This window comes from Homalodisca vitripennis, chromosome 1 (assembly GCF_021130785.1).
Source record: "Homalodisca vitripennis isolate AUS2020 chromosome 1, UT_GWSS_2.1, whole genome shotgun sequence".
Lineage (NCBI taxonomy): Eukaryota > Metazoa > Arthropoda > Insecta > Hemiptera > Cicadellidae > Homalodisca > Homalodisca vitripennis.
This window is the reverse complement of record NC_060207.1, coordinates 17518013-17806370: the sequence shown is the minus strand read 5'-3', so window position 1 is coordinate 17806370 and position 288358 is coordinate 17518013. Positions and strand designations below refer to the sequence as shown.

The 288358-nt window shown below is 35.4% G+C and overlaps 2 protein-coding genes across 2 annotated transcripts; both read right to left on the bottom strand.

Moving 5' to 3' along the window:
• Window positions 1-62426: 62426 nt before the first annotated feature.
• Window positions 62427-65636, bottom strand: LOC124357851 (probable glutamine--tRNA ligase). The gene is given in 22 exon segments (XM_046809931.1): window positions 62427-63000; window positions 63002-63274; window positions 63276-63546; window positions 63548-63819; window positions 63821-63859; window positions 63861-63887; window positions 63889-63906; window positions 63908-63943; window positions 63945-64046; window positions 64049-64093; window positions 64095-64169; window positions 64172-64252; window positions 64254-64358; window positions 64360-64467; window positions 64469-64507; window positions 64509-64853; window positions 64855-64893; window positions 64895-64996; window positions 64998-65048; window positions 65050-65148; window positions 65150-65236; window positions 65238-65636. Coding segments are annotated over 22 exon segments (2337 nt in total). The 5' UTR covers window positions 65319-65636; the 3' UTR covers window positions 62427-62958.
• Window positions 65637-71160: 5524 nt separating this feature from the next.
• On the bottom strand, window positions 71161-257905 carry LOC124357838. Its single transcript, XM_046809909.1, has 10 exons — window positions 257774-257905; window positions 179896-180001; window positions 140368-140501; window positions 112567-112679; window positions 93965-94074; window positions 82758-82836; window positions 79934-80073; window positions 77526-77669; window positions 74711-74933; window positions 71161-72780 (listed from the first exon to the last, which is right to left on the bottom strand). The coding sequence occupies exons 1-10, from the start codon at window positions 257828-257830 to the stop codon at window positions 72588-72590; spliced, it is 1299 nt and encodes a 432-aa protein (XP_046665865.1). The 5' UTR covers window positions 257831-257905; the 3' UTR covers window positions 71161-72587.
• Between the last annotated feature and the right edge of the window lie 30453 nt (window positions 257906-288358).

Sequence of the window (288358 nt, the reverse complement as noted above, 5' to 3'; positions counted from 1 at the left end):
TCTCAAATATTTTCACAATAAATTGCTTTAACAATAGAAATAAAGAATGCACATAACTCAGTTTCCAAGTAATGTCGTTGCTCATTATACTACCAAAGGCTAATGCTCTTAAACAAATTCTATGTTAAAAATAGATTAACCTAGTTTTATTTCATCCTGTAAACGGAACAAGGATAATTTATTGCAGTATCTTGTGTTGGGTTGCTGTAACTTTGCAGTTTCTTGCTTGTTTTCTTTTAACGAAAAATGTATGTACGTCCGGAAATATCCATTAACATTTCTCGATCTGTATTGTGTACACCCAATTTATATTTATACTTAGGCTAAACACAAACTGAAAAAGTATAAAATGCCAAATAAAGAGTGACCTGTATAAACTTGGTTAGTGAAATGCAAATAAAATACATTGGTTGCACCGATTACAATCAATAGTCCACACGTTACTGTTATTTAGAATATAATCACGTATAATTATATATTATTACTATTCCAAAATTATTGTAGTTGTAAATAAATTACTTTATGATATATTTTCACAATTCATTTGCATTTAGGCTATTCAAACTCGGATATCACAGACGTGTCTTAAATGACCATACTATTGGGCTGAAATTTAACATGTCACTGCCAGTTGGATTGTAATCACAGAATCATACTCGTATAAGAAGCAAAGCTCTCACTCACTAATATCACTAATTCTACAACTTCCCAATATCCTAGAAAGTTTCATTTTGGTCCATATGTGCCTTATGACCATACGCAAAACCTTACATAAATCGACATATAGAATATTGAGATTGAATTGAAATGCGTTTTAGTTCAATCTCTACTGTTGTTTCGGTAGAAAGCAGAAAAAAATCAGTTTCTTGGCCGCCATTTTGAAACGGAAAGAGATATGGTAAAACAATTAATGTAAAAGTTGCTCAATTTGAACCTACCTTTAGTTTAAGGTATAACACAGCATATCTTGGTATTTGAAATGTCTTAGACAATATACATTTGTAGGAAAGGTTTGAATAAAACAATCCTGCCATGTGGGGGGTATGGGTTGAAAGGTATTTTTATGTAGAGTAATACATTAAGCCAAACAGTACAGAATAGAATAGAATATATTTATTGTCTTTAAGCCTTGTGAGCAGTGGACATTGTCAATAATAAACATATGGCATTATAATGAGATAAGAAAAAAAAAAACAGAGATTGTCCTACTGAGCCACCAACAACATCAACATGATCCATTATAAAGTCAGAACATATTATTTAACATTCAGATACGAAACATACAAGAGCCACAATAAAATGTATAGTAAATAACAAGGATGTTTAAAAAATAACAATAAAAATAGCTGATATTGAGTTATTAGGGAGTAATAACAAAAACAAGTAAATAATTAACAATAATTATAAAACTCTATAAAATAAATAACAAGATACAGTTTAGATTAAAACACATTATTAATTAGGCCTATTTTAAACTTACAGTCTACGTTATTACAGTTCAGGTACTAATTGATTGAATAGAAAGGATTTATTACCACCCAGTTGAAAACAACACGTTTAAACTGTTTCAGGTCTACTGTATTTGCCTTGCGGTCAAGTTTATTAAACAAAGTAATGGACATATATTCAAAATTCTTTTGGGTTTTACTTAACCTACAGTAATTTGTATAATAACAGGAACACTAATTTTGTATTGTAGAATATATTAGTCTACACATCTTAATTTAATACAAGTTTTGTTCTCTATTTTGAAACGGATGAAGATCAAAACAAAAGCAAAATTTTAAATGTTTGGCTTAAATTATATATCAAAACCTATGTTTACATTTTAATTTTCAGAGATTGAAACCATGGCCCTTTATTTCATAAACACTCTGTAAATTTAATGAGTAAAAACATTTTACTTATTTTTACCCGATAGCCGATGGCTTATTTAATAGTTTTCAAAATTATTTGATAGTTGTAGCTCAAACCGTACTCCTTTTATAACAGGATTAACACATGCAAAATTTTGTTTTAAATAGAAATATCCCTTTCCCAATAAAACAGTTTTTTCGAGAAACCCGTGCTTATTGCTTGTTTGTATGTGTGCATTTCAAGCATTAGACATTACTAAAAGAATGTTTATTGATGTTGACCAATATTTGATATGATACCGACTTTAAATATTTTTAATCTGTTCAATATTTTAACTGTTATGAGGTTTTATAAAAATATTTTATTAAAACACCGCATAATAAAAATTAAATAAGCGCTTTTAACGAACAAGTTTACCGAATTCCCTGTATGTATAATAGTACACAAATAAGTATTATAATGTTGAATAATGATTATAATTTAGTTTCTGATGTGGAATCATCAGTTTTGGTACTTAAAACTTAACAAAAAATTGGAAAAGCCTATTAAAGGCGTAGTTATTAATTGTTTGATAAAATAGCTCAAATTTATTCTCTCTAAAATGTCTCATTCTATGATGTAAGCGATTAAATTTTAGTTTAATGTAAAATGCAATTCAAAACTGTGATACAATCAAGCTCACGGTTTGATTTTTATGAAACTTCGCATACAAATTTAACGTGTAGGTCTAACTATTTCTATGAAACATTGTCATTCTAAACAATTTAATTTGTATAATTTTCCTAACCAAATAAATACATAATTTTTGTTATAAATATTGTACTTTAATCATTTCGCCCATTAGGTAAATCGCCATAAGCAACGTCGGTATGGAAATACTGTATACTTTTCCTTAAAATGTTTATTATTCATTTATCACACAAAGGCATTAATACACCACGGTGTGTAGACACGGTAACTGAATAATCTGAGCAAATTAATGAATGTTGAAATAAAATAAATACAAACACCAAGGCCTACAGAGAAAGGGGTGAAATGAAACGAAGCAAGATACTTAGAAACTTGGGTAATTAAAGTGGGCAATTAAATGGAGAGAGAAGGGTGATTGAACTGCAGATTACTGCTCTGACTAATTAGTATCAATTAGAGAAATCTTCAAATTAAAGATTGAGTTCAATGTTGAGTTCTCTAGAAAAATAATACATTTAAGTAACCTATAACATTCATTGTTATGGTTCATCCACATTGTAGAATGAAGTCATATTGGTATTTTCACAGTTATGTTATATTTATTCCTATACTGAGTGTTTCAATTGGTAAGGCTGATTGCAAAGTAACATTGGTGCAACTTCAAAGGGAATAGGTAAAGTACTTGGTGTTTACAAGTGAATATTGCAGTTTTTAACACTTTGCAGATTTTTTATACATAACTGAAAATTATAATTAATACCTCAAAATAAAAGAGCAACTAAAAAAGTATTGTTTGTTGTCACTTGTGCGCATGCGGACGCAATGTTTCCTTCGCCATCTGTTAGAAAGCGCTGGTAGCAAAAGTGGAGACTCGTGAACAGAGAAGGCTTTTTGTGTTCTGTACTTTACAACGTCCGAATTTGTAGTAGTAACTGTGCAACGTGCGTTCCGTAAAAGTCGATTGTGATCCTCCAAGTGATAATGGCATCCGAAGATGGTATTATCAGTTTGAAGATACTGGCTATCTTTACAGAGGGAAGAGTACCGGACGATCAACGGTTAATGAAGAGAGTGTTGAGCGAGTGAGAGAGACTATCACGCATAGCCCATAGACATCAGTTCTGAAGGCTAGTCGTGAATTAGCAATTCCAGTGACGACTGTTTGGAAAGTTTAACGCTTACAACTACGTCCTTGTCGTTTGTAGTTTTTACAACGCCTGCAGTTTATGATTTACATGCCAATTTTGGAAACTAAATGTTGTTGCACGACAATGACGATTTTCTGGATCATGTAGGTTTCAGTAATAATCAATATTTTGCCTCAGTGGACATGTGAACACTCTCAATATGCGCATCTTCGGGCTCAGAAAACCCCTCACGATGTGGTACAATTGCAGCAAAACTCCGTAAATTGGATTTTTTGTGTACCATTTCTATGCGGAAAGCTTTTTCTTCGGAGAAGGAGCTGTAACTGATATTTCTTATCTTGATGCTATAGAACTATGTCTATATCTTCAATTGGAAAAAGACGAACCACGGAACTTCTCTTGGCAGCAAGATGGTGTACCGCATCACTGGCATAACTCAGTCCGCGATTTTTTGAACGTCACTTTACAAGACCGCTGGATTGGCTGCCAGGTACCTAATGACATAGGTTGTTTCGTATGGGCTCCACGTTCACCTGACCTGACGCTAAATGATTTTTATCTTTGGGGATTCAATTTTTATAATCTCATTTAAGCTTCAGCGTCAGCTATGTCGGCTTCGAAGTGCACTGGTTTTTTTTTTAAATTAAAGTACAAAGTACATGATTGGACCTCCCCCGGGATTTGAACCCGTGATCTCTCGGTTAGAAGGCCGAGACTATAACCATTAGTCTACGGAGGAGGACCTTTGGGGATTCATAAAGAATTTCGTGTATGTACGTCCACTACCAGCTGACCTGCCCGATTTAAAGAACAGGATTGAAGCAGCTATTGCAACAATCACTCCAGACACATTGATCAAAGTTTGGGAAGAACTGGGCTATCGACTTCATGTGTGCCGTGTGATAAATGCAGCTCATATTGAACACTTCTAAGATTATAGAATAACTAAATAGTTATTATGGTTAATGAGTTGCTCTTTAATTTAATGACTAATTATAATTTTAAGTTTATAAAATAAATACTATATGTTAAAACTCCGATATTAATTTATAAACATCCGGTATGATAAAATAAATTAATAAAGTGATGTTACAATACCCTTAATGGTCCTAGAATCCAGAAGATTCCAGAGGTTGAGAGCTCCAATAAATTTATTACATACGCCAAATTATCTAGTAGGCATATGTGAACTTACAGAAGTAGGGACATTCCAAACACCCTCTCAGATGAGCTTGGCTAAAAATTGAAAGCTTCTGGACATTGGTTGTTTCTAAAAACTAGATGATTCCCCTGACCTCTGGCTTCCATAAAGTTATGCTGCTGTTCCAGTTGCCTGGAGATTCCAGTTCCAGAACTCGTGGAAGCATAGGTTCGCTATGATTTCAAGGAATACAGGTTTCTGAGATTTCTAAACCTCGATGTTGGTGCCAAGTGATTGTTTTATTAATATTGTAACATATAGATAGATCCGCCTGAGATGTATGGTAACATCGAACAGTAGTGACCTTGGTGGTATAGATGATGATGGTTATTAAGGTGTTATGATATAACCATATGAGGATCGTTACATAACTTGTGATATACAGTATACACACAGAGTGTCTGTTCTGTATGCATTTTTTATCTTATTTTACAAACTAATCAGCGAACTTTAATTAAACTTTAGTTAATTATATATGTAGACAGGGGATATCAACAGAAAAGGTTTGGCAGAATTTGAATGGTCATACTACAATATCATAAAAAGTACAAGTTTGACAAAAAATTATTACAATAACGTTTTTGTAAACGATTTATTACCTAATCAAATTTATTTCGTTATTGGCTGAGAGTTAGCGAAGCTTATCACTCGAGAGGACGAATAGATTTAATTTCTGCCTGTCTGCATGATATCTCGAAAACGAATCTACACGTAGACTTAAAAGTTTGCATAAGACTTAATTTATATATGAGCAACACAGTGTTCAATAATTATGCATGCAACGTCATCAGATTTTAATGAGTGTTATCGAACATTTGTCTCATGAGTAATCATGATGGCAATTAGAAGATATACATAAATTTGTGAACAGAGTACAATTCTATGAGGCTTCAACATATGTAATTTTTATTCATAGTTCAGAAAAAATAATGAAGTTCGTAACAAAATTTGATTAGGGCACTCTTATGTTATAGCAATCTCCCTAGCTCACTGACACTTTTATGACTTAAACACTGCTATGAAATATAACATAATAAAAACATGTAAATGTATTATGTGGAAAGATATTTTGAGTAAGATTTTATATTTTGTAAACTTTTAATTTTAAATGACATTTCATTTCTAAATAGACTAGAATGAGTATTATGATGGTGCATGTCCAACCGTTGAATTTGCACCATTCCACAACCACTCATTGATTTCTTTTTGCATCATTGAAACCTACCACTCAGGAAGCTAACACAATTTATGTAAAAATGTCTTTTTTGTATGATTGCCTGTATGTGTGTGTGTGTTTTTTAAGAGAAGCCGATCCCCTTTTAACCCTTATTCTGCCCGTCCTCATGAGCCACTGGCCTGGTCGAGGATCTTATCAAACAGAATAAGGGGGAGAGACGATACAGTACAAGGTAGATGGTACTGACAAAAAGTGCAAGGGTCACAGACAGGATCCGAACCTGCGCTGCTAGCTCTAATTCAGATTAAAAGTCCAACGTTTGAGACCGCTCGGCCATCGGCACTCCCAAGGACATCTCGAAGATAAAATGAGCTATAGATTGGAAACTTTGTAAGCCACCTCAGAAAAGCCTGGTTGAGCCAAGTGGTGTGGCGTACTCCTACCTTGTGCGTGTAAAAGATGTTCTTTTACAGGCAGTAAAACTAATATAGTAAGGAGTGTTCTTGGGTACATGCATTGTGAACATATAAAGGAACAGCTTGATGTAATTTGTAATTGATAAATTAAGTTCATGTAATTTATAATAGATCCCATTCTTTACAGATAACTTGCTTTATTCTAAATAGCGAGTATTATATTTTATCGTTGAACCGAAATAAATCAGCAAAATAATGTAGGAGGAAGTAGGACATGTCACAACAAGAATGTTTATTGCCGGAGTCGCCGGCAAGTCTGGCACTGATTGTTTATTAAGTCTTGATGAATGCGCTGAGTAGCCCAGTAGCTCGTTGTTCGGTCGCCCTCTTAACCGCTTAATTGCTTTCGTTTTAATGACTTACGACAAACTTCTTCTATTTGAATTCCTTTTTCACCTCCTTTGATCTGGATCCTCATTATCAGCAACTTCTTCGTTAAACTTAATATATTTAATTCTTGTCACTCGCGTTGCGTTTCACAGAATTAATGAGATAAAGTGCTGCGTGAGAATGGAGGGTTTCAAGCTTATTACAGAACTTTTATAGGATTAATCTTAGTTTTAATTTGTAGTTCATGGTTCATAGTATTTTGCCATAGATTTCCTTGCCCTGTAATAGAAAAAATGGTAAGCAAACTGAGTATGAAAAGAAAAATAACACAGTGGGTGGTGAATATTAAAAGTCTGTGATGAGGTTTGATTTCGACACATTCTTGTGTTGTAGTATCCTCTCTAGCTCACTGGAACTTGAATTATTTCACCACAGCTATGTAACTTAACTGAATGAACGAAAATGTGAATGTATCATGGGCAAGATATCCAAGAAAGATTTAATCCGTAAATTTTAAATTTTGCACGAAACTTCATTTGTACATAGACAAGAATGTGCTCTGTAAGCAATGGAATTTTGTCCAACCTTGCAATTTTACTCAGCATAATTTTTTTCTTCAATTTCTTATCTTATAAAATACTTTTTAGTTTTCACTGCAAAATTAATAATATTTTCTAAATGGTCATAATGCACATTTTAAGGCAGAACGTCATTCAACAATTTGTATCTTTATCCAAGGTAGTTTAGAGCAATTAAAACCTTATTTATACGAGGTAGCAAGAAATTAGCAATGCATTCATGCAGGCACATTTCTAATATTAATTTTCTATATATTTCTATATTTTCTAATTCTCATATATATTGCCTTTTGTGCAAAAAGAACATTTTAAAAAAAAGAAAGCCTAACTTAATTAATTACCTCTACGATTACAAAATTTATTTGCAAATAATTTTAAGTGAATGAACTTTAACGTATAACAAGGAGAAAAGAAAATAGGGTCCCCAAACCCTAACCTGTTTTGGGGTACATTATAATAACATATATTACAGAAAATCCTTATCGGATCCATTATCAGAGCTTAGCTAAAAACAGCTGGAAGCATTGTCGCCAATTGTGATATTATCGGTTTTTATATCCTTTATAACTGGATATGAATTTTTAAACTCCATCATTTCTGTTAGGGTAAACCTTTGAAATCTGAGTTTCTCCTATTTTAGATCTTTAATTTAATGTACATATGTCGAGAGTTTGCATTTATGATTTTATTCCGACTCCTCGCCCCTCCCCTGAGAGGGTAATAAGTGGGTATACAAAAGTAGGTTTTTACGTCCCATGTCGTTGTTCAATGCTGTGTGTTTAGAAATTTAAAAGTACAACAGATAATAAACCGTCTCTGGACTTTTTACCGCACTTTAATTTAAATGGCCCACTGGATATAACAAGTGCAATGTTCAACAACTAGGAGTAGTTGTAGAGTTAATTAGATTAAAATCCGAAAGTATATATACAAATGTGTATAAATATAGTATAACAGAGTACTTCAAGACTTGTCTATTACTAGATTCAACGACTAGTAACAGTATATACATGTTCCTTGCATGAAAGCAAAATGTTCTTATTTTATTCCTTGGATTTAAAAAAGTACTTGCGGAATTAATTATCCTGTAGTAAGTGGTTTCAGCTGAAATACCCTCAGAATTGTTACGCTACTGTACTTGAAGATTTTATATAACCGTCGGCTCTGTATGAATGGAAGGAGAGGGCACGCTACAAGATATGGCATTTCATTAGCTAATGAGCAGCCGCAGACCTTTTAATTCATTCAGATTCAAGAAAAACTCAGAGCTTCATTTATCTTTCAGATTCATTATACAGTAAAAGACAGTTTTCCATCCTTGATTTTATCATTTAATATAATTCTTAAATTTTATTTAAAGCTTTAATTTATGTAAATACATATGTACGAAATATAATAAAGTATTAATTATATTATTAGAATATTAAATTATAACTATATCATTTATATATTAGTTGTATATATTAATTTTATTATAATGGATCCCCAAAACAGGTAAGGGCTTAGGGGCTCTATTTTCTTTTCTCCTTGTTATATTTTAGTTCACTTAAAATTATTTGCAAATAAATCTTGTAATCCTAGTAATTACCTAGTGGTAATTAATTAAGTTTGGCTTTGTTTCTTTTATAAAATTTTGTTTTTTCACAAAAGGCAGCCTGGGTGGTGCTTAACTTTAAGGAATAATATTAATGGTCATTTGTTGTATACATGTGTATTGAATATGAAAAAAATGAAAATAAACATATACAAATTCTGGGATATTGTATTCAACTTGACTACTAACAAAAAACGAATGTTCTAGCAATTTAGTGAAAGGTGTAAATAGCCGTGATGTTATCGCAATAGTGAATGGTGGTTCAATCAAGGCTCATCTGGGCTCTCCATCTTTGGCATTCTTTATCCTTCTTAGAGTACAATGTTCAGACAGTAGTAAGTAACTTATAGAACATATAAAATGGAACCTGCAAGGGTTAAATGAAATTATAATGGATAGCTTACATTACACTCATATTTGCATTCTTATATATTACTTATTATTACTATATTACTTATAGGCTTAGCAAATGGCGCAGTGTAGTGGGTACGGCGGTTATCGCAAGATAACCAGATCAAGCAACGCCGAGCGTGGCTGCTGCTTGGACAGGTGACCGCTGAGCGATCCTGTCCTTGCAAGCGGCCCGCCTGCCCGGCCATTGGTGGTGGTTCGGAAGTCACCTTTAAGCCGTTGGTCCACAGGTTAAGTGTTAGAGAGGGCTTCTTAGTCCTAACTTCGCCTGGTAAAATAAAACATTCTTCTTTACTTTTATAGGCTTCGCACGCAATTCCCTGTTAAAAAACAGTACACTACATTCACGTATTCTTTTTCTATCATATTCTAAACACTCCTGAGATAATTGATAGTCGTTCCTTCGTGAGCCTCTTGGGCGCATTATGAAGGTGTGTACCATATTTCCTGCCTCTATCTTTCGTGGTTTTTGCTAGGCGTTGATAAGTTATTCAGTAAAATTAATTTATATGGATGAATCTCGATAAATAGTTATGTCAGAATCGGTGTGTTAAAATTATTTTCTGTCTAAGATGTATGTATTATTGTGGAGTTTGCCTTGTACTCCGACCAAGAAAATGTATCAACGAAAACCAATTTCAATCATAAAGCGTCTACTTTCGGCTCTTTTCATATACCTTCGATCTACCCAAATTCGATTACTTTATGTGCAAACATTCACGGCTTTATAAAACGAGGTAGTTTTTATAACAGCGTTGAATAGTATTGTCATTGCATTAAATAGTTTATTGATCATTGGTGCAATCTAAGTTTACAATTAGGCAATAACTTCTTCTATGCAATCTGCATTACACTACTGATTACAATTTTTTTAAATTTTACAAGTAAATGTTTCTGTCTCTTTGATCAACTTCAGCTGAAAGTGTTAACAGCTGTTAAACATCAGTTCGCTTTGTATTACGTGTCGTAGTGCAGTCTGCCTGATCTAATGTAAAACACTCCAAAATCAACAACTACTTACAAATGAAAAATTAATTTAAAAAAAAAAAAAAAAACATTTTCCAGTGGACCAAATTATTGTGAATCTAAACCATCTCGAATTCCATTGAAAAACACACACAAAATTTCTTGAAAATCGGTCCAGTCGTTTAAGAGGAGTTCAGTCACATACACACGAATACAAGAAATACATGTATAAAGATCTTTAAGAGGAGTCTTAAAATTTAAAGTTAAAAAAATATTCACTAGGGTTTTTTGGTCTTTAACTATTCTGGACCTGGTAAAATAGTGTTTAATCTCATCCTGAGAGAATAAAATAACCATGATCACTGTTCAGTGCGTGCCTGGAGGCTCCGCGATACAGGAAAGAATGGTTGGATTAAGAATAAATGTTAATAATGTATATTGTCCAATGCTATTTTACATCTTAAATTCATCATAATTAGCTGAGCGTTAGCGAAGCCTAACACTCGAGAGGCTGAAAAAATGTCATTCCTGTCTATCCGCAAGATATCTCGATAACAAATTAACATGTGGACTTAAAATTTTGCACGAAGTTTCACTTCTGTAATTGCATTGTCAATTTCAATAATGGTGCATTTCACCCCATCAGATTTACCTTAGCGTTATTGAAAATTTTTTTACACTGATCTTAGCCTAACCATGATCACAAAGATATAATTGCAAAATTCGGTACAGAAATTTGTAAAAGAAACTGAGTGCGATCATGTGCCATTGTAACACAAGGAGCTATAAACGTTTACAGAACAGAACTGATAGGCCTACAGTATATTTATGACGAATAACATATTTCCTCTCATACTCTGTGGTCTTCGAGCGGTGATTGACCTCTTAAATAACATGTGCCATTGTAACACACGTAGCTATAAACGTATACAGAACAGAACTGATAGGCCTACAGTATATTTATGACGAATAACATATTTCCTCTCATACTCTGTGGTCTTCGAGCGGTGATTGACCTCTTAAATAACAATCTTTCTAATTATCCAAATTGCTATTAATGAACAATTGAACAAAAACAATATAATATAATAATGAATAAGCATTTGTAGCAAAGACGGACAAACGCACAGACAGACAGGCTGATGAATTGACGCTTGACTTTTTGATTCTAAACCCAATAACGAATATAATAGGTCCAAGAAACATTGAAGTTGAAGTCTCTAGGATCTTTCTACCAAGACAATCCGTCGTGTAGACGGATAGAAAACAGACAACGACACGTGTTTATAAAAGCGCTCTCGGATCGTTAATATTTTTTATTAACATGTGTAATCTAGTATTGTAATCTATTTATTAATTTCAAGTAGCAATCTATTAACTTGTATGTAACTTGTAGCATTGCTTCAGATTAATCACTTCATTATTGCTGTGCATGATGTTACCGGATATCTTTATATATTTATTAACGTTTTTAGTTGCCTATTTATTTTTGTATACTAGTGTAGATCAGAATCATATCATCACTGTGATTTTTCAACGACTGTACCTGCCTCTTTTACATCTATTGTATATATCTATTGTAAAATGGTGTAATCCGTTGGGAAATAAATAAATAAACATGAGAAATTAAATTAAGTGATAAATAAATTAGACAGATAAAGTTTAATTTATATGAAATATTGATAAAGCCAAAATAAAGCTTTAAGTCTGAACTACAAATGCGAGTTAACTTTCAAGGAATCAAAGAGACATAAGCTTCATTACAAAACTTAGGAAAACAATTAAATGTACGACGAGCGAATCAAAGCCTTTAGATATTTGCTAGAATTCATAATTCGTGTATATAAATTGCAAAATTTATTTTAGCTATTCGGATTTTTGAAAATCATTTCAAAAGTTTCAATTAATAACGGATTGTTTATGTGACAACGATTTTTCGACGCACTGGGAGTGGAGCCAGTGAGACTGCGGCAAACATCGCAGAGCTGGCGTAATACGAGACGGCAAGTTTTGACATTAATTAGGCACATAACGAACTTTTGTTTTAAGTTTGGATTTTGCCGTGACAACGAAACAATGCAGCTCTCTAAGTCAATAATTTAGGTTTATACGAAACTTAGGATCACATTGTTCTTCAAATAACCTTACTGCAATAATCTACAGGGTGAGGTATAAGCCTAGATACACCGCTGTAAAAAGTGACAAAGAATAATAATGGGATTGGGTATGACGTGTATTTAGGTGGGTGGGCAACGTTTAGTAGCTATGCGAAATCAGCGCCGTCTTGAATTCCGCCATTTTGGATGTAGGTAAATCATTTCAAATGGAAGGAGACCGTTGGGCATATAATTTTGAACTGCCTCATTCTCAGAACAAGATACCATGAAATCGGTTTAAAATATACTGTATATTTATTTGTATAGAAGTTATCCATAAAGGCAGCCGGTTAGAGTTTAAAATACCAAAACAGATGTCAATTTAGTGTGGCCTATGATCCATTCCCATTTTTTACTTCAACCTAAATCCAAGATGGCGGATTTTAAGGTGGCCGCCGCTGATTTATTTATTTATTCACGGCAATACGCCAATTACAAAACTAAACACAGTTTGCAGATGGCTGTCTGCAATAATAAAATAAAAGCCATCATGACTACAATTAAAGTATGGATAAATATATAATAAGTAATATTAACAAGATTGTATAGTAAAAAGCTAGATACTTAAAGAAAATAACAAACTGGATAGATGAGTGACGCTAAATACCAGAAACGAATACAATTGATTACAACATAAGATAGACAACGAAAACACTAATAAGTAACATTAACAAAATTGTACAGTAAAAAGCTAGATCTTTGAATGAAAATAACATAACTAGATATATGAGTAACACCAAGAACCAGAAACGAAAACAATTGATAACAACATAATGATAGTACTAATAGACTATGGAAAATTAACAGTGTAATATATACTAGTAACTACTATAAATTCGTAACAACTTGAACATGCTACGGAAAAGATAAATACATATATTTATATACATATAATTATTTAAATAACAATTTAAATAATTAATAACAGAAGATGCCGAATACACAATAGCCTAAGAGACGATTAGAATAAATACAATACAATAAATAATAAAGACAGATATGAGCTTAGTTAATGAAATACACCCGAAGTCAGTTAAATGCCGCTGTTGGTTATAGATTTCGGAAGTCAGTGCTCTAAGGATAGGAATAAAGTCCTCAGACTAGAGGTGCTGTAGTAGAAGAAATCATAGTTCGCGGAGACCAGATTTCCATAACTGATGGCTTAACTCATAAAGATTGAGCTTTACTTTTCAGATACCTCATAAAAGATACGATTATTATTCCTCGAACTGCTCGACTTTTATAGGGGTGTATCCCGACTTTTGCCTTACCCTGCCGTTCGTAGCTCAAAAATAAAGATATCTGAAAACAGAATTCTTATGTTTTATTTCTTAGAATGAGGCTGTTCAAAAATAATAAAAAAATAAATAAAATGTGTAAAAATACCCCAGAAAATAAATTATAGTAAAACCAGTTTGGTAACTTATGACACTTTAATACAATAAAACAACTCAATAATATACCGATAATCGAGGTAATACAATGCAGCATGATTAATAAATATAGTAATTTAAGTTAACAAAACCAAATCTGTATTGTTCACGTTTGCTTCATAGTTGGATTGTGCTCCATGCATAGTTACGAATTTGTAACAAAGCGTTTATAATTTATATCATTTTAAATTAAACATGCGTTGTAACTTTTGCACACCCTGTAGCCTGTATTGCCTATATTAATTCCCTCTTTCCATACCCCTTACCAAACTACATTTAAGATACACAGCTGTATCATAACATGAACTGCTCCAATGCTAAACTCTCACATTCGAGTAATTTACCCTCTTAAAATAAATGAAATACAACTTAATGTATACTATCTCCTACGTGAAAGCGCAGTTTTCATCTCGACCAGCTCGAAGTTATGATTACAAGTCCATTACATAAATTATGTTGGTTTGAATCTCTGAACAACTAAAAGTAATACTCTAACTTAATTTAAAAGTTGATTCTCTGGAAATGTTATTTCTCTTGAACGAATTCAAATTACTTTGTAAATAAAATGTCTAGTTTGTTCTCGTGCATCCAGGAAACCTTCAAAATAATCAAGTAAAAAACATTGTTTTTAATGTTTGTAAGGTCAGCCCCATTATACGAGTATATATTATGATGGTTTTTATTTTCTTAATTATTGTATCGATCGTTTTGTTAATTCACGTCAGTAATAATATGATAAATAACAACTGATAATGACGTACATAAATGAATGTAACTGAATAATAATACTGTACAACAATAAACCCCGATGAATATAACGGCAATTGACAAATTCAAGAATATAAAATGTTATAACAATGCTTTGTAACCTTCAGGTAAGACCATATGAGAGAGGAATATGAGGCGGTTATGCACTCCCAATTCACATGTGTTGCCCTTTAATCCCCGCATCACGCCGAACGACCATCCATCCATTGGACGGATTTTATGCCTTGGACGCCTACGGGGTACTACCTCACACTGCAAACGTTCATCCATCCACTGGACGGATTTTATGCCTTGGACGCCTACGGGGTACTACCTCACACTGCAAACGTTCATCCATCCACTGAACGGATTTTATGCGTTGGACACCCACGGGGTACTACCTCACACTGCAAACGTTCATCCATACACTGAACGGATTTTATGCGTTGGACACCCACGGGGTATTACCTCACACTGCAAACGTTCATCCGGCGGAAGAAACGACGAATTCTTTTAAATTTTGTCTTTCAACTGAGTTGCAATCACCGTCAGGGAAACAATGAAATAATGGAATTTAGTGTACCTTGGTGTAACAGTGATTTTGTGACAAGTGTTCTATGGATTGCTGCTGACGGTTCCAGCAGTGATGGCGAAAATACAGCCCTAGACTACTGTATTCAGTTAGCAAACGGAACATTTGGTGCATCTCATTAATAAAAGTGAAGTGTTTGATGAATTCCACCATTTGATCGCAGATTTAGAGGAGGACGAAGACATTTTCAGACGGTATTTTAGACTAAGTATACAACAACTTGAAGAGGTTTTGACATTTATAGAGAATGATATAAAGAGAGAAAACACGAATTGCAGGTAATCAACCACAAGCAGAGAACGGCTAGCTGTGTGATTGAGGTAGGTTTTTTCCCTATTAAGAACCCGTAAAATCACAAAGGTATGTTTTAAATAATATCGGAAAAAACACACAACAAAACCCAACATTTATATTTTGCTTTCTACAGCAAAAGACAATAAAATGTATTGTTAAATATTTCTTGTATTTTAATTTTTATATCTTTTAACTTTATACTAAACAATGAAATATAAACGGCGAGGAATTCCAAAACATCCATTCACTGGACGAATTTTCGTCCAGCGGTTAGACGACGGCGGGGTGCGGCGATATAACGGCGTTGTATAGTAGAGAATTTATAGCATGACCGGTGACTTCGAGATGCGCCGTAGGCAAAGACGGAACTAAAGTGGTGGGGGGTGGAGCGGCTCAGTGTGTTGCCGTATTTAGCCTTGTGAACTTCGGTCTCCAGTCTTCTATACGTGCCGCCCAAAAAACATTCGCTTGTGCCAATTCACGAGTTGTAATACAATTTGTGAATTAATTGCGTTGTGATCATTACGTTGTAAAGAGTTTGAGATGGATCATAATGTAAAAAGTAAAATTGGAGGTAGAAAGGTTATACACGGCCAAGCAAGAGAAGTGCTTCCCATTTTATGAAACGGGAAGCAGAAACCAACACACTTATAAATTTGAAGAAAGTTCAACAGCGTGTCGTAGAGGCAACTGGAATTTCTGAAAGTACGCTGAGACGAATTTTGAAGGATGAAAAAAATAAGTCCAATTGGCAATTCTTTTAGTACGCCCAACAAAGTAAGAAAACGCAAACATACTAAAAGTAATCTGGACAATTTTGATTTGGGTATAGTTCGAAGAACAATAAATAATTTTCATTGACAACGGGGTTTTATTATGTTAACTATTGCGTGTGTATCGTTGGCGTTATTGTTATTTAAAGTATACATCATTAAATTAACTTGATACAAGTTGGTAGATAAAAACTCAGTTTTTTTCTTATTCTACTGTGTATATTGACAAATTAGTTTAACCAGGTTTATATTATTTTTTAATTTAGCAGCTAGGCTATGTCAGTTGAAAATTTTTGTAGTGTATAATTGTATCTACTATCGTAAATCCTGAAGCTTACACGGTTAGTATATGATAAATTCAATTTTAATGGCTAACAAAGCGTAACAATTACAATTCTGAACTGTTGTCGTCGTTGGAGATCAAGAATAATATAAATTCCTACCCTTTCCCAATTTATGAGAACCCTTTCTTACCACCAGGTATCTCTACTGCGAGCTCATTAAGAAGGGTGAGCTATGAACACAATTTCGGCAGAACATAGTCATTGTTAAGATCACGTACATCCGGTCCCAATATTTCCAAGATTTCCTGTATTGAATTCCCCATTATAAAAGTCCGTCACCGTAACTTCAAAAGAGTCTAGAAATGTTCAAATATTCTCAAGGTTTCCTATACTAAATTGCTCATCATAAAAGACCACCGTGGTAAGAACATAAGGGTCTAGAAATGTTGGTAAACACTACAATATTCGGCTCCCGCCACCATTATGAGCCGGGAGCCGAAAACTCTCAGTAGGGTTAGTAGCACCGTATTCCCTCCCCTACTTTAGATTGTGCCCCCACGCGCTCAACTCCTCCACTCCTCACGCGCATCCCACCGGTCATGCTATAACTTCCCTAGAGTAACTGAACAGCAAAAACGACGCGACCACCAAGGACGAAGTACGCTGTTGGCGGCAAAACGTGCGCCATCTCTTGAGCAGCAGCAGCCTCTAGAGATCGCTTGCATCTCTTGGTGGATGTCGCTTTGTTGCAACGCCGGTGTAGTTCTATCAGATAAAAACCGTTTTGTATCTTAAAGCGCGACCGACACACAGCTAGGACACTCACATTACTTACTATGTGTTTCTATGTTGCGCTTGCCGGTCGGATCACTCTTGCCGTCCAGCTAAGTTACTCGCGCCAGTGCTAGATTGGTTAGTGTACACCCATAATGAGTAGCTTACTAGATTTTGGAGGTTTAGTAAAATGCCGGACATTTGTTTAGCTTTGAACTGTATGAGGCTAAGAGGACAAAATAGCGTCTGAGTCTAAATTAATTAAAATGTTTACAAATAAGATATTTATGTACATAATGACACTTTTGATGGCGCCTCTTCAAGTATTCAGCTTAACACTTGGTTTTAAACTTACACATAAACCCTTTTTTAAATTTAAAAGTAAATTATGTAAATGTAAAAGTTTGTGTCGTGTCCACGGATCTACACGGACGAAAGTCAATACTTTGTTTGAAGGTTATTTTTCACGATGGAAGGATTGTGAAGGAAACAGGATTTTTCCGGACATTTGCCATCGTTCAGTGAAACAAGAAATCAGTAACACTACGTTTCGAGATCTGCAATCTGATCTCTTCTTCAGGTAAAGAACTAACCTAATACATAATTACAAACTAGGTTAAAATAAACAAATCTTACCAAAGCGTTGTGGCACGCCTAGGTCAGGAACCGTCCGCAGATCTCGAAACGTAGTGTTACTGATTTCTTGTTTCACTGAACGATGGCATATGTCCGGAAAAATCCTGTTTCCTTCACGAAAGTCAATAAATTATGAGACCGGGATACATGAAGTGAAAGAAGAGATGCTTTTCAGACCAATAATTATAACACTGCAGTAAAAATACGTAGGAGAAGCTGCATGACAAATTAAAAATCTATACCTTCACTAGTTTACTATGTAACATGTTAAAGTGCTATATGATTGTATTCAGTTTATTTCCAAATTATGTATTCTGCGATTTTCTCATTGCCATCATGGTTCAATCAAACTCTATGATGTGATATACACCATCATTTAAATCGCTATTCCCCATATATAAATAAAGCTTTATGCGGATACACATACAGAAATTAAATTTAAATCCGTCAGGTGATACGCTTCGCTAACTCTCAGCCAATACAGAATTTTCCCATAAGAATTTGAAATGCCCTACTGGAACGTGTAGTCCAGGGAAGAATATTTGTAATTTGTTAGGTACCACTCATATCTATGTGCAAATGCAAAATGCATATTTAAATGCAAAAACTTTACACATACTGTTACAATTGTGATTTTAAATAGAATCGCTGTATAAAGTAATAACAAATTCCGAAGATTGCTACACATTAGACGCAAGTTAAAGTGGATTTCTTTACAATGTAGCATCACTGATGGCGCAGAGGTGTCGACTGGCGAAGAGTTGAGGATGGGATGGAGGAGATAACAGGGTTGGGATACCAACAGCTAAGATAACGTTATCAACCATTTCGTATCGCTTGTGGCAAAGCATATCTCGGAGCTTGTTGAGTTTTGATTCCTTCCCTCTCGCCTCTAGGCTGTCATTTTCAAATAGTGAGAATTTCTTAACAATAAATAATAACTATGTCCATCACTTAAACAGTGGTTTTTCAAACGCTGTTAACCAAAGCTCCGTTTAAAGTCCCCAGCGGATTTGAATATCCTGGCGTCCTCATTAGACTTGTGTTATGGTATAAGGTGTATGAACCGATGATAATGAAAAGGAAGATGCTTTTTTGAAATAGTCGTTTCATTTAATTAGAGTAATAAAGATGTAACTGACGACACAATGCAACTGATTATGGTAAATTAAAAGTAACTTGTATAATATTCTATGATGCCACATAAAAATGAATAGCGTTTATGGCCTAGGAACTCAGACCACTGTATATACGAGACGACTTGGATTTATTTGAAATCGATGAAGGGAGGTATGTTTCCTAAGAAATAAATCGACCGTTAGTCACGCTAAGTTTGGTGAGAATCGGTATGAGATGGTGGGTATGAGATAAAAGGGTTGAAAGTTCGGGAAGGCGTATTTTCCTAAATTATATAACGTTATAAAACTAGATAAAGTGACTAAACGCCGTCTTTTCCAGGTTAGTTGACGCTGATCATTTATTAACGTGTCTGAAGTTTGGATTCAAGTGTTTCAAACTACGAAAAGTGTAGTCTGAGAAAAATTATCGTTTTGTATTTTTAACCCTTTTAATGCTCTCCCATTTTGACCTCCACCATAACTAGGACAACTAACGATAGATTTGTTTCTTAGGGAAAAGTTATCTATCGATTAAAAAACCGGGTTGCATGCTTATGCAATGCTAGATGGCTCTCGAGTTCTGTACTAAGATACTCTTTATCTTGCAAAGAGGACAATGGTGACGCCAGAGCCGTGCTAGACTTCTTAAATTTATTTTACGACTATCTATTACATATTAATAACATTAATACGGCTATTAGGATTTGTTCACATAATGTCTAAAAGGGGGCAAAGCTGTTTCACACTTGATACGGTTTACAAATATATTACACTTTTAAAATGATTTTAAAAGGATTTAAGCTTGTAAAAACTAATGTATTCTTGTTTCGAAAAAAAAGTTATATGATAAATACACTATTAGCTAAATAATGTGTTGGTAATGGTTTTAGGTTTTGTGTTAAACATGTTTATACCTTTTTTTAATCTCTATTGTGTATATGGAAACCGAAGTATATCGTGTCGAAAAATCAAATTTAATAAATAATGCCATGGGCGAATATCTCACAATATAATGTGTAATGTGTAAAATATTGGACGGAAGCGAGACTGTAATACAGATTTTAATGTCAGTTATTAATTCACATTTATTCGTTTAATTAGATGTATTATAGCTAGACAGTTATTGTACAGTAGTTTACACGTTGTCTGTTGTGGATACCTTACAGTGAGAGTGGTCCAGATCACTCAGATAGCCCTTCCCCCTTTTTAAGCCTTATTCTGCCCGTCCTAATGGACCACTTATCTGTGCGAGGACCTTAACAAACAGGATAAGGGGGAGAGTCTATATTGTACAAGGTCAATGGTACTAGTAAAAAGTGCTAACGTAATATACAGGATTTGAACCTGTATATCTAACTCAGATCCACGTCTTAGAACGTGTAAACTTTCACATGCGTTTTTTTATCTTATCTTATTATCTGGTATATTGTTATTTTTGACCAATTAAAATATTAACTTGTCGACATGCCTAAGTATATTTTTAGTGTAAATATCATTATTTCATAGATGTTTTGTAGGAATATGTAAATTGTATTAATAATTAAACGTCAATATTTCTGTGCTTTAGTCTGAAATATATACACACTTGTATTACAAGTAGTTTTCTGAGAGTTGTCTCATAGGGATCACATTAAACTGGTAAGCGTATATTTCGAGTGTTTACCATTGGGCCTTACGGTGAACAGAGTTGAAGAAAAACATAGTGCTGTACTATATGCACTGTTACTATTTGTTTAGGCATATGCATAATGCGTAAAAGTTATTATCAATATCAATGGCTCCTTAAATCTCCGGTGATAACTATTTTTTCAAAACAGTTTTTAATATATTATTTGGGTTACAGTCAATGCAGCTCTTATTTATATTCATGTAGAATATAAATATTTATCATATGTTGTTTGTGAACAGCATTTCAAAAGACATATCATATTCTCGATTCTGTATCAAAACTGTCTCAAAACCTTTCAGATTATAATGGTTTTTATTAAAGAATCATGAACAGTCAGTAGATATTTCGAGTTCGGACAGGCATCCTATTCTATAATTTGTTCATTAGAAGTGGTAGTATACATTTTGTTCAGACAGATGGGACTTATGTCAAATACTTAAGCTTTTTACAAATTTATACTTATTGTTTGTATTGTTACCTCAATATAAGGGTCCATTTAACAATTTAACATGTTATATGTATGGGTAGAGTTAAAACGCCAGGGCGGTCAAAAACTGAGGCAGTAAATGGCACGATTCATAGTACACCAAATTCCATGAAGTGTTTTAGTCCGGTGTAAATTGGGAGAACAAAATGTTCAATGTCCACAAGGGTTCATGAACAAATCAGGATACGGCAAATACGCTGTAACAGAACATGTTGAAAAACCAAAAATGCTGTATTTTTTATAATTCTACGAAACAACTTACAACAGTTTGATACTAATATCTAAGGACAATAAGAGAAATCTTAAAAATAATAAAAAAAGAAGATAAGTTTAACAAATTCGTACATACCAAAGTTATATTTCGTCAACGAATCAGAAGACATCTTTGAAATGTAACAGTTAAACTACAAAAATATATCAGTAATTGTGTGTTATAATGAATTTTTACCACAAGTATAGTAAAATTACTTATCAGTGAGTGCGGATTGCAAATTGCGTAAGTTGAAAAGACTTGTATATCTTTATTCCATAAATTTATAAATCATGAAATAATAGGGATCTTTCATAAATTATGTAGCGTACATAGCGTAAGAAAACGCTTTCTTATAACGAATTTTACACAATTTTCATAAATAAGGATGGTTTCAAGATTGTTATGGAGTATGGATTTATGCATTAAATTTGAGGAATTTATATTTCCAATGTCACGGCAAATTTCAAAACAATGTTACCAATCTTAAACTTATGGTATTAAGTAAGGTTGCAATGTTTTCAGATTATTTTGATATTCATTCAATAGTTCAGTACTTTATTATTTTGCTCCCAATAAGTAATGAGGAACAAATGAAATTCCCGCCCTGAATATAAAAGTCCCTCTAATTGAATCCCCTGATTTTGCAGGGTTGGTCAGCAACAATAACGATCGGGAGTTGTTGATCAAATTATAGCCGCATCTAACGACTGCTCGTCAGCTCTGTCGTTTGTTAGCGCTTCTCGTACTTTGTATTAATGCATTACAAACTAATCAACAGTAAACACAAGCAGTAACGATCAAAACTTTAGCAACTAACTATATTGGTGTTTTTCAGTAACTAAGTTTTGATGTAAGTTATATTTAACTTCACATGAAATTATTGTTAAACGAAATTATTCTCTTCCCCTATTTTGATGTATTTAAAAATTTTCCGCAAAATATCTTAAGAACAAAAATAAACTGAGTGCTGTTTTCAACAATATATAAAACAGGCTCAATCAAATTCAGTTACAGTGAGTTCGTTTCTGTATTTAAGAAGCTCGTTATACTATTTATCCTGAAATTTTTGAAATGAATAAAGCTGGGTATGTAGGATATTCATATATTCAGAATCGGTATCGGATTTGTAGGACAAAGTTGTAACCAGAGTTGTCTATGCAAAATAATAAATTATTACGATTATATCCCAATATATTCTAACTAATACCACATCATATGATGTCTACTTGGACTTTGGCCACTATTCTGAAATTAATATATCTCAACATTGTTCTGTATGTATTCAAAATGGTATTTGTTGCGATAAATAAGACAGAGTTCTACATGTTGAAATAAGTTCGTCTTTATGAAACCAGCAGCAAGAACCTATAAATCTTCAGTAGTACAAGAGTAATGTGAAACATGTTTATTGTTTAACTAGATTTGCGTTTTTTCTCGTAATGCAATCTAGAGTTGCAATAAACAAAGTGTTGTTCTTGTGAAAACTAGAAACTGGAAGTTTTAATGCTTCAGCACACTTTACAAAGTAGGTTACATCGAGTAATCCAATACGCCGTTCTCTCTGTTAAACATTTACAGGTGGGGGGAGGGGAGGGAGGGATATAAATACGACATGTGCTTCTGAACTCTCTTTCAATCAAGTTAATTAGTTCGGTGCGGTTCCCTCGACTTGAAGGGCAATCGCTTAGAGCAAAGTTAGTGCCACTAAAGCGACCATGACTGACAAGTCGGTAGGAGACGTGCAGCCGATTACAACGATTGATGTGCGTAGAGGTGACGTTGTTGTAAACGTCTGCTTGCTTGAAGCGAGCAAATCTAGATTGATTCAGTTTCGTTTGAGTATTTTAAATATAAAGTCAAAAGTTAAAAAAGTGCTAGAATACAACTGTTTAACGATAGAAACAAGGTGCATAATTTGTTAACATAAATGTGTATATATTATGTTATAAATTTCACGATTATAATTAAATTGAAATTTAATACAATGTATCTAAAAAATTCAGATAAAAAAATTAAATAAAAAATTATCTTAATTATCTAAAATTAAGATATAGCAAATAATCTTTCAGGTCAGGGGTTAGTATCATAAGTAATATCTAAATATTTCAGTTCACTCCGCGTCGAAACATTGCTGACACAATTGAGCCCTTGAAATATTTAGGCCGTGCTTCAGTCAGTAGATGTTAAATAGAGACTGATAATAATACCATCTGCCTGTACAGACGAGTAGATGTATCGTGGTTGGCTAAAGCTTAATAAATAAGCGGCCAAAATGAGTAACAGTTATCAATATGGCTTGTCTATTTTTTTAATCTGTAGACTGCTAGCTTTTTAATAATTTGGTGTCATGATGTTCGTGTCTCTAATAATTCACTCACTCCTGTAGATTGTGTCACAACAACGTTGCATCAGGAGGCTCCAGACTTACACAGTGTACTTGTGTCAAACAGATCTGCACTCTCCTAGTCGGTTTGAATAGTCCTACTACTTTCATTTCATGTCTCTTTAGCTCTCTACCTATTACAAAAAAACCTTTGATCCTATCTATTAAGTGTTTAGATGCAAAGAAGACAGGCCAGTCTTGAACTTTCTTCACTTTTATCTGAATCAAATTTTAAAACAATCCAAAGCCTAAACGTTCATAATAAATATTTTAAATTTCTATCGATCTGTTTTCCTTTAAAGACAAACGGAGTATATTTGCTATTGTAATCCGACTATGTTCAAGGGATCCATGGTTTGAGATTTGAGTAAACATATACTAAATGTATTTATTTTATGTATCTTAATATAAAGAAAGACTTCACTGAGGTAATATTTTTATTTTTACTCTCCTAAGCGCCAATATACAAGTGTGATTATTTGACGAGGTATTTCTTTATTTCATTCCAACGGCAAAACCAATGTTTACAAATCAAATCTATAACATGCAAATACTTAAATATACTAGTAACAGAATACTAGCATGCAAGCAGTATAAATACAAGCAGTATGTAACAACTTGAAAAGTATACTAAGAATAATAACAGCGATAAATATGTATATATAGTAACAAAAACAAAAACAATTAATAAATACTATCTGTACGTATGCAAGAAATAAAAGACAAACCAATGTTTACAAATCAAACCTATAACAAGCAAATAATAATTATACCAGCAACCGAATACATGCAGATATAAATACGAGCAAAGTATGTAACAACTTGAAAAATATACTAAGAATAATAACAATCGATAAATATGCATATATAGTAACAAAAACAATAACAATCAATAAATACTATATGTAGGTATGGAAAAAATAATAACAAATGAAGAATAGATACGGTAGGACGTTTCATGTAGAGTCCTGCTGTGCGGCTGTCAATACTCCTCTCCTTATGGTCGAAACCCCGTCGTGGAAGAGATCCAACCCGCCGCAGTGACGGTTGCCAATCCTCATCATCCTTGCAAGTGGACCATGGAAGTCATAGTTTCTTGTAGGTATGACACGTTGAATAACATAAAAAACGTTTAAAAAAAACGTAGTCAGATGCCTTAGTTTATTAAAAATGCATTCCTTTTTGGAACCAGAAAATGTTATTAATAAAAGGTTACAACATTATGGAACTAACTATTCTCAATTTAAAAGGTAAAAGGGAGTAGCTGTTCGTATTTTTCCGTTTCCACGTCCCGTGAGATGTAGAGACTAAGAAAATATTAGAAGTGACCTTTGTTTTTGTTGTGCATTTGTACTAATCAAACACAACTTCTTTAAAGATAATTTTCATGCAGTTGTTTCTAATACATTTTTAATCCATTCATTTGATCCAATTAAATCTTGTCACTTGTCAAGTGCATAAAAAGCATATAAATAAAAATGCATTTTAAAAGTATATTCCTTGCAATAACATACTGTGTTTGGAATATTGTACTTAGGCTGTTACAGCTGTCATACCGTCTCCAGGCTGTCCTTGACGTTTGTAACTCTCGGCACTAAGAACATTCGGCACTTACAACATTCGGCACAAAAGACACTCAGCTCTCAGAACACAGTCACGAGTGGGCTGAGCCAGACTTACTCAGTCAGTGACGATAGTTTGTTGTTCTTCTATTCAAATTTTTATTTTACCTGACGATTGTTTTAAAACCAATTAGTACTATCCGTTTAAAATTAAATTATATGTCGCTAGTTAAAGTTAAAATATACGAGTGTTTCAGTTTCAGTGAATGACGAGGAATGTATATTTAGTACTGCGAACAAGTACTTATCAATCTATAATAATTCTTATTTGTATCAAAATACATAATAGGCCATTAAAATCACGAACTAATTACTATTAATATGAGAGCCAAATTACTAAATACTAAACAATATATTCGGAACATATTCCCATTACGCCAGGCAGTAGAGGTGAAGTAAATAACAGCATTGCAGGCTGTAAATGAAATGGGGGAGTTGTTAATCCAAAGTAGGATATTGTAGGGCACTGGTTGTTTTGTGAATTGCATTCCAACTCTGATATGCATTTTAAAAGCTTATACATTCTGGCTAGTTACTACAATTTTTGAAACAAAAACTACATTCACTGGTTTTTGCCCATTTTGTGTAGTAGTTCTCCCTCTTTAATCATAATCTACGGATGGAAAAAATTGAATCCATGAAATGGGATATAAAGAGCTATTTAGTATCCAATAAGTACTTGATGCATCATGTTTCAAAATTATTAACATTTAGATATACAAATAGTGTTGTACAAATCTTGTTTGTAAGCATAACGAGTTTGATTACTATAAGTATATGATTTATTTTAACGCATTACAGAATATTCCACCTATTGTTTGTACTTTTACTGTAACAGTTTAAATTCCGCCAATTTATAAAACTTATTCGCTAACTAACTAAATATTATTCTATTATTTCGCTAACTATTATTGTGTTAATGAGTACATTGAATTTTCAAGCGCCCAATATTTCAATGTAATAACTTAAATATGTAAATTTTCCCATAAAATAGCCATGAAATTATTTAAAGCTTACCGGTGATTTTGTTTGGAGTAAATCTGTTCCACCCGTTTAAAAAATAAATAGCAATGGGAACTTTAAACAGTTCGTAAAAATAAAAAAATAACTAAAATACCAAATGGTGTGTTTTTCAGTTTTACATTTCAGTCTACTTATTTTTACACATATTCCCCATTCATCATTTGAAACGTATAGTTTATGTTTACGTAAATAAATGTTACATGCTGGAAACCCAAACCTACAGTGTTAGTGGTACTGAAACAACAGTCCGGACAGGTCAATTACATTGTCAATATCTACAAAGTTAACTTGGTTCATTAGTACAAAGCATACGTGCACAAAGCCGTGACGGGACCTGACTACAAGTTGGTGCTTAGGTGCAAACTTTTCGTTACATTTAGTTGGCTTTATGGTTTTAATTATCATCTACCTTAGTGTTCTAGATTTCTTCAATATACAATTTATTTTTCTAAAATAATTAACACATTTTCTAGTTCGACGTTACTGTATTAAACTATACTACAAAACCTATAATTTCCCAATTGAAGCCGACTTTACGGAGCGAGAACGCCAAGACATGTCTCGACATGGTACCATTGACAACCAACTTCCCAGTTTATCGAAAGTTGTGGAGTTTGTACATCTATGTTTAGATTTTGACTTCGTTTCAGCTAAGCCCCTCCTATTTTGTGCGAAACAGTTCAATAAAACTTAATTTGAATTAATATTTTTAAGTGTGTAAGAGATATTTTGGTGGGTGAGGAATTATTTTGTGTTATGAGGGATTGTTTTGGCGAATTGTTTTGGGGGTTCTTTATTTTTATAATCTATTGACAAAGATAATTTCCTTTTCAATTTGTGTAATGTACAAGATGATAACAATTTTACAAAACTCAGCTTTTATAGCGCTTCGTTACTAGACAAACGTTTGAGACCCCAAATTTAGCCGTAATTTCTGAGGATAGTCCCTTCGATAAATGACTGCAAAAGTTGAATTCAAACAAATATGGGAATTAAAAATGTTTTAGTTAAAAAACAATATGTACAACTGTATAGTTTGTAATACACCAAATTAAATGTAGTAGAATACAATCGTTTTTTTGTAATTTAAATTTGGTTTAAAGTTATAAGTTGGTTCTGTAGGTAAAGAGCTTGTTGAAGCAAGATTTAATGTATTTTAATAAATGAAAATCATACTGTATTTCTGTGGATGTTTTAAAATCCAGTATTGTGGATTCCTCAGTACACATTGAAGTTTTGATAACGGCAGTGCTAACTATACGAATTTTGAGTTTAGTTCCATTTCAAACTCAATGCAGTGTATGAAACCTGACACTGCCACAGACTTGGCCCTGGGGTCAGAAGTCCACGTCCGTCTAACGAGATCAAAAAAATTCATTGACGAAGACGTTCTAAACGAACTCTGCATCATTTCGTCTCAGAGCCACCTAGACTACAAAAGTTCCTACTGGTTCAAAACATTAAAATGCCCCCTTACATTTTTGTCTTAGACTATACAAATTAAGATTTAGTCTTAAATTAATTCAAGATATCTAATCTACTATTTTGGATTTTCCTATCTGAATCGAATTGTAAAATCGATTGTTATTGATAGTTGTTTTGAAGTACTTCTCATACTACTAGCGAAAGAGAATTAGACAATCCAATTATATTCTGTACCGTAAATATTAATAGATAAAACTTATTACGTGAGGGACAGCGAGGTTTCTAGTTATGTGTTCGACACGGCTTTGTTCACATGTGCTTTGTTTTAATGAACCAAGTTAACTTTGCACTAGCAACGTAATTGTTACCTACTGTAGGGCAGAGAGCTAGAGTTCCCTTCATACAGGTGTTACGCTGGTCACCATTCAATCAAGCTAATGAGGTATTCGTCATTAGTCTTTCTGGTGATACCTCGTAGGTTGCTTTTATTAATCAATTATGGAAATGTATTCTTTAACGTAATTCCCTGACAACCTTGTATACATATACAAGGTTGTCATTATACATATACCTATTATAACATAATAGGTGTAATTGAATTAAACCAGACGTATGATAAACACTGTACTTTGGGATACAGTATATTTTGGGTACAAAATATTTAGGATTTTAGGTTGGAGTTAATACTAAACTATTAATGTCAAATTAGATATTAATATATAAACGTACTGGCTGATTTTACGTAATAACTTTGAATAAAAGAAACACCCACGAATTCATCAAATTAAACAAAGCACATAACGTGAGTTACTTTGGAATTATTACTATACAAGAGGGATCTCTGTGAAAGGCCAGACAGACAAGAAGACGCACCAAGGTCAGATTATTTTAAGTTATCAGAATGTTTTGGAAAAACCCTACCGCATCGGGTGATTGTTTTAAATTAAGTACTAATTTGAAAAATCGGAAAATATTTTCGTGCTTCACTACGATTTGCGGAACACATCTCTACGTTTAGCCATTTCTCATATTGAGATACATTAGTCCGTCGAAACCAGGTTTAGAGAGCAGAGGCTTTTGAAATATTTAGAGGAATTTTGATAGTACTTGTGTTAGTGTTGGAAGGATTAGTGATCTGTATTTTTCAATTTTATTCTCTCAAATCGAGTGGAATGAGATTTTGTACATTTTTGACGGATACGACCTTTTACTGTATTTTTACATGGTATAGACGTTTTTTTCAAGTAAGACGCTTTGGCCTGTGCGCAGTTGGCCTGACCGTTAAAAAATTTGGTTTGGAAACAAATGGTTTTGAATCAAAATGTTTTGACCTATAAGCGGCAGGCATTAGGAGTTTTATTTCTGATAATATTTTACTAAAATAAATCAATATTCTTTAAAACTCCAATCTTTTGAATATTAAAAGTATTAAGCATTTAACCAATAATAATAATAACAATCATACGTTTTCAAAATATTGTGCTTACGTTTCAGAGGAATTCAATATCAATAATCCGGACATTTGCCATCGTTCAGTGAAACAAGAAATCAGTAAACACTACGTTTCGAGATCTGCAATCTGATCTCTTCTTCAGGTACAGAACTAACCTAATACATATTATTACAAAGTTTGTAATTATGTTTGTTGTTATGTTGTTTCACTGAACGGTGGCAAATGTCCGGAAAAATCCTGTTTCCTTCACAATCCTTACGTCGTCAAAAATAACCTTCAAACAAAGAATCAATAATCCCATTATCCAAACTTTATATTTTATTATATATTAAAAACCTATAAGCGGTATTCGAATTTGTAGTTACAGCTTTAAAATTTTCCAAATTACTTTCATAATCTTCAAACTTATTCTTAGCTTATAAATGAGTTTAGTTAAGCTATCGAGGGAACAACGACGACCTTATACCGGCAAGTCAGAAGGATTAGATAAAGTGGAGTTCACAAAACACGGATTATCTGACAGTTTACAGTTTGGTTTGGATTTAGCGACACAAAATGGGCTCCTTTGTAGTGTCACTGCTGTTCTTGCAAAAATTGTTCCAAGTGTAACAGGAATAAAGGTGAACTTCATGTGTCATGGTCGTGGTCCGGGAGCGGAGAATCAAAAAGCTTGCATAAGCACACAAGCTTAGGTTTTCTTATAATCGATAGAGAACTTTTTCTAAGAAAGAATTTGGTTGGCAGCCACGCTAGTTTTGGTGGATGTCTAATGGGAGGGTTGTCGGAAGTTTTACTATTTGAAACAATATTTTTTGCTCAGATTATCTTTCTTTTAGCTTCTTACAATTAAAACCAATCATCAGACATGTAAATAAATGTTAAATCAGCTAACATCTAACATCGAAATTAAAGTAACTCTATCGTAAAAAGTTGTTTACATTATGGAAGTTACCAATAGAAACTTCGTAACGATAATTTAAAACTTAGACTTAGATCCAGAGTCATCAATGGTTTACGAATGGTTAGACGAAGGGCTGCCAATTAACTCAAACAGCAGATACAGCTATTACAAGTCTACACAACTGCCTCGCCGGTCTGCTATCGGGTATCGAGATGTACATTATTGTCCCCTTTCATTAATGCTTATTGTTAGTGGCATTGATATGTTGCCACCTACTACGGGAGACATTGTGTAGTTATACACTAGTTATAGTGTTAACACATATAACTGTAAAGTTTATGAGTAGACCTCCCGCGGATCTAGCCCCAACATGGGCTCTTATGGAGTTATTTTAACATGGGCTCTTATGGCGATATTTTAGCATTGTCTCTTATGGGAGATACATTTCGGTGTTTCCTAACCACAGACTTCCTGTTTCCGGCGACTTATCTCAACCTAGACTTCCTGTTTGTCACACACCTCTGACTTTCTGTACTGCTTAACCACCCGTCCACAGGTCCCGTGTCGAAGCCTATTGACACTCACCTTTTTGAGTACCTGAGAGTCTTAACACCCGCACCCGCGTATCTGATGGCTCCTACCGGAGTCCAACACTATCCTACTACTCCCCGTACTCGGAGCCTGGCGTAACGCCCATACCCGGATTTTGACCGCCTAACCTTTACCGGCCATGCACGACATATTCCGTCACCCATCTTTTCGAGTACAGGAATGCATGAAAAACCGCACCCACATTTCTAACGGCCCCTGCCCAAACATTTCAAATGCCTCCAATACTTAGGGCTCTTAACCACATTTATTGCCCACACTGTTATTTATAACACTCCACTCCAGGACCTAGCCGCCCATCTATAACCCCCCGTCTCTTACAGACCCACACCTGAACAGTCCCTCACAGGGTTCCAACTTATACCCAAATCGGTACTCTGACCGCATACCTCTTATCCTGAATGTCGACATACAAAATTTTAACCGTGTGCTTTCACCCTGCCGAGACCCTACACTTTTCGATTGCCTCCAGTACTCCTAGCCGAGCGTATCGCTCTTACCCGAAAATTTTGACCAATTTACAGTCCAATGTACCACATAGGCCTGCAATCGCCCGTCTCCTGGACATGCTAAGACCTGCACCTGTATTTCTAATGGTCCCTACAGAAACCTCACACTATCCTATTACCTCTCATGCATACCTCGGCTCTTAACTACGGATATTGCACATACTATGATTTCTAACTCCCTGACCTTTACGTGTGTATACGCCTACAGCCTCCCACCTCTCTCGTGTACCCAAGCGTCTTCGGCCCTCATCCGCACCCTGCCGAGGCCCCACACTTTCCACTCCTAGTCAGGCATAAAGCCTATACCCGGATTTTTTACCATTTTACCGACCAATGTACCACATAGGCCTGCAATAGCCCGTCTCCTGGACATGCTAAGACCTACTTTTCTAACGGATCCTGCAGAGGCTTCACACTTTCCTATTGTCTCCCATACCTAAGCTCTTAACCACGGATATTGCACATACTATATGATTTCTCACTCCCTGACCTTTACGTGTGTATACACCTACAGCCTCCCACCTCTCTCGTGTACCCAAGCGTCTTCGGCCCTCATCCGCACCCTACCGAGGCCCCACACTTTCCACTCCTAGTCAGGCATAAAGCCTATACCCGGATTTTGATCATCTACATTTTATCGACCAATGTACCACATAGGCCTCCAATAGCCCGTCTCCTGCACATGCTAAGACCTACTTTTCTAACGGATCCTGCAGAGGCTTCACACTTTCCTAATGTCTCCCATACCTCGGCTCTTAACTACGGATATTGCACATACTATGATTTCTAACTCCCCGACCTTTTACGCGTGTATGCGCCTATAGCCTCCCATCTCTCTCGTGTACCCTAGCGTCTTCAGGCCCTCACTCTCACACTGACGGGACAACAACACTTTCCAACTGCCTCCCGTACTCCTACCCAGGGGTATCACCCATACCCAATTTAGACCACCTACACATTACCGACTAGTATCCACAAAGTCCAACAGGCATCCATATAATATGTCGTACACCACGTCTCTTAGCCCTTACACATACTCCACGACTCCACACTCTAAAGTGTTTACTACGCGTAGCGTCACATTCGAAAATTGTCTTTCCACCATTAATACCCTGTACTGGTTCCCACACATATAGTTAACACCTTTACCGTATTAATCTCCATATACGAGTATTTACCGAGCATATCGCACAATCTTAGTTAGCCTTACCTTCGTAGGATTCAAACTTGCATTTCGTTCAATTTCTAACATACTGAGGTCCCCATTAAAAAAAAAACCAGGCCTAACACGGTACTCTCATTTTACTGACAAATATTCATAACATTACCTGAAAGTGTAATGCTAATATTTACCGAGTACTTTCCCAACAGGGATATTCTCATCCCGAGGTCCTAGTCTCAAGCTAACAGCTTATAACACGAGGCGTACCTTCTGAGCGACTACTATTTGCCGATCAATGCCTGTGCATATGTTTCAATACCTGGACACCTAATGTCTACGAAGTACTTCATATACTCTTATCCCACGCAACCCATCACGGGACCCTAATTTCTGTTACCTTTCACTTGGATGTCTATCACTTCATTCCGGGACCCAACTCTCAAGCAGACTTAACCGGTAATTAAAAGAACCGTATTTCATTATTAACAAAGCACCATACATTTATTTCAACTACTGCTTAGACATTTAGTTTCCATATTAATCAAGTATTTTGTTTTCACTTAACCCACGCCTCCCTTTACGGCACTCCAACTTTTTACCACATTAAATCCACCATCACTTTCTAACAGCCAGGCTCTCATTTTCATAATATCAAGCGAGCGTAGCTTAATACGGAGTACCATACATAACATTTAAGCTTTACCGTGTGTAATTATATATGTCGCTTATACATGGACATCTAAAGACCCATCATACCTCACTCTGGTTTCCTAGCTGTTCCCTTACTTTAATTTATTTATAAAGAGACGCATACAGAGGTATTAGTCCAATCATCTCGAGACCGCGTTATACTAATGTTTATATTATAATCTATACTAGCACTTTATGAAATCTTGACCACAGTGACTTACCCATTGCACCGGCTCATGACACTGCTCGTAACGGACAGTTTGCGGTTTGCGGTTACCTGTATCCTCGGACTCTGATAATTCATTTTCTACAATAATATTAAAACTAATAACTATTATAATATCTTCAGTACAGCACGGGATATCTACCATCCTGAATACAGTCGGAATAATACATAGGTACTGCATTCGGTGTGTAATAAGTTTTAATTTTTCTCCCGAGTGTGATGTAAAGAGCTTTAACTTATTTATAGTCTATTTTCAAAAACGTATACCGCTTCGTTTAATCATACCGGATGCGATGATTGAGGTTTGCGGTTACATGTAAAAACCCAGACGAGTAACGGTACAGCTGCAACCGCAATTTTAAGAGACCTCATTGGCCAAAATAAGCGCGTCTCTGATTGGTCTAAAATAGCCGCCAAGCACTCTGATTGGTCAGTGTTCTACACAGTCGGCAGAGATTTCCCTGTCTCGTCAGTCTGGAGGTGGGACGTCAAAGAGGTAAGACCTATGTCGCTCTGTTCCTTGATATTGCACAACATTGTGTAAAATTATCAAGACAAGAAAACCTCGCTAATTACTAATATAAAAATAAATAAGACATTGCTTACCTACCTAGTTACCCAGATATTATTTTTAATATATTACTGTTGCAATGGAATCTCAACCTATTGAAGTGGTCCCAGAGCTCTCATTGGTCGGTTCCCTATAATAGCGGCAACATTCTTCTCTCTCGTCAGTTTTTCAGTGGACGTCAAAGAGACAGGACGTGTGTTGAGTGCACTGCTCAGTGTTATCGAGTGGTTGAATTATTTTAAATGCTATATTGACGCTTTCTTAGAGTGAGTCAGTGGTGTTAGTGTGTTTTTTATATTTATTAAGTGCTTTTTTTTACTATCATAGTAATTTTATAAAAGTAAATTAGCTTATAGGAGTTTTATTACATTTTCAGTTTATTAAGTGCTTGTACTTTATTTAGCGATCACAGACATTAAACTCCTTTACACTGTGTGTGTTCTTAAAGTGTTTATACTATTGCTTCTTTAAATCTAATACAGTGTTATTGTGTTTTTCTGAAAGTGAACAAGTTGATTCGTTGTGTTACTGTGTTTGTATCGTAGTGACTAACCCAACATAGATTTCGTTTCATTTATTTGTGTGTCGTATTTATAATCAAGTTTTGTGTAATTTATTTCGGTTATTACATCATACCACAGTGCACTGTAAAAAAGTTTACTGAGCATGCGCAGCTCCTACACTTATTTAAGCGCGTAACGTTGTCATTCTTGTCATTCTTAGACGTGGCGTTGAACAGTCAACACCTATTCCAAAAGCTTGTATCAAAGCTGCTTGCTGTATTATTTTTAGAGCTAATTACATACAACATGGATCCCGTAAAAGTTTTGCATACCGGTGAAACCTACTGTAGAAGGTTTAGAACATATGGGGTCAGAAACAGTTTTCAAGTTTAACCCAGTACCCAAAGGAGTGTCCGAACTTGATTGGATTAAAAAGGGTTTTGGGAGTATTGTCGAAAAGGCGAAAGCCGGTACTACCGAATATGACTACCTAGGCTTCACTTTAGATTCTCTGAATTTTAAAACCAAAGATTCCGGATATATCGCTTATAGACCTGAAAATCAAGTTCACGGGGATGTAATTTGGGATATATTTGGGAAACTTATCCAAAGTAATACGGATTCGATTAAGTCCATGGACACATTTAGAGTTAAGTGCACCCGCACCAATATTCCAGTAGGTAGTGGTGGTAGTAGAAGGCCTGGCTTGTACAATAATTATCACGAAGAGTGCAAAGCACGAACAGGTATTGTATCAATAGAAAATGTGGACAATTTGTGTTTACCCCGAGCTATAGTGGTAGCAAAAGCCTATGCCAAAAAAGATCCTCAGTTCAAAGCAATAAGGCAGGACAAGGGTAAGCGACAAACTTTTAGAGCCCAAAAACTGATGACCAAAGCCGGTGTCCAAATTTCTGAACAGGGAGCTGGGATCCCCGAACTTTCAAAATTCCAAGACCACCTCAAAAAGTATAATATTTACAGTTTACAATTACGATAATAAGGGTCGAGATGTTTATTTTTCCGGTAGTAACTCCGATGCTTTGTACAAAATTAACTTGTTGTATCACGAAGGCCATTATAATGTAATAACTAGCCTAACTGCAGCTTTTGCGTGCCATTTTTTCTGCGAAGCATGCCATGTCCCTTACGGCCACAAAGCTGAACACAGGTGTTCAAATATCTGTCATGCGTGCCAGACAGTCTCTCCGCCTTGTAAAGAGGAGCATGGGGGAATTTTATGCCCTGACTGTAACATGACCATGAAAAAATCAGAACTGTTTTGCGGCTCATAAGAGTGAACGTTGTAAGTCCGTCAAAAAATGTTTACAGTGCCAAAGACTTGTGTTTTTGAACAACCGTAAGTCAAAACATGTGTGCGGTGAAGTTTTTTGCAAAATTTGTAACGAATTCATGCCCCCAAACCATCAATGTTACATGCGGGTCGACACAAACAAACCAAAAACCAAAGACTTTCTTTTCATTTTCTTTGATTTAGAGACCCGTCAAGATGAAATTTTAACGGAAGAATCAAAAATTCATAAAGTTAACCTTTGTGTTTCTCAACAATTTTGTTGGAAATGTATTAATGGTAAATCTTGTGAAATGTGCAAAGACCGAACAAAGATCTTTGATAGTGATCCTGTGAATCAATTTTATGAATTACGTAATGGAGGAGAGAAAAAAAATTCAAAAACGTATGTGTAATGGCTCATAACGGTCAGGGTTTTGATTTTCAATTTCTGTTAAAGTACGTTCTCGAACAAACAAAATTCACTCCAGAGCTAATTATGCGTGGCACTAAAGTCATTCTTATGGAACTGGATAACGTTAGATTTATCGATTCGCTAAATTATTTCCCCATGGCCCTCTCTGCACTACCCAAAGCCTTTGATCTCCCCCCGGAGAAGAAAGAAGGGTTACTTCCCTCATCTTTTCAACACTTTGGCAAACCAAAATTATGTGGGCCCCATACCACCCAAGGAGTACTACTGCCCTGAATCAATGTTTGAAAAGACTTACAAAGATTTTGAAAATTGGCACAACGACCAACTTAACCAAAATGTAGTTTTTGACTTTCAAAAAGAGTTGGTCGAGTACTGTATCTCCGATGTGGAGATACTGGCGCAAGCGTGTATTAAGTTTAGAAACATGTTTCTGAAAGAATGGGGGGCAGACCTGGTCTGCAGAAGCTTGACAAGGGTTATTTCGCTGCGTTGATTTTGTATTGTATTGTCATTATTTGGCGGTGTTTATTTTCGGCCGGGTGTGTCGGAGTTTCATTGAAGCCAGATGTATTAGCTCCGTACATCAGCGGGGACAGTTTACTGTGAGTAACTGAATGTATGAGTCAGTAACTAACCCAACTGAACACGTTGGCCACTGCAAGCTTCATCACAGGCAGCGTTATCATCATCAGCGCAGGCAGTGTGCGCCGCTGCCAACCACTGCTCGCAGCAGCAAATTATCCCGCCTGTGACTAATGCTGTACCAGACCGGCTCGGCTCTAACTGACCGCTGCGAGTGTTTGTTGGTGCGCCTTCAATTTTGTACTGCAATGAAAACACTCTCCTGCATTGCCGGCCTTGCGGATTCTTGTTTGAGGGCGTTTTAAACGGCCTTGTCCTGCAGTTTGTGTTTACTAAATATTACTGACTGTTGTTTTTCATGGCTCATGTGTTCGGCGCATCGCTTGGGACGAACTGCTCTTGATTGATAAGCTGCTTTTATTGTATAGTTAAGGGTTACTTTGTATTTAAGTGTAGTAAATCAGCTTTAATTTAAAGGTGCTTATTTCTTGTATACATTACTGATTTTCTGTGATTATTTGTGCTGTAAATATTATTGTATAATTAACTAGTGACCACGTATATTTTATTAATTACTTACAACATGCCACCAGTAACTAGAGGTAGTGGTATGCTTAATTGCACGGATGGTTTGTACCATTTAAATGATGAAGTAATTGAACTGGCTTCTAATTTCTGCTCTGAACTTAAAAAAGTAGGGAGCAATTTTGGTAATGACATTGTTGAAAAGCTTGTACCTCACATATCTGCCATTATGGCCAAACTAGACTCTACAGAAAAGCTCTGTAGGGATCTAAAAATTGAAAATGAAGGTCTTTGTTATCAATTACAAACTGTAGAGACTAAGTTTACAGATCTCAACTCTAGTTATAGGAATAAATGTAACGAGTGTGATGCTATAGAAGATGACTGTGATCTTGAAATAAAAAGTCTCCAAAATAAACTAAGTCTTTTGTAAGCAAGAAAATGTTATTTTACGAGACCAAGTGAATAGTGTAGAAAACTGGCTGTATTTGTGGTACTAAGTCAAAGGAGTGTTCTGGGTCTGATGTCACTCACAACACAAACACTGTAATTTCGGAACTGGAGGTCAAGATTTCTGACATGGAGGCAGAACGTGGCAGATTTCTGACCACCGTACAGGTGTTGGAAGCTAACATTAATTATTTAAATAGTGAAATTGTAAGACTGGAGGGGGAGGTGCTGTCGGGGGCGAGGTATGTTGGTTCTCCCGATCTTATGGCTGAACTGTCTGAGTCTATGGATGGGGGGGAGATGGATGCCTTACTGCCCGTCCCCTCTGTTTCTGGTCAAACCTCAACAGGTTCTGCTTGTTTAGAGCTTTCAAGTGGCGACAGCCTGAATTTTAAGAATGTTTTATTGATTGGAGATTCAATCATACGACATGCAGGTAAAAGTACTCAACAAAAAGGGGGTCATGTCGAGTGTTGTCCTGGGGCTAAAATTAATGATATCAAGCAGAACTTGTTGAAGCTAGTTAACAGGCAGTTCTCTGTTATTTATTACATGTAGGCACAAACAATCTTATACGAGGCTACAAGGGGGGGCCTGGCTACAATGGCGGCCATGGTAAACGTCAAGCACTTCACAGCATGGCGGATTTGCTGTACACTGTAAGGACTCAGTTTTCCAAATTCCAAAGTTTTTGTAAACAGTGTACTGACTAGAACTGACATTTCATACAAGGCCCTTTTTCACTTTAATGAACAAATTGAGCTGATGTGTGGTAACTTTGGAGTCACTTATGTGGAGGCTAACTGCTCTGTAGGGAGGCGTGACCTGGCCCGAGACGGACGACACCTCAATAGGAGAGGTATAACTCATCTAGCTACGCTTTTTGAGTCTGTTTTCATTGCGGCATTGCAGCAGTCTGAGGGTTTTTGAAAAGGTGTTGACCCCTTGCACAGATTTTTTATGAGTGGTCCCCCCGGGGACTCTGCAGTGGCAGATCTTGGACACCTGGATAGCCCACCTGATACTGTAAAGATTCTTCATCAAAATGTTCAGGGTATAAATAACAAGATTGATAATTTTCAACTTTTTATTGACGCCGAAAATGTAGATATAATTTGTTTATCTGAACACCACCTGAGAGATTTTGAGTTTGAGGTTTTGTCACTGCATGGTTACACTGGTGTTACAGCTTTCTGTAGGAAAAATTTATCAAAAGGGAGGTGTTTGCATTTTTAGTAAACCTTCAATAAAACACAATGTTTTAGATGTCTCCCGATTTTGTCAGGAGGGTAGGTGTGAGCTTGCGGCAGCGATTTTTCAGTTCAGACAATTTCCTCTTCTTGTTGTTACCGCTTATAAACCGAAACCTTTTTCAGCGTCAGTGCAAGAACATGAGATGTTTTATGAATGTTTATCCGATTGCCTCCAAAAAAATTATAAATCCAGAAGTTAGAACTGTTGTTGTGGGTGATTTCAATGTTAATCTCTCTGTTGCTGACATGAAAGTAGATAGTCTTCTATCCATGATGGCATCTCACGATTTAAGCAATAAAGTAAATTCATTTACGAGGGAATTTAAAAACTCCCGGTCCCTAATTGATCACGTATATACTGATCTTTCTGAAGACATTTTCAGTTGCTCTGTCGTGATAAATGCACTGTCCGATCACCATGCACAAATCTCACATGTCAGGTATTTATCTAGTCCTGATTGCCCTAAGTTTATGCTTAAGCGATCATTTGTAGAAGATAATGTTCGTATTTTTAGACATCTTCTGGGTGGGGAAACATGGCATGATGTTTACGCAGCTAGAACAATGGATGATAAGATGAGCTTGTTTATGTCCTCTATAGAGTTTTATTTCATTCAGGCTTTTCCTGAGAAAAGGGTTCGGATTCGTGGGCGTTCTCCAAATGCCAAAGTGTCTTTAACCCAGGAGCAAATTGAGCTACGTGATTTGGTTGCGCATTGGTATTATAAAACTAAAGACCTGAGTTCTTCTGATGAGAGAAGAAAACAATACCTTTCTTTGAAGAGGCAATATAGGGCTAGTGTGAGGGAAGCTAAGTCATCTAAAGTTAAAAATTTACTGCAGACTTCCTCAAATAAAGTTAAGACTGTGTGGGACATAGTGAACGAGCATAGAGGTAAGGCAAGAGTTTTGACAGATATCCCTCGAACCATCAAGGATAGTAAAGGAGTCATTATTAGGGATCCGAAGGACGTTTCTAACTTGTTCAATGATTTCTTCATTAGTGTGTCGAATGCAAGTTCATCTTCCATATCGTTGTCTCTTCTTCAACAACAATCATGTGCAGGGGTGTCTTCATTTTTTCTTTTCACCTGTTTCTGAAGTGGAAGTATCTGACATCATCAGATCTATAAAAGCAAAGGCTTCTTCTGGCTTCGACAATATATCATCGAAGCTTCTTAAATCATGTACGGAGTATTTTGTTAGGCCACTTGCTCATTTGATAAATTTTTCGTTTGAAAATGGCCTGTTTTCCTGACATTTTAAAGTTGTCTATAGTGAAGCCGTTACATAAAAGGGGACTGGTTGAGGAACTTGATAATTTCAGGCCTATTTCGATTGGATCGACATTTTCTAAGGTGTTTGAGAAGGCAGTTTTGATAAGGTTAACGGCTTTCCTGGAGAGTAATAAAGTTATGTTTGACAAACAGTTTGGCTTTGTCAAGGGAGGCTCAACTGTGAAGGCAATGTTTGCTCTCTTGGATAAAGTTGTTAAAGCTCTTGATGAAGGACAGTTTTCTACTGGTATCTTTTTTGATTTGAGAAAAGCATTTGACATGGTTTCGCATGAACTTCTTTTGCAAAAGCTTGACAGAGTGGGTGTGCGTGGCTTGGCAAATCAATGGCTGTCATCTTTCTTGAGTCAGCGTAGACAAGTTGTGGAAATTCCATACGTTGACGTAAATACTAGGAAAAGATGCTTTTCTGACGAGCAGATTGTCAAGACGGGTGTGCCACAGGGCTCCATACTTGGACCCTTCCTCTTTATTTTGTATGTGAATGACCTCAGCAGTTGTGTTTTCGAGGGGCTTGTTGTGTTTGTTTGCTGACGACACATCACTTGTAATTGATGAGTCTTGTCGTTTCAATATGGAGATAAATACGTTTGTTCAGTGTAATTCAATAGTCCAGTGGTTTCAGAGTAATGGTTTGGCCGTGAATACTGATAAAACTACATTGCTAGATTTTTCAATTTCATCAAGACGCAATGACTCTTTGAGTGTTTGGGTTGGCGATACAGAGGTTTGTTCTGAGCAAATGGTCAAGTTTTTAGGCCTAATTGTCGATAGGAATCTTAGCTTCTCCTTTCATGTAAATCATGTCGCACGTAAAGTCTGTGCTGGTATTTTTGTTCTTCGTAGACTTTCATCTTTCACGGGCACCGATGTGCTTCTAACTTCATATTTTGCATTAGTTTATCCCTACCTTTCATACGCTGTTGAAATTTGGGGTTTTGAAAATTGCAGAACAAACCATGTCTTTCTTTTGCAGAAGAAAGCGGTGAGAGCTATTGCTGGCATCCGTCAATCAGAATCCTGCAAATCACACTTTAAGAACTTCAATCTGCTTACTTTTCCAAGTATATATATTTACCACACATTGGTCTTTTTTAAGCAAAACCAGGGCATTTTCGAGTCACTAATTCCGCAGTCCGGACACTGTCTCAGAAATAGCAACAAATTAAATATTCCCCCCCATGCAACCTCTTTTTTTTCAAACATCACTGTTTTTATAATGCCGTAATTTTTTATAATTCTCTTCCTGTGGACCTAAAGAATGTGAATGATATAATGGTCTTTAAGAGATCACTGAAGGCTTTTTTAATAGAAAAATGTTTCTACACCCTCAGTGAATTTATTGGAAATAAATAGTCTGTATGATGTAAAATTAATTAGTTTTAATAATTGATTAATTATAATATATAAATATTAATAATTGATTAATAATAATTTTATAGATACAAAACTGTACATGTGGTTTTTTTTTAATATTTATGACGCAATCCAATGCATGTTACATGTCTGATGGAAATAAAGGATATTTGATTTGATTTGATTTGATTTGATTCATGGAAGCCGTCACCATTGCCAGTGCCTGTAATTTGGTTTTTAGACGGAATTTTCTCAAAGCCAACACTATTGGTCTAGTCCCAAAGAACGGATACCGTATGGTTGATAACCAATCGCCTATTGCTTTACAATGGCTGAGCTGGGAGGAAGAACAGCGTAGTGTCCGCATTCAGCATGCGGGGAGGGACAGAGAAGTTAAAATCGAGGGATTAAAAGTAGACGGTTTTGACGGAGAACGAATATATGAATTTCAGGGCTGTTATTTCCATGGGTGCCCGAAATGTTTTCCATTTTAATAGAGAAGAACCACTCAAAGAGGACCCTTCCGACTCCCTGCACTTAAGGTTCGAGAGAACCAAAGCTAAAATGGCTCGTCTCCGAGCATCTGACTATGAAGTAATTGAAATGTGGGAGTGTAAATTCAATCATTTAAAGAAAGAACAAAAATTGGATTATCTAAATTTTTCTCCCCATTCTAAACACACTCCCACTCAATCCCAGAGATGCCTTCTTCGGGGGCAGAACAGGCAATGCAAAATCTTTATCACAAGTGCGAGGACGGGGAAACAATTCAGTATGTAGACGTTTGCTCCTTGTACCCGTTTGTCAATAAGTTTTCTCCTTATGTTTTATCCCATCCAAAAATATATGTAGGGGACAAGGAGTGTAGAGAAAGAGGCATGGAGGCCGAAGGTCTCATGAAATGTAAAGTATTGCCTCCGCTAAATTTGTACCATCCCGTCCTCCCTACACGTATGAACAATAAATTAATGTTTGTTTTATGCCGTACATGTGGTCTAGAAATGCTAAACACAGACTGTAATCATAGCATCGAAGAAAGAGCATTGACAGGAACATGGACAATGCAGGAAATACGCAAGGCTGTAGAAAAAGGCTATACCATTTTAGAAATGTACGAGCTTTGGGATTATAAAATTATTACTTACGAAGACGGTGGTCTTTTTACGGATTTTGTAAATAAGTTTCTAAAAATTAAACAGGAGGCATCGGGCTACCCATCCTGGTGCCTCACAGAAGAGGATAAAGCCGTGTATATTCAAAATTATTATGAGCACGAAGGTGTCAGACTTGACCCTTCCAAAATTGAAAAGAACGGAGGTCTTCGCTCCCTTGCTAAATTGATGTTAAATTCTTTCTGGGGTAAATTTGGTCAAAGGGAAAATCAGACAAAAACATCAATCATAAGAGACCCTTTTGAATACTTTCAGTTGCTGTCCAACCCTGAAATGGATGTAAATACTACTCAAATTATTAACGATACTGTACTAATTGTGAACTGGCAGCATATTGAAGAAGCCGCAGAAGCCCTAAGGACAGTGAATGTTGTGGTTGCAGCATTTACAACGTCACATGCCCGATTAAAATTGTACGAAACACTTAGAAAAGTTAGGGAGGCAAGTTCTTTACTATGATACAGACAGTGTCCTTTACGTACACAGGGAGAGTATGCACAAGGTCCCCACAGGGGACTACTTGGGCGAAATGACCGACGAGTTGGCTGACTATGGTCCAGGGTCATACATAGTAGAATTTGTTTCCGGAGGCCCCAAGACTTACGCCTATCTTGTCTGGTCAACAAATAAAAACGCACTAGTTGAAGTTTGTAAAATAAAAGGCCTTACTCTAAATTTAAAAACTAGCGAAAAAATTAAATTTCGAAACATTGAAAGCATTAGTTCTGAGTAATTCATTTGACTCAGTGGACATAGAAGAGAACAGAATAAGACGAACCAAGGACAAAGACATTGTTACAGTCAAAGAAAACAAAGTCTTTTAAAATTACAGGGCCCAAAAGGAGACTCGAAGGACCCTACGATACTGTACCGTTTGGATTTAAGAAACAAAAATTAACACTCTAAACATGTTTAAAAAACTACATTTTCACCAATCACAACGTTTAAAATTTCATTACAAAATCCTGAGACATACATAGAGAGAGAGATTAAATGTAATTATAACCCACCACATCCGTTGGTTGTGATCGAACGTTCGTTAAACCGTTTCCTTCAGATGTGTACTAGTATTAAATTATGTTATGAGAGCTGACAACGAGTAAAAATTTTAAATTATTTTATTATACAGGTTAATACGTACCATACGTGACAAAAATTTCAGAAAATCTGTCAGTAAGAGGTCCTTTACCCGCAGGTTAGTGAGGCGGTAGAAGGCATCCAGCGAGACGGTGCAGTTGTTCATGTGCAGTTTCTGGAGTGTACTCTCCACAGGCTTGAACGTGTTCATAGACAATCGGATTTGCTGTAATGTTAAATGTGTATTTTTAACTTAAAATCAATGAAAACAACTTTATAAAAAGGAAATTTTACTCCGGTTGGTTTTAGGTTAAGTTGGAGCATAGGGTTTAAGGTGGATTAAGGAATACCTAGGATAGAAGGGAGTAGGAATGTTAGGGCTATCAGGATACTAGTCCAATGACATTTGAGGCTGTGTTGCCATATCGATGCTGATCACCAGCTGATCCCGTTATGGCCTGGATATGGTCACATACTGGCTCTGCTTGATGTATATGAATGTAAACTAGATGAGTGAAATCAAATGTACATTTATTTGTTCACGGTAACAGCTGATAATGTTTGTTTATTGCAACATATTTTGAGAGAGACCAATAATTTTCACTACAAGTAAAACTGGCAACAGTGTTAGGCACAGGGTTGTAGATGAGGGTTCTGATGAACCAGTCAAGACATGCTGTTGGTATGTAGATTAAATGGTGTCGTTATATATGTTCATCTGACGTCCTAGAAATACTCGTATGTTTCGGTGAGGTCTATATGTTTTAACAGCCGTGTTATGGCGAGTGGTCACATTTCCCCACCACGCTAGGTACACACGTGCTTGCCGCGTGACCAGGGCGTAGGACCATGGCGCGTTAGGAGATTTTTTACGTGGCTCCTTCCCCAGTAGGCCTATCCACGTGTGTAAAGAGCCCCAACCATCGCTCTTTACGGTGGTAGCCATTCCATGACAAATCTGCTACCTCCCAACATATTTTTTTTTTGTACCTCACCTCTCGGTGAGATAGATTTTATACTTTATTTATTTATTTTTTATTTTTTTTATTTTATCAATTTGCAAGTTCAACAGTTCACTATACTCGGAGAAGTCTTTCAATTTCACTCTACTAAAAAACGTAAAATGGGTCTTTGTACTTATTTTTATTCCTCCTCCGTGTACCTGTTCAAAGCAAACACAAAGTGATCCTCAACTCAATGCCTAACCTCTCTCTGTCTCTTTACTAATAATACAAGGAGATATACTAAATGCCTATTACTGAAGAAACTGCTCAGGTACTTTTACTATAGTTGCTGTCACAATTAAAGGCCCTATCAATGTTTCCACATTAACGAATGTCTTCTCAAGCGCATCATCAAACACGTAAGAGGTTATTTTAGATGCTGCCATGAAAGGTATAATCCCTTCTTTGGCTATACCTTGATGTTTAATTGTAATTCCAAAGTGATCAGTAGGTGAGGCTCCATCCTTTATATGATCGACAATGTACTCTGAAAATGCTAGGGGCCAATCTATTGAGTCAATGGGAGAGGTCAGTATAAACGTTAGTTCTTTCACGTGTGGTACGAAACCTCTCACTTCTGTTAACCGTATTTCTAGATTCAAGCTTAAGGAAGGTTGCCATGTTAACGCTCTGAGTGCTCATTTGCGAATGAACATGAGACGAGTCAACTACAAATTTATAAATAAAACTGTTGGTATCCACCTGTAAGCCTGTGTAGTGCATGTGAGTGTTTGAGGGGCATAATTATTTAAAGCTCATAGACATTCTGATTTTGCGTTGAAATTACAGAGTGAATAGTGTTTGATGAATATGTCAGCGTGTATGTATTGAAGTGGACCTGAGATCACACATAAGAGCATATTTAAGTGATGTAGAAAAACAGCTATAGTAAAATGTTTGTGATAGTTGAGTTTATCCATACACTGGAAGGTATTTATGTTATTAAAAACAATAAACAAATATAAAATGCTAACATTCGAGCAAATAACTATGTAATGACGTATCTAAACAGTTTGCTGCAGCAGAGGGCTTAAGAAGAGGAGAATCAGCGTTTATCGGCTCCGTCATCAGTTACACATTCAATGTGGTCACTATATTACACAATCACGGTCCCAGGACTTACAGAGTTTAGGCCTGCCTTAGAGACCTCGTTCATGCTGAGCCGTTCGGAGGCATAGACTTGTTCATCTCCATGCCCAAGTCCACGCATCCTACTGAGTTTCCCACATTCACTCCTTCAAATCAGTCTCACCCCTCCACACTGTCCAAGGGTCAACCCTCTCCCGGGCTTACGGGTTTTAAGCCGGCCGTAAAAGAGGTCGAGCTGCTCCAGGACTTACAGGTTTTACGCCGGCCTTAGAAGCAGAAGCTCCCTTGACGCGAGGGTGATCAAACATTCACACTTACGTGACATTTGAAGGTAAAGATGACGGGGCAGATATACACTCAAAACATTTGTATTTTGCACTTTCGGCCAACCACCCAAAGAAGGAAGGGTCTGGAGTGCAAAATTATATGTAATGGTTTGTAATAATACAGTACAATTATATAGTATTTAAAAAGTTCTTTTGTACGTAATGGTACGTATTAACCTGTATAATAAAATAATTTAAAATTTTTACTCGTTGTCAGCTCTCATAACATAATTTAATACTAGTACACATCTGAAGGAAAACGGTTTAACGAACGTTCGATCACAAACCAACGGATGTGGTGGGTTATAATTACATTTAATCTCTCTCTCTATGTATGTCTCAGGATTTGTAATGACATTTTAACGTTGTGATTGGTGAAAATGTAGTTTTTTAATACATGTTAGAGTGTTAATTTTTGTTTCTTAAATCCAAACGGTACAGTATCGTAGGGTCCTTCGAGTCTCCTTTTGGGCCCTGTAATTTTAAAAGACTTTGTTTCCTTTGGACTGTAACAATGTCTTTGTCCTTGGTTCGTCTTATTCTGTTCTCTTCTATGTCCACTGAGTCAAATGAATTACTCAGAACTAATGCTTTCAAATGTTTCGAAATTTAATTTTTTCGCTAGTTTTTAAATTTAGAGTAAGGCCTTTTATTTTACAAACTTCAACTAGTGCGTTTTTATTTGTTGACCCAGACAAGATAGGCGTAAGTCTTGGGGCCTCCGGAAAACAAATTCTACTACTATGTATGACCCTGGACGCATAGTCAGCCAAACTCGTCGGTCATTTCGCCCAAGTAGTCCCTCTGTGGGGACCTTGTGCATACTCTCCCTGTGTACGTAAAGGACACTAGTCTGTATCATAGTAAAGAACTTGCCTCCCTAAATTTTCTAAGTGTTCGTACAATTTTAATCGGGCATGTGACGTTGTAAAATGCTGCAACCACAACATTCACTGTCCTTAGGGCTTCTGCGGCTTCTTCAATATGCTGCCAGTTCACAATTAGTACAGTATCGTTAATAATTTTGAGTAGTATTTACATCTATTTCAGGGTTTGGACAGCAACTGAAAGTATTCAAAAGGGTCTCTTATGAATTGATGTTTTTGTCTGATTTTCCCTTTGACCAAATTTTACCCCAGAAAGAATTTAACATCAATTTAGCAAGGGAGCGAAGACCTCCGTTCTTTTCAATTTTTGGAAGGGTCAAGTCTGACACCTTCGTTGCTCATAATAATTTTTGAATATACACGGCTTTATCCTCTTCTGTGAGGCACCAGGATGGGTAGCCCGATGCCTCCTGTTTAATTTTTTAGAAACTTATTTACAAAATCCGTAAAAAGACCACCGTCTTCGTAAGTAATAATTTTATATAATCCCAAAGCTCGTACATTTCTAAAATGGTATAGCCTTTTTCTACAGCCTTGCGTATTTCCTGCATTGTCCATGTTCCTGTCAATGCTCTTTCTTCGATGCTATGATTACAGTCTGTGTTTAGCATTTCTAGACCACATGTACGGCATAAAAACAAACAATTAATTTATTGTTCATACGTGTAGGGAGGACGGGATGGTACAAATTTTAGCGGAGGCAATACTTTACATTTCATGAGACCTTCGGCCTCCATGCCTCTTTCTCTACACTCCTTGTCCCCTACATATATTTTTTGGATGGGATAAAACATAAGGAGAAAACTTATTGACAAACGGTGTACAAGGAGCAAACGTCTACATACTGAATTGTTTCCCCGTCCTCGCACTTGTGATAAGATTTTGCATTGCCTGTTCTGCCCCCGAAGAAGGCATCTCTGGGATTGAGTGGGAGTGTGTTTAGAATGGGGAGAAAATTTAGATAATCCAATTTTTGTTCTTTCCTTTAAATGATTGAATTTACACTCCCACATTTCAATTACTTCATAGTCAGATGCTCGGAGACGAGCCATTTTAGCTTTGGTTCTCTCGAACCTTAAGTGCAGGGAGTCGGAAGGGTCCTCTTTGAGTGGTTCTTCTTCTCTATTAAATGGAAAAACATTTCGGGCACCCATGGAAAATAACAGCCCTGAAATTCATATATTCGTTCTCCGTCAAAACCGTCTACTTTTAATCCCTCGATTTTAACTTCTCTGTCCCTCACCCCGCATGCTGAATGCGGACACTACGCTGTTCTTCCTCCCAGCTCAGCCATTGTAAAGCAATAGGCGATTGGTTATCAACCATAACGGTATCCGTTTTCTTTGGGACTAGACCAATAGTGTTGGCTTTGAGAAAATTCCGTCTAAAAACCAAATTACAGGCACTGGCAATGGTGACGGCTTCCATGAAATGGATCTACATTACATTCTTTCAGAAACATGTTTTCTAAACTTAATACACGCTTGCGCCAGTATCTCCACATCGGAGATACAGTACTCGACCAACTCTTTTTGAAAGTCAAAAACTACATTTTTGGTTAAGTTGGTCGTTGTGCCAATTTTCAAAATCTTTGTAAGGTCTTTTCAAACATTGATTCAGGGCAGTAGTACTCCTTGGGTGGGTATGGGGCCCACATAATTTTGGTTTGCCAAAGTGTTGAAAAGATGAGGGAAGTAACCCTTCTTCTTCTCCGGGGGGAGATCAAAGGCTTTGGGTAGTGCAGAGGAGGGCCATGGGAAATAATTTAGCGAATCGATAAATCTAACGTTATCCAGTTCCATAAGAATGACTTTAGTGCCACGCATAATTAGCTCTGGAGTGAATTTTGTTTGTTCGAGAACGTACTTTAACAGAAATTGAAAATCAAAACCCTGACCGTTATGAGCCATTACACATACGTTTTTGAATTTTTTTCTCTCCTCCATTACGTAATTCATAAATTGATTCACAGGATCACTATCAAAGATCTTTGTTCGGTCTTTGCACATTTTCACAAGATTTACCATTAATACATTTCCAACAAAAATTGTTGAGAAACACAAAGGTTAACTTTATGAATTTTTGATTCTTCCGTTAAAATTTCATCTTGACGGGTCTCTAAATCAAAGAAAAATGAAAAGAAAGTCTTTGGTTTTTTGGTTTGTTTGTGTCGACCCGACCCGCATGTAACATTGATGGTTTGGGGGCATGAATTCGTTACAAAATTTTTGCAAAAAACTTCACCGCACACATGTTTTGACTTACGGTTGTTCAAAAAACACAAGTCTTTGGCACTGTAAACATTTTTTGACGGACTTACAACGTTCACTCTTATGAGCCGCAAAAACAGTTCTGATTTTTTCATGGTCATGTTACAGTCAGGGCATAAAATTCCCCCCATGCTCCTCTTTACAAGGCGGAGAGACTGTCTGGCACGCATGACAGATATTTGAACACCTGTGTTCAGCTTTGTGGTCGTAAGGGACATGGCATGCTTTCGCAGAAAAAATGGCACGCAAAAAGCTGCAGTTAGGCTAGTTATTACAATTATAATGGCCTTCGTGATACAACAAGTTAATTTTGTACAAAGCATTCCGGAGTTTACTACCGGAAAAATAAACATCTCGACCCTTATTATCGTAATTGTAAACTGTAATATTATACTATTTTGAGGTGGTCTTGGAATTTTGAAAGTTCGGGGATCCCAGCTCCCTGTTCAGAAAATTTGGACACCGGCTTTGGTCATCAGTTTTTGGGCTCTAAAAGTTTGTCGCTTACCCTTGTCCTGCCTTATTGCTTTGAACTGAGGATCTTTTTTGGCATAGGCTTTTGCTACCACTATAGCTCGGGGTAAACACAAATTGTCCACATTTTCTATTGATACAATACCTGTTCGTGCTTTGCACTCTTCGTGATAATTATTGTACAAGCCAGGCCTTCTACTACCACCACCACTACCTACTGGAATATTGGGTGCGGGTGCACTTAACTCTAAATGTGTCCATGGACTTAATCGAATCCGTATTACTTTGGATAAGTTTCCCAAATATATCCCAAATTACATCCCCGTGAACTTGATTTTCAGGTCTATAAGCGATATATCCGGAATCTTTGGTTTTAAAATTCAGAGAATCTAAAGTGAAGCCTAGGTAGTCATATTCGGTAGTACCGGCTTTCGCCTTTTCGACAATACTCCCAAAACCCTTTTTAATCCAATCAAGTTCGGACACTCCTTTGGGTACTGGGTTAAACTTGAAAAACTGTTTTCTGACCCATATGTTCTAAACCTTCTACAGTAGGTTTCACCGGTATTGCAAAACTTTTACGGGATCCATGTTGTATGTAATTAGCTCTAAAATAATACAGCAAGCAGCTTTGATACAAGCTTTTGGAATAGGTGTTGACTGTTCAACGCCACGTCTAAGAATGACAAGAATGACAACGTTACGCGCTTAAATAAGTGTAGGAGCTGCGCATGCTCAGTAAACTTTTTTTACAGTGCACTGTTGGTATGATGTAATAACCGAAAATAAATTACACAAAACTTGATTATAAATACGACACACAAATAAAATGAACGAAATCTATGTTGGGTTAGTCACTACGATACAAACACAGTAACACAACAACGAATCAACTTGTTCACTTTCAGAAAAACACAATAACACTGTATTAGATTTAAAGAAGCAATAGTATAAACACTTTAAGAACAAACACAGTGTAAAGGAGTTTAATGTCTGTGATCGCTAAATAAAGTACAAGCAACTTAATAAACTGAAAATGTAATAAAACTCCTATAAGCTAATTTACTTTTATAAAATTACTATGATAGTAAAAAAAAGGCACTTAATAAATATAAAACACACTAACACCACTGACTCACTCTAAGAAAGCGTCAATATAGCATTTAAAATAATTCAACCACTCGATAACACTGAGCAGTGCACTCAACACACGTCCTGTCTCTTTGACGTCCACTGAAAAACTGACGAGAGAGAAGAATGTTGCCGCTATTATAGGGAACCGACCAATGAGAGCTCTGGGACCACTTCAATAGGTTGAGATTCCATTGCAACAGTAATATATTTAAAAATAATATCTGGGTAACTAGGTAGGTAAGCAATGTCTTATTTATTTTATATTAGTAATTAGCGAGGTTTTCTTGTCTTGATAATTTTACACAATGTTGTGCAATATCAAGGAACAGGAGCGACATAGGTCTTACCTCTTTGACGTCCACCTCCAGACTGACGAGACAGGGAAAATCTCTGCCGACTGTGTAGAACACTGACCAATCAGAGTGCTTGGCGGCTATTTTAGACCAATCAGAGACGCGCTTATTTTGGCCAATGAGGTCTCTTAAAATTGCGGTTGCAGCTGTTACCGTTACTCGTCTGGGTTTTTACATGTAACCAGCAAACCTCAATCATCATCGCATCCGGTATGATTAACTAAATTCAAAGTATACGAAGCGGTATAGTTTTTGAAAATAAGACTATAAATAAGTTAAAGCTCTTTACATCACACTCGGGAGAAAAAATTAAAACTTATTACACACCGAATGCAGCAGTACCTATGTATTATTCCGACTGTATTCAGGATGGTAGATATCCCGTGCTGTACTGAAGATATTATAATAGTTATTAGTTTTAATATTATTGTAGAAAATGAATTATCAGAGTCCGAGGATACAGGTAACCGCAAACCGCAAACTGTCCGTTACGAGCAGTGTCATGAGCCGGTGCAATGGGTAAGTCACTGTGGTCAAGATTTCATAAAGTGCTAGTATAGATTATAATATAAACATTAGTATAAACGCGGTCTCGAGATGATTGGACTAATACCTCTGTATGCGTCTCTTTATAAATAAATTAAAGTAAGGGAACAGCTAGGAAACCAGAGTGAGGTATGATGGGTCTTTAGATGTCCATGTATAAGCGACATATATAATTACACACGGTAAAGCTTAAATGTTATGTATGGTACTCCGTATTAAAGCTACGCTCGCTTGATATTATGAAAATGAGAGCCTGGCTGTTAGAAAGTGATGGTGGATTTAATGTGGTAAAAAGTTGGAGTGCCGTAAAGGGAGGCGTGGGTTAAGTGAAAACAAAATACTTGATTAATATGGAAAAACTAAATGTCTAAGCAGTAGTTGAAAATAAATGTCTGGTGCTTTGTTAATAATGAAATACGGTTCTTTTAATTACCGGTTAAAGTCTGCTTGAGAGTTGGGGTCCCGGAATGAAGTGATAGACATCCAAGTGAAAGGTAACAGAAATTAGGGTCCCGTGATGGGTTTGCGTGGGATAAGAGTATATGAAGTACTTCGTAGACATTAGGTGTCCAGGTAATTGAAACATATGCACAGGCATTGATCGGCAAATAGTAGTCGCTCAGAAGGTACGCCTCGTGTTATAAGCTGTTAGCTTGAGACTAGGACCTCGGGATGAGAATATCCTGTTGGGAAAGTACTCGGTAAATATTAGCATTACACTTTCAGGTAATGTATGAATATTTGTCAGTAAAATGAGGAAGTACCGTGTTAGGCCTGGTTTTTTTTTTAATGGGGACCTCAGTATGTTAGAAATTGAACGAAATGCAAGTTTGAATCCTACGAAGGTAAGGCTAACTAAGATTGTGCGATATGCTCGGTAAATACTCGTATATGGAGATTAATACGGTAAAAAGTGTTTAACTATATGTGTTGGGAACCAGTACAGGGTATTAATGGTGGAAAGACAATTTTCGAATGTGACGCTACGCGTAGGTAAACACTTTAGAGCGCGACGGATTGTGGAGTCGTGGAGTATGTGTTAAGGGCTAAGAGACGTGGTGTACGACATATTATATGGATGCCTGTTGGACTTTGTGGATACTAGTCGGTAATGGTTGTAGGTGGTCTAAATTGGGTATGGGTGATACCCCTGGGTAGGAGTACGGGAGGCAGTTGGAAAGTGTTGTTGTCCCGTCAGTGTGAGAGTGAGGGCCTGAAGACGCTAGGGTACACGAGAGAGATGGGAGGCTATAGGCGCATACACGCGTAAAGGTCGGGGAGTTAGAAATCATAGTATGTGCAATATCCGTAGTTAAGAGCCGAGGTATGGGAGACATTAGGAAAGTGTGAAGCCTCTGCAGGATCCGTTAGAAAAGTAGGTCTTAGCATGTGCAGGAGACGGGCTATTGGAGGCCTATGGTTACATTGGTACACTAGGGTACATTTGGTCGATAAAATGTAAGAATGATCAAAATCCGGGTAATAGGCCTTTATGCCTCCTGACTAGGAGTGTGAAAGTGGTGGGGCCCTCGGTTGTAGGGTGCGGATGAGGGCCGGAAGACCGCCTTGGGTACACGAGAGAGGTGGGGAGGCACTGTAGGTGTAAGTACACACGGTAAAGGTCAGGGAGTGAGAAATCATAGTATGTGCAATATCCCGTGGTTAAGAAGCTTTAGGTATGGATGTAGAGGACAATAAGGAAAGTGTTGAAGCCTCTGCAGGATCCGTTTAGGAAAAGTAGGATCCTTTAGAGCATGTCCCAGGAGAACGGGCTATTGCAGGGCCTATGTGGTACATTGGTGATACGCGGTAAAAATGGTAAAAATCCGGGTTATAGGTCTTTATTGCCTGACTAGGAAGTGGAAAGTGTGGGGTCTCCTGATCGGCGTGCTAGGGTGGCGGGAATGAGGCCGAAGACGCTTGGGTACACGAGAGAGGTGGAGAGGCCTGTAAGCTGCGTAGTACACACGTATAAGGTCGTGTGGGAGTTAGAAATCAATAGTATTGATGCAATATCCGTAGTATTAAGTAGCATCGTAGGTATGAGAAGGGGTATATAGGATAGTGTGAAGGTATTTCTGTAGGGGACCCATTAAGTAAATACAGGTGGCAAGGTCTTAGCAATGTCCAGGAGGACGGGGCGATTGCAGGCGCTCCTATGTGAGTACTATTTGGACTGTAAATTGAGTCAAAAATTCGGGTTAAGAGCGATACGCTCGGGCTAGGAGTACTGGAGGCAATCGAAAAGTGTAGGGTCCTCGGCAGGGTGAAAGCATCACGGTTAAAAATTTTGTAATGTCGACATTCAGGATAAGAGGTAGAGGCGGTCAGAAGTACCGATTTGGGTATAAGTTGGGAACCGCCTGTGAGGGACGTGTTCAGGTGTTGGTGTGTCTGTAAGAGACGGGGGGTTAGTTAGAGTGGGCGAGGCTAGGTCCCTGGAGTGGAGTGTTTAATAAATAAAACAAGAATGTGAGGCGGATAAAGTATAGATGTTGGTTAAGGATCCCTAAAGTAATTGGAGGCATTGAAAATGTCCAAAGTAGGGCAAGGGGCCGTTAGGAAATGTGGTGTGCGAGTTTTTTTCATTAGCATTCCTAGTAACTCGGAATAAAAAGATTGGGGTGAGACCGGAATATGTCGTGCATGGACCGGTAAAGTGTTTGAGGCCGGGTCCAATAAATCCGGGTCATGGGGCGTTACGCCAGGCTCCGAGTACGGGGTGGAATAGTAGTATAGGATAGTGTTGGACTCCGGTAGGGAACTGCCCATAAGAAGACAGATACGCCGGGTGCTGGGTGTTAAGACTCTCAGGTAGAACGCGCCTCAAAAAGTGTGAGTGTTCCATAATAGGCCTTCGGAACACGGGGGAACCTGTGGACGGGGTGCGGTTAAAGCAGTACAGAAAGCTTTCAGAGGTGTGTGACCAAAAAACTAGGTAAAGTCTAGGTTTGAGAGTCAAAGTCGCAACTGGAAACAGAGGAAAGTCTGTGGTTAGAGGAAACACCCGAAATGTATCTCCCATAAGAGACAATGCTAAAAATTATCGCCATAAGAAGCCCATGTTAAAATAACTCCATAACGCAGCCCATGTTGTTGGGGCTAGATTCCGCGGGAGGTCTACTTTTTGGGGGGGGGGGGGGTGGGGGGGGGGGGGGGTGGGGGGGGGGGGGGGTGGGGGGGGGGGGGGGTGGGGGGGGGGGGGGGTGGGGGGGGGGGGGGGTGGGGATAGCTCTTCAAACAGCAGTGAACCTCAGCAAATAGTGATAGTGGTACCTCAATGTGGAAATGTATGGTTCATAGGAGCATGCTTTAATTTCTTCAAAAATCTCTCAAGAATTCAAGCTTAAAAACTTTGAAAAATATACGATATCAGCTGGTATCTTTAATATACAAGTGAGGGGTCTAGAAGCAAAACAGGACATTTCCACTTTTGGGTCAAATTGAGTTAGAATTCAATTATTATCCTTTGTGTAAAGACACACTGAATGGTGCAGTAGTTGAGAAGCAGAAATGGACATTTATATTATATTTTTAATGTTTAAAAACCAGTTGAGGTGCAAACTTGGACATTTGTACTTCCATTGAGAAGCAGAACTGGACATTTCCCCGACCAATGAGATGAGAGTATTCAGCCAATGAAATCAGCTGTTTTGTTTGGTTTGTTGCTGTCTGCTATTTTGTGTTAAACTGAGAACAGTAGCTTTCCCAAGCTTTTAATATTATTAAATAATTTAATAATATGAATGAAGCGGAATGCAATCCAGTGCCTACAAATGCTAGGGAAATCAAGGAAAAGGCAGAGAAATCCCACACCGCATGGAAGAGAGAGAGAGGAAAAAGTTGCAAGGTAAGATTCAACACTAGTAAACAACCTTAGGTTAGACCTAGGCCATGAAGAAGTGTTTTAAGTATAATGGCATTATGGTTCCTTTGCTGATTAGTTTTCAAATATTTTAAATTATCATCTAGCACAGTGTCTATTATAACTTGAAAGTCTTATAAGCCTTTGCATTGTAATACTCTTTTTACAAAAACTTAACCTAACTAAGCTGTAACAACCTGTTTGTAAAGCATAACAAATTAAACCTTAACTATAACCTGAAGGGTGGGCCATTAATCTAACCTAATTATTTTTATCATAACTGAATAAAACCTAATTACCCTTTTGTTTTGTTTCCAGGTATTCTGCTAAAGGATTACCTACAACATCCGAGGAGTAACCACAAAGGGAAACCTTACCCAAAGTCCTGCCAGTGTTCCATAATGCCTTTAACCATGTTTGATCATTAAAACATTTCATCAAAACTTTTATGAAATCAAGAGGAAGGATATTTCAAGATTTTCCGTTTATTTTGAAGCATTCTGAAGCACTTGTACCTAAGCGCCATAAGTATGAACCTCTAAAGAAGGCTAGATCTGTAATTATGAAGTATTATGTCCTACAGTAACATTGTTAATCTACAAACAGAAGAGTACCTGTTTGCAGAAACAGCGTTTATTGGGAAAATACTTGGTATTCAGTAAGCATAGAGTTTCTGAGTATTGCAAAAAGGTATAAAAATACAGGTCCAGTCCTACCTGAAGGAAAAAAAGCAGGAGGCGCATAGAATATCCCACTTAAAAATCTGGTCATAAGAGCAAAGATTTAAACAATTTGGTTTGAAGTCCCTGAACATGTAATGAATCTCCACTACTGCCGATCACATCTTTTCTTCTGTAAGAGTGTACCTACCCCCCCCTGAAATGAACCGTCAGAACACTTTGGAGTTTGTACAACTCCACTGCTTTATACCTGAATTTAAAGTACGAGAATGCTTCTTTTCGTAATTTGTTCTCAATACGAAATACAATATAGGTTTTGGGACGCCGAGCTGTGGATGTTTTGTGTCCACTTTGCCTTTCCGTTTGGCGCGAGGGAATAAAACGAGCACTTCATGAGTCAGGTATAAGGAACCAAAATAATGACATTGAGCTCCGAGTACACAAATTCCGAGCTAAAAGCTTTTTTGATATAATTAATGTTTAAAATCCCTACAGAGCTGGCATTTTCAAATCAGCAAGTGTTCAAGAATCAATCAATTGAACGTAAAAAGGTAAAACTTGGTTATAAAATCCTTGTGCGAGGTGAAATATTTTAGCAGATCATAACACTGGACGTAGTTTTATCTATTTTCAAGAGTGAGGAAAAACTGTTTGTTGACATCAAACCAAGATGTTTTGCCAATGGGTGTGTAAGGTGAAACAGTCCAAATTAAAACGATGTTAAGGAGTTGCGAGCCTTAACAAACATTTTGGTTCTGATATGGAAGAATTTAGTTCCTCATTGTGGCAGTTTTTAATAAGAACACAGTAATATGATTCACCAACAACTCAACCATTGAAGAAACTGGTGATGATCCTGTTTTGCGAACCTTCAGAAGTTGTTAAAGATTTGTCGAAGTCTAGTGGCCTAAGGCTTAAATCCACTACTCTTTTGACATGTTACAAAGAGTTCTCGTGAAATGTTACTTTTTCCTAATTAACCTGTATTAAAATAAAAAAATCATAACCAGATAATTATTTGCCCTGGTATTTACTGCTTACATACACTTTTTTCACTGTAGATTAATTTGTTGAGGATGCAAAAAACTAGAACTTTTTCCATTTGTTTTCAGATGCAAAAGTGGTCATTTCCATTTCCAGAAGGCAGCAAAGCGGACATTTCCAAACGTTAAAAATCCTAAAATTCCTAAGGAATCAACATCAGAGGAGGCGATAGAATATCCCACCTTAAAATCTGGTCATAGAAGCAAAGATTAAACAATTAGTTGAGTCCCTAGAAATGTAATGAATCTCACTAACTACTGCCGATCATCTTCTTCTGTAAGAGTGGGTAACCTACCCTCTGAAAATGAAACATCAGAACACTTTGGAGTTTAACAACTTCCACTGCTTTACTGAATTTTAAAGTACGTAGAATGCTTCTTTTCGTAATTTGTTCAAGTAACGAAATTATCAATATTGGTTTTTGGGATGCCAGCTGTGGATGTTTGTTCCATCCTTGCCTCCGTTTGCCGGAAAAGAAAAAGGGGGGGGGGGAAAAACGAGGGAATAAAACCGAGCACTTCATGAGGGCAGATAAAGAATCAAAATAATGACTGAAGTCTCCGAGTACTACAAATTACGAGCTAAAAGCTTTTTTGATATAATAAGAGATGACAGTGTTAATGTGATAAGACTTTTAGCTTTGGACTGCCAAAAAAAACATGCCCCCTACTCCTAGCGATCCTCAGATCAAGCAAAACTTACTTATTCCAGAACAACTTTACAATTTTTAATTTCACCATTGAGTAGTTGGAAGGGACTTCCAAAAGTTAAGACTTAACACATAGACAACGTTCGTTTTTTCCATACACATTGGTCAGAACTGGAGTGTCCAAAAGGGTCTTGTGAAATAGACATTCTGCAGTCGCTACCATCAGACTAAGAAACACAAATTTTCAATCTTGTTTTGCAGACGAGGGTGTGCTTTTTTGTGGCGGGCCAATAATAAGAACTCCATGTTGGTTGTTGGATCGGACTCAAAAGATTGGTTAGCAATTGATTGCTCCTACTAATATCAATAACTGCTTGAACTTTATTTTTCCAGTAAACTGTGTCATAGTGATTTGCCTCCGGACCGGGTTTTTGGTCCAAATTGAGAAGACTGTGTCGTAAGAAAACCAGCGATAGCATAATGTCACCTGAAAATGAGTATTTTTGAAGCTCTTTAGGATAAGTGCTGCGTTGCACACTGGTAGTAAAGCTTTCTGACTGTGAGGTACTTGATTGGAAAACTGAAAAAAACAAATGTTTAAAATCCCTACAGAGCTGGCATTTTCAAATCAGCAAGTGTTCAAGAATCATCATTGAACGTAAAAAGGTTAAAACTTGGTTATAAAAATCCTTGTGCGAGGTGAAATATTTTACAGATCAAACACTGGACGTAGTTTATCTATTTTCAAAGTGGGTGAAAAACTGTTGTTGACATCAAACCAAATGTTTTGCCAATGGGTGGTTAAGGTGAAAACTGAAACAGTCCAAATTAAACGATGTTAAGGAGTTGCTTAACAAACATTTTGGTTCTGATTGGAAGAATTTTCCTCATTTGCAGTTTTATAAGAACACAGTATATGATCTCACAACAACTCAAACCATTTGAAGAAACTGGTGATGATCCTGTTTGCGAACCTTCAGAAGTTGTTAAAGATTTGCGAGTCTAGTGCCAAGGCTTAACCACTACTCTTTTGACATGTACAAGAGTTCTGTGAAATGTTACTTTTCCTAATTACCTGTATTAAAATAAAAATCATACAGAAATTATTTGCCTGGTTTTACTGCTTACACTTTTTCACTGTAGTTAATTTTGAGGTGCAAAAACTAGACTTTTCCATTTGTTCAGATGCAAAAAAAGTGGTCATTTCCATTTCCAGATGCAAAAGCGGCCATTTCCAAACTTAAAAAATCCTAAAAATCCTAAGGAAAAAAAGAGGAGGCGATAGAATATCCCCACTTAAAATCTGGTCATAGAGCAAAGATTAAATACAATTTGTTTGAGTCCCTGAAATGTAATGAATCTCACTACTGCCGATCATCTTCTTCTGTAAGAGTGTACCTACCCTCTGAAATGAACATCAAGAACACTTTGGAGTTTACAACTCCACTGCTTTACCTGAATTTAAAGTAACGAGAATGCTTCTTTCGTAATTTGTTCAATACGAAATACAATATTGGTTTTGGGACGCCAGCTGTGGATGTTTGTTTCCACTTGCCTCCGTTTGCGCGAGGGAATAAAACGAGCACTTCATGAGGCAGATAAGAACAAAATAATGACTGAGCTCCGAGTACACAAATTACGAGCTAAAAGCTTTTTTGATATATTAAGAGATGGACAGTGTTAATGTTAAGACTTTTAGCTTTGACTGCCAAAAAAAACATGCCCCTACCTAGGATCCCGGATCAAGCAACTTACTATTCCAGACAACTTTACATTTTTAATTTCACCATTGTTGAAGGGACTTCCAAAAGTAGACTTACACATGACAACGTTTTTTCATACACATGGTCAGAACTGGAGTGTCCAAAAGGGTCTTGCGAAATAGCTTCTGCAGTCTACCACAGACTAAGAAACACAAATTTCAATCTTGTTGCAGACGGGTGTGGGCGGCCAAAATAAGAACTCCATGTTGTTGTTGATGGCTCAAAAATGGTTAGCAATTGATGCTCCTACTAATATCAATACGCTTGAACTTATTTTTCCAGTAACTGGTCATAGTTATTTGCCTCCGGACCGGGTTTTTTGGTCAAATTGAGAAGACTGTTCGTAAGAAAACCAGCATAATTCACCTGAAGAGTATTTTGAAAGCTTTTGGTAGTGCTGCAACAGTAGTAAAGCTTTCTGACTGTGAGGTACTTGATTGGAAAACTGAAAAAAACAAATGTTTAAAATCCCTACAGAGCTGGCATTTTCAAATCAGCAAGTGTTCAAGAATCATCATTAAAAACGTAAAAAGGTAAAACTTGGTTATAAAATCCTTAGGTGCGATGTGAAATATTTTAACAGATCAAAACACTTGGACCGTAAGTTTAATCTATTTTCAAAGTGGTGAAAACAACTGTTGTTTGACATCAAAAACCAAATGTTTTCGCCTCAATGGGTGTTAAGGTGAAATCAAGTCCAAATTAAACGATGTTTAAGTGAGTTGCTTTAAACAAACATTGTTGGTTCTGATTGGAAGCGAATTTTCCTCATTCTGCTAGTTTTATAAGAACACAGTATAGTGATCACAACTCAACCATTGAAGAATAATCTGGTGACTGATCCTGGTTTTTGCGAAACCTTCAGAAGTTGTTGAAAGATTTGCGAGTCTTAGTGCCAAGGCTTAACCACTACTCTTTTGACACATGTAACCGGCAGAGTTCTGTGAAATGTTACTCTTTCCTTAATTATCCTGTATTTAAAGAAATTAAAAAATCATACAGAAATTATTTTGACCTGGTTTTACCTCTGCATTACACTTTTTCACTGTAGTTTAATTTTGTGAGGTGCAAAACTAGACTTTTTTGTACACAAAGTTTCATACAAGTTCCATCTTTTTCAAATATCTTAATGATTGGCCTGTTTCACTTTCAGTGTTTTAACCTTCACAGTAAGGCTGCTGAAATGTTTTAAGATATTAATTGTGTTACCATTGGTTTGACATGGCGTTAGCTGCAAAACTTAAATAATAGTCATCACTAGTTGAATATGCATAAGAATTCTGATCATAATGACAAAATTGTGCCAAAACATATTCCCAATTATATCACTCTTCTTTATTCAAATTTTAGTGGAATTAAATAATTTAATTACTACAAGGTTTATATAATAACAAAATAGCATTGTATGTATGTCCATACGTTGTTGCAATACGTGTATAGGTATATATGTATTATTTTACTATTTTGGGAAATAAACAATTTTTATTCATTCAATTCATATCTCCTTTTAGTGCTACAGCCATAGAGTTTTAGCAAAATCTTTACCATATCTTCTTTCGGGCCATATTGTGTTACTTTGTGTTTTGAATATGAGTAGTGAAAGAATAAAACAAAATTTGTACATTTGAGTTGTTTTTCATTAACAAATTTTATATTTTATTTCTTTGTATTTGTACATAAAATTTGAGTATAGTCTGGTATGTTTATTTTCCCATGTTATTCATATTTTTTAAAATTTCATATATTTTTTTTATTACTAAAAAATAAGAAGTATGGATATGGATAAAATTTAAAAATTGTCGATGCAGATATTACTGACCTCATTCTTATTTCATTTCAAAGAAGTATAAAGTCTTGTCAGCATAATTAAATAAACAAATGTCGATACTAGGTTTTTGGAATGAAATAACACCATTTGCAGGATCCAGTAATATTAATAATCTTGGCCAATATGTATAAAATATGGTGCCTTACCATGTAGACACAAGAACTTTTCAACATAAACACAGTGCTTTACTAAAAGCGTAAACGGCTTAAAACTGTTTTTAATAGATATATTTTAAACTGTACTAAGCCTGAAACATACAGTAGTAAAATACCTGCAAATTAATAAATAGGGTCCTCTACAGCATAAGAAATATGTTGCTGGAAATACTAATAGACAGGAAAATAACTGAAAACAAATTAATAGTCCAAATAATTTATTAAACATTATGAAAATATCAATCCATTTAAAAAACTGTACAGTTTCTTCCCAAAAAAAGTAAGTACTCTCTATAAAAGCAAAGTTTTATATTTTAGTTACAATAAAAACCAGCAATAAAACACTAATGTTCTACAATATCAAAACCAAACTAGATGTTAAATTATAAAACATCATTCAAGTTAGTATAAAAATCAAGTCTTTAAAATGAAGTGACACATAAAAACAAAATCATAAAAAACTGAATACATTTTAATTTTTGTTGTATAATGAAAATAATTTAAAACTAATAAAGCAAACCTGACCGCACTATTTATTCTTATATAAGGTTCCACGAATTTTATTTGAAACTAAACAAGCGTTAGTTAATAAACTATTGAAAACTGAGTGATTTCTATGTTTTACACTATTAGGTAAATGAGATATAACTAAATGTTTATGAAATAAACAAACACTTTTAGTGTAAACAAATTTTAATTAAAAATCTGGAAAATATAATCTACATAGATAGTACTAGCATTTTCCAGCATCTTCTTTGAGTGTAACGATTCTATTGGAATACCAATTTACTAGATGTGGAGTCTGGATCAACTGTAAAGAATCCTATTCTTTCAAACTGGAATTTATCCAATGGTTTCACAGACAGAAGTGACTGGTCAGCAAAAGCCTGCTCAACCTTCAAAGAGTTAGGATTTACATCAGACAGGAATCCATTAGGCACTGCAGTCGTATCTTCTGGATTCTTATGATTGAATAATCTTTCATAGAGACGTACTTCAATGGTAATGGGAACAGAAACCCATTGTATGAAAGCTTTTGGTTTATTGGTATTGGAAAACAGGTTTCAGCAGTCACCTTCAGTTCAGATACACAGCCACTAAGAGTTTTTAAACAACTTCGACTACAGTAATAACAAGCCCTGCATGTTTAAGGCCAACCGTTTGATTTGGAGCTAAGCGACGGAATCCCTTTTCTGGACTTTCTTTAAAATCAGATCCATCTATGTACACAACACTGTCTAATTTCACTTCATGAGAACCTTTGCTAGGATCGTTAGGGAAATCTGGAACAGAAACACTTGAACTCGTACCAGCCTTTAAGGATAGTAAGCTTTAACGGGTTGAGAACAACCATGACTCTGGGAGCCGTCTCATTGAGGATGTCTCGCACTGAAGCCTCAAGCATCATGGGATCTACAATTGACTGGGCTCCAGTCACACCCATCCGAGCACAGAAACTATTTATGGCTTCTGCAGGAAATCCTCTGCGCCTCAATGCTGTCAGAGTGAATAACCTTGGGTCATCCCAATCACGAACTATTTTCTCAGTGATTAGTTTGGCGATTTTCCTTTTGGACACAACCGTATAGTTAGTTCATGTTTAGTCGACCATATTCCCATTGAACAGGACAATTAAATGTCTAAAGCATTGCAAAGCCAGTTAGTAAGATGATCGTCGGTTTTTGGAATTCCTTGGTACACAGTGAGTGAGTGATATGTTTCAATTGAATCGCACAGACAATGAGTGTAATCATAAGTGGGATATATGCACCACTTATCCCCTGTCCGGTGATGAGGAAGAAACTTTATTCTGTAAGCAAACAGGGTCCTGTTTTTCCTTCCTCTAATGTGACTTTCATCCTCAAAGTTTGCCTTTCCTTCATCGATCTTTCCATTTTTCATATCTTCAAACAGCTGAAGGTTTTCATTAATTGGGCGGTTCTCTCCCAGGGAGAAGGAGGTGGATTGAAGCCTTTTATGTCTTCTGCTTTTTGATGACACACTTAGGCTAACCCCTTCTTGATTAGAAACAATTGCCCATTCATAAAGCTGATCAAAGTAATCAGATGAATGTGTAATTTTGAAAGGTTTGTAGCCCAGCCACTCAACCATATCTCTAATGCCAATGAAAAAACTTTTCTTCTTCCTTTTCCGGATTAGTATCATCATATCTGAGGAAGCATACACCATTGTTCACCGCTGCATAACCAAAATTTATATTTATTGCTTTTGCATGACCTATTGTGAAGAATTCCATTTGGTTCTGGAGGAAACCTAGTTCTTTACTTGGCCACCAGTGATTTTTAAATGCTCTTGCATAATGCTTCATTGTATTTGGAGTAACAACATACCCAATCTGTTTTGTAGTTTTTCCCCAGGACTGTGAAAATTAACTTTACTTAAAACATCAGTTATAGAAACCACACCTTCATTATCAATGCCATTTTGTTCGACATCCTTAACAGGTTTCTCTTTTTCTACTTTCTTCTCAGTCTTGACTTTAATAATATTCTTTCCACCTTTTTTGGCAGGAGTCAAATCTTCTTCAGTTTTAGGTCCAAGTAAATCCAGTATTTGCAGATCTACTTCATTTTTCACAGCTTTACCGTCAGCCCATTTCAGTTTGGAAATTAACTGCCTGCATTATTATTCCAGGGTTGAATCTGTAACCGTTTCTCCATTAATTCGTTCTTGTAGTTATTTATAACATTTTCTACTGTATCTTCGATTTCTTCAGGACTTACATTTATTCCTACTCCACTTGCTTCTTTTAAAGGCATCTACATTGAAATTACCAGCAGCATTTGATAATAAATACTCTAAAGGCAGCATCCAACCTCTGTTGCGAAGTCAATTTATTTTTGTCATTATCCATTCAACTAACAGATGGTAAATGTTGAGTAACTTGAGGTTTTACTTTTGAAGGCCAGGTGATATAGTAAAATTCCATCCTCGGAATTCACATCTTGAATCTTGCGTGCTTCATCAATACATATTTTTAGATTCGATGAAAACTGTAGGATTTTTTAAAGTTTCCTTGGCTTTTTGTTCCTTTAATCCAATAGATATAAACAATTCCAATAGGTCAGACATTTTGCTCCTATTAAGATGTTCCCTTTGTCATTAAAAATTTGCGGAGAAGATTAGTAGGAACATATGAAGAAATCTGAAACAAATAAAGCAATATTTGAAAGGAATACTCTTAAATAAAACAGTAAAAGTACAGGTAATGTTTTCAATACAACACATAACTGGTATTTTTCCTTTATCACAGACTATTCTAGAAGATTTGAGGCCATTTCTAAAAAGTTTTTGGCAGTAGATACCTCTCCTGAAACCTTAAACCATTATTGGAGATATACTGACTTCATGAACAAATGTTTTATAAATTGTCTTTGCAAGTATATTTTTATATAGTTAATTGGAATTGTTTCAAGCGAAAAGAACTGGATAGCACAGTTGAAATTCTTGACTTTGTAAATGGATGCAATTATCTACGTCTCTGGCAATATGTATAGCAATATGCTCCTCTGAGTGAATCATTTGAAAAGATACTTTATATTACATTACATTTTTTTATTACAATCTTTTATATTACAAAAGATTATTAGCACACATTACCATTTAGCTTCCAAATTACAACATTCACTATGACAGTCAATATTGACCAGTCTGTGCAGCATGCATAGCGCCGGGCAGTCGCTATTGACTTCCTTTACTACTGAAAAAATCTTAACAGTGAAAGTTCAGTTTTTGGCAAGGAAAGGATGATTTATTGCCAGTGTATGTAATTTCAATTCCGACAGTAGTCTCAAGTTCTGGACATTTTAAAATTTAGTATTAATGCTTAATATATGATCAAACACTCCAATAAATGACAATTTTTTTATTTTTGTGAGGCCTTTCGTGCTCAATGAACACATCGTCAGACCCACATAACGCATGTGTTCATTGAGCACGAAAGGCCTCACAAAAAATAAAAAATTGTCATTTATTGGAGTGTTTGATCATATATTAAGCGTTTAGTTTCCAATAAGAAGAAGCTGGTAAAATGTATTTAGTATTAATGTTTATGCTTCTAGTGGGTACATTTTTGAGTATGTTACTGTAATTTTAGTATATTTAGCTGTAAATAAATATAATACAAAGAGGAAAAAACCTCAATCTTCTTGATTAAGGTTACTTAGCGTGCAGTTTTGTCATGATTTTACTCATATTCGCTGTGTTTTAATTTTTTCAAGAGCTTTTATTTTAGGGGCAAGTACTGCAGCATTCTTGTTTAATTTTCCTCTATTTTGTTACCTTTACATCATTGTTATAATCGTGTTTAGGAGAAACAAGAATAAAAAATGAACTCATGAACAATTGATAAAGCACTGGAATGATTTAAAACTGCACATCTGGACTTCTATATGTTTATGGGAAAGTAAACTATAATATATATAGCTTTTTAGCACCACTAAAAGTTTACTGGTTTTTAAATTAGCAAATATGTTAAACACGCTAAAAGTTGTTTAAGAGTAAAAATAGTATATGAAACATCATGAAGCAGCTCTGTTTCTTGATGCCTTGAACATGAATCCATTGTTGGTTTTGACCAGTCACACACATAAGAAAGTAGCAAAAGTTAGTTCCATTTACACCATTCTTGCCCTCTTATGACCATTCAGGATCAAATCCTGAGCAAACTTGTGTTCAAAGGAATCAAAATACACAAGAAAATACAGATGTTGGCTCATACAAATTATAACTATTTGAGATGGTAGCAATAGCAATATATTTACCTTTTCTTTGCGTAACTTGTGCCACTTACATAAACCATTCAGGGCTAACCATACAAAGTAAAAAAAAAGGACAAAATTAAAATATACTGCATAACAAAATTGAAATTGCTTAATGAATATATTTCAATAAAATTTAAACTTACCATATACTCTGTAATTAGTTACTGGATGGAATTACATGACAAGATTTATACATACTGTTTGAATTGAACTTGAATCCTATGTAATTTTGCATTACATTAAAATTTGGATTCATTATAATTCAAATAGTATTTTAATTATCAAAATGGTACAACCTTTAAATATGGTTTGTACAGGAGTAGTAAAAGTTATTTTTCTAAACTACAATAATTTATCTCATTTAAAAAAATAAGGTATAAAACACAGCATTTTTTAAGATTGTCTAGTTTCTTATTAATTTTTTATTGTGTTGGTTTTTGTGAGATTTTACATTATGGTTAATCTTTTGTAACCAGTAAAAAATTTTAATTTTGAGTTTATTGTTAGATATTACTAAAATAAATAGCCACACATGTAATTTAAAACCATGTGCAATTTTGTAAAGTTTTAAATAATATATACATAGAGATAAAACAATAAACTAAGCAATTTAAATATAAGTTATATGGTATCTCTATGCTTTTTAAACCCAGAGGAATAATCCTCTGACGAGACAGATTCTTGCCGGACTTCAATGTGACATTTTAGACCAATCAGTATAGTCTTGATGTAGCGTCAAGCGACTCACTTGTTCCCTAAAATAAAGTGACTAGGAAGATAGTACTTCCAAACACATTATGCACTCAGAAACACCATATAAAACCATCTCAAGTCACTGGAAGTAACGTTTTATGAAAAGGGTATTGGAAAGCTTGTACACCAGTACAGCAAATGCCTCAATTTAAATGGGGATTATTTTAAAAGTAACCATATATGTATGCAAGTCCTGATAATAAATTTTATTCCATTATGCTCATTAGTTTAACTTTTTATAACACGTCGGAGGTTCTGCATTTTGAAGTTTGAAATCAAATGCATGTTTCTCTCTACTAAGCTGAGAAGTAGGACCCAATATTTGTTTTTATTTAACAAAACCTATATTTGTTTTCCTTTCTCATTGTGTTGTTTGGAATGTATTTTAGTGCTACGGTTTATTATATACCAAAGTTATACACAATCCGATAATAATGACCTTCACGTAGCATAGGAGTAATGCTGCAGTACTCCATTAAGGGGTTTAAGGGTTTAATTCCTAGGGATATCATACAAAATTTTTAAATTAAAAAAAAAACATTTAGTTTAATCAACTCAAATGACATAGACATAGGAAGAACCCCTTCAATAATAATAATCGATTAATGTTATATATTGTTGTAAACAAGTTTAAACAGAAACCACTACATTTAAAACTAATCAAAAATTTTGGAAGCCATCCACACCTGTAGCAAACACAACATCACCATCTGTGTCAAGAAATGAGTGATACTACCTTGGCAGGCATCAAATTCTTGTTTTCCAAATCCGTCTCCTCAGATTGAATGAATGAAAATATCTTTATTCATAAAATGTCCATGTTGCAAGAACAGTATCTTATATTACTATCATTAAATAAAAACAATTTAACAATTACAGTGTGTGCAAACTTATAAATCAATAAATTAATGACAAACTATGACACTGATAAAAAGAGCAAATACACATAACAAATCATATTTTATGTAAAAACTCATTTCTGCATCCTAAAATACATTTATGTAAAACAGCATTATGCTGGGTTACTAGACATACGTAATACTACTTGAAATCTGATATCAAAACCTTGTAAAACAAGCAGAGTGGCAGTTTTAATAAATATTCCATCAGTTCGTTTTTAAATTTTATCATTGTCCAATATGAAATGTTGTGGAAGATGAGAAAGAAATTTTGTACTCAGATAGTTTTCTTTAAATAAAATCAAATTAAGGTTCTCTGCCTCGAAATTGTAATGTAACTGCAGCCCTTTTGAACTCGACTGGATCTACAAACTGTTGTTACTCATTGGCAAAACCATTTCAAGTATGATTGAACCATAAGCCATTAGTATGCCTAGCTCTTAAAAAATTGTTTCCCTTTTGCTGTAAAAGTAACCAATAAATTCTTTTAGATGTAGCCCCATAAATGCTAATTTCATAAGTAAGATGTTGAAATGGATCAGTGTAAAAAAATACTGAATTTAGAATGTTCATACCACAAAAATGATGTGAATTTTTTTGAGTGTACTAGTATATCAGACTAAAACAATCAATCCTAAGGACATTATGCTAACAACGCGATTTAGATGTTCAATTCGAGGTTAAATTTTCATTTAGTATTAAAGTAAAAAACATTGAATCAAGTTGCTATATGACATTGTCTTCTATAAACTCGAATACTACGGAATATTTCATATTTTTATTGCCCTTGTACTAAATAAAATAAAAATTGGATTCATATTAATTCAGTACAAAACTTTGCTATTCAAAAATTGTTTCATGTTTCTTAAACCGATGAATGATGATATTCAATTGGCTTCTTGACATTTTCCTGAAAAACAATTGCTACCAATTTGTATGGACTGAAACAATCTCTGGAAAGCCCTTTTATGTAGCAAAAGGAATATTAAGGGGCATAGAAACCGATACTTGCAGCACCCCATATTTTAATGTTTGGGGTTTTTGGATTGAAACTGGTTTAGCTATTTGTACATTTTTTTTAAGTCGATGGTGTCTTCTATTATATATTTCTACATTTTTTTCTGTTTATTAATTTGAATTCAAACCAATTGATTTTTCATTTTGAAACCAGACACTTATTGTTATTACTAGTATATCGTGGGGACACACTGTCAAATGAACAAGATATATCTTAAACACACCAATTACTTTTCTTTGTTATTAACAGAAATAACAAACTTATTCAATGAACTCAGCAATCCAGAAACTTTCAGATATTTAAAGTAGTGTAAAAATCGATGGCACAATACTTGTTTCAAAAATTATTAAAATAATTGAAAGAATTGATTAAGGGTGATAACATGAAGGGTTATCACCCCCCCTTTATTTAAAATAAAGGCACCCCCTTTATTAAAAATATGAACAACTCTTTGCAAATTTTAATTTGTCAGGGAAATCTCCTGATAAAAGAGATAAATTAATTATATGTGTTATATGGCAATTAAGTAACTCTTAAGCGAATAAAAGGTATTTTCCCTGATCATCAGCATATAAATTTCATCCCTAAGTGAAGAATGCTTATTAATCATTGCCAAAATAATTTTCTTCAGTTTTAATGCTGATTTTTACTCAAATTTAAAACTTGGTATTCAGGAAAAAACATCCGCTCTGTCAATGGATGTATTCATACTCTGCCAAATATATCTATTATATGTTGTTCCTGATAAATAGAAATTGTTGTAAAACTAATTTTGAAACAAAAAAATAATAAGTTGCCATACGTTTAGATCGGACATAGCACTTATTCCGTTCTGGGTAACTGTGACGTAGGCATTAGATTTTGTTTATACTTAATTAAGGATGACAAAAGCACTGGATGATTTCTCTACAACTGTTATTTATTGTTCAGTGCTACAAGGCACCTAATCACTCTTTTCTATTAAATTAAGAACTCTTTCTAGGTTTTGAGCTGGCTGTTCCACCTGATTGTCAAGTTATACATCAGGTGGGATTTAAAAAGTGCAGAATATAAAATTTTTACCATATTAAAATTTTTTTTTAGTTCGTCTGATGATATGAATTCCCATGACCTAATAGGACTTGTGAAGGAAACAGGATTTTTCGGACATTTGCCATCGTTCAGTGAAACAAGAAATCAGTAACACTACGTTTTGAGATCTGCAAGAGTTATCACAATCCTGTCCATCGTCAAAAATAAACCTTCAAACTAATATGGACTTTTACACAGCTAGTCAACATGAGGTTACAATGTAAAGTTCTCATCTATCATATCTCCAAGGCACTTGGTGTTTTCTTTATCTCTTCAAATCAGGTAGTCTAACGTGTATGGGGGGGGGGGGGGGTGGGGGGGGGGGGGGGTGGGGGGGGGGGGGGGTGGGGGGGGGGGGGGGTGGGGGGGGGGGGGGGGGGGGGGGGGGGGGGGTTAGTTCACAAGTTAAATTTAAAATTGTATTATGGCATTTTAACAAATAACATATACAGACATGAAAAAATATGTACATTTCAGAAAAGTACTAAGTAAAAAACAAACACATGGCATATTCAGTATTTTTAAAAATTAGTTTTCTGGGCATTTTTCTGTTTGCACCATATGCTTAAAAAATTAATATTAAGGTATTATACTTATATTAAAAAGTTCAATTTGTGATAAAAACTGGTGTGTGTGTAGCACATACAATTTTGTGTACAGTTCATACACTTAAAATTGTCAAAATATTACTGATGTATATACAAAATTAGTTAGTGTTTTATAACTAAGGGATTATTATTTACATAGTTGGAACAAACATTGCTAGTTAAATTCTTTTACTTTTTCTTATAATGATTTAAAATGTATCTATAACATTCTGGAAGAAAAAATATAATCACAGTTCTGTTATTTTATTGTCATTGTTATAAAATATGATAAAATAACTTTATAATGGAAAACTCTACTATATAATGTTTATAAATCTGTCATATTCAGTATCTTCAAACTATGAGTAAACGTCATTGTATACCTAGATGCAGTAAACTTTCATCTCGTCTATTAATTTGACTTTTGTGGTACTAAATTTAGCTCAAATTTTCTTAAAAATTAGTATATCAGTTGATTTTGATTGATGATTCAAGTTACTATGTTTTGCTTGCAATATGGATGACAAATAAAGTAAAATAGTAATTAAATTGATTGAAAACCGGTTTCAATATTTTTATCAAGAAACTGTTGTCTCTGTAACATTTAAGATTACTAGTCCACATCAGGTTGAAGACTCTTATTTTAAGTAATGAGAACACATAATACTTAGTTTTTCATCTACTAAATGAATATTAGCACCTTTAATTTATTCCTCTTGCTACCATTCAGATCATTATAGAATCAAGAGAGATGTGAACCTGCGTCAAATCATCGCTTCGCGAGAGTTAATCTCCCTGCAGCCGTCTTTGGTGACTAATAGGACTATGTGGATGAGATTATCTGGGTTCTGGGAATATGTGCTTGACATATAGGAGAGAGGGACTACACGCTAAATCTATGATTTTCTAACCATACACAACTAAACTTAAAGTAAATATTACTATATGGAAGACAGTTAGGCTGACACAGGTAACATTTTTACACAATCAAGAAGTAAATCTCTAGTCATTATTAACACAGGATAATGTTCAACATATAATACATTGGAGTAAGAATGTGATGCTATAAATTTGTTAAAGAACGCTATTTTACAATGGGACAGCTCCCAAATCCTATTGTAAATTGCAGACTTCTTATAATCGACTGTTTAGGATTTGTTAGCTGTATAAAACTAGGTCAGTTCTCGGTCTATGGGTGTTTAGTTTCGCGGTTGTACACAGTATCACAAGGTTCATGAGCACACAGAGTCCTACATCTTCCCGGAGTAGTGAGATCCCAGGTTGGACGAAGGCCCTCGATGGCCGTTCTTCTGACCTGGACTGTACCTGCTGCCTGGGCGGGAATGGACGATCGCGTAGTGATCACTGTTGGTGGAAATTGATCTTGTTGAGTTCATCGTCGATCCTCCTGATACGTAACCTGGCTTTCCATTCAGGGAGTACCTGCAATACATTCATGTTGTTATTGATAAAAAATTTAAAATTTAACTATATATATATATATATATATATATATATATATATATATATATATATATTACACTTGTATAGAATTCATAATAAAGACAATGCGATGTCTTTTCAGAGGTCCAGGAGCTTTGAATCAATGTTTCATGGATATTAGTTATAAGATGAAAACATACATTTAAGAGTTGAATTCCAGTAATGACTCGTTTCACAATTAGAAAGATACAGTAAAAATGACTATCATGAAGGTGTTCTGGTTCAAACCGTGCTGCAAAATTGCTAGCACAATTCAAATCTTGCATTATTTTGTCCTCAACTCAATTCATTTTCAAGATATTGCTCTGAGTTATATGTTTTGCTAATGCTTAGCCAAATCTATGTATCTTCTCAGAAATTTAAATGAACTTTTTTATCTCAATTTTAATTCTTAGGTATATGTGGCTGACACCACAACTCTTATCAAGGTTTTCCAGTTGAAACCTAACACAATTGAAATCTTTAAACATTTTGGCCTCACCGTAGTGAGCCGTCTTTAGCCACAAATGTTGGACCAAACCTGGCAGAACCAGTAGTACTCTGCTACAGGTGGATGAAGGGCAAACAAAGAAGATAACATCCGGTTATCATGGCAATCTGTGATAAAGAAGCCATGTTATCCTGATTGGGCAGATTGACAATTGTGTTGGTTTAGCTTCAGCCAATCACTGTAAGACTCTGCTGCTTTACTCACCTGCAGAAGTATTACTGGTCGTGCCAGTTGTGGCTCAACATTTGTGTTGGCTGAAGTTCACACTCCACGGCGAGGCCGAAATATTTCAAGACTTGAATTGTGTTAGGTTTCAACTAAAAAACCTTGATAAGAGTTGTGACATCAGTCACGTATACCTCAGATTTAAAATTAAGATAAAAATGTTCATTACAAATTTCAGAAAAGATACATGCTGGTGATTAACAGCATAGTGTAACATTGAATATGTATCATATTAACGGTGTTAACTTTTACCAGTCAGCTGTGTTGGCCATCGTAGTTGACACTAGCAGCTGGTATACTATCTATCTCAATGGGACCAGGACTATTAACCAAATTAAGATACAAATTTTCCAGGACATATAAACAGACAAAGAACAATGTAAGAAGTCTAGCACCTTTTATTGTCTGCCATTGAAGGGGCATCAATAAATTTCACTCGAGGGGCTAGAAACATTTTATTTCTGTCTGTCTGCACGATATCTTGAGAACAAACTGACCTATATACTTAAAATTTGACATGTATCCTCATCTCTAAATGAAAAACATCGAGTTCAATGATAGTGCATGTCCCTAATGAGATTTGGCTAAGCATTAGCAAAGCCTATAACTCAGAGCAATACTTTGAGAATGAATTGAGTTATACACTCAAAAGTTTGTATATTTTGCCTTAGCTATCAATAAAAGTTCTGGCCAAATTGCTCTTTTGTCTGTATTTGCCAATGTATCATTTTCTGCTGGATATCTCAAGAATAAATTGAACTATGGAATTGAAATTTTGCACGCATCTTCATCGAAGCCTGTTTTACGTGAAAGATGATGTGGCGTACTCCTACCTTGTTTTAAGTTACGAGATTCACAATAACTTGATAATTTAGTTTTATCATTGATTACAGATAAAGTTTTATTTTTGTCCAAAGCAACATAAGCAACCAACCACTGTTTCCAAATAGCTAAAATTATAATTTTATACAAGAAAATAAAAATGTTGTTTTTAAAACTTAGTTATACAAAATGACTTGCACTGTAGTTCCATTTTGCAAGTAATGCTACAAATATGGTGGAATTTATAAAACACATATTACTAAATAGATATTCCAGTACATTCCCTTTTGAAAATTATGGCTATGCTGCTGGTTTTTGACAGGTGGCACTGACCTGGAGCCATACTGTGACCCATGCCAACTTCTGTACGGATCATAGTCCTCGATGATGCTGGGCTCCTTCTCTATGACCTCTGTCCGCGCACACGCGCAAGTCATGGCAGAGCACAGGAACACATTGATGATGAGCATGATGAGGAACATGAGGCCGAACGCGATGCATAGATATAGCAGCCATGATGGTCTGATCGTACCTTCGTCACACAGCTCTTGAACCACTGCAACACATGGTCTTCTGTTATGTTTAACCTCAAAAATAACAACTGCTAATCACACAATTCCAAAAAATAAATGAACTTAGATCAGGCTACGGAACTTCTGCTGTCATAACCCCTAACTTGTTTTGGACAAGTTTAAAAAAATTTTAAATAGAACTGTTCAAGTATAATTCTATTTATAACAATGCATAAATAACTTAAAGAATTAGTTATTGCTATATCTTTTACAAAGTATTTATTGTATTTATCACAACTTTGTAAAATTCCTATCCATATATTACAAAATAAAATTATGAATATTATAATAATCTATGAATTGGCTATTAATACAATAGCTCTTTGTAATAAAAACAAATTAAATAAATAAATTAAAGATGTTTATTGTTTATATTATTTAAAAAATGTCTTATGAACTTTAAAGGTTAAATACTTTTTTGTCAATAAAATTATAAATAGCACATTACTTTTGGGAAATTTTAAGTTTTACAAAAGAAATGCACTTATAACTATACAAAATATATCAACTTATAGTCCTCTTTTAAAAGATTTTAGTTATTAATTGTGTTTCTGTACATATACATACTTCAGGCAGCTAAATTTTACAAAACTATGATTTACTTTATGACTGAGTGATTTATTTAATCACTTCAATTGGTCCAAAATGTTAGTACAAAGTGGTTACTTATGATGTAATTTTAAACTTATAATTAATTTTATCTAATAAACAGTTTGTTTCAACTAATATACAGTGATAATAATAATATAGAATGTGATATAAATGAATTAATCTGTAACCAGTACAAATGTTATTTAGCACAGAATTCTTAGACCACAGTAGAGTGTCATCATTACCACAAGGGTGTTGTGCAAGTAGTGGTCAGTAGGCAGGAGCTACCTTACCTTCCTTGGCAAACAATGCAACACCAACCTGGCTCCAGCAGCCACAAAACAAGGACACTCTCTCTGGAATCCATTACACCTGCTCTTACTTTATATTCTTTCCTTGTAACCTGCTACTAACTGGTTTAGAGCACAATAAAGTCTGCTAGTCTGTGCTTTGTTTCAGGCTAAAAAATTCAAAAAAAGGAGTTGCCCGACTAAACTGTTACTTTTTTTCGATCTTGAGATTAGAGTTGTATCCTCAAGGATACTTTTCATGAGCTGACCTACTGTTCTAGTCTTATTCAGCACAATTGTTTGGGAGAATTATAAAAAGGATCACATACAAAATGTTCCTGAATACAGCTCCTTAATAATCCTCGTTAGTAAGAATAATGCATTGCACATAATTATTTTTTCAATGATTGGTAAAATTAGACTACTCACTTAATAGCAACATTAATTCTGAATCCGGTGTTGCACGAAATAAGATACTACGTGTGGTTGCAATCGATCAATGCGATAGAAGCGGCATATTGATCTCAGCCTAAGTTAATTTATAACTCAATTTGCTTATTCTTTATCCTTATTCGTTCATCAACACAACTTGGTGTTCTGACAAACCGTTAAAGTAGAGGCCAAACCGTATAGATTATACTACCAAAAGCAGATGTTAATATCCAAAATTAACAGTCGTATATAATTCTTAACTATTTTGCAGTAATGTGCATAATAATATTATTTTTCTCATATCTCAGACCACAAAGATTGTAGGTTTACAGTACTTAGTTAAAACATCATTGCACATAGAAGTAGCATATAAGAATATGTAAAAGAAGAATAAATAGATACAGAACTGTAAAGGTTGGGTTTTGACATAATACTTTATTAATGATGCCAATAGTAAGTTTATCAAATGAAAACCTGATAAAATAAAACAGATTAAAAATCAGTAGGTGGTATTTTTTCCAGTAACAAATAAATAACTTGTAGTTTAATAAGAAAAAATTCCATAGTATAAATTTCTTTTCAGAAACAATAACAACAGTTACGATAAAAATTTCACTTTCGGCGAACCTTGGGCTCCGCCTGTGATGATAACTCGTCCTTGCTATGTAAGGTTCGGCTGGGGGCTTGACAAGGCGTTGGCTCTAAACTGGTTTCCTCTCTGCATAACACCTCCCAACATCCCACCTCTCCACTCAGTGTGGGTTCATTGTCTCTTTACCTTGTTTATGACGTCAAATTGGGGTCTTCTGTTTTCTCTTTGTATCCGATCCAATGCATGTAATAAATCAATTTCCAATATCGAATACTTTATAAAAGAGACTAATCAACTGAACCATCATTTGTATTCATCGTGTTAGTAAAAATGTTATGTAATGGAATTTGTGTTAATCATATAGTGAACTAAATTGTACAATAATATATAAGTTAAAATATTGATCTGAGCCCTGTCGTAATAACAAGGATTTAAATCCCATAAAGTCATTAAATAACATTCTGTAATGGCGAATTTGCCAATTGTAAACATAATAACCAATGGATTCCTCTTAAGTTCTTAATCCTATTTTTCAAAACAAAATTTAAAAAAATTAATTACAATGACAAAGATTACTTTCAAATAATTGTATTATTGTAGCACACAGACGGTGGTCGTAGCCATGAAGGCTCCTTCGTTTCTCTATATCACTTGTGTGCCTATCTACTTACATGGCTCCTCTCCAGGCTGTAGCACATAGACTGTGGTGGAAGCCATGATGGCTCCTTCATCTGGTGTCTCGCTGTAGATGTCTTTGGGCTGGGCTCTAGCCAGCGGGGACAACTCATCATCACAGTTCACCTCCGGACAAACACCTGCAAATTAAATATTCAAATCTTAATTTTAAAATCTTCAGTTACAAACTGGTTTTCAGGATAACTAAAATCAGCCCAAAATAGCAAAAACTTTTTCAGCCTAACTCAAGCCTCACTCTATGGAAGTGAAGCTTCTGGTCGCGGCTGACATGTTGTGAGACCTCATCCCAATACCGCAGTCTCTCACTCAGGTACCTACTGGAGCTGTCTGAGTAGGAGGACTTTATGAGTCATGCAGTTTGTCAACAGGTCGCAGAAGTCACCCATGCGAAGCATGTTAACAGCATTATGATACTGTGACAAATGATCATTCCATCTCAGGGAGAACACATACCTCAGCATTGTTTTTTTGGAGTTTTTGAATTCTCTGAGCGTTGTGCATCGTGATACTGTTCCCATAGGCAGAGCAACAATAATAGAAAACTGATAAAACTAATGACTGCATGAGGTGGAATTTTACTGGCTCAGGCAACAAACCTCTACACTGATACAAACTCCTCCACCTGGCAATGGTGCGTTGGATATTATAAGACACGTGGTCTGCAAAAGAGTGGTCACTATCTAAAACGACTCCAAGAGTTTAGACGTTATCACAAAGTAATAGGCTCTCACCGCCAATAGTGACCTCTAAACCACTCTCAGTGAAGGTCTATATGTGGTTTTGTGGTGCTATATGTAACACAGAACACTTCCCTATGTTTACTTTGAGGCCATTTTCAGAGAACAAAGACTAGATCATTTCAAGGTCAGTGTTAATTTAGAAAGTGGCATTCTGAAAGAACTCAGAATCATAGGACAAGTGCAGTTGACAATCATCACGTATAAATGTGGAGTGCAGCTCTGGACACAAGTTGGAAAATCTGTTGTGTACAGGTTAAAAAGTAAAGGCCCCCAAGAAGTTCCCTTGAGGTATACCTCACTCTCTCTTAAGAACAGTTGATATCTCACCCTTAAACTTCATGACTTGCGTTCTTTCTGCTAAGTACAGTTGTACCCACGCAATTACTCCCGCTCCAAAGCCATAATGATTCATTTTTGCCAGCAGTAACTTGTGGTTTCTTGAATCAAAAGCCTGCAAGTAGTCTAGAAGTATGAGCGTGCTCCAACCACCTTTGTCTTTGGCATCGATCAAGTCACTAAACAGATTTAACAGGGCAGTGCAGGTACTGTGATTTGCTGTAAATCCAGACTGTGTTTTTGGTAATATATTCTTTAATTTAATATAGGCTATTCATTGATTTGGCAAGCTAAAATTTATGCAACGATTTTCAAAACAATTGGCAATATCGAGATGGGTCTTAACTCTTGGACTCCTTTAGGGGCAGTTGTTTTTGGGAGCAGATATAAAATACTCTTTCCAGCATTTTGGAAAACCACCTGGCCATTGGTGGTGGTTTAGAAGTCACCTTTAGCTGTTGGTCCCGAGGTTAAGTGTTAAAGAGGGCCCTAACTTTACCTGACATTCTTTACTTTACTTTTCAAGCTCAGAATCTGTATTCTGTCATTTCCTCTAGAGAAAAAAAAACAAGCAGTTCAGTTTTCCCTTGAGAAATATTGTAGTCAAATGGTTGGGAAACTGGCCTAAAGAGGTTTATTTAACCTGGAAGACAAACCACTCCAAAGAAGACTACCATTTCCATATCAACCAACTTGGTACTTGTCATCCTTGAAGACTCCTGCACTTGAAATCTTCAAGTACAATAACCCTTTAAGGATCAATGACTGGATATGATGTTTTTAAGATGGTTGCTGTTACGAACCGACATACTTATGGTCCATAAAGCATTTAACTGAAGTTAATTTTAAAGCTTCCGAATTTGTTACACAACAATTTTATAATGTACACAAACATGCAGCATGTGTGAAATTCCACCCATATATCTGTAAATTGAGAAACTCAAATATCTCTCATGGCAATATAGAGCTTGTTAATGGATCATTAAAAAATCTTCAGAATGTGATTAATATTCATACATAAAACTGTTAGGATGTGCAAACTTTCAGAGTCAAATATAAATACTATGCACAGTGTTTTTATTTATTTTTTTTTTTTAAATAAATGTAATAGAGATTTTAGCATTCAATTTCTGCAAAATTTTGAGAAAGTTTTTGAAATTGTGGTTATGATTCATACCAGCCATCAATAACACTGTTTGTCACAGTCTCTTCAAAATGTGAGAAAGAAAATAATAAAACTTGGTGCAAAATACATGTTAAAACCTGAACTAAAGGTACAACTATGAACAATATTGAAGATAAGGTACCTTTACACACTGCAATATCACACTGTAGATGAACTTCTGAGCTATCTGGAAACCTGAACATGGAGTAGATCGTGGCATCTGCGTAGCCGAGTTTCTCATTGTATTTAAATTGTGAGATTACTTGTTTATTGTTGGCACACCTGCAAAGCAAATAATTATACATTACTACAGTGTTCTATATGAGATACTGTGCTTGTTATAAAATCTAATTAAAACTATCCCAGGTGGTGCTTTACAACATTATTTTTCTCACAACATTGCCTCATGTGGTTGTTATATTACCACTAAATTGATAAGCTATTTACTAAGAATAAAAAATGTACTTTATTACGAGGTGATAGATGCTTTTCCAAAAGGTTGAAGTTCTTTCATTCCAAAGAAAATGAGAAGTTTGAAGGTAAAGTAGTAATATTTCTGAGGAAAGTGAACAATATTTAAAAAGTTGTTTATTATATATTACACCTCAAAAAGCAAGGGGGTCTGATTTCGAGTATAGACACAATTAAATTTGTAAATAAATTCTCAGGTTTTAAAAATATATTTCTAAATCACCCATTTTAATTGAAAACACATTCCCATTGCTTGGTAATCTAGAAAGATTTAATGATACAGTATTGTATCAAGTTCTGTTGTACTGTTTAAATATTATGAAATAAAGCAATATTAAATTTGAGAATGCAATTTGGAATATAACTAGAATAATAGAATAAGTTTAAAGCTATATTCCAAAACATATTGTTTTGAGCTTGCACTTTTTACCTCTTTACCTTGTCGTATTAGATCCTACAAAAACAGTAACAATTATGAAAAATTTAAGCAATTTCAAAAGAGAATAAATTGTGAAAAATATATAAATGCACTGTTACTTTATAAATTATGTTACGTAATTTTGCTATATTAAATAATTTGTAAACTAATTGAATTTGAAACAACATATAAATGATTGGGAAAAGATGGAAATTGAACCTTGGTTGTCTCCTGACTGAACATTAAGAAATTAGGATCTGTTTGAATCTCTCGTAAGATGAAGTAATAATAAGATGCCTAATAAAAGTCATAAAATAAATAAAAATGGTGTTTACTTAGATGGTCTTTGGCAATCTGTTCTCCAAAACAGATAAAGTCTTGAACGTAATACAAATTGGACATGAAAACAAATATTAAACCTTTTATTCTTCACAAAAATAACCAGGTCTAACATTGCCCAGGCCTCTGAATATTAATATCCAACAATATGCAAATGAAAGAGAATCACTATTCCAAGACTGGTAGAATATTCTTTTTTGAATATTGAGAGAACTGTGCTAGAATACTCTAACATTATTGTGATGATTATTAGCTGAACTTTGCTAGAATATTCTAACATTATTGTGATGATTATTGAGCTGAATTGCATAAATTGTTCTAAGTTATTGCGGTGATTATTAAGTTAAACTTGCTAGAATATTCCAAATACATTGTGGTTATTATTGAGCTGATCCCTGTTAGAATATTCTAGTGCTGATCTTAACTATGCTACAATATTCTAACATTGTGCTTAACTATGTTAGGATATTCTTAAATTATTGTGCCAAAATTGAGCTGAGCTCTGTTTGATTATTTTAACATTATGCTGATTATTAAGGTTTAAGATTATTAAGCTTGATTAATATTTAGAATAATTATACGTAAATTATGATATAAATAAATTTTTCATTATTTGTAACAATTAATGATGAAGACTGTGAAAACGTGTTTTTTTACTGTTGTAAACAGTTAACATGTAAGTTATATTTGGTAACAAGAGAGTCCATAAACAGCTAATGGTATACATCTCTAAAGGATGCGAGAGATAGATGAGAAATAATCTGATCCATCTCTCTCTCCCCCTGAAGACCACCTCACTGAATGCATCATTAGCTATATTGTGCCTGTTAATGACGGAGATATAAGCTATCTCGAGCCCCACCCTGTCTATTACACCACCGTGCCGCTCCAATCCCGTTTTAATTTATTTTGAAAAGTAATCTAAACATTTCCTCTTTTCAGGTTCACTAATTTTCCCAGATGGTGTTTATTTATTAAATCCAATCTAACAGTTGTCATGTGTACTCAATCCATTTTTTACTCCACATTGTTTCAAAGAATTCATTAAAATATAGTGTTAATCTTAGGACAAGGTACACATTTGAAGTGTTTTGCGTACAGAATATGATATGTATAATGGTTTACTTTTGTGCACTGATTTTAATGTTTGTATATTACAAAACTCTGGAAGGAAATCTTATGTTGGAAAAAGTGTTGCCTCACTTTCAGTTTAGGTGGTCGATAAAATTAATCTTTTCACAAAAAATAACAAAAAAAACCATTTAAGGACATTAGGCAATAAGAAACAAACAAAAACCATTCTCTCTGTTTTGTTTCTGTCTGTATTCTCCTTAATGGTTTAGAACCATTTTTAGACAAAATATTCAAACTCAATTTGTCTTTCATTCGGAAAGACTGAAGTGAACTATTATAAAGCTATGTTAGTTTAAAGGTTACGCATACAATACCATATGTATGTAACGTAGATCACTATTACGACTCATCGGAATAACGCAAGGAGTTTACATGACATAAACAATTGTAGCGTGTTTTAAGAAACGAGAACAGAGATTTGGAGAAAAATAGATTTTAGATAACCCTGTCAAAAAAGGCTGCGATGCTTCCCGTAGTGAAATATCTCAGGAGCTAAGGCGGTTCGATGAAGAAAGAACGGGAACCTATAAGTGTTTTTAAAGAATAAGTGTTACCCTATAACGTGACTTCCAACCAAATTGAACAAATACTGGACTGCTCTTACCCTCTGTCATCGACCAAGATAACGCTGCTGTTTCTTTTGTTGAAGGCAAAACATGATTTCACTCGGATTCCGTAAGTTCCTGCAACAAAAACAGTTTTAAATTAATATCATTACATTTATTGACACAACATTTACATGGTCTTTATCATACTTCACAAATAACAGCTGTTTGTGATACTTAAGCTATCCCTAGTGAGTGTTTTTTGTTATCTTATAACAGAGATCTGAAAAAATCAGCTGGCGCACAATTCAAGTTTTTTTCAGTGTCCTAACCTCAAACTTTGTTATTGTTTCAGTAGAAGCAGGACTTTGCCTTTAAGACAATGCACGAGTTTTCAAAGCAAGACGACGACTCGCCTTAATTAACCTCTCTTCAACACATAACAACATTTCGGGACTTAAAACTCGGTTTAATTTTCTTGTCATCTGAGGCAAGAACGCTAACCGGCTCAGCTACCAGTCGTGCATCTGAGAATCCGATTTTAACATGGGCTAAAGTTTAAAACTGAGTTTTTAATAGAAAATCGTGTCGAACTCATAAATATTTAAATCAGAAACTTAAAATTAATGCTTTAATGTTAACGAGTTGTTATTATTTTGGACGAGAAAGTGATAGCACTCTCTGGTTTTTACCATTCTTCAAGTTTGTTTATGCTCTAAAAATGAGGGATCGCTTGAGAGGAGTTTACAATTGAAATTTTGGTAAATGTAAAATCCCTCATTTTTAGGGGATACAAAAAAATGTTCAACATCATCAAATGAAACTTCTTTTCCAGGTTGCACCACTACCCAGAGGATATCTCTTTTTATAAACTTTAAAAAATTACAGGGGATCAAACATTTTTATTTACCCTATTTATTATAACCTCTCCTTCTGTCAAAACACTTCCTGGAATAAGCACTTGTCTAGTTCATCTACTCTTTAACAGTCAATTTGTAATGCTCTATAATGCTTTATTTAACACCCTAACAAACCTAACCTCCAAATTTGGCGCCTGAATTTAAATGACGTCTCAATAAATTAAAAAGTGGGGGGGGGTTGCTATTTTACCAGCAAACCGGTAGACTAAATTTTATGGTAGACTCCGGAATGGCCTCTTCAAAATAGTGTTAAAACTCATGTATTGCATATTTATTTTTTAATCGTGTTAGAATAATCACATTTACAACGTTAGAAAAACTGCAAACTATAGAAATTTGTTCTTAATTTTTGAAATTGCATCAAATATCATGCAATTTGAATTTGCATGTATTGTAGCATGTTTTATATTTTTCTAAATTGAAAAGGTTTCTTGAGATGTTTTATACATCAATGAACATAGGTTACCGTACGCTAAACTTTATTTTTTTTCTTTCGTATTGTATTTGCTCATATGTAGGCCTATATGTATTTCTTAGTAGTATAGTAAGTACCGGTAACTCAATAATTTATACGCTACTTTAATCAAGTTTTTTTACGGATCCACCTGCATGTTGCACTTGTTTATGAACTATATTGCTGTTGTAATTTTTCTTTTTATTCACGATGTTGATGTTATTTGCCACTTGTTTTGCTTGTTTTTGCTTTTGTTTGCTTTAGCATGTATGCATGTAAACTATTTATGTAAGTTGTTTTTATCAAGCCTCTTGTATTTTCATAATACCTATATCAAATGTAAAATGGTGTATACCGTATGTAAATAAATAAATAAATCTAATTTGTTTTCCCTAAAATTGTATCCCTAATCACTAAAATATACGTAAAAAGATCTAAGCAGCTTCGTGACTCAACACATTCCACCACAAAATCGATGACAGTTTGCACTGTCTAGGTGCCAACCCTTTTAGCCAATCACATTTTCGTGACAATGCCAAGACTTTCCAAAGTCAATCTAATTAGTGATTGCATTTTTACTTTAGTTTGAGTTTATTTTGATCTACAGATAGTGTAGTATGAATTAGTGTATGAAACGTGTTAATTAGTGAATTAGTCAACTGTGTGAATGTGTAGAGTATCCTGGTTGACTACAGGCTCGTCGACTAGAGCAATACAATGTGATAGATTGTTCAAATACAATAGTGATATCAATATCATTGTTTTATAACTCGAGTTAGATATTTATTAGTAGATTAATTTGTAATTCATTTTACAAAATTGTTTTAAATTAATGGAAATTATGCTTTACAACTCAAGAGCAATATATGTTCAGCAAATCTGTGAATATAAGATAGATAACTGCTTGAGATAGGAGGCAACAACATGTGTGTGACAAGTAGCTCTCTGATGCCTGAACAAGATCTATGACAAGTCGCTCTCTGAAGCCTGAACAACGACCTATGACAAGTCGCTCTCTGAGGTCTGAACAACACCCTGTGAAAAGTCGCTCTCTGAGGCCTGAACAACGAACTATGACAAGTCGCTCTCTGAGGCCTGAACAACGACCTATGACAAGTCGCTCTCTGAGGCCTGAACAACAACCTATGACAAGTCGCTCTTTGAGGCCTGAACAAGCCCAAGAGATGAAGCGATGATCGACGAGTCTTGAATGGCTACTGACTAATTTAAAGCATTTATATCACAAGTAATAAATTGTGTCCGTTTTAATAAACGTATAATATGCGTATTGCTCGGTTACCTAATTGTAATTTATATGAAACATGAAAAAAAAGATCACACGCCTAGTTAGTCATAATTAAGACGCGTTTGATTTAGTCTGAGAACGTTAATTACACGAAAGACAACTATCTAAACAACTAGTTTTTCTCAAGTAATACAACTCGATTGAGTGTTGGAGCAAAGCACTAGATTCAGGTTCAGTGCAATCAGTATCGAGATGTTCGTAGAAGCAATCTTACAGTAGTAAAGTTTATAGAATCTTTCTGATCAAAGTTGTAGGGCCCAAGGTTTTCTTCGCAACTACGGCGTGGATCTCCATAGAATTGTTTCAAAGCAGAGTATTACTAGAACTCTGTACGGTATCGCGTTATGTTTACCAATATCGTATTGTCGTCCATACCTTCCCCTTCTTTGTTACTAGTTTACGTTTTCCTCGTCTGTTGTACGAAGACAGTTGAAGCTGAGTGGAGAGTGTGCTGAGTGCTGTATCATTGCGCGTACTACTGTACTCTAATGGGTGCTGAGTCACCGCGAGAGATGGAGATTACTAAGGAATGCCCTCGCCTTGGTACACTAGGAATGAGGATTAGGATCATATCTGGCGGTGCCGTAAGAGAACATGTAGGAGTGCCGGCGCATGCGCGCGCAGTCATTGCTCTAATGTATCTGCGACCTCAGGCACTTAAGTTTCCGAGTTTGCGGCTTAGCCGACACGTTGCTATGCATTTAGCGGCAGCTGATCCTCGCTCATGCCGGAAACAGGTTTACATAGAAGAGTCGTTGTTCAATTCGACTAGGGCACATTATAATACTCTCTGCATTTAACAGTTTCTGGTATTGTATCACAATCGTCAACTTGTATAAATGTTATACATTTTATACATTTACTTGTATACATTTTAAATTAATAAAACATCCATTCAGATCCGGCGTTTTTTCTTGGTTTCTAAATTCCCCAGCGGCTCATCATGAATTCTTCAACAGATTAAAACGCTGAAGACACCAAAAGGCCTCTGAGACGAGTTTTGATTTGAGTTGTTTTGAATGTTTTAACTTTCAGCTTGTTAATTAGTCTGACACCAACTTGTTGCGGGAGGTGTTGAAATAACGTCAGTCTATGCTGTTGTGTTCTGAAGTTGTCCCTGCCTCTGGTTTCATATTGGTGAACATCCCTGCCACGAACCAAGGTACACTGCGTACATGCTCACCTCAGAAATATAAAGGCAAGGAAAAGTCTGCAATCCCAGCTCCCTAAATGGTTCCTTGCATGACTCTCTAAAGTTCAACTTGCCAATTACTCAGACAGCTTTTTTGAGATTGAAAACTTGCTCCATTTTGTTTTAGAATAACCTCCCCACAGTCTTATTCCATATGCTAAAAGTGCATGAATAATGCCGTAATAAGCCATATTTAAGAATTTTGAGGAACAGAACATAGGTAGTTTTCGGTAAGCAAATATGCCTGAGTCTAGATACTGGTTCCAGGTCAGTTCCCTATCAAGAAGCATTCCCAAAAACGTCGTACAATTAGTTTCCTCTAAAAGATCTTCATCCACAAAAACTGCAGGCCACTCTGCACGATCTGGTTGTCAGAGGGAGAAACGAACGATATTTGATTTCACCTGGTTGGTTTCCAAGTTCATTGTATGAATGAAATAAATTGAATCCATTCTGTGAATGATGTGATCTCCAAATCCTTATGGGATTTATTTTTGAAGCAGCAGAGATTTTAATACGAACATTATATACTCGTATTATTTCATATTACAGATTGATTGTACTTGCGTTGTGTTTGTGCGCATTGGTTCCCTCAAGAAAATGTCCTTTGTAAATTATTTCCTTTGATTAGTTGCACTTTAGTTACTGAGGTCGGGTGGATTATTTTAGTTAGTTATGAGGTCCGCCGCTAGGGCTGCGCTACCGATTGGGACCGTTCAAATATTTGCTACTCGAGCCTCTCACTCCATATATGGCGCCCATTTTTTGCAGGCCTCATTTTGAAGCATTGAATGATTTATATCTTGTGTAACTAATACAATCAAAGTTACAACCTACGAGAAAATGAAATTACTACTAGCATGATATAACGGACCGAAAAACGGAAGCTTCCTAGAACGAGAGAGCTTCCATTTATATGCTAAGACTTTTCAGAAGTGAGAACGTTCCTTAGTACGGGAGCACTCATGTACCCTGGTCGTGAGCTGCCACAGGTCAAAAGCTTCCATATGCTCAACAATTTTAGAGGGCTAAAGAATAAAAATTATACATAGGCTTGGAGCTCTAGAAGCCAGAAGCATATGACCATATAACCTGAGCCTTCGAAGCCTTAGGACTCCCAGAGGTTGGAATTTCTCTCAGTTGAAATCTCACAGATGCAACGTCTTTTCAGATTAATTGACTCTCCAGGACATTCCTTAGGCTGGGAGCTCTTGTAAGTCGGAGATTTGACTGCAATTTTCCACATACTGGGATGGTTGAAGATAAGAGGATTTAAGAAGATATGTGGGGCTTTAACTAGACGATTATAGAGGCTAGTAAATATAGGCTGGTGGATTTTAGAAGATAGATTGAAAAAGGTATGCTATACTATCAAAGACCAGCAGAGAATTAGATAGTTTAGTGTTCGGAGATTTCAAAATATAAAGTTTTGGATGAATTACGAAGGAATATTTACTTTCCTTCTACTCATTCTTTTAGCCAGTCAGACCATAGAACGTGTTTAGACTATAAGTTGGGCTTATAACAGGGTGCAGACTTTATCTATTTGAATACAAAACAGCTGATGTCATCTGAACTATTTACATTTTTCTAATATAGTTACGTTAAAACAAATTAAAAAAGAAGAACAGTTTTATACTCTATAATTGCGTTAGTAATTTCCTGAATTTGGCATTACGAAATATGAGTTTAAACGAAGATTACATCGAAAAATCAACTAAAGTTGGTTGAATCAAGACACATTTCCGAGATCCTAAATGTATTAAGTGCGCAGTTTTTAAGCTAATTCCACGAAGTATAAATACAATCTAAACTCCATTGGTGGATCTGCAAAATTGTCCATATTTAGACTACGGAAGGTTTGAAGCATAGGGCACTACAATCATAGTCCATACATACATCATTTACAGTTTTTAATATAATTTCAAAGCTACCGATTGTACAAAAACTAGGTTACTACAAACACAATACTATTTGCATTGTAGGATTGGATCAGCTTGACGTGACTTTCTCCGTGGCAATGACAATCGGAGAAGAAGCAATCTGCGGCAGAGACGGTGGAAACTGTGTTGGACTCATGGAAAAGAGAAAAGAAAGAGAAAGAAAAGCCGGGCTGTGCTATTATAGATTATCAGTTGGCATCACTGGTTGTGTTACCGGTGTCAGGTTTACGGTAGACGTGACAGTCCCAGTCCCACGGCCCACTCTGATGTCCTCTTTAGTCCTTCCTTAGCACTGCGCTGTACGCTGGAATTGTCTGGACGAGACAACCTTTAAAGGTGACCAGACATATTTCATAATAAATAAATTAGTGTCACAAAAACGTCAGCACGAAAAAGTTAAGTTTTGAGGGGCGGCAAATTACTGCGGTTGCCTTGAAGAGTGAAAATAGGAGGCCAATGATCGATCCTTGTAGTATCACAATCCACCTAGTATTACCTTCTTATATTTATCTTATCTATGCAAAATTTATATATGAGAAAGCTGGAGTAGTGGTCAGGACTTCGGAGAATTACATAAATGGAGATAAAAGTGAAAACACAACATAGATTCTTTATTCGATCCCGAATATATAACTTGTCAGCACGAAAAAGTTAAACTTTTAGGGGCGACAAATTACTGCGGTTACCTTGAAGAGTAAAAATAAGAGGCCAATGATCGATCCTTGTGGAACCCCCAACACAATCCACCTAGTATAACCTTCTTATCTTTATCTTATCTGTGCACAAATGTTATCTGAGAAGCTGAAGTAGTGGCGAGGACTTCGGAGAATTACATAAATGGAGATAAAAGTAAAAAATTTAAACGCAAATAGAAGTTAACACGAAGAAGGTCACCATATTATTGATTATCTGCCAAGCCTAGTCTGAGCAATATAGGTGGCGAGACAGAAAGCAGACAGACATAGCGGGCGGCGGCTTGGCGCGCTGTAACAAAACGTTCCAAGTATTTCTCCTCCAGAAAATGCCAGTGGTTTATGAGCACAAGATATTTTCAGCAAACGCAGACGCTATATAACTCTTTATGTTCGGTAAAGATGAAGACGGATTACAGCGTAGAAGCAGGGAGTAATTTGCATTTTATAAGCCTGATATTTCTTGTAAATCGATAAATACATTTCTTCTAAGAAAAATTGATCTTTTTTGATCCCGCTATCTTTTGTTGGAATGGGAAGCTTATCAAAAGGATTAATAATATTTTCTCAGACTATATTTCTTTTGGTTTGCCACATTTAAAACCAACCGTCACACACGTAAATAAAAATTTTAAATTAGCGCCACCTAACCATACACAGACTCTTCGTACAGTTATCTGAAAACTATAACTATTATGTATGCACCTACTTCACGTAGGTTTTAAGTGTATTGAGCTAGAAAAATTATAATCCGAGAGAGATGTGTAAATGTTATTTGTTTAACCCATTTGATACACTCACATTACGAACTCCACCAAAGTTAACACCGCACCTGATGATCAATGTCTTGCTGAGGAATCATTTCTATATCGGTTGTGAGCGAAAAGAAAACAATATCGTGAGCGAATACAGTGCAAATTCGAAAAGTTACTTATACAGTATTATTGGTTAGATTTATATTATACGAGTATACTTTTTTATATAATGTGTTATTTTAACACGTTTACCAGTAAATAAAGAAGCATCAACTTGTCAGTAAGCTCACTTTATCTGAATAAAGAAAATTATTATTGTTACGATCGGATATAACATATTCAACACGGTCAGTAACAGAAGACTAGAGTAGTCCGGACCAAAATAGTCCGATAGAGGTTGTTGTTGTTGCGTTTCAACACCTTCCCCCCCCCCCATCAACAATATTTTTCAACCCCAACCTTACACTTCAACCAGTAGATACAAATTTAAATATGGTTACATTTTCTGGAATATTAATAATAGCAATACAACAATTAAAATACGGTATTTACAACAATATAAAGAAAAATAAAAGTTGTTTGTATTATGTTCTCTTGCTCAATCATAATTATAGGTGTGTCCAGCATGGCTAAAGTCCATTATGTATAATTAGAGGTTATGAAAGAGACTTGCAACAAGACTATAATTATATTAGCACACTTGTTTACTTCAAGATGTTGGCAGTTGCGCGCTTCCTAATCAAATGGACCGCGCAGCTCTAACCCTATAGACATTCTTCACACACAAAATACTGATGACTCAGAGTTGTCGCCGTTGAAAAATGTAATCCGGAAAATTTCACAAAAAATAAATAAACCAGACTTATATAAGGTATTTCAGAATACGGTTGGTGATACAGTAAATGATTGTATAGATAAATGACAATTGTTTCACTGCTTGCACGCATGTCAATACAATTATTAATGCCAGTTATTCCATAGCCGACAAACTTTACCGTGATAATAAATGTACTAAAGGTCAATCTTTGATTTTTTAGCATTTCGATATCAAAACACATGTTTTCCGGAAAGGATCTCCGAACTGAATCACGCCTAGTGAGGTCAATGGAGGCAGTAACCGTGTACCACAAAACCACGAGGGTTGAACCTTTATGCATTTATCACCCCTCTCTTGTCCCCTCAGGTTTTTCCAACACTACAATAGCTGTGAGCTTCAGCATACTTTGAAACCATGAAAGAGAAGCAACCAGGCAATTTCAGAAGAACGCAATTTTATATTAACAGATTTATAAATTATTGCAACAACTCACGCTTGTTTAACTTAAATTTACAACAAACATTATAAAAGTTTTGGAACAAACTCACAGCAATGCATATTCGGAAAATTTCTTACTAAGGTGAAGGAATTTCATAAAACAGGTAGGGAGGAATAAGCTACACCAAGTGTAGCATAACAGACTTCACTGAGGTTGCATGCAAAATGCAAAATAACCTATAGCTCATTTCATTCTCGAGATTTGCAGCGGTCTGACAGATAAACATAAATCACACAAAACAGACATTTGTACATCCTCCAGCAGACAAAAATTAATTGAGTCAGTCTACTGTTTCACAGGCTTCAATGAGGCTGAACTAAGTTCCATGGTTGGACGTGCACCATAATAAAACTCATTGTTGTCCATGTAGAAATAAAGTTAGATGCCAAGTTTAAAGTCTGCACCTTTATCGAGATATCTGGTGAAATGATACATTCAAATTTTAGTTCATTAAGTTAGGTTTCATGGCTATTGCTACAACGCAAGAAGGCGAGGAAATCATATCTTGTCACCAACATTTAACACTGATTTTCACTTTAATACTTTTTCTTTTGACCCTAAGAATAATCTATATGTCACATGTTAAAACCCCATATTATTGTTATCAACGTATATACAAATTTATTTTTTCCAGCGAGTTTCTCGTTGCCGTTACAGTTACTCAAAAGAACAATGTAACAATAATTGCTAACGCTCAGCCAAATCCTATGGAATCACATGCACCATCATCGAACTCGGTGTTGATAAATTTGAAATTTCATGCCAATTTAAAATCTAGGTCAGTTTGTTTTCGATGTACCATGCAGATAAACATAAACAGGCCGCCCTCAAGTGAAAGGCTGCGCTAACGCTCAGCGAGTAATGTTGTAATACAAATTGATAAAGAAGCACTTATTTCTCACGGTTCAACTATGCACAGCCATACATTGATATACGTGTTGTAACCGATAATGCTCACAATGTGTGTATTAGCTCTGCTCCGCTTATTATCTGACCGCGAAACAAGTTTTGCGGTCGGGCAGTTGTAATGGAGGTGGTCGATTATCCAACAAAGCTGTACTCCTGCCCCCGACCCTACCGGTAACTGATGTTTGCAGCTTTAGAACTCTTATCTTCCTTCCTGGTTCAATTCTCTTCTATTTGTACCTGTAGCGGCTCTCTTTATAGACTTGTATTTTACTATTGTCTGACTATTCTTGTGTTCAGAAAACTTTTATAACTTTATTTTAGCATGCTATGTTTTTAAAGTGACTACTTGAAAAACCAGTATTGAATACTTATTATGTGCGATGTATTTCATTATATTCAAATAACACCATTGTTACTAAGATACATCTTGATGCAAGTTTGTAATTACTGTATGTATGGTTATAGTTTTTGAATTAATTATTCTCTATTTTGTATAGAGTTTAAACTAAATCTGTTAATATTCTTTGCCTATCACAATTCACCCTTTTCAATGTTACATTTGGAAAATTCTCATAAACACAAACATAATGTTTATAATATTCAGGGCTCCATCTTTAAACTTTAATCAATCTAAAATGAACCAAGAAATTAGAATATCTTTCAGTGGTTATCACTTACCTCACGATTGCCATTAAAAGAATTCTCTTAGTGTCCTTGTTCTTCAAAATGAAAATGCGTGCGAAGCCGAGGATAACTGTTGATACTATAACTATAATATTGACTGTGATCAAGATTAATATTGTGCTCAACTTAGCGTAACAGGGCCTCCAGTTTTTATGCGCTGATTATTTTTATCAAATACAAGTTGTTGATTAAGCAGAAATAAACAGTATTGACCAGTCAACAATGTACACCTGTCTCTCTCCAATCTGATAAGGATGATAAAAAGAGATAAGAACCGAGCAATCTGCCCTTGCCCGCGCTGCGCCACGCTCGTATTTGTGTTGACAGGCCTGTCACTACATATTTATTATATAATCTGTTTCGTGTCGTCCTTCAATTTATTGACTGTGTCGTGCGTTTTTATGTGTTGTAATGTGTTGTATTTTAATTCTCTTGTCGAAGCCTTCATGTTAGTGGTGCAGTCGCGTAGAAACGTGTCCTGAGCAAACATATTTTCTGTTGAGGTAACGACAACGGATGCGACATGCGGATGCGGCGGTAAGTAACGCACCCTTGACTTCCATATTTGCAACAGCTCATTAGCTATAAATACGGTAAATAATAGGCTAATCAGAAAAGTTTCGTTTTCAGGTAATATATTATTAATTTAAGTATTAACAACATTAAAGCCTTTTTTCATCTACTTTCACTAGGTCACTACATAATCTTTTTAAATTTCACCCAGTCCATCTCAACAGCATTAGCCAGATACATACTATTAGACAATGTAAGGAATTCCAGTAATGCTACAGAACCGAACTGGTGACCTTTGGTTATTTTTCCTCCACGCTAAGTCACCCAAAAATTCCAGCGGACGAAACATACTAATCTTCCATACATGTTCGGGTTAAAATATGGGTTTGTCAATGTTGTTTCATGGGGGTAACTATAAAAACCCCCAAAACATTTCGTGGTTACCCATTCAAAACAGAAAGTTTAAACGACTTTCCTGTTCTTTCCTAGGTTGGTAGTTTCCATTAACTGCGGATTGGTATGTTTTAAAATCATCTGACATGATTAGAGAAGCTGAAGTTGATTGAATGACAAAGCCCTTACCATCCGGTCTGGAGATATCGGCCCTGAGTGTGTAGGGTCGACTGTAGTAGACCTCCTGGACTCTCTTGCCCTTCTCCAGCAATTTCAGAGATACCAAGGACGTCTCGTTCCTGGAACAGACAAGCAAAGTTATGACATGACACTCACAAGTGCACAACAAGTAATCTGAAACCTCTATGAATATTAGTGTCACGCTAATTAAAAGTTTCTGGACATTGTATAAAGTTTTAATTGATTTATCGAAATATCTGAAATCTTGTTTGCCAGTTACTGAAGTTTAACTTTTAAAATAATTATCTACTGTTTTTTTTACGAACCCACAGTGCCGTTTTCACACACTCGTTTAGATACCTATCTCAAGGGCGGTGCTTGTTTAGAGATATGTATTTAAAATGTTATAAATATAAAAATATTTTCATAATTAAGAGTATATTTAGGCGAGGTACCTACTCGTTCAATTTCAAGAACTCTTACGCAAAAGTAAAGACATTTATACTTCACCTTAGTTCAGAAATAAGACTGGAAATCTCTAACTGATGGGTCACGGGTTCAATTTCCGGCGAGGTCTTAAAATTTGTGAATGGATTTGGACCTTTTTACCTTAAAAAGCGTTTGTTTTAAGGCAAATATTAAAATGCTACTAGCAATGAAAACCCATTACACAAACATAAAATACAATATTTGGCTTTGTAGGGTTATAGTCTGTGAATTTTGAGCAGGGAACAGACATTGGCAAGATCAGAGAGACAAGACTGGGTTTTATAGATAAATGAATATTAGGAAGAACATGTAGAGCGTTTTTTTCCTAAAGTAAAATGCATATTTAATGATCCAACATCCTTAAGACCCGACTGTATTGACAGCGATCTTGATTGGAGCCTCTTAAGAACAATGTTAAACCTTGTGCATTTTAAAACCTTATTTTAAATCGTAGCGTTATGGGAGATCTATCATTAAAAAATGTAATTAATATGCTTCTAAACGCTTTTTTTTGGATTTTAGATATTTTAATAGGTTATCCAGAAAAAAATTAATTAATTTGCTTCGTCATTTAAAAACGTAAAAAATAATATACTTTATAAAGCAATACAGCGTTTGGATGGGTATAAATTTGATCTTTGACACGAGACATATTTCATAACTTTACGATAAAAAATAAGAGTGTCAAGTGCACGAGGGTTTATATTGTTCTCAAGGGGAAAACTGAAGGTAGTTTCACTACAAGTGGTTCTTAACCTTACTTACCATGTATCCGTTTAGATTTATAACCCTGACTGATTCTACTGTCATTTATGTCTCCTACACAATATATGGCTAAGAAATACTATCTAGCACTATTACTAATTTAGCACCAGTTTGTGTTTACCAGCCTAACACAATGTAAGAAACAAGTATACATTTCATGTTTCAAGTTGTCCAACAACGTTTTAACAATTTTATGACCTGAATGTTGCTAATAGCTGTTAAAATGATTGTATGCGTAAGAGAGGATGATACGTTTGTCTTAAAGAGCGACGCGACGTAACAATAAAAAAATATTTAAGCTATTTGCGCTATGCTATTGTAACATTGTAATTTGCTTTAAATCCGTAAATATAATATTTACGATAGATAAAATAGTTTTGTTTTTATTAATAGGGTTCTAGGATAAGAGATCGACTTCTAGGTTATGTTTTGGATTAAAACTTCTCATAAAATAGCAAAAACTTAATATTCATTGACATCAAATTTTCCTCACTGCATGCAATAATACGGACCACGTTACAAAAAATGAACTATTTTCAGAATGGAATACTAAATTTGAAATTCTTAATTATCACAGAAATAAACGTTTCCCACTAGGAATGTACATTCAATATTCACTGTTAGATTTATACCTGCCACATTATAAAGTACGATATTGCACAATTCTTAAATTTAACTTATATTGAAGAGCATTGTAAACGAAGCTTTGCATTCAGTGACCTGGACAGGAATGCTGATTGGCGAGTCAAATTCAAGATTGATTTCAACCACTCGAGTCTGACCCAATCAGTTGCCGCGGAAGGTAATGATGTTTATGAACCCAAGGCAAACACACAGGTCGGGTCTACTTCTTCCTTCTCATAGCATTCGATTCCTAAGTTTTACAAGTTTATTTTTGAGAAGCTTTCACGCTTAACCGTCTCCGTACGCCATCTGTTAGTGGTCATCTATGTGAGGCGCTTGAATATGTAGGGGTTAAAAATAAAGATACACAATAGCCTTCTCGTACAGGGTGTGTAAAGTTTCTGGAAACATTAAAAAACCGATGTGGTGATAGAGTTATTCCTAAAACGTTTATCCATGACACAATGAAGCCAGTTTAAATATCAGAACCATTGTTGTGGGGCGACTTCAATGTCGACTTGTCTGTGTCTGATGGTAAAGTTGATGACTTGATTTACACCATGGCTTCTCATGACCTTAAAAATAAGGTAAAATCTTATACCAGGGAATTTAAAAAACTCCCAAGTCCCTGATTGACCATGTTTACACCGATCTCTCTGATGACGTTTGTAGTTGTTCCGTTTTAATTACTGCAATTGTCCGATCACCATGCACTGGTGATCAGTGTCAAACTACCCACTTCAAGTGACTCAAGTCATCCTAAGTATTATCTCAAGCGATCGTTTTCTGATGATAATATCCGTATTTTCAAATATCTAATTGACAAGGAAACGTGGTCTAATGTTTACGAGGCTGGGACTATAAATGATAAAATGCGTCTATTCCAATCTTCAATCTCCTTTTATTTTGAACAAGGCTTTTCCTGAAAAGAAAAGAAGAGTTCACAAAGGTGCCTCACGTAGCAAAGTGTCCTTGAGTGATCACCAATTGAAACTTAGAGATATGGTTCTCCAGTGGTATTGCTTCACTAAAGATTTGGATTCTTCTGATCTGAGGAGAAAGCATTACTTATCATTGAAGAGAGAATACAAGTCTTGTGTTAGGCTTGCTAAGTCATCTAAGGTGCTTGATGTTATACAAAAATCTTCTAATAAAGTCAAAACTATGTGGGAGATCGTTAATGAAAGTAGAGGGGAAGAATCAGTCTCCATGTAATGTCCCCCGCACCGTCAAAGATGACAAGGGAGTTGATATCAGTGATCCAAAAACTAGTCTCAAACATGTTTAACAAATTCTTTATTGATGTGTCTAATAGTGCATCAACCTCATCCAGTATTCCTCATTCTTATGTGCAGCCTGGATTGTGTACATCTTCATTTTTCTTATGACCAGTTACTAGGAGAGAGATAACAGATATCATCAGGTCTTTGAAGCCAAAGACGTCTTCTGGCTGCGACAGGATATCATCTAAATTGCTTATGTCAATGTAGTGAATGTTTTGTTGACCCACTCGTTCACCTTATTAACTGTTCATTCGAAGGTGGAGTTTTCCCAGATTTGTTGAAGCTTTCTGTTGTGAAGCCCTTGCTTAAAAAAGGAAGAGTGGATGAACTCGATAATTTTAGACCAATATCTGTCACATCAACGTTTTCAAAGATATTTTGAAAGGGCAGTCTTAAATAGATTATGGTCTTTTATTAATCACAACAGTATTTTTGTTTGAGAATCAGTTTGGGTTTTGTTAAAGGACGGTCAACTGTCAATGCAATGTTTACGCTCATCAACAAAATAGTAAATGCCTTGGATAGAGGTAGGTCTGCTTCCGGTGTCTTTTTCGATCTTCGGAAGGCTTTCGATGTGGTTTCCCATGACATCATGTTGGAAAAGCTCGAAGGCATTGGAGTTCGAGGAGTGGCGAACCAAATGGCTTTCATCTTATTTGAGGGATCGTCGACAGGCCGTAGAAGTGTCCTTCATCGATGCTGCAGGCACTGGTGAGGCGATGCTACTCGGATGTGCTGAGCGTTAAGGCGGGGGTGCCACAGGGCTCCATAATACTCGGCCCCTCTTCTGTTTATTATATATGTAAACGACCTCAGGAGTTGTAATGCGGAGGCCCAGTTGTGTTTGTTTGAAGACGACACGTCCATCGTAATGGAAAACCAATGTCGTGAGGCCATGGAGGTTAGCACTTTTGTGGAGTCTAATAAGATTTGTTCAATGGTTTAGGGAAAATGGTTCTAGTGGTAAATGCTGCTAAAACCGCAATTGTTGAATTCGCAATCTCATCTAATAGCATTAAATAATCTCAGCGTTTGGGTCGATGATATGGAAATCCTTTCTGAACAGCATGTTAGGTTTTTGGGATTGTCTATAGACAGAAACCTGAATTTTTCATCCCACATTGATTATGTAGCACGTAAGCTTTGTTCTGGAATCTTTGTGCTTCGTAGACTGGCACCTTTTACAAACGCTGCGATCCTCTTAACAACCTACTACGCTCTAATTTTCCCTTATCTTTCGTATGCGGTGACAATCTGGGGATCGGAAAGTTGTCGTACAAAACGGCTTTTTGTCTTGCAGAAGAAGGCAGTGAGAATAGTAGCTGGCATCCGTTCGAATGGAGACTTGCAGGCCTGTTTTTTTTAAGGAACTTAAATTGCTTACCTTCCCCAAGCATTTTATGTTTTTCAGACCTTGATTTTCTTACAGCAGAACCATGGTGTTTTCCGGTCCCTTGTTCCTCAGTCGGGATACAGTCTTCGACAAAAACATAAACTGAATATTCCTTACCATTCCACTACTTTTTTTAAACATCACACCTTTTACAATGCCACGTCCCTTTTTAAAACGCTCTTCCTGATGCTCTTAGAGCTGAAAAGGATTTATTTTGTTTTAAAAGAATGCTTAAAGCTTATCTTATTGAACACTGTTTCTATTCTGTAGATGACTACATTAATAGCAATACGTAATTTATTTAGTCCTTCCTATGTATTTTGTTCCTATGTAAATTGTTCTCTACACATGATTGTACTAAGTTGACGCAAACCAATGCATTGTAATATGTTATATGGAATAAAGGATGTTTTGATTTGATTTGATTTGAAAATGTTAAACATTTTTATGAACAGCCGCCATTTCGTAATGCATAAAGCTCATGGTTTGTGGTTTGTGGCGTTATATTCTGATAATATTGAACTTTAAAATGGTATGCATGACTAAGGGTCCAAAAAACAATGCATTTGATCAATTTTTGTATTTAAAAGTAGTTACGAAAACCGCATAACATTGTTAAAGTTTGACGACATTATCTGTTATGGTTTAACAAACATTCTAGACATTTCACACCACCTGAATTTAAAAAAGAACCGTGCATATAATTGTTTATATTTTCTACTGCCTAAATTTGCGATCCATTTCCTACAGTAAATATGTTTCCTATAAGAAAACAAAGTTTCATGAAATTATTATAGTACATATATTTTGGACTAAAATAAAACATCTTATATTGTTTACTTAAATTAGGATACGAATGTAATACGCCAACTCCCTTTGTTTAAAAAATAGTTTAGACTATGATATCTAGGTAAACATATTAGTCGTGTTCCATAAAACAAGGTAGGAGTTTGCCACGCCACATGTCGTGTAACAGACTTCGTGAAGTTGCATGCACAAGTCCAGCTACACGTGTTCATATGTTATATTATTGTACCTAGCAAATTTATTTATTTCTGCGAATAATGTACTTTTAATAGACGTTGGAATCTCTACATCTTCAGACGCAGCAGCGCACTAAAAGGGATTCGCGGATTAACTTCTGAAGGAGCATTCTAAAGTGGCTCTAAATGTTAAGCTTAGGCTCCACAATAATTTGTGTGAAGGCGGAGTTGATAGCTTGATAGCCCGTAAATGAGTAATTAAAATATCAGGTTATACGAAATAAAATGCCAAGAAGGCTCTGAAGCAAATTACAGCTCCGAGAATAAAGCGTATCGTTAAGGCTGGATAATTAGGATGGTGTCGTTTAAATAAATTGCACCAGTTTATAAATTTGCACGTCGTTCTTTTGTGCTTTACATTGTGTAATACCTTACTTCTCAACGGGGAACATTCGTGGTATTTTGGACATTACGTAAAATTTATTAATTTAGGCATAAATATTCTTGGTAACAAAATGATATTCTTCGTGACAGTTAACTTACTAAGTTTTTGTTTTGTTTTGTGTTTGTTTTAGGAGAGGCCGATACCCTTTCAAGCCCTTTCAATAGTAAAAGATCTATGGTACTAATAAAATGTTTTCTTGTCGCAGATAGGATTTGAATCTGCGATTTCTCTAAACTCAGGTCCAGTCCGACGTCTAGTTACGTGTGGAATCGATATAATTAATCAATGGGAATTTTTTTTATATTCAGATTTCACCAAGTATTAAAGATCTCCCACGAATAGTTTACTAAAGATAACATACGTACAAATACATACGATCAATACAATACCAACATGACATATGAACATGTAATGTAATCAAGCTTTTTGTGCTGAACAATCTCATTTCTATTCAAATCTATTTTGTGCTTGGGATATCTACAAAAATATATTTGGGAATGCCGATGGCTAAGCGGTCTGAAATATCAGACTGGGTGTTAGTTAGGTATATACGTAGGTTCAAATCCTGTCTGTGGCTTTTGTACTTTTTATCGGTACCATCGACATTGTAATGTATTGACTCTCCCCTTGAACAAGGCGCCCATTGCAACCGGCCCAGCCCAGCCCGGCCTGGACCACTCCAGATTTTCTCCCCACACTGCGACCGGCCCGGCCCAGCCCGACCTGGACCACTCCAGTCTTTCTCCCCACAATGCGACCGGCCCAGCCCAGCCCGGCCTGGACCACTCCAGTCTTTCTCCCCACACTGCGACTGGCCCGGCCCAGCCCGAACCGGACAACTCTAGCCTTTCTCCGCCCACTGCGACCGGCTTGGCCCGGACAACTCCAGTCTTTCTCCGCCCACTGCGACCGGCCTGTCCGGCCTCGGTCGGCTGCACTGATGTCGTGTGGGTTGACTCCGTCCGGATCGAGCTGTGCTAGGCCGGTCGCAGTGGACGGACCTTTATAATTGCATGCATTTCAACTGTGTATAAAAGGCTGGTCGAGCTGGACTGGCAGTGGCTGGGTGTCTACTTCATTGCATGTATTCCGACTTTAAAAAAGGCCGGGCGGGGCCTGGCTGGTCACTGTGGGCTGGCGTCCATTCGATTATGTCAGCAGCTGTTATTTTCGTATAATTAACATTATCCTGATGAAATAACTCGCCTCTCTCCTGACAAAGGCTAGGAGTAAGAAGACATGTAAAACTTTGTTATAACCCTTATGTAAGTCAAGTTCTCTATCTTGATTAGGGTTCTTCATGTTGTCTAGTATATTATGTAAAATTAAAAATTATATTATTATGATCCTTTACGATTTTAACACAAAAGTTATAGCAATAACAAAAAATCATAATCAGAGCTCTTACTTATCTTTTGCATAATATCATGCAAGATTTGCTGCCAATAAAGAACTTTAGGTGGTCGGTCAACCTAATGTGTTATAAACTAAAATATTGCTTCAAAAACCCGTAAGATTTAAAAAAAGCTACAATTATTTTTTTAATGTTTAACATTAAATAATATTGCAAGGATTTACACACACTGTTCACACTTCGAAAGCAGTGTAACAGGTGGACGATGGTTTGACATTTTTAGAAGATGATAAAATATCTTCTTTTTCCCTTTGAGAGAAACAAAGGCAATATTTGTGCCATATATTGTGCTCTTAATAAAACGAGGAACATTCGGGCGGAATTCCCTGAATAGCAGAGCTGAAATTCTCGAGAAACGCCACTGTTCGCTTCAAAACTCGGCACATTCCTTGGATACAGTTAAAGGTCGCGTGCTCCAAAAAACAATAACTTATCACCTAAACAAGACAGCGAATATACATAGCTTTATAAGCTAGTGTGCGTACCAATGTAAACATTACTTGTGAAAATGATGAGAAGGTAAATTGCGCAATAGTCTACGGATCATTTAAAATTAGATTAGAAAATGTCACGTTTAGCTACTATTATAAGACAAACGACAGGCATAGCTTGTAAAAATACACATATAATCTACTACATAATTTACATTTACAGCACATTTCAATATGATGTATTATATTTGGTAGTGCGTTGTTAAATAATAATTGAAGGAGGACAATTCGAACAAAGATAACCTTGTAAAACCATGGAAGATTATTTTATTTAAAAGAAACAAACAATTCACCAATAATTTGTATTTCTTACACAAAGCCATGTCATAAAAAGTGGAATTTACAAATGTAACTGTGAAGATTGTTGTTTTATATTGACCAGACAAAAGAACCATTAAGATTAAAAAAACCATGAAAGATTATAAATATTGACAAACTAACAACAACAAAAAACACCTATTGCCAAAAATGCAATAGAAACGATTCACACCTTTAAAAACGTATTAAAATCAGGCCTTAATCCAGAACCAGAAAGCAACGCTCATGAAACATTATACATAAAAAGCATGAAGCTAAAATACTAAACAATGATTTTGGGCCGATTCAAAATTTAAAATCTATTACTATTTGTTGTACTTTTAATCATACAAATCTTGTATTAAGCTTTATTCAACTAATATTGCATTTTAAATTGTAAAAATATTTATACTGTCTCAAATGTTTGATTAAAACCTGACGATGGCATCTTGGATGTCGAAAAGCCTCGTTGTGTGTTCCTTAAAAAAAAAAAAAAAAAAAAAAACTGTTTTCAATATGTTCTCCAATGGAATATAAAAGATTGTCGAAATCTGAGTTTCGGTTTTGATGATGTATGATAAACGTATTATAACCATTAAAATGTTCAACGTAGTAAAGTTTTTCACATAGGAACTTTCAAGTTCAATTACAATTAGTATTAACATAAAACGTTTGCAATTTGAAGCAGTATTAAATTCGAGTATATGTTTTGCAGTTTTGGAGAAACCAATTCGCATCTAGTGTGCAACTATGTTTAGAGAATTCGTATAGTTTTAAACAGTCTTTCTAATTGCAGGCTGCACACACATATTCATTTTATTGTAATAGTACCATATTAAAATTAGGAGTATTTTACTACCTTATATTGTATATAGATTTTAGATACGTATAGGTTTAAATGAATAGTTTAAACTTATTCAATTATTACTTTTTATTCCATTATTAACATTTTTTCATTAAAACGTTCAATTATGTATAAAACTACATTTCGTGAATTGCGTTGAAACCTCAAGAAGCAGCTCGATGCAAACAGGTGAATCAATGTAATTAAGAAGCGATTAAAAATTAATTAAACATCGATTCTATAGGTCAGACCCTAAGGTCGTTTCATTGTGGGCTACAAACGATCAATACGGTTGTTATTGCAAACAACTCAGCGTGACTTGTCTTTACTGCTACGAAAAGTTGAAAAGAGAGGCTTGTAAGGCGAAAGTTGAAAGCAGCGGACAAGTATTGGCGCTGATGTAGGGGTGGTTATTGATATTCGAGACTGCCAGGGGTACTAAGTACATGTAGCTGGGCTGTGGTTGCTAAGTTTATGTGCATTCCTGACCGAGCGTTCACTCTGCATACATTTCATCTCCTTTCTAGGAAATGCTAGTAGCGACGCGCAGGCTTTGTAGAACTATCAATTCAAATAGTCCTTGGCAACAAGTATCTTATTCACTTTTACTATATTTTTGCTTTTGCGCTAATTATTAATCTACTTGAGCTGGATTTATGGATTCACGGTAATTATGAAATTTCATTAGTCCACTAATTGCTTTTTTAATCTTACTAATTTCAACATTTTACCAACTCATTAATTTTGAACAAAAGGGGAATACGATCGAACTACTTCAATTTTACCCGTACTAGGTGTATTTCACACTCTGCAATTTCTGAAAATACTGAACTACCTTTATACTGAAGTGTATGAAGGGGTTTCACACACTTGCTATCTGTATGTGTTAAAACAACTGAAACACTACGTTTCGAGAACTGGTAACTGTCTTCTTCATCAGGTGTTAGAAACTTGTAGTTATGGTTGGAAGGGTTGATTCAATGTGAATGTTGAGTTTAGCTCCAGTTCACCTTCCTCTTAGTGCAATGTCTGGAAAATGACGTCACAGACTTGACTCCTGGAATCTGGAGTCACGTTCGTCTGAAGAGATCCATTAAAAGCAGGCGACGAATTAGCTCATAATGAAATGTTTACATCATTTCAATATAAGAGACACCTAGAATACAAAATATAGTGTGATCTAGGTGAAGAGGTATTCTCTTGTTTCATTAGGTATACAGATTTCAGATTCATCACTAAATGGAAATGAAGTGGAGCTTCACGCATTCACGTAATGTTAAGTATGCATCGATGAACATGCTATAATAAGTGAGTAAAGTTAGTAAAATAAGATGTCTTATTTTACCAGGCAAAGTAGGGCTAAGAAGCCCTCTCTAACACAACCTGGGGACTAACGGCTTAAAGGTGACTTTCGAACCACAACCAACGGCCGGGCAAGCGGGCTGCTTGCAAGGACAGGATCGCTCAGCAGCGGTCACCCATCCACGCAGCAGCCACGCTAGGATGGATAACCGCTGAGCGATTATAGCCTACTTAACAAAAAAAGTTATCAACAACAATAACAAATTTTCTGTTATATATTACTACTTATGGATGTTTATCTCGATTTCAAATTAATTCATTTGTTAATTTATGTAGCACTACTAGAGTTTCTGGTAATATAGAAGAAGTTTAACAATACGATAACATAATGCATATTTCTATAAAATTCCATTATCAGTCACGGTGTACGCATGTTGCCATAAGTGTAATAATACGTCACATAAACTACGTCACTTCAAGATGGTTATCAGCGTTAACCTAGGTGCTCACGGACTCAAGCCTAGTGATCCTTTTGTGCGTCTCATTGCAATAAAGTTTCAAGCTCTGTGTAAAAAATTTTATAGCAAAATTATATAAAATGCAAGGAGATAAATATGAGTATCCATTACATTACAAGCCTCATCACGTGTCGCATTGCTACGCTTCGCTGAAGTTGCACGCAATTTAAAATCTATAGCTTATTTAATATTACACTACGTGTACTATTATACTATACCATATGTTAAAATCTCATGATATTACTCAGTTTGTTTACAGATTGATTTATTCTGGAATTCTTTCGTTGCCATCTGCTTACGCTCAGTTAAATCTGACATGCACCATCATAGAACTCGATGTTCTTCACAAAGAAATAAAGCTTCATATAAAAGTTTAAGTTCGTTCTCAAGATGTCCAGACAGATAGATAGATAAACCAACAGACAGAAATGAAATTTTCAAGCCCCTCCAGTCATAGGCTTCGCTAACGCTCAGCAATTACCTTAATACTGTGTTATATAAGTATATTACGTCCATTGGGAAATTCGTGGTAATTCATCATTAGGAATAGTTAATTCAAAACGTCTTTGACTGACCAAAAATAAAACAAAGTAGTTTTTGATGCAGCCTTTTTGTCTGGGACTGTTAGTACGTTGTAGAACGTGTAACCAGTCTCTCAGAAAGTCTTACAAGTCTCTTCTTGCATCTGTAGTCCCATATGCACGAATTACAATCAACACCCTAATACAGACTGAGCCGATAGTCACGATTCGTGGCCAGACACAAGAAACTCCACAATTCACCTTGAAATTCCAAATGGTAAGAAATCTTTTAGAACCGTGAGAACACAAAAACGCGTTTAGTAATGGTGGACTGCACTTCACCTTACTTCAAAAACAATTTAATACCTTAAATTGTTAGACATTATTAAACTAATCTGATAATAAACGAGGTGTTTTCTTTGCTTGAAGTTTATTTTTGACGATGGAAGGATTGTGAAGGAAACAGGATTTTCCTGGACATTTGCCATCGTTCAGTAAAACAAGCTGTTTTATTGCTACTAATATTTAAAGTTGTTTGTAACTTTAAACGTGTAGTCAAAAAAGGAATAACATTATATATGAATGAAGCACTTTGCATTGACTTTTCAAAAATGGTAACAACCCTTGTAATAACCCTTCACCGGATTTCGAAGGATTTTAAAACTACTTCAAGGTCAGTTATAAAAGTTGAGGCACATTTTCCAACATACTTTTCCGCATAACATCCATGTCTACCAATGTACATATTGGACGGGAAAACACTCGATTCATCGAGCCTGAGGTAAGTGTGTCCATCGTTATTAAGGATCAGAAAGGGCCTTCTTGACTTCGTGTAATGGTCCGTCCGTCTGTCCGTCGTCCTTTTGTACCATAACTCTCGATAGTGCATACGTTCCTCTTGGGACAAGGAATATATTTAGAGCTAAAGGGCTAAGAATAGACCGCCTGCCCACCTGTGTGATAAATGTTTATAGAAGATTCCTTGAAACTTGAAACTCAGTATATAGTGTGAATAATTAAGAGTATGGATACACTCTGTCCAGTTTTTTATAGATAAAGAAAGAGGAACAGAACTCGTGACACCTTTCTATGAAATTTATTTTAAATCAATTTTAATGTGCTGCCATTTTGTACTGGCTGAGATAGAAAGATCTGGTTTTCACTGTTGTTCTTCTTTCATCAAGACTTTTTAAATGAGGTATCACTTAATGGGTTTTTACGTTTAAAACTTTTGAGCCACCCCCTCCCCAAATTCCCATTTTGGGGAAATCGGCAAAGTTATAACAGTGACTAAAACGTTCACTTATATTTTCTAGAAAGGAGTCCCGAGTTTCATCCCTCCATCTTTATCCATAAAAACGATCCATAAAAACGAAACAAGAGTGTATCGATACTATTAACTCACAAGCCCTAGCTTTCTCTTGATCCCAAGAAGAACCTCATTAATTTATGGTCACAACGTCAAAGGATAGTACACACACTCGTTTGCCTGTCTGTATGTGCAATAATTATTGAAAGTAAGGACCTAGAGACTTGAAACTCGGTCCATTCCTTTCTTTTTGGCCCAAGGAGAACTCTGTTGATTTTGGAGCCTTGCTTAACTCAAGTTAGATCATCAATAACAATAATTGGGTTTATTCTTGGACTCTATTGATACTCATAACTTAAACAGTCACAAAATTTTAAACCTTTATAAATAATACGATAGGTGCCAATTTTTAGAACTAAAAATACATAATACTGATATTTGTTTGCGTACAATTAAGGCCCATACAGTAAAACACATTATGTACGTACATAATAATTTCCTTTATGGAAGATCTTTTTTCCAAATACGACTCAAAACTGATTCAAAATCCATTCTGCATTTCCACAGTACTCGTCGCGGTCAGACAATAATTGGATTTCGGTTCTGGGGAGCAGATAAGGCAGGCACAATAATGGAGTTCCGCTGAGCCGAGTATTCGTATTTGAATTGTTGGGGGCTGAGGTTGCGGAAGGATAGGGGTTGGGGAGTTGTGGGGGATGGGGGGATATTTGCGTCAGCTAAACAGCTTGTACTTCGCGCTAAGCTATACACAAGTTCCTCCTTCCGAGCGAAGCATTCAGAGTCGTAATGTAACAACACTGTTGTTTTTATTGACAATTAATTTAATTATTATAATTTTAGGTAGAGTTTCCTAAGATTTCTCTGCATAATATGACCATAAAAAGCATTTTCCCGTATCTAAATAGATCATAACCAAAATTAAGCCTATATTTCGGGACTTGACAGAGAAACAGATTTTGGAAAAATGTCGAAAGAGCAAAACCGGACTCGAAATGAGTCAATGAATAATGTTACTGTACATGGTCTGTGATCCCAAAACGGATCTTTGTGACATTACCTACACTGAAGTATGGTGTTTTTACTGCAGTTTGTGTATTTAATGGTGGTTACATAAGTAGAGCAAAAATTATGGAACTTAAGATTTGAAAGCAGGAAAAAATCTAGTGAATACGATCATAAATTTAGAGCGAATTAAATTGCAAAAAGCAGCTAATGACCTCGAAAAGAAAACCAGACAGGCCAGGACTCTTAAAAAAGGAAGCTTGAGGATCTATTTGATATGAACAGGAAGATCCAGACAACCCTACATACTTCTCTGGACATTATTAAACAGGTACATAGCTTTACTTTTGTTTCTTTTAGCGAGTTACGAAACCTGTGTTTTAAATATTTTTATGTCAATTTTTCAGCTCAGGAGGCTCATAAAGTAGAGAAATTGTTACAGCATGTCTTTTGTAATATAGGGGGTTTAAAAATTGTTAATTCCAAGTGTAAAAAAATTATTTGAAAATATGTTTTGGACGATTAAAATTACAGAAAATAATTATTTGGTAAAATATGTATGCTTAGTTTTGTTTATTTTGTGTATGGGTCAATAATAGTCCAATGAATTAACAAAAAATCAGAGTCCGACCTTGATTAGTTCTAGTGATAAACATCATAAAGTTGACATTACGGAAGAGGAAGTCGGACTCCCTTCAGAAAATCTCGTTTGTCAGCCCAACTGTGTTGGGCAGGGGTTAAACTGTAAAAGTATGGAAGGGGTTAAAAAGTCAAATATTTTTTATCTTAGTACGATAAAAATCAACCTCTAGATAAGCCAATAACAGTTATGTCGCTTGAAGGTTATTTTTCGCGATGGAAGGATTGTGAAGGAAACAGGATTTTTCCGGACATTTGCCATCGTTCAGTGAAACAAGAAATCAGTAACACTACGTTTCGAGATCTGCAATCTGATCTCTTCTTCTGGTAAAGAACTAACCTAATACATAATTACAAACTAGGTTAAAATAAACAAATCTTATAAAAAAAAAATAAATAAAAAATGCGTTGTGGCACGCCTAAGTCAGGAATCACAACCAACCATGTTGTTTGTCAACTTCACTAACATGCACTTAATAAAATGTGCCGGGATTATCGGAGAATATTAGAAGAGTAGGTAGAAAGTACAACATTAGAACCGCGTTTAAAACACACAACACTCGTAGACAAAGTCTCGTAAAAACAAAACGAAAAAATGGCACATAGGATTCCAAGATTTGTTTATTTTAACCTAGTTTGTAATTATGTATTAGGTTAGTTCTTTACCTGAAGAAGAGATCAGATTGCAGATCTCGAAACGTAGTGTTACTGATTTCTTGTTTCACTGAACGATGGCAAATGTCCGGAAAAATCCTGTTTCCTTCAGTTATGTCGCCTTTAAATAACGAGATAAATATACTGGCTATCACCATTTCCATACAACTAGTCGGTCTTCATTTGATTAGTTGGGGCTGATTTACGTATCTGAAGTTTGCTTTTAAGTGAGTACTGTAAAGCTAAAAAAATTGCTTCATATTCCAAACCTTTTGATACCCTCTCGCTGAAATTAACCTAACTGACGATCAGTTCCTTACTCGAGTATAATTCCTCTATCGATTTACTCGATAAACAAGGTTGTGTGCTTGTTCAGTGAAAATTGACTCCCGGCTACTGGATTATTATTACGCCAGGCAATAAAAAAGACTCCAGTCCACTATCAAACCAGTCTCAAATCCTGATCTACAGGTCAGGTTGCAGGATCGCACATCCAATGGCTATATACATGACCGTTTATACTAAACCTTAAGGAATTATAAGATCGTATTTTGTTTTAAAATTACATACTTGTACGTTCACGACAACATGTACCCCACCTGGTACACGTGATCTTTCACAACTTCCGTCGTGTACCAGATCGGGTACACTGGGATTTCGTAAAGTGCGTCGTTGCGTTCCGATGGGGTACACGTTGCTATGCAATGTCCTTATTGCGTTTTTATTCTTTGCACGTTTTTGTAGTTTATTAAATTTGTTCCCACTTTAAAATAAATAAATACCTTGGACTATTTTGTATTCCGTCGGGCACACGATTGCTTAATATTTAAGTTAAATTATTTTTTTAAGGTACCCTTGGGGTAAATGGAGAAAATTGATAAAACATGTTGAAATAGGACAGAGCAGCGTGGAGTATCTTTTACTATTATTCAATAAGTAATTTTTCTCTTAAAATTTATGTTACTGTGGTATGTAAATATAGTAGTTTATTAAGTTTTTTTTTTCTTTAAAATAAGCGTGCTTCAGTGTATAAAAGAAAACCTTTAATATTTGTCATTTTAGGTTTGGCGGTCTGTGGCAATGTTTAAAACATATATTTTCCTTAAAATAAGTGTGTTCTGTTTACTTTTAAATTCACGAAGGATAAGTTTAAGTTTCATTAATTCTGTTTGGTACGCCATTAAGAGTGTAACAATAAATGAATTCATGGGATTAGTAAATATAAATAGTTATAGTGTCTGCAACCGCAAATGAACTCTTTATCTAAATGATAAACTTATCTGTTGGAACCCTAATCAGGCTTTGCCTTTGGGACCCTATTTTCCTATTACAACTATATTTGATTTGCCATAACAGAATTTTATTTTATGTTAGTATAATATGATTTTGTCATGGTACTAATATTTGTGTTTTTTTTTAGGAAATAAATCATTTATTTATGATGTTTTGTGCGAAATTGCGAAGTGAATTCCACAAATTTCTCGTTATACTTATATTTTTAACGTAAAACACCGGTTACGGGTTTTTGCTATTACTATTGAAAAAGTGCAGGACAAATAAAAAAGTCCGGAAAAAACCGTCTTCGTGAACGTGTTAAATTAAATTTCGAAGAATGAATCGGGTGTTATCGATTTATATTTTAAAACATATTTAAATTTAAACATGATTAGGGATATCCTACAGTGAGAACTGGGAAACTGTTGAAGTGATGCGGAAAACTTTGCGAATAAGTTTGTTTCACTGGATTTGAATCTTGAGATGAAATGTGTACTCGTTGGAGAATTGTATTCAATTTCTTCCTCCCTAAGCGTTGTTATCGCTATCGTTTGTTTCCACACAAAATAGTAGACTTTAATGATAGTGAGTAAATACTTTGTCTGCATATAAATAAGTTAGTAATGAAAGCTTTGTATTTCAAATAGTTATTGATAATATAATAATGCACTAAATTGCATCGTACATTTAGAGTACACCGTAAAATATTCGATCTGTTGCAATATTAATACAATTAAAAACATGGGCCATAAAATCCATACGTATGTTTTAAACACGAATGAATCATTGGTTTCAAATATACTAACAATTACAATTTCTTTACATCCATAATTGAAATAATTAAATACATTTTGAATAATGAAACGATACTGAAAACTTGAATACTCTAGGAGTATTATTCAACTTGAATATCGTTGTAAAATCATGGAGTGTCCTTGGGTGACGTTTATTTATTGGCTGACCGTTAGCAAAGTCTATTACTCAGGAAGCTGGCAAAGTTTCTTGTCTGTCTATCAATCTGTCCACATTATATCACCATATAGCTTCTTTAGAGCCAGTTGAGCTACAAATTTGAAATTTTACATTTAGCTTCGTATTGTATACATAGATTTTAATGAAAATGTCCCTCAATGGGATTTGGCTGAGCGTCAGCGAAGCCTAACAGGCTCCAGGATATCGAGAATGGATTGAGATCTGACTTGAAATGCTTACCACTCAAGGATTTCACTTTTCTATCTGGGAATCTTGGTAAAAATATTACATATTATTATTACAATATCACATAACAATTTTGGCAAAATGTACGTGATGAGTGAACCCATTCTTAGAGAATGAGGTAGGGTTAGTCTCTCTAACTTTAGGTTTTCTCTGTAATATATTACAGTAACTGTACTTATTTCCGGTTCTTGGCAAAAAATCTTATCCTTGGATTCCAATTCCTTAGTGCTGCAATTCTATATCTGAAATTAGTCTTACTCAAATAAAACAAGAAGGTTTTCCGTCGCATGACATAATGGAAACTTTCAAAACCTTCAAGAAAGATTGGTCAATATTCCTGTCCTTGATAATAAACCAGGAAAGAATCCAGTAAAGTCAGCAAAAAACATGACCTTTTGGTATCTGTCTTGAGTATGGAGGAGGAAACACATTACGTTTGTTTAAGGTCTTTAATTTGATATCCGATTCACATGCGAATCTCTAATGAACTAGACCTAATTATGGACCTGTGGAAACTATTACTAAACGGAATCTACAAGAGAACTGCATAGATGAAGCGGTTTAAACGTATCGCTCATCTACTCCCACCTCCTTAATAGAGGTGCAACTTATCGAGATCGTCCTCTTACTCCACCTCATCAGCGGCACTATTTAGCAATTACGCACTGGGATCACTTAGCGTCTACTGGCTAGCTTCCTGCAATCAGCCGTAATACACACGGAGCGGCGCTGCAGCAGATGCGGCACCAGTGGCTTTTTGGATTCAGTTTTAATACACACGGTGAAGCAGCAGACGCGGCACCAGTGGCCTTTTTGGATTCAGTTTTAATACACACGGTGAAGCAGCAGCAGACGCGGCACCAGTGGCTTTTTGGATTCAGTCGTACGTAATACGCACAGCGCAGCAGCAGACGCGGCACCAGTGGCCTTTTGGATTTAGTTTTAATACACACGGTGAAGCAGCAGACGCGGCACCAGTGGCCTTTTGGATTCAGTCGTAATACGCACAGCGCAGCAGCAGACGCGGCACCAGTGGCCTTTTGGATTCAGTTTTAATACACACGGCGCTACTGCAGACGTGGCACCAGTGGCAACAAGCTATAGATATATTCATAGGTAAGCACCTGGCGTTTTTGAAGCCAGCTTTTCCGCAGGTGATGACGTACAACTTGTCGTCTGCCAACTCCAGGGTCCTGTGGATCCTCACGGCGATTGGAAGCGACCTCTCCTCCGTCTTCTGCAACAAAAAACCAATCGTTAAACCTATTGTTTCAAGAAGATAAAATTAATAGAATAATATATTTTTACTATACTAAACTTGAAAATATATTTGTCTAGCAACTAAGTAACTAATTGGTAACTAGTTCATCCCCCCTCTAATCACCAATTGGCAAATTATAATCGAGTACTAGTTTATACGAATCAGTAATTAAGTCTTCTTAATATTCTAACTAGAGATTGATTTATAAGTCGTATGTTGGGGACTCTATGTTTCTACCGTACATTTAGGGATGGATGTCAATATCAAATGAGAAAAGAAAGATGAAGTTTTTTGGTCATTTGTCCGTGATTAGGCACATATCAAACTACACATCTAATAATTAGCACTAATTTACAGTAAATTGAATTTAAATAAAATAAGATGAGTAGGTTTATGTTCTTAATATAAACGATTTTCAATCACTGAACTGTATATTTGCTGGATTTTTATTTTTATTTTTTACTTGTTACTATAGAAGCATAATTTTCTTTGTTGTATATTGTAAGCCAGTTGTTATCTAGTGAGTAAGGTATAGAAGTGTATTGATAAGCCGAATGCTAGTGATAAGACACAGATGCCACAGAGAGCGACTCGGCTGTTGAAGCACGTTAAGAAACTGGACTCTGACACAAACAGTGTTTTATTTTGCTATGTTTATACTGGCCACAATACTTGTAAAAGTGGCCAGATAATTCCAAGATGTTCATTTTTTTCATATTGACTTTGTTGTTTTTGGAAGTAATAAAATCATTTATTCATTTAATTTACCATACCTCGGATCTCGTTACTGTAGTGCATATGTACTAATTGCTAATTTACAAAAGATGTACATTTAGCCTTAACCGCGTCTTCTGTGCAAACTGTGATACAATCGATTCCAATTTTCCACGAAATATAGAAAATTGTTTATGTTAAGATGATAGCTCATTAAGATAACTTCCCTGTACACAAAAAAGGAGATATATTTGTAAAACCCCACATAAAAGTACTGGTATTCAAAGTAGTAAAGTTAGGCATTTTGAAATAAGGCCAAAATAAGGATGGCTGAAGAATGTGTTGTTTTTATTTATAAAAAAATTAATTTTGTGCAGATAAATATTTCCTCAAATTATGTTTTATTAAAAATATCATTTCCTTAAGTTATGAATTAATAAAAAAGCATGTCACTCTTTGAAGCTAAAAATCCAGTACAAACTGTAAAACCTTCTTATTTTTGCCCTCAGCCGTTTTTATTGGGCTTGACTTCCAATACCTACAGTTTGATTTTCTAAAGAAGATCCCTGTCGGAGCTGAGTCCCAGCGACCTCTCCTACACGCAAAACGTCTACCATACTAAAATATACACCTATATTACCTCAGAAATAACGTGTTACTGATTGGGTAGTATTTACCCATGTATCTGAAAAAAAGATTTTGTGTGTTATTGTGGATTATAGTAACCAGAAATATGGAGAAAACACGGTTTTCTATTTAACACTCCACTTTAACTCATCATTACTTCAAGAGTAATGACAGTAAAAAAATTCTTTTACAGAATGTTTAGTATGTATCTTGATGAACGGCATACCAAAAATTGAGAGCTCTAAATTAATAATGAAAGGGGTAATTAATTATTTTGTAAACCCTTACGAAATCGGTTATTAGTATTATTGCCAATATTATGAGATATTGACAATACTGTATGATAATGTAGGTACTGGTCGTGAATGCTGATAATGATTCTTGGTAATTCTATTTTACACCATCCCACAAATATAAGACATTTAAAAAGAGATTTTGGTGATTACAACGGGTGAGCAGTGACTGCTTCCTGGAATGGGAGTACAGTCTGTGTCTTCAGGCGAGAATATTGTGGCCGAGCGTCATCGTTCCCCAGAGGTCAATGAGTTGACATAACCAACTTATAACTTCTTTCCATATTCATAGTTCATTCCTGTTTGTTCAGATGAAACATTGATTAGGTTAGTAATATCGTATTATTAATTTTAAAGTACTGATTGAATATAAGTATGCCAATTTCACAGCATGACACGTAACATACCCACATTTAAGTAGGTAGTACTGTACTATTAACCATTTTACAGTCTTAATGCAATGTGTAAGCCTTCACTTTTTTAATAAGTTTCCTTCTTTAAATACTTATAATTTCAGGCGGAGTGATTAAAATTGCTCTTTCTACTTTTACTCTATCCAGGTAATAGCTATCCAGGTAACCTTAAATAGCTATAAATTTAATATAAAAATACTTTCCAAACACAAAATCGATTGAAATTATGAAGTTTCTGTGATATATATTTATCCACATAAAAAATATTTCAAAAATCTAATTAACATAATTAAATAAAATAGCTATAAATTTGACATAAAAAATATTTTCAAACCCAAAGTCGATTGCAATTATAAAGTTTCTGTGATATATTCATCCACGTAACAAATATTTTAAAATTTTAATTGACAAAATAAAAAAAGCTTAGTTCAATACCGTACGTATCCCATATACACTGTTCGTGTCCTGCAGGAACAGTTTAACTTATTTATTCACTTGAATATTTATACGCAGACAGTACACGCACTGGTACGCAGTCTACAGTTCAATAATACCAGAGCTGCACGCCTCGACTCTGCTTGTATTGATCACGTGATTATTATACACAAGACGTCAGCTCGGCTCGCACCGTGCGTCTCGATCGACAATTCGCTTTTCAACCACCGAATCCGCCCTTCACAATTCTGATGCGAGTTTCCTGCTGGTTGCATTAAAAAAGGTGTCGCCATAACACTATTGACGCCAGGTTCAACCTGGCCCTTCAATGTAATGTAACTTTAAATTTTATAAATCAATAAACCCAAAATACCGAGTTTGTGTTGCTTTTAGAAATAAAATAATCGGATATCGAATTATTAAACAATCGATACGGGTCTGACTAGTTTATTTATATCGATCGACTCGACTGGGCACTCTTTTAATTCCATTACAAAATTGCGTTAATGTTATACTAACGGCAATCTTGATTTTAGTCCCACAAAAGCAATGTTACAGCTCTTTTTTGGTTGCAGTATGGAAGTTGTATAATTTTAAAGAAATAATTAATATGCATTGAATCAATTTTTATTTTTGAAATACATTTTTACTGGATATACAGAAAAGTATTTTAAAACTTTTTGTGTTATTGTAAAATATTAAAAAGGTATACAGTAAAAAACTAAAAGTGTAAAACGAGTCCCTTGTACGAGAATCACAGCATCCGGGTATGTTTGAACCCTTTTCCTTCCCTTTCTTTTTTCTTTTTGATTTTTAATAATGTATGTATTAATAACTCCCCCCCCTCCTATTGGACGAAGAGGATAGATTCCAATTCTCGAAACGTTGCGTTATACGTTTTGTAACGTATAACGATTTTAACATCCAAGTGCTTAACACTTTGCGTGCTATTGTTGACTGGTTTATTGTGTAAATATTCTTTGCTGTGTTTTATCTGACTTCTTTTATATGTAACAATGAGTGAATAAAACTTTTGTAGACAATGAAAACCATCTCTCAGAGGCATTAGACGAGAGTATTAGCTCAACATTTTTCAGTAGTAACAGGTTGATGCTGTTTATCAAGCGGAAGTGTTCTTTTTTTAATCTATTGTTTTGGTTGAAACAGTCATTCCTATTTCCCATAGTAGTTTGTTTTGGTCAAACAAAAGTTCGGCCATTCAGTATGAAAACCTCCTTGCATATGTATATAATTAATTTCATAAGTGAATTGATCCCCAGGAAATTTCTTCAGCTGTAAAGAAACAAAATAAAATACTTTTACGACATTTATTTTAAAACTTGAGTGCCAAAGGCTGTGGAAAAATTAACCGTGCCATACATAACAAATAATAACCAGCTGTAACAAACATTAACAATGCAAAAAAACTCAATGTCTATTCAGTATACAGTTCTTCAATACAGATATTGCTCTAAGCACTAAAATATGATAATTGCAAAATCATAGCAAATTGGATCAGTGATTCAAAACTTCATAAAAGGCTCTGATCAAAATTTATGAATTGAGTGGTCATCAATACGAATAATATTATTTACTGTAGTAGTATGTGGTCGAATGTGTTGATGTGGTGTACGCGTGTGAGTAGGCGGGATGGCGAGAACTAGAGGACATGCATGTACAGAAACAGGTCAGCGCGCCAGCCCCGGGCTGAGGTTGATGTCGATGCTAATTCAACTAACGGTATGATAGCAATCACGCGCGAATTAACCAGGCTTAACCCAGTGCCAGCTAGACAATGCCTCGTGCAGCGACAGCAACAAAGGCATCACTGGACCGGACCGGACCGGCGGACTGGACCGGCTGTTTCACAACGGCGATGTTATCGGTGAGGCAGTGGCAGTGGTACATATGTCTGCCGTGCTCCGACCTATCGTGTCTCCCTTGTCTGTTGTCTGGCAAACTTGTGACAACTCTGACAACCCTGACAACACAGACCTATCACGCTATCACTATATTTAGAACTGATGGTTTGTTTAATTAAACGGGAATCGTTCAGCAAAACCCAACAATCGGTGAGACAAGCGGAGTTTTTATACAAAATATCCACGAAAAGTATTATTACTCAGTATTTACAGTGAAGTTAGTACTACTAACTTGAATACTATACAAAGGAAGTATTGACAAAATTAAACTGTACTAGTTTAACTTATATACAAACACAATTAATCTATGATTAAATCAGATGTTGTTCACAACAGGTGATATGTTTAAAACAGATTATTAATAAAACCACTAAAGTAATAGAAAGTTTACTTTGAACTTGTGACTAAAATGTAGACAATGTATTCACCAATGTATTTCTTATGGAGATTTCTTCTACCCCAGGGGTCAGTCCGGTTAATTTTTCCCATCGCCTTTATCACTCAAGTTTGAAAATAAATTTTGTAAAAATATCTTATGTTCTAAACAGCTTGAGAAATTTCATGGGGATAAATCAACTTATGAAATTAAATATATAAATAGACATGGAGGTTTTCATACTGAAACGTCGAACTACAACCTGTATTGAAAATAAGTTATCTAGGCTTGTCAAAAACCTTTTTTATTTTCAGCTCAAAACTACCCTAAACGATTTAATTGAAAACACGATCCATATCTATAATTATACTACACTAGATAAAATAAAGAGGGATTAATTTAATTTTACGAAGTTATCAACGCACTTGTTAACAATTCCTTAAATTGCCATACACAATAAAATACTTAAGGCCATAGAAAATACGAAGTGGACGTGTAATTCTTTATGGTTTGGCAGTTGTGATGGCATTACTTAGCTTTCAACGCAATACAAGGAACCAAAACAATTAAGCCATCAGCAACGGTCGCGTATAGACCGGTCACGTAACAATTGCTGTAACAGATCAGTTCGATCAAAAGCAAGAGCGGTGGCAATCCCAATCATTTGAGGACAACAGAGGACCATCGAGTGCTGAGACGGCGTGTGGGAAGGCGCAGGACAAGGACATTGTAGCGGCTAGCGGCTACCGGAACATCGGCTCAAGTCGATGATTAATTGGTTGGGTGCAACGATCGGTTCCCACAGAGACGCGAACACCGTCAACCACGTGTGAACCGACTGCTGTGGGCCGGACCCGCGCAGTAATGCGGGGACCGTTGGTCCCCCCGCTCCCCTCGACCATCTGCGGAGTCTTAGCGGGACGGTACTTCAGCAGTTCTACACCAAAACCTTATATTATTCTTGTAAATTTGAAATTAAACACTCAATAGAAAACTTATTTGTAAAAGTTGAGTTTAGCTCCAAGCCACCTTCCTCTTGCGTGCAGCATCTGATATCTGATGGTGTCGCTGACTTGACTCCTGAAGTCTGGAGTCATGTTCGTCTGAAGGGATCCAATAGTCGGCGACGATGAAAGAAGAAGCTCAAAATGAACTCTGCACCGGTTCAATATCAGACTACAGAATGTAGTGCAATCTAGGTGAAGAGGCATTCTCATTATCTAATCAAGTGCACTAAGATGTTAACTGACACGATCCCAAAGAGGAGAAAGGTGAACTGGAACTAAAGTCAACATTCGCAGTGAATCAACCCTTCCCACCATAGCTGTGTGCGTTATGTGTTATTTGTAAAAGTTTTACAAATTACCTTAAAAATCCTTATCATATTTTAAACGACTGACAAATACTGGATGCAAAAACATAGCCGTACCTTACTGGCCGCCCTGGAGTTCCTTGAAGGCAGTTGAAAGATTTTAAAAGTCCCACATTTTTGGCACATTGGTTAGGGAAATATTAAATAAAGAAATAACGAGCTGTCATTTTTTAAACAGCTACAGGACATTAAGCAGTGATCTAATTGCCTAATCACAAATACGATAATATTTCCAATAACAATTTCTCAAGAGGTAGTTCTGAAAGTGGGTGCTTGAGTTAGGAAACCTCTTCCTAGTGTGAAGAAGCCTCTCGCTGCGGTTATGAGGTTTGTGGGCATCTTGTGAATAATCACTAGCGGAATCTTAAATCCGAATTTTAAATCCTTTAGGCCCCTTGGCCTGCTTAGAGCATGCTGGTTAACATGAGTGACGTGATCAGAGAGAGAGAGGTGATGTTGTTATCCAAGATGAGCATACAGGTATTGTCGTATACACACAAGTTCTTCCATCAAGTGATACCCCATACCGCTGTCACTTGAAACCTCTAAAATATTGTGAAGCGTAAGGTGAAGAACACTTCAATTACCTTAATCGAAAGCCGTTAGTAACCGCTCTTGTGCTGAAGGAAGTTAGAATTCATTGGATAGTAAAACAGCTACACAGCTGCACTAGTATTAAGACATAGAGATAAACGTGAATAGATTACGGTCCCCAATACAGTGCTGTCGACACATTTGAGTCGGACCGCCATCTTGATCTTTCAAAGTCTTTCCATGTTGCGTCAATACTTGCAGTCAATATTAATTGTTCATGGTTATTTATTTTCGATTTATATTCGATACTTTACTTTTTTAGCTAAGCTTGATTTAGTTATTTTTAAAATAACGTATTAAAGTTATTTCTAGTCCATGTAGGTTAGGTGTTATATTAAGTTTTGACATAATTAGTAGGAGCAAGTTATTTTGTGGTAATAACATCTGTTATTTATCAATCATCGTTCGACTTTGTTTTCATCGTTTAGTTTACTTGTTATAAATACTATCGTATTTCTATATAACAGATCTTGTTATATTTTATGTCTTTATAATAAAATACAGATGCATTACTCATTAATTGTATTATGTTACTGTACAAATAAATGCGTAAACAGTTCAATTTTTAAAATATACATTACAATCTTGTATTTATTGTATGAAGACCTGACAAGATTATTAACTGAATTTCACTACGATAGAGACAATAAATATAAAACGAAACTAAGCAAAGGTAGTGAAATAAATGCCTATCTAATTTAATTTCATCTGAATGTTAACTTAGGGTGATTAAACCCAATGTTTTAAACAACACTGGCTTTTCACTGAAATCAGCAAAATTAAAATTGTTTATGACAACAAATTCCACGAGGGATTGTAAGCGTTCCAAAATATAGTAATTTGAGTTTTTTATTAACCAGATTCATGGAAAGGGCTAACAATTAAGGAAATTATTTTTCTACATTATATGTATGAATTCAAACAAATTGTAAGATATGTTTTTTTAAATTGGAATAAGTGCAATTTTGCAACGTTACATTTAATCCTTGATTGTATTAAAACACAATGAAGTCACTATAAAACCTTTCCAATAAACACACAAATTGTAAAATACATTATTTATATTTAGCCGGTATTCTTCAGTCTGGTTACAGAATGGCCCAAAATGACTTCTTTAATGCCTATAATTTCACTTGGACTGACCAACAAATTTGTAAATATTTTCCGTCTACAGGAAAAGCGTCTTAAAGACTACGACTATGACGTTTAAAAATATCAATCCAACCTAAACAGACACCTCACCTTAAATAGTGTCACCGACTAGAACTAGAAACTAGAAATGAGCGAGCCAGTAGATAGATGCCAATTTCAGCTTGACTCAGCACAAGCACGATGGCCTGTCGTGCTGAACTGTTACTTGTGATGAGCTGCTGAATACATTATATTACATTACATCCACTTCATGTTCATTCATCTCGTTAGCCCCTGTTTATCTGACCGGATTAGAGTTGGCCTGACTCGTTCGCTTCTAACTGACATTTAAATTTTACATCTAGAAATGTTTAGTCGGAAGACGCCATCGTCGTATTATAATGATGGAAATGTTCAGTAAACAAACTAAACTGGGAATTGATGGTTATACTTAAACGTCTTCGAGGAATAAAGGAATTGACGTACGTACAAATAGCTTATAACTTGTTAGTATTGCAATAGGTACTGTCAATTATAGTACTAGGCCTGGCCATCGGTAAGCGCTTTTAATGCTAAACTGATCACACAGACACTCTATGGGCCTAAAACAACGATTAAAGTAAGTACAGATGATAAGTAAACATTTTAATTTCTTCGAGGATTAAAAGACGACGTGCGTACTAGATTAAAGACAATCCAAACGTGGGCATCTCAATGAGCACCAACAGCTCATAGCTTGTTAGTGATTCGATAGGTACTGTCAATGCTAGTACTAGGCCTGGCCATCGGTTAGCGCTCTTAATGCTAAACTGATCACATAGACACTCTATGGGCCGGAAATAACGATTAAGTTAATATAAATTATAAGTAAACATGTTAATTTCATTAAATTTGAATCAATTGCTATGTGCTAACATGAATGTCAAGAAATTTGAGATGATTGTGGCATAATAATCTAATCGTTCTTTGTTTGCACTCGCTCAGCCTGTCTACCACAGGATCACTTTGGAGTGACAACCTTAGTAATAGCACATACTGTATGTTCTGTCAGAACGGAAACAGGAAGTGACCTATGCAGACGAGATGATGTAAGAGTGTAGCGGAACCTCAGAGAATGTTGAGATCCTTGACCAACCAGAACTGAGCCTTAACAGGACTTCCTCCCGCTACCGCCTCTGCTACCGCCGCTCCGCACCGCAAGGAGGAAAACACCACATATATTCTGATTCTTCCACAGAATATATTTACTTTGCACTGGCTTCATACTAATCTCAAGTTATCCCAATTAAACCTCAGGGGAGTCCTTTACGCGTGCCATAAATTGAGTTATCAATTAAGTCATACAAGGATTTTTCAAAACAAGGAAGCACAGCATACAAAGTTATTTCTTAGAAGTTTTAATACATGATGACTGTAAGAAATGTGGTAGATTTTCAAGTGCCCATAAATAGTACAGCAGTCCTCATAGTTTTAAAGCGAAAATTTCAAAACTAATATTTTCACAACAGCGTACCATTAACAACTGTTAGAACTAAAAAATATAAAAGAATGCATCTGATGTCCCGAAGCCGACTCGCATTTTGCCATCTGGTACCATAATTTTGCCATATTTGTAACCCGGGGTAAACAAAGGCGTATAATATGATACACAAAGCTTTTATATTATAATGGCTCGTGTAAAAATTATTTAGTAGCTCATCATTCAACTTTCAGCCAAAGTCGTACTGAGTAACTGCTCGATAGTGAACAATATAGACGTATTTATCCGCTGCCCTGAAGCCGACTCGCATTTTGCCATCTGGTACCATAATTTTGCCATATTTGTAACCCGGGGTAAACAAAGGCGTATAATATGATACACAAAGCTTTTATATTATAATGGCTCGTGTAAAAATTATTTAGTAGCTCATCATTCAACTTTCAGCCAAAGTCGTACTGAGTAACTACTCGATAGTGAACAATATAGGCGTATTTATCCGCTGTCCCGAGCCGACTCGCATTATCCCATCTGGTGATCACACTAACAATGTAGGTCCGTAACATTAATTGTAACCCGAGGCAAACAACGGCGTTCTTGTTGGAGCAAATGAAATTCCTCACTCCCGCAGAGAGCGCGCTAGGGGCTCAAGGACTAGTAATGACAGTAAAAACAAATGCATACTGTAATTGCAGATGCAATAAAGCATGAGATGGTGCAATAAATTTTGGCTTTATAACATTCTTTTTGATATCGAATCCATAGCTCTGTAAGATATCTTCCTTAAATAAAAAAAGTCAAAACAAAATTTTTAATCCACATGAAATTACAAGCATTCAAAGTGGGAAATATAAGTATATTAAATTATATCCGTACCTAATTAGATCGTTTTGATGAGAGAAAATTTATAATATTATTAAATGTATTTAATATCTCGAAACCATGTAAGATACCAAATAATTGCCTATTACAAAATTGTTAACATTTTATAACCATTCCTGAATATTGTTTTACCTTTTTCATAGTTTTATAAATAACGGAGTTGTGATTTTTTGAAGTTTATACGGCGGCCATACTGAAACGAAATGTGTGCTAAGCTGGCCTAGAAAAATTAGCCAATCAATTTTTGTATAAAGTAACAAGTTGATTGGGCTTTTTTAAGAGTTATCATTTCCACAAGCCGCTTAAGTAGCATGTACGTATAATTAAATATTTATAACATTTTGAACGGGGGATGATCTGGAGATCATGTTTGGTGAAGCTATGCATACAATTTCGGTAAGTGCTACCATGAGGGTGGTTTTAATACGCTATTTTTGTGTACAGATCTTTATATATTCTATTAAAAATCACTTCCGGACAGTTCAACTTGTATATTCTATTGTAGTTATATTTTAGGGGGGAAAGGGGCAGTAAAAATTAATTACCAAAAACCTTCTGATTTACCAATATATCCATCTTTTATGGTTTTAGTGAGAAACGCATAAAAAGTTTGAGTAAAACGTTAAACACTAATATGTTTTGTACTTAAAGAGGCTATTCGGCCAGATATGCAATAAGATAAATGCCATAATAAATAAAAAGGTAATGCAATTTTATAAATGAGTTTTTTATAATTTATTTTGGTTTTCAACATTGAGGGGTAGTTCCCTTCTCTTGACATGGTCTCCAGAATCCAACAGCTTACAAAGACCACAATTGAAGGTAGATTGAAGTCATTGAAGTAATTGAAGTCAGACTCGCCAGAGTAAACACCAGGAAGAGGAATAGAATCTTCGCGTCTAATGGAGGTCTAACCTCTCTCAGTGATATCAATAATAACAGGTATACTGCACACAAATTCAGTACATAAACACTTTAAAAAGAATTGATCATGAGGAATACTTACACGAATGCATTATAAAGCAAAAGAAAACGAATCTAACATCAAGGGGTTAATCGTTATATGCAATTACAGTCTTGACATGTTAGAACCATAACTAACCGGCGCGGCGTGAGACAGCTTGTTATAGGCCGGAGGGGGAGGGAGGTACACCAAAGTGTCACGTGGTATAAAAAGTGCGGGGGAGGGGGTTCGGGCGACGATCACGTGATGCACTCTTCTTGATTACAAAGCTTACTTCTAATTATAAGGAATATATTCAATATCATTAAATCCTTTCAAGTATCAGGTCATTGTTGTTGAATTAAGTTATGCAAGCTAATTTAATTTGTTCATACAAGTTACAGTAAAAGGGGTGGATCTATTACATGGCTTACTATCGTGATACAAATATCGCGTAAATCACACCAAGTCAATGCAGATTTCTGTACTGTAGTACTGCATGTTAAATTTTGAACTTAGAATATTAACATAAAATATTGTATATATCGTATATTGCAAATGATATTATTTTGCATTGGAATTCAGACTATACCTTGCTCTACATAATTTCAGCATTGGTTCTGCATTAGAGATTGCATTGTGGCAAAGATATTCATAAGTACCGTGCAATATGGAGTTACTGTGCTGTACAGCATAGTACGGCGACTGTACATTGTCTACTGCCACAAGCTGGTGTCAGGAATATTAAATACTCCCGGAATATACTACGGAATCAAACAAGCTGGCTGTACTAAATGACCTTGAGTTTTCCCTATAAGAAATTTCTTAAACCTCATTCGGTTTTACGTCCTTATTTTTAGTCGTAGAATTATGGGAGAAGTCTTTATTTAACAGTATAATTAATACGGATCCTACAGCTTTTTAGTTGTTTTCTATATTTTTTGGGATATTCAGAAAAATACCAAACTTATTGTACTTTTCATTGTTTAAATATTTAAAAATGTATACATTTTATTAAAAAAAAAAACAAAATCGTTTGTGAACGTAGTATTTTTTTAATGATACATCTCCATAAAGCTACGATCAAAAGTAAGGGCATAAAACTGCAAGGTCTTTTTACTACAGCCAACGCTTAGGAATTTTTTTAAAGCTGGATGTGCGTTAATGTGTCGATAGGATCGAACAAATTTTATTAAATTTATTACCTGAAATCAAACTGATCTTGCCTAATTACATGTACGATGTCATAACTAATAACTTTTATAACGATATATAATGCAAATAAACAGAATTTTATTAAATGTGGTAGCTGACTAAGCACTAATACGTTTGCCAGTGTTATGTTACAAAAAATAAAACACAACGTTTCGAGAACTGGTATCTGACCTCTAATTCAGGTATTAAAATGTGAGATTTAAGGCTTGAAAATTAGCAAAAAAAAAAAAAAAAAAAAAAAAAAAAACACAACAAAATATTGTGAAGGAACGGCTGTCATACTTGATAACAACAAAAAAGGGTTAAGTATGCCCTAGTCCCCACTTCCTACATAGTTGTATCACGTGTCATCAGTTTTTCATGATTTTTCCATGCCCGTAGAAACACAGATTTTTGAATTTTTGACGTATAACTTTTCCATTTTTCAATGACATTTTATGATATGACTTTGGTTGTTCATCACTAGAATTTGTTATTGTACGTATGTGCTCAGCCTTATATCTTGTGTTTTTATATCTTAAAAAAAGAAAAAACCTAACTATGGTGGGAAGGGTTGATTCAATGTGAGTATTGAGTTTAGTTTCAGTTCGCCTTCCTCTCAGTGCAGCGCTAGAAATCTGACGCTGTCACAGACTTGACTCCTGGGATCAATTGGGCATCTGATGAGACCATAAGAATGCCTCTACACCTAGATTACACCATATGTTGTAGTCTGGTTGTCTCTGATGCCATGAAAACCATGTAAATAGTTCATTTTTAGCTTTTTCGTGGCCGAATTTTTGGATCTCTTCAGGCGAATATAACTCCAGATTCCAGAAGTAAGTCTGTGGCAGAGAAAGATTTCAGACGGTGCACTAAGAGGAAAGAGAACTAGAGCTGAACTCTACATTCACAGAACAAATACTATTTCTTGAGACGTTGTTTTTCAATTCTCGTTACTTAAAACTGTCTCAAATGAATACTCCTTATCTATAGTGAATAGTGGAGTATACACAACGTAATACAATTAAATGTTGCCTCATCAATAATAATGTAGTATCATGTATTTTACAGCGAGTCTGTCAGCCTAAACGGGAGTGAAAACAGCTGGAAACAATGAGAAAAAGGGTTCTGTACTTATTGCGTTGCATTGTTTCAATTTGGTTCTAAGAAATAGTCCTCCACATTTGATACAACTTTGCTGCCCATATTAAAATATCGTATCTCTCTTGCAACTTAGGCTAAGCTTTCCTTTCTGGCCAGACGGTTAGGCTATAATGGTAATGCAACCTAAGTTTGGAGGGAGATTTCAACTCATGTACGTGCTCAAGTATTAGTTACGGGAAAGTTAACCTTGCGCATATTGTATGAGAGAAATATACAAGCATGTGGTCACAATAGGAGTCGGATTTCTCGGTCTCTCGAAGATGTTTGACAGTTTGACTTATCCACTAACAGTATTTTTACCAATTAGTTGCGCCAATTTAACTTCGAGACCTACGACTTAAAGGAGACTTCCGAACCACCACGAATGACCGGGCAGGCGAGCTGTTTGCAAGGACAGGATTTCTCAGTGGTCACCCATCCAAGACGCAGCCACGCTCGACGTGCTTGATCTCGTTATCTTGCGATAGATTTTACCCTCTACACTGCGTCATGGAATTTAGGATATACATTGGGGAAATGTAAACACCTTCGTGGGACACATGATGTATGCAGACAAAACTCAAATTATTTTTAAATCCTAAGTATGTCTTTGACAGCAATGATCAAGTTCCAGAAGGAAATTGGTACAAACTGATCTCACCAGGATATTCAGCTTTAATCCACAAATAAGGTAAAAACTCAAGGACGAAGAAAAATATCGGTATCAAGATTTATCTGGTATAATATTATCATATTTCCATCAAGCGCCCTCGTTTCCTGCTCGTTTCTCAACGACTTCTGATTGCCGCGATAACAGTGACTGACTGGTCACTCCGCCTTGGGAAGCGGTCGACATTGAGCGTCCGAATAAGTGCTTTCACGTAGGCCAGCTCACTTCCAGCTTATATTGGCAAGGTAATCAAATCTAGCTTAGGGAGAATGGCTCGAGATTACTGCTTACTGAGGGAGCCTCAACTGCAGGTAATGATTGGACGAATCAAACTCAAGGCAGCGTTATCCAACCAGCGCTTAACGTTTGGAGTAGAGCGTTAGGAATACGAAGATGCTACGGTTTTCTTCTGTAGCAGTTAAAAAAAAACAGGGAATGAAAAGCACTGATGTTTTACAGGCTTTTTTTGTAAAAAGGTAACACGGAAAGTTGTAGAAGTGAATAATATTGACTCACAAATTATTATTACAAGATACCACCAAACATTTTATTGTACTCGTATTTTGAAGGGGGCTTTCAACGTTAATAGCATTTGTATAAGGTTTTAACAAAATTCCTCTATGGAAAAGTCCAAAACCGTACGATTCTCTATTTCAGCACAAAAATGAAGTCGAATTTTGAACTTCAAACCTTTATTGATCGTAACAAATTTTGTACAAAATTTCAACAATAGGAATTTTGAAAAATCAACATTACTGTTGTGAATTTTTACCTTCGCTCTTCACACTAGCGTGATGTTAGAAGATACCTTATTGGGAGAAGTTTATAAAACAAAATTCCTTAGAATACACTTGGATAAGGCGTTGGCATGGACTGATCACATTGATTCTGTATTGCCAAATTATCCTCAGGCACCCATGTCTTGAGGTCTTCAGCAAAATACTGTCTTTCTTACTGAAAGATGTGCTTTGGGGAGCGTATGCAAACACAGACTTTGTGAGAGCTTTCAGGCTAAAAGGCTGTTTAGTGTTACATATATTTTATAATATCAACGAGTTTCTGGCATTTGAATGGGAGACCGCTGATTTTGCTGACTGACTTCGAAGCTGTGACGTCGAGGGGGGGGGGAGTAAATAAAAAAAATGGCAAGTGAATATACAGATCTGTATGTTTGCATGGAAAAACTGTGGTGAGCTTGTTAAAATTAATAGTATCCCTTACTTTTTCAATGTAATAGATATTATTAATTGCAATAAAGATATGTGAATTTCAATGTTCAAATTGGTGTTTACCTCTCCAGGAATCGAATAGAAAGTAGCAGTAATTAAGCGATGATAACGGCCAATAATAATTTGAATTTAAATATATTAAAGGCAACCCTAACCATTGGTCGGTAGCAGGAAACATAAATAAGTCGTGAGTAACGTTGTTGCTTCCTGTACAATGAAGTTCCGGAATTTAAAGACATTATAAACATTAAGCATCAAGTTTGTGTAATCTATCAAATGGAAACTAAATTCACGGTGTACAGTTAAAATGGTTATGTTAAAACCTATGCAGTATCTCTAATATGTGTAAACTAAATTATTACACACACAAAAAACATACACAATTATTGATTTCACTCAACATAACACTATAGTAGATTTTTATATACAATTATTTTATTTTATTTTGCGAATAATACTCTTTAATTTGTGCTTTTCTTAACGGTTTTTAATTAATCATAATTTAAGTATTAATTAAAAGATTTTATTGTATTACAACCTCTTTAGCAATAAATAGAGATAATTGATGGGTTTTTTAAAGGTATATTTAAATTTCACGTTTAGTAGTGTATTAAAGCGGTAGAAATAAAATGCTACGGAAGTAATTTACAGAAATAATATTATCTATCACATTTGTGAACACCAGTTGGGAATAAAATAAACATAAATTTTATTTATATCATAGAAAAATTATAAAGTGTAAAAATACCAAAAAACCACATTTGATCTTGAGGAGATGTACTTTTTTGAAAGGAAGTTCTGCTGAGTACTTTATTGAATCAATAGTGATATTGTGATTAGGCTATTGGCATTTATAAAGAAAGTAAGAACACAAAAAGTTTTTTTGGCTTATAATCACGTGTTAAGTTTGGTTATTGAAATGCATATGTAATAAAAACGGCCTAATACAAAATAGTTGAATCAGTTATTTTATTGCGTAGCCAAAGAACAGACGGCAGTACTCTCAGAGGGTGTAAGTACTTTTTGTCAATAAATCTTATTTATATATATATATATATAATATATATATATATATATATAAAGTAAATTAAATTAAATATGTCTTATTTTACCAGGCGAAGTTAGAGCTAAGGAACCCTCTTTAACACTACACACATCATATAAAAACGTTCCTTGAATAACAAAGTACTCATCTTGAAGATCAAATGTGGTTTTATTTACGTTGTTATACTGCGTTAATGTGAATCATAATTAATGTGACGTAACCTAGTTACGTAGGAGATTACAATAAGCTACGGCTGTATGGGGATTTCGCAATGCACTGCATGCAACTGCATTAGTGTGGCTAATGTGGTACAGGTGCTAAGGAAGCTGCACTCTGTATAATTTCACACCTGTATGAATTTGATGAACCCGAAAACTTCCTCATTGCTAGCTGACTGTGATGATGAAATTGTTCATTAAAACCTCTGACCATGACGATTTAGGTTCAATAGTTTTTAATTCGACTATTCAAACCTGTTCCAATTCCTTTTCTCAAAAACTCTTTTATTTCAAGAACGAATATTTAATAACAGTTTATAATTGAAGTAAAGTAAAAGGTGTCATATTTTACCAGGCGAAGTTAGGGCTAAGAAGCCCTTATAAAGAGCCTTCGTAATACATAAATGAAGTTTTGTGAAATAAAAGAAGTGTTTTCCTCAATAATAACTTAAAATCTATTATTGAATAAAAACTTAAAAAAGGTAAAAACCATTTAAATATTTTTTGTATACATGTGGTATTATTATTATTACATCACATTTATACATGAATAGTACAAGTATATAAAATTAGCATTTTATCCAAAGGAACAGTTATAATAATATTTTTGAACTTTGATAAACTGTATATAATGTTACCTAATTCTTGCTCCGGACTCTTGAAGTCTAAGGGCCAAGAGTCAATTTGCACGCAACCTGGTTGTCCTTGAAATCGACAGAGAGACTGACTTTAAGAAACAAATTGATCGGCAGCCTTGCTAAATTTGGTGGAGGTCAGCATTAGGAATCATGCTTGTTTTAAACAATGTTCCTAATAGCTTAATCGTGCTAATGTTTGTGTAATCTATTTCATATAAAGTGTAACGTTTTTGTTATTTATCGAAACCATCTGGTTTATCCTTATCACCTGAAGGTGGGCCTGCAAGAGTTGAAACCATAGTAATGTATGATTGCCTGAGCGATAGCGAAATCTAGCAATCGAGGATTCTGTATGTCTGCCCTCATTAATTCTCGACTTATAGATTTAAAATTTAACATGACCTTCACTTATGAAATTTTTGTGATAGTTAATGTCACATCAAGGGATTTAGCCGAGATTAGTGATAATGTTCACATTAATCTTAAGGGTAACAATGGCGATAGCGAGGATAACCCAGAACAAATAGATTTGTAAAACAACTTGAGTACAACCATGCATTTTAAACATGGTAACACATGTAGCATACGCTACCAGGTTGAAATGCAAACTTGAATAATCGCAAGCAACCTTAGCAAAGCCTGTTATGCGACACATGCTGGGCGCACTCCTCCCTTGTATTACACGGACTAAAAACTGATATACTTAAAAAAGAAAATGTTGTTGGCAGTCCGATAGGATCAGTGAGACAGAAAACATTTGAGGAAAAAGGTTGAATAAAGCAACAATTGACGAAAACAACTGATTACCAACTGAAGTCATTCAAATGATCTTTTATGTCATAAAGTGCGCTGGACATCTCAACAATGCGCTTATAAATGACGATATCGACCTTTGCTTGGCCTTGAGACTAGAATAGGCGAGGGGCGAGTTGTCTGCCTCGTCTGCCTTCTCCCAGTTCAGCGTACCCATAAACCCGTCTTGGTCAGCCACCGGAGGCTTCAAATTGCCTACGCGATCATAGACGACCATCAACGCACTTTACGAGGCAAGCCTTATTGCATGATTCTGTAAATCCAACACCTTTTCTCTGATTAAACTCTTCTTTATTCTCACAAGTTCACGTTTTTATCTCTATTAAATAAAAATTAACAGCATCGCCTGATTATTATCGCCTGATAAGAAGTCATGCAGAATCTTGTTTTACTGTTATGGTCAGGACTCTTCAGTATATATAATAAATAAGTTTGAGAATAAAACCAATTGAGGTACAGCTGGGACATTAATGTTTTTATTAAACTATTACTATTTCCATATCCCAAGTATATTTAATCAGTATTAAATTTGAGAATATGTTTGAAAGTTGTAAAAGAATAACTCTATTAGTGTAGTAAATGATCCCACAGGACAAGCTTAGTGTACATTATGCAATCATTATTTTAATAGCATATTCTATCACCTTTATTATTCTTCGGAGTATTTCAACGTTGCAAGCAGGTCCTTCTTAACATCGTGATATTGGCTGTCTGTCCGTCTATGCGATGATAACTCCTGATAGAAAAATCCAACATATATGAAACTTGGAACACAGGTTCGTTCCTCTTGGTCCGTAAAAGACCTCTATTGATTTTGCGTTCAAAAGAACAAAGGGCACTATAGTTTTCACTAAAAAGGCCAAGAGTTGCAGATAGTTCAATACAGACTGCTCTTGTTCTGACAGCCCATTGTATCGGTTTATTACTCGTAAACGCGCACTCTTAGCAGCGATAAAATCACATACTGGTGCATGATTTTGTTATTGCAATGAACCCAAAGAGGCTTTGAAAATATGAACAAGGCACATGTTACAGGACTAGATGAGTCAAAGATAGAGGGGTAACATGAAGATGAAAGGAGAATACTAAAGGGAGAGTACTATATGGAAAATTAGCTTTCTTCAGAACTCTGTTGGATGAATCAATTAAGATGCAACTATAAAAATACAGTAGATTTTAAAGGAGTGGATTTCAATTGGAGTCTTCTTTCATATGAGAAGTAGTGTTTTTTGCTTTTGGCACTTGCAAGAAGAAAAATACAAAATTTTAACCTCTTGAGCAGAAGAACTTTATTAGTGATAAAAATGATAAGTTATAGTATCAAATGATAGAAGCGTAAATAGAAACAAATGATGTTAGTAAGAAAAAACTAAATACAATAGTAACAACAGTATAAACTGTTGAAATAGAATTAAGAAATTAATGATTATGTTTCATTTGTTTTACGTACGTAAAGTTGTAAATTTAAAAAAATAATTGATTATTAACAAAGTGCTGTCTTTTATATATATATATATATATATATATATATATATATATATATATATATATATATTATTATTATTATTCAATAATGTGAATCAATGATAGATATTGCTGTTGTTTTTCGCTATAAACCACCTATTTAAGGAACATATTTCTCAATTTTTAATTTTTTGCAAAAAAATCATCCAAATTCTTGCAATGTATAACTTTATAGCAGTAATAATGATTTTTCTTTTGAAAAGTCTGTATTTCTTCATGATTTATAATGTTTTTAATCACATTGAAATGATTTAATAGATAACTTAACGCTGTTTCACAGAAGCAGAATCTGGGTATAAAATCACTGTTTTACAAAGAGCTGTAAAAGAGTTTATTCATGTCCTTCAATTGCAGAATAAAGACAGTTACATATCGCCAGTAAATTATGAACTTTCCATGGAAGCTAAAACGCAATTGATTATTAACATATATATTATTATTATTATTATTCAATAATGTGAATCAATGATAGATATTCCTGTCGTTTTTCGCACGTCACTATGAACCACCTATTTAAGGAACATATTTCTCAATTCTTTATTTTTTTCAAACAAATCATCCAAACTCTAGCAATGTATAACTCTATAACAGTAATAATGATTTTTCTTTTGAAAACTATGAATCTATACTGTTTTTATTCACATTGGAATGATTTAAACCGATTTTTATAAATTTTGCTAACGCCCGCCTAACAATGCTGGTGAAAGTTTTCACGGCATGTGAAAAATTTTCAATTTCCATGGCCATCAACACACGAGAGCTAATGGCAGAGGTGAGACACTTACAAACACCCGGCGGTGAGTGAAATCTGATAAATGGTTGCCATTTTTTGCACGTTTCCGCAACAGTGCGAGATTTCACCAACTAACCTCTGTATTCTCCACAGCTCGAGATTCGCGCGACAACTATCATTTCACCGCTTAAGTTGTCCTCATGTCTCCGTAAACGCGATGCAACTACGTCAGTTAGAAGTGTGATTGACAGCGGGATACGAGAAATCGCTGTTGAATGGCAACTGTTGATGACGTCAGAGGCTACGTCACGTTTTTATTTTTGTACTCAGTTTTCAATCTGTTCATAAAGTGATACTCCAGTTATTAAAATTAGAATAATTAATTTATATACCAACTATCAGTTACCTGCGGCTTCCCAAGCAATTTCGTAGGCTTTGCACATGTAAGAGCTCATTGAGCACTTCTCGTTGGAGTGAATCAAGTGTTTACTTTACCTTGTTGCCACGATCAAGAAAATATACCAAAAGTGCCATTGTATTTCTTGTTCCTTAGTTGATTTATATATATTTATATATATATATATATATATAGACAGTTATGTTATTAACTCCACATTACATGGTTATATTTATATTAGAATAATGAATGGTCAACTAAAATCCTTTTTTCAATTAATTTAATTTATAGATACGTGTTTCGGTATTAAAGCATCATCATTGTGAACATTAACCTCTTTAATGAGGTTAATGTTCACACTGATGTTGGTTTAATACCGAAACAGTTGTCTGGAAATAAATTAATTTTTAAAAAGAGTTTTAGTTGACCATTCATTATTGTAATACATAGACAGATATACATTTCAATAAAACTTTAATTTTTATCTGCATATATCCTCACTCTGTGCTCAACAGTGGTTGCAGCAAATGTTGAAATAAGAAGTGTTGTTACTACCAAGCTTACTTTATGCTTTCACACTATAAATGGAAACAAATGAAAATTAGTGGCTAATTAGATTAAATAGTTGGTTGTGCTGTAATTTCATAGCGTGTGTACAGAGCAGTTGATACCATTTACCAGCTCTTTAATTAGTACTTGGCAACCTTAGGGACCAAGATGAGAGTTTTCGCTACTTTAGAGACCTGTGGGGCGATCGAGGGATTTTCGAAATTAGAATAGGCCTACATTCATACCAGGGACCGTAATAATGTCCATATAAAATTTCAGTACAATCGGTTGAATAGATTACGCGTGAAAGCAAAACAAGCAAACAAAGGCACTTTCGCTTTTATAATATTATCAGGATATGAGATCTAAATTCACTTCAATACATTCAATATAACACGATAGCTATTAATACGTTACATACTTAAATAACAGTAATGATAAAATATTTAATAATAATAACAATAAATAATAAATAGATGAATACAACATAAGTATTAATACGACTAAATCCCAAAAATATAAATATATAAGGCTCTAATAACAATAATAGTAGAGTTTGACGGAATACACAACAAAAAGAGGGCGTGAGTGTGTTTAGGTAACTATTGTAGTAACAATGTCCGTTTACAATAACTTTTAATAAATTAGAGTGTTTGTTTATAACAAAAAACTTAACAACACTACTAAATACAAAACTATTATGAACAACAAATACTAGTTACTGTACAGCACCTTGTAGAACATCTTGGTACAAAATTCCTTTATAACATGTCGAACTAGGGGTGAAATCAACAGTAAACTGATAAGTATCCATCTTAAAAAAATAAATAAAAAAGTAATGAAAATGTCTTCTCAGTGTATTAATGAACGACATTAACCTTGTACACGTAAAATGTATCACGTATAACTCGTGTTGTCATAGTAAGCTCTATTTAAATATATTAAATACTTTTACGATAACAAGTATTGAAAATAGAGCACTTCCGCCTGTCACTTCGGCATGACCAACGAAATTTTGTCGCATTAACGTAAGTAGCACAAATTCTTCTTTTTTGAATTTCTAAAAAAAATTGTAAAGATACTTGAAGAAGTGTAAAAAATGGGACACCTTAGTAACTAGCGGTGATAAATCTTATCTTATCCATTTTACGATTGTTGCATCCTCGGTGTGCCATAAAAATGTGTCACTTTTTGGTCTAAAACATTAACAAATGCTATTATTACAGTTTAGAATTACATTGTCTTTTTTATTGATGCCTTTTTTATTCATTTATGATTTAAGGACGTAATATTTCTTTAATTAAATATAATGTAAGAAAATAAAGTTTTTAATTTTTTTTATGAAAATAAAAAACTATTGATCCGTGAAGCTATATAGCTCATATGCACTATGTAAACATTTCACATTTTCATCTTCAGCCGTTTTTACTTGGGCTTGACTACAAAGCGCTATAAATGGTCTACTTCAAATGCTCACAATTTTCGGTGATATCATAAAAAATTGTGTGTTCTTTTTTTGTATTCAGAGCAGTTATCTTAATTGACTCTAAATTTTACATAAAAACATATATTTTCCAAACCCAAAATCAGTTGTACCACCATAAGTAAAATAACAAATCGTACACCACAATAAATTGTAAAGTTATAGATTAAAACATTAAACGTACAGTGCAAAGTGAAAGTTCCAGTATAAATATCGCATTATCAGAGTTTATTTTGAATTAAATCGGCGTTAGTGTTCTGTAAACTGTGATTAAAAAACTTACTATGCATAAGATTATTTATTTAACCACGTAATTTTGTGATGTATCCATAAATACGATGATTAAAAACATTTTTACACAGATAAATTTATTGTCTACTATTATTCTACTTCTTGGAAAAAAAAAAAAAAGGTTCAATTAAAACTTGCTCCTTTTACATGAGTAGATGGAACCAAACTTGAAAAGAATCCAGCCAGAAAATTGGCTACTTAAAATTAATAAACTTCAGCTTATTTCCAAGAAGCAATCTTAACAACAGCAAAATTAGCGTTCTATTGAATAATAAATGTGTCTTGGAGTTCAGAGAAGCTTATGCTATTAGAGGGAATTCTTAAACAAAGTCTAAGCCTCATTGGCTACAAAGCTAATAAAACACAACATTCCCTCTATTTAACATCGTAAGATCAACTTTAATACAATTAGTTCTTTACTAGTAATAGCGTGCGCCAGAAAAGCTTAAAAGGCTGATAATAAAACAAGGTGTGAATACGCCACACCACGTGTCACGTAACAGGAGATTAGCCTACATGTAACATTTCTGCAAAATGGCACATGTTAAAATGTCGTATGGGAAGTGATAGGCTTCGCTAACGCTCAGCCAGTCGGAAGAATATTGATATTTATTATGATTCCCAAAATTTCTGCAAAATGTCACGTATTATATTTTAATAATGTGATAAGTGATACGCTTCACTAACGCTCAGCCAGCCAGAAGAATATCACTATTGTGATTCTCCAGTATTAGAAAAAATCGGGATTTAAAATGATATAGTTCAAAGCTGGTTTGGAATTTGAGAATAGTTTGAAATAAGGTTAAATTTAAAGATCTAGCTTTATAGCAACTTCATTTCCTACGTCTACTTCACCGAAAACCAAAAGAATTAAGGACTGAATAAAACGATACAACGTGCCGAAGGACCTGACAGGATGTAAAGAAAGCCTTATCAACCAATACAAAAAGACTTCATAACGTGCGTCACCGTCACGGTTTTTGACCTTTTGAACCCAAAATCATAAATAGGTCTTTCCTTGGATTACGAGGAACATAATCATGTACCAAATTTTGAGTCTCCAGGACCTTTCTGTAGAATAATTACCGCACGGTAACAGAAAAATGGATGACGACACGATCTTTAGAAGATCCTGTCGTGTCCTTAATCAATCGTTAATAGGTTGTTTAGCTTAGAACCGATTTCCTACTTGAATTCACACTCTTCGCAAAATGTTTCGACAAAGGTCCTATTGACCAATTGACCAATTTTCTGAAACCGAATGCCTAAAAAACTTCAGATCATGTCGTATCAGGATTACTATATAAAATGGCATAGTTTCAAAAATAATACTCTGATATATATATATATATATATACAATATATATGTGTGTGTGTGTGTGTGTGTGTGTGTGTGTGTGTGTGTGTGTGTGTGTGTGTGTGTGTGTGTGTGTGTGTGTGTGTGTGTGTGTGTGTGTGTGTGTGTGTGTGTGTGTGTGTGTGGTGTGTGTGTGTGTGTGTGTGTGTGTGTGTGTGTGTGTGTGTGTGTGTGTGTGTGTGTGTGTGTGTGTGTGTGTGTGTGTGTGTGTGTGTGTGTGTGTGTGTGTGTGTGTGTGTGTGTGTGTGTGTGTGTGTGTGTGTGTGTGTGTGTGTGTGTGTGTGTGTGTGTGTGTGTGTGTGTGTGTGTGTGTGTGTGTGTGTGTGTGTGTGTGTGTGTGTGTGTGTGTGTGTGTGTGTGTGTGTGTGTGTGTGTGTGTGTGTGTGTGTGTGTGTGTGTGTGTGTGTGTGTGTGTGTGTGTGTGTGTGTGTGTGTGTGTGTGTGTGTGTGTGTGTGTGTGTGTGTGTGTGTGTGTGTGTGTGTGTGTGTGTGTGTGTGTGTGTGTGTGTGTGTGTGTGTGTGTGTGTGTGTGTGTGTGTGTGTGTGTGTGTGTGTGTGTGTGTGTGTGTGTGTGTGTGTGTGTGTGTGTGTGTGTGTGTGTGTGTGTGTGTGTGTGTGTGTGTGTGTGTGTGTGTGTGTGTGTGTGTGTGTGTGTGTGTGTGTGTGTGTGTGTGTGTGTGTGTGTGTGTGTGTGTGTGTGTGTGTGTGTGTGTGTGTGTTGTGTGTGTGTGTGTGTGTGTGTGTGTGTGTGTGTGTGTGTGTGTGTGTGTGTGTGTGTGTGTGTGTGTGTGTGTGTGTGTGTGTGTGTGTGTGTGTGTGTGTGGTGTGTGTGTGTGTGTGTGTGTGTGTGTGTGTGTGTGTGTGTGTGTGTGTGTGTGTGTGTGTGTGTGTGTGTGTGTGTGTGTGTGTGTGTGTGTGTGTGTGTGTGTGTGTGTGTGTGTGGTGTGTGTGTGTGTGTGTGTGTGTGTGTGTGTGTGTGTGTGTGTTGTGTGTGTGTGTGTGTGTGTGTGTGTGTGTGTGTGTGTGTGTGTGTGTGTGTGTGTGTGTGTGTGTGTGTGTGTGTGTGTGTGTGTGTGTGTGTGTGTGTGTGTGTGTGTGTGTGTGTGGGTGTGTGTGTGTGTGTGTGTGTGTGTTGTGTGTGTGTGTGTGTGTGTGTGTGTGTGTGTGTGTGTGTGTGTGTGTGTGTGTGTGTGTGTGTGTGTGTGTGTGTGTGTGTGTGTGTGTGTGTGTGTGGTGTGTGTGTGTGTGTGTGTGTGTGTGTGTGTGTGTGTGTGTGTGTGTGTGTGTGTGTGTGTGTGTGTGTGTGTGTGTTGTGTGTGTGTGTGTGTGTGTGTGTGTGTGTGTGTGTGTGTGTGTGTGTGTGTGTGTGTGTGTGTGTGTGTGTGTGTGTGTGTGTGTACGTTAATAATATTGTTTTAGTAAGTACAGAAAGAAGTTCAACACTGAAAATAAAATTAATCTTTGAAAATTGTTTTATTTCCTATTGGTAAATAGAAATGATCAATGCGAACGATAGGTATTTTACTGAAGTTCCTAGAAACAAAACAAAAATAATGACATTGTTTCAAAGATAATAAATGTAACTATCACGGATACTGATCTCGATTTCGAGGAAAGCAGTACAAAAATAAAACAAGTTACATAAAGGGAGCTTCTTCTATAATGCGATACGAGAAGTCATTACAGAAATGGCAGTGAAAACTCGTCCAAAACTTAGATAACCTTCCAAGAAATTCCGCTCGATGTTTGTAAGCGATAAAGAGCAATCGATAACTTCGAGATCACGACCTTTGAACTTTCACTGGTCATCGACTGTTGTAACAGATCTCTCCTCTCGTCCTATAGTCGTATAATTCGTAACAAATGAAACAACTCACTTAGTAGTGTAACAAGCACTCGTTAATAATGTGCTGACAAATTAATCATCTGGGTAGAACGGTCCATCTGTTGCGTAAATGTGCCTTTCACTTTCCCTAGCTGAGATGCGGATTTGATTATTGAACAGTTATCTTTAGACGGATCTGAAATCGTGTTCCTCATGGTAATGGTACAAATTTGCAGTACATCACATATGAAAATATACATCACAATTTGACAGTGTGATAAATATAAGAACCGATGATGAAATAATTACTCCGAAGTTAAATATAAAACACTGTATTAGCTGTTCCATAGCCTAAATAAATATATAAAGTGGTTCCACAAAACCCATGATATCGTCGAGAATTTACTGCCAACCATGTTTGTATCAAAATCTATAATAGGAACAAACCTTCAAAAGTATTTAGGGAATTCCAATACATTTGCAAACTGAGCATTTTGAAATTTTTTTGTTGACTGTCCAGGAGGCGATTTTAGCGTCACCAATACCAAAGAGGCGATACCAACGTCACAACCTATTTTTCATAAAATCGACAGAAGAAAAGAACCGATCACCAGCTGTGCTAAAATTTCAGGGGGGAGGAGAGGAATGAAATGGAAGGGTAGCAAAAGGGTTAAACATTAATAAATATTTTGTTCTCAAGTCATGTGTTTTTATCATGTCACACATAAAATCTATCACAGTCCGACACATAAATAAGCGTCGGCCACTTTCGTTCTTTTCCAACTCTCGTTGGCTGATACTACTACTAACGAGTTTGTGATTCAAATGTGCAATTTATCATTTGGTAATTTTAAACCCTTTTGCTACCGTAAAATTTCAACCATCAGTTAGTTTTGACATGCGTGCCTGACGATTCCTTTTTGGATGAAATTGATCTATAAATTAAAAAGCTACAATGCTTTTTTGTAGTCTTGTGTAAAATGCGTTACAAAAGCAACGTTAATGACATGCTGTATATTTATTTATGCTCAGTTGGTTAAATATTTATTTTTACAAATGGTCTTTGTATTTTCTGGTGTATGGAGGTAGCTTATAAATGAATGTAAGCCGGTGTGACTAATGATTCTACTGGAACTTTATCAAGTCTGCTATTCATTTGCTTCATACAAAATTGCATCCTTTTGAAATATCCTGAACTAAGGTCAAATGTTAATGTTTTGTATTCAATCCTTTTAATATTGAAGTTGAATGTCGTCTTCAGGACAATACTGAAGCCATTTGTATTTACAGTTTTTGCAGAATGAAATATATTTATTTTAAAATGTGTTACTGGTATTTGTAATTTTCTGCAAGAAGTATATTTTGAAACTCACGTTGTTGACGAACACGCCGCAGTAGTCTGGAGAGCCCTGATTGGCCAGCATGTTGATGACCAGAGAGGTCAGGTGAGTCCCGTTACCGTAGGATATACAGGAGGGTGTCCTGTAGTCCCTAGCGTGCAGGGCACCTGAAACGATACACAAAATTATCCTCATGACCTGATACAATCAACGAAATAAAGGGAAAAGTTTTGTCCTACAATGGTAAAAATATACTGTAAACAATTAGAATGAGTCGGCCGAATCATGAATCACTGGTGACAGAAATACCTTGAACCGTCCGCATCGTGACTCAGCCTGTTCCAGCAACGAAGAGCGTCAGGTAGTTGAACAAATTGTATCTACCGTATTTGCTCGAATCTCACTCGATATACTGAACCGAGAACCAGAGGTTTTAAATTTAGTACACAATAAAGCATTTAACTTGGATACAAGAATGCTTCAAACTTCCAGCATTTCGGTAATTTCGAACGTATTGTAATATAAAATTTAAAAAGCTCCTTCTTTGTCGGCCTCGTAGCTTCCAAATATTACAAAACAGATTGTGTAATTATAATTTTTTTTAAGAAAAACTAACAGCTATTTATAAGAACCACGTATGATAAGGTCCTTAGTTTATTCCACGATACTGTGCGATTGTTTTCCATATTTGTGTAGATAGGTATTGTTTTACCTGTACTGTGAATAGACAATTATTAATAATAATAACACATAATAATAACAACTTTTTCAAACATTAATCACATAACGCTACTATAGTTTTAATTTGTAGTAAATCATCTTTTAGCGTCAGTAAATATTAAAAACGAGGATTGTCTATCTGGAGTCGTCATAGTTTAAAATTTACAAACACAGCACAAAACACAACGTAAAAATAACAAAATAAAGAAACACAACATTTGTTCCGTCTTCCACCGACCGCGATGTTGTGTTATTCGTTTGTGATAAGCCTATGAAATGTTGTGTGTTTCATTATTTAGTTATTCATACGTTGTGTTTTTTCTGTGTGTGTAAACAACGATTATCTAGATGGATAATCCTTGTTTTTAATATTCATTGAAGCCAGAAGATGACTTAGTAGAAGTTGAAACTATAGACTACTGTGTTTGAACTGTTTGACGAAAGTATGTGTTAATATTCATTGCGTGATTGGATTTTGTTTAACCAATATTTCATTAACTATTACCATTATCCAAAAATATATTCGTTTAACATAATCGATGCACAGTTGCAATACGAATTGTAGCCTTTCTCAAATACACAAATAACATTTTAAACCACCTAACCACGATAAATAACTTGCAATAAACCATGTATTACCATAAACACGTAATATTTTATATTAAAGTAACAATTCAATTTACATGATTCTATACCTAATCAGATACCAACAGTTCATTATGTCACCGAGAAAGTCTCAAGCCACAGAAGCTGGATAGTGCCCCCAATCCTGCGCTTGTTAAAGTGAAAGAGAGATCCGAGTTCTGCAAGAATAAAAGTTGTGTTCGTTCCTCGGAAAATGTCAAAGGAAAGTTTGATGCACAGAGCAGGTTTCACAACTTTAGAGGTTATCAAAGCAGTTGCTTTGACTGACGACTTGAATTGACTTTACAGCCGTGGAAGCCGCTATCTCCGGTTAATGAGTCACATTGTCTTCGGTTAATAACTTGTCCTAATTGAAAGAGACGTTAAGAGAGTGTACTTTTGGTTGATAATTAGCTGAATGTTAAAAATTAACCATTTCTTATAATAACTGACAAGCCTCTTCGTTAATCTAATTCTATGTATAGGTTATTTCTATAGGTTTTCTATGTATGTATATTGCTCTAGAAGTATAGGTAATATTTGCATTCTTTACAGTATTGTTCATACAGATACATACAGTAAAAACACCGCGTGGAAAGTATAAATGTATTCTGATTTGCCTGTATTCAGCAATTTTATCTTAATGTGGTGTGACTAAAGTTTCATTTAAATACTAGAAAAATACTTACCGAAAACCGATTATAGTGCCTTAACCAGGATTTCTATCACTCAGTGACAACAGTGCAGGAGACATAAGTTCAATACTATTATTTATTGTCAGTTCAATGTTAAATCTTAAATTTTCACATAATCCTCACCGAATTATTTAGAAAAACTGTTTGTAATATTTTTACAAACTGTAACGGACGTTCAGAACCATTTTCCTGAACATAATTAGAACAAATGTACACCTGGTGAAATTTAAAGTAGTTATTCTTCCATGGTGTGAATAAAGTTTTGTTACAGTTATAAATTTATGAGAATTTAGATGTAAGGATGCCAGGATAAAATAGTACTCATGATTTTCATTTGATCGCATACTACAATTAAACAATATAGTTAAAAGAGTAATACTATTATAATAATATCGTGTTGTTACTTTACAATTGTAGTGCAGTGGTCGAATAAAGTGTACCATCGGGAGACTCGATTAATTTTAAAAGCCTTGCGACAAAAATGTAAAGCAAATTAAGTCAATTTAAATTCATAGATTTTAATCAAAATTTTATAATAATCATTCATCAATTTGAATTATTGAAACAATCCCAAAAACAATAGCGGCCAAGAGTAAATATTGAAGGGTATGTGGAATTTAATAAAATATGAGACATGTTTCTGTTGGTGGCAGTATTTCGACACCTGAACAAATATTAAGCGGGGATATTGTTGTCTGTTCGGAAAGCGTATTGAAAATTGATGGATTTTTAGTATTATTTTCTTTCATTGTGCAAGTAAAAATATTTTGGTTCAAAGAATGTCATTGTCCAACAAGTATAGTCTTTAATAATATTTGGTTGAACTATAGTAAATGTTAAAAGACAGTACATTCATTTCAAATCTTACACACATTAGTTTCTCTAAGTCAATATAGTATACATTTACAATTATTTTTCGAATAAAATGTTTAACATTGTTACATTATAGTTTAGGTACAGTTCCAGTTAAATAAATACCAACTGATATGATACTGAAGAAATCAACGGATTGCTTTCATTAGCAGTAATTGATATTATAACGGTTATTGTTTGGACACTTTTGACAAACGGATTCAACCGATTCAAGCAATCTGAGTACACTTTCAATTAGTTCGAGAGTCTATTGAACTGGGAGATAACTTCGAGATCGGAGTGCAAGTGGCTTCTAACTTTTAATTGGCTTGTCGCACTTCTTGTAGAAACCGAGAAAAACGTGGAAGTTTTGATTTCACCGGCGACGAAGATGAGCATCACTATTTTCAGAAACATTTAATCATTTTCTTTACCCAAGTAGTATAGAATCAATGTGACTAGGATACTTTTTTTCTTCACAAAATAATTTAATAAGCAATTTCTGCCTGGCAGTTATATTTCCACTTATACAGTTAGTGTATAAGATAAGTATGATACATATTAGTAATCGCCCATTAAGATTAAGCACCGGTCTGCTGAACTAAACTTCCCAAAGATCCTTGACATTGAGTAAAAAACATTTAAAAGTAAAAAAATTCCTTAAAATTCTCATGAATGAGTCTAATAATAAAATTACAAAAAACACTTTAGTCAAACTAATACATAATTTTTAAAATTATCAAGAATCAACAGATTAATTTTTTTTTTCTATTTCTTACTGAGTTTCTAAATTCGAGACCATACAAAGAAGTGGAAGTACTCAGTCTCCAAGTGATTCTGACGATTGGACTCATCGTCTTTGACAGAAGTATATAGCATAAAGGGCCAGTTCGGGGTTCGAATTCCCGTACAGGACCACTAAAAACAATCGTCTTGCAACACACAACTCCCTGGAAACACCCTGAAAGAAGACATTCTTTTTCACACTAGAGCTCCAGACCATCCATAAAAAGCCAGATATCTTCCTGGAAAACCCTTGATAACAAAAAGCAATGAAGGATTCCATTCCAAAATACAGAAGAACGTTAGTATAGCTAAATATCTGCGTTAGTTGTTGTAACAAACCAATTTCTTGGCTGAGGTATTATTCTAACGAGACAGTAGAACAATCTCGAGACTAGAAACACCGAGCCGGGTGGCGCCAGTAAATACAAATGATATGCGTAACAAGTTTTGGCTAATCAGTCAACAAACGTGTTTGTCTCGTTAGAAAAACTAGGCGTTAACTGTTAACTGAGCAACAAAAACAGTGAGTGGCTGCACGCGAACGTTGCTATCTTAACCACATTCGACTGATAATCTCGTAAATGACTCTAATTGCGGACTGGCCTCATGCACCTGAGGTTTTCCTCAATAACCACGCCGATTGGTTTCGGTTCCGTTATTATGGACTCCATAACTCTGAGTTTCGCTGTTTTAAATAACATGCAATGTGCAGTAGAAAGAGAACAACATACAATTGAAAATCTTATTGAGCACATTAAACCAAAGAGTTTTGAAAATAGCATTGTTGGCACCTTATTGCCTCGGTAATTTGGACACGATAGTACTGCTTCTATTTCTGCTCCTTCCTCTGTTAACAGTTTGATGTTATGTTGTAAAAATGATTTGAATATTAAGCATAATATGATAAGCACACCTCAAACTCCGTCTAGAGGGGTTTATTATCCAGCATAACACGATGTATATACTTTCGACTCCAACTAAAGGTTTTGAATACTCAGAATAACAAGATAAGCACACTTTGAACTCCATCTCGAAATTATGAATATCCAGCATAATATGATAAGCACACTTCCAACTCCATCTAGAGATTTTGAATATCCAGCATAACATGCTAAGCACACTTCCAACTCCATCTAGAGGTTTTTAATATCCAGCATAACATGATAAGTAGATTTCACACTCAGTCTAGAGATTTTGAATATCCAGCATAACATGATAAGTAGATTTCACACTCAATCTAGAGGTTTTTAATATCCATCATAAATCAATAAGCACACTTCCAACTCCGTCTAGAGATTTTGAATATATAGCATAACATGCTACGCACACTTCCAACTCCATCTAGAGGTTTTAATATCCATCATAAATCAATAAGCACACTTCCAACTCCGTCTAGAGATTTTGAATATATAGCATAACATGCTACGCACACTTCACGCTCAATCTAGAGGTTTTTAATATCCAGCATAACATGATAACTACACTTCCAACTCAATCTAGAGATTTTGAATATATAGCATAACATGCTACGCACACTTCACACTCCATCTAGAGGTTTTTAATATCCATCATAACATGAATAAGCACACTTCACACTCAATCTAGAGATTTTATATATCCAGCATAACATGCTAAGCACATCTTCATCTCTAAATAGGCCTGCTAAACTCCCGACATATTCCCAGGTTTGTAATGAATGACTTTCTCATCACCAGAGCTAGATGAGATATAGCATTATAGCTGGGATTAGTGAGCCAATATTCCAACAACGAACGGTGGCCGTAACGCTAACTACTGCGTAAAAACAGTTTTTGTTCGATGCCATAGCGCCCTGCAAATCCAGCTGTTTGTCAATGGATGTCCCATCAAACTAGGAGCCTTTATACAATATGCTTCCGAATTACCAACCATAGTTGTCAACATCTGCTCTGTTAGTTTTAGAGAGTCATCCTGCTCTTGGAGTACCACTGAGCTTACCAATGGGGAGTATCAACTCTAAAACATAATAAAGTATGCCAAATTATCGCAGGAGTGTTGGAGACAAACCAGGAGTGGGGATAGATGTTGTTAAATCTAGATAGCGGCATGTGTGGATGAGTAACACAAAGCATAAACACACACCCCAAAAAAATTTAACGGTTACTACTACAGATGAATGGAGGATCCATGCAAATCAGGAGCGACGTAAATTATGTAACAGTTAGTAAAATATAAAAGGAGCGCAAAACTATAGCGAAGTTCTACCGCAAACTCGAGTTTCGGAACCGTATTGTTTGTAACCACAAAACTCTAGTTTTCCCTTGACACCGCAAGTTGGTAGTTTAACCGAAACATCGATGGGTAACCGCAAACTCAAGGTCGAGCAACCACAGTTCATCTTGTGACAGATGTCGCCATATCGGTTTCTTTTGGTGTTATTATGACTTTATGTTTTCTTTCGTGTGAATTTAACTACATAAACATTTACAAAATTACTTTTATTTGTTCAATATTAAAACAATATAAAATTCATTATTTTTTTGATAGAGTTGCCACAAATATGATTATTTGTTATATGATATGATTAATAATGCGCAACAGAAATGGTTTCGAACATTCGTGATCGGTAATACATATTCGCAAGTCCAAAACTGCTCGAAGAATGAAAGAATTCTATTAAAAGTAGATGACAATTCAGTAAACGTTATGAAGATAAAGCTTTAGATCACATAAAACCTTATGTAACTACCGAATTTATATTTAAACGTCTCATTATTTATTTATAAGGTTAGGATATTTTGGAAAGTTTTCATGCATTAGCATATACTTATAAATAATAAAAATGAAAAATTATTCACCTCATTATTATTTTTTCTTATTACCGTATGAATGCGCATATTTGTTTTTTATGTAACTTGTAGACTGTTTACCTAATAACCATGTAGTTTCCAGAAAAGAATTTCGAGAAGGCAGCACAAAACAATCTTCGATTTGAAATGCTCAGAGTGTATTGAAAAACAACTGTACTTAAATCATTAATATTAGAATAGTTTGATTTTGTAGGGGGGGGGGGAATCTGATTTGTTTACAATTACCATTTCATTTCATTGAGAAATATAACTTTAATTCTTGCCACCCACATATGAACTTTAACGTTCACATGCATATGTGCTTGAGGAGTAAAATGAACGATACTAAAACAGGCCAAATCGTTTTTGCCCAGTTTTAGAATCTCCACATTTGATTTTGGTCATTACATACGAAATTAGAGGGCGGGGGAAATTTACCTTTATTTATTGGAGAAACTAAAGGTATTTCTATCGTACTGGATTTGGTCTTTTACAACACACACCCCCTCCCCTCCCACACCACCAATAACGGCACAGAACCGCCACAATAACCTCTCGCGTGTTCCGGCCGTGTGCATGTAGTGCGTTTGTTCTCACTCCTTAGTGCTCCCCATTTAGAAGACAATGGGACAAAACAGTTATTGTTACTGTAAAAACCAAGTATATGGTCGTAAGTCATGAAACAGGTCTAAAGGGAAGTTCATATAATATGAACGATTTAATCACTAACAAGAACTAACAATTCAAGAAATTTTGAATTTAGCTCCAGTTTACCTTCATCTTAGTGCAGAGTCTCAAATATGACACTGTCACAGACTTCATTCCAAGAGTCGTTTTTGGATCTCTCCAGACTGCCATGACTCCAGATTCCAGGAGCGTTGTAAACTGAACATTCGGGTAACAATCTTTTAACATTTCTATAATCTATAAAAACATTAACCCTAGCATTTTCAGTAAGTTTGCTAAACCAACATAAAAGTTTACCCTAACGACTCACAGTGTGAAAAATCACAAATATGCTTCGCGTGTGACTAATCTCAGTAGTAAAATGCAATTATTGCGTAGTGAGCGTGTTTGGACGTGACACGATGATGGTAGGGATCGTTATTGGTAATGTAAACAAAGTAAAACTGAGCGTGACCACAATGATTGATTCCCAAAGGTGTCTATTTATAACCTTTGACCCCCGGTGTGTGTGATACATCTTATCTGTGAGACCTCTGAGTCTCACAGTGACCACATCACATTCATTAGTAAGTTGTAATCAGCACTGTGTGATTATGCAAAATGGATTATCACCATCACAATCCTACTGTGTTGATTGTGGTCACAGTTACAGCGTCCTTTGGCTTGTGCTTGTTTAATCATGTCGACAAACCACTCTGTATGCTAATTTAAAAAGTGTCTCTTTGTATCATCGTTCAGTAAATTTTGTTTAATGAATTTTGAAAAGTCAGGGTCTATTTGATTATTTTGAGTTATTAGGAGTTTATCGCATCAAATCTATAGCATTCATGTAATTCTATTAAGTTTTTTTGCTAGTAAATTAAATATAACACGTTACTATTGCGCTTTTTGCACCATTATTATTGGATTGTTACAATTATGCATAATCACCAAAACCATAGTTATGGATATCAATATGATTATGAAATATCAATTTAATAACAAAACTTTAAACCGTTGCAACCATGTAACGGAAATCAGTTAAAGCTCGGGTCTTTTTTAGAAGAGGACCGCAATTAAAAAATATATTTTTTACAGAAACAGGACAGTTATTTTTACGTGTATTGATCAGTTATTGGACAGTTACTATCTTAACGAAGCAGAAACATGAATTGTAGACCTTATCTAGGTAATCGTTATCTTTCCTTATCAGCTGACGCGAGCCGCTATCTGGGCGTACGCTGCTTTGGTCAGTGCAGTTTAAGTACAGACTGAACATGTCGTTTTTACTGTTAGCTCGTGAAATAAATGCAAAGAAAGTGCCGTGCGTTTCCTCAAAAAAGCGTATTCTTCATAGTGAACGTAGTTGTGTTCAATGTCATGACATGAAACTCTATCTTTCCGAAACCAAAGACAGATGGCGGTGTAACATAACTCAATGCAGAAGCACTATTGGATTAAGAAAAGGTACTAACCTAACCTAACCTAACCTTTCTATTGGCCTCCACAAGTTTAAAAACTTGTCTAATATGTATAAATATATATATATATATACTAGTACCAAATATTGTTAGTTTTTACTGTCCCGTATATTTTGAAATTGCGGTCCTCTTCTAAAAAAGATCCTAAAGCTCTTCTCATTTGGTCAAAATACCGCGTTTTCTTTAACGTTTGTCCGCATCTCGAGAACAGTTTTAACTTTAGTTTCAATAATCTGGCATTCGTAATGGAAAGCGGTTGAAAAAATTTCCGACATATTTAAAGACGTTTGTGGTTTAAAATTTACATGTGAAGGAAAAATTTGAAAAACACAATTTGGATTGCTGTTATTTTTTTATTTTTTTTTTTTTGCAATAGAGGCATTATTTATAATGTCCAATAATTTTAAATTTCACTACATAAGGCATTCCAACAAAAACGATGTCCCATTAAATCGACTCCAAACAATTTTTTAATTATTTGAATTCTGTAAAAACACAGGGTGTCCCAAAAACAAAGGGAACCGAATCTCAAATATTGTAAATTACAAATACATGTCATGTCATACATCATTTTATAGATCTTTGCAACCTGAACAATATGGCGTAGACAAATTGAATTATCTCTATTCGTTTCAAAATGTTGATCTAAATTGTATAGAAAAGAGTTTTTTTTACCACTCCTGTAATGCAAACCCACGTCACCCACATGTTCTTCATACTTCGTAACTCGAGCTTTAAACGAAACGTACATGGCTGTATTTAAAAAGTTTTACGATCTTAAAATTTACTTTTTTTAAACTAAAAATTCCTGAAGTACAAATATTTTAAGTAGCAAGGGGGGGGTAGCTTCCAAATCAAATTAAGGGCCGTTAAAAACTGATCAATAACTTTTAAGTTATTTTCTATGTATAACCATCACAAAACTGTGGGGGATAAACTGTATTTATGTGTAACAAGTGTTAGTTTACATTGACTCTTTAAATGTAGTTAGGCAGTTAAGAAGCAAAAAAAAGAATCTTAACATGACGTTAATAAATATTACTTCAACCAATAGCACACTTATTAAATCGAATAGCAAAGTTGCCAACGAGCCAATCAGAGTATAATTGTAACGACTTTAAATTCCCAATTAGGATTGACTATCTTCTGAGGTTGTTTTCATTTCCAGTAATAAGTCGGTCAAGGTCACCGCTGGATCCGCATTGCAGGCTTATCTGCTGAAGATAAGGTGGACGGATTGGTCTCGCAGAAAATACACTACTAAGTTGAACCAATAAAATCGTCTTTGAATTGAATTTAGAAACACGCTTAATATGAAAGAGATGTCGATGTAAGGAAAGCCAACAGGAGAGTTTCATCAATAATAAAAGTTAAATATTGATATTTCTGATTAATTACTAGTAACATTCAAAACCGCATTGCCGATGGAAATATTATAGAAATAAAGTTTGTGAATATCGTAAATAATGGAAGTAAATAAAATTGGCCCCACAAATACAATTTCTCATTTTGGTCCTTTATATAATTTTAATTTTTGATTAATAATTATATGAATTTCGGTTGCCACATTGGTAACAATAAATGTATGTTCTCTTAGTGTTAAGTTGTATAATTTTATAGTGGTTAACTTGAATTAAAATTCACAATACAATTTTTTAACTAATTCAGTAAAAAATTTGAGTTCTTCACCTTTTTGGAGGTATATTGTAGATAAACATAAGGCATAATTAAACTAAGAATACGCTGATTCGATATATAGCTCAAATAAATTTACGTCTGTGAAATGTACAGTTTATTTTGTATGAGTTTGTATTAAGTCAAAATAAAAAAATTATGACAGTTTTGAATCTAGATCAACGCAATTCTTATAGCCTATAATATTACTATCTTTAAATATATTTTAAGCAATTGTATTAATAATGCCTCTCATGTAGATTTAAAAAAATAATTTATCACAAAGCACTGTTCAATCGAAATTAAGTTGTAAACCGTAATGCTTTATAATGTTTAAGTGATCATTATACCAAAATTTTAATTTATTTTTGACGTAATTGAATTTTTTTAATATAGTTGAAAGCAAAGAAAATTATATTTTATACTCGCTCTACTCCGTATTGTGAAAAGCTGTATATTTTGTTGAAGTTGAACTCCAGTGTTTTAAAGAGAAAAGAATAAAGTGGAGTTCCAACGAATGAGGAAAGTAAAGAAGGGCGAGACCTCGCGGCACAATCAGATTCCCTCGGGGACGCTGGGTTTGTCACCAAACACATCTGTCCCGAAGGTCTTGGGGCTTCTCTTATGTAAATCTCTCACGAACTGCAAAGTGCTCTCTCTATAGATATTGAACAAGTATAAAAGTTTCACCAACTTGTTTAAATCAATCTCCAGCTTGGGTATAATGGGTTTGTCACCAAACACATCTGTCCCGAAGGTCTTGGGGCTTCTCTTATGTAAATCTCTCACGAACTGCAAAGTGCTCTCCCTATAGATAATGAACAAGTAAGTTCCACCAACTTGTTGGATGTGTCACCAAACACGTATGTCGCGAAGGTCTTGGGGCTTCTCTTATGTAAATCACTCACGAACTTCAAAGTGCTCTCCCTATAGATAATGAACAAGTAAGTTCCGCCAACTTGTTGGATGTGTCACCAAACACGTATGTCGCAAAGGTCTTGAGGCTACTCTTATGTAAATCACTCACGAACTTCAAAGTGCTCTCCCTATAGATAATGAACAAGTAAGTTCCGCCAACTTGTTGGATGTGTCACCAAACACGTATGTCGCGAAGGTCTTGGGGCTTCTCTTATGTAAATCACTCACGAACTTCAAAGTGCTCTCCCTATAGATAATGGAACAAGTAAGTTCCGCCAACTTGTTGGATGTGTCACCAAACACGTATGTCGCGAAGGTCTTGGGGCTTCTCTTATGTAAATCACTCACGAACTTCAAAGTGCTCTCTGTATAGATAATGAACAAGTAAGTTCCAACAGCTTGATGGATGTGTCACCCACCATATCTGTCCCGAAGGTCTTGGGGCTTCTCTTATGTAAATCACTCACGAACTGCAAAGTGTTCTCTCTTTGAATAATGAATGAACAAGTAAGTTCCACCAACTTGATGGATGTGTCTCCCAACATATCTGTCCCGAAGGTCTTGGAGCTTCTCTTATGTAAATCACTCACGAACTGCAAAGTGTTCTATAGATATTGAACAAGTATAAAAGTTTCACCAACTTGTTTAAATCAATCTCCAGCTTGGGTATAATGGGTTTGTCACCAAACACATCTCTTCCGAAGGTCTTGAGGTTTCTCTTATGTAATTCACTCACGAACTTCAAAGTGCTCTCCCTATAGATAATGAACAAGTAAGTTCCGCCAACTTGTTGGATGTGTCACCAAACACGTATGTCGCGAAGGTCTTGGGGCTTCTCTTATGTAAATCACTCACGAACTTCAAAGTGCTCTCCCTATAGATAATGAACAAGTAAGTTCCGCCAACTTGTTGGATGTGTCACCAAACACGTATGTCGCGAAGGTCTTGAGGCTTCTCTTATGTAAATCACTCACGAACTGCAAAGTGCTCTCTCTATAGATAATGAACAAGTAAGTTCCAACAACTTGATGGATGTGTCACCCACCATATCTGTCCCGAAGGTCTTGGGGCTTCTCTTATGTAAATCACTCACGAACTGCAAAGTGCTCTCTCTTTGAATAATGAACAAGTAAGTTCCACCAACTTGATGGATGTGTCTCCCAACATATCTGTCCCGAAGGTCTTGGGGCTTCTCTTATGTAAATCACTCACGAACTGCAAAGTGTTCTATAGATATTGAACAAGTATAAAAGTTTCACCAACTTGTTCACAACACTCTTCACCTTGGTTACGCTATTTATTAAGGATCGGAAGCTCCTTAAAATCGCGAGGTCTGTCCATATGATAACGATCCTTAAAATAAAGATCCGAAAGACCTGAAACTTAATAGATGCGTTCCTTTTTTGTCCAAGGGAGATATTATTTGATTTTGGGGTCGTAATGTAAATATTGAAGGTAAAATAATAGAATAATAGCATTTTTACATTAGTGTCTTGGGTAACCATGAAGGCAACGAGAAACAAACTCAGAACTAAAAAGCTTGCAACACAACTGAGTAGTCTCATTTGACATTTTCCAGTCTCGTGTGATGAAAATAGATTGGTTTGTAAAACTTTTGTTACGGTTTATTGTTGTATTACTTTCCTTAAAAGGAAGATCTAATGGAACGTTAAAGGACCATTAAACCTGTTCGTTACGTCCTCGATGGCCGTTAACCGAGTTCATGCTCTGGTTGGCTGTTAGAGGCTACACCTGCGCACTACTCACATTATGTAGTTACACGTGTACTATCTCGCTACAATTGGGTCACTCTTCCCCAGGTTGAGCTGGTTCTGTCTAGGCGCTCTCTTTTATTAGCGGATTCCAGCAAGGAAATGAACTGTTATTGTTGGTTCCATAATAATGCCAAAGCAGGAAAGGTGAAGTTTGTACTCATCATAGGGTTTAGAACACATTCTAAATAATATATAAAGATTCTTTCTCTCAGTGTTTAATGACTCTACTGGTCTCATTGTCAACAACCTTTCTACTATTTCGGCACGAACCTTCTTCCTTTACAACTAGTCCTTAATATAAAATTCAACAATTTGACGAGGATTATGTGATTATGTGGTGCTTATTAAGGATATTTGTTATCTTTAGGAAATCTTTCATTGGAATATACTTTTGGTTTTCTTAAATAGTTCACAAGAATCGTTCCGTACCAGAAAGATTTTTACAACACAGTTTTTGCTATGTTACTAAGTAGTGCTATGATACTATTAGTAAGTGTCATTACTAATATACCCCTTTGTTATTCATAACTATTTTTTCATTTTTTTGTTATGAATGTACAACTCAAAAAAAAATTTTAATATATTTATTTTATTTTAATTTGAAGCTGTTAGAACGCCTTTGTTATATTTGTTAATCTTAATTTTATTATAAAGCCACTACCCCAAATTTCTTATAATATACCAAGGAGTTTAAAAATTACACTATAAATTTAGATTAGAACATTCAAGCTGATACTAAAAATTCATATACTATGTTTAATTTTATTCTTTGCTTGTATACATATTTTTATCTTTTTTGAGAACGGCATACGTCGAAATATTAAAGGATTATATGAAGTCTTTTTCTTTTATTGTTGAAAGAAGCCTATGCGCATTTATTTTCTGCATACAGTATATATATATGTGCCCCTGTGCTGTGTCTGTGTTACTCTGCAGTAAGTGCAAATACCCTAATCAATCATCTTGACGTGGGGCTGAGTGTTACGAAAATGCGCTCACATCCCTTTTGGGGTTGGAAACCAGTGTCAGAGGTATAAGCAGACTTTACAATCAGTTTTAACAACCTTTAACCTTTATTTTTACTCGGAATCATCCAATTTTGATCTTCCGCTCACCCGTATATTTTGAATCAGAACGTATTTAATGTGTTCAGCAGACACAGAGATTCAGCAGTATGACTCATCTTCAACTCAACCCAAGTTCGAAGTGCAGGAAACGTCACGCAAATAAATTACCAATGAAGAGTTTGTTTTCCCACTGCAATTTTCCTCACTTCCGGCGTTTAGACGGTGACCATGGGCTTTTCCGGTTCTTCTCATGCATTATAACCAAGCTGTATTATCTCGCCGAGGCGATAACTGACATACCGGACTCTCATGACATTGATGATAATAGGACTCATTATATGTTCTGAAGTGGATATATTTTACATGTTTATAGAGACTAATAATCTTATATTTTATGCTATAGATAAACATTCTGTTTAGATAAGATCAAGTTTTTGCCCTTTATTTTCTCTAATAGTGCAATGGTATACTCGTATCTATAATTTTAAATTTATGAATCTTATTTATTAATACGTACACTGAGATATCTAGTTTAAAAATGAGATAGATGAAATTTTAAAATTTTTTTACCAAATACAAAAAACTATTGAGATTAATTTTTTGTTGTAGCAAAAAGTATGTGTTTTTTCTACAAGCTCATATAGAATAGACACAAACTCAGGCTAAGTTGTAGCTCTTTATGTTTCAAGCTTAAAAAATTCGATCTGGTTTTGCAACTAAGCTTTGTTATATTTCTGGTTTTGCAACAGAACCTTGCGATCTTTCTGGTTTTGTGACCAAACCTTGTTATCTATCGGTGTTTTCATGAAGCCGAATGCGTCTCATTTTCAAATTTATTGTATTTTTATATGTATGAAAAGAAGTTTGTTTATAAAACGTATTATACAAAATAGTACTAGTAATTATCTAGTAAATCATTAGAACTTCGCATTCAGTGTATAGATTTTTGAACACAGTTCAATTGTGGGATGTATTGTAAGCAGAGAATGGTGGAAATCGGAAAATTCCAGCTATTTGTACTCGAGCAGGAGTTATTTGCAGTTCAGCATTACGGCGCTTAAGATAATTTATACAGTAATTGTTAAATAATTGTTTCATCACTACTCGCTGTTATAAATTTATTCAAACGGAAGAATACTAATCAATCATAAATGTGATGTTTCTGGACGAGTAACACTCAGCTAAATACAGGAGACAGGTCTGCATCTCTGACAAATTCATGTTCCTGAACCCGGGTTTTCTTACAGGACAGCGGCTAGGGGTCGTACGTAGCGTGACGGCCAGCCTGGTCGGGTAGGCCTGCCTGATCAATACCACCCTCTCCCAATTGTCCAACTTTGTTTCAGTTTGCTATAAGTGCTAAGTGCTCCCCGAAATTGGGTAATCAATGTTTTATTCCGCGTTTCGGAAAGTTTTGTCGCAAACAGAGTTTTGAAACAATACTTTAATTTATAAAATCTGTGAATTCTGCGGCTTGAGTAATTTCGTTAGTTAGAGCAGAAATTTTCCCTCAACGCATTGATTCCCATACACTTATTGCATAGTTTTAATCTTTGCGAAAATTCAACCGTCCCATTTAAACTATAGGTTTTTCTAGATGCTGTAAAGTTATTACTAATTATTTCAGTGCAGGAGATCCAGAGTTTAATTTCCCAAGTAGTCAACCAAATTCAATCGAAAATAGAAATAAAATTCTATAAGGTTAAAAACCATAATTATATATATTTCTACATCTATTTAAAAATTATCATGAATTAGGAATTGTTAGTCATGACTCAGTTTTAGTCTAAATTGAAAAAGTTATTAAATCGAACTGGATTTGAGAACGAAGTCCATACACTTCGCTTTCACGGCATTAAAATTCCGAAAGAAGTATTGAAAAATGCCAAAAACATAGGAAAACATGATTATGGATAAAACCATCCAGTAGCAAGCTTTGATTAATCAAAAATTGCAAAAGTAAGTAATCAAGTAATTAAAAATCAATCAAGTAAGTGTTTTCAAAACAATAAGATAATTTAGACAAATACATAAACAATTTTTTTTTTCAATATCACTTAATCATCCGCACTATTTAAATTTTCACATAAACTGAAATTGTTTCGAAAAACTTTTAATAATTTTGATTTATTTAAAGTAAGATTTAAACTACATAAATCCTTGCTTTATACTATCAGCCGACAGCGAAGGTATCAATCACAGAAAGGACACTGGGGAATGGTAGACAGGTGACAGATGGAATGTATATACAGTATATGCTTGCCATATACATACATTTATACATCACACTGTGCAAAGAACTTGATATATCTGGATTTCATAATTAAGAAAGAAACACGACTGTTCTTACATGATACACCACATATTTTATAGACCTTATAACAAGTTAATATTTGAAAAGAATTACTGTTGATGCGTTATTGGCTGAGCTGTAGCGAAGGCTATTAGTCGCGGGTCTGTTTATATTTCATTTCTGTCTGTCCGGAGGATATCTCAAAAAGGAACTGACCTACAGACTTGAAATTTTACATAAAGCTTCAAGGATATACGAAGATAATGGCACCTCTGTGTGATTTGGCTGAGCGTTAACTAATATTTTAACATTAGCTTTATGAGTAACCATGGTAAAACTAGAAAATAGCTGAACACATAATTTGTAAGCAAACTATGCACAATTATATGAGTTTTTAACGATTGACACTAAAGTAAAATAAAACATAATAGGGTAGAATCAATGTTAAAAGTAGGTGGAAATATTTGACTTTAGTGTGCTCGAGTAAGATTTCATCTGTACACTTTGAATGTTGCTTGAATGTTCATTTATACATAGACAAGAATGAGTATATGATGGTACATATTCAACCATGAAATTAGGCTGAGCGTCATTGGAATCCTCTGACTTTGTTTCTATAAGGTGAAGAAATACAGCCTCTGACTCATTAGGCTAACACAATATATTATCTTTGTGTGCCTGGAGAGTGTAAACATTTCTCTTCTGTATGATTGCATGTCTGTCCACAGGACATGTAGAGAGTGAAATGAGTTGCATGTTGCGTGCAACCTTGGCAAAGCCTGTTGCGCGACACGTGGTGTGGCGTACTTTTAACTTGTAAACGCGTTTCCCCAAAAATTGTCTCACTGGAAAACATGGACAATTCCTATGAAAATTTCAGCACTACCAATTTAAGGCCGAATATTCATGGTTTAGAAACCACAAATAACTTACAACCTATATATCAATGAATAGAATTTCGCTAAAATCCAGATATCTTCCAATCAACATTCGATTGTTTGAAGCTGGTGCAATCTTTATTCGGCAGGGTAAGGTTTTTTTTACAGTCCCTAAAGATTATCTTTCTTAAGAAACAAGTAAATAGAAGAAGTGTTCAGTAATTCCACAAAAGCTTGGATGCGTTTTTGGTAGAATTTAGTCATGTTGACACTCACATGAGAAAATATGTAAAATTAGGATATGCAATTTTTACAAGATCTGCAAGAAACGCGACTATAAGGAAGAACGTGTTTTATTTAATAGTTAATTTTAGATAAAATATGTACTTAAATTTAATTTTCTTAAAACACTGTAACCTATTTTAAACAACACAATAATATATTAACACAAAGCTATATTCAAAACTTCATTCATATACTGTAAAAATTTAAATTCTTATTTTCAGGCATAAGACCATTAAAAAACCATATTATGCCATCAATTCCACATGAAGTGAACAATGTTAAACCTCATGCACTTTTAAGTTTTTATTTTAGTCATAGACTTATGGGAAATATCTCATTTTAAATAATAAAAACGCACCTAAAGCTTTGTTTATATTTCTCGTTTATATATTTATCATTTTACTCGTTATTCAGAAGAGATGACTAATAAAATAATAAATAATGTTTTAATGATTCTCAAAAAGCAAGCAATAAAAATAGATTAAAAAGCAAAAAGCGTTTTGATGCATAATAATTGTACTGTATATGTAAAATGAGATATCTACCATGATGCTAAGCTCACAAATAAGGAGGTAAAGTACATGAGGTTTAATATTGTTCTTATGGGGATAAACTCTGTCATTTATCACAGTAGGCACTTAAAATAAGTACGTGCTGGGCGGAATACGTTCGTACATTGTTATGTCGAAAATAATAATAATATACTGTAATTAGCAAGTGTCTATGAATTCCTTCAAAAATGTTGCCAAATACACGAAACCCACGGAGGACAACCCGCGCTTCTGCAACAGCTGTTTAATCCGGCATGCCGGGCATGTTTCGTCAGTTGTGTGAAGGTGTTTGAGCCAGCCCGTGACGTCATAGCAGACAAAGCGCGGCGCGGTGCCTCGCCTCGCCTAGCTTCTGTACAGGCAGCTGACAAACGCATTCTCTCTGTTTGTGACATTGTATGTTGTGTAATCGAACCGTCTGTCTTACTCATAGAGTTTGCAACCTGCCGGAATTCCTCGATGTCACTGTTTGGTTTTGAGCGTGAAACGATCATGAGTTGTCCCCCATAACGATGATCGTTAAACCCCATAACGATGTTAAACCCCATGTACTTTTACGCCCTTTTTTGGTGCTATGGGATGTGTCGTATTTTCAAGATCTTATTAATACGAATCCAAACGCGTTTTAGTTTTTCTCATAAGTATATACTTTTGGTCATATTCTGTTATATGCCCCCAACGCTTGAACTTTTTTCAATGAACTTAGAACGTTATAAAACGATGTAGTTGAATAATAGAACTAACATTATGCCCCCAATGCTAATTTTTCATTTACGGATGATTATAATGAATTACAATTGGTTACTAGCTAAGAAAAAAGGGTACTTACGTATTATATCGACCACACCCTTACATTTCTCCAAACACAAAAACTTAACAAAAACAAACATTACAAAAAAAAAAAAACTAATCTCTTTATTGAAAAAAACACACAAAACTTGTCTTTATTCTTGATCACACTCTGCCACCCAAAATGCGAGTGCCTCCGGCTATCAGCGCGGGACAGCACACCCATTTTTTTATGTCAACGAAAGAAAAACATCCCTCGAGATAGTACCTATCAGTAAAATATCAAATTCTACAGGGGCTGATCAGAAATATAAATTGAAATTGTAATGGAAAGGCAATTATGTAGGTACCGTGCAAAAAACTTAAATAATCATGTGATGCCGCGCGGCCTGCCGTAATCGGGATTCTAGAGAAAGATAAGATAACAGCGACAACAATACCGATCGCAATACCTAAAAAGTTTAAAATTATTTTTATGTGGCCTATACAAAATATTAATAGCTATATAAACAAGTATTAAGTACTGATTTCTTATTAGAGCATTGGTTTTCGAAAGACTGCTTGACTATACATTTTGAACGTTTTTGCAAATTAGAACTGCCTAAGATTATATCCAGTGTATGAGGAGAACAGACTGTTTCTCGTCTGAATAGACGTATTGTATGAACACTGTCAAAACTTTTCAAAGAAACAAATTTAATATTAAGCTGGAATGGTTTAATAGATAAAACTTAATTTGCTTATTAAGATTTAAATTGGTGTTCGTAGCGTAACACGAAGAATATAAAACGTTTTCGTAAATTTTAACATCTTTACTACTGCTCTATACTGATAAAAATAGGTGGGTATTCGCACAAAACAGCAAGCTAGGGCGTCTGTCGCAGTCAACGTGGTGAACTATTAAATCATAAATTAAAATTCATAGTTAATGATAAGATAGTTTTTACTGTTTTGGATTGATTAAAGTGAGAATTCCATAGGACAAAAGACGCATAGCGTTAGATATTAGATACACTTATGTGGTGGATATATGTGGACTTTGAGTTATTATTGGCTTTATTGTTGTTTTTATGGCTATTTCTTTTACTATGAAATTAATCATAAACAGCCAGGACTCGCTTTAATATTTCCAATTGCTATAACTTATTATTAAGAACTCTTTTTAAAACTGTTTCGTTCTTTGTACGTCCGTTCACCAACACTTATTTTATTTATTTTTTATTCATTTAGGACAAGCGGTTGAGTAAACCTCTCTTGAACTTAGTCATAAACTATCTTTTGCGCTATTTTCTGACCTAGACAATATTCGAGGAAAATGTGACATTCCGAAGGCTATTTGATACTAGTTGTGAATGTTGAGTTTGGCTCCAATTTACCTTCCTCTTAATGCAGCGCCTGGAGTCTGACGCTGTCACAGACTTGAATCAGAGTGAATTGAGTGAATCACAAGAAACGTCAATATAAAATACTCGTAAATGAATGTAACTGCTAATGTGGGTAAACTCAACATTCACATTGAATCATCCATTCCCACCATAGCTACGTTATGTGTAGAAAACTCGGTTTCTCCACAGATATCGTGTCTAAAACATTGTAATGCTCTCAATTGTGCACCTGATGAATACAATAAATTAGAATACTTCATTATCTAGATTACTCTATAATTTGTCTAGGTGTCTCCGATGTCAAAACCATATAAAGAGTTCATTTTGAGCTTTATCGTCGCCAACATTCAGACGAACATGACTCCAGAATCCAAGTAAAGTCTGTGACAGCGTCAGATTTCAGGCGCTGTACTAAGAGGAAGGTGAACTGTAGCTAAACCCAAAATTCACATTGAATCAACAAATCCATAGCTACGTTATGTGACAATATTTTGCGTTTACAGTTTGGTAAATGTGAAATATTCGTGATACAACAGATTTTATTTACGCAGCAATCTTGAACGGAATAGCGAATTTAACCAAGTTATGTATAAGTAATTTATCTTCATAGCAAATTCTCTTTGAACCATTTAAAACTGTTGGTTTTATAATGTTTACAAGCTGGCATTTTAATGCATTGCCTATACATAATACTTATAAACTTTCAGGTAATGCGAGGTTTTGTGTTCTATAGGCCATGATCGTAACAGTGCGAAGAAACTTCCGGATATTCCGCCATGAAAGTGATTGCATTGGAAAATATTTCTATCTACATAGGGAGGAGAGTAATAAATATAAAATGTATGAATTTCCCATATGAGGCTGACGTATGTATGTTATTCACATAAATCAAGAAAAAGATAGGGCCCAAGATAGATCCCTATGGGACTCCTTGTTATATTCTATTACTACTTGACATTGCATTCTGGACCTGAACACATTGATTGTAGTGAATCACAAGACACGTCAATATAACCACTCGTAAATGAATGTAATTGCTAATGTAGGTAGTTTTATGCAAGCCAGATGGAATTCTTGATCTGGATCTGAGTAACCGGCCTGATCCGGTTGTCGGAGATGGTGGGCATAGGCTGGCGGCGCGGCGCCCACGGTCTGCGCAACCGCCCACTGTCCAACCCAAGGTCTCTTGCAGCCATCTGATTTACGCTCCAGTGGCAACAGCTGGTCTAAAAGTGGCGGAGAAATGTTACATTTTTGAGTTTTTGAAGTGCGCTGGTATTATAGACCATTTATCGGCCATCAGATTTGCGAGTATTTTATTATGGAGCTGTGTACATATTTTTTAAGCTTACATAACATATATGTTTGCTTCAGTCAAGTTTCGTTCATAAACGGCGCGGCGCCAACTAAAATAGACATTTTACAGTTATTCTAAATATAGCCTACACTGCGTTACAAAAAAACTCGAACACATGGATTTTGCTGAAATAAAAGACTGTAATCACGTAAGCAGAATTAACAAGTTAATAGTTATTGGGACCTAAAATATGAATTATAACTTAAGAAATTAATAATTATAAAAATAACAGATGTTCCAGTCAGTTTTTCGTTTATAAAATTTATGTACAACTGATATTGCTGTAATGCCAGTATTTCATACTTAACATTTAATGTAGGAATTAATCATTTTAACATTGTACTTGACGAAGAGAAGAAAAGAAATTAACGAGATATGAGTTATGGCAGTTGTGCTAACAAGTTGCGTGGAGGTGTGATAGGACGAACAAAGATGGATTCACGATAAAACAATCACGACGCACGTTCCCTATAGTTTTTACTTGGCTGAGTTAAATATCCACTTCCGGTACAAGTGAGGTACATCCGTAGACTATAAATTGGCTCTGCCTCATCCACGAGCCAAATCCCGTGAACTATGTCCGTAAGTATTTAATTTTGTCTATTACAATAGTTACTAAGCCAACAAATTATTTAGTTAATTGAGCGTTTCAAGTGATAAATGATGGCATGTTTAAAGTGTTAAATTATTCTGGTTAAACAGTTTTTCTTTGATTTAATATTGATTGATAACTCGGATTGAAGCTAATTATTTTGGAATCTGTTTTAGATGGGTTTATGGTCCCACCCTATTCGTGGTGTACACAATTCGTGGTCTCATCCTGCTTGAGGCGACACAGTCATTTTGTTGCCTCGCTTTTCGATTCCTGCCAATGGTGTAGTGTAGCGGGCACAGAGGTTATCGCAAGATAACCGAATCAAGCAACGTCGACCGTGGCTACTGCTTGGATGAGTGACCGCTGAGCGATCCTGTCCTTGCAAGCAGCCCACCTGCCCAGCCATTGGTGGTGGTGGTTCGGAAGTCACCTTTAAGCCGTTGGTCCCAGGCTAAGATTTTCAAAATGCTTCTAACTTCTCCTAATAATATACTTTACTTTTTTCTCTATCTTATTTCTCTTCTGCCAAATTCTGCTCTGCTAGATCTATGCCGTTGGAGTATGAGCTACAGTATGGGACAACCAGTATAGAGTGAATTGCAATATCCGATTAAGGGAAATTATTATTATTAAATAGTTAAGGAGCATCAGTAGCGTAGCCAGAAATTTCGTTCGGGGGGGGTCCGAAACCGGGAGATCCGGGGGACGTTTTGTGTGTTATTTGCCAATGAATTCACTGGTAAAAGGTAGAATACCAAAAATATGGAGCTTTAGTAACTACGCCTTATAGAAAGTGGAAAGAAAGTAATAGGCAAATTAAACTCTCACAGCAACTCTAGTACCACAAATTTTTCTTGTATAGCTACAGAAACTTTACGAAGTTCGATTCTGGCCGAGTAGAAGGCACCAAAGTGATGTTGGATTCACTGGATAAGAAATAAAAAGATCAAAACAGAGCTTCACTCAAGCGTATAATTAACTCAACTATATTCTGTGGAGAAAATGAAATACTCCTTCGGGGACATTGGGCCACTGATTGACGGCCGAAAACCCTTTAGAAAAGAAGGGTGATTTTCGAGCGTTGCTTCGGGTACAGATCAAACTAACGGTCGGAAAATGCACCGGAAAAACTCTACTGATTAGAAGTTCGGCCACTTTGGATTTCACTGATTGGGGTATTTATGAATGAGTTATAATGACGATTTTTGTATCATTTCACCGTAGACGAGTATATAATTATCGGAAAAATCACTTTCGGTCGGAAATAAAATACACCCTGAAGAACTTCAACTACTTCGGACTTCGGTTATTGAGGTAAACGTGGTATTTTTTTATTGAGTTAGGACGACGATTTTTTTTATCATTAAACTGTACTCGACTACCTATATAATTATCGAGAAAAAAATCACCTCCGGTCGGTAAATACCAAAAAAAGCTCTCTACCGATTCGTTTTGACGATTTTGGATTTCACTGGTTGAGTGGTTGAGGTAAAAGTAGTACTTATAATTATGTTAGGACATTGAATTTAGAGATTAATTCAACGCCGACTAATAAATATATAATTATCGAGAAAAAAAAACAAAAATAATCACTTCCGATCGGAATATACTCGTACTAAGGAAAATGAAATAATACCTCAGTCAGTGAAATCCAAAGTAGTCGGAACTTCTTATCAGTAGAGTTTTTTTCCGGTGTATTATCTGACCGGAAGCGATTTTTTTCAATTTTTTATTTGATAATTATATAGATATTAGTCGGCGTTCAATTGATACCTAAAATCAATGTTCTAACATAATTCTAAGTACCACTTTTATCTCAACGACTCAACCAGTGAAACCCAAAATCGTCAAAATCTGAATCAGTAGAGCTTTTCCTCGGTATATTCCGACCGGAGGTAATAATAATACTTTTTATTGTGTCAACAATAATAAAAATTGCATACAATCGTCAAATTAAATTTAATCAGAAATATGTATATCTATTTTAAATTGCCCCCATTCATACCCGTTCATACACAGTCCACACTCATTCCTAAGACTGATACATACTTACAGCCATACGTTTTAAAATCTTCTAAATTTTACCACCAGAAATAGAGGATGATCGAATTACTTTAAATTTCATCCCAGCGGCTCATCTTAAACTCTTCCACTGAATAAAAACACCCTCGACACCAAAAAGTGTCTCAATCGAGCTTTAAATTTTGCTGGTTCATTCAAATTTTTTATTTCATCAGGGAGCTTGTTGATCAGCTTAACACCAACCTCGGATGGCAAACGTTTAAATGCGGCTGTTCTGTGCGGATGTAACCGAAGGTTGTCCCTGCCTCTTGTCCCGTATTGATATACGTCCATGCCCCGGACGAACTGGCACTTAAATCGGCAGAACAGGGCGACATCGAGGATGTAGAGACAGGGCAAAGTTAGCAATCCAAGCTCCCTAAAGGCATCTCTGCATGAATTTCGGGATTTCAATTTTGAAATGATGCGGACAGCTTTCTTTTGACTTCTAAATACTCGCTCAAATTTGTATTTTAGAACAGCTGCCCCATAGCCTCAACTCGTACATTAGATGGGGGTGTACAGGCCGAAGTAACTTAGGCCATTTTTAGTACATCCCGGGAGCAAAATTTTGAAAGGTTTCGTAGAGCATAAATGCCTGAAGGTACTTTCAATGTGATTTTTCTCAAGTCAGACTTCGATTAAGGTACATTCCGAGGAACTTGGTGGAATCAGTTTCCTCTATGAGGACATCGTCCGCCATCACAGCAGCGCGATCCTCAATCTCTCTTTGCCGCAAACAGAAATTTAGTGCATTTGATTTGGAGTTGTTGGTCCTCAGATTTAATTTAGAAAAAAACTGAATACATGAATTCAGTTCTAAAAAGGAAATGATTTCTAATTCATGTTTTGTTGGAGCTTTAATGCAGAGCGTTGTATCGTCAACACACTGGACAATTTTCCCTCTCAGGAGCGATGAGTTCCGCCTGCTGATGTACACAAGGAACAAGACTGGTCCAAGTATAGATCCCTGTGGGACTCCATAGGAAAAAAGGTCGCTAATTTAAAATGATTTAATTGTTTTTTTCTCGATAATTATATATGTATTAGTCGGCGTTGAATTCATACCTAAAATCACCGTCCTAACATAATCCTAAGTACCACTTTTACCTCAACCACTCAACCAATGAAATCCAAAATCGGCAAAACTTGAATCTGTAGAGAGCTTTTCTTCGGTATTTTACCGACCGGAAGTGATTTTTTTTCTCGATAATTATATAGGTATGGTGTACAGTTTAGTGATAACAAAAATCGTCGCCTAACTCAATCGAAAACCCCACGTTTACCTCAATCATTGAAGTCCAAAATTAGTTGAAGTTCTAATCAGTAGAGTTTTTTCAAGTGTATTTTCCGACCGAAAGTGATTTTTTTCGATAATTATATACACGTTTACAGTTTAATGGCACCTAAAATCAACGTCTCTTAACTTAATTCTATGTAGTCACTTTACGTCCCCACGACGAATTTGAACGAAGTGGTCGCTAATTTAAACTGTTCGCCGTGTTACGGTTCAGGTTACTTTGCGACGTCACGTGGCCGCGCCCTAAAGAAATACCGTGATTACACTACACTATCCGAAAGACCGAACCCAAAAGTATAGTTTGACAATTATATTTTTAACAACGGTCACTTCAATCAGTGAAATCAATCAATTTAATGTGTGTAGACAAGAGTAATGATAACTGTCCTTTTTTTCCTCCTGCTCCATGCTTTATTTTTTAATATGTCTTAAAATTTCGGGGGGGGGGTCCGGACCCCCTGGACCCCCCCTTCGCTACGCCACTGGGGGAGCATTGCGACGGTTTTCGATGTAAATGGTGAATATAGACTTATTCTATTATAGGCCTTAGTCTCCACCTTAAATAAATCTGTTGTCGCCTGTAGAAATGCCTTTAGGAGTTTGTGAATACTGACTTTCCCCTGTCTCTACATTCTCTACTGTCGAAATAAAAGTGTGTTGACTCAGGGCAATGGTGTCCACGGATACAGTACCAGAGACAGGGGCAACTTGAGAACTCATTCACCATTTCACCATTCTGCTTTCGACCAATTTCCATCTTATTTTGGTATTACGTTACGGTAATGTATAAACTACTGGAGTGTATTACAGAATTCGCGAATAAGAACCGTTTTATGGATAGACTAAGGAATATTTAAGTGTTGAGCGCTTTAATTTTTTGATGAGTTCATTGCAAACCTCTGGGATCAGTATATTTAACTAATTCGGTTGAGTGAATGGTATTTGAGCGTCTGTCTAACACTGTGAATTGAATGGGACAAGGAATTGTAATATTATAATACGATAAAAATACTATTGTATTTATCTTCAACTGATTGTTGACATTTGCAATTGTAAGGATTGCCAAACTGGAATAAAGGACATTTGAATTTGTTGCCGAGCTTTGGCAACAATCTGTGGATATGACCTCGAAGCAGAAAAACCATTATAGAACCCGAACACTGTGAAACCCGACATTAGATTGGCATTAGAGTAAGAGACAGACTGCCAAGCCCGGCAATTGCCACATCTCACTCGGAATGCCACAACTAATGATTAGCCTTCAGGTAGGTCAGTCCTGCAAAAACTCGGGGAAGGACAAGGACGAGACGAGTGCCGGGAATCGTCGTTACCGGTAAGACAGTTAATAATAGATCGGCACGGCACGGGTGAGTTCGAATCACGCTACCGCGGGGACACGTGCGATCTGCACGCCATCTACGACATCACGGAACTGGCTATAGCGTACCGTAAAGGTACGCGCCCACTGGGTCGGTACGGCCGGTACGGGCGTTCTGCACTGTCCTCCATTCTGCTCCGCCAAAACAGAAGTCATTTTGGGAGAGGAACTGTTGAAAGATGGATGTGGAGGAGGAAATTGCAGTAGTGAGTGCGTTTTTGATAGAAGAGGAGAATGTTAAAATAAGAAAAAGGAGGTTTTGGATTCACAATATTAACAGAAAAAGATTGATTTGTGGTGAATGTCACACTTTGTTCCCGGGTCTTGTGGAAGATGACCTTAAGTTTTTTTGAGTACTTTGGAATGAATCACGACAATTTTGAAACACTATTTCTGATGCTGGAAGCAGAATTATATAGAGAATAGATTAATCGAACTTAGAACGGATTATTGACGTCCTAATGTATAAAGAAAATGAAAACAAAGCTGGTGGTTTCATCGCAGCTCCAATTTCTTCCCAGACGTTTTTCCCTTCTTACATTGATAAAATATTCCAGTATAGAACGCTGAAAATTCCGTACCGACAGTCCTACAGTTCGTAGCTCCAGACTTTCTATCGGACATGCCGAAGGTGCCCAACGCCGTTGACGGCCGTGACGCCGCAGTGGACGCATGCTCATTTAATTCAATGTTTTCAACTTTTGAAAAATCCTGCACCGACCGTACTGATCATCCGTGACGACCCAGTGGGCGCGCAGCTTAACACGAATACAACAGTGGTATGCTCCGAGCGCCTCTTTCACCACTAGAAAAAGGATAGAAAGCCACGAAGAATAAACAGAATTAATGGTTTGGTCAGTGAGAAAGCCGCGGTCTGTGGTGGCGAAAGTGGAAGTTAGTTGGTAATTCACTTAGCCGACGGGCCACAAGGCTGCAGGGTTCACAGGCCCAGGTCTGACAGTCAAGTGATAGCGGTCCGCTCACTACAAGTGATAGGCTAGCTAGAGTGAGGATAGCTGTATCAGTCGGAGTGGGTGACTGGCGATTAGTGGCGAAAGGGCAAACTGCGCTAGGCCTCTGACTTTCCGCAAACAGAGATTTAGAGTTAGACTACATTCCAGTATTTACTTCAGTTAGATACTACTCACGGCTTTCATTTAGACGGGTACAGTAGTAAGCGCTTTCAGTTATCCTAAATAAAAAATGGAGCATTCACTAGGTCACGTGCATCACGATAGCCCACGTCACGTCCTGTCCAGTTTTGAATTGTCTCTGGAGCATCCTCCTGACTCCGTGACGTGACGTGACGTGACGTTGCCGTGGAGCTATCTCTTCAGTCTCTTAATAGTACCTGTGGTGTAAACGCTGTCCAGTGGTTCAAAATTGAATAAAATATGTTATAATAAAAGATCGTGTTCGTCGCTTGACCAGGACACATATAAAGTTACAAAAATGAAATAATATATATATAACAAGATAATTGAAGAACTCCGGTAATATAATACTCATATTTCACCGACATTCCAGTAGATTTTAATAATTATTTTTCAATTCTTCAGATGTATGAACATGTTTAAATACATTTTCAGTAAAATAAATTTAAGTTTATTCTTGACCGTTGTTCATAGCATGAAGAGCATAGCATTATGATCTGAAAATATCAGCATAATTTTATCTTACCGTACTATGTTTTTAGTTCTTTTAGTTAGTCTAGGTGAAAAAATTTATTTTGCACGGATGTTTTGTGGTGAAAAAAATTTGAGGAACCTTAGCGATGAAAAGATTAAATTGGAATTACAATTTAAAAATGCGTAATAACCTTTTGTAACACTGTTATAATTTTTTACAGTTAGTAGTAAATATTCTTAAAACTATCACGTTCAGAATTTTTAGAATATTCGCGTAGTTCTTTACTTATTTATCTCCATGGAGAATGTATTCAAGAATTTTAAATTGGTACTAGAAATTTCATCAGCTTTAATAGCAGTATTTTGTCGATCTTTAATATAAATGTTTAACACACTGCATTAACACACTGTTCTGTGTTCTAACGTCGCGTCGGTACATGACTCGTGGCGCAGTGAAGGCGTTAATAACTAAAATGCTCTGAACTGAACACGGAGATTTTAAATCTAAATCGTATATATTTATCACCCTCTCATCGCAAGTCCAGGGAGGACGAAAACGCTCTGGAAATAAAACTGAGAAATAACTCAAAAGATTGTAGATATGTCGTAATGTCACCCACTAGAGAGGGCTATGCCCATTACTTGAGTATTCCACACACGACCCTAGTATTGACTATTCAACTCACGACCTCTGCGATACTCTCCCTCTCTTTGACTTTCCTAACCATTTTTATTATAGCTCTTGGTCAAAATAAATGTGTTAATAATTATATCACAATGAAACGTCAGTAACTATCAACAAATTAGGGAATTTACTTAGGAATTACCTTTAGTGAAGATAATCTCTAATCTAAAAGTGGTCTAATGAATGAACACTAATGAATGTTCCTGGACTGTAGATTTTTCGTTCTCTTAGTAAAAAAAGCTTAGACATTGTACTTAGTCCTTAAAGGACCTTTGTGCTGCTTCCGGAGTGATATGATATTCTGGATGGGTAACGTTGAGGTCAGGGGCCGCTTCCTCAGTAATGTCTCCTTGGAAGAAGGGGAGGCCAGCTCTGTACCAGCCTCTCCAGTCAAAGCGGGCAGGGAGTGGCACGCCCTTATGTTTAGGCTAGATGCTTTTCAAAATGAAGGGTCACTTGAGAGGGTTTTTTTTTGACCCCATTTTTGACATATTCAAAATCATAAATTGAAACTTCCTTTCCACATTGCACCACTACCCAAATAATATCGCCTGAAATAAAAATTAGGAATTAAGTTTAATTCAACTAAAAGGAATAGAGGGAGGGGATCCTGACTTTTTATTCATACTGTATTCTCTGAGCTTGAAGATGCATGCAAAGGCAAGCACAGTGGACGAATAGAAGTTGAATATTCTACTGGCTGCATTAAGTTTTGGCATACGTAAGTTCTGAGAGTCAAGGTCAAAGTGCGATGAGAAGACAAGCGAGCACAGCAAATTTACCAGGAATAGGTCTGTGAAACGGACGTGAGTGTCCTCTAGTTTTACTATACCTTATCTACAACGAATAAATATATATTGGATAACACTATTGAAAGATAAAATCCAATTTTATGTATATTTCTTGTTTTGTGTATCTATGCCTATATGAAATTATATGAAGTTAAATAGCTTTTTTGCCTGTATAATTTTAACAAATTAATTTTTCAGCTTGCAAACAATGTTTGATGTGTAATTTTATCTATCTGAAATAATAAATTATTGACTCACTTATTGTACTCTGATAAAAAAATTCAATTGAAGTTTTGTTATAGAACTCTCTATTAGTATTATTTTGGATTAAAAGGTAGGGTTTAATGGGAGGAAACAAAACAAATATAAAGTCAGTAACGTTGAAATAATATTTGTGTTCAAAGTCGGATATCTGAAGAGGATAATGCAACGTTTACTTTGAAAGCACCATAAACATATAGAAACATTTGTGTCAGCGGTGATGAAATAAGGAGCTATATCGCTTTGTGCTTTCCGAATTCTTTCAATCGAATCTAATAGTCTAAACACGTCGTTAGTTTGTTTGTACTATAAGTAATGTACACGTAGGCTATTTTTAAATCCATAAGCTGCCACATAGCCGTGTGTATGATAAACAACCAATATTGATGTCTATAGTATTAAAACAGATTATTGAGTGAGTTACTTCTAAGTTTGCACAATAATGATCTGCGTAAAATTACTTGATCTATGAAGAAGTGGCTCGCTCAGTTTATCAAAAACTTACAACTTGTTACATATTTCTTAGTAACTTCTAAGTTTGCACAACAATGATCTGCGTTAAAATCAAGTAATCTATGAAGAAGTGGCTCACTCAGTTTTTACTCAGTCAAAACCCCCAACTTACTTACAGTTTTATGAGTAACTTATAAGTTTACACAACAATGACCTGCGAAACATCAAGTAGTCTATGAAGAAGTGGCGCACTCAGTTTTACTCAGTTAACAAAACCCCCAACTTACTACAGTTTTATGAGTAACTTATAAGTTTACACAACAATGACCTGCGAAACATCAAGTAATCTATGAAGAAGTGGCTCACTCAGTTTTACTCAGTTATCAAAACTCACAACAAATTACTACAGCGTTCTGGAGTAACTTATAAGTTTACACAATAATTACCTGCGAATACATCAAGTAGTCTATGAAGAAGTGGCGCACTCAGTTTACTCAGTTAACAAAACCCCCAACTTACTACAGTTTTATGAGTAACTTATAAGTTTACACAACAATGACCTGCGAAACATCAAGTAGTCTATGAAGAAGTGGCGCACTCAGTTTTACTCAGTTAACAAAACCCCAACTTACTACAGTTTTATGAGTAACTTATAAGTTTACACAACAATTGACCTGCGAAACATCAAGTAATCTATGAAGAAGTGGCGCACTATAAGTTATCAAAACTCACAACAAATTTACTACAGCGTTCTGAGTAACTTATAAGTTTACACAATAATGACCTGCGAAACATCAAGTGTCTATGAAGAAGTGGCGCACTCAGTTTTACTCAGTTAACAAAACCCCCAACTTACTACAGTTTTTATGAGTAACTTATAAGTTTACACAACAATGACCTGCGAAACATCAAGTAATCTATGAAGAAGTGGCGCACTAAGTTATCAAAACTCACAACAAATTACTACAGCGTTCTGAGTAAACTTATAAGTTTACACAATAATGACCTGCGAAACATCAAGTAATCTATGAAGAAGTGGCGCACTCAGTTATCAAAAACTCACAACAAATTACTACAGCGTTCTGAGTAACTTATAAGTTTACACAATAATGACCCTGCGAAACATCAAGTAGTCTATGAAGAAGTGGCGCACTCAGTTTTACTCAGTTAACAAAACCCCCAACTTACTAACAGCTTTATGAGTAACTTCTAATTTGCACAACAATGACCTGCGAAACATCAAGTAGTCTATGAAGAAGTGGCGCACTCAGTTTTACTCAGTTATAACAAAACCCCCCAACTTACTACAGTTTTATGAGTAACTTATAAGTTTACACAACAATGACCTGCGAAAAAAATGAAGTAATCTATGAAGAAGTGGCGCACTCAGTTTTACTCAGTTAACAAAACCCCCAACTTACTACAGTTTTATGAGTAACTTATAAGTTTGCACAACAATGACCTGCGAAACATCAAGTAATCTATGAAGAAGTGGCGCACTCAGTTTTACTCAGTTAACAAAACCCCCAACTTACTACAGTTTTATGAGTAACTTCTAAGTTTGCACAACAATGACCTGCGAAAAATGAAGTAATCTATGAAGAAGTGGCGCACTCAGTTATCAAAAACTCACAACAAATTACTACAGCGTGCTGAGTAACTTATAAGTTTTACACAATAATGACCTGCGAAACATCAAGTAGTCTATGAAGAAGTGGCGCACTCAGTTTTACTCAGTTAAACAAAACCCCCAACTTACTAACAGCTTTATGAGTAACTTCTAAGTTTGGCACAACAATGACCTGCGAAACATCAAGTAGTCTATGAAGAAGTGGCGCACTCAGTTTTTACTCAGTTAACAAAACCCCCAACTTACTACAGCTTTATGAGTAACTTCTAAGTTTGCACAACATGACCTGCGAAACATCAAGTAGTCTATGAAGAAGTGGCGCACTCAGTTTTTACTCAGTTAACAAAACCCCCAACTTTACTACAGCTTTATGAGTAACTTCTAAGTTTGCACAACAATGACCTGCGAAACATCAAGTAGTCTATGAAGAAGTGGCGCACTCAGTTTTACTCAGTTAACAAAACCCCCAACTTACTACAGTTTTATGAGTAACTTATAAGTTTGCACAACAATGACCTGCGAAACATCAAGTAGTCTATGAAAGAAGTGGCTCACTCAGTTTTTACTCAGTTAACAAAACCCCCAACTTACTACAGTTTTATGAGTAACCTCTAAAGTTTGCACAACAATGACCTGCGAAAAATGAAGTAATCTATGAAGAAGTGGCGCACTCAGTTATCAAAACTCACAACAAATTACTACAGCGTGCTGAGTAACTTATAAGTTTACACAATAATGACCTGCGAAACATCAAGTAGTCTATGAAGAAGTGGCGCACTCAGTTTTACTCAGTTAACAAAACCCCCAACTTACTACAGCTTTATGAGTAACTTCTAAGTTTGCACAACAATGACCTGCGAAACATCAAGTAGTCTATGAAGAAGTGGCGCACTCAGTTTTACTCAGTTAACAAAACCCCCAACTTACTACAGCTTTATGAGTAACTTCTAAGTTTGCACAACAATGACCTGCGAAACATCAAGTAGTCTATGAAGAAGTGGCGCACTCAGTTTTACTCAGTTAACAAAACCCCCAACTTACTACAGCTTTATGAGTAACTTCTAAGTTTGCACAACAATGACCTGCGAAACATCAAGTAGTCTATGAAGAAGTGGCGCACTCAGTTTTACTCATTAAACAAAAACCCCCAACTTACTACAGTTTTATGAGTAACTTATAAGTTTGCACAACAATGACCTGCGAAACATCAAGTAGTCTATGAAGAAGTGGCTCACTCAGTTTTACTCAGTTAACAAAACCCCCATACTTACTACAGTTTTATGAGTAACTTATAAGTTTACACAATAATGACCTGCGAAACATCAAGTAGTCTATGAAGAAGTGGCGCACTCAATTTTACTCAGTTAACAAAACCCCAACTTACTACAGCTTTATTATGAGTAACTTCTAAGTTTGCACAACAATGACCTGCGAAACATCAAGTAGTCTATGAAGAAGTGGCGCACTCAGTTTTACTCAGTTAACAAAACCCCCAACTTACTACAGTTTTATGAGTAATTTCTAAGTTTGCACAATAATGACCTGCGAAAAATGAAGTAATCTATGAAGAAGTGGCGCACTCAGTTTTACTCAGTTTACAAAACCCCCAACTTACTACAGTTTTATGAGTAACTTCTAAGTTTGCACAACAATGACCTGCGAAAAACGACGTAATCTATGAAGAAGTGGCGCGTTCAGATACTCAGTTATCAAAACTCACAGCTGTAACTGATAATGGTGAGGTTTACGGGACAGTAGGTCTGGTGGTTATCGGGGGAGACCCGTTATGACCCAAATGTGCACTATTGGTATCGTTGGTATCTTGCAAGGCTGCCAAAGAAATGTCTGTGAGACATTATTAATTACTTTTACTAAAATTAGTGCCATATAAAATCCATTTTCTTAAAAGATAAATATGCACGTGTGTTTTTAAATTATCGTTACAATATTTGTAATAACAAAAAGTATTCACAATTAGTTTTTAAACACTTAACCATAGTGATCTGAAATTTTATCTCCACTAACCTCATAGTACTGATTATTGGGTTTTAAATATTTCACACTATTACATTATTTGTTTAGGCGTTTTTTAGTGCAATTCTTGTTGTAGTTTTTACTATCATATAAATATATTTTAGATTTACAACTATAGGCTATTATATTTACCTGTAACATCTAAATATGTTTATTATTGAGTATTGCTTATTCGTAGTTTTAAATATTTTGAGTTTTTGCCGGTATTATACATTTATTTTGGCCTTTTTTAAACAAATTATTTAATTTCACATAGGTTATGTGGAAACAGTAATGTAATAATAACTCTTGATAATTTATAAATGATAAGGAGTCCAAAACAATCTACATCTATTTAAATTTATTTTCTTTGTATTGTTATACGAACTGTAATTTAAAATAGATCAAACATTTTTAGTATACCTTGCTTACCATTCAAACCAAATTAAACGGCACTACTGAAAAAGTTCTAAAGAAACCGTCCATGTATACGAGTAAAAATTATATTACAGTTATACATGAACAATGTCACCAGTAGCTTATGTGGTCTAGACGAACAAGAACAGAAAATTACATATTCAGGACAAAACAATTAACCTGGACATGGAGCAATTAATTCAAACTACTTTTTAATACTATTTATAATATCGGATTTTTTGTATAACATAGGATTTATTGAAAAATAAATAAATATTTTAAAGATACTCATAAGTATTCAATTTTGAAAGTAATTTGTAATTAACCGATGTTAACTAGTTAAAACCTAACTGGTTTATTAAGTTCTAGTTTGGATCTCACTTGAGCATATGTTTATAAAACTTTCAGAGTTTAATTTAGTTTTTGTACGTAATAATGTAGAATACTGTTATGTAATTTTTAGTATATGCGATCTTGTATGTAAATAAAATACCAGATCAAATTAACTTTTGAAATAAATCTGACTGTATAATGTTAATATACCTATGGTATTTATTACATATACAAAATAAAATTGATATATTCTCAAAATAATGTATTCCATTGTGTTATTTAGTTAAGAAACTTCACAGCAGAATTCTGCAAGTCTCACAGAGTTTCAAAGCCCACATTTTGAGCAATCTCAACGCTGGTGTGGAGCCTTAAATAGAACAGTTTGGAAACATTTGAGATGATGGTCTGGAATTAATTAACGTTTAAATTAGCGTCCGCGGTGCAATCATAGTGATGACGCAACGCAGGCCCGCTGCCAGGCTGGTGGGCACAACGGTTGCGCACTGTACCGTATTGTGAGTCCGCACTACGCAGCCGCATCTGCGCATGCGCGTTCCCGCTCGTGTGTTCTTTACTTCCTCGAAGTTTACGACTCGGAACTAATTATACGGGAAACATAACTGACTATCTTCCAGACGTTGTGCATTGCCCGTCGTCATTTTTTATAGGTTATTGTGTTCCGTACACCAGTAAAGAAAATTAGTTCAACTTCCCTGCCTAGAGCTATTTGCGTACTTTATATAGTGCCCAGTAAATATGAGAAGTCGGATATACAAATTATTATAATCTCGTTTCAATATGCATTTTTGTACGCATGCGTGTTAATAACCCAGAACTGAAGTAGAATTTATGACACTGCCTTGGAGTTTTATGTACCTATATTTTGCTTTTTGTAAAAACAAATAAATGCAACTGTTTTATTGTTAGTACAAGTAAATTGTTACGTAAATTAAATTAAATATTTCATGAAAAACTCCTTTTACGGTATTGTGCACTTTATGGAGGTATTTCCGCAGCCTTTCTAATAAGATGTTTCAGCACTTTTATTAAATTTGAGATTGGACGTAAACATAACCTTCCTTTCATAAAGTTGTGAGATCGCGTGGAGGGAATATTGTTCTACAATCATATTGTTTAATCATGTTATTAGCTTACGTCTGCACTAAAAGAAGCAGTTAATCAGTAACAAGTTACTCATTACATATAATGGTATCAATTTGTCTATTTAAATGTAATGTTAAATGGCATAAAAATAAGTTGAAGATGTATTTTCTAAATGTAATATAAGGGAAATTAATCGTATTACAATTTGAATATTTTGTTAAGTCAAAATATTTTGAATTTCTGAAAACACATTTTCCAAAAAGGAAACGTGGTTTTACTGTATTCCTTAAAATTACAAAAATCTGGTAGATGGATAGTTTCTGCCATTTTCAAACCCATGTAGAAAGTTTTATAAACCATTTAATTTTATTAAAAAAAAATACTTGTTACGTATTTTCAACTTGATTTTAACAGGTAGCCAAGGTAAACAAATCTTTTCAAAAAATAATTTTATATTTAGTGTTCTTTTACTAAGTACGTATTTTAGAGATAGTTTGCAAGTAAACGGTCTGTTACGATTTGATTATTTTAACTTAGATTGTAGTTATGTGTTAGGTTAGTCATTCACCTGGGAAAGAAGATACCAGATTGCAAATCTCGAAACGTAGTGTTATTTATTTTTGGTACCACTACCATAAAAATTCTGATTCCTTCACATACCTTTTTTTCTTTACAAAAAGGTTAAAATATTCTATTTGAAAATGTTTGACCAGTTGAAAAGTATTATTTGTTATTAACAGCGTTGTTCCACTTGCCACGAGTTAAAACAGTTGAACTTTAAGTTATTATGCTATCGAAACCTACATTTCAGCACTTATCTCCTTTCTCTGTCAACAATAATGATGAGGTGCCAGAGCGGGTTCAAAAGGCATCAACGGAGAGAAAGAGCTGTTGAAGAAGAAGAACAATAACCGCAGTAAACAATGCGATAAGTGTGCAACGCCGCAATCTCTGGCCAATCATCTCCTGATAAAGCGAGCGAGCTACGGTAATCAGCTCTCTGCGACAACAGAGCTTCCGTCTCGGCCAGCGAAGCGCACACCTTACACTTTCTCCGTTAGCGCACTCTGTAATTTCTAAATTACAGAATTATTACTTTAGCGACAAACTAAAGTAATAATAAACTAACTAAAAGTAATTGTTTCGATATTTAACCTCTATGGGTAAAGTAAACAAATAACTATTAATAGCGCACTCTGTAATTTCTAAATTACAGAATTATTACTTTAGCGACAAACTCGATATTTAACCTCTATGGGTAAAGTAAACAAATAACTATTAATAGATTGAAGACTGTTGGAGCAATTTGAAAAAGTTTTAAAATAGTACTAAATCTTAATAAAACAATACTTTTCTAAATGGTTTATTTTTGGACGAGGCCTTCCAAAACCAAAAGTTTCATCACCAGGCGACTCCACAAATAAATATTTACATTATTTTTATTATAATTAATATTAAAATACCATATGGTGTAAATATACAAATACAAAAATTTTGGAAATATTTCAGCCAACATGAAAAACTAGATATGTCTACAGATTAATTTTTGAGTAAATTGAGAAGAAAGAAGGCTGGAATTTTAAATATAGCCAGCCTTCTTCATTGTTTATGAAGTTTTCTTTATTTGTTTATGTAGCGTTTCCCAAGCATTTAAGTTTATTAGTTTTATTACTTCTATTATTAAATTTAAATTTTTAATTGAAGTTCTGTGTCCTGATTCAATGCAGTGCTTGAAAAATCTTCTGTAGTCAAGCACTGCAAATATTTATTTGTGGAGTCGCCTGATGACAAAAACCTTCGGTTTCGAAAGGCCTCGTCCAAAGAATAAACCATTTGGAAAAGTATTGTTTTACATGTAGTACTATTTTTAACTATTATTAGTCAGCGAGTGATAACAGAATTCGTAGTTTATTTGGTTTTCCTCCTAAAAGACCAAGTCGAGTACATTGTTCTATACTATAATAGTTTTTTATATATCAAATGGTCAAGCAGCTTAATTTTGTTTTTTTCTTTGTACTTTACATAACAATACGTTTTATTATCGTATTATTTTGAGGTGTTTTATAATTTTGCTTCTTTTATTGTTTGAATTTGAATCCTATGTTTAACAATTCAGATCAAGACCAGTGTCTTACACCGAATCATTTTTACTCGGTTATCATAAAAATGTTATCAATTTTAAGCTGAAATATATTTAAATACTTTGCTGTTGTGTCTGTTTTTTTGAAAATAGTAGTTGAAAATTCCATCTCACTACAGTTTTCAGTTTTGTTTACGAATATTTAATCACTAAATAATGCATTTTCGATGTAGTTGTCGAAATTACTTTATTTTTCCAACCTAACACCCCAAATCGATAAACAACAGAACGAAAGTTTTAGCTAATTTCAAAGATGAATATCGCGTTAGTTTACTGTAGACTAAATTTACCGGTTTTACACACTAGGAAAAGAATTGCCATTGTTTTAGCTCACCGACTCGTAGAATTATACATTTCTGATTGAACTTGAAACTTTGCTTTGCGAACATTTCCTGACAGTTTCCACTCAATTAATAGAAATAATTAGAAATATTTAAAACTGTTACAAACATTGGTTACTTGAACCGGAAGACATATTACAATTGTCAAATATCTTACATTGAACTAAAAATACTGTAATTTTTTAGAGCTTTTGAAAGATTTTGTAATTTTTGTTTTTAATTATTTTGTTTTAGCTGTGTTAAGAGTTAATAGGTTTTGTTATTTATAATTGTTATTTTGGATCAGATTATTTCAAGAATGTTTGTTAGTGTATTCTATTGTGTTGTTTTTGATGATTTCCAATGTTGTTTATATACCTTAATCATTATTTTACGTTCTAGTACTGTTTATGTAAAAGGAGTAATACCGCATAGGTCCGATATATTTTTTTGTGACGTAAGTAAAAGGTGAACTTTAAAATTTTAAACTTTTGTTCGGTATTGTTAGTGTTCATAACTGGTTAAGGAAGGCTAGTATTTTCTATAATTGCAAACTGTAATAATTGTATGATTTTTTATATGGAAATAAATCATTGTTATCACTATTTTGATATTAATAGATGTAAAAAATACATTCTATTTTCTCAGTGTTTATGGAACCAAATATTTAGTTGAAATGTCAATTTTAAGTTCAAGGAGATAAAAGTATATATTGATGAAAACAAAGCATCTTTCGTGACTTTTATTTACATGATGGAACCTCAGTTTTTTTAGAGAAAATATATGAGATACTCCTATTGAGAACAACGATAGTAAGCTTGAACTCACCGACAAAGGTCTGGTTGGTGGCGACTTTGATAGTCATGAAGCCAGCTTTGCAGGTGGCTGTGACTACTGGGGCGAAGTCCTGCTCCACCAACGTCTGGGTGAACACCTGTAACAGAGGATAGCGCGTTAGTTAATAACTCGGACAAGATTCTATCTGTTCTATGTATGGTAGTCATTGTAGAATCTTCATACAATCAATAGAGTGCACTCTTACAATTAAGATCGATAAGGGAAAAAAATATTGACTTTTGTTTTTACAGCATGTTTGAACATTCACAAAGTGTTGTCAAGGTTTTATTCAAATATATTTGCTGTAATTACTTAAAGGGACATGGTACTAACAAATTTTTGTTACATTTTCTGTTTTGTTGTTGTTGTTGTTATTTTGGTATTTTTTTTATTTCTTCTAAATATTTTGACACTACTCCTTCGTTTTTCTGATGACAATTTTTTCACTTTGATCCACTTTTCTCAGAAACTAACCCTCCAACTGTTGTTCATCAAAATTTTGATAAACACAACCCTTTGTGGATTGTTGTTCGTCAAAATTTTGATGAACAAACATTCCCTTGCATAATCACTCATTACAGTATATTCCGGCAACGTATCGATTCGATTCATGCACCATTGGATTCGGGAAAAAAGCCTAAGGAATACTATAGTTTTATTCCTCTTTGTATTGTAGTTGCAACGTACCAAGTTCGTAGTTTGGAACGTAAAAGATGATGCAATTCATTGTGACCGCCATGTTGTCGATGCCGTCTGAGTTGTTGATGTGACGAGTCGTGTTTATTAGTAAGTTTTAGTAGGTTTATTTGTGTTTTAGTGTTTTGTTTAGTGTGTGGTGAATTGTTAAATATTGCAGTGGTGCAAATAAATATATTTTAGAATAAATAAATTTCTTGAACATTTTTTGCAAAAGTTTTGAGTAATGACAAAATGAAACTTTTTCGACTCTTCAAAAAAAAAGTTATGGAATTTATTTTACTACTGCTGTATAGTTTACTTCATTCTGAGTAATAAAATATGCAATATAACATGTATTGAAGTAAAACTGTATTAGTAAAACTTTTATTAGCAAACTCTTACATATACACCCTATTTTCACAATTTATGCGCATCGCTGCTTTTTGTTATATAGTGTTATTATAGTTTCATAAAATTCTATAATGCTTATGTGTTTCTGAAACTAGAATAAATTTGACACAAAATGGTAATCTCACTTTTATAGTTTTCTTACTATAACTTGGTTTGCTAGGTATGGTCCCCCCCAAATTAAAAAAAGAAAATGTAAATTCTGAATTTCATGGAAAAAAAATTTTAGTAAATATTTTTTTAAGGCCAAATTTAAATACTAATATTATTATATGTTGAATTCTGAACACAAAAAATATATACTTCTATATATATTACTTTTCATTTATATTTTTAATAAATTTTTTAAAAAACCCTTGCACGAGGCTCGAAAACATGCCGCCAATACAGGAAAAAATAACCGCCAGTTGGAGGGCTAAAGGAGATAAAGAGATACAGTTTTACAGGAGTCTATCACATATATCTAAATAATCTGTACTTTTTTTATTGATTATCATTTTAAACAAGGAAAACGTGTTTAACCAAAAGATAGGCATTGAGAAAACAGTAAAACTTTTTAACATGAAGTATTAAGCCTGCATTTTAAAACATTATCTTAGTACAGAATATACTTAAAAGTGGTACTATAAATTACATGGGGGAGATGGGGATTTCTATGTCCCATTAGAGAAAGGTCTGTAAACTGCTAAATGTTAAAATAACCTTCATTGAATAAATGAATTCTATAGAAAATAGAAAAAAGACTCCATGTTAACACTTAATCGCGTCAAATTAGTTGACAAACCTAATTAATATTTACGTTTTTCTGTCTTTTTCGTTTAAGGGCCAGCATCTTACAAACATACTATACCTGACTGACAGTGCATTTAATCGTTTTTTTGGTGTTATTAATTCGTAGGGCAGTAGCCCAGGTACTAATTTACTTCTAGTATAAACTCGTCTTATCTTATCAGTGATAAACGCGCGCCGCTTATCTTTTGCCTGTAATGAAAAGGTCCGGGTTGTACTGTAAAATTGATGAATTCTGTTTATCCAGGCGCAAACATCAAGTTGGGAGAGTATACCCACAACTGTGGGTTTTGGTGGTATTTGTCGCGAGACTCAAGATTGCTTCTTGTACGCAATACCTGACAGAATAGCTGCAACATTGGAGTTTTGTATTAGAGACTCGATTTTGCCAGGTACGACAATAAAGCGTGGTGAGTTGATCTGGGCTTGGACTTTGCAAGCTCGAGTTATTTTTGTTCTAAAAGAGCAAGCAGTGCAAAGCGCTGAAAAGCGGGCAAGCATCGCGTGATCTGAGTTTTTAATAGGCAAGCTAGGGTCTTGTGTGCTGGCCCTTAAACGAAAAAGACCCACGTTTTTTAATTTTTTAAACTTACGACGAATAAAACATAGTGTTGACATTTTAATTACCACTCGTCATCCAACCATTATAGGGAATGCTTAGTTCTAAATACTAAACATTAAAATAATAATAGTATATCAGATAAGTTATATTTATGTAGTCTGTAACTAAAACACTCACTTATGTCTAGCTATTTAAGCACATCATCTTCTATTCGCATATATCTACTTTAACCAAATAAGACCTTATGTCAGTACTTTTTAATACTACCTTCCTGAAATAAAAGATTTCACATTTTTAGATGATGCACTGTTCCGTTTTGGATATGTATGGCAAGACCGAAAATAACACTGGAAAAATATTTGAAATCACATACTCGCGTTTCGAATCTTAAAAAGATTTTAAACTAATAAATCGACAGTTACGGAAATTATGAATTATGTAGTTTAACGTGATTTTCGAACCATTTTAGGAATTTAAAAATGTAACAGAGAAAACGGGTAGGGTACGATAAGCGGACCCGGTTTTTTACATCGAAATTGGCAAACGATATTACTTAATCATAACCATCGATATAATCAATCGATACTAATTAATTGTTTTTAACTATTAACTTAAATAATCTATATCAGCAGCTGTAAACACTCAAAAATAATACACGTAGGATAATATTTCAATTTTATATAAGTAATTCTGATTATTAAAAATGGCAGTCAGTTTTAGGAAACTACACGATGTTGCTTTTTCGTGGCTTCAACATGTCGGGCTCGTACCGAAAAACCCATTATGTGAAATTTGTGGGAAAGAAACAACTGTAACTGTGAGAGGACCAAATATGGTCGTCTTCAGTTTTCCTAATTTTGATTATAATAATTTGTTTGATCACTGTAAATATTAAATTCATATTTTAATTTATATGATTATGATATGATTGTTATTGAGGACTATAGGTAATTTTATATCGATGATAGTCTAGAATTTGAGATGCGAATATTAAGTATCATGACTATATACTTCGATATAAAAAACCGAGTCCGCTTATCGTACCCTACCCGAGAAAACTATTGTTTAACAACTAAAAGAGTACCGAACAGAGGGTTGTTTTTAATCAGTTTGGGAGTACCCAGCCTAAACTGAATTGTTTTATTATTTATTGTAAGTTTAATTTCTTACTGTTTTTAATTACATACAAATATTGTATTTTTATATTGTTATTTACAATAATTACTACTGGCACATGTAATACATGTTTACGCCAATAAAAATTTTAAATTGAATTGAACTTTTCTGTTATTAATACTTGTGTACGTTGAGTGTGGTCTAATGATTATGTTTTACGTTTAAGCACACATCTATACGCCAGACAAGTTGTTTTGTTTGTTCAGCAACAAATCCAGAAAAAACCTCATTCACAGTCTGGTGTGCAATCTGATGGAGCTGTTGAATAAATTTATCCAGCGTTTCAATCCAAAATATTGTTACAGAACACGATCGCTACGTGACGCCTCACTTGTTTTAAACATTATTTATTGTGTTTACTGTCTGCACGTATTGTGGGCGTGGGAACAAATATACAAACAGAAATCTACTTTACTGATTAACAGACTCATTCAAGTGACTCTGTAACAACTCATATTTCCTTGAATAATAGGGCTACTCTTCAAGCTAAACAATATAACTTTCCAAAATATCTGTTTGCGATTTTACAGATAATTTCTTATTAAATAATTACTGTTTAAAACTACAGTTAGTAAAGTACCATTCAGCAAATGTTTACAAAACCAAAGTGATGTGTCAATAAATATTTATTGTTAGAGAATTGTGTTTAAGAAGATTACATATTTGAAATCATTTCTTTCAAATTGTTCCAAACCTTACTTTCTGAATAATCTTAAAGAAGTTCGTTAACTAAATAATAAAATGTTTTGTCGATATAATTAGGCTGCTGTTTTATTGTATTTAGGTTAGCACGAAATATTTCCGATTGAAAACACATATTATTTTGTATTGCATAATATATTTCTAATCGCGAGAATTTGAGTAAACTAAACGGAGAGAATACCTTGGTTGCGAAATTTAAAACCTACGAGTTAGACAGGCCTAATGACAAACCGTTTTAACTTACAGGAATATGTTTGTCTTCTGTTCTGGTTTCGAATGCGTTATATGCAAAGGTAGATTTCAATATTTTATGGAAAATATCTTTGTTGGTTGTGAAACAAAGGATTCATCCACCAAAATAGCGTATTTTTATTGTTTACATTTCTAAAGAATAATTACCTCAAAACCTATTCAAAATACTAAGTAAAAATCAATTCAGACTGCCTATTATTATGATCATTCTAAAAAGACTACAACTTCTTCAAACGAGGTTATGTTAAACCCAGTGATAAAACATCTCATCGTAATAGCACAAACCGGATTGCAGCATCCTCTCGACCTTATCTTATCATAAAGCTCTGTCTCTGATAGATAAAAAAAATACAATCATACACTCAAGCTAACCGAGTATTTGAAAACGACGTTATATTTGTTTGTTATTGTGAGAAGTTTATAATTTTGTTGTTCATTTTCCTTTTCTACAACATTAGGAGACAATTTCAGGATGAAACCTTCTTACATTTCAAGGTCACAAAAACTGTTACTATTTATAACAGTTGGGTAAAATATTATAACGAAAGAGTAAAGGGTTACAGAAGGGAGGTCGTTTACGTTTAAACGCTACGTCATAGCATGGCGTTAATATCCTCTTGTTGAAATATGGGCCTTTAAATCGCCTCTTGAATATTCTTGCCCATTTTGACTGAACATTAACTTATCTCGTTACGAGATTTACGATTTTTCAGTGTTAACTACTTTCATTTATATATCTTGCTCAAAGTCTTCATAGTGCGTAACACAACTTTAAGGGCTGAGCATTAGTGGGATTTTTTCGTTTATTCTAATAGGAAATATGGGCTGTTCTCTCTCATACCAACAACGAAGCCCAAACAGGGAATTGTGATCCGATCATAAACTCAAGAACACATGTTATGCGTTTTTAGCGCTTAATAGTTTTTTATTGTTTTATTTTACACTCTTGTTCCTTTCTTAATTAATTTTTATGAATTTTATAACTGGCCAACACTTATTAAGAAAGTCTAAAAAGGCTTTAGCACAAAATTGCAGATACTTTGCTCGTTCCCCAAAACTATATCTGTGCAGTAAACTTAACAAGTAGTCTTAAGTGAAGAGCTGGTAGAGTCCTAAGTGACACTACTGATGAACGTTGCTCCAGTTCATGGATGATTCGAAGACCTTAGGTATCTTATCTTAGTCTGTAAGACTAACGGCTCTCTCTGGAACTCTGGAAAGATCTAATTTTGACTTTCTAGGATATACAGTGCACGACAAGCCTCGAGAGATTTAGATACCGGTAATGCCTTCTTTGAATTCACCATATAAAATCAGTACTTGTAGGTTACGAGAATAATAATTCATTCAAAACTATTTTAGGAAAGCTGTTACGCTTTCGAAGAAAATCTAAATATACTCGTAAATTAGACCTTTTTGGTGTTGAGTAAACGAGTTTTTGAAGCCAGGACTTGGTTGCGCCAGCTGGTTTGACATGTAGATCTCTCTGCGACCGGTTAAATTTGCATATCGGACTTGCCACGGCTAATACCTCAACATATCGCCCAGAGATTAGGCTTTGTTTGACAGAGCAATCTATTCGGATTGAATATTTCGACAAATTCGTTTTATCGGTAGTTTTGTTTAAGATTCACTTTTACGTCGTACTCATATATTTATTTATGTTACGAGAACGGTGTTAAATTCTATAACTTTATTCAGAATATGAGTTGTGAAAACATTAATCAGTTAGGCTTCGTTGTAGTTACATTCAAAATGTAAGTATATTTCTGTTACCAGAATGCTATATGGTTATAATTATTTTATCTGCTATTAATTCTGCGATTTTCTTGTTGCCATCGTGTTTAGCCATAAGAAACATCTAAGAATGTTCACTAACGCCCAGCCACATCCAATGCAGTGAGTGAAATATCTATCATCGTACTCGGTTGGTGTTGCTTGTGTGAAGCTTCATTAAAAATTTTCAAGTCTATAGCTCAGTGCGAACAGTCAGACAGACAGACAAATGAAATTGTTCAGTTCCTCAAGTAATAGGCTTCACTAACGCTCAGCTAAAAATCGGGTTAAATAGTTGCTTTTATAGCTCCTCGTAAAATCAGTTGCATTGGTCGATCTCATAAAACTTCCATATGCTTTTATGAAGATTAATTGTGGCATTTATTAAGAAAAACCGTCAACCCGATTTCTATTTCATTGATACTCATGATGCTCATGAGTTTGTTTATGAGGACTAAAATTTAGGTTGCTTACGGCAATCACAAATGAGCTTCTTTGACATAGCCTTATGAACTTTAGTGGGTGGATTATAATGAGTGGAGCCAGGCCAATCTCATACATACATCACGTACGGTAACCGGGTGAATTAGTGGGTCATGCACATGCACCATGAACGGTAACCGGGTGAATTAGTGGGTCATGCACATACACCACGTACGGTAGGTAACCGGGTGAATTAGTGGGTGGTGAACATACACCACGTACGGTAACCGGCTGAATTAGTGGGTCATATACAAACAAAACGAGTGGTAACCGGGTGAATTAGTGGGTGGTGGACATACACCACGTACGGTAACCGGGTGAATTAGTGGGTGGTGGACATACACCACGTACGGTAACCGGCTGAATTAGTGGGTCATATACAAACAAAACGAGCGGTAACCGGGTGAATTAGTGGGTGGTGGACATACACCACGTACGGTAACCGGGTGAATTAGTGGGTCATGTAAATACACCACGTACAGTAACCGGGTGAATTAGTGGATCATATACAAACAAAACGAGCGGTAACCGGGTGAATTAGTGGGTGGTGGACATACACCACGTACGGTAACCGGGTGAATTCGTGGGTCATGTAAATACACCACGTACAGTAACCGGGTGAATTAGTGGGTCATGTACATACATCACGTACAGTAATTGGGAGAATTAGTGGGTTATGAACATACACCACGTACGGTAATCGGGTGAATTAGTGAGTGGGTCATGTACATACACTACGTTCGGTAATCGGGAGAATTAGTGGGTCATGTACATACATCACGTACAGTAATTGGGAGAATTAGTGGGTTATGAACATACACCACGTACGGTAATCGGGTGAATTAGTGGGTCATGTACATACACTACGTTCGGTAATCGGGAGAATTAGTGGGTCATGTACATACACTACGTATGGAAACGGGGTGAATTAGTGGGTGATGTACTCGTACATACACCACGTAGGAGATCGGGCGAATTAATGGGTCATGTTATGCATACTAGTGTCCAGCCTATCCTTCATTTCCTCTTAATATTTTTATACTTAATTGCCTTCAATCCCATTTGTCTTGCTGGCAATCTTAAGGAAGAAAACACGTTGGATAGAAACTTGAATGTCTGTTAGTGTATTTAGAGAAAATGTAAATATAGAGCGATTACGTAACGAGATTAATTGAAAACTTTAGTTACTTTTCTTCATAAATTGTTTTATAAACCAATATTTGACTCTTATATCAGAGTGTTTAAGTAATAAGGTCTTTTCTATTGAAACTAGCATCTAATCGGTGAGAGACATGGTTTGTTTGTGGAAGGGATTCCTTTAAATGCATGTAAACATACGTTCCCCATATGTGTGTGTATAATGTATCTATCCATTTAGATATATGGATCTATTCGTAGTTGGATATGGATAGCATTTGTGAGCTAAAACTTACATTTTATATTTTATCCCAACAAAATATTTAAAAGTAAGATTTTTAGTGATCTGCCAAATACCATTTATTTAAATCCACCGATTATAGCAGAAATATAAAAAAATTCCTACTTAAAGTTGTTGAATAATATGAAAATTAGTTGTTTTTCATCAAGTTTATGCCAAAACACAGTACGGTTTTCATGCTGCCGAAAGCACAAGAGCTACAAGCACAAATATCCTTGTTGACAGTAAGAAATGGTAATACCTCCGACCTCCTTCCTCTTGGTCGGCTGATGTATGCGTCATCCTGTCCAATGTCGCGCTATTGTGTCACTTTGACACTTTTTAAGCCCATTCATAAAACCATCCCTTGTATGAAGTATGTTTTTGAAATCATTAAACATTTATCTGGTGTTTTCTATTTACTTCCATTCACTTCTATTAACACTACGTTTCGAGACCTACTTCAGTCATAGGTGGTTGGTCGACGAATGCAAACCTATTGTGACTTGTATTCTGTAATTCAGTTTTGATATTACTGTTGTGTTTAGTTCTTTGTTTTAGAGTTAGTGAAGTTGACACACAACATGGTGGTTGTTATTCCTGACTTAGGCGTGCCACAACGCTTTGGTATGATTTGTTTAATTTAACCTAGTTTGTAATTATGTGTTAGCTTAGCTATTTACCTGAAGAAGAGATCAGATTGCAGATCTCGAAACGTAGTGTTACTGATTTTTTGTATCACTGAACAATGGAAAATGTCCGGAAAATCCTGTTTCCTTCACAATCCTTCCATGATAAAAAACAAACTTCAAACAAAGAACATTTTTACCATTTTTAATCCGACCTTAAAATAAATTGCTTTTTTGAAATTGTTCTTGCTACCTGAAATTGAAAGAGCTCCTGAAGTCAGAACAGAACTGAAGTGAGTGCGTGCACACGGGTGCGCTGTAGCGTAGTTCTGTGTGGATCTAACGCTATAAAACAACCACCTCCACAGCGCGCTGCCACTCTCAATCCACTTCCGCGCCATCTTTTACGAGCGAGCAAACATTTCCCTTTCCAAACAGCAATCGTTGTAGAATACACTCCAATGAATCCGGATGTGATTAGTCTACATCGCATTGTAAGTTTACAATACGTCTCAGTGAAGGCTTAAACACTCAATGTGTATAATTTCCATACTACAAACTCATATAAAAATAGCGGACTTTAAAATTTATACACATTGAAAACTGTGAAATTTGTACGTTATGTAGGAGGAAATCGTTTAATACTGGTTGGCAATTTGTGTTGAGTTAATTCAAGAATTCTTTCTCTCGGGGATAAACGCATCGTTATCTTGCGAGAGTTAATTTTATATTAGGAAATAGTTTTATGCTATAATTAAATATATAAATAAATACGTCTATCAGAACAGATGAAAATGTACATTGCAAACGTATATAAAGTAAGTAAAGTAAAGACGTCTTATTTCACCAGGCGAAGTTAGGGCTAAGAAGCCCACTCTAACACAACCTGAGGACCAACGGCTTGAAGGAGACTTCCGAACCACCACAAACGGTCCTTGCAAGGACAGAATCGCTCAGCGGTCACCCATCGAAGCTGAAGCCAAGGGCAACGTTGTTCGATTCGGTTATCTTGCGATAACCGTTGAACCCGCTGCACTACGCCATTAGGCAAATCTTTATCATTTAAATGGTCATAACGATATTTGAACGATGATAATATGGAATAGAACGAAAATTTAGAGGAGTCAAAAAATGTATTGGCCATTTAAATGTGCCATAAACTGAATAGCCTAAGTCTAAAAACCTTTTAAAATAAAATTATTACAAGCTACAAAATTATTTGCTGAAATTGGCACGAGATGAAAAACTTTTATTAGAATCCGCTCACTTAAAAGCATCTTTCGATATTTCTAGAAAAATTCAATTTTGAGGCAGCGGTTTAAAAAAATAGTAAGAAAGTTATGACTGTCCTAAGAGTCAGTGCTTGGATTCGAGATTTACTGGTTAATCGTGTCTACAAAATAATATGGCATAATTATAATATATTACATTCAAAATTAACATTATTGGAGTCTGTTTCATTTCCCTGATTTATTCAAATGTTATTTTTTATAACCTTGTCGTAGTCCCATCAAGTAAGCCATCATTTGCTTATCGGTATTTAATTGATTTTTAATTGGCTCTGTAAAGGCAATCACAGCAAGCAAGTATTTGTTGGGAAAAAGTGCTTTTTAAGGTTTTGTGGAAGGTTGTTTTACAGTTATACCTCAACACTTGAAAATAATTCCAAGCCGTATTCTTTATAACTTTTTGGGAGCTCGAACAGGTTTTATCCTACAAAAAGATTACTCACAAATAGTTTATTCTTGCTTGTATCAAAACAACATTTAGAACTTCAGAACAAAAAGAATATAAGGCCTTCAATTGTTCTGATTTTGTTGAGTTTATATGGCAACAATTGTAACAATACCACGTGGGTAGAGGAGGTATAAAACAAGGTATAAACTGAGAGTGAACAATGGTCAGGACGCCCTGCGCAGCTAGTTTGGACTACTGGCGGGACGCGGGAACGGTGGAATCGTCAAAGTTGATGTGGACCATTGTCAGCTGGATAGACTGGTGGGACGCGGAACGGTGGAATCATCAAAGTTTATGTGGACCATTGTCAGTTGGATAGACTGGCGGGACGCGGAACGGTGGAATCGTCAAAGTTGATGTGGACCATTGTCAGCTGGATAGACTGGTGGAAGAGGTAGGTCCACTCTGTAACATAGGTCTCTACGAGTATCGATGTGGAACGAATAGACCTAACCTAACTTCCAGTAGTAGTTGAAAGTCAATTGGAATCAGTTATAAATATAATACACTCCTTAATGCATCCCATCGTTCCTTAGATAAGTTCTAATATTTCTTAGATTCTCTGTTTCCGAAACCATTTTCGTATCTTATAATGTCCAAGTTTAAAGTGATGAAGTAGACTTTGGGGTTTTGAGATAACTTCCCTGAATAGAAAATAGACACTAATCAATAAGAAAAATGTTTTAAAAACTTCATTCCCTTAATCATGTTTAATACAAAACATATTTCTCTCAGAAAAGTAAAAAACGTGTACATCCCTGAAGATATATATAACTCATGTACATATAGTAAATATTTCATATTTTTATCTTCAGCCGTTTTTATTTGGGCCTCATTACAAAATAACCTAAATTGCTGACTCTGAATGTATATAATTTCATGTGTAGTGATAGAAAATGTATACAATTTTTGTAATCAGGTAATTCCTCATGGAAGGGATATGAATTTGACATCAGAATATGTTGCAAACCCAAACTAGATTTCAAGCCCCTTCTCACTCCTCTCCCTCTTTGAGTTGGAGATTACTGAAGAGGTACTGTACCATAAATTATTAATCTATAACAAAATCTATTCACACAATCACTCTTTAATTTATACGGAATTATTTCGTGGATTCGGTTGAGTTCATACGATTTCAGCATTTGGTATTGAGATATTTACGGCCTGTGGCGAGGACCCTGAAGTTGGAGGTTATAGCTGTCATTAAGTACCACAAGGGTCTACAATATTACGTTAGTTTATTACATTATTTTTTCAATAAATTTAACCTCAACCAACTAAGAAAAGAAAGTCAGACATGGGAGTGTACAGCTATTTCTAAGAAACCACTGTGGGGTAAAAAAATAAACCTGACATTTCCTCAGAATTTCCTCATTGTATGTTCTGAGTCATTCTGAATTACACTAAAAATGTTTTTGGATCAGTTGCTTACGCCGTACAAAGGGGGCGCGACATGAAGTCCATGTTATAAATACACAAAGTTATATAAAAGTTATGAATTCAAAGTTTTTAATGTAAATTTGATGTATATTCACAACATACAGAAATTATTGATCCCACTTCGGACTTCGTTGTTAGTATGACAGAGAATACAACAGCTCATATTTCCTATTGGAATAAACGAAAGAACGAAACTAACGCTCAGCCCATAAAGTTCTGTTACGCACTAGGAAGAAGTTGAGCAAGATATATAAATGAAAGTAGTAACACTTACAAATCGTAAACCTCGTAACAAGATAAGTTAATGTTCAGTCAAAATGGGCAAGAATATTCAAGAGGCGATTTAAAGGCCCATATTTCAACAAGAGGATATTAACTCCCTGCTATGACGTAGCGTTTAAACGTAAACGACCTCCCTTCTGTAACCCTTTACACTTTCGTTATAATATTTAACCCACACGGTTTAGGTACGATCTACATCTGATAAAGTGATTATTTATGTTCGAACAATTTCCTATATCCAATTTACTATAAAATAGAATCTAAAAGTTGTTGACTACACTTTGATAATTGTTTTTGACATATTGTTACTCAGCCCTTGCAGCTATTATAAGTGCGAGTGGAACTTGAAATTCTGTCACTAAAATTGAGTAATGAATAATAAAGAATGTGTTTAATTGTTTATTGAAGGTGTATTGTGTACCAGTACGCGAATTAATGACTTATTGAGTGTGGTCCGTTTACTCTACTGATCTTTGGTCCAACGAATAATTCAAATTAGAGGATCGTTATGCCAACGGGCTATGTTGGGTCAACGATCTTTATGTATTATATGCCTTGAAGAGCGTCGTTGGGCCAACGGCATTGGTTATGGTCCAACAACCTTCAGTTCAAATTATATGCTTTTAAAAGGGTCGTTGGTGTCGAATTACTTTCGATAAGTCCCATCATTTATACATAGTCGTGACGAAGTTATTAAAAATATTATGCTGTTTTAGTTTTTATTTGAAGGTACTGGGAGTCTGAAAGAAAAATGAACGGTAATTAATTGCTTTGGAGATAAACGGCTGTCGAACAATTCACCAGCGGACAATTAAACGTCCCTATTGAAATTGACGGCTTGCTCCAGCTCTTTCAATTCCTTCATCCTTCCCATATCCATTTAGTTTCCTTTTGTATTGATAATGTTCACATCAATTTTGCCAAAAGACGTGGTATGGATTGTATGACAACCGGATAATCAATTTAAATTTTAAAATAAACTTGGTTCTCATTTTAAATTTTAACTGAATGACATGTATTGTGAAAAACTCTGTGTTTTATGAAAATAAGCAGACAACCTTAGTACACTGATTGAAAAATTCAAACCATAAATACTTTTAGCCTAAATCGATAGCTGCAATAAAAAAATAGAACAAATTCAAATTAAAAAATATTTCTGATGAATATACTAATTTATTATTATATTAATGATATCCTTCGGCCATTTAGTGTCCTTTCATTTAATCTTGAATTTTTTAGATAGTACCTTATTGAGAATTATAATCATTATAAAATCTTTTACCTATAGTAATTTTTTTTTTTTTTTTTATTAGTGCATTGTCATAACAGAAAAACGGTTATGAACTAAGTAATACATGTTCTATATTTTTAATTTGATTGATACATCTTCTTATAAAACATGTATTCCTAGAAACACTTAATTCTAATTTAAATTACAGCAATTATTATAGTTTTGCAGCTATAAAATGCATGGTAATTCTTTGTTTATTTCCTGCTCTGCAGGAATTTATTATAGTTTACAAACGACTGGACTGAAGCCTTTTTTCCTGGACGCTTGATAAATATCCTGAATGTCCTTGTGTTCGCTCATAAAAGGAAATCGCACAGGAGCAGGCTGGCGGTGGCGCTGGCGTGGTGCAGGTGACTGCTGTTTTATAGCCTACTATGATGGGCCTACACCTACGTAGGCTACATAGGCTACTGCCTCTGTCCGGCCTAGCGCTCTTTGCGTGGGTGAGGCGGCTGAGGTATCTACAATAAACACAGCTAACATAACATTCATTCACCATGAACTGAAGGTTTAGAGTGTTCAACTTAGATTATATGGCAATGAGGCAGATGTTTAAAACAACCAAAAATATAATATTGAGGACATTAAAAAAAATATTTTTACTGCAGGACAAAAAGTTTGATTTTTTAATGTAGCCCTTAACATTTAGTATTTAAACGTAGCAGCTAAATTTCACCAAGTGATGTTTATTTTCGCATGATATATATCGACTGATGCCATTTAAATTAAAACTTAATCAGCACTTAGTACCAACTTATTATTTTTGCTAGCCTGTTTAAAGAGGGATGTAGCAGTAAAAACTGCCTGTAAAAATGCATCTTATTGTTAACAATGACTGCAATATCAGTTAATTTAATGTTTTACCCAAAAGTATAAACGCACATTATTATTTCTGGTTGTAAGGTATAGATTATTGAAACATATGTTTATAGTACAGAAAAATATAACATAGGAATATGTGACTTATTTCATTGTGTAAAAATCAAAGGCACAGATTGCTTGGATAACAAGTAACAATTTGTTTACTCAGCTTTATTTTCCATTCATAGTGTGGATGTCGACATTTCGATTACTGAACTGTTGACGGTGGATGTATCCTAAACAAGTATTTTAACGGAAACTTGAGAACTTAAAAAAATTGCGTTAATATTCCGAACATAAAGACTACATACATTTTTTTGTTACTCTAGTTATCTTGAAAATAAAATGCTCTGTCTAGAGTACATTTGTGGCAAGAGATAATTCGTAACTCAATTTTGATATAGTTCATATCTGTATTATTATTATTCCACATGATTAAAAACCTGCAATTTTTAGAAAGAAAAAAAAATAACTAAATACCTTAGGCCCAATTATTTTAATGCACTACAAAACTATATTAAAACTAGTAAAAGTCTTTCAATACATAAAAAACTAAACAATTGTCTCATGAATAGAGAGCCTCTTATATCTTGGAATGCTCGTCTCTGATTTATTAAATTGTATTTTTTAACTACGTTGTTAATTTTTTAGAATCTTAATATATTTAACTTCGTATTGATAAAAGTTATATGACTTTGACGGTGTTCTATGCAATTTTTTATTGTTATTGAAATTTGTGGATTTCTTTGTTTGACATTAGTTTTTGACAATGGAAGGATAGTTAAGGAAATAGGAATTTTCCGGACATTTGCCATCATTCAGTGATAGAATATAATTAGTCAGTAACATTACGTTTCGAGATCTGCAATCTGATCTCTACTTCAGGTAAGACTAGTTGATGGGATTTTGTAACATTTAGCTTGACGCATGGGTTCGATGAAACATCAAGATCGACAAAAATGGCTTAATTATTAATTTTTTAAAAATTTTATATTATTGAAGTAATTTTAAGAATTAGATCTGTAGTGTAAAGGTTCACAAGTTGGAACTTAAAAGTATACAGGTAAGAGATGTATTAGTGTAAATATTCTTTGTAAAGCCATGTTTCAACTTAAAACGTGACCTTTATACCTTAATAAGCCAATCAATTAATTGAATAAATTACTTCTTGAATAACTCACTTAAGCCCACCCACGCAGTCAATATCTGTATTGTTTCCGCAACAGGGCCATAATAGGGCTATTTTCCTAAAACAAATAGGCAGACTACATTGTACTCAACTCTGGGCTGTTATTAAGGAAGCCAGCGGAGCCATAAACGCAGGGTCATAAATATGGGAGCGGTAGCGTCGTCGCTGTGGTAGCGTCCTCGTCGTGTGCAATAATTGCGATAATGAGACTAGTGGTAATTACAGTTTTTGTGTAATGTAATGCGCGCAACAATCCTTCATTACCATAGTGCAACTGCGAACTGCAACACTGCAACTTTGTCTCATTCTCGGCGCGGAGACAAGAACGTTTGCCAACTGGATTACCCACCCCCTCTCAATCCACTCCCCTCTCAACTCCTCTCACATCTGCAACACTGCATTGCATGCTCGATTGATCAACCCATAAATGCTTCAGTACGTAGCTAGCTACTCATACCGAAGTCGTAACGTTGTTGGATTGACTTGTCATTTTATTAGATTCTGTGAGTCCCTAAAAATATTTTTATAATCTTAAACTGTGACTTCGCGGATGATTGATTTGAACAGCATTATTAATGATTCAGACTGCGCAACCATTTCTACTTTATTAAGTAAAGTATGGAGTCCCAAAAGGATCAATATTAGGTCCACTTCCCATACACTTTGTGTATGGGAATAGTGTTTTACACGTCAGCCCATCTAATTTTTTCTATTTCTCTCCACCTACATCCTATCTCATTTTTCTACCCCTTACCAACTTCATCACATGTAATTTTTATCTATCCACCCTTTTCTAACTGCTTCAAATATCATTTCCTTCTCTACCATCATCACAATAGATCATTTTTCTATAACCCTACCTCACTCCATCATGTATAACTTTTTCCCTCTCTACCAGACTACCAAAATCAAATAAATCATTCTTGCTTAATTCATCATACATCATTTCACCTACCTTCTATAACTTAATCGCATATATTTTCTCTACACTCATCACATCTCACATCACAAATGGCTTTTGATATGAAAAACTGAATTCTTTTCGTGTGAATGTTTTAGCTTAGTTCCAGTTTACTTTCCGCTTAGTTCAGTGCAGCGTATGAAATCAACGATGTCATAGACTTGACTCCTGGAAACCCGAGTCGTTTTTTATCTCTTCAGACGAGCATGACTCCAGATTCCAGGAGTCAACTATCTCAGATTTCAGATGCTACACTAAGAGGATGGTGAACTGGAGCTAAACTTAAACATACATAGCAACATAGCATTTTTCTTGTTCTTAAATAACATATTGCTGTGTATTAGCTGATACAGTATATCTTTTAAACTGTAGGTCTCAAATACTGATTAATCACGGTTTTATTAAAATTTTATCATAATAGTTAAGAAATAAAACTAAGTTTTAAACTAGTGTAGAAAACGATGGTCTCTATTCTGTGATACTTGCGGGCATAGTAATAATTTCAATAAAACGAATTCTTTTAGGATTAATTAATCAACTCTTCTCGCTTAAAATCGGATAAAACTAAAAATCTTGCTACGAATCGATTTGAGCTTGGCTGATTTGAACGCTTGGGAATTCGCTCTAAATAAATCAGTGATTCTTTAGTTGGAACATTTCCCCCTTTATTGTATGTTTTTGGAAAAGCCAATTCTATAAATTGTTAATGTACCGTATGGCGCCACGTAGCTGTTTTTGGATTAGTTGTTAGCTTCTTGCATTTACTGTAATCCATCAATGAACACGAGGAACGGTATAAACGAAAGGTTACAAATCCAAACTTACTATCAAACTCTTTTTTTAAAGATTTTTATTGATGATAGATGCTTTGATGCATTTGCCATCGTTACATGTTACAAAAAGTGTACCGTAACACTACGTTTCGAGGATTGAAATTTACCCTCTTCTTCAGGTGTCAAAGCTCAAATACACAAACTAACTTTATACTCAGTGTTCCACCTTCGCTAGTTGAGGTGTGACGTGTTGTTAGTGGTTCATTCTCTCCAATCTGGACTTTATCACGTTCGTGTTCCACTTAACCACATCTCTGAGTGGCAATCCGTGTCCAATTTAAAATTGTATATATATTAGGGTGCTAAACACCTGAAGAAGTGGGTAGATTTCAATCCTCGAAACGTAGTATTATACTGATTGTAATGTATAACGATAACAAACGTCCGAAATCTTACTATCAAAGATAGATAATCTTGAAAGGCACCAACAAGAAAGACAAAAAAGGATGTGATAGGCCTGATCGCAGACGCTGTGGCAGCCGTATAATATTGTATGTGGGCGCCCCCACGCGGGCTGGGAGACTATATAACTGATAGCGTGCAATAAGTCATCAATATTTTACTGATTTGAAACTGTTATACAATTTCCACACATCTTATCTAATACAGTGTTGAAATTTGAAATTCAAACCAGACAACCTGGCTGTGTATGTTTAGGTCTAAGTTTGGTTCTTACAGTACAGTTGAAGATTTCTTCTCTTTGCCTTCTTTTGACTTTATTTGATGAATTTGTATGTCTGTAGTTCTTAAGACACCCTTGTACTTGTTGAATTAATTAATACAATCTTAGCCTTCCCTTAATTTACTGATTTTAATCAGTTTGACAAGACTTTTACCACTTTAAAACAATGTTTTTGAACCAACATATTTTTAGTTTAAAAATCATTTTTATTGACGATGAATAACTAGAAAGGGTACCAGTGAAATTTTACTTAAACCTTAGACTAAAACTTGATTTTATTGCCAGGAAGGAAATGTTATTCTTGCCCCTCAACAATGCCTTTTATAACAGGATTTTCCCACAGTATCTTATGGTGATAAAACTACCGAAACGGGCGATTGTGTAACAATGACCTGTCGAACTCGAGTTTAACAAACCGAGAAGTTCCGTGGCCAACTGTACAGCGCACTCATAACGCACAGAACATAACGCACAGAACATAACGCTTACTTGTTATACCAGAGAACACAGCAACTTACTGAAAAGTATAACGTAAAATGTTGTGCAATTCCACACCATTCATAAAGTACTTTTACGTTCTTTGCCAAAGGGGACTCCGGAATTTAGTGAAATAAATAATCTAAAATGCGGTGTAATAAAGTAACAATATAGCATACAGTTCTTGCCCTAGAGGACTCCGGGATTTATAGGAAATAATAAATAAATTGAGTGCAACACCCCACCATCCATAACGTACACAACATAAAATACAGCTCTTATTTCTAGAGGATATTGGAATTTATTTCAAAAGATAACATAGGTTTAGTCCGATACCACACCTTTCACGACGTGCACACCATAACTTCCAGCTCTTACTTCTAGAGAATTTCCTAGAGAACTTCTGAATTTACCGAAAAAGAAAACACAAATTCAGTGTAAAATCACACTATCTCATTACGTACGGAACATAACATACTATTATTGCTTCTAGAGAACTTCTAGAGATTTACTGCAAAAGAGGACATACATTCAGTATAAAATCACACTACCCATTGTGTAAGTAACATAACATACAGCCTTTTCTCTAGAATACTCAGGAATTTACTATTTTGGAATTTATTGCAAAAGATGACGTAAGTTTAGTGCAAACCCACAACACCCATACCGTACACAATATAACATACAGCTTTTTCTTCCAAGGAACTTCTCAATTTACCGAAAAAGAAAACACAAATTCAGTGTAAAATCACACTATCTATTACTTACGCAACATAACATACAATTCTTGCTTCTAGAGAACTTCTAAAGATTTACTGCAAAAGAGGACATACATTCAGGATAAAATCACACTACCCATTACGTACGCAACATAACATACAGCCCTTTCCCTAGTATACTCCGGAATTTACTATTTTGGAATTTATTGCAAAAGATGACGTAATTTTAATGCAAACCCACTACACCCATTCCGTTCACAATATAACATACAGCTTTTTCTTCCAGGGAACTTCTGACTTTACCAAAAAATAAAACACAAATTCAGTGTAAAGTCACACTACTCATTACGTACGTAACATAAAATACAGCCCTTTCCCTAGAATACTCCGGAATTTACTAGCATGAATGACATAAAATGCAGTGTAATTTCATACTACTATAAAGTACACAAAATAAAGTGACGTTTTGTCCCTTGTTGAAGAGGACTTCGGAATATTCAACAAAATATTAAAAATATCAGCGCTATACCCCACTACCCTTAACGTATACAACATGACACAAAGTACAGCCCTTGCCTTAGAGGGCTCTGAAATTTGTAGAAAAGGTTGACATGAATTTAGTGTAATGGTGCATTACAATTTTTATATCAGTCAATTAAACATTGTGCAGTTAAACACCTAGAGTTGCAAAACTATGCAGTTCGTTTCCTACATTAAAACAGCCCGAAATTAACTATACCGCCGTGAAGTGCATGAAATGATAAATTACCCGACGTGAAATGACATACAAAACATACAATCTGGCCCTTTGGGAAATCGGAACCTTGTCCTCTCAACCCGCCCTGTCCAAACAAATGGTCGTATGTGGGTCGCTTTTGTTTCCAAAGGTTAGTTAAACGCTGAGCTGTAAAATCTCTTTTTCTGCAGAGGATCTTTTTTGTAAAAACACTCTTTTGAGATAGATTATAAGATTTTTAGATTCAACTCTGCATTAGCTTAAAGTCCACTATGAGTACCGTCTAATCTTTCATATTACAAATTGAAAATCAGCACTTACAAATTGTACAGTAAAAAACAAAAATGTATGATGCAACACAAATGCTTTCGTGATAAAATATTTAATAGATTCATAATTAAATACCTTACTGTGTTGGTAAATAAAGGAATAGAGTTCTGAGTAAACGTTGAAATTAATTATGACATGTTTATATTAGGTTTGTCTACACTGTAATGAAGTTACTTAATTTGTTCTTAGCAAATCTCTAGTTTGGTCTACTTTCAATTAAAAACAGTTGGCTTTGCACGTGTATGAGCACATCTGGTTCGAGTGAATTATATTTCCGACGACATTGCTGAGTTTGTCTTGTTTCCACGATCTTAATGTGTAATAAAGTGTATATTTTTGGACATTGTAATTTATTTCATTCTTAATACTTCTTAATACTTTTGTGCCATAGTTTAGTTGGCCTTTTTTCTCCGATCACGGGAATATTTTAATTTTCTTAACTGGATATTTTCTAACTCTTTGATCCACAATTGTTGCAGAAAAAGTTGAAATAAGAAGTGTTGTTATTTTCAAACTTACGCTCTGCCTTAAATACTATAAACGTAAACAAATTGAAAATAGTGGTTAAATTAATTAAAGATACGGTTGTGCTTTCATAAAACATTGTTTACATAGAACAGTTGAATATTTGATCACAGTTATAAAATCACAAAAATATAATTTTAAATTCATTTTTAAACCTATTTAAGTACCAATACAAGTATAAAGTCTTATGTACAATGTGAAATAGGATTCAATGAGAAATTTATAACATTGTTTTGGAAATACATATTTTTATCGCAATTTATAATCAAGATTCTGTGTATCTATATCAATACTAACAATAGACTTATACTTTGATGGGAATGGTCACGTGGTATATTTTCAGGTGACTGATTAGGGTTTAATGAAAATTCCTGGATCAGAGAATTCGAATTCTTGGTCCCTTCAGCACTATCTGCCTCGATATTTTGCTTTTTGTGTTTCGAAAAATCCTAATCATACCGGTAAAACCCCATATTAAATACATTCTATTAACTACAGTAAGTTATAATAAACCTGTACACTGACCTTAAATGATATTCCGTAGACTAATCGAATAAAACACTAAGTTAGACGGAGTTTCTGTAAACGTCAGAGCCACCTGGTAGACTAAACTTAGTCAAGTTCAATTAAAAGTTAGTTTCTTCGTTAACCAACTCAAGTTACTTTTGATTTCGTACTACAGTTGACAGATGAAAGGAGGTTTTAGTTACAGTGTTTCGGGGCGAGAAATGTATGACACTCACAACAAACTGTAAAATATTTATATTTGTGGTTAGTTTCATTTTAGCTCTACATTATTATCATTCGGTATAAAACACATGTCGTCGGTTTAAAATAGTAAAACTATGTAATTGGTTCTTAACTTTTACTTAGTGTTTAGGCTGAATGGTAACAAATTGGAGCTTAAAATAAGAGACCATTAGACTAAAAGCAAATATATACTTTATATTTTGTCCTGTCATAACTTTTTTTGTACAAAACAGTGGAATGAAAATTTCGTTGAGGTGTGTATAAAAATATTATACGCACATACTATAGACAATTTGATATTTTTGTATCTTTCAAATAAGTGTAGTACAACTGTATTGCTTTGGGAAATTTGTTGTGTTTCTTGAAATATTGGTTTTGTAACAATTTTTCCAAAGTATTTTAAATCATCTGAAATAAGATTGAGTTAAAGCCAAAAGGAAACAGTAACATAACTTCAATGATGTACTATAAATAATGTTGAGTATTTAGTTTTAATATTAAAAAAAACTAAAGATAATGTACACAAAGATTTGAACATCTAAATAAAACACAAGACTAGAAGTTAGGATGGTTGGAAAAGATTTGTATAGCTTGTTATTAATATTTATGCCAGAACTGTGGTAAAGTTGGGTTTATTCAATTAAATAATGTGACTTTCGATTTGAGTACCAAATTTGAAATGAAAAACTCAACAACGAAAGGATGAGTCGGTGAAGGTTGAAAAAAAACGCGATCAGGTAATACTAATAATACTGTAGTGAGTCTTGCCAATTTAAAAAAGTTAATACTCTGTTCCTACAGGAGGATAACGTTAAAGATAATTACAAGGGGAAATTTGTAATCACAAAGCTACTCTTCGCTTTGGAAAACAGTTTACAAATTACTTACGAGTATAAAGAGTGAAAGTGAGTTGAATTTGCTCATAACGTAGCTATGGTGGAAAGAGTTGATTCAATGTGAATGTTGAGTTTAGCTCCAGTTCCTCCTCCTCTTAGTACAGCGTCTGAAATCTGACGCTGTCACATACTTGACTCCTGGAATCTGGAGTCATGTTCGTCTGAAGAGATCCAAAAAAAGTCAGCGATGAATTAGCTCAAAATGAACTCTTTCCTATGACACCAAAATGAATCAACCCTTCCTACCATAGCTATGTCATGTGTAGAAAACTCGGTTGCTCCAACGTGCTTAGAGATCATGTCTAAACATTTTAGTGCACATGATGAAGCAATGAGAATATCTCTTCACCTAAATTACACTATATTTTGTAGTCTGGGTGTCTCTGATGTCGAAACGATGTAAAGAGTTTTTTGAGCTTATTCGCCACCGACTTTTTTTATCTCTTCAGATGAACATGATTCCAGATTCCAGGAATCTAGTCTGTGACAGGGTCATATCTCAGATGCTGCACTAAGAAGAAGGTGAACTGGAGTTTAACTAAACATTCACAATTTGCACATGTCTTACAATTTGTGACATCTAAGAAAGAGAGTGGATTTCAATGTTAAAAATGTAGTGTTATATAATGTTCTAACATAAACGATACTAAATCTTCGTAACTTTGTTATCCTTTCAAATCATCGTATACAATAAACTTTAAATTAAGAATGTACACGTTTAGTATTATTTCTTATGTATTGAAATTATTTACCTGTTCTTCAGTATATTGGCATTTTTTAAATTAATTTAATACAAATGCAATTAGCCCTTGGTAAAGTAAGTAGTTTCAAAAGGGTCGGGATTTTCATTTAAAACACGCCACAAAGGTTTCGGAGATCCCAAGGCCTTGCATTATCTCCTCTTTTGTTCCTTGGCAAAAAGGGTTGTGATAAATTGATACGGATTATTTTACACAGTCTATAGTCGGCCCTTTTAGGCTATAGTGCCTTGACTCCATATAACTATACACCACAATAAGGGCAATTTTCATTTTATGTAATGAACTCTTTTACTTTTAACACCGACAATGTATCTGTAAAAACAGATTTATCTGTACTAATATGCAAAGAAACAATTCGTTTTAGAATGATTCCCAATTTAACCGAAAATAATTAACACTACATTATCAGGAAATCTAAAACAGCCCATAGAGACAAAACTCGTGCTATGAAAATTTTAATCGAATGAAAAAATTATAGGAAACTCTTGTTTAGCATTAAGTGTTGGACTTAAATATTGTGCAAAATGTAATAATTTATATCAATTAAGTATTCAAAAATGTCTCAAAGACACACAATAGTACTTGTATTGATACATATATCTCCTGTGACGTCTGAAAAGTTTCTAGGCGTAACAGAATGTAAACTGGAATGATCATGTAGTACCTTATTTGTCTAACAATCTACGATCTGCTTGTTTTGCTATCAAAATGATCGTGCCATCAAGTATCTTTGAAATCGTTCAACGGCATTCTGTTTAAGTTCTACTTATTCTAAAGGCATTTTCGAAATCCAAAAATATTCGTAAAACCATGTTATCTAAACAGTTGTTATCTAAAACAGATTAAATTTCCACCGGTAAGGTATATTTAGATTTGACACTAAAATTTTTAAAACAGCTGCGGTTTTGGAAATGGTTGGATTATAAACTAGCATTCAAAATAGCGTCTCATTGAGACAAAGACGCAACATTAGAACCATATGGCTTAACTGTTGGTAAAACATTTTTGTTGTTTTTTTTTCATGTTACAAAATTTACTAAACAAAACTACTGATTGAGGTTGAGTGGTAGAGAGGGGCTTGACAGACAAAACGTCACCTCATGGATACAAGCATTAGAAAGCATTCACTAAAATTTTTCATCAAAATCTGATCGTCATGGTGGAGATGTGTATGATATTCTATGTTTGTGCCCAAAATGCAGTGTAAAGTGTAAAGTGTGTGGCCACCCTGTATATCTCCGTCGGCCACGGTCCGATGGAAAGGTGCACGCCTGGTTGGCCTAGCCCGTGGCCTCGGCTGGGCGGGAGAAAGTAAGAGTGCTTTCACTTTCATTACCAAGGCGCTACCGGCCACAGCCCCGGATCAGCTGCACATGTCACCTGGTAGAGTGCGCGCCCAATAGAGTAGCGAGTGGACGTGAATAGTAATCAATCTTCAATTCCAGTTAATAGAGTAATTTACGTCCTTTGAAAGTCTGGAAATTATGCAAATCATGCAATTTGTGCATGTGCACAAAACGCCACTATGGTTGTTATAAGTATAGATTAAACGTTTTGTCAAAGTGCAGTCAAGTTGTTATCTGCATGACGGCCTATAAAAACCGAGCTGTGTAATAAATTAAATTTTGCCAGTAGAATGTCGAGAACAAACAACATCAAACATACTTGTAAATTCACAATTATAGTGTCTAAAGTATATGTTAACGATGATCACAGGTGTCTAGAGCAATTTCGGGTGAAACAGGAACTATTTAGACGTCACCCTAATTGGCCCCACCTCTAACTGCCGTTGATGGAAAATTTATGATAATCATCGAAGCCAGTTATGCAGCATTTTAAACGAATTGTTTGCAATTTTTTAAATTAAAATTTATCAAAATGCATACTCTTCCTATCGATATATTTATCTATGGTATTTAAGATGAACTGTTTCTATTCCTTATTAAGCACATTCGTATTTGTTAGAGGAAACGTTATTTATCGTGTTTCCGTGAATGTAAGCTACATCTTGGTCATTGAAGTTTGTTGATTTTCGAATAGCAAATATAAAGTAATGCTAATACTGTTTCATATTTAATTTGGATGAATTGAATTTTAAAAACCACTCCGAGACGAGATGAAGAGTAACAACAATCTTAAGTCTTGATTGCTTGTGATATTATACAAGTAAAATCCTGCCTCATATATAAAAAGAGATGAAGAGTAACAACAATCTTAAGTCTTGATTGCTTGTGATATTACAAGTAAAATCCAGCCTCGTATATAAAAAGAGATGAAGAGTAACAACAATCTTAAGTCTTGATTGCTTGTGATATTACAAGTAAAATCCTGCCTCATATAATAATAAAAAGAGATGAAGAGTAACAACAATCTTAAGTCTTGATTGCTTGTGATATTACAAGTAAAATCCTGCCTCATATATAAAAAGAGATGAAGAGTAACAACAATCTTAAGTCTTGATTGCTTGTGATATTACAAGTAAAATCTAGCCTCGTATATAAAAAGAGATGAAGAGTAACAACAATCTTAAGTCTTGATTGCTTGTGATATTACAAGTAAAATCCAGCCTCGTATATAAAAAGAGATGAAGAGTAACAACAATCTTAAGTCTTGATTGCTTGTGATATTACAAGTAAAAATCCTGCCTCATATATAAAACGAGATGAAGAGTAAAAACAATCTTAAGTCTTGATTGCTTGTGATATTACAAGTAAAATCCAGCCTCATATATAAAAAGAGATGAAGAGTAACAACAATCTTAAGTCTTGATTGCTTGTGATATTACAAGTAAAAATCCTGCCTCATATATAAAACGAGATGAAGAGTAAAAACAATCTTAAGTCTTGATTGCTTGTGATATTACGAGTGAAATCCAGCCTCATATATAAACTAACAGTTTTTTAGTTAAAAATTATATGTTTTTGAATTGCGAAAAAGATGTTTTTACTTATCATTAACTAAACCAGGTATGTAGGTTAGTATATTCCTTGATAAAAGTAAAAAAATCATATTAATAAAATCAAAGTGAAACCTACATGTTCAAATGCTAGAAACGACTCGGTTTTGAAGTGGCAATTGAAAGCATTGCAGCTAGAAGCTAATCGTCTGAAGTGACAGCTGCATTCCAGTTAGAGACAATCAGTATTTGATGTGACAGCTAAAACCTTATTACTAAAAACCATCGGTGATGAAGTCGTATTTGCACGCTTTAGATTGGTTTGTGAATATTTATTCCTCGTTTCAAGCAATGTACAAGAAGTGGAATAGTTAAATGTGACAGTAATATTTGATTCACATGAGAGGAACACTATGGTTAATAACCTGTACAGAAAGGCAATAAAAACATATTCGGTCCAAACTGCCGATGGTTCTCATAAACTATAGTGGAAACCTGCGTATTATTGACAGGTGACGGTGTCATGTTTAGTGCGGGCTATTACCGCAGAGTGAATACCGCCTGCAGCTGCGGTTATGTGGTAATTCATATTCTGCGGTGTCAACTTGCTACCGCGGAACTTCGAATATTGCGGGTTCGACTCCTTGTATGGGTATGGTATTTTCATACTGTTAAAATAGTCTCAGCCCAGCCTCTTGTGATAAATCATTGGTCTAGACCAGACCTTGAGAATATAAGAATATAGGATAAATTTATTACATTACCACGTTAACCTATTGTAACATGAATACATAATACTTCATTGCTTATAAATTATATACGTGATAACATGTAAATTCAGAATAACAGTCATACTATAATGATATAAGAAATTTATTAGTCATTTAAAGATGAGGCAACGGAATAAGTGGAACTTTATTTTTACCTGGTTTATCTAACACTGTACGGGTTCATCAAAACCTTCGCTGACGCTCACCCAATAATGACCTTTCTAAAGGTATTAACTATCATAATTTAGATGTGTAATGTTCTTACAATAAGTATAATAGAAGGTAACAATTTTTTCACTCACTTTTTAAATTTTAATTTCATTAAAGATATTTACATAATAAAATGTACTCGTAATATTTACGTTATTACGCTTAGGACAAACTAAATCCTCAGGGCTGCCAAAATCAAAATCTGGTAACAACCGTACTATTACCGACCAGAGCATACTCCATGCTGTGATTTCTTTCGAATGGAAGAAAGCCACCCGTTGAGTCTATCTACACAAAGAAATAACCTATTGCAAAACAGCTGATAACAGAGAGAAAGAAGTTGTGACACATATAGGATGCACGTAGAGAATAGGGTACGATTGAATAAATGGAAAATACTTGTTCACGGTTACCCAACGTCCGTCCAAGATATGCAGTGTCAGGCACCCCATAAATCTATCACCGCAGCTGGGGAACTTTCACGTACACACGTACACGTACACCCGCACATGTACCACGTTTTACGGGTAAATATACAATAACACTTCCTGCAAAGGTGTTTTATAGTTCCGCGTAAAATGGTGAATGCAGGTCCAAAATATTAGTCCAAACCTACGAGTTTCAGATGTTAAACAATTATTTAAAAAGCTTTAAACAAATTTTGACTTTTTACGTAATCCAAAAAAACCTAATTTAAAACAATTTTAAAACCTGAGATAACTTTGGATTGATTATTTATTAAAATTACATGTCTGCTTCATTATTGCTACTGACTAATGCAAAAACCTTCGTTATGTTGTGAAATCGATTTTCGGTTGGATTTTATTTATTTTACACAAATTGTTGGTAACACGGCCCTCATTAAGGCACCAATTTTTAAAACAGGAATATATACTGTTTCTGTTGTTCCACGAAGAGTGAGTGGTAAGAAATCGAAGCAGAATTTTGAGACATTTGATAATAAGGCCCAATGAAAACCTGTTGAAGATAAAGATATGAATTCAGAACAGTATTGAAATGAGAGATGACTGAATAGAGTGTTGTGTTTTTATTTTTGCAATATTGTATGTTCTTAAAACAGTTATTAGTTCATTATTATTTTCATAAATTGTATTTAATTACAAAAATAAAATGTATGTAAGTAATTAGAGAATAAAAGTCATGTCACTCCCTAAATTCATGAACATACTCATATTTTGATCTTCAGTCATTTTTATTTGCATGAAAAACTAAAAAACTAAAATTGTCTACATTTCTTACATTACTTGATTGTATTTCCTCGTGGAATCATTTTACACTTTTTATGTTTTGAGAGATATTATCTTATAGAATAGTAGGACTCCGGATATTTGCCATCGTTACATGTTACAAAATGTATAACAGAACGTTTCGAAGATTAAAATGTATCCTCTTCATCAGGTGAGACAATAATCAGAACATGAAAAAAGAAAGAAAAGAAAGCAAAAAAGAAGATAAAGGGGCGAAAATGGTTTCTTTTTTATGAACTTAGTTATGTCATCTTCTCACCTAAAGAAGAAGATATATATCAATCTTAAGAAAGTTTTCTTGTTGTATATATTTTAACATATAAAGAAGGCAAATTGTCCGAAATCCTAGTACCCTTTCAAAACTTCCTTCATCAATAACAAACTTTGTTCAACGTATCTTACAAGTTTATGAATTTAAAATAAAAAATACTTTCGCCGCCAAAAATCGGTTGCAGCGCCTTACAAAGACAAAGTTATACAGCAATGAAAGCAATCAGAGTCTAGTGTCGGCGGATGGTCCGGTAATTGAATTGTCCGATCTCGGTATTGAAAGCGATAGCTCCCTCGAGTCTACACTTCATAAAGAAAGCTTTTTGCCACCCACTCAAACGATCAGACGGTCATTGTGAAACCAGACTCATTCAACACCACTCCATTACAGTGATGTCATGTTAGGAAAATATGGTAAGTCGACTTAAAATCATAAGCTTGATTTATTAATACTGAACAACGGTTTTAGGGTGCTCACTGCATTGATAACTGTTATATGTACTCCAGGAATGTACTCAGAATCGAATTTTATTCAGTAAATGATTTGAATCTGCATCATGGACGTATTTAAGGGGGGTTAATGGGACTCAAGCCCCCCTCTGAAATTTAGACATACATTAAATTTGCGCCATGTAGTTACACATTTATGAGGTCTTAAAACTCAAAAATATCCAGTGTGAAGATTCGTGATCCCGTGATCCTCTATATTTGGAAGGTATTTTATACTTCCTAGAGTACCCAGTAATTTACCCCCCCCCCCCGAATTAATTTTCTATATACGCCATTGATCTGTATCTTAACATTCACTCCCCGTCCACAACTGACAACTACTGATTATTTGATCAACCAGTGACACGGATCTTTGTATAAGATATTTAATTTGTTACAGTCTTTGTCATGCCATAGCATACATGGATGTTACAAAAAAAATCATTGATCGCTGAGGACCTAACTTGTTTTATTCTTACCAAAGAAGAAAGGAAGAAAAACAACTTTGAATATACTTTTTTAAATAAGGTACTCACAATCTACTTATTAAAAATGTTTATAACATAAAATTCTAAATCTTTTCTGAAATATAAATGTACGCAAGCCAAATAAATAGTACAAAACGCATTTTTCATGTAACTGAAAGAGGAACTTCTCTTAAAATAAGAAACCACTTGTACACCACTATATAGTTTGTTTGGAGCCTGAAGAGTCCTGAGGATTTGGCGACCCTCTCGCCCAACGCGCACACACCCTCATACGCGTGCCAGACATATCTACAGTTACTTTTATTTCGATGACGTACATACTAGGCTTTAGTATGAAAAACTGCTCATTTTTACATTTTTTTATGATAGGTTAATATAATAGTGTTATAATATATCGATTCTGCATTTTATTTCATGAACATAGAGTCCAAACACGAGCTAAGATATTCCTGACGTATTTTCGAAGTTGAGTTGATCATTGACCCATTTGTTTGTAGGATACGTCAGGAATGTCGTAGGCATTTCGTGTATGGACTCTATTTTTATAAAATAAAATGCAGATTTCAAAAATATTAACCTAACATAAAAATGATAAGAATAGCCAATGACGTAGTGTAGCAGGTACAACGGCTATCGCAAGATAACTTGATCAAGCAACGTTGAGCATGGCTGCTGTTTGGATGGGTGACCACTAAGATATCCTATCCTTGCAAGCAGCCCGCCTGCCCGGCCATTGGTGGTGGTTCGGAAGTCACCTTTAAAGCCGTTGGTCCACTGGTTAAGTGTTAGAGAGGGTTTCTTAGCCCTAACTTTCCCGGGTAAAATAAAACATCTTTACTTTACTTTATCTCTTGGTTGAATGTTTTGTTTCCACCAAAAATAGAGCGGTTGACTTAATTACTTACTTAAGGGAAATACATCGATCGATTCCACGAAAAGCTAGTTCGTGTAGTTACACAAATTGAATCTCGATTCTTGTCTGTACAATTCCTAACAGCAACACTATTCTCCAACCACTTTTTGGTTTACTTCAATAAGTACCTAAACCAGGTTAATATTAGTCGACAAATCTCCATAACGGACATCGCGTAACACACGGAGTTACTATAAACCTAGGAAGCGTGTCGGCGGGCGAGCGTGTAACGAGTCCTGGACCTCGGTTTGCATATCGTCCATCAGTAACGGACCCCTCCTGCCTACCGCACAGCCACACGGAGTCCTGTTACCGTTCTTGCGGTGGTCCTGCTCCTTCTCCGAGATGTAACCTGACCCGGCTCAGTGTCTGATTTAATAGAGACGTTACAGACCTGTTGGATTCCTGCATACCATATTCCAACCTGGTATGAGGGACTTCACTCCTTATCTTTATATGCAACCACGTAGGATGAATACGAAAACAAAGAAGTCCACTTTCTAATTTTAGCGGCACTTATATAGAAACAAGTTTAGTATGAAAAATGGAAACTTTAAATTTAAATACTTTCAAATTTACACCCCTTTCAAAATACGGTGAGCATTTTTAATAAATTAACCACGTCGTGCAATATTTGAAGAATGTTCTTGCGTCATATAATCAGATCTTATTTACACAAAAAGATATTGAAAGTACATAGTAATAAGTATAATACAAAAACTATATACGTTTTAAATGGCGTTAATTGTGTACCAGTAAATGCCATTCACATTCCTGATAAAATTCAAACAAAGCTCTCACGTGAACACTGATACCTGAGTAAATACTTTAACGAAATAAGACTATGGACACGAGACACTTGTCATGTTCGGAGAAATAAACATCAATAATAAATATCTCACATTATGGCAATTCCGCAAAAACGAAAATCACCAGAGAACTTTGCATCTTGTTGAATTTCAGACAAATAAACACCACCAATAAATATCAGAAATTCCTGCATTTAAGATCAGTGAACACCACCAGTGAATATTGGACCTTCCTGAATTTCAGACAAATAAACACCACCAATAAATATCAGAAATTTCTGCATTTCAGATCAGTGAACACCACCAGTGAACATTGGACCTTGCTGAATTTCAGACAAATAAACACCACCAATAAATATCAGAAATTTCTGAATTTCAGATCAGTGAACACCACCAGTGAACATTGGACCTTGCTGAATTTCAGACAAATAAACACCACCAATAAATATCAGAAATTCCTGCATTTAAGATCAGTGAACACCACCAGTGAATATTGGACCTTCCTGAATTTCAGACAAATAAACACCACCAATAAATATCAGAAATTTCTGCATTTCAGATCAGTGAACACCACCAGTGAACATTGGACCTTGCTGAATTTCAGACAAATAAACACCACCAGTGAATATTGGACCTTCCTGAATTTCAGACAAATAAACACCACCAATAAATATCAGAAATTTCTGCATTTCAGATCAGTGAACACCACCAGTGAACATTGGACCTTGCTGAATTTCAGACAAATAAACACCACCAATAAATATCAGAAATTGCTGCATTTCAGATCAGTGAACTCCACCAGTGAACACTGGATCTTGTTGAGTTTCAAACAAATAAACGCCACTAATAAACATAAGAAATTGTTGTATTTCAGAAAAATAAACACCGCTAATAAATATAAGAAATTGTTGCGAATCAGATCAATGAATACCACAGGTGAACATTGGACCTTGTTGAATTTCAGACCAATAAACGCCACCAATAAATATCAGAAATTGTTACATTTCAGACTAATGAACATCGAACATTCCTAACTTTAACAAATACAACTTTAATGATAACTAGTTACAGATCCAATTAGATCATATTGCAGTTTCATCTCATGTATTTCTTCATCTTCCAAACGTGAGAATTACAAGAATGTATATCAAAATAAAGTCGTAACCCCGTGCGTTCCAGCCTTTTATGCACAAAATCTAATAATGGGTTATTTTAGCTTAACAATAATATAGAAATTGAAAACCTTTTTTCAGGCAGTGTCTTTCATGTCAGAGATCTCCAGATTTAAAATTAACTATAGCCAATAAGGCTCTCTAACCCTGGTGAGTGAGTGAGGTCAGTGATGACGTAACAACCATACTGCGATGTGATGAGCCAAGTGAAAGTGACACAGCTGTTCCAAGTATAGGCCGGGCCTACTGCTGCTTGTTTGTCGTCCTCTTCTAATTATCACTTTCAGGACCGAGCACTTCCTCTTGCTTGTATATGATGTCATTGCTGTTTGTTCAAAGACCCCCGAGTCAGGCCATGTTTGTTTCCTCTCGATTGTGAAGGTCAAACAAGACGTCCTGTTAGTAGTCATTAAACACGAAAAAGTCTGTAATAGACATTTCTTTCTTTCGGACCCAAACACATTCACACTTACGCATTGAACACCGACCGAAATCGTTTCAGTTTCCTTCAAATATTTGCGATTTTGTATAATTTTGTTCATTTAGGTTATTAAATATATTTGTATAGAATCATTATTTGCCACAGAGTTTCCTGACTTCCCTACATTAGTGTTGTATCGGCAGAAGACTACAGCACTTTTTAATGTTATTATATTTAGTAGTTTTTAAAATTGCTTTACTTGTGAATATTATAAAAACAGGGTTATCCCATCTACATTGTGCAGCTTAAATATTATATTATAGTCCTAAGTAACATAAAATATTCTTTTAGTGACCTTATAACAAATAAGGGGTTTCTTACACCCAAAATAGGTACGTATGTATGGTAGGAAGGGTTAATTCAATTTGAATGTTGACTTTAGCTCCAGTTCACCTTTCTTTTATTGCAGCGTCTGGTATCTGACGCTGTCTCAGATTTCTGGAGTCTGGAGTCATGTTCGTCTGAAGAGATCCAAAGAAAGTAGGTGACTAAGTTGTGCACCTTATGAGACAAGGCCACTTCAGCTATTTATAGGTGTCTCTCATGTCAAAATGATGTAGAGGTTCGTTTTGAGCTTCTTCGTTGCCGACTTTCTTTGTATCTCTTTAGACGGACCAGACTCCAGATTCCAGGAGTCAAGTCTGGAGGAAGGTGAACCGGGGCTAAACTTAACATTCAAATAATGGGTGTCTTAAAAATTTTAATTGAAAAGCTCTCAAACCCTTATTAATTGCGCATTCCCCTCACAGTACCAATCCGTAGGCAAGTTGGGGTAATCTATCTATATATATAAAAATGAATGTTTGTATGTTTGTCCTTTATGGAATCGTGAACTATTGGACCGATCATGATGAAAATTTGTACTTATATGTATTTTTCCACGGAGAAGGTTTATAAGCTATGCCCATCCCTTTCCCGATTCAGGATTCCGCCCCACTGGTTACAGAAATACCCATAAGAAATGCATTGCAGCAAACATATGTTAACGTCTTTTCAAATTTTTAATCAGCTGTTCTTTGTAAACATATATTACACTTATAGTTTTAAAGCATAGAGTAAGCTTAAGAGAAACGACAAATTTTGTTTAAACTGTTTTTGCAATCACTGTTAAACATAGACTTTACTATCCAGATAATACAATTCAAATTTGACGTAAAAATTCACCTTTAACTGCAATATTTATTTAATATAAACCATGCTCATGCTTGATCAGAAGAGTAATGCAGATATCATAATTACTATCTTACGTTGGCTACAAATATAAAGAATGTTATAAAATCAACCTTAGTTGTTTTTTTTGACAGAAGTATGGTTCTCAAAACTCCGTGTGTACATATTCTCTCGATCGAGACAACAAAGCAAGCTCAATCGTGGCATCGGAGATATAACTAATTTAATCTAAAATTTAATATAGTAAAAAAAAAAATTTACTAAGTAATATAAGGACTTCGGTTCTTAAGATTTGCGTGCGAAGCCGTGGGTAACAGCTAGATAGAGGCAGGAATATGGTACATACCTTCATAATACGCCCAAGAGGCTCACGATGGAACGACTATCAATTATCTCAGCAATGTTTAGAATGTGATAGAAAAAGAATAAGTGAATATAGTGTACTGTTTTCAACGGGAAATTGCGTGCGAAGCCGCGGGCAACGTTTGCAAAAAAATTATTGAAATGCGCAGCAAAGCGCGCCGGGCCCGCTAGTATATATATAAAAATGAATGTTTGTATGTTTGTCCTTTATGGAATCGTGAACTATTGGACCGATCATGATGAAAATTTGTACGTATATGTATTTTTCCACGGAGAAGGTTTATAAGCTATGCCCATCCCTTTCCCGATTCAGGATTCCGCCCCACTGGTTACAGAAATACCCATAAGAAATGCATTGCAGCAAACATATGTTAATGTCTTTTCAAATTTTTAATCAGCTGTTCTTTGTAAACATATATTACACTTATAGTTTTAAAGCATAGAGTAAGCTTAAGAGAAACGACAAATTTTGTTTAAACTGTTTTTGCAATCACTGTTAAACATAGACTTTACTATCCAGATAATACAATTCAAATTTGACGTAAAAATTCACCTTTAACTGCAATATTTATTTAATATAAACCATGCTCATGCTTGATCAGAAGAGTAATGCAGATATCATAATTACTATCTTACGTTGGCTACAAATATAAAGAATGTTATAAAATCAACCTTAGTTGTTTTTTTTGACAGAAGTATGGTTCTCAAAACTCCGTGTGTACATATTCTCTCGATCGAGACAACAAAGCAAGCTCAATCGTGGCATCGGAGATATAACTAATTTAATCTAAAATTTATTATAGTAAAAAAAAAATTTACTAAGTAATATAAGGACTTCGGTTCTTAAGATTTGCGTGCGAAGCCGTGGGTAACAGCTAGATAGAGGCAGGAATATGGTACATACCTTCATAATACGCCCAAGAGGCTCACGATGGAACGACTATCAATTATCTCAGCAATGTTTAGAATGTGATAGAAAAAGAATAAGTGAATATAGTGTACTGTTTTCAACGGGAAATTGCGTGCGAAGCCGCGGGCAACTTTTGCAAAAAATTATTGAAATGCGCAGCAAAGCGCGCCGGGCCCGCTAGTTTAATATTAAATTACAAATTTAAAATTACTTTAATGGTACAACATTTACCTAGAAACCTCAAAATATAAGTTGTTTAGTATATCTTGGAGCAAACACTGTCAGTGTGAATATTCCATGTCAAACTTCGATCAAGGTAAATTTTAGGAAACTTTTAGCAGTATACTTATTGGAACTTTGTGGACTATTTCTTTAACATAATGGTAGGCCACCAAAGGTAACAAAAAATTCAAATTGTTGGATTTTGAAAAAAAAACTTCCATATTGAGGTTGTGGAAGTCTTGGACACAATTGTTTACTCTACACAGGTGTTTTTCTCAACGTTGATTTTTAAACAAACAAAATATCCTGAATAAACTCATTTTGATTTAAACTCAACTAGAAGCAAACCCTATGTTAGTTTGAGTAAATTATTTCCTTTATTGAAACATTTCATATCGCAGTACACCATCATGTGTGTATTAGACGAATAGGGTGTTTGTTCCATCGCCAGACGACATTAAATCACAATCAACGTAGGTTTATAACATCGATAATCTATTAGCCAAATGGACATTACCAGATAATGTTGTTAGGTTACACGACGTGGGATATCCTTGATTGTGTTGAATGTGTGATTCACTGATTTGCGGTTCTTTTAAATCAAGTGGTTTTGTTGAACGATAGAGGGTATTGTTACTAACGACGATGAAACAATAGTCGTAGCCACGTCAATATCGATCTACACAGTGTCGACTAAGTACAGCACAGTTGGGGTTGTATAACTCATTAACAGTGAATGGATGACGTCACAAAGCTTTACCCCCTACCACCTCTTCAACAACTTCCTGATTGATCATATGCGACCAGGCTCTCCAGGATCGGGGTGGAACGCGGATATTGTGGGAATCCAGCCTAAAGTGGAGCAATTTGTGGAAGAAATGTCTTAGAGATTTGTGCTGTGTTATTTGATATTATTCTTACTACATACTACAAGAGGTTCTGAGAGGAAAATGGACATTCCTCGAGAAATATTAAAGAATGCAAGAACGTCTTTTTCTTATTCTCTGCACCTTTCGCAGTTACATTTTAAGAAAGCCAACACTACCATTATAAAACGGTTTTGTATATGCATTAATTAGTGTTAAAAATTATCTTACACGTATAACGTAAACATTGTTAGTGCGCTGAGACATCGAATAACCTGTTTTAATGAGATCAATGAAGTATCCATTTGTTTGCTTGGAGTCCGAACCATGAAAATTTCAAATTGGAGTTTAAATGCCAAATTTCATGCGTCATCTGCCAAAGATGATCTAGAAGCATTTTAAATTCTCCAAGGCATTCAAGACGATGACTCCAAAAAATCCCAATCCCTGACCATTCTCAAAGTCTGACCTTCAAATACCTAGATTAGAATACCTTATTAGCAGTCCTAGTAAACTTTAGAATCGTGCAGAATATTTCAGAATATGTCAGGGGAGTTGAATTGTATACAGTGTTGTCCAATTTATGGTTGTATCCAATTTATGTCGGGAGTGCCGATGGCCGAGTGCAGGTTCAAATCCTGACTGTGACCGAAGCACCTTTTATCAGTAACATCGACCTTGTACTGTATAGACTCTCCTCCTTATTCTGTTGGATAAGATCCTCGCACAGGTCAGTGGCCCATGAGGACGGACAGAATAAGACATAAAAGGCGATTGGCATCTCCTTTAAAAAAGTATTGAGTTTACTTTAGTGTGAAAAGTTTTATTTTAAGTTATTCTCTGAAAACTGTCAACACAAAGCATTATAAGGTAATAGGGGCAAGGACATGGAAATGAGGGACCTACAATAACCGTGTCTTTTCTGAAGTCGTAAATTTCCCTTCCCCTCCCACCATAGATCCGCTCCTGTAGTTAATCGATTCTTGGTTATTATGGAGCAAAAAGGGTCAATGTTAAATAGAGCCTTTGCTGGTCGGGGCGGACGTGGTGACAGCGACGCCGGAGACATGGTGGCTGGCGGGGCGAACTGTTCCCCACTCGGTCGGGAAAAACGACCTTGGTGGAATGAATGAATCTGATCAAAACAGAACGAACTTGAAAGTCGTGAAAGTGAAAGTCGTTTCCAGAGTTTGCTAATGGGCTTGGATCGTTTCCCCTTAAAACGTTTAGTATGTCTAACAAAATGCCATTGGCGTAGAAAGAGCTCTTCAAAACAGCAAATATTTGAAATAAGCTCCCAGCTGGTTTATCGACTTGGTTAGTACACGTACCAAAACATACTTTAATCCTCCATATTTTATCTGTCCAGATCTACTAGTTCAGGAAGCTTGAGCCAATTATAAGAGTACATTCGGATTTTTTTTCCATGGACAAAGATTATTCGTGAGTAAGATTTTAATCAACTTGCTGTGATGATTTTGGTGGGAGAGTTTGCAAGTGTAGTAAAAGTGTAGTAAAACATCCATGACACAAGTCTTTCACAGGACTCTTTTACTTCTTCATATTTATTAGTCATCAGACGCAAAGATAAAGAGAGTGAAAGTCACCAACTTCGTTTGTTGGATTGTTCATCTCGTTGGGCGAGAGTGATGTAAATGCCAAGGTACCGAAAAAGTCAGTTTACCAAATTTTTGACCTATAGTTTTTTTTACCTTGACACATTTAAAGGGACTGAAAATAGTGATAGTCAAGTTATTTTTAGTCGTTTAATCTCATTGGCTGACGCTGATATAACAATTATTTATATCTCGGACGTTTACTTTTGAGAACAAATAATCTCAAAACAAATAATTAATGTGAAAAACATCATGTGAATGTAGACCAATTCGAACCCTTGCTCAAGTCACAACTTCAGACGATGCAACTTGGATGCCGTCTTTGCCTGGATCCAGGGATTGTCTTACCCAACGGTTGATTCCACTAAAGCTGAAGAACACTTCACTATATTCTGTAGGAACCTTGCCGATGTTATCAAGCTTAACTCTCCCATTAGGAACTCCAAAAGATCAACCTTTCCCAAGTGGTTTACTGCTGAGCTCAGGCGCCTGGTGATCGAGAAGAAAACTGTCCATAGGCGTTTCAAAGAGACTGGTGATCTCTCCTTATACGATTATTTTAGAAAACTTAGAAATCGGTGCAGGCAGTTAGCTGGTGAGTGCTATCGTGACTATACAAACTATGTGGAGTCCGCCATTCCTAATAACATTAAGGTTTTTTGGGCACATATCAACAATCTGAAGAAAGCAAACATCACATCGAACCTGGTGTATAATGATGTTGAAGTGGATGAACCTAGCGGCCAATGCGAGCTATTTGCTGATTACTTTTCGTCAGTCTATACCAACATGTCACTCCCATCATCTGACTTTGACTTTAGAACTTCTGTCAACCTACATAGCCTCGTTTTAACTGCTCAACAAGTGGAATCAAAACTTAAAGCCCTTGATCCCTATAAGGGAATGGGTCCGGACTCTCTACCTCCTGCGGTGATCAAGTACTGCAGTCCAGTTTTGGCCCCACATCTCTCAATTTTTTTCAACACACTGCTCGCCAGTGGCACCTTCCCTGCAAATCTGAAGATTAGTTTCATCACCCCTATTTTCAAATCTGGTGAGCGATCCAATGTAACCAATTATAGGCCGATAGCCATTCAGTCGGTGCTTGCAAAGGTTTTTGAGAGCCTTGTGGTGGATAAACTTGCATTTGATCTCAAGCATGTAATCGCCGAGGAACAACATGGCTTTAGAAGTGGTCGATCGACCTCTACCAATCTCCTGGTGCTACATAACTATGTCACATCTGCATTTTCCAGGCGGAGGCAGGTCGATTGCATACTGCTCGACTTCTCAAAGGCGTTTGATAGAGTCAACCACAATCTTCTCATTTCTAAACTGAGAGGCTATGGTATAACGGGATCTCTACTGGAGTGGCTGTTAAGTTACCTGACTAATCGGGGAATGATTGTGAAGTTTGCCGGCTCTTACTCTGAAATGTTTCCAGCCCCGTCTGGTGTTCCGCAGGGCTCGCATTTGGCTCCTCTCCTTTTCAGTCTTTTCATTAATGATATTTGCGAAGTTATCTCTACGGGTTGTCTCATGTTCGCTGATGACATCAAGATATTTGTCGAAGTGAACTCTCCTGAGGACTGTCAGCGACTACAGGATACTTTAGATCATATCGTAGCCTGGTGTCAGCGGAATGGGATGGACCTGAATGCTGATAAAAGTGCTGTACTCACGTACTCCCGGCTGGACTCACCCACTGTATTCAACTACACTCTCTTCGGCTCCTCACTAAATAAAGTCTGCAGTTTTAAGGACCTTGGGGTCGTTATGTCTCATGATCTCAGTCCGTGGAATCATATCTCATGCATATGCAGCAAGGCCAATTCACTAATGGGATTCCTATGCAGAACATCGAAAGACTTTCAATCCCCAACTACATTGACAACACTGTTCAAAACCTTAGTGCGTCCGATCCTAGAATTTTCATCTGTTGTTTGGTGTCCCTACCTGACAGGGCACATTGATACTCTTGAGCGGGTGCAGATCAGATTCTTGAGGCTCATCGGACTGCGTCTTGGCTATCAGTTCCTGGAGACGCCTGTTGACTGTTTGAGGATCTCCCTTGGCCTTCCACATTTGGCGACTAGAAGAAGGATGGCGGACATCTTGATTCTTCATAAGATTGTTAACGGTGCTCTAGACTGCCCTCGTCTTCTCTCTCTTCTCGAGTTTCGAATTCCGACATCCACTCGTTCCGGGGACATCTTTTTCAAGAGGGCACTTCCTTCTCTTTACAGCTACCACAGCTGTATTCCCAGACTTATGAGAGAAGGTAATGAGGTTTCAGGTGGTGTGGAATTTTTTGGATCCTCTTATCAGTCATTTCGATCGTGCTTGGGGAAGCTACTATGACGGGCAACTAGTTCTTAATTTGTTGTTGTTTAGCTGTTTACTGTTATTATTATTGTGTTCATATTATATACGTGTTATTATTGTTGTCCAGATTCCTATATATATATATATATATATATAATATATATATATATATATATATATATATATTGACCCTAAAGTAACCCACCATTATTATTTTTATTATATAATTTTTGTTGTTTAGCTGTTTCTGTTGTTATTATTATTGTGTCAGATTTATACATGTTATTACTGTTGTTCAGATTATATAAATATCATCTCACTATAGACCATAATGTAACTCGCCATTATTATTATATAACTTTTGTGTTAGCTGTTTCCGTTGTTATTATTATTGTGTTCAGATTCTATACGTGTATTATTGTTATATAATTTTTGTTATTTAGCTGCTACTTTTATTATTATCTCGCCCAGACTCTTTACGTATTATTATGTTATTATTGTTGTTAACTTGCAATAATTATTGTTGTTCAGATTCCATGGATATCATTACACTCATCATAAACCTTATTTAAATCACCATAATCCTTTATGTTATTATTGTTATTTTTCTCTGATTGTGTTTTGATTTTGTTGTTTTGATTAATATTAAGTAAAATGCTTGGTTATGGATAGCTGCCAACTTTGTTATAAGTTATGTTGTACAAAATGGTTTACCGTTGAAATAAATAAATAAAATAAATAAATAAAAAACCTTTTCGCTATCCCCCAACTTAGGTCACTGTCAAAATTAGCTCGGATAACTATTACCTATACTGGAAAACGAACTAATAAGGAAAACTAACGAATCAAACAGAAAAGAGATTTTGAAAAATTCAAAGCGGCGTCACAGTGTAATCTTAATAAGCCGCCTACAACAAACCAATAAAAAAGAAGAAGGAGTGGCCCACCACAGTTCGCTGTATTTGCTGCCATCTTTTTTTTCTGCAATGAGGACACCAATTACCATTGGCCACGGACAGTTATCACTGGTTGGCTAATGCGTGCAAACCTATTCTGACCAGAATTGTTTAAGTTAGGCTTATTATTGTTTTAATTAAATATCCATAGCAAAAATGCTTTTTATAATTTATTAGGATGCAAAATATTTAATTTATGGAGTGAGGACTTGTGATCTTAATCTTCGTTTCGAACAAGAACTAACATACTGTGGAATCATTTCGTAGCATATAAAGTAAAGTAAATATCTCATTTTAGCAGGCGAAGTTAAGGCTAAGAAGCTCTCTCTAACACTTAACCTGGGGACTAACGGTTTAAAGGTGACCACCACCAATGGCCGGGCAGGCGGGCTACTTGCAAGGACAGGATCGCTCAGCTGTAACCCACCCAAGCAGCAGCAGCCACGCTTTGCGCTCCTTGGTCCGTTGTACCCGCTACACTGTGCAATTGGCAAATAATCTTAAAAGATGAATAACCCGAAATAAACATCATCAAAATCAATTATTCCAGTAAATACGATCGGAACTAGTTGGAAATGTAATTTGTATGTGCTATTCTATATATTTTTATACTAATATATGGGTATCAACAGCAGTACTTCAAACAATATTCACATTATTCTGCAGTAAAACGAACATAAACCACTATTTGACTATGTTCCAGTATTGGTAAATGTGTCTAATAATATATTATTGGCAATAATCAGGCGTTAAAAATTGAAACATTACACTATTTTAAATCATTCTAGATTACAAAATAAAATAATAATTCATGTACATAAATATAAAAATGTGTGTTTAGCGAGAGGAAAGTTGAAAATTCTCGCAGTCTCAAACGACAGAACGTTCTTAGGTTAAATGCTTGTATAGCTCTGGGACATTGTTGGGGACAAGAGTGAACTGTAAACTGTAGTGTTGATGGGGTCCCTCGCCGACTGCTTGTTTTGTAATCTTCGTGGCTTATCTTCTGAAACTTAATAAATAAATACATATTTTATTATGTTTCAGCTTTTTTCATGTGCGACGCTTGTTGTTCAACATTTAATCAACTAAAAATGTTTCAGTTGAGACTTTTAACTACTGTTATGAATCCAAGAACAGATAGTTCGTAGCCCTACACATTATATCATGCTATATCATTATATAGTGCTAGGCCGCGGGAAACAGCTAGTGAACTATAAAATTATTCTCTATTTTTTTAATTATTTTTCTTTGATATCGGCTAGTACATTACAAGATGTTTAGGCCTAAGCAAAGGTAATTAGGAAAAATTTATTTAATTTCAGTAAAGTTTGTAGAATGCGAAATGCAGTTTTAATTATGGGACTGATTTGATGAAGAACAAGATAGGCTGGTAATAAATCTGGGTACATTGAGAGGAAATGTTAGAATATTTCGGCATTTTCTTTTATTTTTTCACACGTTTGTTTGGCAATTTAATGTTTAATAGATAATTATTTTGGTAATTAATTAGTTGGTAATTATTTAAGTACAATGCTAACAACATGACTCCTTACATAACAATAAGCGGTACAATCCAACTATTTACTACACAGATCTTTTATTCCGACGGCTAAACATTTTAGAATACTGTTTTCGTAAGGCGCCAGCTAGCATAACTCTTGCACTATATAGTCTTAGTCCTTTATTAAGATACTAACACCATGCATTGTGTATTATAAGAAAAACACTATTCGTATTAGTATATTTGATACGAATTTAACTTTTTTTAAATTATAATTTTAAAGTATGATTATCTAAGAAACTAGTGATTTTATATTAATACAATACTCTATGGTGAGCTTTAAAATTTAAGAAGTCCTGGAAATTTAGAAACTATTCTCCCTATTATAATGTAGAATAGTATTAAACATTAGTTATTAGCTTTTTTTAATACCTCGGAAAAAACTACATTATTAATTAATTGGCAAATATATTAATTGGTAATAAATACCCTTGAGAACTAATTTATGTGATTTAACACCACTTAAACTTCATATTTTGTATTTTATTAATTCTTGCCTTAACATATTGATTATATATATATAAGGTAAGTTTTTAAATTCCACCTAGTAATGGTTTATATTTATAGTATAAAATAACAGTGGTTGTAATGAAAAAAGGCATGGAACTTTAATAAATTTCTGTGTTACGCGTAATAAACATTACAATTCACTTAGTTCTGTTAGGGCCGCGGGAGAGAAATGGGGTGGGAGGGGGTGACAGTAAAGGTGGTGTACGCGGAGGGTGCAGGCCACCCTTGACTCACAATGGCCTATTGTCAGGGCAGACCGTACTCGAGCTGCTTTTATGTCGGTTTCTGGCATTACGTACGGACAACAGGTGACCTCATCTCCTACCTTTGAATCAAACAATAATAATTACTGCAATTAAAACGTCGTTATTGTCCGTTGGAATCTGAGGGCACTACTTGAAAACGTCAAGTGCTGACCGTCCTGCAACCTTGATGTGCGGAGTGCGTTTGACAATGCTGTCAACATAATTGGAAGCAGAGTGATTTCCTCATTTACTACTGTATTCAGAATTTGGCATATGTTTAAGCTAAGACATCTCCTGCCTTTTATTCAAACAATAATAATTACTGCAATTAAAACGTCGTTATTGTCCGTTTGAATCTGAGGGCACTACATGAAAACGTCAAGTGCACCTTGATGTGCGGAGTGTGTTTGACAATGCTGCCAGCATAATTAGAAGCAGAGTAATTTCCTTAGTTTACTTCTTCTGTATTCAGAATTTGGCATATGTTTAGACTAAGACATCCCTTCCTTTGAATCAAACAATCATAGTTACTACAATTAAAACGTCGTTATCGTCCGTTTGAATCTGAGGGCACTACTTGAAAACGTCAAGTGCTGACCGTCCTGCAACCTTGATGTGCGGAGTGTGTTTGACAATGCTGCCAGCATAATTAGAAGCTGAGTATTTTCCTTAGTTTACTTCTGTATTCAGAATTTGGTATGTGTTTTTAGCTAAAACATTCTTAGACACTGCCATGTTATTACAAATGTTAAAAAATGTAATTCCTGTATAAATTGCCCAGGCAAGCCAAGGGCTTCCTTTTCGTTGTTGTGCACCAACTTGACCTTTTTGTAGACTTGTTGAGGGTTATTCACAGAAACTACAGAATCTGCAAAAAGATTTGTAGGAGGAATCCCTCAATAACTTCTCCAGGTGTGTTGGTTGTAATGGCTGTTAAATCAACACACTCGTTTGAAACCGTCTGTTAAAACGAAAGCACGTAACACGTACGTCTTGATTGAACCCGAAGACGTTACAATAGCAGTAATGAGTTTGCAGTAGCCCAAACAATTGCATCTGGAAACACTGTACCGGACGAGGAACGAAATTAAACTTCGTGTTGTATCTTAATAGTAATCCTAAAGTAATAACAATAAAGAGAAAAAACGACTCGCTGGAGAAACGTTTTACAGCACAATCTGACGCCAGGCCTCAGTGCTGCCATTGGTCGAGATCTAGCGCAGCACTAGCGAACTCTGTTGAGTGGTTATTCGTTATTCTTACTAAAGTCAGTGAGATGTCTAACAGCCTACATCGTCTACGGTCGTTCTTCCGATGTACAATCATGCTGCGATCTCTAGCACTCTATTATAACACTCTGGGTCACAAACGCACGATTTTCATCATCTAAGTTGGCTTGGTAAACGCCGAGCCAATACAAAAGTGGTCATGCAGAGGTAGAATTCAAACTCTCGCTAGGACTCTTTATACTATTGTCACACTGTCTAAGACAACTTAGCAACCGACTTTCCAAAAACAGTAATGCTAATTACAACAAGGAAATGCGCTAGCAACCCACCGTACACTGCAGTAATGGTAATCGTGGTGCTTTCATTCTGCACTGGAGCGTAATCTCGCAGTTACAAAGGGGCACTCTGCCGTATTGGCGAGTAATTGACTCAAGAAAGTGATGGTCTGCCTATCCCGCTAACAAGTTCCTGGCCAGGCCGGAACCTGTTCGAGGAAGCAATCATCGCCAGATATCGACACCGATATCCAAGGCTGTACCGTGTCCTTGCGGGCTACACTGGGGAGAAAGTGCTTGTGTTTGATACTGTGCGTACACGCACATCAGGATCGCTTCCCACACATTCACACGTCGCACAAAAGGTTTTTGGTGAAACGAAATTGAGCTTGATTGACCCTTTGTGTGCCACATCGATCTCGGAACGGTACAATGACAACCACTTTGTTCCAGCTTTTACGGCTTTTAAGTTGTCACAATTTTACAGTTTATAAATAGCATACAGTAAAATATGATTAGATACCCCCTCAAATATTATTGTGACCACAAGAGAGAGATACAGGGAATTGTTTACCTACAGAATTATTCATTTTTTACACTAATATTAATATTATTCTCCCTATTAGCTGAGCGTTAGTGAAGCCTATCACTCCAGGGGCTGAAAATTTTCATTTCTGTATATCTGTTTGTCTGCACAATATCAATAGGCCGAACTGGCCTGTAGACTTAAAATTTTACAAGAACCCTGCCTTCAATTTGGAATTCCCTTACAGGGTAATCGAACCACCACACCAACTGTGTCTCTCATTATTTCGCTACCTTGGCGGCCTTCTGTAGTTCTCTCTGTAGTTCCTGGTCAGATTGAGGGCCAGTGTAATATTTTCTGTTTGGTTCCGACCTAGCTTTCGTGTTCACCTTGGAGGAAGATATGGTTTATCTGTGTTTCTTTCCTTTTCCACTTAATAATCATGTTGTTGACAGATGGAATTAGTAAACTACACATTTAACCCGTTCGAAATCAAAGATTTAAAACAATGAAGAATATGACGATTGTTATGAACAAAGGTGCTTATCCCATACCTTTCTTATATTTCATCTGCGAATTTTGTCTGAAAGATTAAGCTGTGAATACATTAGATTTCACAAACGATCCTTCCTTTTTAATTTGAATGGAATATTATTTTTATGTCAAGGTCGTTTCTAGAACGGTTTCTTGCGGCACGAGGATGTGTGGGTAAAACTTTACCATACAATGGCTGGGCGAGCCGTGAGCCATGACCGCCCCCGTGGTTGGTAGGGTAACGGTCCAGGTCCAACAGTCCCAGTCCAGCACTGTGGGTTGCATTCCGCCAATCCGGTGTGCAAATAATCAGCTGATCTACGCCACGCGGCGCGGCGGGCCAGTCAGCTGTAGAATGATGCATGGCATTCCACGGCCTCCTTGAGCCAGTTCACCAAACAGCTGATAATAACCGCAATACTGTGGGAACCGTGCTCGCTGACCGTACAGGGAAACGTTACTCCAGTAATTATTTCACGTACCTGGCTGGCATCTCATTACTATGTGTATTGAATAATTTACCGAACTAAAAACCGTTAATGAAGTATCATTAATTAACGTATAAAATTAATAGTTCAATAAATTTAAAAGAGTTGCGAATTTTTCATAACATCACATTATTAACTGTTATTTAACAGATACATTAATCCCAAACTGTACTAAAAATAAACACATTGCAACAGCTAACCATCTTAATCTTATCTTTTGATAATCTAAAATTATCTATTTCAGTTTGTTCAAGACGAACTACAACAGCATACAAACTATATTGTTTTATTTGGTACCTTATCTTTTTTAAACGTTTTTCTAACAGTAAACTATGTGAATATAATCCATCTTTCGTTCCATTTTTCAGAGATTAAGTTTTGATATCGTATTAAACTCACCACAGTGTTAAAATTATTTCTATAACACAACTTTCTCTAAATAATAGTGATTATAAATCTTAAAACCAAGTATCAACAAAATGAGCATTATTAAAAACCACTTATTGATGGAATATATTTATAAATAACAGAATAAAAGATAAAACTGTCCAATACAGTTAAATTGTAAAGGTCTAATTTTACACTAAGTGTAAAGTTTCACTTGAGTAGATAAATTCGTGAGAGAGCCACATAAATCGATGCTATCTACAAACTGGTTTGCTAAAACCAGATGCTTGCGACAGATTTAAAAAAAGAAGTCCCACCTCTTAAATAGCAACATGTTCTCCTTTGGAAAACAAGAAGACTGAATGCTGTATGTCACAATAAACCTAAATCTTGGTCAAATCGTGGGTGATCTCCTATTCTACTCCTTTTCGAGGATGATTATTGTCGGCATTTTTATAGTTTTATACTAAACGGATAGTGTCAGTTCCAGCGGAAACTATTTTGAGTTGAATTATTTTAAATAATCTACTAGTTGCATTTTCGAGCTATACGAAAGTAAAATGTTTGTCTGTTTATAGAAAACTGAGATATTTTTTCTGAATAACGTATAAAAATATCGAGAAAGGTATTATCATAGTGAATATTTTCACATTGCTCTTATGTGTAACCATGATGGCATCAATAAAATTGCAGGATAAATAAATTTGTAAAAAAGCTGAGACAATTATATATGATTTCAACGTATGGCAATATTGTAAAGTAAAAAATAATAGAAGAATAATAATAGAAAAATAATAGAACGGAAAGTTAAAAGTCAGCGACTAGATTTGATTTTAGTACAATTTTGCGTTGCACTACACTCACCGAAACTTTAATTATAGGAAAACTGCTATGAAACTTAAGTTGTGAATGTAAATGTATCACGTTGCAAGATGACTCGAGGAATATTTCATCTGTAGACATTATATTTTACATCAAATTTCATTTCTAAATAGACAAGAATGAGTTCTAGGATAATGTTTACCGAGCCGGAGAATTTGGCTGAGCGTCATTAAAGCCTGTCACTCAGCAGGCTGACACAATTTCTCTTTTTTCTGGCAGGGGATGAACACATTTATTCTGTATTATAGACAGTCTGTATATCTATCCGCAGGACAACTTGAGAATGAAATGAGCTGTAGAGTTGAAATTTTGCATGCAATCTCAACGAAGCCTTGCGCAACACGTGTCGTAGCGTACTCTTATCTTACAATACAATACAGTGTTTGGAGACTGAAGTAATTGACTTACATTGAGGGTCATTTCTTGTATTATAAATACAAAAACACTGATTTTCCTTGACAAAATATTGGTTATGAGCTTTAAAATATACAAGCTAATAAAGTGTATAGGCCAATGGCAGATCTGAATATAATAAATTACTTTGATATTTTAGTTGCATCATTATGTAAATATTATACAGCTTATATTCAATTAAGTTGGAAACCGAAATGCAAATTAAATTCTCAGTAAAAGAATGAAGAGAGGGGGTTATCGGGGCTCTGTCCCTTGTACTATGAATGAAGATGTTCGTTATGTCCTTGAAAGACGCTGCACCAATGTTGTAAATTGTTATCAAACAGCGCGCCGTGGCGGGAAGGAAGAGTGACGCTTATGTCGGCCGATCCCCGCGATGCATGATTGATATTACTTCAACAAGAGAATATTTCCGTCCGGTGCAGCAGTGTTGTAAATTGTTATCAAACGCGCCGTGGCGGGAAGGAAGAGTGACGCTTGTGTCGGCTGATCCCCGCGATGCATGAATGACATTACTTCAACAAGAGAATATTTCCGTCCGGTGCAGCAGTGTTGTAAATTGTTATCAAACAGCGCGCCGTGGCGGGAAGGAAGAGTGACGCTTATGTCGGCCGATCCCCGCGATGCATGATTGACATTACTTCAACGAGAGAATATTTCCGTCCGGTGCAGCAGTGTTGTAAATTGTTATCAAACAGCGCGCCGTGGCGGGAAGAAAGAGTGACCTGCGCAGTCGAGTCGCTACAGGGGCGGAATGCAGTCAGTCGCAGTCATTAATGGGAAGACGAAATTAAATTGAAATTGGCCATGAAATTGTTGAGATTCCCGGCGGAAAACCCGCGATCCGCGACGGACAGACTGTCGAGCGCGAGCCGCTCCCGGAGGCCGCCCTGAGGTATTCCCTGGAGAGCGAGAGAGAGGGTAGACTCTGACTGCCGTACATTGTGGCGGTCATGTGCTCACTGGGCTGGAAGAATCGAAATTACATCACCTTAGGCATGCCGCTATTGATCGCTACGTTTGTTCTTGTTACCGGAGTTAGCCTTCAGCTCTCCTTCCCGCTCTCAATTGTCCAACAACTCCTTCCTTCGGCCGCACTCGTAACTATACATCAAGTATAAACGTAATTCAAGCATTAAAGACTGCTTATTTCATGGAGCCGTAAAATTTAAATTTGTCTATGAGTATCCGGTACTAAATGGTTAGAAAGTAGCGCGTATAGCACCAATGTAAATTCAATAAATAATAATGTATAGCACCAGAATAAACAAATAATATTGGAAGTATCGAGAAACATAGCCTTCAAAGAGGAAATTTCTTACAAATTATTATGGAGCAATGTACAATTCTGGAAATTAGGAAAGGTAGGAGATTTACAATATTGAGGTAAAATATCCTTCACATGCAAGTAATAATCCTTTAAAACCTGTGTTGATCATGAGATACTTGTTACAATAAAGGATAGTGAGTCACAAAACAAACAAGTTGTCAAATCCTTGAGTTTCACTCTGAGTTTTACTTTTCCCCTAACTTAATTCAACGTGCGTTTAGCCAATATGATAGTTTTAGTTTTAAGTTGAACGAATGAATGTTTGTAGGTACCTTCCAAAAACGGAATATTGACTCGGAAATAGAGTAAAATTACGACACGGCTTCATAAACAAGGCAGGAGTACCCCAGACCATGTGTCGTACAGGCTTCACTCAGTTGCATGCAAAATTTCGAATCTATAGCTCCTTTCATTCTCTAGATGTCCTGCAAACATATAATCATACAAAAAAGAAGTTATCACAAAAATTACGCATCATAAAACTCATTCTTCTAAAAGTTTCATGCAAAATTTAAAGTCTACATATGATGTCTTTCTCGATACATCTTGCTACATGATAAATTCAGATTTTCATTAAATTTGGTATCATATCAGTGTATAATAGTTTATACACTAAGTCACCATAATGTAATGTAGCATGAGTTAGGGTACAGGTATGAATAAGTCACACGTTTATGAGTGTATTGGTTTGTTACACATTTATTTATTCTGTTATTTTCTCGTTGCCATCATGGTTACCCATAATACCAATGAAAACTACCGCTCAGCCAAATTCTATAAGTGACGTTCACCATCATCTAACTCAGTCTTCCTGTTATAGTCATGCACAATTTCAAGTCTAGAAGTCAGTTCTTTTCGAGAAACTCTGTGAATAGACAGACAAATAGACAGGCAGACAGAAATGAAATTTTTCCAGCCTGACGAGTGATAGGCTTTGCTTAAACCTCAGTCAATTACGTCAGATGTAAATGTTACTATCCAACTATCCCCTAACACATATTTTTTGAGAAACTGTGGGAATAGACAGACAAATAGACAGGCAGACAGAAATGAAATTTTGTAACCTGACGAGTGATTGGCTTTTCTTAATATTTTTCGAGAAACTGTGGGAATAGACAGACAAATAGACAGGCAGACAGAAATGAAATTTTGCAGCCTGACGAGTGATTGGCTTTGCTTAAACCTCAGCCAATTACGTCAGGTGCAAATGTTACTATCCAACTATCCCCTAACACATAGTTTTCGAGAAACTGTGGGAATAGACAGACAAATAGACAGGCAGACAGAAATGAAATTTTTCCAGCCTTACGAGTGATAGACTTTGCTTAAACCTCAGCCAATTACGTCAGATGTAAATGTTATTATACAACTATCCCCTAAAAACATTTTGGTGATTGGATTTCAAATACCAGACAGGTACCATTGGATAATGTCAATTTTAATAAAAATTTTTCAAATATTTAAATGGTTTCATTTTTAAATTTGAAAAAGGATTATATTTTAACATTATTTAACACAGTGAAGCCTCATAACGCAATTAGCAGTGGCAATGTGGGAGTCGCTTTAATGAGCGGGCAAACTTTGTTAGAGGCGCCCATAACAACAGAGCAGTTTCATGAAAACTTAGGCCTACATGCGGGTACCACTTTACACGGTCTTCCTTAATTGTACTCATCGTCACCTCCAGGATCACCTGTGTTCTGAATCCACACCGTCACCACACAACATACAAGAATTGAAAAATATACTCAGCTATTGAAAAAATACAATATAAGTTCGTTCACGGAATATAATTACCAAATAGTTTGCTTAGAAGTAGTGTAATTTGTTTCTTGTATGTAGAAGACAGTGACTACTGTGTTAACAAAACTTGGATTGTATGTAAACTTGTGACAAGATAAAACGATGTTTATTTGCAACACTGTATTGCCGTATCTAAACGGTTCTTCTAAGTGAATCAAATTCAATTGATACCTCATCTCATTCTATATTCCATATTATCCTATAAGGATAGGTAAGGATAGAATTAAGGATAGACTAATAATATAGGTATTTAGTCTTGGTTTTTCGCTTGTTGAAATATTCAGAGATTATCAGTAATTATTATATTAATATGAAAACATATTAAAAATTAATTATTTTAGTTAAATAGATTTTCATTTTTTAACTTTGCAATATTTAGTGTTGAGTTTAAGCGTTGGAAGCGTATACTGGACCCTGTCATAATCTATGAGTTACGTGGACCAATTTTGGAAGGCAAGGACTTAATGTAACACTGCCGGGAGCTGTAGGGAGCGGAACAGCCATCTTTGAAGAACGAAACAAATCTCTGGCCACGGAAGTATAATACGTCTTCACCCAGAGGCCGATGGTGGAGAAGAGAGCTCCTAAAATCCACTTGCTAATCACTCTAAAAGCAACAGGTAATCACGAATAATCAAAACAACTGATCTAGAAATGAGGTTAGCAACCTAGCCATCGCAAAATACAAGACCAGCTGTGGCCGAGAACAGAAAAAAGGTCGGCACAGCTACTGCTCCGACCACCGGCCAACAAACAAAAGTGACAGACGCCACAACTTAGAATAAGAGCTCTCGTTGCACTTAGTCCTAAGAGGACCTTTGCACTTACTTCTGGTGGGACAGGATTTTCACGATGGGGAAAGGTTAGGGATAGAGGCCGCCTCCTGTCGAGATCCTATGTGGAGTGATAGAGGGCAGTATCTCAGTTGTGTTATCTTGGAAGAAGGGAAAACTACGTCTGTTCCAGCATCTCCAATCAAAGTGGACGGGGGAGGCATTCCCTTACGTGTAGATTAGCAACGACCCTAAAAACTAAGGGAGCTCCTACCATTGCAACAGTCAACATCCTCATTAGACTAGATCTATCGATCCATCATTCCACCTCAAGTTAATGATAAGACGTTCCTGATCCATAGGGTTGCCCAGATGTAAGTGACAACTGGAAGGTATAAACCATCAAGAAGTGAACCCTCCTGGAGATAACGTTTACGACTCAAAATAGGTTACGTAATTTCTTTCAATGGAAGCGTCCATTGGAGCTGCTGCTGTTTTCCAGGAAGGAATGGAATGTCGAGTACTTCTCACCCGTGGAATCTGCACTTTATCTCCTTGCGAGAGATCAGGCAGTGGATCAGATGGCACACCACGTCCACCGTAATTGGCGGGGAATCTGATAGAGTCTGATCTGATACAGTGCGATCCTGACTGCCACGCCGCCTTGTCGTAATTAGCTGCAATGTGGAAGGTGAATGGCGGCTAGATTGTGGGCGAGTCAACCGCGTGACCTTGTGTAAGAGTTGAGGTCGAACGGTCGGTACATCACGTCTCCGATGTCTCGGGTTTATCTGTGGAACCTGACGGTATGTCACAGGTCGTTCTGTAGTAAAGCTATCAAAATGGGGCGGCACTCTCGTCTGTAGATAGTGCAGGGTAGAGGGAGTTAAAATTATCTAAGCTAGGAGTATAAAACTGAATCATTTGGAATGGTTTAAAGTTCATTGTACACGATGGATAACTTGGATAAATGTATAACGGGATCACGCATGGACGACTGCAAACGTTATGTATTAAACCTAACAGAAACACGACGATGCGAGAAAGGTATCTGCTCTCTTCTGCTGGTGGAAGTCCATCATACATAAGACCAAGCGTACAAGAATTAAACAAGCCAAATGTGATGAACGCATCAAAGTAAATGTTGACAGAAAAAATGTTGACGTCAAAAGCATAAAAATGCCCGACCTCAAATTTAACTCCATTTCAGGATAAGCAAAAACGAAATTATCACGACATATCCCGATCAGCCACTTAACATTTTGTACGTACCAGAAGAATTCTTTGTGTGAAGTTTTTGAGGATGGAATGATTGTGAAGGAAATAGAATTTTTCCGGACATTTGTTATTGTTCAGTGAAACAAAATATCAGTAACATTACATTTCGAGATCTGCAATCTGATTACAACGTTCTGGTATGATTTGTTTATTTTAACCTAGTTTGTAATTATGTGTTAGGTTAGTTATTTACCTGAAAAAGAGATCAGATTGCAGATCTCGAAACGTAGTGTTACTGATTATTTGTTTCACTAAACGATGGCAAATGTCCGTAAAAATCTTCTTTCTACCAGAAGAAGTTTTATTGTTGTAACCTTCGAGTATGTACATGTAGTTTTGGTTATTTTTGTACATGATCAAACGTAAGATTTAACTCATTAAGAAAAAACAGAAACCAGTTTTGAAACGTATGATACTATAATATATGACGGTAGCGGTAAACCTGTTAGGTATCCTTTCAAATCTTCCATCATCGAGAAGAATTTTAAACCAAGAACGAGTTTCTGTCCGTTGCTACAAGTGTGACATAACGATGGTAAATGTTCGAGATTCTGTTATCCTTACTAGTTCATCCAAGAGATGCCCACAAAGGCCACAAAGCCAGCTTCGCCATGGCTTTTTAAGGAAGTGGTCGGCTGGCACAGGTCCTGCTCATCGGTATGTAGGAGCATCAAAGTCAGCAGGTCATCACGTCAGAGGAACGAACCACTCCGGGCCGTGTCAAGGAGATATGTGTGTGTCCGCTGCATACTTAGTGGTTTGGATGCCACTTTCTATTGCTACAGCAGCAAGGTCTGGCTATTGCGCCACTCTCTGTTACTCTTGTTACTCAAGCTATCTCGGGACTTGCTCTCTTGCTCCCTTTGGCGGACTCTAGACCCCACATTATGGGTCACCAACAATACCCTTACATCCTTGAAATCAGCTTTTCAGATAAGAACACTTGGGTTTACATCGGAGTGTTTGTTGCTTATCTGGGCCTGATAAGATAAGGCATTCTGTTTCACGGAACTAAGGACTCGCTGATTATCTTTTGAAAATACACGTCAATAACCTTACATTCTTGAAATCGGCTTTTCAACCAAGAACGCTTGGATTTACATCGGAATGAGTGTTGCTTTATCTGGGCCTGATAAGATAAGGTATTCTGTGTCACGGAACCAAGGAGTCGCTAGAATATTTCAGAACAGAAGTAAAGGTGTCTTTACTTAGTTGTATTTTGAAAATACACGTGCATTCTAATGTGGGCGAAACCTGAGTTTTCATTTGTGCCCTTGTTCTCATAAACTCTGGAATGAAACAAAATAGGCTTGGTTAGGCGTGTGACAGTTATGAAGAGCTATATAACTAAATCCCAACCATTTTGACATACCATATTTTAAATTATCTACAAGTTTTTAGTTGAACAGGTACGAGTATAAAGCAACTTTGTTTGATTATTCCTTTAACAAATGGTGTAGCAGATTTTTATGAGTTGTTATATTTCTCATTTTTCTTTAATTTATTTATCTTCTTATATTCATTAAAACTTGAATTCACCTCGTAAATCGTTTAACTCTTTAAAAACTCCACTTACAAAGAAGAAAATTTAATTTAAAAGATCATCTTATTTTATTTCATCTAGCTTTTTCTTAATTCTAGTTAGAGAGTGTATTGTATTCAATAGAAAAGCAAGTTTTATAATCCGCATTATAGATTTTAAAACTCAGCGCTTGCAACTAAATATAAACTACAACTTTTTTTTTAATAGTCCCAATTACTTTCTACAAGATATTCATCAACCTTTTCTCTAAATGTACTATAAAATCATCAAGAATTTCTGTTTTGAAATCATAAACACATTCATAGTAGATATCAAGCGAGTTGTAAAAAGTCGTGTTTGGCCGAGAGTACGATTCCTGCGACAGTAACGAGAAGGTCATGCGAGAGTGTCGAGAAGTTAATTATTAGTTGAAGTGACAAAGAAACGTTTATTAAGCAGTGAGACGAAATTACAGACTGGAGGACAAAGTCGAAATTAACTCCTCACTGCGCTGATTTCCTTGGCAGGAAACGTTCAATCGATGCTTTCTTCCCGATTTATTGAAGCGATTGAGGAGTTGTGTTGTTTACCACTTCAGCTTTAATATCTCTATTTTCTACTTATGTCATGTTCTTTTTGGTACAACTCTAATTATTATTGTTTCTTATTTTATATATTCATAAATAACAAAATAGTACCGTGACAGCACGTCTCCCCGGTAGAATATTCTAACATAGCAAATGTAAATAAGTTGGTGTTGACCACTTTCTTGGCTGAATTTTTAAATTTGAATGTAGTCATCTTCTAAACACGATGACAGATTGAACACAAACCAATAGAAAACAATATAAATTTTGTTTAATATCTCATGGACCACAAATAGAAAAGTTCATTCAAAATCATTATAAAACTAAACAAAGGCGTATAAATCTGTACATATAATGACAAGCCTTCGAATGACATAAATGTCCTAAATCATTCACCCAGTAAATATATGCATTGATCAATCTAAGCACAAGGGCACAAGCATGTCAAATATTTAGCAATCGATAAACATATGTGAAGGCCGCAATTATGGTCAATACACCAGATTAGTTAACAAACGAAATATACACGACTAAACTCATTTTAGATCTTGCTTTTCTAAGATAACATATTAGTCGATCACAAGAGGGCTTTAAAACATATTTAAATGTGATTGCTCAACTATTATTTGCATACAAACTGTGTTCGTCATTATTCAGATGTATGATGAATTTGGTAATACATGTTTAAACAGCTGGTTTAAAATGCTAAGATTTAAATTTGTTCAAGAGAGAATAATTTTATAAAACACCACACTTTTTCTGTATAGGTTATTACATTTTTAAATATACTAGATGAATACTAAACTGTCGGAAACTAGGAATTAGTCAGGTAATTTTAAATAATATGTTAATCTATTACACTTGTGTTAGCTATTAGTTTTTATAAGTAGCATAATTTTGAAGGATTGACTGACATAAATGTTCATCTAGTTACGGGAAAGGATTTGGCCCGACAGTAAACATAATTATTTTTCATACTCTCTCATTTGCCATAATTTTCTGTTGCCGAAATTAAAAAAATATTCCTATCATCTCGACTTTGGTGTTTGTATATTTTACATATTTGCACGCTTTAGGATCTGAACTTGAAAAAAGCAGCAGGTATAAATGTTCAAAATGTCTTGTATTATCTTTTCGCACTATTTTACTTTTTAATTTTGTTATTACATCATATAATTCTGTCATCTTTTCATATCATATTTATAGTATGTATTATTATTATTTTTATCGAGAAAATATGACGACCAGAATTGCAAAGGGATCTAAGTGCCAAAAACAAAAATTTTCAGGAAATGAAAAAACTTTACATTTTCAAAAAAATTTTGTATTTATATTTTGTAATTATTGAGACACATTGTTTACATTATGTTTAAAATTATTATCAAGTTTTATAAAGCTATTTACTTGAATAAAAAGTTTATAAATTCCTTTCGGCAGAAGGTCCTAAGTCCAAACTACCTAACAGTGCAAAAGGATGTAAGTGCCTTAAAAAGAGTTCATTTTACTAACACAGCTCACGATAGAAGTTTCTGTTGTTTTCATCCAAGTATGGAATCATTGTGCAATACATTTTAAATATCTGTTATTGTCTTGCCTTTCTTTCCCATGAACATAGATCGTTAAATTTTTTTTATACAAAAACAGGTTCAATTTGATCCACTTTGATCACGGAAATCTGACTGATGCCTATTTTTTTTTTTGTATCAATGCAACTAGAAGAAGCTGCTTTGTCAAAAAAGTGGTCAGCCATTTTCAAAACTTTGAAAGGCTTTGAGGGTCTAGCTTCCTCGATAACTTTCTGTAGATCTTCCATCACTTGCATTCTAGCTGACCGACACTTTTTTTCGATAATAGCGAAGTCTCTATCGGCAACAGAAAAACTGTGGCCGGAGAGCAGAAATTTGTGTTGAACAGACTCAAAAATACCCTTAACTACCATGTATAGGTATAGAAAAATAAGCATTCGATTTTTTAGTTGGCCGGCACAGTTGTCGCTCCAAACAACCAAATGTTTCTTGTGATTTGGGAGTAAACCAGAGTTTATAGCCTGAGTAATGCAAGACGCTACCTGATTCCCTCCTCTACCTGACTGCCCCTCGTGCAACATACAAATTATAGCATCATTAGCGTTGGTGCTATGGACATTGAAATTGTAGCAGGTGAGTTGGCGTAAATAATACATATTGCAATGTGTCAATTTAGGCAAAGGGAATACTTTTTCTAATTCCATTACTACCGGTAAAGCTATCACACTTACCTCTACAGCAGGCAATGGTTTCGCTGCTATCTCCTTCCTCGTGTGTTTGTTTAGTGTCATATAAGACTTCTCATTTAGTCTTGCTTTCTTCTGTTTTTCTCTAAACGCCAGCTTCTTTTCACTGACATCTTCACCAAAAGCACTGTTATTCAAATTGTTGGTGTCGTCAGCCATGATTGTAAGAAAACTTTATAACTTAAAATAAGCAATATGAAAAACACAGGCAAAGGCAATGACGGGTAGAGCACGCCTGTATCAACAGGAGTGGCGGGAATAGTGGTGGGGCGGACGACAACGTGACGGCACTTAGATCCCTATGCATTGCAAGCCCGCCCCGACATACTACCAGCGCATTCTGTTGCATCCTATAACAACTACTAGGAGTTTTTTATGAACACAGATCACATTGCAGGGCATTAGCATGTGGACATAGATCGCTTTGCAGTGAAAAACCCATTGCGCTAAAAGATGGCACTTAGATCCCTTTGCAATTCTGGTCATCATATGTGTGTTAAGTGTAATATGGCTCATGCATAGATTTTACATTGGATTATAATTTTTTATAAGGTTACTGATTTATTTATGTTAGCCACTTAGTATATATGTGATCAAAATTGTAAAAAATGTCTCGTAAAGTTTGAATCGTATGTTTCAATTGTGATTGCCGATGGCCGAGCGGAATCGTCGGAATTTGGATCTGATTTAGAGATTCGCAGGATCAAATTCACAGGCCTGCCTGTAGCCGTAGACCTTTTTATCAGTTCTGTCTACATTGTACTGTATCGACTCTTCCCTTGTTCTGTGTGATAAGATCTAGTCACGGTCCAGTGGCCCAAGAAGACAGGCAGAATAAGGGATAAAATGGGATCGGCTTCTCCTTAAAAAGAAAAGTTAAGTCAGTGTGAGCATGAGACAAAAAATCATTTCCTCCAATGTTACGTCGGTATTTTCGTATCCTTCACTGAAATTCATTTGTAAATGAAGTAGGCCAGTTAAGGAAGTATTTATTCTCTGAGGCGGTGATACATTCTAGACCAGTCCTGCTGATGAATTCAGGTTTAAATGACGCGTGTTGTTTTTCACCGGCAGGCAGGCTGACAGAGTGAGTGTGCGGGCTATGGGGTCTGACAGCAGGATATATCTTGTCATATGTATCTGTCGAGACGTAGACCTCACTTTCAGCGCAAACTCGGTTGACAGGCCGTTAATCCTGCAAACGTTCGCTGAAAACTTACTCACGAAATTATGACATGTGGGTTTTGTTTCAGCCCAGGTGTCTGAGCCAGGCGATGTTTGTTACTAGGTATACACTATGATCAGCTTGGAAATGTTTATAAATGATATTACTTACAGATTTAAATTATTTAATTTATTATGCATATTGTTATTATTTATTATGTGCAAATAGCAATTCCACACATAATACTACAAATTGCATGGTTTAGTTATTTCACTTATTTCAGTCGTGTTTAAACCACTACATGCAATGCAATCGACCTCACACTGTTGTCTTTTTACAGTATGAAGACCTCCAAAAGGCTCTACAGTTTTAATAGTTGAAGAATATTTCAAATTATATGTATAATTTTAACTTGTACCATTAGTACCATTTATGTGGAAAATAATCCATTGGAAGGGTTAAACTATTATTCCATACACTTGTATTCACTGTTATGAATTATTACAATAAATAACACAAGAATACAATAAATTGTCAAGCAGCAAAGTTTTGTGTTTCCTGCTGCCCTGAATACAGAGGTGTGAAAACATAATATTTCGCTGGAGATGGTCATAATATATGGGCACAAAATGTAAGCAACAAGGCTAAGTTCCAATTGTTACCACTTCGAATTATTTTGTATTTTTAGTCATACTCATATTTTTATTGTGTGTTTTAGATCGCACAACAAAGCCCAACTCGGAGAAGAAAACGACATGATTTTGTCTTTGAATTGTCACAGCTGGCAAAAATAACTGTGTAGTATTAGAATTTGAATTGTCCACAATCAACTGGAGTAGTCAGATCTGGAGTGGCTAGATCTAGACATAACCGGAGTGGACGGATCTAGACGTTAATGAAAGAAGCTAGATCTAGACATAACCGGAGTGGACGGATCTAGACGTTAATGAAAGTGGCTAGATATAGACATAACCGGAGTGGACGGATCTAGACCTTAATGAAAATGGCTAGATCTAGATATAACCGGAGTGGACGGATCTAGACCCTAATGAATGTGGCTAGATCTAGACACAACCGGAGTGGTCGGATCTAGATGTTAGCCGGAGTGGCTAGATCTAGACATAACCGGAGTGGACGGATCTAGATCTTAGCCGGAGTGGCTAGATCTAGACATAACCGGAGTGGACGGATCTAGATCTTAGCCGGAGTGGCTAGATCTAGACATAACCGGAGTGGACGGATCTAGATCTTAGCCGGAGTGGGTAGATCTAGGCATATCCATATTGGTCACATCTAGATCATAACCATAAGAGCTCTATCTACACAGAAACAAGTGCATCAGTGCACCACGCGTGGAAATGTTATCAATGAATGGAATAGTGGAGCCAGAGTATCGCGGGGTTGCCATATCGCACCGAAGCGGTGTTGCCAGATCAAGTCGTGTCGGATGTGCACAATGCGTGACTTCCAGCTGTTTACAGCGCGGTCTCCGATCGCTGGTCCAAGGTGAGGCCGGATTGTACTGTACACAAACCTTGGTTGATCGCTTCCGTCACGGGGCGGGGGCGGGGGCGGGGGGTCAAGCCAAGTGACCTACTGGATATTGGATATTGTCCTCGGGGTAATGCTAGATGTTAACGCTGTGTTACCTGTTCTTGTCTGGTTTATGTATTCTGTCTTATATCAGACAACTTTTCCGAACACAAGTAAAATTTAAACAATTTTGTTCTTTCCCAATGGAATGTAGGCTTTTGAAGTAGTATTCAGGGGGAATCTCGTGTCCAGGCACTCGATTGGGGTTAAATATAAGACATTTTCATTGTATTTACATGATAGATGACATCGTTTATTTATATAAGTATATACTCTAAATATGTACTCTACTTGAGTAAATTAAAGTGAAGATGTCTTACTTTATCAGGTAAATTTAGGTCTGAGAAGCCCTCTCTAACAATTAACGGCTTAAATGTGACTTCCGAACCACCACCACCAATGGCCGGGCTGGCGGGCTGCTTGCAAGGGCAGGATCGCTCAGCGGTCACCTATCCAAGCAGCAGCCACGCTCGACGTTGCTTGATCTATTTATCTTGCGATAACCGTTGTACCCGCTACACTACGACATTGGAAAAAAGATATTTTATAAAAACGTGTAGTTTTCTAAAATTACATTTTTTAAAGTAGTTTCTGACTAATACATCAATAAATTTCTTAGAAGCATAGTTCATATACATACTGTAAAAATTCACATTGTTATGTTCAGTATTTTCCATTTTGCTTATAAAATTGCCCCAAATTACTATTTAAACGCCTATTACTCCATGTGGAACGTTATCTTAGAGGGAACTCTGAAATACAAATTTGAAAATGACATCTCTTTGCAAACTGATTGAACAAAATATATTAATCCCGCTTCTTCCCCCTCCCCACTCCCAACAAGTCAGATAAATAGTTACCCAGATTACATTTCTATTAATAACAGAAAACTATGCGAAATATTAATATTAATTCATCAGGAAATAATTTTAGTTAATGAAAGTTGAGATATGAATTTTAATTATTAATACGTGAGATTGCCATTCTTATATTTATATTCCAATGTAACTGGATTGTAATAAATTTCCTCTTATTGGATTCCTGGAATACTCGGTTATCAAAGATCCAAGTTTACTCTTTTGCGCGTAACGAAATGAAGTCAATATTACTCACCCCTTCATTAGCTCGTTAATCGAGTTTGTCAACCGCTTTGTGTGAAATATCGAAATTGAATTTGGCTTTGTGTACACTATTATAGCACTACAATGGATTTATGTAATGCATCATTGATTGCGCTCGTTGTTTGGATTTAATGCCATTCTCTATTTATAGTCATATTAGTTTTTGGAAATATGATGTGCTAACAATTATTTCTGTCCATACAATTACTGCAATAATAGATTGAATTTCATATTGATTAATTTAGAATACATTAATAAATTAGTTATATTTATGAGTTTTACTCAGAAATTAAACTTTTTAGTAGCAACTACATGACAACTTCATATTTGAATCATTTTTTTATTGGATGACCGCATAACTTATTACTCGAGGGGCTGGAAAAGATTCAGTTCTGTTGTCTACCTGTACGTCTGTCCACACGATATCTCGATAATGAATTGATTCGTAAATTTTAAAATTTTCACGAAACTTCATTTAGATAAACAGGTAAAAGCGAAGTAAAGCTTTCCTTAAACGACTTTTACATAACAAAAAATGTTACTAACAATCAGCCTAACATTTTGATTTTCATAGCAGAGCCTTAGTAACTCTTTAGAAGTGATAAGTAAAATTGCTAAGTTAATTATCATATCAGTAGATAAAACATTAGGCTATCCAAGGCGAAAATCAATCAACAACTGCAGATGTGGTAGATGCAGCATAATAAAATCGTGGTATCTACTATAATTTTATTGGCCGTTGCTCGAGCCCCCGCCTCTTTGCAGCTACAGCTGATCTGCCAGTTCAGTCAGTTCTAGAAGTTAACCCCACGTTCTAGAACTATCTAGATGCGTTTAGCTGAAAGTTACGGTTTATGTCTTCCTATTTTTAGGACATGTAGACTCTTGTAAGGTCTTGTGAAGGTCTTAACTGAACGATGGCAAATGTCCGGAATAATCCTGTTTACTTCAAAATCCTTCTATCGGCAAAAACAAAAATGAAGGTCTTCTTTGTTTCTAGCACTCGTCCAGAGAAGATCTTAATTTACAATTGTAGAAAGAGAATTTTTATATTAAGCTTAAACATGGCTGCCCCGATCCACTGACGTCCCAGCACGGTGAACAGTGTTTTGATGCATAGCAAATCTCCATAGGGATCCTCGTACCGTCCCGTTAAAATTCCCCTCAGGCATTCTTGTGCTGATCTAGCTATAACACAACTTATAGACAGTTTTGCTGGTTTGCCATGCCACGACACTCTGTAAACAATCGATAAGGGCCGAGCCGGGTCAACAGAGAAAAGTTCATGGAACGACCGATGTTTGCTTGCTCAAGAAGGGCGTGGTCAAGGGACCAGCGTTGTGGAGCAATCGGGCGATAGCGTGAGTGTGTGGCTCCGCAGCTGGGAGTGCCTTGCGACAATACTGTGGCCTTACCGGCCAATATCGCAATGTGTGGGAACAAGGGTCACTACACACCCTACCGTGTTCTTACATCACGGGGACAAACCGGCGAGTGAAGATATTCATCATCAATAACATCTTGTTAGTCGATGAAAAATATTAAATATATTGTTATGAAGGTATGGGAATCTCAACATTTTTAGGAGGGAGAAATAATTTACAAACAAAAATAAAAATTAAATTTATAATTATACTATACTTTGATCCTATGGACCCTAGTGAAGATTTTGCTTACAGAAAATATTTCTGTGTCAAAACCCAGTTTGTCACCTCGTGTTCTGATGGTTGAATAAGGAAACAATCATCCACTCAAAATTAAATTCTCCGCCATTAGTAGATTAGGATAGGATGTTCAAATCACTGAAACGTGGTTCACCGAAGGATTGGACAGAACGCGATGAAAGCCTACGCAGAACTATACCTGTTTCATAAATTAATTTAAAGTAATTGTCAATGTCTAAACATTTTCCTTTTGTATGCTTAATATTTTAGAAAAGTTTCAGATTTTGTTCATGAAAGAAGTAGCAAAAGGATAAAGCTGGCTGGCAGTAATGGTTGTATGTCCTGAATATCCTGACTTCTGGCAAAAGTAACATCTGTCCTATCACATTTTTATCTCAATAATTAGAGTCAATAGTCTTCTCAATAGAGTCCCAGTCTAAAGAGTTCTTACTATGACCAAAAGAAATATATGTAAAAGTGTCAAATCTCTGTGACTTTTCTATCAAGAGATTTACTTAGTAAAAAGTAAAGTTAAGATGTCTTATGTTAACAGGTGAAGTTAGGGCTAGGAAGCCCTCTGTAACACTTAATCTGGAACCAACGGCTTAACGGTGACTTCCGAACCACTACCAATGACCGGGCAGACAGGCTGCTTGCAAGAGCAGATTCGCTCAGCGGCCACCCATTCAAGCAGCAGCCACGCTCGACGTTGCTTGATCTGGTTATCTTGCGACAATCGTTGCACCCGCTACACTACGCCATTGGCAACGATGCTCGGCAGACAGACTACGAAAGGTTTTAAAAAAACCAGTCGTGTCCTTAAAACGATTCTGATGTAGCAATAAAGTAGCTTTGTACTCTAAATCAGATTCTCCATTAGACTACACTTTTCATTTAAGTACATTTCTTGTGAAGTTCATGACATTCAGTAAAACTAATCAACACTCCTTTTGAAAGAAAAGGAAAACTCATTAGGCGTTTACGTTAGATGGTGTGTGTGAATGAAAATAAAATCTTACCGTATATTTTCTAGTTGCAGGTTGAAAGTTACATAAATCATGTTCTGGTAAAAATATTGAAATTCTGTTGAAGGTTTTGAGGTCAACGTTGATCTTGCAACATTGTTCCTGCTTATCTTCGCAGGACAGGTACGCCTCACACAACAGCTGGTCCTTACAGACTTGATGGATGGTCTGCAGTTCCGTGACCACAATCGAGATTTGTTCTAGCTAATCACCTGGTGAAGGATTTAGCACTACGACCACCCACGATTATGTGAATGTCCACAACAGCGCAGCGTGGGGTCCATCCATCATCGGGGCCCCAACCACTGCCTCGGAGGCAACCGTGTGCCTTAACTTACTTTTCCAAGATCGACCTCAACTCTCTCACTGCTGTACCCTCAGGCAAGCGGACGTGAACGTATTACGGGAAGTAATGAAATGGTATTGATAGACCGACTATTGTTTCCCCGAGCATTCAGGGATCACGCCAACTATCCTTATCTAATAAAACTATTCTAAACAAGACCCCCAGCCACTTACATTAGTTAGCTCTTCCTATCGTAACAGACTATCGGGCAGATCATAACAATGAATGTATGGTTTCCCGGGAGAAATTACCACTGAAACGGTTCGTTTTTAAAACAGAGGTTACAATTCAACTCCTCTAGTTAACACATTCTGCCATTGGCACTATCGTAATGACTATGCAAAACCACTGGATAATTTACAAAGGGCAATAATTAAACGTTTGATTAAACATGACTTGGCTGTTCGATGATTGTCGTTCACCTCGGGATCATCAGAGTTTTATTTTTGATGCAATTGTTCTCGTAATTGCAAAGATACAATTACAGTTAATTTTAAAACTGTGTGATGTAATCCTCAATATTCATGTTTGCATTGTACGGAATTGGTACCACATGACTATTTCGAACTGAATAAATAACAAATCCCTTATTGTTGTATGCACGAAATGACACACTTATTTTGCTATTTCTAAGAATTTAAATTTTTAGAGCATGGATAGCATTTAATTTATTTGATAAGTACTTGTTTTAATGTTACAAAATTAACAATGGCTGCCCCTATTTCAAACAGTTAAAATTGTCCATAAACATTATGCATTCAACTTTTCACATTCACTCTCTGGACAGAAACAAGAAAATTTGTATGAAAAATTGTATCCCCAATTTAAAGCATTAATTCCTTTTCCAAAGAAAAGTCCTAAAGTTTGCCTGAGAAACAAGGAAATCAACAATAGTTTTTAGGATTCAATCTGGCAACAAAACCTCATTTTTGGTAGGATCGAATAGCAGAAATACTATGTATCACAACGAGATAGACGCACGTGTTGTCCAACACGATCACAGATTGGATTAGGAGACGCGAGCAAGGGAAGGCGACACATTGTTACCTCTTCAAGACGACATACTAGACATTCAGGTTACCTGGTTAATGTTATTTTCCAGTGTCTCGATCACGTAAGGCTTCAGACAGCGTATAGAGTTACATCCTGCCTGATGTCAAGTCGCTACACCCAAGAGCTGATCCTTCCTCTCGGCCAGTAAAGAGCAGTGGTTGGGCAACTTAAGAAGATTGCGTAATCATCATCTCAGTTTTTGGATTATGCTCATTTTTACTTTGTTTAGTGAGCTCGGAAAATTCTGATTAATTGTACACACCAATAGAACTGTTTTCACTTGTTAAAATTATTGGGGAGGAGTCTCATTTAATTTAAAATAGATTAATTATACTGATAAGAAAAGCAACGGTTATGTTGTCTTACCACAACAAAGGTGACCAATGAATTTTCTTTAGAGCAACAAACAGATTTTGAAATCGTTTTCTCATCTTTTAAGTATTCAGATTGTTAATGTTAATTAATCTGGTATATATGTGCTTTTCTATCTTGAAGAAATAATTGTTGTGTAGTGGAATACGCAGAATGTGCCTCCTTTAAAGTACTGTCATTCTATCAATACAACTTTTACACAGAACTTCAAAGAAATGACAAATAATACTTAGTAAAGATACTTAACATGATAAAGATGTTTTTGTGTCTAATAGCATCATATTCTATGGATCGTTTTCAGGTGCTTGTTCGATAAATTCTCCATACTTTCCAGGTGATGTATTCTACATACTCCTCATATAAACATCTCTTTACTATTTTATATATGCGGGTTCTAATTTAAGTTTTAACCCGAAGTCAGCCCCAAGATTGCGTCACTGTTGAAACTTGACGAGAAACAATATGTATGACCATGCTAATTTGAAAACTGGATAAAATTACTTTTCCACGACTAGATCCAACACTATAACAACCAGTTAGCTGGTACATATATCGTTATTGGAACGTCAATAGAAGCAATATGCATATCCATACCAATTTGAAAACTGGATAAAATGACTTTTCCACGACTAGATCCAACACTATAACAACCAGTTAGCTGGTACATATATCGTTATTGGAACGTCAATAGAAGCAATATGCATATCCATACTAATTTGAAAACTGGATAAAATGACTTTTCCACGACTAGATCCAACACTATAACAACCAGTTAGCTGGTACTTATATCGTTATTGGAACGTCAATAGAAGCAATATGCATATCCATACCAATTTGAAAACTGGATAAAATGACTTTTCTACGACTAGATCCAACACTATAACAACCAGTTAGCTGGTACATATATCGTTATTGGAACGTCAATAGAAGCAATATGCATATTCATACTAATGCTCGTTATTCGATAAAATTACTTGTCCTCGAGTTGATCTAACTACCTATTAGTACATATATCTTCATTAAAATCTGACTACAAAACTATGATTACCCATGCTAATGTGGAAACTTTAAACAACACACACGACCTTTCCACGACTGAATGCAGCACGATAACAACCCGTTAGCGTTTTTAACCCTCGTCTACTTTCTCCATTACTTATTTTTAATCACTGCATAATTTCTCGAAACTAGGCTTTGTCAGGTTGAACGGTTACAGTTGTTTAGAGTAATTACCACAATGACAAGCTCATGTCGCCTACGACCCACTTGGTTTTTACAAACAGCTGTTGTCAGTGTCAGCAGTTCGTGACTCACAAGCAGGGCAGTTCGTGCTTGTGGCGGTGGGGTGTCTACCGAATCGCATATTTATTCACTTTCATAAAGAATCGACCGACCGACCCTGGCGTGAGCGGGCAGGGTAGCTTCAAACTTCGCGACACGTTTCTCGGCAATATTTCTTCTTTGATAGTGCGCGATTTGTTTGATCACATTTCCCCTAAAAGAACCACGTTATATTTTCTCTTTGTGAAATATCTTTATTCTCTTATATCATTTTAAGTTATTGTTATTTTAAACATGTTTAAGACTGGTAAAATACTCTCGTGATTTCGTGATTGCGCAAAAGCATCTCTACACTTTAAAAAATTATATTTTTTCATTTCATCACTATCTTTCAAAATTGTTCGTAAAAAGCAAATATTTCAAAGTTTAACTCTTTCTACTTATATTCTGGTTAGGAATATACAGTACAGTTGTGACGAACGTACACTGAATTTATAACGACTGGGCCCTAATTAATTAAATGAGGTCGTGGAACGTTGATTGGAAGGTAGGCCCACGACATTAACACCAAAACACCGTGCCGGTTCGTCGAGGGAGCGGGCAGCCAGCTTTGATTATTAAACTCCGACCACTGAAACTCGAAGACGTCCTCGCCCTACGGAAGCCTGAAGAGAAGAGAACGAGAAAACCTAATTCCAGAAATCTAGAAGCCTGAACACTAGAACAAACCATAACAGGCAGAATTCCAAAGAAACATCTAGAAGAATAGGTTAACCATCTGGAAAAGCAGACGACTCGACCAGCTGTAGGGAAACTGCTGCCGGCCCAACAAAAATAAAGTGGCAAACGCCACACAGTCTTAAGTATTAGGTAAGGTATTATAAAACCCAACTAAACATAGTCTTTGTATACCTGTTCCCATTTAATTAAGCGCTATTTGATTTCACCAATCAGTAAGCAATCAACTGCATAGAATAAATAACATTCTAAAGGTAAATACGAACACGAATAAATAACACTCCCTTTGACCTTTTCAGAAAACTGTGAAAAGCAAATAGGGTTTCAGTTCTTTTAATGAATATTCAATATCGTCCTTTAAGAAGTGTATCACTCGTGAAGCTGTGATTCACCTCGTTTAAGCACCAACATTTCCTCTTGTACTTGTACTTAATTGAATATATTACTCAGAAACCTTTTCAGAACTAAACGAAATAACAAATACAACTAATGTTGTTTTTTTATACTAACAAATTTTTAAACTTAAAAAGTAACAAGATAGTAATTCGTTCATCAGTTGGGAAATGCTATATTGGAGTTAATTTTTTTTCGGACTAATGAAAAACTAGCTGTTACCAGCGGCTAAGCTTGTATTTACGAGCGTATGGCAAGAGCGTCATATGCAACCCATTTTTAAATAGTATCCCAAGGAAGTCTGAGAGAGTAGATGGTTGTTCACAGATATTTTCATCCCAGAAATAAGTTATTTGAGGCGAACATAATATATGATTCCAAAGCATTAGGTTGATACTTTCTAAGATTTCAGTAGTACCTATTAAAATATTTATGAAGAGCAGAACTCTGAAACAGGGCACCGCAGCCGTTTTAAACATTACTCAGGTAACAAACGTATGAGCAAACATTCATTACTCGTATTTATTTCTGAATTTCATGAATTTTGAGTACTTTCTAACAGTTTGTTCTTTGATGATTTGTATTTTTTATGAGATGAAGCTGTGAAATGGTAGTGTAAAACATTTGTTCTTTAACAACGGGCTCACCTAAGATGATTATAATTTTGAAAATTGGAGGTTTTAGTAGATTTTTATGTTTACCATACTCGTGTACAATAATGTATAATACAACTGCTTTTACTAATATTATTTGCCTTAAAAATTATAATAACAGTAGTGCCTACGTTGTAAATAGTGCTTAATTATCGGAATGCTGTACTTTTCGTTTTCATGTATACTTTTTTAAAAATTTGTAGGTAAAGTTTTCACGGGAGCTGCGTTTTAAAGAATACTAACCCTTCAGAAGGAATTTGAAAATTTTCTAAATGAAACATAATTGCGATTTTTTAAACATTAATTTTACATAAAAATATTTGGTCTGTACTAAGATGAGGTCTTCAAAACTAATTCAAGTGAATGTGTACCTTGGGTGCAAAGCTATCATATGTCATAAACGTTACAAAGGAAGACGCACTTCCCTTAATGAACTCTGTAAGGTACTATAAGTGTTTATGCAAATCCAGTATCGTTTAGATGATTCGTTTATGTGTTAACTAGGAATGATAAATAATTGATGACGTTTCATAATTCGTCATTTGTTTGTTATAAATATAACGAGGTACAGTAAAGAGGTCTCAGAATAGATTAAAATATATAACCAGCGCAACCACAAATGGGAAATTTGTTTTGCAGCAGTTGGTACTATTTCTAGGGAGAGAATACCTGTAGTGTTGGAATCGTTCAGTTGCCATTGTTTACTTGCGGAGAGTGTTTTCATGTGTCAGCAAGTTAACCTTCACGATTACCAAAAATGGCTGTTAGTAAACAGAGATCAAACATTAAATTCGGTGTTTTACATCAAACGTCACCTATTGAGACTCTTGAGGGTTAATTCATCTTTACGGTGACGTGGGGACGAAGAAGAGTCAAGTTTATGAATGGAACAGATGTTTACGTGAAGGTCGAATGAGCTTTGAAGATGACCCTCGTAGTAGACGACCTTCAATTGCAAGTGCGTCAAGTTGTAGAAGCAAACACTTCTGTTATCATATGGTAGAAACCACAACATCCTTAACGATCATTTTAACATGCATCGAATTTGCTTTTGTTTCATGACAACGTCCCTGCACATTGGTCTTTTTAGTGCGTAATTACCAAAGAAGCATTACCAAAGGATATATGCATCGAAACACTGCAACAGTTTGTCTACAACCTTCGTAGAAGTGAGCCGTGTCGACCTTTAATGATGCTGCTTGTCTTTTGCCGACAGCTGTTTGCAAAATGCAAACTTGCAATCTTGTCCACCGGGAATTGGGTCAACAGGAGCCGCTGTATCTATTTGAAAGGCTTGTGACACGGGGACAGGTCTCTGTACGTAGTACTCGACAAGAAAGCCGCTTGAATTTTCCAAAAGTTAGGTTGGAAGTTGGTAAAAAAAGTTTTTCATATTCTGGCCCAAACAGTTTCAATTACTTCACCAGTGACTTTCAGCTTTTGACGCCTCTAGCTAAGAAATTTAAAGAGGTTGTTTATTATTAATTTGTAAAGGAATGACTTTGAATGTTGATGTTAATGTTAATTGGATTTCATTTTTGTTAGTTTTAAATGCACTTTAAGAATTTCGACATGAGTTATTCTGTAAAGCAGGCCTTGTACTGAGAAGCGTTCGTGAAAAAGGCATTTTATTTTTTTCATTTTGCATCTAGTATATCACGTAATTCTTCCAATATAAATAAATAACTTATTTCTACAACTGTAAATTTAACGAAGAATCTCCTAAAACACGTTATATATGAATTGCGTCTATAAAACATATGGGTTGTCTGCGTCATATAAAACACAGACTATGTATTGTTGTAGGTAGGATCCTTACTACACCGCAATTGCAAGAATTTTCTCAACTTCAAGTAATATAATATACCACATGCAAGACAAAAACTAATTATATTAGTGTCCAAAAATAATAAGGAGTAGGCAAATTCCAATCAATACTAAATCAAATTCTTCAGTGACGTGTAGGAATCAGACCGATAACCGTACTATTGCGAATGTTTAAGTATTCTCCCTCTCTAACTTCGGACCCCCAAATTGACATGTTGAGAATGATATACTGCTCTTGCGTGTGACCCAAGATTTACATTACATCCACAAATTACGTTTAAAAGATGCGTCCAAGATTTATTTCGCTTACTCGCCGGAGGGGAGGAGAAAGAGAGAGAGAGAGAGCGCGTGCGGTAGTTGAATGTACATACCGGTAGAATCTTTCAATCTTAATCCCACATGTGGAGTATACACTCTAGTTGTAACAAGTTATGAGTACGCCACACTACGACTCGCGTAACAGGGTTCGCTAAGGTTGCATGCAAAATTTCAAATATAAATATAGCTCATTTTATTCTCTAGATTGGACAGCTCCATAGTTGGACATGCACCATCATATAACTCATTCTTCTCTATGTAGAAATTAAGTGTCATGCAAATTTCAAATTGTACACATTAAACACACATCTTCAAGATTTTGTTCATTGGATTAGGTTTTTAGACGTTTCCAAATAAAAGTTCCGGTAAACTAGTAAAGGTATTACAAAACAACAGTCCGCGGCAGTCAAACATTGTCACCGGCTTTAACATTGATGTAATATATCCGGGTATAGGTAATATATTTTCTTTTTACTCTATTTATAAAGGTCTCACTTGTTAAAATCGCATGTTATGATCGTGCACAGTTAGTTTACAACTTTATTGCTTCAGTTATTTTCTTGTTTCCATTATGATTACCAATAATGCCAATGTAAAACTTTCGCTAACGCTCAGCCAAATCCCACAAAGTGACATGGTCATCGAGAACTTAGTGTTCGTAAAGTAAAGATCTCTTATTTTACCAGGTAGAAGTTAGGACTAAGAAGCCCTCTCTAACACAACCTGGAATCAACGGCTTAAAGGTGACTTCCGAACCACCACTAATGGACGGGCAGGCGGACTGCTTGCAAGGACAGAAGCGCTCAGCGGCCACCCATCCAAGCAGCAGCTACGCTCGGCGTTGCTTGATCCGGTTATCTCGCGATAACCGCTGTATCCGCTACACTACGCCATCGCCATCGGCATATGGTGTTCGTCATACATAAATGAAGCTTCGTGCAAAATATTTTCCACCTAACCGCACTCCACCGCTGAAGCCTCAGCCGTTGACCGCTCTCCGTGTCCTGCGGCCGCGGATGAAACGGGCCGCAGCATCTAATCGTTCTTGTATTACAAACAATATTACTTCTTATGATTTACAGTTATTTCGCGGGATTCATTATCCTACAGAGCGGCGCCGCCTCGGGCACCCGTCCAAGGCTAGACAACGAGCACGACTACCTCTGGCTGAGGAGCTGACGGTCATTACTACTGGCCAGTGATTTGTAGGAATTCCTTCACTGAAGGCTAAATTTACAGCACTGAAATGTCTATCGTCTTAAATTACTAAAGCAACCATAAATAAGATTATATATGCACATTAATCTCCAGTTAATTCCAAGAGATTATTTTAAGTATTAAGATATTAAACTGATACCAAACTGCCCGATTCACTTTTCTTGACAATGGGATAAAATTAAATTTATTACAATTCAAAGTAACTATGTGAGTTTAAAAGTCCACATGTTTTGTTAAAATTATGTCAAGAAAATAGAATAAACGTTTCCAAAAACTGCCAAATAATAACTGACTGAAAGTTTGTGCAAACCTTTCTTGATCAATTGAGCACATTTCTAATAAAACTGTAGCTTAAACATACGAAAGCATATTATCACGGAAAAAGTGATCAAAGTGAATAACAATATAAATGAAATTCACAACTTGTTAACTGATAAAATATGTTTGAAATGCATTACTCAATTGCAATATGACAGCTAAAGTTAGGTTTTTTCTATTTTACTGAATAAGCTCCTTGCCGAATGTAAAAAGCAGAATAAAGAAAATGTGATTATACAAACAATTAATGTAACCTAGCTTGTATATCGTAAATATGAAAATGTATACTTCGTGTAGTTTCATAGATTTTTAGAACGGAATTAGTCATTTTGGATTAAATTAAGGATTCTTGATGTATTTTAACAAATGATAATTTGGATGTCAATAATTTTAATTGGTCAATTAAAGTTATGGTGAACTTTATGCAATGTTATGGGTTGAATTTAGAAAGGAGATGTCAGTAGGCCTAATATATTTTAAGTGATTCCTTATTATTTCACATATTAATTCATAAATTATTTTGTGACTACAAAATTACCCTTCGAGCAGTTGGAGCTTTGTTTTTCACATACATAGAGACGGGTTCAACGTTAGCCTTTATTGACGTTCGTGGGTTCTGCACCGAACGTGTATTGATTTTTCTAACTTTCTGCTCTTCAGATTCTGTCACCTGAAGAAGAAACTAGACACCAGTTGTCGAAACGTTGAGTTTTATTTAGTTTTTTTTACAGAGCAGAATGTTCTTCTAAAAACTGCTATAATAATATATTGTAATCACTTTACTATGCTGTGTATGCGTCATCAACGTCCATTCTACTTGCGTTTAATATTTAGAAACATAAACAAGTTCACAGCTTGCCAACAACCGTTATATTCCGGCTATAACAGCCTGTACAAGAACAAGCGTGACTACCACACCCATATAACTTGTATGGATTTATAACTTGCAGAATATAAGTAAAGGTCAGGCTGTTCTGACTTTAGTTTTACTGTTGTCTGTCTACACAGACACGCGCTCGACTGTGTAAATGACTGTCGAGGTTTTGTCTATGATTGTCCGAAGTAAGTTTAGTTTTGCTTGTTTTGAAAACTCCTACACTTACTATATTCGCTCATGATTATAGTTCGCATTATTGTTTAACAAGCAAACTTGCTAACCGTTGTATGGAATAGGTTAAGTATAAATGAAAAAATGGCTTAGCGGCAAAAACCAAGTTTTAAGAGAATACAATGTTTGTGTTTGTTTAAAAAAGTGTTTTAAGTATGGAACTAATAATTTGGATTACTAAGACAAAACTGAAATTTTTACAGGTTCTCAAAAATTGTCTATTTAGAACGGCACAAGATGAATTACATACAAACGTGTAAACTGTTCTACGTGCTGTCCTATTAAGTTATATTATGAGCTATATGCCAATGTACTTATAAGGGTAATATATTGTAGCCAGCTCTTTAATAACAATATATTCACAAAAGACTTTTACCTCAGCTATCGACATTTTTACTACTCACAATATGCTTATTCTATCTTAAAGGTGCTAATCATTTATTACTTTTGGCTTCCATCTTGTGCTTCTCTTGTTCCATCTCTATTTCTCGATCTTCTTTTGCATCTTATCCTCTTTAAAATGATTTCCCATTTTAACAATTATCTCATTATTTATTACAAAAGTACACTGACATAGCTAATAGGTTTAAGCGAAGAAGTAGATGTTCCATCTCCTTTCTCTCGTTTTTCTTTTCCATCTGATGTTCTTTAAAATTATTTCCCATTTTAACACTTAATCTCACTATTTATTACAACATTACACTGACATAACTAAAAGGTTCAAGCGAAGCATTAGCTTACAACAAAAACTAGTAGCGAACAGTGGATGCAGGTGGCACTTAGTCCATTATATAGCTTAAGTTTGTGGCACTTAGCCAATGGCGCAATCTATCCTTTTTTACTACTTCCAGTGCAATTAGCCCGTTATGAAGTGTGTAAGGCAACATTCCATGGCAACATTCAAGAAAATTACTAAATCATTATTTTTTACACTTAGCTCCGTTATTTCAATTCTTCAAACAGCTTTACTAAATTATTAAGTGTTATTAACCGTATTTGTATAATTACACTTCACTGTAATCTTTATATATTCACAGTATATGTTGGATGTATATAGAGAGGAAAACTCTATTCCTGGTTCAATAAATATTGACTAATTGCAGTCAGTTTGAAGTGGATAATGCAGGGACGTTTTACTAACAATCTAATGACAATGATATACTTATAAGAGACGAGTAATAGTTACGTGGATGCCAATTTCAGTAGGTGATGCACGTTGTTTGTGTAGGAATTCACACCATTGCATTTCAAACATCTGATTCAACCTCAACTACACCCAATCTGTGGTATTTCCAGAGGAAGTCCATTGTTTCAACAAGTACCGTCTTCTCAGAATTCTATTGGTCAATATTGTTGTTGTTAGAACTTATATCCTCCTTCAGTGATTGTTGCATACCTTCAAGCCTACAAAGGTATTCATCTCGGAATACCTTTAAGTCGAAAGGGAGATCCAAAGACTCTCATAAACAACCGTAAAGTTAAACATTTTTGGATAAAATTCGATTATAATAGTTTATTATACAATAAACCAAATTTAGTTCACGTGCAACACAAATGAACAAGTTACAGTATTGGTGTAAGAGAATTTGAAAAGAACTTATGTACAAACCTACATACCTATTATTAAGTAATAACATTTGTGCATATACAACTGTGGTATTTCTAACTGCTTCTGTGGGCTTTATTGAGGATGGGTTGCAATATTAAAAACAACATGATTGTTTTTTACTAGCACAACAGTACTTTATACTGACATGATTAGCAACCGATATCCAGTGTTTTTGCAATAGAGATGGTAGCAAGTTAAAGACAACAAACTAAAATTTCTTTTTTAAAATAACTGTGCACTTTATTCCTTTTTAAAGCGTTAACAAAATAATTTTCACAACAATAGTTTTACAAATTTGTTGAAACTGTACCAAATGTACGTTTCCATAGGTACTAAATAATTTATTATAAAATTTATTTAGCCACTTTCATCGATAAATGCTCTTGCAATATATTTAATAGATGTCTCAAAAAAAAACAGTGGCGTACATAGAAAATTATTCTGGAGGAGGCTGACACACTGGGATGTTTAGGAAGTATAAAATCTCCTCAAAGCAGCGGCTTGGGAATCTCTTTCTCGGGATACACTACAATTTAATCTTTGTCTTTAAAAATTTCGGGGAGGCTAGATCACCCTGAGTCCCCCCCCCCCTCCTTATATAGCTCATGTGAAATGTTTTATAGGCCCTATACGCACAACACAAAGCATCCTTGTTTAGTCTTCGCTTTATCACGATGGAACAAAATCAATTTGTTTTGTAGCAATACAGTATTCAATTGAATTTGTATCTTCTCCTACGTCGGTCTACTAGTCGAGTCTGATGTTCCTGTATTCTGAATCTTCGGCAAATACTTCAAAATACTCTTGTATATGAAAGACCTCAGGGAAGTCAAGTGACTGAAACTTCCATTCATCAGAAAACATCATTGGGGCGTTATTTTTCTTTTGACACTGCCACTCTTTGAGCTCAAGTTTGATAATATTTATGATGCACTTACACGAACTCTTCAAAGAACTTATCGAGTAATCTTACATTTTGCAACTTTTTTAGCGTTGATGTCTATAGAGGTTCTTTGCCAGTAGGCGTATTATAATCTTTCAATTTTCTTTTAACCAGAGCATGTTTTCCCATTGAAAAATGGCACTGCATAGCCGTAACATATTTATGTTTTCATTGTAAATGGACATTCTTTCATAATGCATTGTTTATTCCTGAATGAGTATAAAGACTTCTTGACAAGTATAAAGGATTTTTGTTCCCTGTTATCAACTGAGTCCACCAATCCCGTTTAAAGAATATACACTTAAGGTAAAAAAGCTCTTTCGGTTCCATTTGGACAGTGTGTGTAATAATTAACGCACAATGAATAAAATCAGTGTTTGATTTTTTTTATTGATTTCATCTAATATTGGTGAATACAATCTTATACAGGTTAATATTGGTGATTTGCACGTTCACAACAACTTTAGATCTTGAGGAAATACATCTTGCCAATCGGCGTTGAACCCCGTGATTACGGTATAATTTTAAATTAGGCATTGTTAAAACCTAGATAATATATCATTTGAGTATAGTAACTGGATCTGTCGCTCCTATTCAGGAGAAGCCAAGGAATGAGTCACAATACTCGAATCCTACGCTTTCCGTTCTCCCACGCATTCAAATTCCGAGGGAAATTGTTTAATAAATATATATTAAATTTAGTCGATGTTAAGTGCTGATTGTTAGTTATTACTATCCTCTTTGTACAATTTTCTAGCTACAGGAAAGAGGCGGTTGCGGTTGTGCATGCGGGCAGGCATAGTGAGTCATCACGCTTTTGGAGCCTGCAACTGGAGCGTAGCTTTTTCCAGCACATTCTTCAGCTCTCGACTGAATTACTGAGCAGAACAGCCGAAATCAACTGCACTCAAACTAATGCTAACTGAAATAAGCGCTTCATCTTTTTAAAGCACTTGGCAAAGTACTTACCGTTTGGATGAACGTGAAAACGAGAAGGGCGAGAGAAGTTTTTCCTCGGATCTCCATGATGCCGGCGTAAATCACAGCTAAGTCGATATTATCACTTCCTTACCACTCGCCTTTTCTAAAAACTGTCACAATTCTGCACTTCTACGGGTTTGTTTGAAATCACACCATGATCACGACTCTCTCTAGCAAACGGAATGACAACAGGATAGCACAGACAAGCAACAAGTGTTGTGCAGAGAGTTAGCACCCAGGGGTCGAATGACGGAGACAAACACAGCAAGGGTAAACAACTGTCGGGTCGTTCGCGGATCGTTGCACGGCGTCGCTGTACGCTTGACGTCTGGCGGAGGACTGTGGACTGTGGAGGCCGGTCGACAGGAGGGCCAGGTGAGCAGGAGAGGGGGTACCAAGGTAACTGAGGTGTGGTGACGTCGCCAGGCACGGTATCACGCTCTGCTCTTCTCTCGGCTTCGATTGTTGGAACCCGGCGTCCGGCGGATTCCAGGAGATGATGAGTCCCAGGAGTGCCCTAGGGTCTCACGCGAAGCTGCGGACAGCCTCAGTCTGCAACAACTGAAACGAATGTCCTCTAGTAGAGACACCCATGAAGTAGATAGTTAAAACCTTTCTATTCTAATAACATAGACATAGAAGAACAAAAAGTCATAGATAGATAGTTAAGGTTAGAATTAAAACTCTACTTCGCTTTCAGCAGTAGTTGTTTGTTGAAATGGACTAAAACAGTCTGTTTCTTTTATTCCTTATGATTTGATTCAAGAATCCTTTTTTAATACTTATGCGGTCCTTTAATTCTTGGGCGGAGTACGATAAGCGGACCCGGTTTTTATATCGCTTATTACAATAATCGATACGTTTTATGTCGAATAACAGAACTACCAATCGATTTAACTTAAATAAAATACTGAACTAAAACACATGTTTCAAATTAATAGAAACTAGCTGACCCGGCGAACTTTGTCCCGCCTTAAAGGCAATATCACATGATCACATTTTTTTACTTTTTAAATTAGGATAATTGTAAATAAAAAATATAATTATTCAATGATTCTTTATTTGCCATTTTATTGTAGCACCTTGTGATAAACTACATTTTTTGTTTTTTTTATTAGGCGCGAAAACAAATAACGCGGATGGTCTTCCGATCCGTGGACATGCCACATTTAATTGGCCATGGGAAAAACATGGATGTTTGAGATTAAGACCACAAACTTTCAACGATTGGCCTTGTGACTTATTTACAGTCATGACGGATCGGAAATTGAAACCATTTAAACTCAAATGGCATGTCGGGTGGGATCATCGGGATCCTCGGAATGAGAATTTCCTCACCTTTGAGTATTGTGGTGTAAATCAAATTGTTCATCAATTTACTTACCGCCAAAACTTGTTCCGTTGCACAGTTTTGGTTGGTATAAGTTTCGAAGCATGATTACTACAGAACCAATATTTAGTTGTAAATTGTGCCAGGTACATTCAAGGAGTTTAAATATTCAATTAGATAGTTGGTGGCATCATCTTCATTTGTTACACAGTCAACAGATTTGAAAAAGGAATGCAGTGTACCAATGATCTCATTCTGGAATTATGTAGTTTAAGTCATCTACATCTTTATTCTTAGCTGCCAAAATTGCTCGCTCACTCAACCATTCATTATTTTTGAGGTTAGTAATGATGTTTTGGGAATACTTTGTTGATGAGTTCGTCTTTCGATGAGACAAAGTTACAGATATTCCGAGGGAAATGAAATCAATCCGCTCGATTCGTCGACAGGTACTCGACCATTACCGATAGTCAACAATTACTCAGAGAAATCTTCAGCAGATGTATCGTTCAGCAATGCAACTCTCATGTTTGTTGTCAGCTGAAGTTTCCTAACATAGCGCCATAGATTCGATGATTTGAGGCAAGCGTTTATTTTCTCGGCAGCAGTCGATCTGGGAATTACTGGCAATGTTTGGCGGAAATCGCCAGACAGTAAAATAGTTGCGCCTCCAAAACATTTTGAGTCATTACGTAGATCTTGCAATGTTAGGTTAACTGCTTCCAATGCACGTTTATGCGCTATTGTGCATTCGTCCCAGATGATGATCTTCGATTCTGATAAAACTTTCGACATAGCGGAGCGCTTTGTAATGTTGCACGTTGGTTCTTCAATATATTGAAGATTTAACGGCAATTTTTAATGCAGAATGGTGCCGTACGACATCCTTCTAGCAATGTGGCTGCTATTCCAGGAAGAAGCAACTGAAACTGCAATGTTGGATCTTGCACGAACAGTGGCTAAAACTACTGACATGAGGAATGTCTTACCAGTTCCACCATGTAAATATAAACCACCGTTTCCCATCATCAATTGCCTTCATTAATGTATCATAAACTTCCTTTTGTTGGGGGTTCATCAGGGGCACATTTGTTTGAACTACTAAATCTAATTCCTGGTGATCATATTCACGTACACAGTGGCTAAAAACTACTGACATGAGGAATGTCTTAACAGTTCCACCATGCAAATATAAACCACCGTTTCCATCATCAATTGCCTTCATTAATGTATCATAAACTTCCTTTTGTTGGGGGTTCATCAGGGGCACATTTGTTTGAACTACTAAATCTAATTCCTGGTGATCATATTCACGTTCCCATTCCAATTCTCGATTAAATGCGTCATTCATTTTACGATTTGGCGCTGGCATACCTAACCTGACTAATAAACTACTACCACACATGAGATAACTCATGTATTCGATCAAGAGCAAGGTCCGATTATGTATCTCCTCATTCATTTCAAGATCGTAATTTATTGAAACTGACACGAATTTGATGTAAAATATCTTCTGCCATATTATCCTTGTATTTGTGCCATAGGTTAGATGGGTTCGATGGAAAGCATGTCGAAATGATGATAGCAAATAATGTACGTATCTGACTTGGAGATGCAGAGATAACTGCTTTGAATTGTAAAAAAATTAAAATTTGATTTGTATTATCTGGATAGTAAAGTCTATGCTTAACAGTGATTGCAGAAACAGTTGAAACAAAATTTGCTGTTTCTCTTAAGCTTACTCTATGCTTTAAAAACTATAAATGTAAAGAAATTTAAAATGGTAATTAAATGATATAAACATTATATTTCTTTTGTTGCATTATATATGTTTACAAAGAACAGCTGATTCAATTTGAACAGGCCCTTTCACTTAATAACATATGTTTGCTGTAATGCATTTCTTACTGGTATTTCCGTAACTTTTTAGTACACCAGTGGGGCGGAATCCTGAATCGGGAACGGGATAAAAAAGTATCCTATGTGTTTCTCCCCAGTTCTTAGCTACCTCCCTACCAATTTTCAGCCAAATCGGATCAGCCGTTCTTGACTTATAAATAGTGTAACTAACACGACTTTCTTTTATATATATAGATTGTTTAAACAATACGTAATGTTATAAATAATAAAACACCATTACCATAACCATTAATTATCAACAATGATAATTAAATATCGTTTGATAGTTTTGATAAAAAAAACCGGGTCCGCTTATCGTACTCTACCCAATTTCTTTCTTAATTATACATTGTGGCTTCCAGATTTTGTTGTATACGTTGATCTACAGCTTTGGCACCTTATTTAGTTATTTAGTAATACTATGTTTAAGATAATTTGTTAATATTTTTTACAGCGGTATTTAATAAACATAAGAATCTTAAACTTGCCTTTGTAGAGTACAACGGTCTACTCTACATATATAGTGAATTTTATACAGCAGAATATTTATATTACAAACACACGAGTTCTAAAAGTAGTATACGTGATCAGCAAACCAAACCTCTCTTTCCTTGGCCGAGATGCAGCTCTTCCACCTTTCAACAGATAAATTCAAATATAGGAATATGGATTTGAACAAGTTTTTCTTGTTGTACATATTAAACAAATCATGTTGTTTAGTATTTTAGACACGATTGTTTTAAGCTATCAACTTAAGAATGGGTGATATAACGGAGAACTAAGGATGAATCTACTTTCTAAAAGTAGGAAATATAGGATTAGAATAAATGCATTATTGTTGAAATATAATGTGGCCTAGAGAAATTGAAAATGTTTCCGTTTATTCTAATAAATAGTTAACTCTCATTGCGTTCTTGATTCTTCTATTGAGACTGAATTTAACTTTTAATTTGTAGGCCCTTTAAATAAAATATAAAATACTATAAGTAACAATATTGTAGTATCACAGGCGTAAATATGGGGGGGCGCAAGCCCCCCTCAGAAATTTTGGAAGACAATTATTAAAATTGCACCCCAGTGTTTTTTTTAGATAGAGCACATTTATGAGGTCTTAAAGTTCATCAATATCCCTGGGGAAGATTCTCGCACTCCTACTTTTGGAGAGTATTTTATTATGGTTATTACTAAACCACGTGTTGCCCTCCCCCCCCCTCGAAATTATTGTCTATATACGCCACTGGGTGACATAGTGTAAGACTTGAATCGAAACACAGAAAGAACCAGGTGGGGGTTCTTTGATACACATTGTGATAGGGAAGCTGCGGTGAAAGCTGATAGTAGAAGGTGACTGCTCTGGACGCCCGGTGACGTCATCGCTTCCACGTACAGAACCAGTCATTCGTTCGTGGTATTGGTTGTATACGTGCTTTTTATAATTAGTAAATTCCACCAGGAGAATGAGTTATTACGGTCAACATCATGGAAACGACCAGGGTGAAATGTAGACAGAGCCTAGCCTTAAGAGTAGGTGTGGAATGTTTGATCTATATATGTAACATTGCGTACGCACTTGTAGTTATGTAGAATTGATCGTTTATTAATTAATTTGGAAGAATTCGCTGAGTGATAAAATCCGAGTAAGTGGGGAATTTCTATGTACAAATTATGGTTTTTAATCCTTGTTACTCTATGGAACAAAAATTCATTCGCATGCCTAAATTTCATCCATGCAGCTTATCAAATAACGTCTAAAGCCAAATTACCTCCTTAAATAATAGGTAAAAAATTTTTAAAATAGCAACAAAATCTTTAGTTAATAAGATGAGTGTTGAATATGCTTATATTTACACACTATTTATTTCCTCCAGATTCATAGTAAATTTTCAAATTGGAGTCAAATAAAATAAATATTTAGTTTAACACATAAAAAATAGTATAACATCTCAAAAACACTGCCAGTGACGCAGTATAGCGGGTACGGTGGTTAACGCAAGATAACCTAATCAAGCAACGTCGAGCGTGGCTGATGCTTGGATGGGTGACCGCTGAGCGATCCTGTCCTTGCAAGCAGTCCACCTGCCCAGCCCTTGGTGGGTTGTTCGGAAGTCACCTCTAAGACGTTGGTCCCCAGGATGTGTTAGAGAGGGCTTCTTAGCCCTAACATCGTCTGGTAAAATAAGACAGGCTCTTCTGTAGTTTACGTTTTTAACTGCTCTGAAAAATGTACATACTGCTTAAGTATGGGAAAGTGGAATACTAAAAATGATTTAATACTAATATAATTTTTGTCGTTAAAAACGAAAAAAATGCATTCAGTATGTTTAGCTACTAAATGTTGGTCAACTACTTAACTAAATGTTATAGAATGTTGGATAGTCATTTAAATACCTTATGAGTTCTTAAAAATCAGTATAACTCTCCAACTGAGGTCCCCATTCCTGAACTCACTGATTCTAAAATGGTTGCGAAAGATCCTTTAGAGATTCCACTTAACTCAGGAATGCTTGGAACGTTCAGGAATGTTCTATTCTTACGAGTATAAGGGTCCAAACGCGTGTAAAGCCGCAAAATAACATATGGCCCATGTGTTACATTATCGTTTCAATCATGTCAGCGTTTTTGTATTGCGAAGTTAGTAATTTAAATTAAATACTTACAAAATGCTTTCTTTAATCTTAAGATAAATTGTATAGAAATTTGCTAAAATTTTGCATAAAGTACTCTTGAAATTATAATTTTTCTCCCAAAAAAAGTGTCCTAAGAGTAAAATGTGCACATTATCAATAAATGTACACGATTTTATTATTTTTTATAATTATTTAAGTTCATTGTGTCAAGGGTCATTGTTGTACAATGATTCCTCTCAGTTATAGAGATCCAAGCAATGTGTGCGTGTACAGGTTTTCATAAAAGGGTGTCAAAAACTTCTGTGGGTGACATTACTCATAATTTTAAACAAAAAATGTTATATCAACATATGTCGAAAAATGTCTCTTTTAGCCGCTAGATGCCATTTTGTAATTTTTTATGCAAACATTATTGATTTTGAAAATAGTTAAGCTAAAAAACCAAATTTGGCAAATAGGTTTGGATACAAAAGAGAAAAATATAACATTATTGTGTTATTTTCTTTGATATTAACAAAATATCTCGCGGCAAAGCAAGGCATTTCTCGACATATGTTTATATGATAAAATGTTTTGTTTAAAATGATGGGTACTATCAGCCACAGAAGTGTGTGACACCATTTGTGAACACCTGTATAGGTGATAGCCACAATGGCATTAACATCTTTAAATGATTCTGAAACTGTTCAAGTACCTATGGAACGATTGTACACTCACGTGCAGTAAAATTAGATACATTTATCTAGCTGAAACACATAGTAAAATAAAAAAAAAACTATCAACAGTTAAGTAAAATGAAAATAAAATTGTTTTCACCTCAATTATAATTAATCGCAAAGAAAAATACTAATAATTTAGTACTTTCTAAGGCTACTCAATAAAACTCACATTTTCTTCAAAAGAGCATTTGTCTATTTTAGACATGTGTTATTTGAAATTGTGAAAAAAAAAGCTTATAATAAGTTTACAAACAAATATGTACATTAAAAAAATAGTATGTAATCAGAATACTTTTAATGTATATAGCGTTAAAACAATTTTAACATTTAAAGCTTACAGTTTGTAATCATCCCTTTGAAGTATACGAATAATAAATAATAAACAAACTAAAACATTATGTGAGTTGTAAAACAAACAAAATGTTATCTTACTGATTTAAAAACTATTGAAATACAAGTTGTTTTACAACCACAATTCGTACCAAAGGTTTTATAATATTTTGTAATAAAACACTACAACTTCTATAATATAAAAATGCCTCAATGTCTTTTCTGTTATACTTATCTCCCTAGTTCAATTCCAGAGCACAGCTCCGCTGCTTTTGTTTGTTTAGTTGTCAGAGGCTGAGAGCCTCCATATGAAAAGCGCTATAGAACGCACCAAGGCCGACTGCCTTAGAAAGTGTCCCATTGTCGTCTTAATGACTTTAGATCAGAGACGTCTGAAGCCTTGGGCGAGCGATTCGACATCCACAGTTCCAGCCTCGGGCCTTGTAGTGCGCATCAATTTCAACTCCAGTTGTTACAAATTATTCATAATACAAAATTATAATCTTACTTTGGCCTGAGCGTTAGTGAAACTACTAATTTAAATGTGCAAAATCCCTGTGATTGTCCACCACATCACGTACAGCTGCAATATTGAAATGCATTATGCATTCCACATACTGGAAGTGCCTTCCAGTGTTTCAAGAGCTTCAGTGCTGTCCATAAGATCGAGTACGACTTTCCGTACGGATAAAGTGTGGACGTAAAATAATATGTACTATCTATATATATAAAAATGAAACTGTTCGTGTGTAACAGCATCACTCACAAACGGCTGGACGGATTCGCCTAATTTTTTTTTTAATTTGTTCGTCTTGATCTGTAGAAGGTTATAGGATACTTTTTATCCCTTTCCCGATTCAGGATTCCGCCCCACTGGTTACAGAAATACCCGTAAGAAATGCATTGCAGCAAACATATGTTATTAAGTGAAAGAGTCTTTTCAAATTTTTAATCAGCTGTTCTTTGTAAACATATATAATGCGACAAAAAATATATTTATATATAATTTAATTACTATTTTAAATTTCTTTACACTTATAGTTTTAAAGCATAGAGTAAGCTTAAGAGAAACGACAAATTTTGTTTAAACTGTTTCTGCAATCACTGTTAAACATAGACTTTACTATCCAGATAATACAATTCAAATTTGACGTAAAAATTCACCTTTAACTGCAATATTTATTTAATATAAACCATGCTCATGCTTGATCAGAAGAGCAATGCAGATATCATAATTACTATCTTACGTTGGCTACAAATATAAAGAATGTTATAAAATCAACCTTAGTTGTTTTTTTTTTGACAGAAGTATGGTTCTCAAAACTCCGTGTGTACATATTCTCTCGATCGAGACAACAAAGCAAGCTCAATCGTGGCATCGGAGATATAACTAATTTAATCTAAAATTTATTATAGTAAAAAAAAAAATTTACTAAGTAATATAAGGACTTCGGTTCTTAAGATTTGCGTGCGAAGCCGTGGGTAACAGCTAGTTACTTACAATTATTACTAGCCACTTCCAGTTGGTCACTAGTATTATGGCGGTATGGCTGCGTGTATTTTTGAGCTTTCTCTTTTTAAATTCGGTGCATTATTTTTGTGTTACAGTGTATATGTACATATACAGTGTCAGTTAAAAATTATGTATACACTCTGTTTAGTTTTTGATGGATAAAGATGAAAGAATGGAACACCTTTCTAGGAAATAGAAGTGCATTTTTAGTCACTGTTACAACTTTGCCCTTTTCCACAAAATGGGACTTTGTGAGGGCGGCTCAAAATTGTTTAATGTGAAGACCCTTTATTACATAGAAGGCTGAGTTTCCACTGTTCTTCTTCTTTCATCAAGACGTTTCACATGTGGTGTAATTTATGAATCTATACATTTAAAACTTTTTGGCCCCCGCCATATCCCATTTTGGTGAAATGGGCAAAGTTATAACAGTGACTAAAAAGTTCACTTCTATTTCCTCGAAAGGTTTCTCGAGTTCCATGCCCCATCTTTATCCACCAAAACCTATTGGGTGTATCCATAATTTTAATTCACATCGTATATATTCACTAATTCAAACTTCTGTAATGTTCCTTCTTTATAATTGGGATAATGTTTAGTACTATTTTAAGCAAAAAAATGTGCGCTTAGTTTAGACGTGTTTTAGGCAATATATTGATATATAACTAGTTAGTAAATACTTAGTTGAACAATATAACATTTTGTCATAGATAGGGATGACAGCAAAAATTAAGACATTTTATTCTAACTAAATAAACTTAGCACCTTTTTGTTGTGCGAATCTTTTGTCAAGTGTAACATATTGTGGTGAGTAATTTACTTCTTGAGCAGATAAGGGATTAATCCTTATCTAACAAGATACATCCGCTGGCACGAATTTACATTTCTAAGGTGAAGAAAACAAGTTGTTCAAATCTTGAATTAAATTTCAAGTTCAGTTAAAATGAGTTATGGGGGGTCCTTAAAGGCTCCATTCTCAGTCCATATCTTTTACTTGCCTGTGTAAATGACATTGGGCTTTCGCCTATCCACTGGAAACTCGTACAATACACCGATGATACGAATCTCTGCTGGAAAATCAAAGGAAGTTTTGGAACAACAGGCTTTCGTTGACCTGAACTGTATCCACCGCTTTCATAGCCTCAATCTCACAACGAACTCTTCAAAATCAAGCTTTTCTCATCTCTGAATTTCTCTTCTCGGCCATTGGATGCAGAATGTCATGATTATGGCAGGCCCCATACTATAAAAATTCCATTCCTTGTAATAAACTTTGATCGACATTTTTCGTGAAAATTGTCTTCTCTAACTTCAAGGAATCCAGGAATGTAATACGAATGTAAGGAAGTACGCCGTCCGTTTTCGTCAATTCATTGTTAATATCTCGATGAAAATAAAACATACGAAAACAAATACACGAATTAAAAACTGTTTGAATTCAACCGCAAAAAATATGTTAAGGCAAGAAGAAAGAGATATTTTCTTCGGTTTACTCTCTTTTTTATTATCCAATTACATTTAAAAATTATATATTTTTTAATACATCGACTAAAAAAAAGTTAGGGAGTTGAACTCATTAAATATGTTTATTTATAACTGCCCCATTTTACAAAAAAGTAGAAAATGCACTATTTTCCATAACAGTATTACTATTATTTTATACCACACCGTGTTATTTTGTAAATTATGGAAGCGAAATTACAAAGCACAGTTACAGAACAATTTTGCAGTTTCAAAATAGCTATCAGTTAGAGTAGGCGGGACGGGCGGGCAATTAACGAAAAGTGCTCGGGCTCTTCAGCACTACTCCTTCATTCAAGTCTCTTGGCCGCGGCACCTCAAGGGCTTACTGTACACTTCACTTTGCACTCCGCCCCACGCTGTGCCTTGCCGTGATCTGCCGTGCCGTGCAGTTTAGGAATCTAGTCTCTTGGCCGCGGCAACTCAAGGGCTTACTGTACACTTCACTTTGCACTCCGCCCCACGCTGTGCCTTGCCGTGATCTGCCGTGCCGTGCAGTTTAGGAATCTAGTCTCTTGGCCGCGGCAACTCAAGGGCTTGCTGTACACTTCACTTTGCACTCCGCCCCACGCTGTGCCTTGCCATGATATGCCGTGCCGTGCAGTTTAGCAGTCTAGTCACTTGGCCGCGGCAACTCAAGGCCTTACTGTACACTTCACTTTGCACTCCGCCCCACGCTGTGCCTTGCGTGATCTATCGTGCCGTGCAGTTTAGCAGTCTAGTCACTTGGCCGCGGCACCTCAAGGGTTTACAGTACACTTCACTTTGCACTCCACCCCACGCTGTGCCTTGCCATGATATGCCGTGCCGTGCAGTTTAGCAGTATAGTCTCTTGGCCGCGGCACCTCAAGGGTTACTGCACACTTCACTTTGCACCCCGCCCCTGTAACAGATAATGGCAGATGTAATCTTGAACTTTATTAGATTGTGGCGGATGAAATGCACTGGTGGTCTTAAGAGCCGGCTGTTCTGATGGCCAGCTTGATTTTAGCACCAGAACAATCTTAAATCTCATAGACTTTTACGACCATAGTCGTAGAAATTTAGGGGATTTCTCATTTTACGTAGATATGTATACAAATTCTGCCTATTGTAATAGCCCTCATTTTGGCATTTAAGGGCAACATTTCTACATAACTTCACCGAACATGAACCGCTGAGCCCAAAACCACCCCTCATTCTAAATTGTATACTGCACATATGATTTTATATTCTAAAGCAAATGAGCAAGCTCACAAGTTATGTTGGAGACAAAAAGATTTTGGCTAAACTTAAGATAGCTTTTGGAATGAATTTTAGAGATCAAAATTTGGCAATATATATGAAACTCAAACTCCGTAATTTATGAACTTAGAGGATAGGATGAACAATCGTATCGTACCTTAAACTGTTTCCAAGATATTCATAACATAAAACTTTTATGTAATCGAGAACTGGTGATAGGAATGCTGAAACGAGTTCAAACTTGGTAAAAAATCATATTTTAAACACTCAACTTAATAGTTCCGTTTTCACTTCTATCGGCAGTCCCACGACTGCTACTGTTTTTTTTTTTTTTTTTTTTACTAAAACACCATAAAAATGCCTCATTGTCCTTTCTGTTATACTTATCTCCTTAGTTCAATTCCAGAGCACAGCTCCGCTGCTTATTTAATTGACCAACTTGGTAAAGTGCAGTATGTTATTCCATGTTGCCGGGCGTTTAAACTTTTTAAATTCTCAACTAGTCTATCTTAAAAACGCAGTTAATTTCAATCGAAAAGGACATCAAGCCAGGAACAAAATTTCTGCAAGGATCTATAAATTTTAAATATTTTTTTAATGTTTTAAATTTTTGGAAGAAAGGGAAAATCTAAACACGTCGCGTATCTAGAAAGGTTGCAGAGGTTGGAACCTTCGTTAGAACGAAGCTACTAATCACTCCTACTATTCACTTTCGATATATTATTATTGATTTGTTGATCCCGCAACGCAATCAAACGAAAGAAGGAAAGGGAGGGAAGATACACTGTATGCAAGAAGCAGGAGTACAACATACAAGAGGGTCTAATGTTTACAGTTAAGCATGATGTGTCATTGCCCCATTCCCTTATCCACACATATGACTGCTGAGATGTATGGTTGTCTGTATGGCAGATAAGATTGAACTTATTTTTTTTTTTTTTTTTTTACCAAAATCTTAAAACAAACAATTAAAATTAAGTATTTTGATATTTTCATTTAAAGAAAATACTGAGATATTCTCTATTACAGACAAGGTAGGAGTACACTACACCACGCACGTGTCTCGTAAAACGCTTCGCTGCAAAATTTCTATAACTAAAACTCATTTAATTTCCTAGATCTCCTACGGATAGATATGCAAGAGATACTAGAAAAGGAAATTTTAATGGCAGACAAAATAAACGTGCCAGCCTACTGTGATAGCCTTCAATGAAACGCAGTCAAATAGTTGGACATGCACCAACAACTCATTCTTATCTATATAGAATCCTTTCTTGCAAAATTTATAACCTGCACATGAAATATTTCTCAAGATATACTTCCACGAGATAAATTAACATTTTTTTTTCATTGAGTTTAATTTGATATCAGTGTTTAAACAATTAGATTCTACGCATCAAGTCACTAAACGATGGTGAAGGTTTTTTTGTTTTTGGTTGAGGACGATCCCCTTTCATACATTGAGTTAGTTAGGTTACAGTGTTAATATGTCGTATGTATGTCGTATGTGTTGGGCTAGTTAGGTGTTAATATGTTACTTGTCGAAATCTCATCTGATTGTACTAAGTTTGTTTACAAATTGATTTATTCTGCTATTTTCTCGTTTCCATCCTTGTTACCAACAAGATTAATGTGGACGTGTTTGCTGACGCTCAGGAAAATCACACGGAATAACACGTACCATCGTTGAATTCAGTCTTGCCTACACAGAAACGAAGCTTCATGCCAAAGTTCAAGTCTGTAGGTCAGTTCGTTTCTGAGATCTCATGCGGACAGACAGACAGAAATGAAACTTTCCAGCCCTAGAGTGATGGAATTTGTTGACGCTCAGCCTGTCAAATCAAAATCTCTCCATTTACTTCCTCTCAGATAGGACCGTAACTCTTAAGAGCCGTCCTTTTAGACTATCTAAATTATATTTGTTGGATAGTTAGTAGTGGTTAGTTAATCGATAGAGATATTGGATAATGTCCCTAAATTAGATGAAGAAGATAATTAAACTAAATATAACATAGTATTACTCTGTATAGTATTTACTTTTATTATTACTTTTGTAAAACGTGCCAGAAGAGCCAGTCTATGTCTTTAAACTTGCATAAAACTGTTAAATAAACAATATTGGAATTTTCTTCCGATCATAAACGACCACTGACAAATATTCTCAAACTACTGATGAATATCGTTCTCTCAATCACCAGCATTACAGTTTTGTCGGCAGTACGTCCTCGTACGACCGCTTGCGCGCGTAGACTTTACTATCCTCATATTTTAACCCTCAAGGATAACCGGTGTCTCCACCAATAGAATTCCTTCCCGCGTGCTTTCAACCGAATATTCGTTCATTTTTGCTTGGCGTTGTTTTTGTTTTTTATAACATGACTTTTTCTTAGGCATAAGTAAAATTATTTTAAGTGTATAAGTCATAATTACTTTAGTTCCACTTGTACGTGAAACATTCTGCTACGCTCATTAACAAAAATGAGATCAATAATTTTTATATCTCATTATATAATTTACAAAAATCATAATTGAATCGTCCAAAATCTTGCCAAATTTTACTCAAGTGAGTTTTAAATAGATATTAATACAAGTGGAGCCGTGTTTAATAATTTTCAAACACTATTTATAATTATTTCTATAGTCTACATCATTTCAAATTTGTTGTTAATTATTTTTAAGTGCCTTTATTGTTTCCTCATTGTGTTTGAAATATTATATATTCATGTGACAAATTACTTTACAGAATTTACTACTATCAATTGATAAATAACTTCTACTGTCATTATCGTATTAATTTTTATTTGTATAAAAGACTTTTGAAGTCAGTTCAATACAAGACTCATATGTATTTTAAGATTTAAAAAAATTATACAATAGCATGATTCCAATGGTAAACCTACCATTAAAAATTGCAAGAGGTTAACTCAGTGCTCTGATTGGTCGAAACTGGGGGTCACGTGATCCAAGATGGTGGCGCCCATACGCGGGACAAAGTACCTCGTTACATTCTTATCGTGAAATACTTGTCTTAACATTTTGGTTAAATTCACTGAAAATATTGAAATTACTAGTAAAAATTATGGAAATATTATGATTTTTGGATACTGTAAATTATTACGTTCTTAAGTTCGATATTTGAAGGAGAAATACGGAACAGAAATATGGGAAAACATCGCGTTGGCAGAAAAAAACAATATGGCGACGGCCTTGACGCGCTTTGGCAGGAACTGGCAATGTAACCCTCTCACCCACGAATGAAAAATAACAGCTTCAAACACCATTATTCAGTGACTTCAAAAAAGACAACAGTTTATAATTAGTTATTATTATAAAAAACATACATAAGAAATAATATATGTTAATTAAATAAATGCAATAATAAACAGCAACAACACTCCGAAAATATCAAGTCCAGAAATACCAGACGATCGACAGTACAGTTACAACCGTTGTGTTAAGTGGTTCTTTTGGGTAAATAAGAGCGTGTGTGATTTGTCTACAATGACTTTCTATAGTTCTGAATTTTACATCTCAGACTAGCGCTAAAATTTTCCTTTTGAGTCAGTCTTTTTGCCAAGTGAGTTGTTTCAGTTGGCCTGAAGATTGAGTTCCTGAATTATAACTACCATTTATCATTCCTGGGTAAGGAGGATACGTTTGCCAGTTCCCGCTAAAGTACACCAAGACCGTAGCCATACTGGATTGTCAGAACCAACGCGCGCATACGGGCACCGCCATATTGGTTTTTTTCCGCCAACATGCAATCGTACCAAATTTCGTTCAAGGGTGTAATTTCTCCTTCAAATAGGGAGCTCAAGATTATGAGATCTCGCAAACTCTAAACAATTTCAATATTTCCCTTTTAATTACTAATTCCAATATTTTGAATCCATTTTACTATACTTTCTCAACAATTTCTCTAGCGAGGGGGATTTTCTCCTATGTAGCTTACGAGCGCCACAACGTGGCCGCAACTTGGATTACGTAGCCCTCTCTCAAACAATCGGGGGAGAGCGGGGTTATCCTCTGGCCAAGTCTACGCCCACTGTACACTAAAACTTACAACACAGATAGCTTGCCAACATAAACATCTGAAACGTCTATCAGATATGTAGGATAGTAATACAATAAACTACCCTGTCGCTTATTTTCCTTATGCCTCTAATCTAGTATTGTTGGCTGCTTTCATGCATTTAAATTTGTCATTCTTCGTCTTTTTGTTGTGCCAATAACTAATTTATTCCATTTAATTTGTTGCTTTTAATCATCTGATATTAATTCTAGTGATACTGCATAAATACAAGTTTGTTATAATGTTCATTTACCATTTGTTGTTGTAATGTTTGTTGTATTGAGTTGTTGTTGGAATATTATTGTCCGTTATTATTTATTTATTATTGTTGATTTGCATGTCATTAATACAGTAATAATATTGTTTACTTAGCATTAATATTAGTATTAGCTTGACTCAATATTAGCCAAAAGCCATCATTACATTGTATTGATATGTATTGTAAATGGTGATTCCGTGAATAAATAAAGATTTGAATTACAACAACAAATATTGTTGAATATTGACGTAATTTAAAATCAATGTATACCAACAAATGCAAGAGAACACGGTGACGATAACAGGTACATTAAAAAGAACTAATAAACACTATATAAGAATGCAAACCAATAATTAATAACAAATAAAGAAATGTTTGTTATACAGTACACAATATTCTCAATGTATCTTTGCAAATTATTTTTTACAATTAATACATTGAAACATATAAAGAGTATAATAGTGGATTTACGTTAGTATTTCCTTGTGCATTCTATTTCCAGCATCTGGTGATAGTAAGTAGAGATACAGACAACATATACAATAATTAATTTGATGTAATACTATAACTAGACAATAATAATGTACACCAGCTGTGTCTCCACACCCAGGACTAAGCAGCGGCTGGGAGTACAGCCATCTGACTAGAATAATACTGTTGTCGTGCCAGTTCCTTTATTAGTAATATATCTTAGATAATAAGATTTCATAGAAATCTGGTTATTGTCACCATCCTGTTGACAAAATATCAAAACAATCTTTTAAGTTTCTGTAGATGATAACCCGCTCACCAGATCTCAAAAACGCCATTTAATATCAAAATGTGTATAATATTATACATAATATCTCCTTAAATTGATACAAACTACACTTGACATAGGTCTATATCTGTTGCAATATAACGGCCATTCTCACATATGCAAATTATTTCTAAACTATTCCACATCATAGATCAAAAATAATTCCTCAGAAGATAATTTAACAATGAAAAATAATTGTATGTCCATATATATTTTTATATCTATTGAGGTTTCAAATTAGCTGCCGTTCAAGTACCAAAAATGTATAACTATAAATGAGTTATTAGGCATAGCAGAGCAAAGCAAAAACGTTTTAAATTATCACGTCATTTAGAACAACGCTTACATTTTTGACATATTCTATGGTTTCTATATTAGCATTGAAGCTATACTAGTTTTAAATCTATCACAGGTATAAAAATGAATAAATTTACAAACATAATTCCAAGTGATTACGTAACAAACCTGGGATGTTAGATTTTAATTATGTGAAGTCTGCCAATTCAATTAACACATGTTTCAACAAGCGGCCGTATCTATTAACTTATGATACAGTTTTTCTAAATTATTTCATAATATAGACTATTATTTAAATTATATAAAACTGCATTTTTATATACTTTATAAGTCCTAAAACTTGTTGTACTACAGTAAAGTTATTTTTTATTGCACTTCGCGTACCACTTTGTGTTTATGACTAAGATTCCAGTATGGTGAATCATCTTACAAACCGTTAAAGTGTCATCACGCCGTCAGCTTTCTACAAACTATTAATACATCTTAAATTTGCAAAAGTAACCATGAATCCTAACATGTCGTAGTGAAGAGTCAATAGTCAAATGTTTATTGCAGCGACAACACAATTGTATAGCAAAGGTTATGTTATGATAATGTAAACTAAAATTTGGACTTCCATACCACAATTCTCTCACACAGACATACATTCCGTTCATTTATATTCATGCACCGTCAATGAGTCCCACTTTAATCCGGGATTATTCTAATGATTATATGGTTTTCCAGTCTGCTGCCAAAAACTCGTCCACATTATAAAATAGAAGGACGCTAAACAGCTAAACGAGTTTTAAAAGCCTTGAGCGTCGGGTTATTTTTATATATTTTTGGCAATCTGTTAGTAAAATGAACTCGAGTCTGCAAGGGCAAGTGTTCATGAACTGCCATTCTGTGTCTCGCAGTCCGGTAGTTATCCTGCCTCTAGTCTGGTAGGAGTGTACGTCTCGGCCATTGGTCAATCAATGCACATTTTAACATACAATATAATGATGTTTCCAAAATATAGAGGCTTGGTAGAGTCAGCAATTGCAAGCTTTTAAAAGCTGGCCTGCATGACTCTTTGAACTTCAACTATACGATCAAGGGGATTGATTGATTTTGCAATTAAAACACTCTCAGGAACGGCGTATTGGCGCAAGCATCCCACAACACCAGTCCATAAGTGAGGTGGGGATAAATCAAGCCATTATAAGCCGTCTTCTGTATTTATTTTTTTAAATATACTTCACCTGAGGTATTTAAAGGACACTGTAACACTCTGATGTAGTGCAATTATTCTCTGTTTCTCAAAATCTTGTCACGTAAAAAGGATTTTCCGGACATTTGCCACGGATCCTTTTTTATTTTTTTTCTGTTCCCCTTCGTTTTTTGCCACCATCTTGTTTCTGCCGTGACGATCGCCATTTGCAATTGGCCTCAGGTCAGTCGTAGGTGGTTTGTCGACGAATGCAGAAATATTGTGACCTGTATTCTGTAGTACAGTTTTAATGATTAGTGTTGTGTTTCATTTTCAATTAAGTTGAATGTTTTAGAGTTAGTGAAGTTGACACACAACATGGTGGTTGTGATTCCTGGCTTAGGCGTATCACAACGCTCTGGTATGATTAGTTTATTTTAACTTAGTTTGTAATTATGAGTTAGGTTAGTTATTAACCTGAGGAAGAGATCAGATTACAAATCTCGAAACGTAGTGTTACTGATTTTTTTGTTTCATTGAACGATGGCAAATGTCCGGAAAAAATCCTGTTTCCTTCACAATTCCTCCATCGTCAAATATAAACTTGAAACAAAGAGTCTTGTCACATCAACCACTGCCAGCTCTCGCCCACTGTGTCATGGCGCGGCACGCGGGCCAGTCACGTCTTACGAGTTATCAACGACTCGGACCTCGAAATATCTCTTCCTCCGTCCATTTTTCTCTCGCAGTGGCCATTTAACGAGTTTTACTGCCGTGGAGGCCCTTTAATCTCAAGAATTTCAGCGTGTCTCGCAGTCACAACCACGATTTATATTGCACGCGCCCGGTCATTTCAAAACCACCTGTAATTTCGATTTCGTCATTGACACAGCATCGGATGCGAGGTACGAAAAGAAAGGTTGACATTATTTACTAATGAGATATAACTGAAGGATGAGCTATGAGAGTGAACAACGTTCTCAAAACCATCCGTAAGTGGAACACGCTTTATTAAACAATGCGAGACACTTGTGAGGCTCGTTTAGAGGACGTTTCCATGTCCTCCGTGATGCCCTCAGCATGTCAAGTAGCTGTCCTCTACAATGGGTTGTCTCAATGCCAAGTCGGGATATGGGCCCGGACACATTTTGACACCCGCTTCTGTACAATCTTTTTGGTGTTCAAACTTTACTCGAAAGTAATATAAATACATTGACTATATCAATTTTCTTATATGGTTTTAAAACAGGTCAAAACGAAATTTTTGTTTTCAATCCACCGCAACAACATTAAAACGTTAACACTCTATGTTGCGTGAAATATGCAAATCTCAAATACATTTACTAAATCAGTCGCGAAAATGCTGGCTTATTTTAAACCAACAAAACGAAACTGCCAGAAATGCGATGAAGCCAGTCGGGCGTAAAATAGTGTCCCAATTTACTGGCAGCACGTTGTTAATTGCTGAATACCCCCCTCCCCCACCCACTCGACCCTCCCTACCCAACCCCACAGGGATGCATTATTTAAAATACGTGCCTACTCTATGTTGTTTTCAATTGGGGGTTTATTTCGCTTAGCCCTATCCACAGCTGAGTGATGTGCCATAACGAGATTTCGCTAGGGTGATGGGATAAGTAAAAATATATTTCTTGTTCAAAATCATTCTGGATGGTTTTCCCCAAAGTTTTGAGCCGCAAGTAGACCACGTGGTACAATCTTGTAGCTACTCGACACCAGTTGCCTACTGCTAGGTACGCACAAGAAAAAAAGGTTTAGTGTAGTTGCCACACCCTGTACACTTACAGCCTTCAGCCATTTTGTTCCTCTCACACAACACTCGTATACAATTTTTAAAACTCACTTAAAAGATTTAGTCAATGCTTTGTTTACGTACGTAAAAATTACATTTTGTAGCTTTCAGTTATTTAAGTGGGGCTTTCATTGGTTTATAATATATAAACTAAAATTATAATGTATAAGAGATCCAAACGTAATGTCAAATCTGAACATTAGTTATAGCATGATTTTCTAATTTAGTCCACTTATGTTATGTTATTTTATGCTGGATTTTAAGAAAAATATTAGTCTTTATACAAAGTACATTATACACGCAAACTGATTTATATTCTGATTTTATGACTTAGCGAGAATTCTGTTTCGTTTGCACTTATTTATAACTGGCTGAGAGGTATCCGTTTTGTTTAAGACCCAATTTAACTTCCTTAATTTACTCTTTTAGTTCATATTCTTATAAGCATAATCCCTTACCTCTATCAAATAACGATTAAAATATTCATGATTTTTTTGCTTTCCCGAAATAACTATTAACTGTTGAGATAACAGTACGATTCTGTATTTGTCGAACTATAACTTTTTTTCAACAAAATGTGACTATTTTAATAAATGTTTTCAGTAGTACTTTCTTTTTAAATTCTTAATTAAACAACAGGAAAAAATACAAGACAATTGTTGATTTAATGTACATAATATTACGCAACAATATGCTTTCAGAATCAAAACCCGAATGACGTGAGCAAACTTTTTCCCACTTCAGTATCGAACACCACTTTAACATTAATTTTCTACAAACAAACAAATATACCAACAATGATATTATTCCTTGTTATAATTCAATTAATTAACAACCTCAGTTGTTTTGAAGTAACCATTGCTGTTTGTTGAATCCAGTGATAAGTACGATATTTATTTTATCCTTTTAAAGCTCACCGGTGTTTTCTAAATCTGTAAGCATTCTAGTGAAACAACCAAAGAGTCTGTACCGTTATTTAGTTTTACTTCATATAATACATATTTTCGCAACCCAGTTACTTGTAACTGGTTAGTATAAGTTACACCCGATGTTCTTGGAACTATATTCTTGGCGGATTGATAACCTAATTGGCCAGCGTATTAATTATTTTTCTCGGGAACTTTGTAGCTGCCGAACCTTATTACCGAAGCGACACCACGCGCGCCTTGTCCGTAAGTAAAAATGAATATTTTCGTATCATAAGTTAGCCCTTTCATGCGAGACGTCTAATTTTAATATAATGTAAAGTAAAATTATAACTTGTAAAGTAACTTACCTTGAATGTGTTTTATTTGCCAGATCAACATGGATAATATTTGTGGCGATGTCCTTCTGACGAGGCCACGTTGTCGTGATAATAATATAAGTTGTCTCGATAAATGGCTAATACCGTCGCGATTTTGTTTTAGGAGAGTTGCAGTTCGCTCTTCGAGCTCACTTCTTGAAGCCCAATCACTTTATGTTTTAGAGTTAAAGTGTACTAAACTTTCCCTTTTCCGACTACAGCTGCATTGTCGAGCCAAGAATGCTGACACCCACGTTTGTGAGCCTAGTTCATCGTAAAGGGAAGTTATTTTTAAAGTTTTAATAATTATTAATTTCGAAGGTACAATCCATAGAACATTTGACTATTTAGGCCCATCCCATGGTATCATATTTTAGTCCGTTCATACTCTATTTGGCAGCAACGTGGCAATACTTTATTTTATTTTACCAACCAGAAGTGGTGCTTTTATGTTTATTTGCCAATATTAAACTTCGAATTTCGAGTATTTATTACTACGACCTCAGCGGTATCCAACCCCATGTGTATTGTCCATTCGGTACAGGTCTTTTTAGACAACACCGCTATCACATATAAAGTAGCTCTTGTTATAAAATAGTTTTAAATTTCATATTTTATTACACGTGTGGGCCGCGACCCTGGAGATCAGACGCGGCTGGTGTGCAAATCCCGGCGAGAGAAGCTGAACAAGCTTTGCCACTATATCCCCAATTAGCTGGCATTAGAATTCAAGTGGTTTTCTCCGGCGATGGCTTAATTAACGCATTCAAATGCCATTCCTACCAATATTTCAGCCAAATCTTGAATCCCTTTGCTTTAATACCACCTGAAACACATACTGAAAGATTCCTAATTATGAATAAGGTGAAACCAATTTCATCTGCATTTTGTAAAGTAAACAGTTGCACAACCTGGTAAAATTTAATTTACCGCGAAGAAAATTTTTAAATCAATCGTATAAGTAACAAAACGTATATAAACAAACGGCGGACGGCGCCAGAGTGTTTGTTCAATATTGGAGTATGCGAGAGCACGTTTCCTATGTGGTCTTGTTGTCTCTGTGGTGTGACTGCTCTAGTCGAAACATATATGAATGATTAAAGGAGGTGTTTCCAGACTTTTAAAGTAAAGTAAAGATGTCTTTTTTTACCAGACGAAGTTAGGGCTAAGAAGCCCTCTCTAACACTTAACCTGGGGACCAACGGTTTAAAGGTGACTTCCGAACCACCACCAATGGCCGGGCAGGCGGACTGCTTGCAAGAACAGGATCGCTCAGCAGTTACCCATCCAAGTAGCGGCCACGCTCGACATATATATTTTAATAGTACATAAATGTCCTTCAAGGTTTGGCTGTGAACTGTGAACGTGCTATTTAATTCCAACTAGAATTGCGTATCTATTAACAACTGTAATTGTGTTTTTCTACAACTCTTTAAGACTCAGGAGTTTGAAAAATCCCAACAATATATACACCAAAAATACTGTTCTTGTCAATAATCTTGATTTTACATTTCTTTCTTAATACGAAAGGAGGCGTGAATTTAAATATATTTAAAATGAGGATATTTTAATGTTATTTGTAACCATAAAACCTTGACTAAGCTCGTTACAAGAAACTCAGGAAGTGGGTGGGGCGGTGACTTAAATAAAAAAAACATATCTTCAATTACATGAGTTATTGTTTGTATAAATTAAGACGTTTACATTGAAGTATCATAACATCCATCACTGTAGATGACTGCACCCACAATGGGGGGTTTGACGGGAGAAATTTTAATTTTCAAAATTGTGACGTGGGGGTATTGTGGAAAGTTGCCATAATGTTTACTTAGTTTTTTGTTAGAACAAACCAGCTGTGAGCTGTAGAGCAACGGTGTTAATGTGGCAGTAATTTTCAAAGCTTCGTATCTGAACCCGTACTCCCACTTGTGGGAAATTAAGTTTCGATAAATTAAATATCCATCCATAATGTTTTCAATAACATCGACGATTCATGGATAGTGGAGGTGAACGTAATTTGGGGTATAAAAGTAACCTGAGGGTGCAATTGGAAGATCTAAGCATCTATAGACACTAACCGTTCAATATAATACAGGTATATGCCCACGCTCTAATATTTTGGTGACTCAAAAATAAATTAAATATCAAGTAAGCAACAAATTTAAATCTACTTAAAGCGGCTTACCGGAAGAGATTATTTTAATCTCATGTAACAACGTATCGCCGACAACGATATTGCATTTTGAAAATGACAAAATGATGTACTCGAGATAATTTGAATTACAACATTTAATAATTCCATCATACTTGTAGAGCAATCAAAATATCAACATATTAACAGAAAAATACTGAATAACACATCCTAGTCCTAGTAACGTATTCCCCGATAGTAACGGTACTTTGTACTTTGCGTAATAAGCTTACGAGTGTGTGTAATATAAATCGGTCTTCGTATAACATTTTCTCATAATTCTGCTATTACATAATCAAAGCTTATAGCCATACTAACAGTGGGTTGCGTAGTTTCTCTCACTAAAAACATACCATAAACGCAGGGACCTTAAAGGGCACTTGGTTCTTTAACTAAACAAGGTTTTAAATTCCTTCCTTACTCCGATAAAAACCCAAGGAGTTTCAACAGAATGATGTTTATTTTACATCATAAAAGTGATGGAAATATGAAGTTGTAATAACTATTTTACGGTCGTGGTAGGCCTACTATATTCTACAGTGGTAACTACATCCTGTGGTAGTGATTTGCTGTATTAACCTATAACAACTAGGTCAGACAGACAATTCTGGAATTAATAAATAATTAATATAAAAAAATCAATATAAAGTGAATCCAAATAAATTGTATTTTAAAATAACATAACAGATATTACATTCTTTTATTAAGATACACTAATAGTTTATCCGCGGCTTCGTACATAATTTCAAATGCTTTTTTACAGCTGTGTGTATGTATATATTTTCTTGATCGGGGAGTGGCTAAATCATCATTGTTACAAAAAATACTAAGACCGTAGTAAATTAATATTACCATAAACATAATTATTTTACATATTTTTTTTGATCGTGGGAAGAAGGCTAACACAACATTGGAGTCGGAAATATATAATTCAATCGGACCAAAAGTGCTCATGCAGGTACAAAATCTGCGAAGTCGCAGGTAACTGCTAGTTCGTGTACATAACATGTTATCCAAATCATTAGACACATTTTTATAAAGTTTTTAAACAGGTTGTACAGTAACTACTGTGAGTAAAATTCCAACACGAAGAAAGTTTTCTCTCTATTCATAAAATCAAGTCGTTTTATCGAGTTTATATACGTGAGACCCAATATATTAAACCAATAACATTACGCCAAAATATGTCACTGTCTTGATCACTTCTTTTTATCTATATAGTTTTTGGAGACTATATATGAAAATCATTTAAGTTATTACTCATTTAACGACACAGTATAAAAACTATGTCGTATTAATTTTCGGTTTATGACGATTGGTGTAAATTGAGATCGTAGAGAGAAACTTCAAATCGATGGCTTAAAGCTGTTTGCATATTGTGCGGATTTTCGCTGAGCCGAGTAATAATTTATGACTTGCAATGAAAGATTAGGAGTGAAAATCAACAGCTTACGCCAGACCCGTCTGCACAATTGAGATCGATACATAATGTATATTCAGTGTTTCGTTATTAACGGTCTGATAACATCTGATACACTTGTTGCTCGGGACTGAGCAATACAGTAGTCTCGGTTGATGACAGTCAAACATGGTAGTATATATTGATATATGATTAAGATCACTACCACCAGTCCTAGTGGTAGTGATTTAATCAAACCATTAGGCCTACCACAAGATGGTATTCATACATACCGTTATCAACATGTATGCCAGTCCTCGTAACCTATGTTTTATTTTTGTAACAAAAATAACAATGGCGAATCCTGTTATTCCAAGTAAGACATATTTTCCTGCCACGATATTTATTGATTTTTTTGAAATTTATACTTTGATGTGTAGTTAATTGTAAATTTAAAATAGGTTAATTAAAAACTACAATTAGTGAATATTTTTTCCGTTTTGTTATTAACTATTGATAATTTGAATAGATTATAGGATTTCGGATATTTCCTATCGTTACAAAAATAGAACACGACGTTTCAAGGATTAAAAATTTACCCTCTTCTTCAGGTGTCAAAATTCCCTAATACATAAATATGGACAAAAACATAAAACTAAACCGTATGGCAATAACCCGGCACTAAAAAAGTCAAGTAATTCATGATATGTACGCCAACATGTTATCCAAATCATTAGACACATTTTTATAAAATTATTAAACAGGTTGTAACTATTGCCAGTAAAATTCCCTTGTGCATATAGAAGGTAGAATTATGTCACACCAAGTGTTCCGTTATAGGCTTTGTCGAGTTGTGTGTGCCTATTTTCTAATATATAACCCATTTCATAACTATAAAATGTCGCATTCTAGAATTAATTCTTTCAGAAATGAAGTTTCATGCAAAATTTAAAGTCTATTAATAAAGTCTCGCCACATAATGCGTTCACATTTCCTCATTACATTCGGTTTTAACAGAGTGTTCAAATAATATAAAACAAGTCACTATAAAGTTGAGTATGTGTTAGGCTGCGTATGTTAATATGTCACAATCATGTTAGAATCTCTTATTGAGTTTATTACATTCTGTTTTTTCTTTGCTATTATGGTTATATATAACGTAAGCATGTTTGCTAACACTCAGCCAAATTCCGTGAAGTGACATTCACAAATATCGAACTCAGTGTTCCGCATATAGATATGAAAATTCATGCAAAATTTAAAGTTTACTGTATAGATCTGTTCGTTTTCGAGATATAGCGCTGACAAGACAGACAGAAATTACATTTCCTAGCCCCACGAGTGAAAGGCTTCGCTAAAGCTCAGCCAATTCGGGTTTGTTGACATCTGATGAAGAGGGTAGTCTATCCTCGAAACCTAATGATTTATTTTTGTAGTAAAATTTGTTTGCATACAGCTTTTTGTGGTATTGAATATTTAATATTTGGGGTAGGGTACGATAAGCGGACCCGGTTTTTTATATCGAAATTAGCAAACGATATTACTTAATCATAACCATCGATATAATCAATCGATACTGATTAATTATTTTTAACAATTAACTAAATAATCTACAACAACAGCTGTAAACACTTTCAAATAACACACGTAAGATAATATTTCAATTTTACATAAGTAACATTTGATAATTAAAAATGGCAGTCAATTTTAGAAAATTAACGACATTGCTTTGAAAGATAATAAGACATGTTTTACGTGGCTTCAACATAACGGACTCGTACCGAAAACCCCATTATGTGAAATTTGTGGGAAAGAAACAACTGTAACTGTGAGAGGAGCAAATATGGTCGTCTTTAGTTTTCCTAATTTTGGTTATAATAATTTGTTTCGCCACTGTAAGAATTAAATTCATATTTTTATTTAAAATATATGATTGTTATTGAGGAGTATAGATACTTTTATATCGATTGATAGTCTAGGATTTGAGATTCTAATATTAGGTATCGATGATTACATTCTTCGATATGAAAAACCGATTCCGCTTATCGTACCCTACCCAATATTTGTTACCAAACTAAGAACTGCAGGTGTGGGCGGATTGCAGCTGCAGACCGAAGCTAATATCTATGGCATGAATCACCTCCTGGCTGAAGGTGTGCCCGGGCAAGGTCTAGGCCTCGGACACAGCCGGACTGGGTGACCGACCGGATGTATGAGCACGGTAACAAAGAGGTTTGTGGGCTCATGTCTTGGCGACGAGTCCTGAATACGCACTTGTAGTGCGAGTGACTTACATGCCGTTATATCGATCCTTGTGCGTGCCGGAATTGACAAGTAATTGAGGATGAGCTGTCGAGGAGCTCTTGTACTCATACTTGAGCCCAGGAAGGCGTAATGTGTATCAACCCCAGCCTTCCCTCTAGCTGTCAACTAATATTCCTATAGTGGCAGGCTGTTTGCTCCATTTACAAGCACTTAGTCTAAATTATCTCTATAATTCAAATACTGTGTTTTTATACTGATGTTTATGTTGTTCTATTGAGTTATATTTGGAGAATAATATAACATACTAATAAATATAACTAATTGATTTGCATATTTTTTACATTAGGTAAAACTTGAAATTAAAAAATTAAATTGCTTTAATTTTGGAGGGACCATGATAATTATAAAATAACTAAAAGATAGAAACAAGAAAATAAATAGTTGTACGGGGTTTTTACAAAACGATTATTTGGTAAGCTATTACACCAATCTAGGCATATTTAAAAGTATGTGTTAGGTTCAAAACAAGTCATCGATACACTTATTGGCAAAACAATAACACTTCTGCCTCAAAAATTTCCAACATGCACTAAATAGTTAAAAAAGTTATAACATAGACTTTAAAAACTATTTACATCAACAGATTTGAAAAACAGGTTAGTGAGATAGTTTTTGATATGCTTACCAGCAAAACACCAAAACTTTCTAAAAGTTGAAACAAAAATAAACATGTACATAATTATAGTTTGTAACTCATACAACCAGACTGAACTATATTCATTATTCTTGAGGTAATAAATATATGAAATTCAACCACTGAAATAAATCTTTCACTGAACGACAACACCACAGTAAGCGTAGACGCAGTTAGCAGACGAGAATGGCAACTCTTGACAAACAATGACAAACGATCGTGAATCAGCGGTTTAGAAGGAAGAATAAGAACAAAAAACTTTTTGTGTGGTAAAATAACTCTTCGTCATTTCAATGGTACCTAAATATCATCACTAAACTTGGTTTTAACTGGTATAAAAAATCATTTGACGACTTCGTGGCGTTTAATTTTAAAAGATTGTCACTACAGCATTGGTCAGTGTCGTTACAAAATAATCAACTACCAGCGCCAGAGTTTAACACATTTTGATTTTTTACAAAGCATCGTTTCAGATTTGTGTTCGAAAACCGGTAAATTCGGTTACACACACGGTTTAGAAAATTGTAAAGAATTTCATTTTCAGGGATGTTTATTCTCTGGACAACATCTAAAAGACTAATAATCAAAAATTGTCAGCATCAAATGCCCATCTAGTTTATAAATGGATCCATAAATTTGAGATTGACTTGTGGGTTCTAACCTGTACGACCGATCTGTCTCACAGGTGACATAATAGTAATCCGTTTCAAACACATAACGTGACGTATAAGTAGTTTACATCACTAGGAGCAAAATTGTTGTTTTTGGTGGGCAGTCGAGTTTTACGAACGAGACGAAACCGAGTTCGGAAATGCGCTTAAGCGCTTAAACACATTTGCCCCGTGAGACGAACAACGGTTTCTATCATACGGATACAAATTTAAAATTTACACTTTTACTCAACGTAGTTTTACTGTTAAGTTTGAGTATCAAAATCGACTAAATAACTTAAACTGTGAGCAGATTAGTCATATCCTTGTTACGAGGTTAAGCTAGACATTCACTTCATGGACTAATTTGACGTATCAAAACAGCTACTATTTGTAGAGTATGATAAAAATGCATATTTCTAACAGCTTCACATTTCAAAGAAATCATTGTCATTTAACAGTTTTACTACTAAAAGTTAATCGTCCTTGGAGCATTAACTAGTAGGGCGAGCCAATTTTACAACACTCTTAAGTGATCAAAGGAGCCCAATATAATCGCATCACGTGCTAAGGGTATGTGTAATCAGGTAATGTACCCTCCGGACTGGGGTCCCTTGGTATTGCCCCAGTTTCCTCTCCAGTTAAGTAAATTTTGTAATGGGTCGTAGCAACGAGTAAAGAAAAGTAAACATACAAGAAAACCGCACTTACTAAATTTTATTTAGCGCAATTGGGTCCACTTTATTCTCTATAGCTGTGTAGAATTTTGAGTCTCTTCACATTTGTTTGTATAACCAACAGTTTAAATTAAAGATTCTAAATGGGAACCATTTTGAAATGGCTTTGCTTAAAAATTTGAAAATCTGTGATATTATATGAGAAGTACTTTACATATTCATACCAAATTTCAAATCTTTATCTCAAAACCTCTTGATATATAAAATAATTAATAAAATCACAAATAGACAAACAGATATAAAAAATGCACCGTAGACCCGTGTTTATAGTGTAAAATATGTTTGCCGCAACCTTAGGTATATATTTTGCAAAATGGATAATTTCAAATTTTGTAATATCGCCTGTTTCTATATACATTACTATACTGTGGCAAAAAAATTGTAAAACCAATAAAAATTTGGCATTTTTCTATATTTAGCGAAATGGAATGACAAAATGGAGATAGTACAAATTTAGTAAAAACTAACTAAATTATCATGTTAGTATCTGAAGTCATAGTTCTTCTTAGGGTTGGTTAGAAGGTTTCTCAAATTCGCAGTTTAAATGTCTGTAGCTCCTCGTGAAGAACAGTTGTTTTAATATATTCCTGCACCAAGGGAAGTTATTTTAAAGCTATCTTAACTCCCCATTTGGTTAAATTGTATTAAAAATTAACCAAATGGAATATCTTCTACAAATCATTTTAGAAGCTACCTCTGTATTAATGGCTCAGTGTAGTGGTTACGGAGTTTATCGCAAGATACCCGAATTAAGCAACGTGAAGCGTGGCTGCTGCTTGGATGGGTGACCACTGACAGATCCTGCCCTTGCAAGCAGCCCGCCCTAGCATCCAAAGTCATCTTTAAGCCGTTGGTCCCCAGGTTGTGTCAAAAAGGACGGGAGTGCCGATGGCCGAGCGGTCTCAAACGTTGGACTTTAGGTCTGAGTTAGAGATAGCGCGGGTTCAAATCCCATCTGTGACCGTTGCACTTTTTATCAGCACCTTCAACCTTGTACTGCATCGACTCTCCCCCTTATTCTGTTTGATAAGATCCTCGCACAGGCCAGTGGCCCATGAGGACGGACAGAATAAGGCTTAAAAGGTGATCAGTCTCTCCTAAAATAAAACTCTTAGCTCTAACTTCGCCTGGTAAAATAACACTTTCTTTAACTGTATAACCAGTTCGGTCACGCGCACACATCCATGTATTTACCATGAGCGCCGAACTTTCACCGACAAGTAATGTGCTCAAGATCACACCGTTTTTCTCAAAGAGACCTTCCGCGCAGCCGCCTTGCCGTCACTTATTATTTACAGCTGGAACCGACATACCCCGTCATGTCAGGCCGCGTCGCGTTGCAATCAGGTGATTCTCTCAGTATAATTACAAGGCGCACAGCTGTTTATCGCCACAGATCGAATCTCGGTTGACATTCATTGCTGAAACTTCAATCCTGGTGTGAAACTTTATCCCTGTTATTGCAGCATTTTACTTGAATGTTACAAAATTGACTCATTTTTTCTCGCCACGCGAGAAAACTCCAGACTTAAGAGTTATAGAAGTAGAAATAGTATCCAGCTTTTTCTGAAAAAGGATATAGAAAATGTTACATTCTTACACGTATAACGTTACAGGATGTGCTTGTTTGAAAATGCCTTATGAAGAGAATATAGGATTACAAATTATTGTCAATCCCATTTAAAGTAACTAATAAAGTCATAGTGTTAGAAAGACGTTTGCTATAACTAAAACAGCAAAAATTATGGCCTAATTATTACGCCATACGTTATAAT

What these genes read in the sequence shown, in the direction of transcription:
- LOC124357838 (XM_046809909.1), bottom strand. Translation starts at nt 257,830, where the DNA reads ATGGAGATCCGAGGAAAAACTTCTCTCGCCCTTCTCGTTTTCACGTTC. An exon ending in TTTTCACGTTCATCCAAACG is followed by an intron (nt 180,002 to 257,773) that starts GTAAGTACTTTG and finishes CCTCTGTTACAG; the next exon opens with GTGTTCACCCAGACGTTGGT. An exon ending in GGGTCACAGTATGGCTCCAG is followed by an intron (nt 72,781 to 74,710) that starts GTCAGTGCCACC and finishes AATGTATTGCAG; the next exon opens with GTACTCCCTGAATGGAAAGC.